The following is a 286,344-nucleotide window of genomic DNA, read 5'->3' on the forward strand; positions in this document are numbered from 1 at the left end:
TATTATTTTATTTTACCTAAAGATCATCATCATTATGTGCCATGTCATATGACGTGGGCAATCATGGTCTTTCTATGACCATGATTGTTCTTGGCAAGGTTTTGTTCAGAAGTGGTTTGCCAATGCTTTCTTCCTTACAAGACGGGTGACCCCAGCTGATATCAACACGCTTCAGAGATTGACTGCATGGCGTCAGTGGTCGCATAACCAGGACCTGTGATAGATATGCACCAGCTGCTCATATGACCATCCACCACCTGCTCCCATGGCTTCAAGTGAGGGGGGGGGGGGGTTGTGCTAAACTGGTGCTACACCTTGCCCGAGGGTGACCTGCAGGCTAGTGGAAGGAAGGAGCACTTTACACCTCCTTTGGTAGAGACATATCTCCGCCCCACCACCCATTTAGAGATACAGGCCCTGCTGGTCCAATGAGCCACACAGCCCAGCAACCCACCTATTTAACACTAGCCTAAACACAGGACAACTTACAATGACCACTTAACCTACTAACCGGACTGTGGGGAGAAACCGAGGCACCCAGAGGCAATCCGCGCACTCACAGGGAGGGACAAACAAACTCCTTATAGACGGTGCCAGAACTGAACGCCAAACTGAGCCGTAGTAGTACCAGGCACTCCGTCATGAATAACCTGCTCACCCAATGTCAGTCTGGGTTTTCAAGGTGTAGTGCCTCAGGATTATTATCATTAAGGACCCCCACCATCCAGGACATGCCCCCTTCTCATTGGTACAGCCGTGTATCAACTGATCTTGGTTCCACCATGGATCAAGATCCTCAGGATGAGGCGAGAGTGGGACCAAGACTGCCGGGACATTAGAGAACCCTGGATAACTGAAGTCAATCAGCACCAAGGAAAAAAATGCTCCGTTCGGGACCTGGATTCAACACCACTGCTGTCTGTAAGGGGTTGTATGCTTTCCTTATGATAGTGTGGATTTCGTCCCACATTCCAAAGGCTTATGGGTTTGTAGGTTAACTGGTCACATTTGTGTATTGAGAAGGGTGGGCTCTTTGGGTCAGAAGGGCTTACTACTGTGCTGTATCTCTAAATAAATAAAAGCAAAATGCAACCGTGACACAAAGAAAAATAACTTTGTCAGCATCACTGCAGAAGTTTCTCAGGGCAGTGTCCCTGGCCCATCAATGACCCTCCTTCTACCTGACTGCACAATGCTCAACTCCACCCAGATGAAGCAGCCCATGCCTGCATGTATTAAGACCTAGACAGCATGCAAGTGTAGGCTTGGAAATGGCAATGAATAAATCACCACAAACCATGGCAGGCACTGACCATTTCCAACCAGATAGTCTCCCCACTTACCTTTTACATCAAATAGTGTTACTATTACTCAGTTCCTACCATTAACATCCACCAGTTTAAAATTAACCTGAAACTCATCTGGGGCAGCCACATGAATGTTGTGGAGTCGAGAACAGGTGAGAAAGTTGTAAAGTTAGTCAATTCCATCATGAGCACGAGCCTCCATAGTATCCAGGACACTTTTGAGGTGTAGTGCCTCAGGATGGTGGCATCCATCATTAAGGACCCCCACCATCCAGGGCATGCCCTCTTCTCACTGTTACCATCAGAGCAGAGGTACAGAAACTTGAAGGCATGCATTCAGCGATTCAGGAACAGCTTCTTCCCCTCTGCCATCCAGTTTCTAAATGGGCATTCAACCCATGAACACTATCTCACTACTTTTTGTTTTTGGCACTACTTATTTTAACTATTTAATATACATATATATACTTACTGTAATTCAGTTTTTTCCCCTATATTATCATGTACTGCATTGTACTGCTGCCACAAAGTGAACAAATTTCATGACATATGCCAGTGATGGGCTGGCTGGTGGTGTAGTGGCATCAGCACTGAACTTCAAGGCAGATGGTCCTGAGTTCAAACCCAGCCGGGTCCCAACCTGGGCAGCAGCAGCAGCATCTGTGCGGAAGAAAGGCCTGGCAACCTACTTCTGTGTCTTGCATGATAACCCTATGGACTGGACTGTATGGTCCATGAGGACACGAATAGCTGGACTCGACTAAACAACTGAACAAATGCCAGTGATATTAAACCTGATTCTGGTCCTGTGGCAAGCAACTCACCTCCCGCTACCTTTTCATCATCAAGTATTCAGGGTATGAAGGAATCGCGAACTCTTGAAGAAGCTCAACAACATCACACTTGATTGGCACTGCATTCATCCCCTTCCCCACTGGCTCACGACGACTGCCCAATTACCACTGACAAAATGCACTGCAGTTATGTGCCACGGCTACTCTGATAATACCTCCCAAGCAAGACAATCATCCTCTGCAGGTTCCCCTCAGAGTCATATGTCATCCTGACCTGGAAATGTATCACAGCGCATTCATGGTCACTGGTTCTAAATCTAGAAGCTCACTTCTTCCCAATGACACCTTCACCAAAAGGGCTGTAGAGACCCAAGGTGGCTCAATATCTCCTCTGGAGCAATTAGGGATGGGTAAAAAATAATGGGGTTGCCACCAGTGCTCAGGATTATTACCACTGACATATGTGTGAACTTTGTTGTTTTGTAGCAGTAGTACAGGCAATACATTTAAAAAATTACTATAAATTACAATAACACAAAAATAAGTCATGCAACATAGTGAGGTAGTGTGACTTAAGAAGTGCAATCACTATTATAATACAGGGAATATCAGCCTGTACCCAGCAAACTCCCCCAATCTGTACAGTGGGAGTAATCAGATGATTGATTTTTAGTGATGTTGCCTAGTATAGGATATTTCTCAAGACATTTGTAAACACATCTACTTAGCAGGCGGGAAAGTCGGTGTATATGTGAAGGATATTTCCTATCGTGGGGGAGTCTAAGTCCAGGGAACACAGCCCCAGAATAGAGGGATGTCCATTTAGAATAGAGATGAGAAGGGATTTCTTTAGCTAGAGAGTGGGTGAAACTGGAAATTATTACCATAGACATTTGTGGAGACCAAGTCATTTAATATTTAAACAGAGATTGATAGGTTCCTGATTAATAAGGGTGTCAAATGTTACTGGTTGAGAGGAATAAAGAATTAACCATGCTGGAATAGCGGAGCAGATTCAATGGGCCGAATGGCCAGTTCTGTTTCCCTATCTTATGGATCATGGGAATTTTCCATAACCAACTTGAATTTCTACATAGAACGTACAACATAGAATAGTACAGCACGGTACAGGCCCTTCGGCCCACAATGTTATGCCGACCCTCAAACCCTGCCTCCCATATAAGCCCCCACCTTAAATTCCTCCAAATACCTGTCTAGTAGTCTCTTAAAACTTCACTAGTGTATCTGCCTCCACCACTGACTCAGGCAGTGCATTCCATGCACCAACCACTCTCTGAGTAAAAAACCTTCCTCTAATATCCCTCTTGAACTTCCCACCCCTTACCTTAAAGCCATGTCCTCTTGTATTGAGCAGTGGTGCCCTGAGGAAGAGGTGCTGGCTATCCACTCTGTCTATTCCTCTTATTATCTTGTACACCTCTATCATGTCTCTTCTCATCCTCCTTCTCTCCAAAGAGTAAACTCTAGCTCCCTTAATCGCTGATCATAATGCATACTCCCTAAACCAGGCAGCATCCTGGTAAATCTCCTCTGTACCCTTTCCAATGCTTCCACATCCTTCCTATAGTGAGGTGACCAGAACTGGACACAATACTCCAAGTATGGCCTAACCAGAGTTTTATAGAGCTGCATCATTACATCGCGACTCCTAAACTCTATCCCTCGACTTATGAAAGCTAACACCCCATAAGCTTTCTTAACTACCCTATCCACCTGTGAGGCAACTTTCAGGGATCTGTGGACATGTACCCTCGGATCCCTCTGCTCCTCCACACTACCAAGTATCCTGCCATTTACTTTGTACTCTGCCTTGGAGTTTGTCCTTCCAAATTGTACCACCTCACGCTTCTCCAGGTTGAACTCCATCTGCCACTTCTCAGCCCACTTCTGCAACCTATCAATGTCTCTCTGCAATCTTTGACAATCCTCTTTGACAATTTCTTTTCCAAAAAATACACCAACCTGATTTGGAACTCTGCGGAATTCATTGCCACAGATGGATGTGGAGACCAAGTCACCGGGTATATTTAAAGAGGGGTTGATGGGTTTTTGATTAGTAAGGGTGTCAAAGGTTACAGGAAGGAAGGAGAATGGGGTTAAGAGGGATAATAAATCAGCAGTGATGGAATGGTGGAGCAGTCCCGATGGACCAAATGGCCTAATTCTGCTCCTATGTCTTTGGTCTTAACAGGCAAGATAGGGCCTGAGTTTAATATCTTGTTTGAAAGAGGTCTCCCTGGCTGTGCAACGCTTGTCCCCATCACTCTGGGAATGGCAGCTGAGATTTTGTCATCAAGGCTCCACCCTCCTAGGGAGAAATGTACCACCTGATAGTCTGAAGAGTCTAAAACGTAGGACAGAGCAGGAATCATTTCTGACTTCATGAACTCATATTGGTTACAACTGTGCACACATGCCACCAGCCTGAAAGATTACTTCCATCAAAGATTATTTACTCTTTAAAAATATCACTTTGATTTGTAGTAAAGCTCAGTGGTGGACAGGAGGTGAGGAGAGGATCCTCAGTCTAATCAACTCGGCAGTTCTTTGGATTTTTTTAAGAGACTGCAGGCTGTTTTCAAATAATAAATCAGACCAAGATCCATTACTTGAGATAATGAAATTTAATGGCAAAGTCAAGTGTTCAATTAAATGAAATAGAATGACTGTCCAAAGTAAACAAAGCAGTGAAATAGAATTGAACTCCCTAATAAATTTAGGCCTCATACTGGGGAAGGTTTCTCCCTGGAAAAGATGTATCAATCCAAGAGAGATGCAACATTGATTTTTCTGCTTGGCCACAGCTACGTGCAGTTTTGAATCTGACTTCAGAAGAGAGTTTGGGTACCAAGATCAGGGAGTCCAAAAGAAATCCAGGAACATTTCTCAATCCTTTTTGAGATCCTTATTTCCTGATGCTTCGTTGCAACCTTCCTCCTTTACATTGCATCCCTTCTTTTTAATTGAGAAAACCCCTTGCATTCCTTCGAGACTGAGTTTGACTTAGTTCTATCTCGTACTTTGGGTTCAGTGACCCGGATGGGAACTGCAGTCTCTTCCTCAGATGAGGCAGAGATGACTGACCAGGTGGATACAGTTGTCCCCTGCTTTTCAAACGTTTGCTTTATGAAACCTCACTGGTACGAAAGACCTACATTAGTTACCTGTTTTCGCTAACAGAAGGTGTTTTCACTGTTACGAAGAAAAGCAGCGTGCGATAAAAAAAGGCAGCGTGCGCCCCGAGCAGCCGCTCTCCCCCGGATTCGGAACTGCATTCTAGCCGGCATTGCTTTAACACATGCCTGTGAGCAGCCGTTTGCAAGATGAGTTCTAAGGTATCGGAAAAGCCTAAAAGAGCTCGTAAGGGTGTTACACTTAGCGTAAAACTAGACATAATTAAGCGTTTCGATCGTGGTGAATGAAGTAAGGACAAAGTGAGTTTGGCTTGTGGAAGTTGATGAAGATGATGTTGAAGAGGTTTTGGCATCCCATGACCAAGAACTGATAGATGAAGAGCTGATACAATTGGAAGAGGAAAGGATAATCGAAACCGAATGAGTAATGATAAAGTACGACTTTAATTTTGAAAGGGTACGTAGGTTTAGGGGATATTTGCAAGATGGTTTGAGTCCTTACAAAGAACTGTATGATAGAAAAATGCACGAGGCTAAGCAGTCAAGCAAGCCTTCCACATCAGCCACAGCAGACAACGAACCTCAACCTTCGACATCGAGGCAGGCAGACATAGAAGACAATGACCTGCCTGCCCTGATGGAAACAGACAACGATGAGTTGACACCCCAGTGTCCCACCACCCCAGCCCCCGGGCCGCAGACAGATACCAATTCACGGAGAATGCAGCGGTAGCCGGGAGGCACACAGCACATCTTTAAGAAAAAAGCCAAAATAAACATGCTAATTAATTAGGTGCCGCCCGGCTACTGCTGCATTCTCTGCGAATCGCCTCTGATCTGGGCTGACATTTACATGCCGGGCAGCACCTAATTAATTAGCTTGTTTATTTTGGCGTTTTTCTTAAAGACGTGCTGAGTGCGTCCTGGCTACCGCTGGACTGCTGCATGCTTCGCGGATCAGTGTTGGTTCGCTGCCTGGAGGGTGGGGTCCACTGCACCACCCAAACTCCGACGACTCAGTCTAACACACCATCATCAGTGTGCTCGGTGCTGCCCTCCCGATTCCCGTAAGTGATACTACACTGTACATACATTATTTCTACTTTATATTGGCTGTGTATTTTTACGTGTTATTTGGTATGATTTGGCAGCTTCATAGCTTAAAGGTTACTGGAGAGAGTGTTTCTGCCGAGAGCGCTTGCGTGAGATTTTCGCCACGGTGGACAGTTCAGGCAATGATTGTGGAAAAGTATTTCTACTTTATATAGGCTGTGTATTTATCATATCATTCCTGCTTTTACTATATGTTACTGTTATTTTAGGTTTTATGTGTTACTTGGCATGATTTGGTAGGTTATTTTTGGGTCTGCGAACGCTCACAAATTTTCCCCATATAAATAAATGGTAATTGCTTCTTCGCTTTACAACATTCCAGCTTACGAACCGTTTCATAGGAACGCTCTACCTTCGGATGGCGGGGGAAACCTATATTCTGTGAGGTGATGCACTCCTTCCTGTAGACTGTAGAGTTCTATGACAACCAGGTTCTCAATACCATCCCAAATTCCCTTCCTCCACTTTGAGTGGCCAGGAGTCAGACATTCCCCTGAGAAATGGTGCATTTCATGAAAAAGGCACGTTCTTGAACCTTTTCCTTTCTCCACCTGCTTGTCGCTTCACACAACAAAACTTGCAGTAGGGTCTGCTTTTGGAGACTGGAGTCAGACAAACAATGTGTACTGCCTAAGAGAACACCTTTCATAACATCAGGAAGTCCCAAACACTTCCTACGGGTAAAGTAGAACATTCTTAAAATACAATCACTGTTTGAGTGTCGAAAGGAAGGAAACAGAAAAAAAAGGTCAAGAAGGAGAACTGTAGAGGAGAAAGTGCACATACAGGCATGTAGAGTGAAACTCATGTGCAACTTGTCTATATTCAATACTTCTTTGAATTCTCCTCATTAAAACACCTATTCACCATGTTAACAATGCATTCAGGGGGATAAAATCTATAGCCCGCGATAGCAGTTAAGCACAAGAGATTCTGCAGACGCTGGAAATCCAGAGTAACACACACAAAATGCTGGAGGAACTCAGCAGATTAGGCAACATCTATGGAAATGAATAAAGAGTTGACATTTTGGGCCGAAACTCTTAATCAGGATGTGGATTTTTATTCCTTCCCATAAATACTGCCTGACCTGCTGAGTTCCTCACAGCATTTTGTGTGAATAACAGTTCAGCAGCTGATTTAGAGACAGATAATCTATTTCTGCACACAATTAAACCTTAGTAAATAAGAACACATTATATGATTAAAATAAGTAAGATGCAGTTGTAAAGTACAAAAGATTCAATGTTAAAAAATTAAATTTTGAATCAGAAGTTACAGTATGGGAGGCCATTTAGCTTACTTTGCCATTTCTGGCACTAGTTCCTCCATCCTGCATCTTAGTCATTAAGAATGTTAGAAGTTTGTCAGTTGATTGGGATGTTCCAATGGAAGAGTTTAGATTCCAAGAGTTGATTTGGTTGGATTTCTGTGCAGTTTGTTCAGCTCATTCTTCCCACAAAATAATGGCTTTACACAGGGCCTCAATCCCAAGGTTGTCAGAAGGTCAATGCCAATGAAGTTGGCCTGTTTATCATCTGAAGTAAAGAAGGAAGAAGCAGACAGCATTAGAAGGAGTTGTCAGTCTGTAGAATATAACTGTCACACTGCATCTTTGGACCCAAATGCAGGATCACACAGAGATTTGGAAGGGTTAAATAAAACCAGGAATTTTATAAACAAAACAGAACAGTTGAACTTACAGGGTGTTGGCTAACTTAGGATAACTCAGCCAGAACCACACTAGGCAAGGATCAAACACTGCCCCTTTAAATACACTCCAGGGCACGAAAGAATCTGTGCTCAGTTGATAAAACCCCAAACTCTAATATGTAACTATTATAATAAGAGTCAAAAGTCCAAGGATACTTAATTGGTCACCTGCAAAATCTCGGAATTAATTGTAAGTATTCAAGGACAATTTTAACTTCAATGTCCCCTGTCGGTCTGGAAGCGGGGGGGGGGGGCGGGGGGGGGGGAGAGAGAAAGAAAGAAATGTTGGAGTGAACACTTTGTTTTTGATGGACTGTAGACCATGGTCTCTCTTCGAGGGCTTTGCTGTTGCTCGCATGGTGGGTGGTGGGAATGCTGCTGCTTTATGCCACAATAATTTGGGGGAGGGGAAGGGGGGAGAGTTGATGTTGTTTGCTGCTGCTTGGGTGTGGGAGGGGCGAGGGGCTTTGGGGTTCTTACATCTTTTTTCTGCCATTCATTCTTTGGGGCTTTTCCTTCAGTTTTGAGGGTGTCTGCAGAGAGTAAGAATTTCAGGTTGTGTATTGTATACATCCTCTGATATTAAATGGAATTATTGAACTAAAGAAGACTGAACAATAACACATCAAAATCCCAAAGTGCAACAATACAGATAATTATAATTAATAAAACAGAGAATACAAAAAATCCACTACAAACAACTCAGAGCCCTCAGTATACTCTACCGATGACCCGAGGTCATGACAGAACCCCTGCCACCCTACAGCCAGCATCTGATGGCCCAGGACTATCTGGATATAAATGATGGAATTCTGAAATGAAGTCAAGATCCAAAATATCCCTGGAAGAAACCCAACACCGTTCTTCTGGACCATATCCCTCTCAGTCTACCAAGTATTGTAGTTGTCCCCTTAATTTCCTTGAATTAAGCAGTTTGTGTAGACAATTTCACCCTCTATGATCCTTGGTGGGGGTGGAGGCTTGGGAATCGGGGCCAAGGGACTACAATGGAAAGGTTTCAATTTGGATACACAAAAGGTGAGATGAATTCTCACAGAATGGGGAACTTGTAACATGTATGTTACCGGGTTAATTTTCCTAATGACTTTAAAGGGACCGATAAAGTGAGGGGCTAGGTCTATGATTCTAGCTTGAGTGGAAGGTCTTTAGTTGAAAGCCAGACCTGCTGACCGATATAGAAAGAGGGACTCAGCCATGTCTTTCTGTTGGCCTTGGCCTGTTGCCAGGCTGAACTTGCTTCCAGAGTCCCTTTGGCCTTCAGCCGCTTTTATTTGCACCTTGGAATAAATTGTCCGGTTGAGGGAACACCAACCTCAGCCTCCTGATCAGAGAAGAGAGGGAGCTGCAACCCAAATTGACATTCAAGAGGGGTCACACCCAATGATGAATGTTGTGGGTGAAATCACTCAGACTAAATGGTCACTCCAAGAGGACGGATTACCGCAAACCAGGCAGCGAAGAGTTTGCTCCAGGTCCTGGTTCGTCCTCTCAGTCTGTGCATTATTCTCTACAGATGGATCCTCGAGGAAAGACCAAAGGTAGCCTGCCAGACTGCCAGAAAATACCTGCCAGAATTTCGAGGTGAATTGGGGACCTCTGTCCAAAATAACATCAGTGGGAAAACCATGTACATAGAAAACCTGGTGCACAATCATTCCTGTAGTCTCTCGGGCTGATGGTAGCTTTGTTAAAAGAATGAAATGCAAGCCTTGGAAAACATATTGACCACAACTAAAATAGTGGTAAAAGGAAGTGATCTAGAGAAAGGTGAAACCAGGGGTATGAAGGAATGGGTAGAGGTTGAAGAAGGCCTTGCGGAGGGGAAGTAGGATCTTTGTAAAGGACATGTATGTCACAAGCTTAACATCCTTATATATACTGGCCCACCAGTACCTTCCTTTAATGAACTCTACAGTCCGCAAGATACCAGAGTGACCTGTTATCATAAGTGTGACCCCAGTTAACGACCCCAGATCATAACTCAGGTGGAACAAATAATTGACCGGGGGACCTCCTTCTGCAACCTGGTTAATCCCTTATAGTGCTTGTCGAATTTAGGAATCTACACCCTACAAGAAGGGGGCCATTGGCCTTTTGCCCAATATGAGGGATTCCAAACTTTCTACTATATCTGAGGGGGGCCCGAATTGTCTCAATAATGCATCAGGTTTCTGATTTTTAGACCCAGGACGATATGTTATAATAAAATTAAAATGATTAAAAAAAACAGTGACCGGTGTGCTAGCAGGGAATTCAGTCTTTTCACGTCCTGAATATAAGCTAAGTTCTTAAGGTCCATCCAGATGATGAATGGGTACCTAACCCCATCAAGCCAATGCCCTTGCTCCTCTAGTGCCAACTTCACCACCAAGAGTTCTTTATCCCTGATGTCGTATTTTACCTCAGCTGGTGATAGACATCTTGAAAAATAGGCACAAGAAATTAACTTCAAACCTCCCTCCTCCATTAAATGTGTTTTTGGTTCAGAGCTTCCAACATGGTAGCAAGTATGGATCATGTCTAGAAATGAAGTTTGGTTCCCTTTGCAGGTCCTGGACCAATCCTAACTCTTCCCAACTCTGCATCGTGCATTCTAATCTCACACATGGGAATACCCAACTCAAGAACCAATTAAGACCATAAGATATAGGAGCAGAATTAGGCCATTTGGCCTATCGAGTCTGCTCCACCATTCTATCATGGCTGATTTATTTTCCCACTCAACCCCATTCTCCTGCCTTCTCCTAGTAACCTTTGATGCCTTGAGTAATCAAAAATTACGAACCTCCGATTTACATATATCCAATGATTTGACCTGTGGTGATGAATTCCACAGATTCACCGCCTTCTGGCTATAGAAATTCCTCCTCATCTCTGTTCTAAAGGAATGTCCTTGTATTCTCTTCCTTATTAACCAATTGACAACATAGAAGGCCAAGATGTGTGCCACGTGTAAATTCAAGTCTATCATTCATGGCCTCCTCACCCACCCTTCCATTGGAGACTAGGAAATCAATAGATTAAAAAATATAAAAGTAAGCCCTTAGCCTCCTGGCACTAATAAGCCACAAAGATGTTCATTAGATTGGTGTCCCAAATACCATTCCACCTCCAAAAGGCACAATAGCAACTTGCCAAAATTCTTTGGTGCATCTCCCAAAGCTAGCAAGCGAGATCAAGTATTGTAGTAGGGACAGGATATTCAGAGTAGGACGATGGAGGAATGAGCATGTTGTAGGGAGATAAAGGCGACCCAAACAGGATTGGTAGCAAGCAGTTAAAGTCTGCAAAAGGCTCGAATCAAGCCAATATCTGTAGTGCAAGGTGAACTGGAGTAAACTCGTTCCTGGATACCAGCCTACCAACAGTTTCATAAAACTCCAGGACAGAAGCTCACCATTGTACGTACAGTACAAGGTAAAAGCAGAACTGTACACAGCCCACGGAGAAGATAGGTGCTGAAGCTTGATATTGCAAAAGGCTTACTTCACTCTATGTATAGGATGGCACGGTAGCACATTGGTTAGTACAACGCTCTACAGTACAGGCGGCCGGGATTCAATTCCCGCTGCTACCTGTGAGAGGTTTGTATGTTCTCCCTTTGACCACCTGGGTTTCCTCCTGGTGCTCCGGTTTCCTCCCACAGTCCAAAGACAAACCGGTTGGTAGGTTTATTGGTCAGTGTAAACTGTCCCACGATTAGGCTAGAATTAAATCGGGGGAATTGCTGCGTGGTGCGGCTTGAAGGGCCGAGAGGGCTTATTCCACACTAAATCTCAATTATAAACAAAGAAAAAGTATACATAGCATATGTGGGATAGAGATAGTGGGAGAAAAATAGACAGGAAATAGTACAAGAATAATAAAAGCTTTGGATTGGGGAGTATTCGTTTTAAGTTATGTGACTCCCTTGTTGACATCAGCTTGTAATAAAGAAAATGTTTATTCTGAAGTGAATTGAAATAGGCTTGATGTGAATTCTTTATGTCTACAGATATGTTGAAATGGAACCACCTTAATCTCAAACAACAAGAATTCTGCAGATGCTGGAAATTCAAGCAACACACATCAAAGTTGCTGGTGAACGCAGCAGGCCAAGCAGCATCTGTAGGAAGAGGTGCAGTCGACGTTTCAGGCCGAGACCCTTCGTCAGGACTAACTGAAGGAAGAGTGAGTAAGGGATTTGAAAGTTGGAGGGGGAGGGGGAGATCCAAAATGATAGGAGAAGACAGGAGGGACAGGGATGGAGCCAAGAGCTGGACAGTTGATTGGCAAAAGGGGATACGAGAGGATCATGGGACAGGAGGTCCGGGAAGAAAGACAAGGAGGAGGGGGGGACCCAAAGGATGGGTAAGAGGTATATTCAGAGGGACAGAGGGAGAAAAAGGAGAGTGAGAGAAAGAATGTGTGCATAAAAATGAGTAACAGATGGGGTACGAGGGGGAGGTGGGGCCTAGCGGAAGTTAGAGAAGTCGATGTTCATGCCATCAGGTTGGAGGCTACCCAGACGGAATATAAGGTGTTGTTCCTCCAACCTGAGCGTGGCTTCATCTTTACAGTAGAGGAGGCCGTGGATAGACATGTCAGAATGGGAATGGGATGTGGAATTAAAATGTGTGGCCACTGGGAGATCCTGCTTTCTCTGGCGGACAGAGCATAGATGTTCAGCAAAGCGGTCTCCCAGTCTGCGTCGGGTCTCGCCAATATATAAAAGGCCACATCGGGAGCATCGGACGCAGTATATCACCCCAGTCGACTCACAGGTGAAGTGTTGCCTCACCTGGAAGGACTGTTTGGGGCCCTGAATGGTGGTAAGGGAGGAAGTGTAAGGGCATGTGTAGCATTTGTTCCGCTTACACGGATAAGTGCCAGGAGGGAGATCAGTGGGGAGGGATGGGGGGGGCGAATGGACAAGGGAGTTGTGTAGGGAGCAATCCCTGCGGAATGCAGAGAGAGGCGGGGAGGGAAAGATGTGCTTAGTGGTGTGATCCCGTTGGAGGTGGCGGAAGTTACGGAGAATAATATGTTGGACCCGGAGGCTGGTGGGGTGGTAGGTGAGGACCAGGGGAACCCTATTCCTAGTGGGGTGGCGGGAGGATGGAGTGAGAGCAGATGTATGTGAAATGGGGGAGATGCGTTTAAGAGCAGAGTTGATAGTGGAGGAAGGGAAGCCCCTTTCTTTAAAAAAGGAAGACATCTCCCTCGTCCTAGAATGAAAAGCCTCATCCTGAGAGCAGACGCGGCGGAGATGGAGGAGTTGCGAGAAGGGGATGGCGTTTTTGCAAGAGACAGGGTGAGAAGAGGAATAGTCCAGATAGCTGTGAGAGTCAGTAGGCTTATAGTAGACATCAGTGGATAAGCTGTCTCCAGAGACAAAGACAGAAAGATCTAGAAAGGGGAGGGAGGTGTCGGAAATGGACCAGGTAAACTTGAGGGCAGTGAAAGTTGGAGGCAAAGTTAATAAAGTCAACAAGTTCTGTATGCGTGCAGGAAGCAGCGCCAATGCAGTCGTCGATGTAGCGAAGGAAAAGTGGGGGACAGATACCGGAATAGGCACGGAACATAGATTGTTCCACAAACCCAACAAAAAGGCAGGCATAGCTAGGACCCATACGGGTGCCCATAGCTACACCTTTAGTTTGGAGGAAGTGGGAGGAGCCAAAGGAGAAATTATTAAGAGTAAGGACTAATTCCGCTAGACGGAGCAGAGTAGTGGTAGAGGGGAACTGATTAGGTCTGGAATCCAAAAAGAAACGTAGAGCTTTGAGACCTTCCTGATGGGGGATGGAAGTATATAAGGACTGGACATCCATGGTGAAAATAAAGCGGTGGGGGCCAGGGAACTTACAATCATTCAAAAGAGATTCCTCTTCTCACCCTGTCTCTTGCAAAAACGCCATCCCCTTCTCGCAATTCCTCCGTCTCCGCCGCATCTGCTCTCAGGATGAGGCTTTTCATTCTAGGATGAGGGAGATGTCTTCCTTTTTTAAAGAATGGGGCTTCCCTTCCTCCACTATCAACTCTGCCCTTAAGCGCATCTCCCCCATTTCACGTACATCTGCTCTCACTCCATCCTCCCGCCACCCCACTAGGAATAGGGTTCCCCTGGTCCTCACCTACCACCCCACCAGCCTCCGGGTCCAACATATTATTCTCCGTAACCTCCAACGGGATCCCACCACTAAGCACATCTTTCCCTCCCTGCCTCTCTCTGCATTCCGCAGGGATCGCTCCCTATACAACTCCCTTGTCCATTCGTCCCCCCCATCCCTCCCCACTGATCTCCCTCCTGGCACTTATCCGTGTAAGCGGAACAAGTGCTACACATGCCCTTACACTTCCTCCCTTACCACCATTCAGGGCCCCAAACAGTCCTTCCAGGTGAGGCAACACTTCACCTGTGAGTCGACTGGGGTGATATACTGCGTCCGGTACTCCCGATGTGGCCTTTTATATATTGGCGAGACCCGACACAGACTGGGAGATCGTTTTGCTGAACATCTACGCTCTGTCCGCCAGAGAAAGCAGGATCTCCCAGTGGCCACATATTTTAATTCCACATCCCATTCCCATTCTGACATGTCTATCCACGGCCTCCTCTACTGTAAAGATGAAGCCACGCTCAGGTTGGAGGAACAACACCTTATATTCCGTCTGGGTAGCCTCCAACCTGATGGCATGAACATCGACTTCTCTAACTTCCGCTAGGCCCCACCTCCCCCTCGTACCCCATCTGTTACTCATTTTATGCACACATTCTTTCTCTCACTCTCCTTTTTCTCCCTCTGTCCCTCTGAATATACCTCTTGCCCATCCTCTGGGTCCCCCCCCCACTTGTCTTTCTTCCCGGACCTCCTGTCTCATGATCCTCTCGTATCCCCTTTTGCCAATCACCTGTCCGGCTCTTGGCTCCATCCCTCCCCCTCCTGTCTTCTCCTATCATTTTGGTTCTCCCCTCCTCCTCCCACTTTCAAATCTCTTACTAACTCTTCCTTCAGTTAGTCCTGACGAAGGGTCTCGGCCTGAAACGTCGACTGCACCTCTTCCTACAGATGCTGCCTGGCCTGCTGCGTTCACCAGCAACTTTGATGTGTGTTACCACCTTAATCTCCGTGTTTTAAAACATATTTCCTCTCCTCCTTTGCCTCCAGCTAGGATCCTAGCATTTCCTATTCAATAGCTGTTTTGGAAGACCTTGATGGAAATATGGGCAAGGCTTCAAGAGCTATTGTGTCTTCTTTCACAAAAGCAAAAATGGGAGATGTGGGCAATAAAGCCAGAGTTGCCAGCATCTATAGAACTAAACAAACTACCTTTGAACCGCAATGACAACCAGTACTTACCATACAACGCTTTTCATTACTTCTTCAACAACCATTGCGTCCACTTTTGCTTTGATTCAGTAGCGGGCGCGTAGCGCACACTGTTCAATTTTTCCATGCCCAGTGACTTCAGCACACAGGCTCGGCGATGACTGAATGTTTCAAAGCTGTACTTGCCATGGTATGCCCCGAAGCCACTTGTACCTGTAAACAGGCAGGACACTTACTTTTGCAAGATTATGCATTATTTGTAAAAATTGCAAAAATACAATTCAGGACACCCCCCCACATCACCTTACAAGTTGTACACAATTTACATAATATTCACATGACATCAATATTTCTTTCTGAAGCAAACCATTAGTGATATATGTGAGTTTTGGACATTTTGCACCCTTACAATATGGTCTATAAACTCCTCCTAGTCATGTATCTTTTGAATGTTGTTATGATAGCTGCATCAACCACTTTCTCTGTCAATTCATTACATTTATATCACCACACTCTCTGTCTGAAGTAGTTTCCTCCAAGTGCCTTTTAAATCCTCACATCTCAACTTAAACCTATGTGCTCTGGTTTTTTACTTCCCATTCCCTGGGAAAAAACTGTTGTATATTCACCGTTTCTATGCCCCGCGTGATTCTGTACACCTCTACCCTCAATCAGTTATCTTCCAAGGAATTAAGTCCTAGCCTTCAACCTCTCCCTATAACTCAGGCCCTTGAGTCCTGACAGTATCTTTGTAAGTGTTGTTTGTACTCTAGAAACCCATTGCTGAACTCCCTTCCCTGGGAACGTTTGGTGCCTCTGGGCCTATGCTCACCGGAGTTTAGAAGAATGAGAGGAGACCTCGTTGAAAGTTACCAAATATCGAAAGGCCCAAGATGGAGTGGATGTGGAGAGGATGTTTCCAATCGTGGGAGGGTCTAGGACCAGAGGGCACAGACTCAGAATAGAGAGATGACCCTTTAGAATAGAGATGAGGAGGAATTTCTTTAGCCGTAGGGTGGTGAATCTGTGAAATTCATTGCCACAGGTAGCTGTGAAGGCCAAGTCATTGGGTATATTTAAAGCGGAGGTCGATAGGTTCTTGATTAGTAAAGGCAGGAGAATGACATCAGTGGGATAATAAACCAGCCATGATGGAATGGTGGAGCAGATTTGATGGGCTGAATGGCCTAATTCTGTTCCTATGTCATTGGTCTTATCATTACTAGAGACATAAATTATTGTGCTGCTACAGTGTAATTTAATCCCATTAAGATCGATGTACAAGTTAGTAAATAAAATCTGACTGATTTGAACCAGAGGTTATTTTGCACTATAGCAGATTGAAAAACGCCTCTGGGTTCAGCTTACGATACAGAAGTGCGATGAAACCTGGAGTGTTGCAATATTTATTTAGAAGATAGAAGAACTCTTTTCTAGATGGATTGAGTGGCCTACTTCATCCATAAGACCATACGATACAGGAGCAAAAGTAGGCCATTCAGCCCATCGAGACTCCTCTGCCAGTCAATCATCCATATTTATTCTGTGACCCAACTTGATACAAAGGTCACAAGGAAAATTGAGTGAACTGGTATAATCAGTATATCTTTAAAGTGAGAGGAGAAAGACGTAAAGGGGATCTGAGGAGCATGTTTCTCCGCACTGATAGTGTTGGGGACATGGAATAAGCTTACAGACGTGGTGGTAGGGACAGGTACAATTACGATATTTAAAAGGCATTTTGGCAGGTGCACGGTTCAGAAGGAAATGGGCAAAACTCAAGCAAACTCGTTTAGTGTAGATAGGCTTCTTTGTCAACATGGATGAGTTGGACTGAAAGGGTTGTGTTCTATACCTCTATGAATCTATGTATTAAAAAGGGGAGGGGGCAAAAGATAGCTATAGTCCTATAACGGTCAATCCCATTGCATCTTCTGAACTTGGTCAGGGAGCTGAACGAAGCTGGAGTACAAGAGCAAAGATGGTCCTTGTTGAATAATGAGTAATGAATTGTAGCACTCTTCCATGGGAACAAATACTAACCTTCCTTTGCTAATTCACCCATCATTATTCCTACTCAAGGTATTCCAGAGAAGGAGAATGAAGTGGGAGAAAGCAAACTAAATGAGCAATTTTACAATATAGGAAGGGAAAGGCAGACAATTTGTCTATGGCAAGGTTCCATCAATGGCATTTCAGAAAAAAAGTTTTATCTCTAATTTATTGCATCTCATCTTTCATAAAGACTTAACTCGAGTACCTCAGCTGAAAGATGTACTGATACGCGAAGCTGGTGTAGATGGACAATCTGTTGAGCCAAAGGACCTGGTTTCATGCTGTACAACTCTATAACTTTACTGCTTCCTTACATGCCCTGGTTTGCCCTGGAGGAACATATTCCCTTTCCTTCCCAGCGCAGCCTGTGAAGTCCAACCTATGAACAGGAGAATAAATGCACATGTTGAACTCACCCACGCCTCCAAACGGGAGAGTGTGGAGAGTATAATGGATGAGGCAGTCATTGGCTGTGACTCCGCCACTGGACGTCTTTGCGATCATCTTCTTTATCAACTGCACAAAGAAAAAGAGGGACATGCAAAACACAGTTGTAAGATGTACTGCCCGGTTAGATCTATCCTAGAGCTGGAGATCAACCACTATGCAGCCTTTCCATCATGGCCTTGAGACACTCCAACATTGCAAGGCTCAGGACAGGAGCATTTACATACTGAGCCAAAGCAGGAGATGTTGGGTTTAAGGATGAAGAATCGATTTTGTTCACCATATACTGTACATTTACATGCATTAGGAATTTGTTGTGGTGTGTTGGCAAGTTATGCTGCAAAATCAGTAACATTCAATAATAATAAAGAATTACATAAAAAATAATGTTAGAGTTTATAGTACAGATATAATATGGAATAAAATATGAATAATTATGTAAATACCAGCATGTAAACAGCATTATTAAAAAGTTGTTTATTCAAGTGTTTATAGTGCCTATAGAAACATAGAACATTGAAAACCTACAGCACAATTCAGCCCACAATGCTGTGCCGAACATGTACTTACTTTAGAAATCACCTAGGGTTACCCATAGCCCTCTATTTTTCTAAGCTTCATATACCTATCCAGGAGTCCCTTAAAAGACCCTATTGTATCCATCTCCACCGCCACCACCGGCACCCATTCCATGCACTCACCACTCTCTGCGTAAAAAACTTACCCCTGATGTCTCCTCTGTACCTGCTTCCAAGCACCTTAAAACTGTGCCCTTTCGTGTTAGCCACTTCAGCCCTGGGAAAAAGCCTCTGACTATCCACATGTCAATGCCTTTCACCATCTTATGTACCTTGATCAGGTCACCTCTCATCCTCCGCCGCTCCAAGGAGAAAAGACCGAGTTCACTCAACTTATTCTCATAAGGCAGGTCCCCAATCCAGGCAACATCCTTGTAAATCTCTTCTATACCCTTTCTATAGTTTCCACATCTTTCGTGTAGTGAGGTGACCAGAACTGAGCACAGTACTCCAACTGGGGTCTCATCAGGGTCCTATATAGCTGTAACATTACCTCTCAGCTCTTAAACTCAATCCCACGGTTGATGAAGGCCAATGCACTGTATGCCTTCTTAACTACAGAGTCAACCTGCACAACAGCTTTGAGTGTCCTATGCACACAGACCCCAAGATCCCTCTGATCCTCCACACTGCCAAGAGTCTTACCATTAATACTATATTCTGCCATCATATTTGACCTACCAAAATGAACCACCTCATACTTACCTGGGTTGAACTCCATCTGCCACTTCTCAGCCCAGTTTTGCATCCTATCGATGCCCTGCTGTAACCTCTGACAGCCCTCCACACTATCCACAATAACCCCAACCTTTGTGTCATCAGCAAATGTACTAACCCATCCCTCCACTTCCTCATCTAGGTCATTTATAAAAATCACAAAGAGAAGGGGTCCCAGAACAGATCCCTGAGACACACCACCGGGCACCGACCACCATGCGGAATATGATCCGTCTACAACCACTCTTTGCCTTCTGTGGGCAAGCCAGTTCTGGATCCACAAAGCAAGGACCCATGCCTCCTTACTTTCTCAATAAGCCTTGCATGGGGTACCTTATCAAAAGACTTGCTGAAATCCACATACACTACATACACTGCTCTACTTTCATCAACATGTTTAGTCACATCCTCAAAAAATTCAATCAGGCTCGTAAAACACGACCTGCCTTTTCCTGTCCAGTTCTTTGAAATGGTTAATTACCAAGAATTTTAATATCATCAGCTTAAGATGATGACAGTGATGGGGCAAAGGGAAGGGAAATCCAGTGGACAAAGCCCAGATTGTAATTGCAAAAATATGGGCAACCCTACTTTTTCCACAAAGCTACTTTACAGCAGCAGGGTTATGGACTTGCAGGATAAGCATCTAAGGTTGGGATTTACTATACAGAATGCAGAAGAAATTGCCCTATCCTTTCTATCTCCATCTCCCAAATGAAAAGGCCAGGTTCAAATTAACTTCACGTTTGCAGTTTGTGGGAGCATTTACGTTCAGCCATTTCCTTATCACTGCGGGGAGGCTATCAGCTCTGGGGCAGGCACATTCTCGATGGGAGGAAGGCAAGAAGAAGGAGGACATACTTAGATTTCAAACGGGTCTTCTCACACAGCTGCTTTATGGGCAGATCAGGATTGAGAGACTGTCCTCTGGACTGAAAGAAATAGACTTGGAGGAATCTCGGAATAAAACACGATCTCTATCAGGCTTCTCCTCCCCTTCCCTTCCATCCCAAAGTGGTTTGAAACCCTGTTGTGATAGTGCCCTTCGGCACCACGCACCCTGTGATCTCACCCTACTCATTTAGGCTCTGGCAGGGTCTGTCTCTTGTCAATTATCCAGCAGGGATTACAACCAGGGACCCAGCTTTATCCTTTGCCCTGATCATGCCCCCACTGCGTGATGAATTAAGGTTGAACCCCTTTCCTGGTTAATCTCTCTCAACCATTTGTGAGATTAACTGGTTTCTAAAGCCTAGTCCTCCCACTCTAGAACAAGAGTCTTGTTTTATCTTGTCCATACTGCACCAACCGCCGCCACTAGGCTATAAACGTGCAGGAGCAATGTGTGGCTAATTGCCTTCCTTAAGGACACAACTCACTGCCTCAGCTGAGGCTCGAACTCGCGACCTTCAGTTCACTAGTCCAACACCTTAACCACTTGGCCATGCGCCAACATGTTGTGATCATCCATTTCCAGTTAAATGACATCTTTAACAGAGCAAAGCACTTCTTAAACCATTGTTAAATAGAAATTGATTTCAAGCCACATATGGATGTGTTAGGGATGAGACAGAAAACTTGCTCAGAGATCTGAGCTTAACTGAGCATCTGAAAAGAGAGTAGGGGGAGATGCTTAGGGAGGAAATTGCAGAGCTTAAGGTTTGGGAACTGAAGGTGCAAATGGTGATTGGTCTGTAGAATTCATTATCTCAGGAATGGCAAGAACAAGCACCGGTAATCAGCGGAGACAGCAACCCTCACCTTCTTGTTGTGGGAGAAGACATAGAGAGCCAGAGGCTTGTCCCGCTTGTTGATGAAGGCAATGGCCTCGTCCGCACTACTGACCGTGACAATGGGCAGCACCGGCCCAAAGATCTCCTCCTGCATAATCTTGGAGTCAGGATCCACGTCAGTCACAACTGTTGGAGCTGAGCAAGTTAACAAGAGGCTCTGGTCACACACGCAAAAGATGTGAACTGCTGCTGAGCTGATTAAAACAATGCCAAGGCCCACCTGACCCTGTGTTGATCCACCTGCCCTCAGCAGCTGGCCGTAGCTGCACTGGGTCAGTCTCTGCCAGGTGTCCACACAGCGAACAGTTCTCCACTCAGCACTTCTCCAGTGTAGCGCATGTAGGACTGGCAGGAGAATGAAATGGGCCTCCTTTCACTCCTGACTTCAGCACTGTGACAGATAGCCACCAAGGCAAGGGTGTGTGCAGCCATTAGGGACGTACAGCCAACATGTTAAACCTCACTCTGCCCTCCCACTGCTTCCAATTCTGCGCCTCCCCTCCACCGTTCCCGACCCACAGCTCAGACCTTTTTCCAGATCCCACCCCTCTACGCCAAACCTAGTCCGGACCCTGCCCGAATCATAGCCATGGCCGGAAGGCAGACCGGACAGACAACTCACTGCAGGTGAAATAAAAACTGGAGATCAGACAAACTGATCTCCCCATTGTTGTAACTTGGGAGGTTTGAGGAAGGCCAAAGACTCTCAGAGACAGTCACTCTCCAGGGATGGTCAGGGACAACGGCTCTTCAAGAGCAGAGCAGGGAAGAGAAAGAAACTCCCACCAGGGACTAGGGAAAGCCAAAGCTATGGGTGAGGGACGGAAATCAGCAGGAATTATTTCTGGTTCATTTCCTCAATAGGACAGTGACCTGGGCTGCGTCTTACTGATCGGAGTGTAAACTAGTAAATATTTGCCTGATAAGCCAACAGCGCACATCATTGCACTGGTATTTTGCTCCTTGTGGTATGGTGTCTGTGTGGTGTAGTAGAATCAATGATCACATGACCTCCCACAGCCATAACAAGTACCTATGTAGAGATCTCCTTCGTCATTCTGACCCCCGTACGCCACATTCACTCCCTCCAGCAAGGACATAATTCTCCGAAAATGTTGCTGGTTAATGACTCGTCCATAGTCCGGGGATGTCTGGGGGTTGGATCCATAAAATTCCTAAAAGTAGAGGAAACAGGAATATTAAAACAATACTTTAATGGTCAAACCATGAGGAAACAGAGTCTAATGCAAAGGATCAATGGTACCAGAGGCTGAGAAGGGTAAACAATAAACCATTGCCCCATCACCAAAACTAATCTCTTAAATGGAAGGCAAAATACAGACTGCACTCATCATCTGAACTCAAAATCCGAAGTTGGAGGCCCTTTGTCTGCCTGTCTGTGACTCCAGGGCCAGGGACTGGAGGCTCAGGGTTGGAGGTCTGTCTGAGGAGTGGGAGGGTAAGTGGGAGGGTGAGAAAGGGGTTGTCTTGTAATGTTGTTGTTGTTGTTGATTGTGCTGTTCTGTTGAACATTGTGGGCATGTTATGTTGGCGCCGGAAAATGTGGCAACACTTGCAGGCTGTCCCCAGTACATCCTTGTTAACACAAATGACGCATTTCACTCTATGTTTTGATGTACGTGTGATAAATAATTCTGAATCTGAGTCTTCTTCAGCATTTCGTGGGACTGTTCAGTTCCTCAGCAGCTTGAGAATCCGAGTTCCATTTTAAGTCCTGCCATCCTTGCCCAGTCTAGCTAATACATGACACCAGTTCCACACCTCATCATCACCCCCAGCTACTGTTTTGAAATGGAATAGCAAGTTGCTGGGCTCATAAAAATGCTGCCACAGACTCAGGAATGAAGCCCAACAGGAGATGTACAGATGGACAGGATCCCTGACCTTACTCACAACAACCACACTCTGAGAAATATCTGCATGAAAAGGTGAGTGGAGAAACTGGGGATCCAGCTACCAGAACAAATTCACATCAGGTCAAGGATCTCACTCATCTTGATAAGCTGTAACGAAAGCACCCACCACACCCAAGTAGGTCAGATGCCGATTGACCTGCTGTTCCCTTTGTACTCACTGTAGTAGCGGAGCTGATCTTCTCCGCCACTTCATCTTGGATACTTTTGTCACACAGAATGTAGTCCGGAGCGATGCAGCTTTGGCCACAGTTAGCGTACTTGGCCCATGCTATACGCCTAGAAAGGACAAACCAATTATTCATGAACAGCCCCTTCTCTTCTCCTCACCTTCCCATCACCTCCTTCTGGTTCCCCTCCTTCTTCTCTTTCTCCCATTGTCCACCATCCTCTCCCCTATCAGATTCCTTCTTCTTCAGCCCTTTACCACTTCCACCTATCATCTCCCAGCTTCTTACTTCCCCTCCCCCACTGAACCAGCTTCCCCTTTACCCTGTCTCACCTATCACCTCCCAGCATCCCCTCCCCCACCAGCCCACCTTCCCCCTCACCCAATCTGACCTATCACCTGCCAGCTTGTACTTCTTCCCCTCCCCACCTTCTATTTTGGCTTCTTTCTCCTTCCTTTCCAGTCCGGATAAAGGGTCTTGCTTGAAACGTTGACTATTCATTCCCATCCAGGGATGCTGCCCATCCTGCTGAGTTCCTCAGCATTTTGTGGGCGTTATTCATAAACAGCCAAAGGTGATGGCTGAAAAATTCAACCTCTGCTCTGTTTAACAAAGGCTAATGAATCTTTAATGAATCACTTAATGAATCCTGCCCAGAGGTTTCCTCATGCCCAGCTATCTAACCTTTCTCAGCAGTCATATCGAAGCAAAGCTGTCTCTACAGTGTTACAAATGTGACATTTTACGCATTCCCCCCACCCCAACCACAGGTGAACCTGCAGGCAACGTTCAGATTGCAGTCCCCGTCGATGTAGCACGGGCTCTTCCCGCCAAGCTCCAGGGTCACCGGCGTCAGGTGCTTGGCAGCAGCTTCCATGACAATCTTGCCGATGGCAGCATTGCCCGTGAAGAAGATGTGATCAAAGTGAATGCTCAATAGTTCAGTGGCCTCCTTTTCCGCTCCATTAATTACAGGGTAGAGCTCCTTGAAGAAGGAAGACACTTGGTTCAAGGAAAACAAACCAGCCCAATGCGCTGTGCCTCAACTTGCCCGGAAAGCCACAGTTATACTGCTGCCTTCTCATTAGATTTTGTGACATTAAAACAAAAGCTCCCATCCTTCCACCTGGTGTGTGTGACTGATTTAAACAACACAAATTCGGAACCAGAAACAATTTCTTTCACAACACTGGCCCCAGCCCACCACTCCCTTCTCTATACCGGTGACTATCAATCACCCACTTGCTTCCAGTCTCACAACTTCCCCTTACTTCTTTATACAGTATTCTCCCTTCTTCACTCCTAATGCAAGGTCCTAATATAGGGTTTGTACCTGAAATATTGACCCCCCCCACCTGAATCTTTCCCAATGATGCTGCTCACCCTACTGTGTTTCTCCAGCAGATTGTTTGCTACTTCAGATTGTGGCATCTGCCGTCCCTTGTGACTACCAAAGGAATGTGAAAGCAAAGAGAAACAGAATTTTAGGTTGATGACCCTACAACAGAACGAGGAAGAACTGGAAGGTAAGTAAGTTGCAGTGAAGTGGGAGGGAATGCATGATCAGCAGGAGAGTCCCCGAAGAGTGATTGTTACAGCTGGTGCTGAGAGAGGGGAATGAAGGATTGTTTATTGCAGCTGCTCTGTCTGGAGGAGAGATGAGATCAACATGGGGAAAGGAAATGGGGGAGCTGTGAGATAAAGGAAACAGCCATTAATGAAACTAAAATATCTTCATCTCTATGGAGAGAAAAATATGGTGATAATATCACAGGTTAATAACCTTACTCCAGACAGGATGGGTAGGATGGTAGTGTAGCAGTTAACATGACACTTTACAGTGCCAGTGATCAGAGTTCAATTCCTGCATCTGTAAAGAATTTCTACATAATCCACATGACAGAGTGGATTTCTCCTGGGCACTCTGGTTTCCTCCCATATTTCAAAGACATGAGGTTCGGGATAGTGAGTTGTGGGCATGCTAAGCTGCCGTCAGAAGCATGGTGACACTTGCAGGCTGCCCCCAGCATATCGTCAGACTGCGTTGGTCATTGATGCAAATGATGCACAGCACATGTTACAAATAAAGCTCATCTACCTAATCTAGATAGATTGAAAGCTAACTAGAAATGCTGGTTACGTGAATAATTGAACAACAAGTAACTAACCAGTCATTCAGTAGTTTCAAACTGTTTTATGAGGACTCACTGCCACCTTCCCAAGACAGTCATGGGTAGTCAGAAAATGGCCATATCACAAAGAAAATAAAGCACAAGAACATAAGACATGAGAGCAGAATTAGGCCATTCAGCCCATCAAGCCTGCTCTGCCAGTACATCATGGTCGATTAATTATCTTTCTTGACCCTATTCTCCACCTGTTACCTTTGATGCCCTTAATAATAAAAAACCTATTAACCTCTGCTTTAAATATACCCAATGACTTGGCCTCCACAGCCATCTGTGGAAATTAATTCCACAGATTCACCACCCTCTGGCTAAAGAAATTTCTCCTTATCTCTGTTCTAAAGGGACATCCTTCTATTCTGAGGTTGCGTCTTCTGGTCCTAGACTCCCCCACTATAGGAAACATCCTTTCCACGTTCACTCTATCCAGGCCTTTCAATATTCGATAGGTTTCAATGAGATTCCCCTTCATTCTTCTAACTTCCAGTATTAACCATTTCACTCCCAGGATCATTCTCGTGAACCTCCTATGGACCCACTGCAATGCCAGCTCATCATTTTTTAGATAAGGGGCCCAAATATTTTGAACAGTAAATTTTTGGAGCTATCAGATATAGATCAATAGTATCTAATGGGATTGGTCACAAAATGAAACTGTGGTCATCAGGCTGAAAAATATAAGATTGGTGTAGTGAAGAAAAGTTACTGCATTATGTAACATGAACAGCAGAGATGGATCAAGTGAGTATAGATGGATGCCAGAGTCACTTTTGTGAACAGTGAAATTACTTAAAATAGTAGTTTATTATTTCCACCAGTCCTTTGCTGTTGAGTTATACAGTATTGGAGCACTTAAAGCACCTCCGGAACATATCTACTCAGCTGTGTGAAAATAGAACATGCTACAAATACTTAGGAGCCAAGAGCTGGGGGCAGGAAAGCTTTCAGCTGCATTCCCTTTAGGCTCAGGCACAAACTATGCCTGGATGGATAATGCAATCTATCATCTTTTTAGATAATATATTGGCTTTCCCATTGTTACCCATTTGAATTCACAGTTTCTTTCCGGTTTCCACCATACAGCTAGGAACAAGCTGAAAGTAACTGGGTCCATACTGCATCTGGCATCTGGTGCCTACCCCTACCACCTCCATCTGTGACTGGTAATTTCAGTGGGTCAGGTTTTCTTGTTCTGCAACACTTCTGCCTTCCTGAGATCTGTCGTGAGTGGTGCGAGGCAGTCGGGGTGTCATGTTGTCCTGGTTACTGAGGTGCCTGGATGCGCAGTTCTGGCTGCACTCACCTTGTCCAGGTACTGAGGGAGCAGATCCGCCAGCAACTGGGCGGTATTTCCACTCCCTTCCGACGGCTTCAGGACTGCGGCGTTTCCTGGGGACAGGATTACAACTCTAATTACACTGGATTTAGAACTTTTAAACAGGCCATTTTGGCCCAAAACAGTCATGCTAGCGTTCCTGTTCCATTCAAGCCTCCTCACATCCCATCAACACATTCTCTTCCAACAGTTGTTCAGTTGTAGGTGTCCTTTCCATTTATCCCAACACTCCGTGCGGTGTGGAGCTCCACACTCTCCTGAATTCCCCACTGGATCTTTCAGTGCCTGGTATGGTTGTCACAAGTGGTAACTCCCTCAAAACCAAAAGAAGCCTGTCCCCATTCTGAAGATCTCTGCTCGGTCACCTTCCCCCATCTTTTCTCTGGAGAAAGAGCCCCTCCTGCCACAATCAGTCCCACTGAGCCTCCCTTGACACAATCAGCATAACTTTCTTTTCTCCATCCTACTTACTCAACAGAATCCCCTCATCCTTTCTCTCTCATGAACATTCTGTAGTGATGAATAAACCGCTTGTATGGAATCAAATGACCTTGTCTCGGGGCTGGGTGTGTCTGTACTGCGGCATACCCTGCCCCGGACACTCCTCCTCTGCCAGCTGCCCCACAACCCTCCAACAGCACTGCACCCTCGCCATTCCCAAAAGCCTTTGCTCCTGCCAGATTGACAAACTTGCCCCCTGCTCTACATTAACAAATGCAGTACTGTGCAAAAGTGTGAGGCGATCTAGCTATAGTGTCTAGGACTTTTTCACACTACTACATACCTTAGTATATTTTATGTATTGCACTGTACTGCCTGTACAGCTACTGCAAAACAACAAAAATCATGATATACATCAGTAATAATAAACCTTATTCTGATATGTTATGGTTGAACACACCTGGGTAAAAGGGGTGTGTCAACAGTGAACTGATCCAACAAGGATGTTCCCTTGTTCAACCTCTGCCAGAGCAGGTGTGGATAATTGATTGGAGTGAGGGAGAGGGGAGGTGAGGCCTTAGAAATCAGCCAGGGTCCCTACTCCTGATCTCTATTCAGACTCCTGGTTAGTAATCAGACTCTGGGTGAGTGCAATCGAGTGAGCCGGCATTCCCAGAGGTAAGCAGTACCAGACAAGTGTGGAGTGGCCTCCAGCCCACTCACTTCCCACCAGGGAGACCAGGACCATCACCTCTGGACCACACACTGAACCATGGTCCCAACATGGAACGATATCTTCCGGAGAAGGGGCCGAAATGACAGTAGAATTCCACATTAGTTTTTTAAAATAGTGTAAGAAAACATTAGTAGGACACAAAGTGCATCCCTCCCCATCAGCAATAATATTATTGGTCGAAATGTGTGAGTAATTAAACCAAGGCATACCTGCCGCAATGGCCCCAACTAACGGCTGGAGCACAAGGGCCAATGGGTAGTTCCAAGCTCCAATGATAAGAACCACACCCAGAGGCTCTCGGTGGATGTAAACACTGTCCATTAGCGTTGTCATGCTTTTTGACACATATTCTGGTGCCATCCACTCAGGGAGCTTGTTCAAAGTCACAGTAATGTCATTCAGAATGCCCAAGATTTCAAATATTTCCGCTTCAAATTTTTCCTGCAAATTCAGACAGGAGGAAAGTCATTTTGTTTAGCACCTTTTCCTTTCTCCCTTCCTCCCCTAAGAGGGCCAGGGAGATCTGATGGTCTCAGGTATCTCTCACTTTGAGGAGGAAAAAAGATTATTTAACAACCGCCTGGAACATCTCACTCAATGGCTCTGCCACTCACCCACATGCAGCAGGAATATACGGACACTGGCTGTCTTATAGATCTGTTTAAGTTCAAGTTCATAGCCATTCAACCATATATATGTATATCACCAAGTAACACAATGTTCCTCCAGACCCAGGTGTACAACACAGTACATATAACTCACACACAACTACCGAGTAATTTTACCACAAATAAATTAACAAATAATGAGGTGTATTTATGACACAAGTTAAAAAGTAAACAGTATTACCTACTGGCACTTCATACATGGTGAGACCTGGGTGGTGGCAGGTAGTTCAGTAGTTTCACAGCCTGAGGAAAGAAGCTCCTGTCCCATCCTAACAGTTCTTGTCCTAATGCTACAGTTCCTCCTGCTTGATGGTAGTGGGTCAAAGAGATTGTTGGATGGATGGGACGGATTGTTGACAATGCTAGTGGCCCTGCGTATACAGCACTACTGATAAGTATCTCGGATGGGTGGAAGAGAGACCCTGATGATCCTCTTTGCCGTACTCACAATCCTTTGTAGAGACTTGAAGTGAGATGTTTTGCATTTCTCATACTAGATGGTGGGCAACCGGTCAGGCCCCTCACGATGGTGCTCCAGTAAAAAAAAAAATCGGTTGGGATGGCGGGGGGGCCTCAATCTCATCAGGAAGTGGAGATGTTACTGTGCTGTCCTAAATAAAGAGGTTGTGTTAAGGGATCAGGTGAGATTGTTATGTGCACTCCCAGAAACTCAGTGCTTCTAAACGTTTCCACAGGAGAGCCATTTCTGTGCAGTGAGGAATAGTCAGCATGCAACTTCCTAAAGTCCACAATCACCTCTTGCTCAAATTGCCGGGATCTGACCATATGACCCTAATCACTTTCCATGGTTGGCACACTCAAGACCCAAGAAGAAACTGGATCCACTTGACAAAGACCATAAGACATAGGAGCAGAATTAGGCCATTTGGCCCTTCGAGTCTGCTCCATCATTTCATCATAGCCGATTGACTTCCCTCTCAACCCCAATCTCCTGCCTTCTCCAGATAACCTTTCATACCAACACTTATCAAGAATCTATCAACCTCCGCCTTAAATGCACCTAGTGACCTGGCCTCCAAAGACAGCTGTGGCAAAGAATTCCACAGATTCACCACCCTCTGGCTAAAGAAATTCCTCCTCACCTCTGCTCTAACTGGATGTCCCACTATTTTGACACTGTGCCCTCTGGTCCTAGATTTCCCCACCAAAGGAAACATCCTTTTCACATCCACTCCATCCAGGCCTTTCAACATTCAATAGATTTCAATGAGATCCCCCCTCATTCTCCTAAATTCCAGCAAGTACCAACACAGAGCCTTTAATCACTGCTCATATGATAACCTTTTCATTCCTGGATTCATTCTCGTAAACTTCCTCTGAACCCTCTTCAATGTCAGCACATCCCTTCTTAAATCAGGAACCCAAAACTGCTCACCAGTGCCTTATACAGTCTCAAAAGGACAGGGGACCATATTCAGTGGAAGGGCATTGTTAAGATTCAGATCACCCATCAAAAGCTTTATTTCTGACCTTGTGCAAGTCCTTGCTCAGCACCTCTAAGATTTGATCTTTCTTGTTGGTCAGCATTGTCTCCAGAGCCTTCAGCTGCTGCATGCGGAATTCCAGTGGCCGGGTTTTACCCTGGTTAAACGCGGCTCGGGCACCAGCTACCACAGACTTAATCTGATCCATGATGTGCCAAGCTCGCACAGAGCAACAGCAAGGTGTCTCCTTAAAGGTACCACGAGCACAGAACAAGATCTAGGCAAAATATGAACATACAACAGGGTTGTGTGTTAGAATTCTAGGTACCAGCACTGTGTTCCAACAATTTAGCGATGGGTTATGGGCAAAGCATGTGGTGCACAGAGACATAACAAACTTCACGAAGGACAGAAGAATTGTACAGGCTCAAATGCCAAATGGTCTCCTGTCTGCAAGGATCATCATCATTATGTGCCATATCATATGTCGTGGGTGATCACCATCTTTCCATGACCATGATTGTTCTTGGCAAATTTTTCTACAGAAGTGGTTTGCCATTGCCTTCTTCTGGGCAGTGTCTTTACAAGTCGGGTGACCCCAGCCATTATCAATACTCTTCAGAGACTGTCTGCCTGGTGGTAGTGGTTGCATAACCAGGACTTGTGATATGCACCAGCTGTTAATACAACCATCCACCTCCTGCTCCCATGCCTCACGTGACCCTGATGTAGTGGGGGGGGGTGCTGAGCAGGTGCAACACCTTGGTCAAGGGTGACCTGCAGACTAGCGGAGGGAAGGAGCACCTTACAACACCTTTGGTAGAGACGTATCTCCACCCCGCCACACACGTCTGCAAAGATACTGTTCGAAAATGATAATAAACAAGGGGGAGTAACACAAGAGTCGCTATTTGTCCATTCTAGAGTTAATCTACTTTTTGAAAATAATGCAGTCTCAAGTCAAAGTCATAGTCATAGTCATACTTTATTGATCCCGGGGGAAATTGGTTTTCGTTACAGTTGCACCATAAATAATAAATAGTAATAAAACCATAAATAGTTAAATAGTAATATGTAAATTATGCCAGGAAATAAGTCCAGGACCAGCCTATTGGCACAGGGTGTCTGACCCTCCAAGGGAGGAGTTGTAAAGTTTGATGGCCACAGGCAGGAATGACCTCCTATGACGCTCTGTGTTGCATCTCGGTGGCCTTCATCAATCGTGGAATTGAATTTAGGACCCTGGTCAGACCCCACTTGGAGTACTGTGCTCAGTTCTGGTTGCCTCTACAGGAAGGATGTGGAAACCATAGAAAGGGTGCAGAGATTTAAAAGGATGTTGCCTGGATTGGGGAGCATACCTTACGAAAACAGGTTGAGTGAACTCGGACTTTTCTTCTTGGAGTGACAGAGGATGAGAGGTGACCTGATAGAGGTGTGGATAGTCAGAGGCTTTTTCCCAGGGCTGTAATGGCTGCCACAAGAGGACACAGGTTTAAGGTGCTTGGGAGTAGCTACAAAGGAGATGTCAGGGGCAGGTTTTTTTACGCAGAGAGTGGTGACTGTGTGGAATGGGCTGCCGGCAACGGTGGTGGAGGCGGATACTATAGAGTCTTTTAAGAGTCTTTTAGATAGGTACATGGAGCTTAGAAAAATAGAGGGGTATGGGTAACCCTAGTAATTTCTAAGGTAGAGACATGTTCGGCACAACTTTGTGGGTCGAAGGGCCTGTATTGTGCTGTAGGTTTTCTATGTTTCAATGTTTCTATATGAAGGATCTAGTTAATTCATGGTAGATCACTTTCATTTACTCAGCTAGAATCCAACCTATCAATCAACAATGAACTATCTGATCAGCAGAAGATGCTGAAAGTTGAGTGACTCTTCTTTGTGTTCCATCTCTCTAGATGTTGTCTGTTCATTGCTGTTATGAATGGACAGCTGTGTTCCATACTCCTTCCCCAGGGTTAGATGCCATTCCACATGCCATGTGTTGGAGCTGAGTCCTGCCAGGGCTAAACACTGCTCCACATATTCTCCCTAAAGTTCTCTCTCCCCTAACTACCCTCATTAACCCACCAGCAGTTGATCTTGTTTACAGCATATCCCCTGCATAACCTTTGACTTATCCTATCAGAAATATTCTCTTTTTTCTATCCATCCCTCCTCCCCATATCTTAACACTAACTTGTTTCCTCAACTTCTCAGTTATGACAATGAGGCTTCCACTTGCCAGACTTCTACTCTGTTTCTCTTTCCACAGATGCAGCCTGACCTTGCATTTTCTGTTTTTATTTCAGACTTTTTCCAACTACAGTTTTATAGAAAACATTTATAGGCAAGAGGCACCCGTTTCATTACTTTACTTTATTATTGTTGCAGGTAAGTTCTTATAACGCAAAACAATACAAAAAGAACTGCACATAATTAAAGGAGGGAAAGGTCTACTTATTTGGAATTTCAAAAGGCAAGTAGAGCCAGTCCATATATGCTTTCACTCTCAGCCAGAAATGCTTAGAAACGTTGTTGGTCATATTTTGATGTGGAAGCCCATGATTACATCTCAGAGTAATAGAGTTAATTAACTAACCCATCTTCTGTTACCCTCTGCTGAGGAGCAAAACAAGTGAAGCTACATAAATGAAGCTGTATCCTTTCGGAAAAGTTCACCATGGCAACGGAAGCAGAATATGTGGAACTGAGGCATAAATAGGAATGTGTGGCAAATTGTGTAGCTAATGCTAATTCTCAACTCTTATCTAGAAGATGTTTTGCATAAATTTCAAATCCAAAGAACAAAAGGACAATAAAGAACAGATGTTAAAAATGTTACAGATAAGGAAGAAGCTTCAGAGTGATTGTCGAGGGAAGGGAATATTTTACTGAAACAAAGTTCTGTCCAGATCTTGATAAGATGTTTCCTTTGACACAAGGACCTTGAATAGGAGTCATTCTTAATTTGCTGCTTAAAATAGTGATGAACAGAAATCTCTGCACTTGGGATTGAAAGAAGAGCAGAAATGCAAATTATTTTAACTATGTATCCCACAGCCTCAATCATTTACATCCTCTCAATATCCTATAGTATTTACAATGTGGAGCGCACACCACCTACGAATTCCCAGCTCCAGCTCAAATTTGTACTCTAAGAGACAGCAGAAACAACTATGATTCCAACCACAAGAAAGTCTGCAGATGCTGGAAATCCAAAGCATCGACACATAAAATGCTGGAGGAACTCAGCAGGTCAGGCAGCATCTGTGGAAAAGAGTAAACAGTCTATGTTTCGAGTCGAGACACTTCTTCAGGACTGAGAAGGAAGGCGGGGAGATGCCTGAATTATAAGGAGAGGGGAGGGGAAGGAGGCTAGCTGGAAGGTGACAGGTAAAGCCAGGTGGGTGGGAAAGGTCAAAGAAGGTGAAGAAGGAATCTGAGTGGACCACAGGAGAAAGGGAAGGAGGAGGGGACACAAATGGAAGTAATAGGCAGGTGAGATGAGGTCAAAGGTCAGAGTAGAGACTAGAGGGGAAGGCAAATTAGTTCACTGGAAGGAGAAATCGATATTCATGCCACCAGTTTGCAGTGTACCCAGACAGAATATAAAGTGTTGCTACTCCACCCTGAGGCTGGCCTCATCTTGGCACAAGAGGTGGCCATGGATCAACATGTCAGGATGGGAATCGGAATTGAAATGTTTGACCACCGGAAAGACCCATTAGTGGCAGATGGTGCAGAGGTGCTGGATGAAGTAGTCCCCCAATTTGACAGGAAGCCGCATCGGGAGAACCAGATACATTAGATGACAACACTTTTCAAATCAAACCAGATTATGTTTCTACAAATCATTAGTTGTTTCTAACTGTCCCAAAGATTAATTCATACCTGCTTTTTGTTTGAAATGATACCGAGCCCAAACAGGAAACAGGAGATTAGCAAATCACTGCTTCAATCACAAGCCTCTTCTTGAAATTCAACTTTCTCCAGGAAAGAAACCAACTCCTAACTATTAATCAGGTTTTGCCCAACATCAAATTTAAACCAAGGCTCCACCCCAACAGCCTTGGTAAAACAAACCCCCATTTTATTCACTTTCCATTGATTTCCTTTTAAAACTCCAGGAAACCACTAAGTCCACACGTCTCTAAAATAGAGGTTTCATTTAAGGAACTTAAATAAACTGTGAAATGATTTTTAAAAAATGGAGGGCTATGTGGGGGGGGGGGGTAGGAAGGGTTAGATTAATCTTACAGTTGGTTAAAAGGCCAGCACAATGTTGTCAGCTGAAGGGCCTATACTGTGCTGTAGTTCTATATCTAAATTAAATAAAAATCAGAAAAAATTACATACACTGGAAATGTGAAATATGGACAAAGGACTCAGTAGGTCGAGCACCATTCATAGAAAGAGAAACAGTGATAATGCTTCAGGCCAAAGCCTCTTCTTCAGAACTGGAAAGAGAGAAAATGCATTAGTTTTAAGTTTGCAGAAAAGGTAGAGGGAAGATGGATTGAATAAAGATAACCTCTGATTAGATGAAGTGAGAACTGAGGCAGTATTATTGGAGAGGAGGAGAGCTGAAGAAGGATCCAATAGGAGAGGACAGTGGACCATGGGAAGGAGGAGGGAAACCAGAAGGAGGTGACGAGCAGGTGAGGAGAAGATCTTGTTGCCCTCTCACCCCTTCTCCCTCCTCACCTGCCCATCACCTCCGTCTGGTTCCCTTCCACCTTCCCATGGTCCACTGTCCTCTCCTATTAGATATTTTCTTCAGTTCTTTATGTCTCTTCTACCTAACCCCACCCTGATCCAAGCACCTCCCCCTCACCTGGTCTTATCCTTCCCCTCTAGCAACCTGCTTATTCAGTCTTCCGCCTGCTTCCTTTCTGGTCCTGATGAAGAGTCTCAGTCGCAGATATTGACTGTTCATTCCCCTCTATCGATACTAAGTTCCTTCAGCATTTTGTGTGAGTTGCCCACGATTTCCAGTGACTGCAGAATCTCTTGTATTTATGAGGTTGAATGTATTTACATCTTACATCCATCCCACAAAAATCTTTGCGTTATGACTCCATTGTGATGTACAGACATGTGAATTTCTACCTCTAATAGCTTGTAGAAAGAAGCTGTCCCGTAGTCTTTTGGTCCTAGCTTTAAAGCTGCGGTAACGTTTGCCAGACAGAAGCAGCTGAAACAGTTTGTGGTTGAGGTGACTGGTGTCCCCAATGACCTTCCAGGCCTTCTTTCTGCCCCTGCTGCTGTAAATGTCCTCAGTGGAGGGAAGTTCACATCCCCAGATGTGCTGGGCTGTTCGTACAACTCTCTGTAGTGCCCAGCGATCAATGTTGGTGCAGTTCTCGTGCCAGGCGATGATACAGTCAGTCAGGATGTTCCCAAAGGGGCCCCTGTAGAAGATCTCGAGAATTTGGGGCCTCATGGTCCTTCAATCACCTGAGGTGGAAGAGACGCTATTGTGCTTTTTTTTTGCCACACAGCTGGTGTGCACAGTCCATGTGATATCTTCGGTGATGTGTATACTGAGGAACTTGAAACTACTCACCCTTTCGACTGCAGACCCATTGATGTTGATCAGGGCGAGCCTGTCTCCGTTCCTCCTGTAATCCACAATCAGCTCTTTTTGTCTTTTGGACATTGAACATTGGTTGTTATCTTGGCACTACAGTGTCAGGGTGTCAACCTCTCCTTTGCGGGCTGTCTCGTCACCGCTAGAAATAAAGCCGATCACTGTCGTGCCATCTGCGAGTTTGATCTGCAGATTGGAGCTGTGTGTGGCAGCACAGTCGTGGGTGTAACGGGAGTAGAGGAGGGGTGAGGGATCTCAGACCAGGGAGCTCTAGCCTTGCTTTGGCCAGGACAAGGAGTGAGAACAGAGTTGAGAGCAATGATTTAGGGAGAAAGAAGATGTCTAATTGACAGCTATGTGGAAAGTCTTCACCAGCAGAAGCAGAAGAAATGAAAAGGAGCTAGGGTGGGAATAAGTATGTTTGAGATATCTGTGGAAGTCTATGGGTTTATTGTGGCTGGTCTGGCCTTTGGGATAGAGATGGATGGAAACAGGGTGGAAATTGGCAACTGAAGTGAAGTCACTGTTTGAGAGTAGAAGCACTCGGTGTGTTGGGTAACATGAATAGGATCGAAACTGTTACGTACCCCGTAACTGGGTTGCCAAACCAGCAGAAATGGATCACTCAGTTGGAGTCTGGATTACTAGAACTAAGAAAGTGTTATTAAAGAAACAAGCAACACAGTAGTCTCATCAAAAGGATAATAAATGCAACAGTTCAGCAATGATAAACACACATGCACACAGAATTAAGATAACAGGATCAATCAAGCTCTATCGTCGTCTAGGTGTAAATGACCAGTTTCAAAGTGACGCAAAGTTCAGTTCAATTTAGTTCAGTTCAGTTCGCAGTAATCGCTGCCGTGGCGATGGACAGTGGGGGGAAGGAGAGAGAGAGCAAAACGAATGAATATTCAAGGCTTCCACACACAGACCTTCGCAGTCAGCTTTCGGGCGCGTCCTTTGTGATGTCTTCTGAGGTCACCGACCGTGACCCCTCCGTTTCCAGATACGATCGTTTCCCTGCGGTGAACCTGGCACCCAGGCAAGGGGTGGACACACACCAGGTTCCCGCCGATCGTGCCTTTCCACCCTGTGAGTCTATGGCCCGGTACTTCCCACCGACTTGTGAGAGACGCACCGCTTTCAGAGTCTTGTTACCTCGGGTGTCATGTGTGTCTTGCCTTAGCGAACCTGCCCCTTTTTATCCCCCTGCTGGGGTATCGCCTGTCCATCACTTCAAACAGTTCAGGGTTCAAAGGGGGAGCCGATCTTGACAGCTCTCCTTCCCCTTCATCTCCAAATGCTGCTCCATTGTTTTCCTTATCTCTCTCTTCTGAAGACAGGTGGCAGACCAACTGCTGATCCCACTGGTGCCAGCACAGGGCAGCTAACATCTTAATCTATGAGTATTCTCGTCACAAAACAAAGAACCTCAGCTGCACATCCCACAATAGAGAGGTGTCCCAGGGCTACACCTCTGATCGGGGGAAAGTGGAGTGGGATGGAAGGACAAGCTGTTCAACCAGAGACGAAGTTCTACCTGGGAGATGAGTGAACTAGAGGTGGGGTACTTGTTGGATCTCTAACACGATTAAAACTTGGAGGAAGTGAGAAGCGATGTCCTGACACACAATAAGAAGTGCGGGTTTCAGCAAAACTGATCATGAATTAGGATGTTTCCTGGAGTTTGGGCTTGAACTATCCTGTAGTATTCAGTGAGTCAACACCAGAGGCAAATTGTAAGGCTTGATTGCTTTGCCTCAGAATGGGATACAGTTAAAATCTCTCATCAAGCCCAAACAACACCTGCCATTCGGCAAGTTAACGGAAGATGCTTCCTGAGGTCGATAACTAGTTGCTCAGAGACCGGCGGCGTTACCAGACCGCGCACTTTCTGGCTTCTAACGGCGGGACTTACCGCTTGGGGAGGGAACGGGAGAGGCCGCCCGTAACCTCAGGGAGACCGGGCTCGACAAGCGGCTTGATCCACTTCACTGCGATCGCAGCAATAACCGCAGTCCCGTACAATCTCCCTTCATCAACGCGCGACCCCGCGTGCACGCCCACTGGGCGCGACCACGCTCCGTGTGACCTGATAGGCTAGCTGTCACTCTGCGTGCTCGGACGGGCTTGACGTCACCGCGTGCGCGCCCCCGATCCCGCAGGATGCGGCTGTGCGCACGGCGCGGGGGCTGGGTGACTCGTGATGCGGAGAATGCAACCCCTAATTCTAGGGTACTCAGTCCACGGGAACTTCCTCCTCATTGACCCAATTGAACTCCGTTACGAGTTCTGTGTGTTTCCGTTAGGTCGCCCGTCATTATGGGCTGAGGTATATTCCTGCACCCACAGTCTCGCTTTCTACCCCATTTCTGGGGCTGTGCTCCACTTGTCGCTTCTCTCTACTGACGTTTCTACTTTCACTACTGCTCTAAGGCGTCAACAAAAGAAATATGCTGGAAGTACTCCGCTGATCAAACAAAATCTGTGGAAGCAACAAACGAAAGTCGAATTTTCGGCTCACGATCCTGAAATAGAACCGCTTGTTCAATAGGTCAGGTTATTAAATAAAAGTATTGTATTTCCTATTACCTACTTTATCTTTCCCCCTGATCTGCCTTGAGAAATGCCAAGAATGTAGATTGTGCCCAAGACTGGATCAGTTACCGATAGTATTCTGTGCATTTGGCAGAGCTAGGGCTTTACTCTTTGGAGAGGAGGAGGATGAGAGGAGACATGATAGAGGTGTACAAGATAATAAGATGAATAGATAGAGTGGATAGCCAGCGCCTCTTCCCCAGGGCACCACTGCTCAATACAAGAGGACATGGCTTTAAGGTAAGGGGTGGGAAGTTCAAGGGGGATATTAGAGGAAGGTTTTTTACTCAGAGAGTGGTTGGTGCGTGGAATGAACTGCCTGAGTCAGTGGTGGAGGCAGATACACTAGTGAAGTTTAAGAGACTACTAGATAGGTATATGGAGGAATTTAAGGTGGGGGGGGTTATATGGAAGGCAGGGTTTAAGGGTCGGCACAACATTGTGGGCCGAAGGGCCTGTAGTGTGCTGTACTATTCTATATAACGCAGCGCAGCGTTTTGCCCCACAACTGTTGGCGGCCTCCCAGCCGCAGGAGGCGCTGCGGCGGGTCTGCCGGCGAGGCGGCTGCTCGACTTAACCGGCTGACCGCGTGGACACGCTTTCCCCCGGCCGGCTTCGTGAGTGACGGCGGCCCGCTGCAGCCTTAGGTCAGTAACTGCTGAGTGCTGGTGGCTGCGATATCTTTCGTGCTCAGGCCCGGGCGTCTGTCTGTGGCGGTGATGTTCGGTATAAGAGCTGCGGCCGCGGGGTGGGCTGGAGGCGGTGCTCCGTGACAGAGCACGGGGCAGCGGCTACAGGAGGCCGGGGTCCTGAGTGTGGGCACTGTGCCTGGGGTGTGGAACTTGTGTCTGGGGTGTGTGTCTGTGTCTGGGAGCTTGCTGGGGGAGGAGGGGGGCGGAAACGCGTGAGGTCCTGTGGTGCCTCCAGGGTGTTGGACTGCTCTGGGGTGAGGGGCTCTGCAATACGTTAGAAACCCCACGGCACAGGATCTAGACACTAGAATACTACAGCACAGTACAGGCCATTCAGCCCTCGATGTTGTATTCCTATTATGTTAGAGTCTTGGGGTCTGTAATAAGCCCCTCTGGGCCGGGTCTCCAAGCTCCACAGTTCGTCCGCTCATTATGTTCCCCAGGTCCCTTGCCATGCTTTAAGCACTCTTTGCTGATGTTGTGAGCGTGTTTTGCTTTCAGTACTTAGAATGAAGTTCAACGAGTATGGTTTTCAACTGTCTGAAGGATTGAGATGTTCCATTACAATAATAATCAGGACCTCCACAGGTTCCCTATCTGTACTGTATTTCCACTTGGTCAGATTTTCCCCAACCTCATTTCCTGGGGGACCATGGCAGATACGATGTTGCCCTCCTTTTTTTTCCCCCCCAAAGTAGCTGGTAACTCGTGGTCAGACTGTTATAGTTCAGGCCAGATCATGCCCTCATTTATATAAGCCCTTTAGTAGATGTTTGGCAGAGGTTAGAAACCAGATCCTGATTACCGAGATCATGGGCAATCTAGCTTCATGCCATCCCTACCCAGCTGATCTGGTTGAGTTGTCCACCTGCTCAGATTGGTTATGCTACTCTTTGTGTAAGCTTACAGCACTTTGCTGAAGCAGATTCAGACAACTCTTGAAGTTTTGTATTGACGTAATGATGCACAATGGCACCACTGATAGAGCATTGCTTCACAGCACCAGAGATCCATGTCCAAACCTGACATTGGCTTTGAGATTGGTTTTATTGTCACATGTATCTAGATTATAAAGATGAGCTTTATTTGTCACCTGTGCATCAAAACATAGGGGGTGTGTGCGCCAGTAACCAGCACATTCCAGGGATGTGTTGGGGGCAGCCCGCAAATGTCACCATGCTTCCAATGCCAACGTAGCATTCTGGTGACCACAATTTACTAACCCTAACTCGTATGTCTTTGCAATGTGGGCAGAAACCAGAGGACTCGGAGGAAACCCATGCATTCACAGGGAGAAGGTACAAATTTACAGGCAGCGGTGGGAATTAAACCCGAGTGGTTGGCACTGTAATGCGTTGGGCTAGCTGCTATACTGCCGTAATGAAGATACTGTGAGAAAAGTTGTCTTGCACAATGTTCATACAGATCAGATCATTACACAGTGTATTGAGGTACAAAAATAACAGTGCAGAATAAAGTGTAACAGCTACAAAGTGCAAGAGCACAATGAGGTAGATGGTGAAGTCAAGAGTTCACCTTGTCAAACAAAGGGTGTGTTCAAGAATCCAATAACAGGATAGAAGCTGTCCTTGAACCTGGTTGGTATATGCTGTCAGACTTTTGAATATCCAGGGTGAGTGGGGTCTTTGATTATGCTGGCTGCTTTACTGAGGCAGCGAGAAGTATAGACAGATTTCATAGAAGGGCGGTTGGTTTCCATCATGTGCTGGGCTCTGTCACTACTGTGCAATTTCTTGACGTCACTTGCAGAGCAATTATGCCTTACCAAGCCGTTATGCATCTATTGTACTTTGATACAAATTGTTAAGAGTCAATGGAGACATACTGAATTTCTTTAGCTGCCTGGGGAAGGATAGGCATTGGGTTTGTCTGTGTGGAATTTGCCCGTTTTCTTTCACTGCAGGAGTTTTTGCCTCTTTCCTTCCATATGTCAAAAGCATGCATGCTGTTTCAGTCACTTCAAGAGAGTAGGTGGCCGGTAGAATGTAGGGTAAGTAAACTAGTATCAGTGTAATTGACAGTGCAGTCTCAGTGGCTGAAGGGCCTATTCCCATGCTGTATCTTGCTGACTTTACCGCTGTGATTCATCCTCAGACCTTTCTCAGATGCTGTTCAGTCATGGGTAAAAATTAGCTTTATTTAGCAGTCCGAGAATGTGCTGGGAGCAGCCTGCAAGTGTTACCATGCTTCTGGTGCCAACATAACATGTTCACAACTTACTTACTCTAACCCATACATCTGGAATGTTGGAGGAAACTGCAGCACCCAGGAAAAAATAACCCATGTGTGTCACAGGAAGGACGTACAGACTCCTTACAGACAACAGCAAGAATTGAACCCCGATCGATGATAGCTGGTGTGATAAAATGTTGTGCTAACCACTTTGCTGCCGTGCCACCCCTAAATTTGATAGTGAGAGGAAACTGAAGCACTGGCTGCTCACAAGACATCTCTTTAAAGGGCGTGAGCATCAGCGAAGTAGGTTTCTCTTTGGCGAGGCAGTTGCGGTGCAAAGTCATGTTGTGGAAATGGAATTAAGGTGTAGATCCTGAGAGAGGTTCCAAAATTACGTAATTGTTTGCTTGTAATGCAGGTATTTATGTTTCTGAGTATCAGAACTAGGTTTATTTTCACAGTCTTGCATGGTGTGAACTTTGTTGTTTGTGACAGTAGAACAGGGCAAAGACATAAAATTAATATAAATTGCAAAATCAATAATGTGTAGAAAAAGAATAATGAGATTGTGTCACATGAACTATTCAGAAATCTTATGGTGGAGGAGGAGGAGAAGCTGTTCCTAAAATCACAAGTCTGGGTCTCCAGCTCAGATCAGAGGTAACCAACCTGGGGTCCATGGACCCCTTGCTTAATGGTATTGGTCCATGGCATAAAAAAAAGATTGGGAACCCCTGACTTGAAGCATGGATGAGTGCTTGGAATAATAATAAAAATGTGTTACAACTGTCACAAAAATGTGTTTGTGGGAAGGGCAGGGCTGACAGCAAATGTTCTGGGCTATCAAAGTTTTGTATATAGCAGGGGGTTTACAAAAGAGGATGGGGTGTCACTCTATTGATTAGGGAGAACATAACTATAGTACTTTGGGAGGAAATCCTCAATGGATCATCCAGTGAGTCCTCTTGGATAGAATTTAGGAATAAAAGATGGACAATCAGTTGGCTGGGTTTATTCTTTTGGCCTTCAAATTGTCAACAGCAAACTGCAGAAAGGTTAGAGTAAAGTAAATTTATTGTAAAAGTCATAAAATATATGTCACCTCAGTGGCATGCAAAAGTTTGGGCACCCCTGGTCAAAATTTCTGTTACTGTGAAAAGCTGAGCGAGTAAAAGATGACCTGATTTCGAAAAGGCATAAAGTTAAAGATGACACATTTCTTTAATATTTTAAGCAAGATTACTTTTTTATTTCCATCTTTTACAGTTTCAAAATAACAAAAAAGGAAAAGGGCCCGAAGCAAAAGTTTGGGCACCCTACATGGTCAGTACTTAGTAACACTCCCTTTGGCAAGTATCACAACTTGTAAATGCTTTCTGTAGCCAGCTAAGAGTCTTTCAATTCTTGTTTGGGGGATTTTCACCCATTCTTCCTTGCAAAAGGCTTCTAGTTCTGTGAGATTCTTAGGCCGTCTTGCATGCACTGCTCTTTTAAGGTCTATCCACAGATTTTCGATGATGTTTCGGTCAGGGGACTGTGAGGGCCATGGTAAAACCTTCAGCTTGTGCCTCTTGAGGTAGTCCATTGAGGATTTTGAGGTGTGTTTAGGATCATTATCCTGTCGTAGAAACCATCCTCTTTTCATCTTCAGCTTTCTTACGGATAGTGTGATGTTTGCATCCAGAATTTGCTGGTATTTAATTGATTTCAATCTTCACAGTAACAGAAATTTTGACCAGGGGTGTCCAAACTTTTGCATGCCACTGTATATACTACCTTGAGATTAGTTTTCTTGTGGGCATTTACAGGAAAATAGAATACAATTGAAATTATGGAAAAATCATAAATAACAAAGGCAAGCAGCCAATGTGCAAAAGAAGACAAATTGTGCAAATAATTAAAAATACTGAGATCATGAATTGATGAGTCATTGGGAGTGAGTCTTTTGGATGTGGAATCAGTTGAGACTTGAAGGATTTTAATTATATTGACTGAGATTGTTTGAATCCAATTTTATTCCCTCTTCATTCCCATTAACTCCCCCAAATTCTCCCACTCACTTACATATTTGATGGCCAATTGATCCTTGGAATGTGGGAAGGAACCCACATGCTCACAGGGAGAAAATACAAACTCCATTACTACAGCACCTGAGATCAAGATTAAAGCCAGGTGACTGGAACTATGAGACAGCAGCCCTGGTAGATGTGGCAAATTCTTGTAGGATGCTCAGTCTGAATAGGACGATTTTAATGTCCTGGTGGATCTCCTGTGCCCTTGTTCCCTGAGTATAGGGAAAAAGAAATAGGCGTGCTCAAGGGGAGGGAAGCAATAGAGACATAGGTGATAACAGAAACATACTTGCATTGAAGATGGGTACATGCAGTCAGTGACTACATTATTAGGTACAGGAGTGGAACCCAGTGTGGTCTTCCTGTGCTGCAGCCCATCCACTTCAAGCTTCGATGTGTTGTGCATTCAGAGATGCTCTTCTGCAAAACATTGTTGTAATATGTGGTTATTTGAGTTACTATCGCCTTCCTGTTAGCTTGAACCAGTTTGACCATTCTCCTCTGTCCTCTCAAGGTGGTTTTCCCTGCATAACTGCCACTCACTGGATGTTTTTTTTATTTTTCACAGCATTCTCAGTAAACTCCAGAGACTGTTGTGCGTGAAAATTTCAGGAGATCAGCAGTTTCTGAGATACTCAAACGACCACTTCTGGCACCTACAATCAAAGTCATTTAGATCACATTTCTTCCCCAGTCTGATGTTTGGTCTGGACAACAACTGAACCTCTTGACCATATCTACATACTTTTATGCATTGATTTGCTGCCACATAATTGGCTGATTAGATATTTGCATTAATGTGCAGGTATGCCTAATGAGTGAGTGAGGCAGATATACCTAACGAGTAAGTGAGTATATGAGTGTTATGTGTCTTGTATTCATCTTTGAACGTTCCTCACCAAGGACTGTCATATTTAAATTTGACTCTGTTGACCTGAAAATAGATGCACATTTCAGCTTCAGTTAAATTTAATGTAAAACTGGAAAAGGTAAAAGGCTTAGGAGTGCAATGTAGTAACTGCTCTGTCCTTTGAAAAGCTTGCTGCAAACCGTTCGTAAGTTGATGATAACTCTCTCCATCAGGTCTCACTGTTGTAGCATCCCAACAGATGAAGTCCGGCTTCAGATGGCACTGCATCCCACAAAGATGGGCAATCATGGGTGAACAAGTTTAGGGCTTTTTTTTTGATCAAGATGTGTAAACAGAATCACAACCTTGTTGGCACTTGTGCCATCTCCCTGCAAAGTTCAGTCCAATCGGTATTAATCTGAACTAGCAGATAGCTTAGTTTACAGAACCTGCTAGTTTCAGCTATTTTATTTTTTCATTTTGAGAAACAGCACTGTAACAGGCCCTCCCTGCCCAACAAACCTGGACCTCCGATTTACACTTGTGACCAATTAACCTATTAATCAACACACAGAAAATGCTGGTGAACGCAGCAGGCCAGGCATCATCTATAGGAAGAAGTACAGTTGACGTTTCGGGCAGAGACCCTTCGTCAGGACTAACTAAAAGAAGAGATAGTAAGAGATTTGAAAGTTGGAGGGGGAGATCTAAAATGATAGGAGAAGACAGGAGGGGGAGGGAAGAAGCTAAGAGCTGGAAAGTTGATTGGCAAAAGGATACAGATTTGGAGAAGGGGGAGGATCATGGGGACAGGAGGCCTAGGGAGAAAGAAAGGGGGAGGGGAGCCCAGAGGAAGATGGAGAGCAGGAAAGGAGCAATTGTGAGAGGGACAGAGAGAGATGAAAAAAAAGGAGAATAAAAATAAATAAAGGATGGGGTAAGAGGAGGAGGGGCATTAACGGAAGTAGAAGAAATCAATGCTACTAATCAGTACTAAACCTACTAATCAGTACGTTTTAGGGATGTGAGCGGAAATCTGACACCTGGTACAGTCACAGGAGAAAGTTCAAATTCCTTACTGACAGTGGCAGGAATTGAACGGAGCGTAGTGGCACTGCAATAATATTACATCCACTGCTATACTACTGTGCCACCTCTATTCTATTATATCTGGTTTAATACTGTACTGAATAGCAAGTTAAGCTATTATCAACCCCATGGATCCATAAAATATTAAATTCTGAATATATAAGATGACACAGGAATGGGGATTTATGTGGTGCGGTAGGAGACTGATAACTAAATATTATATCAGAAGGCTCACATTTTCCAATCCATCAGGTTCCTGTTTAATAGAAAATAATACATTAGAATATAAATAGGAGAGAATGTCTTTGGGTCTTTGAAAGAATTGCCTTGTTGGTCCTGCTTCTTTGCTCTTTCTTTGTAGCCTTGCAATTTAATCCCATCCCCAATTTTCAGGTATTAATTTCATATTTGCAGTGGAATGACACTAAGGTCTCAGTTTGCATGGGATTTATTATGGTCAAAGACTACTACTATACATTGAGATTTTTTTGTGAAGTAGCAACATTAATGTGTAAATGAAATGTTCAATAGGAATTATTACAAAATCCTGTATTCTTCAACATTTTGTGGATCGAGTATGAGGTGCCAAGGCAGTGTAGCGGTTAGCATGACACTATTACAGCTCGGCATAGGAGTTCAATTCTGACCTACCTACAAGATCTAGTATGTCCTAATAAGTGCATGGGTTTCCTACAGGTGCTCCAATTTTCTCCCATACTTCAAAGACATACCGATTAGTAGGTTAATCGGTCATTGTAAATTGTCCTGTGATTAGGCTGGGGTTAAATAGGTGGTTTGCTGGGCGTAGTGGCTCATTGGACTGGAAAGGTTTGTTCCACGCTGTATCTCTAAGTAAATAAATAGACGTGGAAATTAGTTAAACAAGTTATTGTACTTGGTATGTAAGTCAGGTTTTTAAAATTTTTGTCAGTGTCTGTATTTGTTTAACTCATTATTCTGTGCAGGTGAATAGCATTGATGTCAAGGAATGCTGCCCAGACCTACAAGTTTAATAATCTTTTACCATCTTTTCTCCCCCCAGCTTTTTTACTGTTTGACAATGAAGGAAGAAATTCAGCGACTGCTGGTGCAGTTCAAGGATGAGAGTGGGGAGGTTCTGGGGTCACCTTTCGACGTGCCCATTGACATAACACCGGACAAACTGCAACTCGTGTGTAATGTTCTACTGCCCAAGGTAAAAGCCTTTATATGTCTCATGCAGCCTCTGGCATCCCTCGAATGGCAACTGGCCTTAAGCCCAATTTATACTTCTGCGTCAAATGTACGGCATAGCCGCATACCCTACGCTGTACTCTACACCGAACTCTACGCCGTAGTCTAACACGCACCTCTCCCAAAATGTAACTGCACGTCGTAGCGACGCAAACTGCAGCAACTGTGATTGGTCCGCTTGGTAGCATCGCATTTTCTCCTACGCATTTCTGGTTGCTGCTGCTTCTCTGCCATTTCAGAATTGACAGAGAAGAAACTCCTGTTCAACACTTACTAGCTCCGACTCCAACATGATGAGCTCAGTTTCAATCGCCGTTGTTTGTAGTACAGGAAGAAACTCAACACAGTGGCATAGAAACCCCACCGCCAACTAGTGTTTTGGTGGTGAATTGCAGAGCGACGCAGACACACCAACGCACAAGTATAATGCTCACAACGGCGTAGGCCACTTACGTAGGCTACAGTGTTAGCTACGGCGTAGCCCATACGCACAAGTATAAATCAGCCTTTAGTTGTCTTAAGTGCAAACCAAGACTTACATTTCCCTTAGTGCCTTTCACATCCCTTTCTATAAAGTCCTGAAGTAATTTGCAGCTAATAAAATCTTCCAAGAATGTTTATTATTATTATTATTATGGCAGTCAAGTTGAAGACAGCAAGTTCCAACAAGCATTAATGTGGAAATAACCAGATTTTTGTAGTGATATTAGTTGAGGGTTAATTAAGTTCACTGAATGTGTAATGCTTTACAACAGCAGTAATTGGGTTTGAGTTCCTGCTGCTGTCTGTAAGGAGTTTGTACGTTCTCCCCACGACCGCAGTTTTCCTCTGGGTGCTCCAGTTTCTTCCCAGATTCGAAAGATGGAGAATTAGTAAATTGTGGGCATCCTATGTTGGCGCTTGCGGGCTGCCCCCAGCACCACCTCAAACTGTGTTAGTCGTTGACACAAGCAGTGGATTTCACTGTACGTTTCCATGTGCTTGTGATAAATGAAGCTAATCTTTCTTTCTGAGTTCTAGCTGAGGTTTTGTTTCCCTAGGTCTCTGTCCCAAAATTTGGAATTCATCCCTGAACATTAATGTCTCTATATTTTATCAGATGATTCTTTAAAACTTACCCTTTAGTTGTCTATTCACCCAAAGTCTTCAATGTCTGGTGTCCAGATTCACTTTGTGAAACACACTGGGGCAGTTTTTATTATTTTAAAATTATTAATGGGTAGATGATTCATTTCTTTAGTCCCTATAAGAGAATGAGGATAAGAAAACTTACTATGAAATCAACTTCTATTAATATAGCACTTTCCCTGATCTGAGGACATCCCACAGATCTAATGAGCCATGAAGTGCTTTTGGTGTGTTCATTATTGTAATCAAGCTAGCCACTACTGTACATTGAGAATTTTATTTGTTTATTGAGATGAGGCACAAAATGGGCCGTGCTGCCCAGTAATCCCCTAATTCAATCTTAGCCTAATCACAGGGCAGTTTACAGTGACCAATTAACCTACCAACCAGTACATCTTTGGACTGTGGGAGGAAACCGGAGCACCCAGAGGAAACCCACATGATCATGGGGGAGAACATACGAACTCCTTACAGACAGCAGCAGGAAATGAACCCTGGTCACTGGTGCTGTAAAGTGCTGTGTTAACCACTACATGACCCCATTTTTATTGGTTTATAGATCGCCATGTCTTCCCTATTCACCAGTATTATAACATCAACTTTTCTCATGACATAGAAGGTCGTAACTTTGGTCCATCGAGTCTAAGCTGCCCCCCCCCCCCCGGTAAATCCATTTGCTACGAATTTTCACTGTATCGTTCCCGTCTACTCCTCCCAGATTTTACCACTCATTCGCATTAGGGAAACCTGCTGTCCGTAGGATGTGGGAGGAAAGTGATCACAGGAAGAACATAGACACAAGAGGTACTGCAGGTGAGATCTGGAGTAATACACACAATGTGCTGGAGGAGCTCAGCAGGTCAGGCAGCATCTGTGAATGGGAATAAACAGTTGCCGTTTCAGGCTGACACCCTTCATATGGACATAGATGCTATCTGACCTGTTGAGCTGCTCCAGCACGTTCTGTGTATTGCTCAGGAGGAACTCTGGAGCTCAGAGACACAGCTCTACTACCATACAGGCAATTATGACCAGTTAAACTTTTTTAAAGTGATGCCAATTAAGAATTTAATATTAGGAAGAATGTTGGGGATGGCTTTCCCGTTCATCTTCAAAATACTGGGATTGTTTACCTTCATTGTTAGATCTCCATTGTAAATGTGGGCAGCATGGTAGCATAACAGTTAATGCATCGCTTTACAGCTCCGATCAATGATCAGCGATTGTGGTTCAATTCCCGCCACTGTCTATAATGAGTTTGTATGTTGCCCCCATGACTGCGTGGGATTCCTTTGGGTGCTTCAGTTTCCTCCCACATTCCAGAGATATATGGGTTAGGATTAGTAAGGCGTGGGCATGCTATGTTGGTGCCCGAAACTTGGAGATACTTGTGGGCTGCCCAGCACAAACCTCACTGATTTGATTTGACACATGCGATGCATTTCTCTGTATGTTTTGATGTACATGTGACAAATAAAGCTGATCTTTTTTAACCATGAGAGATTCTACAGATGCTGCAAATCTAGAGTAACTCCCATAAAATGCTAGAGAAACTCAGCAGGTCAGGCAGCATATATGGAGAGGAATAAACAATTGATGTTTCAGGCTGGGACCTTTCACCAGGAATAATAATTTTTTCTCTTTATCTCATCTGAGAGACTGCACCATCATAAATACAATACTCCCTCAGTACTGCATTCAGTTGTCAGCCTAGATCTATATCCGAAACATACCGGTCTGGATGAGAGGATGATACAGTGAGCCACGGCTGACACAATCACAATGTCACTTGGGTTCACAAAGCAACGAGTCCTTTCTTGGTGAGGCACATTGCTGAACTGAGACAAAGTAGAGTGAAAAACTTTGGTGGTACCTTATAGCAGGAACATTGACATTGACAGGGCATTTGCTCTATAGTTGACCACCCTGCTTAGGGTAATGGAGAGAGCTTTCTGGGCATCAATCTTTTCCACATTTCAACAGCACAGTGAGTGGAACTGTAGCAGTAAAGGTGGTGCTGAGGTTTCACAGCACCCTGTCTTCGATTCTGACCTTACATGTTGTCTGCAGTTCTCCCCGTGACCGTATGGGTTTCCCTCAGGTACTTTGGTTTCCTGTTACTCAGGTTTACTGATTGGTTGATTAATTGGCAAATTGTAATTACTTCCAGCTAAGATGGACGGTAGAAGAATGAGTGGGGAGGTTATGGTGTAGTTGGTTTATTATTGTCATGTGGACTGAGATACATTGAAAATCTTCCTCTGACATGCCATCCATAGAGATCATTCCAAACAGAAGTACATTGAGAGAGTCCAAAGGTAAAAGCAGTTACAACATGGTCACAAGCCCTTCCAGCCCAATGCGCCCGTGCTGCTCAATTACACCCATGTGATCAATTAACATACCAATCCGTACGTCTTCGGGGGGCTCGGTGGGGAAGGATCATGGTGTGGGGTCCTTCTACTGGAAAGGGAGGGCCAGTGGAAGGAGGAAGTCCCTCGATTATTGTAGTTGTTAGTATACCTCCCTAGAGAGCCACATGAGTGGCAGCAATGCTATTAATCTGTATGAATGTAGTATGGAAAGCATAGGCTAGGCATGCAAAAATTGAAAAGGCATTGAATGGTTTATCCTTGTAAATGTTTATTCCAAAGAAAGGTGTATGGGTTAATAGGTCACATGGGTGTATTTGGGGGGTGCAGGCTTGTTGGGTCGGAAGGGCCTGTTACCGTGCTGTATAAATATAAAAAATAAAAGGGGTCTGTTCAAGAGTCTTATAACAATGGGATAGAAGCTATCCTTTATCAAGGTGGTGTGTATTTTGGGATAATAAGATATAGGAAATAAATAGGTGAGAGGGATTGAATGGATGCATGAGAGGCAGCATGAACTCAATGCACAGAATGGCCTCCTCCCCATGGTATAAATAATTGTGAAATAGGAAAAATACTCAGCTTTCCTGAGGTCATGAAAAAAGTGCTCAGTAAGTGCAAGGGTTTCTGTTTGTGCAAGAATTTAGAGCTTTATTATCAAACGGCTATGGTCAGTTTGAATCTTGCAAGATGGTGATGTGATGGAAAAGATGAAAAGAAAGGTCCGAGGACTAATTCCCAGTATAAAACATCTTACTGAGACTTGTGGAACTGAAACCTGAGTAAATTTTATAAGTTCACTTTTGCTTCGAGTGGACTATTCGAATTAAACTGCTTAGTGAGCACAAGATCACAATTTTACCAAACAATTAAGTTAGACGTTGGAAGCTACTACTTCTCCACAGCAAATAGTGGCCATGTGAACCAAGTTGCCAACTTGTACATTAGACGCAGGTACACTGAATTCCTTCAATCAAATGTTGGACCAGTTTCCAATTTGGATGCAGGGTCAGTTCTGAGAAAGTGTAATCAAGGTCAGATCTAGTTTTGATCCCCTGAGAAGTATTCTAGATTTTTATCCTCCTCAGATTTGTGTATTTTCCTCTGTTGAAAGAAATCACAAAACACTACAGCAAAGAAACAGGCCCGTCAGCCCATCTAGTCCATGTCAAATTATTAATCTGCCTAGTCCCGTCGACCAGCACCCAGACCATAGCCTAACTGCACACCTTTGCACCGAGAGTGTACTAAACTTGACAAATTTTGTCAGTTGGGCAGGATTATTAGGGCCTTTACCCCTTGTCATCGTTGTGTTGTAAAAAGACAACGTTCCATTGGGAAGGAGTGCTGAAATGAACAGTCTAAGTTGGAAAATTTCCTTTTGCTCTTTTACCTTCAGGACGATCCATTGCCTTTGGCTTTCTACGTGAATGAAACTGAAATTGTCACCTCACTCGAGAAGACACTGCAAGAGCAGCAAGTGGAGACTGAAAAGATTATTGACATAATTTACCAACCACAAGCAGTGTTTCGGGTTCGGGCGGTGACACGATGCACAAGCTCCTTGGAAGGACACACCGAGGCTGTCATTTCTGTGGCCTTTAGTCCCTCTGGAAAGTAAGTCCTTTGATAAAAAGTGTACTTTGATTTATGAATTTTTCAAAGTATGTATGCAATATACAACCCTGAGATTCGTCTTCCTGCAGACAGTCACGAAACGAAGAAACACTATGGAACCCATTCAAAGCACCCAAAATGTAAAAAAAAAGTTCATGCAAACACAACTAAACGAGCAAATAACACAAAATATTAAGCATCAAACCCCAGAGTTCTTGAAACAGTCTTGGAGGATTCAGTTTAGTTCAGTTCAGCGCTGTGTAAGTCGTTAACTGCAGGCCCGCAGAACATTACATATGCTAATGTTCAAAATAAATTTATCATCAACTTAACGCCCATTAGTAACAGGGACATCAAGGAGCAGATAGGGAGACAGATTCTGGAAAGGTGTAATAATAACATGGTTGTCGTGGTGGGAGATTTTAACTTCCCAAATATTGATTGGCATCTCCCTAGAGCAAGGGGTTCAGATTAGGTAGAGTTTCTTAGGTGTTCTGAGGAAGGTTTCCTGACACAGTATGGAGATAAGCCTAAAGAAGAGTGGCTGTACTTGATCTGGTATTGGGAAATGAACTTGGTCAGGTGTCAGGTTTCTCAGTGGGAGAGCATTTTGGAGATAGCCATCACAATTCTATCTCCTTTACCATAGCATTAGTGAGGGATAGGAACTGGCAAGTTAGGAAAGTGTCTAAGTGGAGTAAGGGGAGATATGAAGCTATCAGGCAGGAGCTTGGAAGCATTAATTAATTGGGAACAGATGTTCTCAGGGAAATGTATGGCAGAAATGTGGCAGATATTCAGGGAATATTCCCCCTTCTCCAGGCCTTTATCTCTTTCACCCATCAACTTCCCAGCTCTTTACTGCACTCCACCCCTTCCTCCTGGTTTCACCTTTCACCTTGTGGTTCCTCCTCCTCCCCCCACCAACTTTCTTATTCTGACACCTCATCTTATTTTTCCCCTGTCCTGATGAAGAGTCTTGGCCCGAAACATCAACTGTACTCTTTTCCATAGATGCTGCCTGGGCTGCTGAGTTCCTCCAGCATTTTGTGTGTGTTACTTATTGTATAAGATGTTGGTTATTCTTCTTTTTCTTGTACTGTTTTATTGTGAATAGTTATTGTGCATAGCTTTAACCTAATATCTCTGACTTTAAAGGTACCTAGCTAGTGGATCAGGAGATACCACAGTGCGGTTCTGGGATTTGTCGACAGAAACTCCACAATTTACAGCCAAAGGCAAGTTCATCTTAATTATGCTAATTTTGTATTCCCTATGCAAAACTTTCAAAGCAATATATAGAAGTTTTGTGTGTTGTCTGCAAAACATCACGTGAGTCGCCAGCGCCATCTTAGACAAAGTAATTCTCATCTCTTCTATTTGTGACTCAATGGCGCAGTACAACTTTGGGTCAGCACAGTTGTGTAGTGGCTAGCATAATGGATTCAATTCTCACCACTGTCTGTCAGGAATTTGTACGTTCTCCCTGTGGGTTTCCTTCTGCCACATTTCAAAGTCATTTGGGTTAGTAGATTAATTGGTGAAATACAGTCGGTGTAATTGGGTGGTGCTAGCTTGTTGGGCCAGTAAGACCTAATACTGTGCTGTATCTTGAAGTAAGAAATGAAATAAGTAACTTGAAACCCAAAGCTGGGAGTTGAGTGCCTCGTTAAAGATTTGGATTCGTAAATGTATTAATTAAAAATGCATGAAAGTGGGATCCAAGTCCAAATTAGTTTTGTTTATTAAAAAACACATTTCTTTTCAGAAATACATATACATACTGTTTAACTTGGTTTGTTGTTTACAGCTGTATACTTATAGTCATACTTTATTGATCCCGGGGGAAATTGGTTTTCGTTACAGTTGCATCATAAATAATAATTAGTAATAAAACCATAAATAGTTAAATAGTAATATGTAAATTATGCCAGGAAATAAGTCCAGGACCAGCCTATTAGCTCAGGGTGTCTGATCCTCCAAGAGAGGAGTTGTGAAGTTTGATGGCCACAGGCAGCAATGACTTCCTATGACGCTCTGTGTTGCATCTCAGTGGAATGAGTCTCTGGCTGAATGTACTCCTGTGCCCACCCAGTACACTATGTAGCGGATGGGAGATGTTGACCAAGATGGCATGCAACTTAGACAGCATCCTCTTTTCAGACACCACCGTGAGAAGGTCCAGTTCCATCCCCACAATGTCACTAACCTTACGAATGAGTTTGTTGATTCTGTTGGTGTCTGCTACCCTCAGCCTGCTGCCCCAGCATACAACAGCAAACATGATAGCACTGGCCACCACAGACTCGTAGAACATCCTCAGCATCGTCCGGCAGATGTTAAAGGACCTCAGTCTCCTCACACTTGCTTTTTAACAAATATTCTGTCTTTCCAGACTTTTCCAAAAAAAAATGCACTCAAATCAAATGAAGTTTAATTATCATTCAACTTAATAGATATACTTTATACTTTATTGTCGTCAAACAATTGAACGTACAATCATCACAGCAATATTTGATTCTGCGCTTCCCGCTCCCTGAATTACAAATCGATAGTAAATATTAAAAATCTAAATGATAAATCATAAATAGAAAATAGAAAAATGGAAAGTAAGGTAGTGCAAAAAAACCGAGATGCAGGTCCGGATATTTGGAGGGTATGGCCCAGATCCGGGTCAGGATCTGTTCAGCAGTCTTATCACAGTTGGAAAGAAGATGTTCACAAATCTGGCCGTACGAGTCTTCAAGCTCCTGAGCCTTCTCCCGGAGGGAAGAGGGACGAAAAGTGTGTTGGCTGGGTGGGTGGTTGATTATCCTGGCAGCACTGCTCCGACAGCATGCGGTGTAAATTGAGTCCAAGGACGGAAGATTAGTTTGTGTGATGTGCTGCGCCATGTTCACAATCTTCTGCAGTTTCTTCCGGTCTTGGACAGGACAACTTCCATACCAGGTTGTGATGCACCCTAGAAGAATGCTTTCTACGGTATATAGTGAATGAAACAGTGTTCCTCTGGAGCAAGGTGCAAAACTAACAAAATAGCCCTTTCAAAATAGCGAGCAAAGAAGCATATTCACACGAAAACTTGTATATGTAGTCTTAAGACTCCCAGTGACAGGTTTAGCTTGCTCCATCTGTAGTGCACTTGCTTGCTCTCTGCACTCAAATCTCCCAAGTGGGATATGAAACTGCAACTTTTGACTTGGAGGTCAAATTCAACCAACTGAACCACAGCTAACACAGCAGATTCTATGCTACAATAATCAGCTTCTTCAAATGAATAAGTACGTTTCTCCCCCCTCCCCCGGTAGCAAGTGTGTGTGTGTGTGTGTGTGTGTGTGTGTGTGTGTGTGTGTGTGTGTGTGTGTACTCGTGCACTCTAACTCATACATGTTTATGTATACCACATACATACCCATCTAGACAAGTTTGCACCCCTTTGTGTATAGATGTATGAGCGGTGTCTCCATAATGTTGTCACATGCACATTTTTTGTGTGTGTGTTTGTGTGTATGCACACACCCCCTCTGTGTACAAAAACACAAGGTGCATTACAATGAGGATCAGTAGCTGATATTATGGCATGTGGCTCATGCTGGCCACGCCATCAATTAATGTTCATCTCTTGCTGTCTGCTGCAGTTCCTGTATTATAATATTGGCTACAGTTCAGAGTTATGTTATTGGCTGATGAATGCTTTGCGATATAATGAAATTGCAATTGGCAAGCTTGGTTGATGATAATGGGATAAATTTGAACAATGACAGGCTAGAAGCAACAGATGGCGCCTTTTCTCCATTTGGGCTTGAAGTCCTTTGGGGTGAGAGCTAACCTCAGTACAGTGGTTCGTTCCACAGTCAGTCTGAGAATACTTGATGCAGAGAAAATACTGTGCAATGTATCTCCCAACACTGAGTTCACTGTAATAACCAGAATAGTTATCAGGGGAGGGGGGAGAAATGTACTACGTTATTTGAAGAAGCTAATTATTGCAGCATAGAATCTGTGTTAGCTGTGACTCAGTTGGTTGAATTTGACCTCCAAGTCTAAAGTTGCAGTTTCATATCCCTCTTGGAGACTTGAGTGCAGAGAGCAAGGCAGTGCACTACAGATGGAGCACCATGTCAGCTTTTGGCTGAGATGTCAAACTCCAGCTTGTCTGCTTTCCAACGTGGCCGTAAAAAGGGCTGCATGGTAGTGTAACAGTTAATACAATCATTTTACAGCACTAACATAGCAGTTAGTGCTAGCTGTGATGTGATTGAAGTTTGATTCTTGCTGCTGGGTTTCGTCCAGATGCTCTGGTTTCCTCCCACGTTCCAAAGTACGTACGTGTTAGGGTTAGTAAGTTTTGGGCATGGTACGTTGGCACCGATAGTGTAGCAATATTTGCGGAGTGCCCAGCACAATCCTCGCAGATTTGATGTGAAGCAGACAACCCATTTCACTGTATGTTTTGATGTACATGTGACAAATAAAACTCATCTTTATCTTTTTATCTTTAAAAAGTTGAAAGAGTACAAGGATTCCAGTACTTTATCCCCTCTGCCAACACCAAAAAAATAGGATTATTGTAATTCCAAAGAATGGCCGATCATTATTCTCAAATTGCAACCTGATCAACACTTAAATAACTTAATAAACACATAAGATTCTGCAGATGCTGGAAATCCAGAGTAAGAGACACAAAATATTGGAGGAACCCAGCAGGTCAGGTGACATATATGGAAGGGAATAAGCAGTTGATAATTCAGGCAGAGACCTTTCATCGGGACTGGAAAGAAAGGGGCAGAAGTCAGAATGAAAAGGTAGGGAGAGAGAAAGGAGTACAAGCTGGCAGGAGATAGGTGAAGCCAGGTTAGGAAGAAGGTGGGGGTGGTGGGGAATGGAAGATGAAGTGAGAAGTTGGGAGGAGATAGTTGGAAAAGATAAAGGGCTGAAGAAGGAAGAATCTGATTGGAGAAGTGAGTGGACCTTGAGAGAAAGGGAGGGGAAAGAGGGGTACACCAGAGGGTGGAGATGGGCAGGTGAGAAGGGTAAGGGGGGAGGCAGAATGGGGAATGGAGAAAGAGAGAAGGAGGAGGGGGAGAAATTACCGGATGTTAGAGAAATCAGTGTTCATGCCATCACATTGGAGATCACCCAGGAATATGGGAATGAGGTGTTGTTAACAGGCAAACACGAGGAATTCTGCAGATGCTGGAAATTCAAGCAACACACATCAAAGTTGCTGGTGAACGCAACAGGCCAGGCAGCATCTCTAGGAAGAGGTACAGTTGACGTTTCAGGCCGAGACCCTTCGCTTGAAACGTCGACTGTACCTCTTCCTAGAGATGCTGCCTGGCCTGCTGCGTTCACCAGCAACTTTGATGTGTGTTGTTGTTAACAGGATTATCTTAATTACAAGGATTGCCCATCACCATTCCCAGATGGTATCAACACTTTATCCACAATAATTTGCAGTGCTTTACCACTTTGAGGCATCCTGAAGCTATGACATAAACTTTGAAATGCAAATTACTCCTTTATCTTCAACCCAGAAACTGTTCTACTCCAGCTAATAATCATGAATAAACATTGGTTCACTTTGAACCTTGCCATCCAAAGTCATGATTGGTATCTGCTGATCCTTTTACCATATAAAGGATATGTCAAGCTATTTAAAATAGAGGGCTTCATTAATTTTGTCTATGCTGCTCTCTGACTAAATTTGAAGACAGTTCTGTGTGGTAATGAACTGAGCTTCCTCTGAATGCCAGCTGACCAACTCCTGTTATGAAACTTCCTTTTGCAAATGTAATGAAATCTAATCCTTTCAACCAATAACTTTGTCAAAAAACCTCAATAAATTATCATGAGTACAATAATTTTCCATTTGAGTGATGTGTTTTATTAATAATTCAGGGCTGGAGGAATCATTTTGAGTTAACGTGTCTACAGTGAATTTAATTTCTTTCCTCAGGTCACAAGCACTGGGTATTGAGCATAGCCTGGTCTCCTGACGGGAAACGGCTAGCATCTGGATGCAAGAATAGTCAGGTATTGAAGCTTTTAATAACTCCTCTCCTAGACTTATTTATACTTATCAAACCATATCCTGTTCAACACACAAAAAGCTGGAGGAACTCAGCAGGTCAGGCTGAAAAGGAGATGGACAGTTACCGTGTTGGGTTGAGACCCCTCATCTTGGCTGCCTATTATGAAGTTTATCCTTTTGTTTTATTGTTAGAGATACAGCATGGTGTTGGGCTCTTCTGGCCCAATGAGCTTGTGCTGCCTAGTTAGACCCATGTGACTAATTAACCTACTCACTCCTGTGTCTTTGGAATATGGGAGGAAACCAGAGTACCCGGAGGAAACTCATAAGGGGGAGAATGTACAAGCTCCTTACAGACAGCGATGGGAATTGAACTGGGGTTGCTGACACTGTAACAATACTACACTAATGACCACAGATCTTGTTTATCCTCTGCTTGTCTTGTTACGCTTGAATACCACACCATCCCTAATCTTCCTGCATTACATCTACAGAAAAGGGAGATGTTGTTAAAACATCTAGATATAGAGTGGGGACAAATTTTGATTCCCTTGGACAAGGGGTTCCCAACTTTTTTATGCCATGGACCCCTACCATTAACTGGGTGGTCCGTGAACTCCAGGTTAGGAATCCCTGCCTTTGACATGAGCATTCTCCGAGAAACAGTTGTTAATGTTGAACAGCTTGAGGCTGCCAAGCATTGTCTGTGTGGGCTAGCTGAAGATCTTTATATCTAGTTGCTATTGAATCATTACCGGAGTGTGTATTTTTAATTTAAGGCCATATATATTTTCCTAGATAAAGTTAAATGTTCCCTGTGTAATTTCAGATATTCCTATGGGATCCCAGCACAGGAAAACAAATTGGAAAGGTTTTGACAGGACACTCCAAGTGGATCACGTATCTCTGCTGGGAACCGCTACATGTGTGAGTGAATAATTCATAAGGTCAAGTTCACCAGTGCTCATAGAATCATACAGCATATCAACAGGATCTTCAGCCCATCAGTTTGGTGCTGAGCATCGTGCCTGTACTAATACTGACATAAATTCCATGTCCCTCTGAGCCTTACTCATTCAGGTACCCCTCCTAACCCCTCTTAAATTTTGTTACCCTTCTTGCTCCCACTGCCACCTCTAGCAACTCATTACAGATGACAATTAAACTTCAATTGAAAAATTTTCCCCTCTAATTCCATAAGACTATAAGATATAGGAGCCGAAATAGGCCATTTTGTCCATCCAATCTGCTGTGCTATTTGATCATGGCTGATTTATTATCCCTCTCAGCCTCATTCTCTTGCCATTTCCCCATAACCTTTGCCATCATCACTAATCAAGAACCTATCTGCCTCCGCTTTAAATATACCCAATGACAACTTCCACACCAAGTGGCAATGAATTCATCCGATTCACCACCTTCTGGTTGAGGAAATTCCTCCTCATCTTTGTTCTTAAATTCTGCGGCTATGCCCTCTGGTCCTAGACTCACCCAGTATCCTCTCGACATCCACTCTAGGCCTTTCAATATTCGGTAGGTTTCAGTAAAATTCTTGACATTCTTCTGAACTCTGTTGAGTACAGGCCCAGAACCATCAGGTTTCCTCATATATTAACCCGTTAATTCCTGAGGTTATTCTCGTGCACCTCCTCTGGACGCACACCAATCCACTGTGATCCTCCTCCTCCTCTCTTTAAACTGCTACCCGCTAGCTTTAGATTCTTGTATCATGGGGAACAGATTCCGCCTGTGTCCCCTTTCTATGCCCCTCATTGTTTTACATATCACCTCTCAGCTTCCTTCACTCCAGAGAAAGCAGACCTATCCTATCCCAATCTCTCCTGCCGTCCTGTTGGCCAATCTGATGGCATGAACGTCAATTACTGTAACTTCCAGAAATTCCTCCCCCTCTTCCTTCTCTCCCTTTCCATTCCAATTTCTGGTTCCCCTCTTGCCCCTGTACTTATTCTCACTTGCCCATCACCTCTCCTGGCTTCTTCCCTCTTCTTTTCTGGTCCTGATGAAGGGTCTTGGCCTGAAATGTCGACTGTTTATTCCCCTCTAGGTGCTGCTTGATCTGCTAGATTCCTCCAGCATTAAAGACTATGACATGGAGCAGGATTGTGCCATTGGTCCCATCGAGTCTGCTCCGCCATTCAGTCACGGCTGATTCATTATCCCTCTCAACACTTTGCTCCTGCCTTCTCCCTGTAACCTTTGACTACCCTGACTAATCAAGAATCTATCAACCTCCACTTTAAGTATACTCAATGATTTGGCCTCTACAACCATCTGTGGCAATGAATTCCACAGATTCATCACTCTTTGGCTAAAGAAATTCTTCCTCATTTATGTTCTAAATGGACGTCCCTCTATTCTGAAGCTGTGCTCTCTGGTCCTAGACTCGTGCCATCCTCTCCACTTTCACTCTGTCTAGGCTTTTTAATATTCAAAAAGTTTCAATGAGATCCCCCCCCGCCATTCTTCTAAACTCCAGTGAGTACAGGCCCAGAGTCATCAAACTCTCCTCATATATTAACCCTTTCAGCTCTGGGATCAATCTCGTGCACCCCCCTCTGGACCCTCTCCAATGCTAGCTGATCCTTTCTTAGAGAAGGAGCCCAAAACTGCTTTATAATGCCTTATAAAGCCTCAGTATTACAAAATTGCTGTGTGTGTTATTCTGTAAGCAGTTGTTCCACCTTTAACAGTCAGCAACCTCAGACAAAATTCAATGTTGAGGTGCAGTAACTTGCATGCAGGTTCTTTTTGATGTTAGATTTATGGTGGAGAAGCAAGCCATGAGGCCCATGAGTGTCCTTGTGTTTACACTCCTCACAAGGATCTTACCCTTTCAGCATTTTCTTCTCCTTTTCCTCTTGTATTTGCCAGCTTCTCTTAAAAAGCACTCTGCCATTTGCCATTAACTCATGAATAACTTCCCCAGTTTTCCCCAATCTTTGGTTGGCCGGATGGAGAGGCGTCTCTACCAAAGGAGGTGTAAAGTGTTCCTTCCCTCCACTAGCCTACGAGTCACCCTTGGACAAGGTGTACCACCTGTTTAGCCCTCTGATCAGGGTCACTTGGTGTCATGGGAGCAGCTAGTGCATTTCACAAGTCCTGATTATGTGACCACTGACGCCAGGCAGACAACCTCTGAAAAGTATGGGTAATAGCTGGGCTCACCTGTCTTGTAAAGACACTGCCCAGAAGAAGGTAATGGGAAACCACTTCTGTAGAAAACATTGCCGAGAACAATCATGGTCAAGATCATGAACACCTACGTCATATGACACGGCACATATGATAAGATTTCCCCATTGTCTTTAAGATTTTACCAAAATTCGGTTTGGAATTTATTAGTGATACCTCATTTTATTCACTCTGGGTTAATTCAGTTTCTCTCTCCACAGATGCTGCTTGACTTGCTGAGTATCTCCAGCATTTATAATCTCACGGTTCCAACATAGTGTTCCCCCCCTCTCTTTTTCCTCGCTTCATCTTCCCCCTCTCCCCCTGTGTATCTCCTGTAGATACTTAGTGGTTCAAAATTCAAAACACATTTATTATCAAAGAATGCATAAATTACACAGCTTGAAATTTGTCTGCTTACAGGCAGTTACACAGCAAGAAACCCGAAATACCCCATTTAAAAAAAGAAAGAGTGAAACCACTATGCTGAGAAAGAGAGAGAAAAAAAACAAATCATGCAAACCATAAGAGCCAACAGCATTCTTAGTCAGACTGAGACCCAAATCTGCAGGGCAAAAATGCAGAGCAGCCAGATCAGTTTACAGCCTCTTTTCCGCGGAGAAAGTAATTGTACCTTCGTGGGAGAGCGAGTGAAAATCAGCCCGACCTTGGAGCTTCCACACTATGTGTGCCGGCATTATAACTGTCCAAGCCCTGGGTAGGGCCTAGCTCTACGGCCGGATCCCAGTGCCGCAATACACTTGGGCCTCTCAGCCCAAAGTTATTCTCGATCTCACCAAATTGGTTCGGCGCTTGGAATGATCCAGCCTCGCACCCGGGTTAGGTGAATGGGCATCGAAACTTTTCCGCATCGACTCCATTAACATGGTTCCCTCAGCCAGCAACACCATGATTTGTTTTCTTCAGTCCCTCTTAATGTCCACCTTATCAAAAGACTTTTATTCTCTTTACACCCCTCCAATCCTCCATGACTTAAAAAACACTTCTGATGTCTCACATTTACCTGCTCCTTTGAAAGATTAATTGCCTGAAGTTTTAACTCAATTTCTCTCTCGATAAGATGCTGTCTGACCTGAGGACTATTTTTAGTATTTTCTGTGTTTATAACAAATCTACTGTGGGTGGCATAGTAGCGTAGCGGTTAGTGTAACACTACTACAGTGCCAGCGACCCAGGTTCGATTCCTGCCACTATCTGTAAGGAGTTTGTACTGTCTCCCCGTGACCACGTCGGTTTCCTCTAGGTACTTGTTTCCTCCCACAATCCAAAGACCTACTTGTTCAGGTTAATTGGTCACACGGGTATAATTGGGCAGTGCAGACTTGTTGAGCCAGAAGGGCTTGTTACTGTGCTGTATCTCGAAATAAGTTTAAAAACGCAAATTGTAATCCTCCAGAATGAATGTTTTAATATTATTATGCACCTGCTAAAATCTTTTGCTTGAGCACGGAGAATACATTAGCTTGGTGTTTGGAGTGGCCACATCCTAAATTCTCAATCCTTTGAGCCTTTAATGTTTCCATTTGATGTGTAGGAACATGTGCCAATAACTAGGGGTAGTATTTAAGTTAATAGGTAGAAGGATTATAGAGGAGCTGATGATCAAAGCAACAGATTATTTTGCAGCTCACTGCCTGGAAAGATGTGGCTCTGGAAATATTTAAGTCCTTGGATGTTCAAAGTTCAAAGTAAATATATTATCAAAGTCCATATATGTCACCATAATCAACCCTGAGATTCATTTTCTTGTGGGCATACTCAATAAATTCAGTAACCATAATAGAATCAATGAAAGACTGCACCAACAGGGCAGACAACTGGTGTGCAAAAGACAACAAACTGCAAAGACAAAAAGAAATAATAATAATAGATGTGCAATAAATATCTAGAATATGAGATGAACTAACTTCCAAAGCTACAACTGGAAAGTAGGGTAAGGCTGAAATCTTGCTTTTAGACAGCGTGAATTGTCAGCCAGATATGCTAAAGATCTATCGTTCCATGATTTCCATGGTTCAAATGCTTAAAATTTTATGAAATATTTCCAATTTAGTGCTCTAAATTGGCTTTCTAATGAGGTAATGTCTCTTCTCGTGCTGTTAGGAATCCACAGTGCCGTTACCTGGCCAGTTCATCAAAGGACTGCAGTATCCGGATATGGGACACGTTGCTGGGGCATTGCGATAAAATCCTAACTGGGCACACGCAGTCAGTAACCTGCGTGAAGTGGGGTGGTGATGGTCTCCTCTATTCATCCTCGCAAGATAGGACTATTAAAGTGTGGCGGGCCGAAGATGTGAGTAGAATTTACTTTTTACGATTTCTCAAAAAAACAGTGTACATAGCTGGCATACACTTTATTGTTAGAACCATAGAACACGACAGCACAGAAAACAGGCCATTCAACCCTTCTAGTCTGTGCCAAAACTTTATTCCGCTTGTCCCATTGACCTGCACCAAGTCCATAACCGTCCAGACCTCTCCCGACCTCTCCCATCCATGTATCTATCCAATTTATTCTTAAAACTTAAGAGTGAGCCCGCATTTACCACGTCAGATGGCAGCCCGTTCCACACTCCCACCACTCTTTGAGTAAAGAAGAACCCCCTAATGTTCCTCCTAAACCTTTCCCCTTTCACCCTAAAGCCATGTCCTCTCATATTTATCTCTCCTAATCTAAGTGGAAAGAGCCTATTCACATTTGCTCTGTCTATACCCCTCATAATTTTGTAAACGTCTATTAAATCCCCCCTCATTCTTCTACGCTCCAAGGAATAAAGTCCTAACCTGTTCAATCTTTCCCTGTAACTCAACTCCTGAAGACCTGGCAACATCCTAGTAAATCTTCTCTGCAATCTTTCAATCTTACTGATATCCTTCCTATAGTTAGGTAACCAGAACTGTACACAGTACTCCAAATTTGGCCTCACCAATGTCTTATACAACCTTGCCATAACATCCCAACTCCTATACTCAATACTTTGGCATCCTGGCATTCATAAATCAAAAGCCGCCTTTACAACCCTGTTTACCTGTGACAACACTTTCAGGGAATTATGTATCTGAACTCCCAAATCGCTTTGTTCCTCCGCACTCCTTAGTGCCCTACCATTTACTGTGTATGCCCTACCTTGATTTGTCCTTCCAAAATGCAACATCTCACACTTGTCTGCATTAAATTCTATCTGCCATTTTCTGGCCCATTTTTCAAGTTGGTCCAGTTGACATGTTGACATTGTGGAGTTTGGATTGGGACGATGCATTGTTTGTGGCCAGATTGGAAAGGTAGTTAATGGTTTAGACCAAATGATAATTTTAGCTGAAGAGATGACATACACTCAGTGGCCATTTTATTAGGCACACTTGCTCATTAATGCAAATATCTAAATAACCAATCATGTAGCAGCAGCAGCTCAATGCATAAAAGCATGCAGATATGGTCAAGAGGTTCAAATCTGAAGAAGGATCTCAGCTCAAAACAGTAACTGCTTATTCATTTCCATAGATGCTGCCTGACTTGCAGAGTTATTCCAGCATTTTGTGTGTACTGCTTTGGATTTCCAAAATCTACAGAATTTCTCATGTTTAAGAGGTTCAGTTGTGGTTCGGGAGATGTCTATCCCAGCATGTGAAGACAGACTCCAGCAGCTTGAGCGGACGAGACCAATGGAAGGTCCAATGGTCAAGAAGGCGGTCTCTGCAAGTGTCATGGAGCACATAGAGCACGGCAAGACACTGGTCATCCACTGTGCCTAGTCCCCTCTCCAGCCATCTTGACTCTGTCTTGCCACTGGTTCCAGATGAGAATTGGGAAGAGAGAGTGAGGCTGACGCTATGCAACTCTTCCTCATTTAAATCCAAATCATGAACTAGTCTCGACACCATCAATGGTGTCAAGGCCTTCATCGACGACGATGATGAACAAACGTTGTTCAGACCAACCAAACATCAAGATAGGGAAGAAATGTGATCAAAGTGACTGACCGTGGAATGATTGTTGGTGCCAGATGGGGTACTTTGAGTATCTCAGAAACTGCTGATCTCCTGAGATTTTTATGCATAATTGTCTCTAGTGTACAGGGAATGATGCAAAAAACAAAAAAAGCCTCCAATGAGCAGCAGTTCTGTGGGTGAGATTGCCTTGTTAATGAGAGAAGTCAGAAAGGAGAATGGTCAGACTGGTTGAAGCTGAGAGGAAGACGACAGTAATTCGAATAACCACGTGTTATAATAGTGGTGTGCAGACGCACAATACATCAAACTTTGAAGTGGATGGGCTACACAGCAAATAACCACGAATATATACAGGGGTTATCTAATGAAATGGCCACTGAGCATATGTTTCTGTGCAGCCTGCCACTTTTCTGGGTCTTGATGAAACGGTCTCCGCCCAAAATATCGTCTGTTCATTCCTCTGCATAGATGCTGCCTGACCTGCTGAGTTCCTCCAGCAGTTTGTGCTTGTTTCCTGGATGCTGTTGGTTTTCTGAGATACAAGAGACTGCAGATTTTGGAAATCTAACGAACACAAAATAGTGAAGGAACACTGCTGGTCAGGCAGTATCTACGGAGAGAAATGAATAGTTGATGTTAGAAAACCTACGCACAATACAGGCACTTCAGCTTACAAAGTTGTGCCGAACATGTTCTTACTTTAGAAATTACCTAGGGTTACCCATAGTCCTCTATTTTTAAAAGCACCATGTACCTATCCAGGAGTCTCTTAAAAGACTGTATTGTATCTGTCCCCACCACCGTCACTGGCAGCTCATTCCACACACTCAACACTCTCTGCGTTTTTAAAAAAGAAACAAGTACTTACCTCTGACATCTCCTCTGCACCTACTTCCAAGCACCTTAAAACTGTGTCCTCTCATGCTAGCCATTTCAGCCCTGGGGAAAAGCCTCTGACTATCCACATGATCAATGCCTCTCATCATCTTATACGCCTCTATCGGGTCCATTGCTTCAAGGAGAAAAGGCTGAGTTGACTCAACCTATTCTCATAAGTCATGTTCCCCAATCCAGGTAACATCCTTGTAAATCTCCTCTGCACCCTTTCTGTGGTTCCTACATCCTTCCTGTAGTGAGGTGACCAGAACTGAGCACAGTACTCCAAGTGGGGTCTAACCAGGGTCATATATAGCGGCAACATTACCTCTTGGCTCCTAAACTCAATCCCACGATTGATGAAAGCCAATACACCGTATGCCTTCTTAACCACAGAGTCATGTTGAAGCATCTCAGCCCAAAACAGGAACTTTTTAATTTCCCAGCATAGATGCTGCTTGACCTCCTGAGTTCCTCTAGCATTTTGTATATGTCGCTTTGGTTTACTGTAAGTTTTAAGAGTTTAGCTTTTAAATAGCCTGTCAGCTGGAAGCAGGAACCTGAACTATCTTTGCAGTAATCTGATGCAACAGTAAACAACCTGAAGTGAATAAGTATTTGCTGTGAGAATTGGCTTTAAGCACTGACCTTTTTAATGGTTTTAATTCAACAAAACTGAGGCAATGCTTCAATTCCCATTGCTGCCATCAGGGAGGGGATTTGGGAGACTGGAGATACACAACGTATTAGGACAGCTTCTCCCCATCCACCATCAGATTTCTGAATGGACAATAAAGCAACCCATGATCACTACCTCACTCTTTTTGCCCTGTGTTTGTGCTAGTTACTTAATTTAAATTTTTACTGTTTCTTATTGTAATTTATAGTTTGATTTTATGTTTGCTGCAGAACAACAAATCTCATGGGCGAGGTGTACCTTTCCTCCGTTAGCCCCCAGGTCACCCGTGGGCAGGGTGTAGCACCTGCTTAGCCCCCCATTCAAGCCATTCAAGGTCACATGAAGCCATGGGAGCAGGTGGTGGATGGTCAAGTAAGCAGCTGGTGCATATCACATCCTGATTATGCAACCACTAATGCTAGGTGGCAATCCCTGAAGAGTACTGATAACGGCTGGGGTCACCTGTCTTGTAAAGACAATACCTAGAGGAAGGTAATGGAAAACCAATTATGTAGAATAGAGAAAAAATTGCCAAGAACATCCATGGCCATGGAAAGACGATGATTGACCACATCATACAACACAGCACATAACAAACCAACCCTTTTATGACCTCTAGTTCAGACTTCTCCATAAATGCACGAAGTACCTCTGATCCTTTCTAATACCTTTTAGTCCTTTCACTCCCAAAGGTGCATTTACAAACTATCTTCAAAATGTTGATATGGTTTATGGGTTAGCTTGTTGGGAGCTGCTGCTTAGAGTGTTTAGTGCTAAAACTTAGAAATATAAAATATATGTTATCAGTTGTGTGCATGATGATATGAATCTGCTCTGTTGTGTCTTTTGTTTCTTTTAAGAAGTCAAGGTATTAATTGACATCAATTTAGTAACTGTTGCTATGTTCTGGTTTCAGGGGGTCATGTGCCGAACGTTACAGGGTCATGCACACTGGGTAAATACAATGGCACTTAGTACAGACTACGTACTGCGAACTGGAGCCTTTGAACCAGCTGAGGCCACCATTGTTCCCCGGGATGCGAATGATTCTTGTGGGTGATTTTGCTAACTTTACTCAACCTGTTTTCTTAACCACTGTTTATATTGAGACTGTTAGAAACTCTGTTGTCTTTATGCTGCTCATAATGTAAGCCAAGGTGCAGTGAGTAGCACTCTTGTCACTGCTGTGGAAGGTTGTTGATTCAAGAGACTCAGACAATATAGAACAGCTTGGTCCTTTGACCCACAATGTTGTGTCAATATTTTAACCTGCTCTGAGATCAATCCAACCTTCCCTCCTACATTGCCCTCCATGCTTCTATCATCCATGTGCCGATTTAGTTAGTTAAACATATCACCCCTTCTGGGGCATATGTCACTGACAGCCCGCATTAGAATCCTCTGAACTGGGACTGTCTTTCAAATTGTTCCCAGATGTAGCCCATCTTCTTGATGTTTTCTGGGCAAAGAACCTTTCTCTCCCAGGCTTCAAGCCTTTGGAGCTTCTTTTAGTGTTTCTGTAGCTCTGGGTTTTTATGGGATGGGGTTTGCTAGCCTCAACCCAAACCTCTTCCTTTTGCAGCTGGGCTTGGGACCATCCAGGGTGGAGTTATATGCCTTGTTAAGTTTTTTAAATGCCTTTAATGTATCTGCCTCTACCACCACCCTGGCAGAGCATACCACATACCAACCACTTCAGCACACATTTTTGCTGATGCTAGCATTGCTACATTTTGAAAGATCCATCCTTTTGGATGAGATTTAGACCAAGGCAGGTGGACGAAAAGGTCCCATGACAATATTCTGAATAGGCATTATCTCCCATAACTAATATTTATCTTTAAATCAAAATCATTAATGCAGATAAAGTTGTTATAGCTATTTGTGAGAATACAATATTTGTATAATAGTGTATAAATTTAGTGCCACATTTCCTATTTTATAACCATCATGTCACAAATGCACTCTATAAATGCAAATCTTGTTTTTACTACTACTATTCCACAATGTTAGGATTCTTCTTTATAGATGCTGCCTGACCTGTTGAATTCCTCCAGAATTTTCTATGTTTGTTGCTCTAGATTTCCAGCATCTGCAGAATCTGTTGTGCCTAGGATTTCATGTCCTTTGCACTCCAAAATACTAAAAGCGTGCATTGGATGTTGGCTTGGAGTCTGACATTTACTGCCAGTATCAGTTGCTCTGTAAACTAAGTTGATGCTCTGCACTTTATATGTATTCAAGTCTCATGAGTGGAGCTCAGAATGTTTTGACTTTACTGGCTTGTTTCTTGCTTGAGTTACTTCCCCATGATTAGATGGAGCAACTTTTGGGTGTTTTCTGCTTGGGAGTAACGCTTAGAAACATTTCTATGTACAAACGATGGTAATAATTTGGGGCTCTCTTCTGAACAACAATTGATGTTGAATCGTATATTCTAAACTCAATTATGAATTAATGAAAGATCAGGGAAAGCACATGGATGATAGAAAAATGGAGAATTATGTAGGAGGGAAGGGTTAGAATGGTCTTGGAGTAAGTTAAAAGGTCAGCACAACATCGTGGGCTGAAGAGCCTGTACTGTAGTGTCTATGTAAATTAAAGGTACAAACAGATTTGGGGCAACTACATGGAGTTAGGTTATGGATTATTCAATAACTAATAGGCTCAATAAGTTAAATAGCCAAATCAAACCCTTCATTATATTAATAACAAACAATGGGTCAATCCTGAAGCATCTTAGTTCCCACAGAATAAACTTACAACCTTTTCATCTCTTCCAGGTAATAACAGTTCCATATTTTTATTATTTTTGTAAACTTTTTTTTATACCTTTGCCATCTACTCTAGCATTTTCCCTCACAGGGATTAAGGCCACAGTTTCTGATCTCAACCAATTTTCTGTAAATCAGACTGGCTTCACATCAGTGCTCTTTAACTTGTGAGCTTGATACGCTAAATCCATCTCCCTTCGTTCCCAACGGCAGACCCAACTAAAAGTTCATTTCTGTGGAGAAGGGCAGAGTCTGCTGACCAGTAAAAAATAACAAGCAGGGTTCTCCCAACAAGACTAATCCTTAGACGTTTACTGCTTGTATCTTCACTCAAGTATCCACCATGCTAGCCATAAGCCTGCTGATCTACCTTGGTTTCTCATTTAAAACACTCATCCTTTGTGCACAACTCAACAATGCCTCCTTTCTGTGTGCTCCACCCTCTCTTTAATTGTCATCTTCCAGCCCCAGCAATCCTCCTGAAACTTACCTACTCCATTTCTGCCCTCTTGAACCTGACCGGTTTTTTGCCGCTCTATCAAGGGCAGCTCTTCCTTCAACAAGTTCCTCCCTCAGTCTTCCTACCTCAGTTTCCGTTAACAAATCTCATAAAAGCAGCCACTTTAATCCAACCTTTGTTTAGCAGTTTGTCTCCTCCAGCTGGAAAGTTCACAACTTAAAAGTCAAAATGTCAAGGTTAGTAATTGACTGATATAGCATCCAGATGAAAGAATTTTTTTTCAGTCAAAGGGTTAAGAATCCTTGAAGTTCCTGCCCCAGTAAACTGTGTGTGCTTAGTTATTGAATGCATCCAAGGTTGGGACTGGTACACCTTCAAGCACCTAGAGCGCTTGGAGTTATAATTATTGATTCTTGTTTAAGACGGGAGAGAGATGGAAGAAAGGAAATTCTAGGCCAGTTAGCTGGATTCCAGTGTTTGGAAAGATGTTGGAGTCTGTTATTAAGGATAAGGTTTCAGAGTTTTTGGACGCACATGATAAAATAGGTCAGAGTCGGCATGATTTCCTGAAGAGGAAATCTTACCTGACAAATCTTTGGAATTGGTTGGAATTCTTTGAGGAAGTAACAAGTAAGATAGACAACATAGAGTCAGTGGATGTTATTTACTTGGATTTTCAGAAGGCTTTTGAGAAGGTTCCATACATGAGGTTGCTTAATAAGAGCCTGATAGTATTATGGGAAAGATACTAGCATGGATAGAATATTGGCTGACTGGAGGCAAAAACTGGGAATAAAGGGGGCCTTTTCTGGTTGGCTGCCAGTGACTTTGGTAGAAGGAATAAAGGCGAAGAGTATTTTTTAAACAGGGAGAAAATTAAGAAATCAACTGCAAAGAGGCTTGCAAGTTCTCATGCAGGATTCCCTATAGATTAATTTTCAGGTTGAGTCAGTGGTAAGGAAGGAAAATGGAATGTTATCATTCATTTCAAAAGGACTAGAATATAAAAGCAAGGATGTAATGCTGGCACTTTATAAGGCATTGGTCAGACTGCATTTGGAGTATTGTGAGCAGTTTTGAACCCCTTACCTAAGAAAAGATGTGCTGGCATTGGAGAGAGTTCAGAGGAAATTCATGAGAATCCTTTCGGGAATGCAAGGGTTAACGTATGAAGAGCATTTAATAGCTCTGAGCCTGTACGAGCTGGAATTTGGAAGAATGAGAGGGGATCTCATTGAAAACTATCGAATATTGAAAAGCTTAATTAGTGTGGATGTGTAGAGGATGTTTCCTATAGTGGGTGAGTCTAGGACCAAAGAGCACAGCTTCAGGTTAGAGGGACGTCCATTTAGAACAGAGATGTGGAGGAATTTCTTTACCCAGAGGGTGGTGAATCTGTGGAATTTATTGCTACAGATGGTTGTGGAGGTCAAGTGATTGGGTATTTTTGAAGCGTTGGTTTATAGCTTCTTGAGTAGAAAGGGCGTCAAAGATTAGAGGGAGAAGGCAGGAGAATGGGGTTGAAAGGGATAATAAATCAGCCATGATAGTTTGATGGAACAGACTCGATGCGTCAAGTGGCTTAATTCTGCTTTCATGTCATAAGGTCTTATGGATAGGAGAGGTACAAGAAATGGAGAAACAGTTATAAACTCTTTAAAGAGTGGAACAGGATTTATTTTATTTAGTGATACAGCACGGTAAAAGGTCCTTTCAGCCCAATGAGTCTGCACTGTCCGGTTACCTCCGTGTGACCGATTAACCTACTAACCCATGCACCTTTGGAATGTGGAAGGAAACCAGAGTACCCAGAGAAAACTCTCACAGTCCTGGGGAAAACGGACAATCTCCTTGCGGTGGAATTTAATCCGGATCGCTGATGTTCTATAGATTCAGGATCAGTTTGGAGGGTAGCTAATGTTATCCCACTTTTTAAGAAAGGAAGGAGAGAGAAAACAGGGAATTATAGACCAGTTAGCCTGACATCAGTGGTGGGGAAGATGCTGGAGCTAATTATAAAAGATTAAATAGCGACACATTTGGATGGCAGTAACAGGATCGGTCCGAGTCAGCATGGATTTACGAAGGGAAAGTCATGCTTGACTAATCTTCTGGAATTTTTTGAGGATCTAACTATGAAAATGGACAAGGGAGAGCCAATGGATGTAGTGTACCTGGACTTTCAGAAAGCCTTTGATAAGCTCCCACAACGGAGATTAGTGGGCAAAATTGGAGCACATGGTATTGGGGTTAGGGTACTGACATGGATAGAAAATTGTTTGGCAGACAGGAAGCAATGAGTAGGGATTAACGGGTCCCTTTCAGAATGGCAGGCAGTGACCAGTGGGGTACGGCAAGGCTTGGTGCTGGGACCGCAGCTATTTACAATATAGGTTAATGATTTAGATGAAAGGATTAAAAGTAACGTTAGCAAATTTGCAGATGACACAAAGCTGGGTGGCAGTGTGAAACGTGAGGAGGATGTTATGAGAATGCAGGGTGACTTGGACAGGTTGGGTGATTGGGCAGATGCTGTTTAATGAGGATAAATGTGAGGTTATCCATTTTGGTGGCAAGAACAGGAAGGCAGATTGCTATATAAATGGTGTCATTAGGAAAAGGGGAAGTACAGCGAGATCTAGGTGTCCTTGTTCATTATTCACTGAAAGTAAGCATGCAGATACAGCAGGCAGTGAGGAAGGCTAATGGCATGTTGGCCTTCATAACAAGGGGAATTGAGTATAGGAGCAAAGAGGTCCCTCTGCAGCTGTACAGGGCCCTGGTGAGACCATACCTGGAGTATTGTGTGTAGTTTTGGTCTCCAAATTTGAGGAAGGACATTCTTGCTATCGAGGGAGTGCAGCGTAGGTTCACGCAGTTAATTCCTGAGATGGCGGGACTGTCATATGTTGAAAGATTGGAGCGACTGGGATTGTATACACTGGAATTTAGAAGGATGAGAGGGGATCTGATTGAAACATATAAGATTATTAAGGGATTGGACACGCTAGAGGCAGGAAACATGTTCACCATGTTGGGGGAGTCCAGAACCAGAACCCACAGTTTAAGAATAAGGGGTAGGGCATTTAGAACAGAGATAAGGAAAAAACTTTTTCACCCAGGGAGTTGTGGATCTGTGGAATGCTCTGCCTCAGAAGGCAGTGGAGGCCAATTCTCTGGATGCTTTCAAGAAAGAGCTAGATAGAGCTCTTAAAGATAGTGGAGTCAAGGGATATGGGGAGAAGATAGGAACAGGGTACTGATTGCGGATGATCAGCCATGATCACAGTGAATTGAGGTGCTGGCTCGAAGGGCTGAATGGCCTACTTCTGCACCTAATGTTAACCGTTACACTACCATGGGTTGATGTGACTTCTTACCAAATTTCATTTTTTTTTTATTGTTCCAGTGATGTTTTATGATATCCAAAGACCTTTATAAAGATAACTTTGTTGTTGAGCCAGCGCAGACCTTGTATAAAAGGCAGCCAAGAGCGGAAGTCTGTTCTTCCCTCAATTCGCAAGATGTTCTAAGTATAGTCTGTGGTAGTCAGGTCAAGCAGTGAGCTAGGAAACAATGCAGGTGGGAGGCCACCCTTCTCTGCGAGCTAGTGCATTTAAGCATTTGTAAATTAATCTGAAGATCTGCGATGTTGCCTAATCAGTGTCCGTCAAGCAGATAAAGATCTGTTGATTAAAAGATAAGGCCACTGCTCTCACTTCCTCTTATTGGTTTATTTTGCAGTGGAAGAACTGAAGCACAAAGCTTTGCAGCGATACGAGCAAACACGGGTAAGCGAACAAAAGAGGATAAAAGTTCAGAGCTATTGATTGCCGAGCCCTGCAGGAGGTGGTCTGACATTTAAGCTTTATTTGATTTGCTCAGCACTTGGTTATTAGTTTAAAATGAAGCTGAAGCTGCAGACGACATGAAGCCATAAATTGTTAATTGGTTGGGAGGCACCAGCCAGAAAAACGGGGGTGCTATAAGTGGCATTCACCCAGTGGTCTGTATCACCCCCACAGCGTCTCATCACTCGTATCACTTGCTTAAAGAAATACTGCTGTGGTCTACTCAACATCAGGAGGAGAGCATTACCCTTGGTCATCATGCACCACAGGTCATGTTCACCGTTACCTTCAGCGCGCCAACCCTGCCTCTGGCCATCTTGAGGAAAATCTGTGCACAAGAAAGTACATAATCAATGGCTGGACCTCCAACAGTGTTGATGCACAGAGGGATCTTGGGTTTCAATTCTATGGCTCCCTGTAAGTGACTTCACAGGTCAATAGAGTGGTAGAAAAGGAGTATGGCATGCTTGCCTTTTTTAGTTGAGGCTTTGTATTCAAGTCAGGAAGTTATGTTGCAGCTTTATAAAACTGGCTAGACAGTATCTGGAGTATTGCATTCAGTTCTGGTCGTCCCATTATTGGAAAGATGAAGGTTAATGGAGAGGGTGCTGAAGATACCTCACATGCGAATCAACTCTACCCTAATTCTCCTTCCACCCTCCGACACTAGGGGTAATTTACAGTAGCCAACCAGCGCGTCGTTGGGTTGTGTGAAGAGACTGGAGCACTCAGGGAACCTATGTGGTGATAGCACCTGAGGTCAGGATTGAACCTGAGTCACTGGAGCTGTAAGATGCTCAGTGCTACCTGTAGTGCCACTGCGCCGCAGGTACTCCAGAGGTTACAAAGTGTTCCTGAAGCCTCCTGCACTGTTGCACTTGTTGTAGTGGAGCACTGTAGGGAGTAGAGGCCGGGTTCCACTTTACCAAGAGGTTTCTAAAATCAGTGAGTTACCTCAGACTAGTCTTGTGTGTTTGGTAGGAGAAACATCTGAGCAGCTCTGAGTTAAGTTTCTTTCTAAGGACCAAAAGAAGATCTTCATGTCAGAATATGCTTTTTATACTGATTTCTGTGTTGGCGACCTGATCCTAATGAGCTGGGTTTTCTTTCAGGGTCAGGGGCATGAGCGGCTGGTTTCGGGGTCAGATGACTTCACCCTTTTCCTCTGGAAGCCCGCGGAGGACAAGAAGCCCTTGGCCCGAATGACGGGTCACCAGGCTCTAATAAATGAAGTCTGCTTCTCCCCAGACGCCAGGCTTGTTGCCAGTGCGTCATTCGACAAGTCGGTAAAACTGTGGGATGGCCGGACTGGCAAGTAAGCATGCTAATAGTTTTTGTTTATTCCCAGGTGGGATGGTGGGATTTGAGTGTCACCGGCAAATTCAGCACTTATTAAGGCGCATATTTGGGGCATAGTGGTTAGCACAATGCTATTAGAGTGCCAGTGACCCAGGTTCAATTCCTGCTGCTTTCTGTACGTTCTCCTCGTGTCCGTGTTTCCTCCAGTCTCCTCCTGCATTCCAGAGATTTACGGATATACCGGTTAGTAGGTTAATTGGTCACATGGGTATAAATGAGTGGCACTGCTTCAAGCCAGAAGAGCACATTATCATGCCATGTATCTAAATCTAAATTATCTATTACCCATGGGTTCACTTTGCAAAGCTGTGGGCTGGCTGCCTTCCTGACAGTGCGATTAGAGTGTTGCTATACCTACTGCAGCTGAGTGGCTTGTTCAATTATTTTGCAGGGTGGTGAAGAGGCAACGAAATTATAGTGGTTCTGGGAGCTATCATAAACTTATTGTGGAGGGGAGGTTCTTTGCATGGAGGATATTACTGAATCAGGTTTATTATCACTGAATTAAATTATGTGAAACTTGTTTGCTCTGTGGCAGCAGAACAATGCAAAGACATAACGTTTTCATGAATTACACAAATAGTGCAGGAAAAGGAATACTGAGATAGTATTCATGGAACATTTGGAATTCTTTTGGGTTTACTGCTGGCAAACCTCTTAAAACGAAAGGAACTTGCATTTGTGTGCTGCCTTCTGCTATCTCACGTTATCTCAAAACACATTACATCCAATGCAGTACTTTTTTGAGTAATGTGATAACTTTTTTTCAGTTTTCGGTAAACATGCTTTAGGGGTAAATAGAACCAAGGTAGGATGGAAAAATCCACTGATCTTGGAGTCAAGTCCATAGTTCCCTGTAAATGACAGCAAAAGTAGATAGGGTGCTTTAAAAAAGCATATGCCATGCTTGTAACACACATCAAAGTTGCTGGTGAACGCAGCAGGCCAGGCAGCATCTCTAGGAAGAGGTGCAGTCGACGTTTCAGGCTGAGACCCTTCGTCAGGACTAACTGAAGGAAGAGTGGGTAAGAGATTTGAAAGTTGGAGGGGGAGGGGGAGATCCAAAATGATAGGAGAAGACAGGAGGGACAGGGATGGAGCCAAGAGCTGGACAGTTGATTGGCAAAAGGGATACGAGAGGATCATGGGACAGGAGGTCCGGGAAGAAAGACAAGTGTGCGGGGGACCCAGAGGATGGGCAAGAGGTATATTCAGAGGGACAGAGGGAGAAAAAGGAGAGTGAGAGAAAGAATGTGTGCATAAAAATAAGTAACAGATGAGGTACGAGGGGGAGGTGGGGCATTAGCGGAAGTTAGAGAAGTCGATGTTCATGCCATCAGGTTGGAGGCTACCCAGACGGAATATAAGGTGTTGTTTCTCCAACCTGAGTGTGGCTTCATCTTTACAGTGGAGGAGGCCGTGAATAGACATGTCAGAATGGGATGTGGAATTAAAATGTGTGGCCACTATGAGATCCTGCTTTCTCTGGCGGACAGAGCGTAGGTGTTCAGCAAAGCGGTCTCCCAGTCTGCGTCGGGTCTCGCCAATATATAAAAGGCCACATCGGGAGCACCGGACGCAGTATATCACCCCAGTCGACTCACAGGTGAAGTGTCGCCTCACCTGGAAGGACTGTTTGGGGCCCTGAATGGTGGTAAGGGAGGAAGTGTAAGGGCATGTGTAGCACTTGTTCCGCTTACACGGATAAGTGCCAGGAGGGAGATCAGTGGGGAGGGATGGGGGGACAAATGGACAAGGGAGTCGCGTAGGGAGCGATCCCTGTGGAAAGCGGGGGGGGGGGAAGGGAAAGATGTGCTTAGTGGTGGGATCCCATTGGAGGTGATCCCACTTTGCTGACCGACACAGACTGAGAGACCGCTTTGCTGAACTCCCGATGTGGCCTTTTATATATTGGCGAGACCCGACGCAGACTGGGAGACCGCTTTGCTGAACACCTACGCTCTGTCCGCCAGAGAAAGCAGGATCTCCCAGTGGCCACAAATTTTAATTCCACATCCCATTCCCATTCTGACATGTCTATCCACGGCCTCCTCTACTGTAAAGATGAAGCCACACTCATGTTGGAGGAACAACACCTTATATTCTGTCTGGGTAGCCTCCAACCTGATGGCATGAACATCGACTTCTCTAACTTCCGATAATGCCCCACCTCCCCCTCGTACCCCATCTGTTACTTATTTTTATACACACATTCTTTCTCTCACTCTCCTTTTTCTCCCTCTGAATATACCTCTTGCCCATCCTCTGGATCCCCCCCCCCGCCCGTCTTTCTTCCCGGACCTCCTGTCCCATGATCCTCTCGTATCCCTTTTGCCAATCAACTGTCCAGCTCTTGGCTCCATCTCTCCTCCTCCTGTCTTCTCCTATCATTTTGGATCTCCCCCTCCCCCTCCAACTTTCAAATCTCTTGCTCACTCTTCCTTCAGTTAGTCCTGATGAAGGGTCTCGGCCTAAAATGTCGACTGCACCTCTTCCTAAAGATGCTGCCTGGTCTGCCGCGTTCACCAGCAACTTTGATGTGTGTTGCTTGAATTTCCAGCATCTGCAGAATTCCTGTTGTTTGCCATGCTTGTCTTCATTGGTCCAGGGCATTGACCATACATCAAGAAGTCACGTTGCAGCTTTGATTAGGTAGCATTTGGACAATTGAGTGCAGTTATGGTTACACCCCCACCCCATTACAAATAGGATGTGGAGGCTCCGGAGAAGGTGTAGGAACGGTTCAGCGGGGCAGTGAACAGTAGAAAGTGTTAAGTATAAGGAGAGGTTCGACAAGCTTGGAGACCTGAGACTGCAGGTGCTGGAAATCAGGCATACAGATGCAAAATAAAGACCAGGGTAAATTTAAAGTAGGGAAGTTGAACCTTCTTTTGAGATGAAGCCTCATAACTAGGCCTCAGAACATTCTACTCCCCAAATGGTGAAATTAAAACCAAGTAAAGAGGTCTAAAACACAATAACCCTCAAAATTACATGCCTCTCATTGAACCATGGGATAAACACAAGCCGGGTCTGATCAACCCTGGCTGGGTCACCTGGGTGAGGGTATCTAATGATTAAAGACCTGACACACCTGATGACCCCAGTTTGCATTACTGATGACATGTCCCAATGCACACCCAACTCATTGAGCCAAGTGGTGTCAGACCATGCATGGGTCAGATTAAAGTGGCTCTACTACCCTATTCACCACAGCTCAACATACCTCACCACACTAAACTCCACAATCTTATCTCTCCCAGCCCCACATATACATCCACCAGCTCTACCCTCAAACCTAATCCTAATGTCCAAGGGGGCACACACCCTCACTAACTCTAGGCACACCCCAATAAACCCTGGCCACACCCCCACAAACCCGCTGACTTGTGTAAGGAAGAGGAAGATCCAATAAAGGCAAGTGCTGGACCTGGTTAATGAAGGCATGGGCCAGATCAAAATGACGGAGTTGTGTGACACTGAATCTCATGTGACGGACGGGATCAAGGAGCATAAGAGGGATGATTTTCCCACTGCCCGAATAACCTCTCAGACTGCAGATGCTAGAAATCAGGAGCACACACAAACTCAACGGGTCAAGACCCTTCATCAAATTCAAGTTCACGAATACAGCCAAACAAAACAGCCAGGGTGCAAAACTCCAGGGCCAAGATGCAAAACAGTACCAGCAGTCAGACACAGCTCAAGGCACATATAGCACATATCAGATACCAGTAAAATACAGCCACTCAAACAAAAAATAGTCCAAGACCCGGAGCCCATGAATGTTTGCAGCTGTCTGCAGTCGAACACAATGCAGCTTTTCTTCTGCCAAGTGTACACTGGGAGGCAGCACCAACTCTGGCTTGGACACCGTGCCACATGCACCTGGCATACCGGTGGCTCACAGCGACTCCAACACCTCTCCCCTGAGCAGCTGTAAACAGGCGACCCCGCGGCTTGAGGCCTTGTCCTCACCATGACTGAGGCAACGTGGCTGTCCCACCATCTGCCCTTTCCTCTGCCAATAAGTCAGTGAGATGGACTTGCAGCCTTCCACGTTAACAATGCCCAGCAGGGCACAGCTCAAGTGACTAAGATGATCACTGGCTGTTAGACTGCACGCCACCTTTGCACACTGACTCCTCTGCTGCAGGCAACAGCACAATCCGCACCAGTCCAGCTCCTTCAGTATATATCTGACAACGAGGAATTTGCTGAAGGGGTAGACCTGCAGTACTTTAAGTCTTAATGTCCAACAGGGTCTTGTGATCGCAAAATAAAAGTCTAAAAAAGACAATAACACCTTTGATAGGCCATGTAGGAACCGAAGCATCAGAGCATGCAGCCATCTTACTGGAACTTATCAGTCATCAGTTGATGGTCTCTGCTCCTGCAGAGTGTTGGACAAGTTGGATTGATTTCTCTGGGGCATCAGTGACCTGCTGGAAGTGTATAAAATGATGAGAGGGACAGATAGGGTAGATATTCAGAGTCTCTTTCCCAGGGTAGAAATGTCAAATACTATAGGATATAACTTAGATAAGAGGTGCCTGAAATGTGCTGCCATGGCATTTTGGTAAAATTAAGAGGCATTTAGACAGGCCTATGAAAATGAGGGAGTGGAGAGATACGGAACATGTGCCGGCACATAGGGATAGTTGATTTAGCATGCTGGCTGGCATAGACATTGTGATCTTAAGGACCTACTTCTGTACTGTACACAGTATGTTCTTCCAATACTCATTCAAACACTGCTTACTGTGTTGATCTTTTTCCATGGCAGCCACAGAGTCTTGTGAACTTTGGCATTTTCAGTCCAGTCCTAACTGCCTGCAGACCGAAATTTCCAATTTGCTAACTCAGGGCAGCAGAACAATGCAAAGACGTAACATTTTTATGAATTACACAAATAGTGCAGAAAAGGGAATACTGAGATCGTATTCATCTTGGTGAGAGTGACAGGTGATGGAAAAGGAAACAAAATAATTACTCGGGGCCTCGGGGCTGCCCTCCTGAAATTAGGCATGACGGTAAATTTTTTGGGGGGAAGCATTGATGGAATTTATTTACTCTGCCATTGACCCAATCACCTGCTGAGATCTTCACATTCTTCTCATCTCACCCTCTTGCAAACTCTGACTTGGTTTACTCAGGCTGTAACTGTGCCTCAGGTTCCCAATGGACAAAGCTCTGAAATTACTCCCATCTCTCTCTCTCGACACTTCCCATCTCTTTAACCAAGTTTCTGATCACTAATCCTCTGAGAGGAACACAACCTTGTCATGGTTGGGAGGCTTGCGTGCCTCAATGACCTGGAAAGCTATGCTAGCTGGAGTCAGGGCTTTGTGTTTTGGCTCTTGTTAGGGTCACTCATGCCAAACAGGTCAAAGGGTAGATGCTGGACTAAGAGTGGTCTACCGGATCTCCAGATTCGGAGGTTCAGCTCAGGGCGAACAATGCTGACTGGTAAAACAAAATTGTTAGGGAAACAGCAATAAAGAGCCCTCCTACATCTGAGTGTGACGGTATTCCTGAGTCTGCACCTGGGACTTGTGTGACTGACAGCAGTGAGAAGTGAGAGGACACTACTGACGATAAAGGAAGGTCTGAACACTGCCAGAAGTGGAGGACCTGCCCTAGACACTATCAGCATAAGTCAGCAATCCCAAAACCTTTCTACATGATGCAGTCTCAGATTTTGTTTGGTAACCTACCTTTGATTTCCTCAGCATATTTCTGGTATGGAAGATGCCATAGAAATGCGATTTGTTGTTGACCCTGGCATTGCTTTATCGCTGACGCTAGTTGTTTGCTCTACAGAGGCAAGACATTTTTGTGTCATTTAAAAAGGGGCACACAAGTGATTGAGCTCACTGCTTGTTTCCAGATACTTGGCGTCTCTCCGAGGTCATGTGTCGGCTGTGTATCAGATTGCGTGGTCAGCTGACAGTCGGTTGCTGGCAAGCGGCAGCAGTGACAGCACATTGAAAGTGTGGGATGTGAAGGCACAGAAGCTGTCAGTGGACCTGCCTGGTCATGCAGATGAGGTAAGGTGCCTTCTAGCAGGAGATTCAATTACCCATTAAACCAGAATAACCTGGAGAGCAGTGAATCTGGAATTCTCTGTCCGGGGAAACAGTAGAAGCTGCCTCATTAAATATACTTAAGACAGTTAGATTTTTGTGTTGCAGGGGAATTAAGAGTTATGGAGAAAAGGAAGGGGGGGGGAGATGAGTCTCGAGCCACATTATCCATATTCTTATTGAATGGTGGAGCAGGGTTGACGGCTCTGATGACTGACTCCTGCTCCTGTTTCTTACGTTCTGATACCTGGATATAAATTAAAAGAAACCTGGAAACGCTTAGTGTTGAAATAAGTGTCTAAGGACTTTGTATTAAAACATCTGAATGAGTTCAGAGCTGTTGATACTGATCTGCTATTTGTAATTACGTTGTTTACTTATTAAATATAATGTTTTTGGACAATAATAGATCAATTAGCCCTTTATGTCAGTTCGATTTAAAAAATCTTCTAACTATGCAGTTGGGTGGTCCACAATACAAGATACCCCAGGCTTTTGGATCCTTCTACATTTGAACAAGCTTCCATAATATATCTCTGCTCCCTCCACCTTCCTTCTGTAGTTATTCTCATTAGTTTCATGAGCTTTCCTTGCTATTCAAAACAACACTGTGAAGGTATGGTTACCATTTCAAACAAAAGTTGTGTATTTTCCATTTTATGGACAAAATCAATTTAGCGATATATAACAATATAACCATATAACAATTACAACACAGAAACAGGCCATCTCGGCCCTTCTAGTGCGTCCCCAACTCCTACTCTCACCTAGTCCCATCTACCTGCACACAGCCCATAACCTCCATTCCCTTCCTTTCCATATATCTATCCAATTTAACTTTAACACCAACATCGAACCTGCCTCAACCACTTCTGCTGGAAGCTCGTTCCACACAGCTACCACTCTCTGAGTAAAGAAGTTCCCCCTCATGTTACCCCTAAACTTTTGCCCTTTAACTGTCAGCTCATGTCCTCTTGTTTGAATCTCCCCCACTCTCAATGGAAAAAGCCTATCCACGTCAACTCTATCAATCCCCCTCATAATCTTAAACACCTCTATCAAGTCCCCTCTCAATCTTATACGCTCCAAAGGATAAAGACCTAACTTGTTCAATCTTTCTCTGTAACTTAGGAGATGAAACCCAGGCAACATTTTAGTAAACCTCCTCTGTACTCTCTCAATTTTATTGACATCTTTCCTATAATTCGGTGACCAGAACTGTATACAACTGTACACACACACATCTGTAAAAACGGAACCATTTCAGTACCTGGTGTTTGATTGATTTAAACTTTCAGGTTTTCGCTGTTGATTGGAGTCCTGATGGACAAAGGGTGGCGAGTGGTGGAAAAGACAAAGTGCTGAGAATGTAAGTAAGCACAGAGAACTGAATGGTCTGTTGAATAGTTTGCATGAACTAGAACATTGTAGGACTGGGTTATCAATTAAACTTACTGGACTTATCAAACCTTTTCATAAAAATAATGTAATTTTGCTAATCCAGTTTTAGATGTCTTCAGACACCTGTGCCTGTGCCTCTGTAATGTCGTGAAATAAGTGGCTGAAAGTTTGAAATATGCGTCAGTAGAGCACAGAAATGCTGGGGATGCTGCACCAGATAGCATCACTGGAAAGTGAAACCGAGTTAGTATTTCACACCACCTGATAAAAGCCATTGACCCAGAACAGAATACTTACTTTGCATAATTCTAATGTATATAGTACCAATTCCTTGTTGTAGGCTTTGCTTTCAAAAGCTTTTTATGAACACAAGATTCTGCAGATGCTGGAAACTTTGAGCACAATACACAAAGTGCTGGAAGAACTGAGCAGATCAGGCAGCATCCACGTAGAGGATGAAACAGTAGATGTTTTGGGCAGAGACCCTTCATCAGGACGGGAAAGGAAGGGGCAGAAGCTTGAATAAGAATATGGGGGTAGCATGGAAGGAGTACATGCTGGCAGGTGATGGGTGAGACCAGGTGAGGGAGAAGGTACGTGGGTGATGAAGTGAGCAGCTTAGATGGGTAGGTGGAAGATGTAAAGAGCTGAAGAAGAAGGAATCTGATAGGAAAGGACAGTGAACTAAGTAAGAAAGGGAACCTGGGTCTGTGTACCGTCCTTTGCAACTGGATCCTTGATTTCCCTGTCAGGAGACCACAGTACAAATCAGAAATAACATCTCCTTGTTGACAACACTGGCACACCTCAAGGATGCGTGCTTCACTCTTTCTACACCCACGACTGTATGACTCAGTAGAGCTCAAAAAACATCTATAAATTTGCCGATGACACCACTCTTGTTGGCTGATTATCAGATGGTGATGAGGAGGCATTAGGAGCAAGGTAGATCAGCTGGTTGAGTAGAGTCACAACAACAACCTTGTGCTCAACAGCAGTAAGACCAAGGAATTGATGGGAAGGATACTTCTACATACGAAATATCCAAAAGTCGAGTGAGCGTACACCAGTCCTCATTGAGGGATCAGCAGTGGAAAGGGTGAGCAGTTTCAAGTTCCTGGGTGTCAACATCTCTGAAGATCTAATGTGACCCAACATATTGATGTAATTACAAAGAAGGCACAACAGCAGCTATATTTTATTAGGAGTTTGAGGAGACTTGGTATATCACCAAAGACTCTCGCAGATTTCTAGGATGTACTGTTGAGAGCATTGTAACTGGTTGAATCATTTTCCGGTATGGAGGGAGGCCACTGTCCTCTTCTCATTGCTACCATCAGGGAGTAGGTACAGGAGCCTGAAGACACACACTCAGTATTTTAGGAGCAGTTTCTTCCTCACAGCCATCAGATTTCTGAATGGACAATGAACTCATATACTATTTTTTTTTTTTTTTCTTTTTTGCTCTGTTTGCACTGCTTATTTAATTTATTTTTATATTCTTATTTTGTAATTATAATTTATCATTTTTAATTATGTATTGCAATGTACTGCTGCCACAAGACAATGTAGTTCACACCATATGTCAGTGATATTAAGCCTGATTCTGATTCCAGTGCTGAAGAGGGGCACTAGAGGGAGGTAATGTTCAGATGAGCAGGGAAGTGGAGAGAGGGTTACCAGAATGGGGAATGGAAAAAGAGAGAAGAAGGGAGGGGGCAGAAATTACTGGAAGTAGGAGAAATCGATGTACATGCCAATGTTGGCGGTGGCACAGATTGAACATTAGGTGTTGATCCTCCAACCTGAGTTTGGCCTCATGATGGCAGTAGAGGAGGGCAGATTAAAAAAAGGGGGAGTTGAGTGAAAGTTAAATCTAAATAGATGAAAGAAACCCTTCCATAAATTAGTGCTAAACTGACAATGTTTGGAGCCCGGGTGAAATGGCCTTGTTGGGAACTAGGGTAGATGTACCCCTGTGTTAAAAATAGAATTGAAACTATTGCAGTCCATGGGTAGATGGTGATATCAACAGAGGAGAAATGTTTAGGGGTAGCCAAACTGGGAAAATATTTCAATGCGTTGAATTACAGCACAAATAGGGTAACACATTCCTAACTATTAACAGCCAAAATGTTGGGTTATTCTTTCAGTGGATTAAGAAAAAAGGACACAAATTGCAATGGGTGTATCTGGCTTTAAGATATAACTGACACTTTATGGTTCAATATGTCTGTAAAGAGGGATCCAGGTTTAAGGAAATACTTAATTTGCTTGTCAATGCATAATGTAATGCCCAGAAGAATACCTGAACTCAAGTTGTGCTGTGTATCCTATGTTTTTCAGCTGGAGATGGTGATGGTATAGAACAGATCCACTGTTCTGAAGCAACCTTGGACTTCTGCCTGGATGTCAACTTCACCCATCTGACTTTAAGTGAAGGAAATGAGTTCCTGAACTCACAGTGACTAAATAAACCAAAGTCCATTTTTAACCACGTGCGATTCCAGGAGTTTTGCCAGCATATTTGTGGGGATAGAGGAGATAAGATCCATCATTTCCTAATTTCATCGTTCCTCTATCCCATCGCCCACTTCCAAGAAAGCCTCAAGTCAGTGGGAAGGCACTTGGAAATATGGACCCTCTTTGCAATGTTATTGCTTGGGAGCTTCATTACTGAGAGAGTAGAAACGCACTCTGCCGATTAGCGAATGTTCTCAAAACAGTGGTCATGCCTTTGTAACCTGATCCTGACCTTGGCACACAGATTTAGCTGTGGTGACTAAGGACAAATTTCTCTGCTTATATCTCTCCAACCTCTCTGTTACTCCATTGTGTCAGCCAACCACAAATGTGTTTGGACAAAACAGTCAGGAAGAATTGTATGTATGGCTTTAGTAAGTTCAGTTTGAGTTCAAACTCAGATTTTCCAACAGATAGAGAGCAATTTAATTTTTCTGTTGAAGGCTGGAAGAGCTAGCTGTTGTTACCTCAATATTGCTGGTGGTCACCAAGTAATATCCAGGCAAGGAGGAGGAGTTGTTTTTGATTGGTCTCAGTAGGGAAGTGCAGCTGAAGCAGCCTTGGCTTCAGTAACCTGGCTTTGATCCTGACTTTGAGTGCTGTCTGTGTGGAGATAATATGGGTTTCCTTCGACATCCCAAAGTTGTGTTGGTTGATATGGTAATCAGCTCTTACAAGCTGATTTAAGTGTAAATGGGTGGCAAGGGAATCGGTGGGGGCAGGAGTTAGTAGATGATGACACAGGAGACAAAATGGTATCATTGTAGATGGAAGTTTGATGTTGGTATGGATGCAGGGGGCTGAAGGACCTGTACTGCTCATTGATTCAGAGTTAACATGCTGCCAGTGTTAGAGCAATGCGAGTGGAGACCAATCAAAAGAGATTTTCAGCTGGGCTGAAGTAATTCTGCAGCAAGGCCAGTTTCCGAAAGAAGAGCAAGTGCGAAAATAATTATTTATTTACTTATTCTTGAGAACGCCAGTGCTCTACAGTCTGTTCAGAGGAATAACACAGCATTTCAATAAATACAGTAGCATAGTAGTTGGCGCGATGCTACTACACCTTGGAGTGCCAGAGTTCAATTCCGTAAGGTTCTCCCTGTGACCACGTGAGTTTCATCTGGGTGCTCCGGCTGCCTTCCATTGTCCAAAGTCGTGCCGGCTAGTAGGTTAATTGGTCATTGTAAATTGTTCCGTGATTAGGATGGTGCTAAATAGGTGGGTTGCTGGGTGTCACGGCTTGTTGGACTTGTTCCACACTGTATCTCAAAATAAGTTAAATCTCTGAATTACAAAATTGTTATTTTAAAATGCTATTGATAAAGCATTTTATAGGATGACTGTGCATTATGGAGTTAAAGCAAGCAGAATGTTGAGAAGTTATAGTTAGGAGATGTATCTCAATTTTGACGTTAATTAAATGACACAGTGATCTCACCTTTGGCATGGTCTTGATGGAACCATATCCCCAAGTGTTTGACAGGAGAGGTGTCAAACGAAATATAACAGAGACAAAGAAGGAGCTTACAGTTCAAGTGACCACAGTATCGATCAAGGAGGCAGGTTCTAAGGAACATCTTACAGGAGAAAGGTGAAGAGATTTGGGAAGAAATTCCTAATTTTACTGACATTAATTTTGTTCTCACCCACAGTGGGAAAGCTTTTATTCACTGTACTAGAAATACTTTATTGTGGATTATTTTTTGAAGTTGAAATGATTGTCCTGGGGTCCAGAGCAGGAATTGGACTGATTCCTTGAACAGTTAGAATGACTTGCGTAGTATATAATCCACAGAGAGGCATGTTGGAATCCTACACACATCTATTAATATCACAGCAGGAAAACCTTTTCACTATAGTCCTGCAATAAATTCATTATTCATGATCAGTGCATTAAAATATAGTTACTGCACTTATAAATTTAGAGTCTTGGCCTATATTGGGATTTGTGCTGGACTCTCTGGCACCCATGATGAATCTTGCCCATTCTGCCTTATTCCTTCTCTCTCATACTCCATTCCTTCCCCAAGCGGTCAAGGTTGTAACCACTCACTACCAACTGTTGTCGGTTCTTCCATAAGGACGAATTAGCCTGAGATCCTTCTCCATCTGACATTTGATTGACCGTGAAAGAAAGTGCATTTTTACAGCAGCTTTCATTCTTTCTGGAAATGCCCTGAAGTGTTTTACACCTTTTGAAGGTATTTGTGTGTTTAACCCGCATGGCGAATCTGGCTTTCATGTGAGGCCCAGTCACCCTTATAATTTCGGCTCAGATTAGGACAGGACACAAAGGAAATCTCTTGTACTGCACTCTGGTTGAACACCCAAGGTGGGCGCACTTTCATTGATACTGTTACGATTATTCTATAGATTTATTGAATATGTCCACATGAAAATGAATCTCTCAGGGCAGTATATGGCGATGTATATATACTTTGATAATAAATTCACTTTGAACTTCTGAGTTTCTTGAACAAGACAGTTTAGTGCAGTTTTTAATTAGTTCAGCACAACATTGTGGGCCAAAGAGACTGTTCCTGTGCTGCACTGTTCCATAAAGAAGGGAGGTTGTGCTTCAGTTATTTCGAGCAATGGTGAGACCACAGCAGGAGAACTGTATTCATCTCAAGGAAGGCTGTAAAAGTATTGAAGTCAATTCAGACGGGGTTTTCCTGACTGATGCTTGTAATAGGTCAGATATCTTAGGAGGAAAGGGTGAACAAGCAAAGGTTATATCCACTGGAGTTTGGCAGAGTGACAACTTGAAACACAGGATCCTCAAGCTGAAGACAGTTTCTCCTCTTGGAGAATTTTAAGCCAGGTGTCACTGTCAGAAAACGGATGCCAGGTTTATCTGTGGCGTTTTGGTCTCTTGCCATGAGGGGGTGTGTCAAAGATTTACTCAACTTGTTCCAAGAATGGTGTTTTTTGAATATAAAGATTAAACCTACAGTTGCAAGAAAACGTTTATGAACCGTTTGCAATTATCTGGTTTTCTGTATTGATTACTCATAAAATCTGGTATGATCTTCTAAGTCAACACAAGAGACAAATACTATCTGCCTAAATAACACACAAACAATTGTACCTTTCATGTCTTTATTGAACACATTGTTTAATCATTCACAATCCAGGCTGGAAAAAGTGTGTGAACCCTCGTATTTAATAATTGGTAGAACCTCCTTTAGCAGCAATATCCTCCAACAAACATTTCATGTAGCTACTGATCAGACTTGATCAGTCAAGGAAGAATTTTAGACCATTCCTCCATGCAAAACTCTTTCAGTTCATCAGTATTTCTGGGATACCATGCATGAACAGCCCTCTTCAGCTCATACCACAGCATCTCAATTGGGTTAAGGTCTGAACTCTGACTTGGCCAGCCAAAATCACTGATTTTCTATATCTATGTTACTTAAAATTCATTTTATATATGCTGATGAACATTTTTCCAATCTCTTTGTACCAACTTTGTTAATGAGTTTATAATTTTTGAAAAATTAATAAAAAGATTTAAAAAGAATAATTTTCTTCTTTCAAAACCATTCTGTTGTTGATCTACTCTTGCATTTCGGATCATTGTCTTATTGCATTATCCAAATTCTATTGAGCTTGAGATGACAGACCACTACTCTGGCATATTCCTGTAAAATGACGATACAATTTTGAATTCATTTTTTCCTCAACAATTGCAAGCTGCCCAGGCCATGAGGCAGCAAACCAGTCCCAAACCATCTTTGCTTTGGTGCTCCTTCCACCATGTTTCACAGTTGGGATGAGGTTTTGGTGTGGGTGTGCAGTGGCCTTTTTCCTCCAAACATAGCAGTGTGCATTTCTGCCAAGTAATTTCAACTTTTGTTTCATCTGTCTGCAGAATATAACTCTGTCCCAGAGTTGTTATGGAACATCCAAATGGTCTTTTGCAGACTTGAGTTGTGTAGCAATGTTTTTTTAGGGAGCAGTGCTTTCCTCCATCGTGTCCTTTCATGTTCAGTGTTTTTCTTATAGTGGACACATGAACAGAGACTTTAGCAAGTTCTAGAGATTTTTCCAGGTCTTTTGGGGGTTTTTTTCCACCTCCTTCAGCATTGTACATCATACTCTTGGTGTGATCTTTGCAGGATGCCCACTCCTTGGGAGAATTTCCTCCATTTGTAGATAATTTCTCTTCCTGTGGACTGATTAACACTCAGGTCTTTAGAAATGCTTTTGTAGCTTTTTCCAGCTTCATGCATCTTTCCTTCTAAGGTCCTCGGAAAGTTGTTTTGCTTGAGGCATGGAGCACATAAACGGGTCTTTCTTGAGAAGAGCAGGCTCTGTCATAACCTGACCTTGCATAGGGCAGGATACCTTTTCAACCCACACCTCCAATCTCATCTCATTGACCTGACTCCAAATAGCTTTTGTAGAAGGAATTACCCCAGAGGTTCACATACTTTTTTGAGCCTAGACTGATTGCTTAAATGGTGTACTCAGTATTAGTGAGAAGTACTACAATTGTTTGTGTGGTTATTAGTTTAGACATAGTGTTTGTCTATTATTGTGACTTAGATGAAGATCAGATTACATTTTATGAGTAATTGATGCAGAAAAACAGGTAATTGCAAAGGGTCGACAAACATTTTCTTGGAACTGTATGTTCTCAAAAGCTTAGAGGTTACTGAAATGTACAAATCTCTTGTGGGCTTGCATCTGGCTGGATACAGAGAAGATGTTTCGCCCGGTTGAGATGCCTTGAACCAGGAACCACTGTTTCACAAGGAGGAGTGGACTATTTCAGACTGAGGTAAGGATAAATTTCTTTACTGAAAGGTAGTGAAGTTTGGGAATCTTCTACCCTGGAAGCATGTGGAGGCTCAGTCACTGTGTTAATTAAATTAGAGACTGATAGATGAAGAGAATCAGGGTTTATGGGGAGAGCGGTGTTGTGCAGCTGGTAGAGATGCTGCTCACAGCTTGTAACAAAAATATTTTAAAATTCATTCCTTGTTCTTTCCTGATTCAGCAGCAAGAGGTATCCACAAAGAAAACACTGTACGCATGTTAAAAGTTATAAGAAATTTGAATTATCTAAAGGATAATATACAAAAAGAAAAAATGGTTCATAAAGTAGTAAAAGAGACAAACTAGTATTTAACAATCAGCCACACCACACTATATACTGCCAGAGGAAACCACTAGTGTCTGACAGCTTTTACCATCTCTTGCTCTTGTACTCTCATTCTCTCTCTCTCCCTTCCTCTCTCACAAGTAGAGCTCTTAGCTCTACTTGTGACCCAGTCTGAGAAGGTTCTTTGTTGCACAAAAAATTACCCTATTTTATACCCATCAAGACCTTTTAGAATACAGAACATAGAAATCTACAGCACATTACAGGCCTTTCAGCCCACAATGTTGTGCCAACTGTGTCACCTGCTCTAGACACTGCCTTGAATTTCCCTAGCGCATAGGCCTCTATTTTTCTGAGCCTTTTACTCTAATACTTTCCTATGGGACAGTGCCAGGCTGTATCTGCACCTGCAGAATCATCTTTCCCTTCCCAGACATACATTTTTCACTGTTATCTGCTGTCAGAGTTGTAGATTTGTGCTCACGCCGAGTTCTCAAAACATTGCTGGGCACTGGTTGCCTTGTACTTTCTCAAAACATCCCCATGATCAAGACATAACATAATTTTGTCTAACACCAACTTCCATTTTGTGTTGCATGTTACCATATACCAAGGGGAATCAAATTTAACTCTCATTACCCAGCTCCTGCCTTCAGGTGTATGCGTATGGCTTTTACACATTCTCCCTGCAACAGCAGCTTAGCTTTTGCCGAGATGTGCAACTTTTACTTGGATGTAAATGTGATAGAATCTGGGGGGGGGATTAATGAGAATGTGGAGAGAATAACTTATTGAAAAGATTAATGAGGAACTAGGATTGCCTTGTCAGATGGCATTGACTAGATGAGCTGAAATTGCCTCTTTCATTGTAAGGAAATATCACCATGATCTTATCGAGTGGCAGAGCAGGCTTTGAGGGTGACATGCCTGATTTTTCACTCTAATTGTCTTTAGGAAAAATATTTTCTCTCAAACTCGCAAGTCTTTGGAAATCTCTACGCCGTCGATGAAAGCAGGTTCTGAATATTTTTAAGATTGGGGTAGAGAGATTCTCGAGAAGCATGGGGTGAAAGGTTACTGGAATAAGTAGAAGCACAAAGTTGCAGTCAGATTGGCCATGGTCTCACTTAATGGTGAAGCACGCTTGAAGGGCCAAGTGGCCTGCTCCTCCCTATTCGTATGTTCATTACTCTGGAGGCGTGGCAAGCAATGTGTGTACACCAAGCTTCTGCGAACTGTAATGTGATCAAATGTAGATGGAGTGTATCGCGAAACTCTGCAAGTCTGATGGAGTTGCTGAAGGCCCAGTGTCTGTGTGTCTGAGTCCAAATCAGAGTCTGCTGTCTCACCCTTTCTAATTGTTCCATTGATAATACTTATTAGTAATTGCCCAGATGTAGAATGATATTCAAAAAGCTTGCCGCAGACTAAGGATTTCCATCCATCTTATGATTTTAAAAACTGTCGACTTCAGAACAGTTATGTCAACCGAATGTGAACAGTACAAAAAGTCAACAGTTTGTATTTACAGCAAATTAACTGCATTTTGTGATATAGCTGGAGCTAGATTGAGTTACAAGCTCAAAATTCAAGTTTATCACTTGTGCATTGAAGCATACAGTAAAATGCGCCATTTGCTTTAACAACTAATGCACCTGAGAATGTGCTGGAGGTAGACAGCAAGGGTCGCCACATTCTGGTGCCAACATAGCGTATCCACAATGCTCGGCCGAACAACACAGAGCACAAGTAACAGAATGGCAGCAGCAAAATAAACCCCAATAACCCCTCCCACACATACACAGCACTCCAAACCCAGCACAGGCAGACTTGCAGAGATTCTCAGACTTGGGGCTGTGGCCAATGGGTCTCAATTTCAGGACTTCCAATCGACCTTCCGGCTTCACCTGCAATGTTATGTTAGGATTCAGAGCTGTTAATGGAACTAATACCCTGTGCACAAGCATTCTTATATTCTTCCTTTGTCCCACATATGAACTTAATTACTTAGCATCATGCACGTCTTTCATTGAGAAACCTGTTGGAAGACCAATACAGGACACCATTGGTTTGTTGTGGAAGACAGGATTGAAAGGCCTAGATAGAGTGGACGTGGACAGGATGTTTCTTCTAGCAAGAGAGACTAGGACCAGAGAGCACAGCCTCAGAATACAAAGATGTCCCTTTAGAACAATGATGAGGAGGAATTTCTTTAGCCAGATGGTGAATCTATGGAATTCATTGCCACAGATGGCTGTGGAGGCCAAGTCATTGGGTATATGGAAGTGGAGCAACACACAAAGTACTGGAGGAACTCAGTAGGCCAGGCAGCATCCATGGAAAAAGGTACAGTTGATGTTTTGGCCTGAAATGTCGACTGTACTTTTTTTCCTATAGATGCTGCCTGGGCTGCTGAGTTCCTCCAGCATTTTGTGTTTGTTGCTTAGATTTCCAGCATCTGCAGATTTTTTTCTTGTATGTAAAGCAGAGCTTGATAAGTTCTTGATTAGTAATGGCATCAAAGGTTACAGGGAGAAGGCAGGATAACGGGATTGAGAGGGATAATAAACCCGAAGATCAGACTTGATAGGCTGAATGGCCTATTTTTACTCCTATGTCTTATGGTCTAATCAAGGCTAGAAGTGGCACTAGCCCTGAACTTAATTTACCATATTTGAAAATATTTGGTTTGCACTAGCAAGAGTTATGAGCTTCTAAGAATCAGGAGTGAGCTGCCTGAGGGTGTGGTGGAACAAGTTAATTTGTAATTTTCAAATGAAAATTAGATTAATTCTCGTGATTAATTTCAGCCTCAATGACAAATAGTATTTACATTTAGTGTTCTTACGAAGGCACACAGGGAGGTATGAGAATTTTTAATCCTCTTCACAATCTCTCCAATTTCACCATCTCTGAAACATTCTCCAGTTATCTTTTGAGACTTAATGATCCTCCACTGCTGGCCCCTAGCCAGAAGTTTTTCAAACAGAAACTCCAATAAATTGGTGTATCAATCTGCGGGCCATGACACTCGGGGAGTGTTACTATTTTATTAATATATATCTATTTGTAGCTGTGTGTATCTGCTATCATAATGATGTGCGGTGTGTGACATAGTGCTGTGTTTTGTGCCTTGGCCACGGAGGAATGCTGCTTCGCTTGGCTGTATTCATGTGTATGGTTGAATGACAATTAAACCCGACCTTGAATTTTAAAAAGAACAAATAAAGGAAATTCATTTAAAATAGTGCTGGAAAATTGCTGCGGAGCCACCAGTAAATCCTAAAGGATTAATAACCTGCATCTCACAGTACTATTAGAGGTGGCAGTAGAAGTAGCCATGGTGCAACTATCTTGTTCCCAAATTCTATAGATTATGAAAAAGAGCCAATAATCTTCCATATCTTCTGTTGCAAAGGCCAAAGATTACACACTTTGTACATAATAAATTGCCATTCAGATTATATGCTGTTGTTATCATCATAATTAGGTGCTGTGTCATGTGATGTGGGTGATTATGGTCTTTTCTCTATCCATGACCATGATTGTTCTTGGCAAATTGTTCTACACAAGTGGTTTGCCATTGCCGCCTTCCGGGCAGTGTCTTTACAAGAAGGATGACCCCAGCCATTATCAATACTCTTCAGAGATTGTCTGCCTGGTGTCAGTGGTCGCATAACCAGGACTTGTGATATGCACCAGCTGCTCATACGACCATCCACCACCAGCTCCCGTGGCTTCACGTGACCCTGATCCGGTGGGGGTGGTTGGCTAAGCAGGTGCTACACCTTGCCCAAGGGTGACATGCAGGCTAGTGGAGGGAAAGAGCACCTGAGCACCTTACTCCTTTGATAGGGATGTACTCTCCCCCACGACTGTGGCTACTTTATTAGGTATGCCTGCTTGTTAATGCATGGGGCAGCAGTTCAATGCATAAAAACACGCAAACATGGTCGAGATTTAATTGTCATTCAGACCAAACATTAGAATGGGGAAGAAATGTGATCTAAGTGACTTTGGCTGTGGAATAATTGTTGGTGCCAGATGGGGTGGTTTGAGTATCTCAGAATCTGCTGACTTCCTGGGATTTTCGCACATAGCAGTCTCTAGTTTACAGACTACCCACACATTTTAATTCCACATCCCATTCCCATTCTGATATGTCTATCCACGGCCTCCTCTACTGTAAAGATGAAGCCACACTCAGGTTGGAGGAACAACACCTTATATTCCGTCTGGATAGCCTCCAACCTGATGGCATGAACATTGACTTCTCTAACTTCCACTAATGCCCCACCTCCCTCTCGTACCCCATCCATTATTTATTTATATACACACATTCTTTCTCTCTCTCTCTCTCTCCTTTTTCTCCCTCTGACTATACCCCTTGCCCATCCTCTGGGTTTTCCCCCCTCCCCCTTTTCCTTCTCCCTAGGCCTCCTGTCCCATGATTCTCTCATATCCCTTTTGCCAATCACCTGTCCAGCTCTTGGCTCCATCCCTCCCCCTCCTGTCTTCTCCTATCATTTTGGATCTCCCCTTCCCCTCCCACTTTCAAATCTCTTACTAGCTCTTCCTTCAGTTAGTCCTGACGAAGGGTCTCGGCCCGAAACGTCGACTGTACCTCTTTCTAGAGATGCTGCCTGGCCTGCTGCGTTCACCAGCAACTTTGATGTGTGTTGCTTGAATTTCCAGTATCTGCAGAATTCTTCGTGTTCGCGTTAAAAATGGAACCATGCTCTTAAGGGACAGTGTTCACGAAATCTGATGGCAGAGGGGAAGAAGCTGTTTCTGAACAGTTGAGTGTGGGCCCCTATACCTCCTCTCAAGCTGGAAGCCACAAGGAGAGAGCACATCCTGGGTAGATGCCTCCTTGAAGATATCCTTGATTTTGGGACTTCTGGTAAGAAGGCAGCATGTTCAGAGGCCAGCTAAAGGTTTTAATGTCTTATTTTAAATTCTTTTTATGATCACAGGACAATGCTGAACATTAAGAAATTCAGGTACTGCAGGTCTACCCCACCAGCGAGTTGCTTGTTTGCGGAGGAGCTGGATTTGGTGTGGACCGTGTCACTGCCTGCTATAGGAAAACATTGGAGTCAGTATGCAGTCTAACTGCGAGTGATTGTTTTGGATGTTTCTCGTGCAATTGCAAGATGATGGTACAATGCTGCAAATCCTTAACCCCCGTTTATTGGTGAGACAGGTGGCAGGGGAGCTACATGGCTTCTGTTGTGAAGATTAGGCCTCAAGCCACAGGCTTGCCTGTTGAAGCAGTCCAAGAGAGGAGATGTTGGAGGCTGGGTTGGGGGGGGGGTTGGCCCCCTTCCATCAGTGCTGCTCTCCAGTGTTCGCTCAGTAGAAAGACAAGTTGGATTGAGTTAGTGTGTGCATTCGCCTGTGCACTGCTGAGAATTGCTTGTTATTGCCGATAACACCTATGCACTATCAATTTACAGGACATGCCACTCAGGGACAGGCTATATACATAATTTATGTGACTGTATATTTACTTGTTATCTTGTGTCTTGTGCTGTGTATGATTGTTGGTAATGTGTTTTGCACCTTGGATTCAGAGCAATGCGGTTTCGTTCGGCTGTATTCATGGGTATTCATGTGCCCTGATGAAGGGTCTTGGCCCGAAATGACGCTGCCTGGCCTGCTGAGTTCCTCCAGCAATTTGTGTGTGTTGCTTGGATTGCCAGCAGCAGATTTTCTCTTGTTTCTATTTGTGTATGGTTGAGGTTAAACTTAACATTTCTCTCCCTAGTCTGCCTGAGTCTCCTTAAAATCGGTCTTTTTAATCAAGCTTTGGGTTATCTATCCTAATAACCCATTACGTGATCATTGGCTGTATTTTGTCTGGTGATACGTGTGAAGCATTGATACATATTGTATTAAAGTCTTTATATGGACACTCATTGGTGGAATGGGTGAACAGCTTCAAGTTCTTGGGTATCAACATCTCAGAGGATCTGTCCTGGGTCCAACACATTGATGCAGTGATGAAGAAGGCATGCCAGCAGCTTAACTTTGTTAGGAGATTTGATGTGGTGCATGACCAAAGGCTCTTACACATTTCAACAGATATGAGGTGCAGAGCATCACGGCCTGGTTTGGACCATCCTCGGCACAGGATTGCAAGAGCAATGATTGTAGACTCATCTTATCATTGAGGACATTTTCAAGAGATGGTGCCACAAGACTGTGGTCCTCACTATCTGGTACATGCTCTCTTCTCGTTACACCAGAGAGGAGGAACTTGAAGACCCACCATCAATGATTTAGGAACAGCTCCTTACTCTCTGAATGCATAAAGAACCTATGATCACTACCTGATTATTTCTGCACTATTCAATTTTATACTTTATCCCTTTTTATGTTTTTGTACTACTACTGCTGCAGAGCAAAGTATTCCATAATTCAGTGATCAGGCTCTGACGTTGCTAAGCAGTGGACTCAATAAGACAGCTATAAGAAAGCAGAAACAATATATCTAATGGCAATCTATGTGGTGGTTTTGTATCTCATCTTATGTATTATGAAAGTTGTAAGCTTTAATAATAGCAAGTGCAGCAAGAGACTTTTCTGTTGTGCAAGATGGTCTTGCTTGGATGTTTGTTCTTAGAAATACGCGATAGGAATGGGGTGGGGGGGGGAGGAGGCTGACTAGTTAATAAACTAGTCTTATGCCCTTACAGAGAGCAATCGCCCCAGGGCAAGGGCTGAGTGGCCTGTGGCGCCTGTCAATCAAGTCGTGCGTTTACATAAGGACCGGAAATGACGCACGGAACCAGGGAACGTAATACACAGAGCATCGCTTTTTTTAAATATAAAAAACAAATGCTAGGATTAAGTTACAGGAAGATTCTTAGGCTTCCAATCCTGCCACTCCGCCCGCAGAATGCAGCAACGCGCTGAAGCAGGTTGGTGAGCTGACCGGCTCGAGTCCAAAGGGGTTTGGATGCTTCTCACTAAAAACGGGAGTTAGGGGCGGATTACTTTGCAAAGGGCGGATGGGCACGGGCCGGAGTGCACCGCGTGCGCCATGTAAACAAACCGCGCGGATCGATACCGCTTTGGACGGAGAGTGCGAAGGTATCGATGATGGAGGGGGGGTAATAAAACGAACCGTTATTCCGCTCGGTGTCCGCCTCCCATGTCACCGCTGCCCGAAGCGAGCAGTGTCTTGTGGCATTTTCCCGAAATGTGGCACAACCGCCTCCCCGCGCTTTAGGAAGAGGCCGCACTTTTTGCTGGCATGGGCAAGGAGACGGTGACGTCGGGGATGGGTGTGCTACGCTCTATATAAAGGGCGCCGCGGCCGCCGGGCAATGCAGAGCTGGTTGGTCGGCGGCGGGCGGGCCGCGTGGAAGCCTCCCGCTGCCGGAACAAAAGAAACAATAAAAACAAAAATGCCGCAAAATCTCTATAGCGGGGAAGTGGATTCCTCCACATCTGCCTGATCTCTAACACACGCATGTAACTCCCCGCCATACACCGCATATATTAATGCTAAATATGCGCAGCAACCGGGCGCGAGTGGAATGGGATTATGGTGGCAGAGCCGCCGCTGCTCCTTCACAGCTGATGCCGCTCGCTGGAAAGCTCGGGCTCTGCCGTGCCGCCTGTTTCACGAGGGAGCAACAAACACTGCCAGCAGCAGCAGCTTCAGTCACCACTTCTATCTCGTCCTTTTTTTCCTCTTAGCCCCTCGGCAGTGCCGGCTATGGAGGTAGTGGGGGATTTCGAGTACAACAGGAAAGATCTCATAGGACACGGAGCCTTCGCTGTGGTCTTTAAAGGCCGCCACAGGAAGGTAATAATCCATCGCTTGCTGGGTTGTTAGTTAATGTGTTTTTGCAAACTTCAGCCGGCATCAGTATTCGAACCCTCAACTGTGGACTCGTTTGCAGAATCGACGGTATACCAATTTGCTGTAAATTAGAATCAAATGAATGTTACATGAATTTATTGAGTGTGGCTGTAATGTTGCATGCTCGTGAATGCACGTACAGATATTTTGTGGATCTCGTTGCTGCCCGGAGTTGTGACAGGTGCTCACATTTTCACTGCTGTTTGTTCGTGCTAACTATTTTTCCACTGTTGTGGTCTTGTGTTTTGTCATCTGAAGCCGTCTCTCCGGTGGTGCAATATACCTCGTGAATAATAGATGCCATTTTGCTAAAATGTGCTTGACTTCCTTTTCTTTCCTTTTTCTTAATCAAAATAAGTACATTGCATTAAATGTGTTTTTATGCCTTGTTTTAGTATTTTAAAACCAGTGTCAAACAGTTGATTAAAATGAGCAGGAAGGATTATTCGCAGATAGACTTCCACCACACCTGTTTGATTCCAAGATAGAGGTCAACAGGGTTTTGGGTATTTTGAACATCAAAGTTTAGTACAGGAATGTGATTCTGAGGTAAAAGATGAGCTATGATCTCAATGTCTGAAGAACAGACATTAGTTTCTCATGACATTGGTTACTATTAATCAATTTTTTAAATAATTGGATGCAGTGTACCTTAAAGCAGTGTGTGATCATTTGCTGAATGGATTAGAGAGCATATCTTATGAGGAGCAAAGGAGGAGGATGAGAAGTGTACAAGAAAGAGGCTTGGACTGAGTGGATAGACAGAGACTTTTTCCCCAGGGTAGATAGAGGTAACAATAGGGGGCATAATTTTAATGTAATTGAGGGTCATAAAGAAAGCTTTTGGCACACTGGCCTTCATAGGTATTGGTGTTGGGATGTTATGTTGAAGTTGTATAAGATATTGGGGAGGCTTAATTTGGAGTACTGTGTGCAGTTTTGGTCACCTACCTACAGGAAAGATGTAAATAAGGTTGAAAGGGTACAGAGAAAATTTACGAGGATGCCGCTGGAACTGGAGGACCTGAGTTATAAGCAAAGATTGAATAGGTTTAGACTTTATTTCTTGGAACGTAGAAGATTGCGGGGAGATTTGGTAGAGGTATTCAAAATTACAAGGTAAATGCAGGCTTTTTCCACTGAGGTTGGGTGGGACTACAACTAAAGATCATTGTTTAAGGGTGAAAGGAGAAAAGTTTAAGGAGAACATGGGGGGTAATTTCTTCACTCAACAGGTGATGAGAACGTGGACCAAGCTGCCAGTACAAGTGATGTATATGAGCTCAATTTCAATGTTTAAGAGAAGTTTAGATAGGTAGACGGATGGTAGAGGAATGGAGGGCTATTGTCCTGGTGCAAGTCAATGTGAGTAGGCAGTTTAAATAGTTCAGCGCAGCGCAGACTAGATGGGCCGAAGTGTCTGATTCTGTGCTGTACTTTTCTATGACTCTGTCATTGGAGAAAGGTACAGGAGAGATGTCAGAGATTTTTTTATATACAAAGTGGTGAGGTGTATAGAATGCACTGCCAGGGTTGGTGGTAGAGGGGGCAGATACATTAGTCATTTAAGAGACTCTTAGATTGTCCCATGGATAATGGGAAAAAATAAGGGGCTCTTTGGTAGGGAAGGGTTAGATTGATCTTGCAGTAGGTTTAACAATGGGCCGAAGGGCCTGTACTGTGTGGTTGTGTTCTATTTCTTTGCTCCCCTGTCAGCTGACTTCAATGTTCTCAGAAAAAACTTTCTCATTAATTACTGAATGATAGGGGTGAGAGAGAGTTTGTATTTTACCCTGTTTTTTTGGGCAAGTGACAGGAATTCCAAATGTCCACTCTGGCACTAGTCTTCACAAATATTATTTTTAAATAGTAAACAGGATGTGCTGGCTTCTACCTCCCCTGTAAATAAAGATGATATTGCCCTGAATGACAGGGTTAAAAGATTGTATTGATTCCCTGGGTCAGGAGCAGCACACTGCCTTGAGCTCTTGCTCTTGTTAGCTGATCACTGCTGTTAGTGAAATGTTGGATGAGTCAGGATTTTTATGGCGTTTCAGTAACTAAACCCCTCCCTCCTCACCAGCACTTGCTATCAGGGATCACATACAGGGCTCAGGTGGGGTGCTGGCAGGCTGCCTGGCATCTGTGAAAACCTCAATGCCAGGATAACAAACCAAGCTCTCCTTCCCATGGGGGGGGGGGGGGGAGTGATGCCAGTGTGGAACATCTGACATTTGTCAAAGACATTTGGACAGGTAACTGGATAGAACAGAACAGAGGAGCCCAACCTGGGTCCATGAACCCCTTGCTTAATGGTATTGGTCCATGGCATAAAATAATTTGGGAATCCCTGGTTTAGAGGGATATGGGAGACTGGACATAACACAGGTAAATGGGACTAGCTTAGATAGGAACCTTCAGTTGGCTGAATGGCCTGTTTCCATGCTGTAAGAGCAATCTGGCATGCAAGTGAACTGTTCTGCTGTCCGGTTGGCTTCCTGTTTGTGTTTCTTTGGTTTAAGGTAAGTGACGTACAGCATGAAGGTTTTAATATATTATTTTTAGCAAATAAAAATTAAGTTAGTGTCTTTGTTTCTCCTGAGCTTAGCAGTTTGCATTGGGGTATGGTTTCACTGGTTTTTCTGGTGTTCCTGCCAAATGACTATTCTTCAAAGGTGACCCTGGATGATGCACACTGACAGGATGTTTGGTTATGTAGAGATTAGTAATAGTCAACCTCAGGGTTTTTCTGTACACAATTTCCATTGCAGACTTGGGGCGATATCTGTTTGTTCTTCCTCCCACGTCACCACTTTAGGCAGATATGCAGAGGTCAAATACTATGACCTTGGGGATATCCTGTCCTGGATGTGTGGAACCATTCCTGGGAATTTTCTGATCCATGGATTTGCATGTGAAGATATAATTTTGGAAAAATCTGAAAAACTAAAGCTATTTTTATTGTTTAATATAAGGAGAGCTCTGCTAAATTGTCAATCCAGAGTGAAATAATCCAGTCATTGATTGTGTTGGTATTGAGGACTGCCAGACAGAAAGCGGTTATTTCTTTCCACTTCCAACACACTCCTGACTTGAGTCTTGTAGATGGTGGGCAGGTTTTGAGGAGTTAGAAGGTGAGTTAGTCACAGAATTCCTAGTCTCTGGCCTGTTCTTGCAGCCACATTGTGGTTTAGGCCATAAGATATAAGAGCAGAATTAGGCCATTTGATCAAGCCTGATCCATTTCCCTCTCAGCCCCAATCTCCTGCCTTCTCCCTGTAATCTTCATGTCCTGACTAATCAACCTCTTAACTATACCCAAAATTCAAGTTTATATATGACGTGGACTTCAAGGCATTCATTGAAATGTATCATTTGCTCTAACAGCCGGCACACCCTGAGGGTATGCTGGGGTAGCTTGTTGTGTGTCCACACTTTCCACACATGGTAACACTCATGATCCTTCAATCCTCTACTGTCAACATTATAGGCATCCATTTGTGAGACCATGGATTTGCGCCTTGGAAGGTTTCCAGGGCACAGGCCTGGGCAAGGTTGTATGGAAGACCGGCAGTTGCCCAGGCTGCAAGTCTCCCCTCTCCACGCCACCGATGTTGTCCAAGGACACTAGGGCCGATACAGCTTGGCACCAGTGTCATCGCAATGTGTAGCTAAGTGCCTTGCTCAAGGACACAACACGTTGCTTCAGCTGAGGCTTGAACTAGGGACCTTCAGATCACTAGACCGATGCCTTAACCACTTGGCTACACACCAACACATTATAAGGCCATTAAATGTCTGGATTTTCGCTTGTTGGATGTCAAGGCCTGATACTGGTGTGCCACAAATGTTAATTGCCACCCATTAACCCAGGGCTGTGCAGATCTTGTTGCACTTGGATGTGATCTATTTCATTATCTGAAGAGGTGCAAATAGCACTGAACATTATTCAGTCATCAGAAAACATCCCTGCCCAAGATGGTTTGACTGAGATTATTTTCCTCCTACTGCTGCACACATCTTATTTTCTGCTAGGTGTGTTTCCAACCAGCAGCGAGTTTCCCCCTAATCGCCACTGACTTCACGTTAGCCAGGGCTTCTTGATGTGTTATTTGCTCCCTCAGTTGCTACCTTGATGTCAAGGACAGGTACTCTCATGTCCTCTCTGGAGTTTAGCTCGTTTGTCCATGTTTGGACTAAGGCGAGTAATGAGGTCAGGAGCTGAGTGACTTTTGCAGAACAAAATCTGAACCTCTGGGAGCAGGTCATTGCTAAGCAAGTGTTGCTTGATAGCACCATCATCTGTCCTTCCCATTGCTTGAATTGGAATGTATTGATGAACTGAATAGCACTTGTTTGGTTTTAAACATGCACTGTTTCCTGTAAACAGGGCATGCCTGGTCAGCATGTCTTCAGTTCTATTGGTCTAATCTTGTTGGGGCTCACAACCTTTGGGCATTTCTTGCTATACGTGGAGTGAATCAGATTGACTGAAGGTGAGCGTCCACCATTTTGGGGGTCACTGAGATATGTAGACTACTACTTTGTGATTCTTTGTGCTGGGCTGAATTGCTAAATTCTGCTCCTGCGTCTTATAATCAAATGTATGAATTGCATTGGAACAGAAGTAGGTTGTCCATCTTTGTTTGCCTTGAAAGGACAATGAATTTCTTCGAGCTTCTTAGTGAGTTTTCTCAGAGGTAAAATTACTTTCCTTTGTGGTATTTTGCTTTCTTTTTGTTGGAGTAGAGTTAATTGAAACATTGGTTTTAGGCATAATTCCCATTCCTGCAGCCTGTGGGTTTTCTGTTCCTTGTGCTGCAGTTATGCATCGCAGAGCCTGTTTATACAGAGCTTCAAGAGTTGTTTCAATTTCTTTGGGTGGAGAAGATCCTTTGCCAGTGTAACTGGCTCTACTTAACCATGGCCTGTTCCTTGCAAGGTTCTAGATATTTTGGATTGAGAGTGCTAATTGCTGATATTCTTTTGGTTCTGCCACACTGCTTTCAAAATGTGTTCACCAGAGCAATTGCAGTTTATTTTTTGTTCACTATAGAACTCGTGCAACTATCTACATCAATTCAGTTGGAAGATCAGTATGAGAACACATTGGGGTCCTCCATCACAGTTGATTTCTCTGACTTATGGTAATTTCTTCCCTCTCCCCCTTCTTTCTTTTTCTCTCTCCCCTTCCCTTCTCCCCAACTGCCAGTCACCTCCCTCTAGTGCTCCGTCTCCCATGGTTCACTGTCCTCACCTATCAGATTCCTTCTTCAGCCCTTATACTTTTGCACCTATCACCTCCCAGCATCTTACTTCAAGCCCCCCTCCCCTACCCACCTATCTTCCCCCCCCCCGTTGCTGACTTCACCTATCACCTTCCAGTTTGTACTCCTTCCCCCTCCCCTCACCTTTTTATATTGGCTTCTTCCCCCTTGGAATAAACCTTCTCGGGCTTCCAGTCGGATATAGGTATCAATTTTATCCAGTGTTTCTTGGACTAACTCCACCATCTTCATCAGGCATGCTGCCTAGGCAAGTCTAGCCTGGTGGTATATATACTCCCTGTCGTCTGGCCCTCCTGATTGATTAGTTCTCAACCAATCAGGTTTCTGCTGTCCCACCTTGTTAACAATAGAATTCCAGTTCCTAGTGCGAGACCTTCATCTTTGTTAAAAGTCTTATACTCTGGTCTTATTTCAATGGCTTCCTTTACCAGGTGATCCCAAAATCCATGGCGTGGCACAGTAGCTTTGTGCCGTCGAAGTCCATTGCCAGTACAATGTTTGGCTTCTGTGCTGTGCCAATGGTGAAGGAAGCCATTGAAATGAGTCTAGTGAATGAGAATTTTAACAAAGATGAAGGTTTCGCTCTAAGTAAGAACTGGAATTCGATTGTGAACAAGGTGGAACAGCAGAAACCTGCTTCGATGAGGACTAACCAATCAGGAGGGATAGACGACATATATACCACTGGACTAGACATGCCCAGGCATCATCCCTGATGAAGGTGGTGGAGTTTGTCATTGAAATGTTGGCTAAAATCAATACCTATATCCGACTGGAAGCCTGAGAAGAGTTTATTTATCATATACACTGGGAAAGCACTAGATCCTTTTTCTTCTCGCTTCCTTTCCAGTCTTGGTGAAGGGTCTCAGCTGGAAAGATCAGCTATCCACAGATGCTGTCTGACATGCTGAGTTCCTCCAGTATTTTGCCTGTGTTACACCACAAAATCCTCCCCTCCTAGTGTACATGTAGGCCACATCCATGTTGTTATATTTCCAGGATTGTTTGAAAAAGCTAATTTGAAGAAGGAAGATATCACCAATGCTCAACTTGGCTTGTGAATGCACCTCACTGTGCTGCTGAATTCTCGGAGGGATTGATGAACTGTATGAGTGCATAGACTGTGTTCAAGTTCTTCCAGGCACACGCATTGGGACCAAAATCGCTGAAGCAGGAGAGCACAAGATTTGTGTATATGGGTAGATGAAGCATTTCCTTCTGTAGGGCTGTGCCAGAAAAGTGCGTTGCGCTTCATGAATTGTAAAGAATGGCTCGCTTAACTTTATCTATTATCAGCAAATGGTGACTTTTTCCACAAGCCCTGAATTGTTACAAGAAACTAATGTTTTTTCTAAGTTGTAAACCTGAGAGGTTGACCTGACATTGCTGCACAGCTCTGTAATAGTGTGGCAAATATTTATTTCAGTCCATTAGTGGTTTTACTAAAACATAGTTTAGATTGTAGTACGCAAACACAAGGAAATCTGCAGATGCTGGAAATTCAAGCAGCACACACAAAGTGCTGGTGAACGCAGCAGGCTAAGCAGTATCTATAGGAAGAGGTACAGCTGACGTTTCAGGACGAAGAGTGTCGGACTGAAACGTCGACTGTACCTCTTCCTATAGATGCTGCCTGGCCTCCTGCGTTCCACCAGCGTTTTGTGTGTGTTGCTTAGATTGTAGTAAACTTGTCAAAGTTAAAGCAGTTAACAGGATTGTCACAACATGAGAGTTTGGATAAGCACTGCAGTTCGAACACTGTCTGCATTTCCCAAAACAGAACATGTTGATAGCAAAACTTAAACACGAGATTCTGCAGATGCTAGAAATCCAGAGCAACACACGCACAATGCTGGAGGAACTCAGCAGGTCAGGTGGCATCTATGGAAAGGAATAAAGAGCCAGTGTTTCAAATTGAGACCCTCATCAGCTCTTTATTTTTCTCCACAGCTGCTGCCTGATCTACTGAGTTTTAGCAAAATGTGCTTAGATTGATCTCCCAGTTGCTTTCTTCAGATTTTTTATACTGTTGGATTTGTTTTGTAGTGCAGTTTTAAATTACCATTGGAACTATTTGAGGAAATGAGGGAATAGTTAATTTTTCTGGATATGAACGTCACTGGCATTGCTGTAGGTGGTTATCTAGGGAAGATGATGGTGAGCGAATTGCATTTGTCCTTCTGGTGAAAGTACTTTCATAGTGCTCCTGCATATAGATTTCCAAATGGCTGAGGTACTGAATACCAGGCAATATGTCGTGCTGAAATACTACACCCCACTCCAGCGAATTCCTCTCCACTCTGGAATACCTGCACTCTAGAATTAGCTGCATCTCCAGCCAAGCTGTTCTTGTGCAGGTTCTACTCTGGCAGGTACCCAACAATATTACCCTACTCTGTTCTTCTCAAAAAAATCAGGATAAACCTGGCCCATTTGGCCTCTTCTCAAACACCGGTGATAAAAGCTATAATTGACGATGCTGTGAACTGGCACCTACTCACCAATAAGCTGTTGACTGCCACCCAATTTGGGCTTGGCCAGGAACACCAAGCTCTGGACCTCCTCACAACTGTGGTCCAAATACAAACCAAAGGACTGAATTGGAGAAGATGAAGACCCTTGACATCAAGGCAGTATTTCATCAAGGATTCTTGGCAAAACTGAAGCCAAAGGGAAAAGAAAGGTGGAGTGGGACTTCGCACAAGAAAGATGATTGTGATTACGCTGGAAAACAAATTTTTTCGAAAGAGTTGCTTCCTCAGAAACTGTTTTTGGTTATGATTGACGCTTGAAGCTTTACACAAATATAATTCCAGACTACTTGTATCACTTGGGAATTTGAAGAAACAAAAAATTAAGTTTTATTGAATATAACGTGTTTAATTGCATAACAATGCTGACGCTTTGCAATAATTCAACTAAGCTAAAATGTTTTGTTGACGATTTTCATTTGTACTTGGTGTCTGAGGCTTCTCGCTTATGTCCAGCAATGATCACTGATGAATTACAGTTGCCCTGACACAGTGTCTCTATAACCACAATGTCTTGGTGAAACGTTTTAGCATGCTCATCACTGACAGCAGGGAAACACTGATTTGCAGGGAAGAAGTCTAAATGGGAATTCAGGAAATTATCCTTTAGTGACATGTTGCACTTCATGGTTTTATTTGCTTGAAACATGTTGTCAAGCTGCCACATGCAGTTTGATGATCTGCACTTGGCATGAAAATTTTCAACAACATTCTTGAACGCGTTCTGTGAAATCTTCTCTGGTTCCACCAGAAGTTTTTTAAATTGTATGTTCATTGATAATCTATTTGATTTGTGGACCAACAGAAATATCTTCCTTAATCTTGGCATCAGTTATTCTGGGATACATCTGTCTCAAATATCGAAATCCTTCATGGAAATTTATAGCTTTTCTAAAGCCTATTTTGCAGCATCCACCTGCCAAAGCATGCCCAGGCATGCCTGGACAAGATTGAAAACTTTTCAGTTTACATTGTGGACAACATTTTAATTCACTTGAATTATGAATTGAAATAACAAATATAGGTGATTTTTTTAAAATTGTGCGTGATAGGGAAATTTCATGTCAATTTTCATGATCAGCAGCCCAAAATGCAGAAGATACACCCAAAGATATTCAGAAAGTAAAATCTTTGTTGTCCAGTGTTATTGGAGCCTAAGGGAATCACTGTGCGAGTTCCTCAGAACAATGTTGTCATGGGGAAATTAGTGATGAATACTGAGCTTGCCACTGATCCCCTGGTTTGAAAACTGGGTAAAATTAAAGAAAAAATCAGACCCAGCAGCAATGAAAGATATCTTTTCAAAACAAGAACGTGTGAAACTTGGAGTGGCCTCACAAGAAAAGAAACGTGTGGACTTAATTGTATGGTGTACCTAAATTTAGTGTATTCAGTCATTCAAAGAGGGACATAGGGAAATAATGAGGGACATCACTTCATTGATTCTATCTTGGTGTATAACTCTATGGCTAAGAAAACAATTCCATATAGAGTGTAACACCTTGGTGAAGGAGATGAGTAATGTGAAAGGTGAGAATATACATTCAGTGGTCACTTAAGTACCTCCTGTACCTAATAAAGTGGCCACTGAATGTATGGCCATGGTCTTATACTGCTGTAGCCTATCCGTTTCAAGGTTTGAGGTGTTGTGCATTCAGAAATGCTCTTCTGCACATCACTGTTGTGACGTGTAGTTATTTGAATCACTGTCAACTTGAACCAGTCTGGCTATTCTTCTCTTGACCTCTCTCATTGACAAGACTTTTCACCCATAGAACTGTTGCTCACTGTACGTTAGCAACACACACAAAAAGCTGGGGGGATCTCAGCAAACTAGACAGCATCTATGGAAAAGCGTACATTTGACGTTTCGGGACTGTCTGATGAAGGGTCTTGGCCCAAAAGGTCAACTGTACTCTTTTCCACAGATGCTACTGAGTTCCTCCAACATTTTATATGTGTTGCTTGGATTTCCAGCATCTGCAGATTTTCTCTTGTTTGGTCACTGTGTGGTTTTTTCCCCCACACTCTAAACTCTATAGACAGTTGTGTGTGAAAATCCCAGGAGATCAGCAGCTTCTGAGATACTCAAACCACCCCATCTGGCACCAACAATCATTCCATGGTCAAGGTCACTTAGATCACATTTCTTCCCCATTCTGATGTTTGGTCTGAACAACCTCTTGACCATGTCTGCTTGTTTTTATGCCTTGAATTGTTGCCACATGATTGATTGATTGATCAGATATTTGCATTAATGAGCGGGTGTACCTAATAAAATGGCCAATGAGTATGTATATAGTTGTGTGTCCGTATGGACAATGCCAGGCAAATACAAAGGCCGCTGCAAGGACTTAGTAGTTTATTAATTTATGTTGTAGCAATGTAATTGATTTGCTGTCATTAGAGAATGGAAATTCCTTTTTCTAATTAACACCAGCCTGCAACATTCCTATTTCTTTTATAAATTACTGTAATGTTTTAAGGTTTGGGAATGCTTGTCCTGTTTTTATTTTTGTAATATTTTAACTTCATGTTCCATTTTGTGCAGAACAACCTCAATTCCATGATTGGATGTATTTAATATCTGTCACTCCCTAGGAGTGTAATTTCTTCCATATTTCCAACCCTTCTATTCGATCTTTAAAATTCTTGTGCAATTCTTGCTTTTGTTTGCCAGCCCACAATGTCATGTTATCTGTTGATGCATTTTCCAGCTCTGTCATTAGTAATGTTCCCCAGTGAAGTAATTGCAGTTGTGGAATGAAATTGGCCATGCCAGCACCCTTGGAGAGAGCAATTAACATAGGTGGGGCAAGAATATGGACTGTTAGGGTTGGAAACTCAATTTCATTTGATTTAAAATATGGGCCACAGAATGTCTAGAAATGCCCACATTGCAAATTCCTGTATCAGACAGGAAACCAGCAGAAAGAAGCTCATGAGAGGAGTCTTTGTGTTGTTGGGAAAAGGATGAAATCAGTGGCTATAGAATGCAGCTTGTGACAGAGACAAGTGTAGACACAGGGAGTCATTGTGAAACATTTTTCTATCTTCATCACTTCTCTTTTGCCCCCTCCTACCTTTGGAAATATGCTGTTAGTTGTGAACAGTTCATTGGGCTTTTCTTCCTTCATTTTGATGCTACTGAAGCTGAATCTATTTCTGTAAAATCTAAATGAATAAGATTGCCTGCAGGTTCTGAGAACATTCAGCAGAGAGAATGAATGAGTTAACATCTTGCAGAGAATTTCTCAAAACCTTAGAGGCCTGCATAAACAATATTTCAAAAGGTTCTATGCTGCATTTGTCTGCTGCGTTCACCAGCAACTTTTATGTGTGTTGCTTCAATTTTCTCTGCAGCTTTGGGCTTTAAAATTTAACGGAAGGCTGAATGGTTGGGTAAATGTTTCACATTTCTTTGTGTTTGTGTGTTTATTTCTGAAATCAGATGAAGATTTTTATTAAAATGACAACTTTTTAGACATCTACTGGCTTTCTGTTGTGTACCCTTAGCTATTCACAATTAGTATTGAAGCCTTGGAGGAAAAGGCTTTATGCAGCAAATTGATGTTTAATGACAATGCAAAACTTGGTGGAGAACTGAAAGGGGAATAGGTAGATTAAATAAGGAGGCGAGAAGGTGGCAGATGAATTATAATGTGGTGAAGAAAAGTTTGCTTTTATTGCAAGGGAGCAGGAATACAAACGTAAAGTGAGCTTGCTAAAATTGCTTCAGTAAAGTCTCATCAACAGTACTGTACGGCTTTGTCTCCATATCCTAAAGAAGAATTTTGCGTGCTGGAGTCAGTGTATTGTAGATTCAGTAGATTGATTCCTGGGTGGTTGTCCTATGTTAAATCAGATGTAAATTGGATTTATATACACAGTTTATAAGAATGATAGATGACTTCATTGAGACATTATTGATTTTGAGGAGTGACTGGGTAGATGCCAAGAGCCTATTTACTGCACGGAGAACCTGGAACTCGGTGCAAGAGGGTTGTAAGCCTGTGGAATTCTTTGCCTCCCAAAAAATTGTAGATGCTTTGTCATAAAGCTTATTCAAGGCTAGTAGGAGTAAATATATGGAGCACGTTAGGAGATAAGGGAATTGGATGAAGAGGGCAAAAGATAGGATTAGATTTGATCTTATTAAAGGGCTAGGGGAACCTTTTAGCTAACCCTGTTTATATTCCTCAACTTCAGAATAACTTTGAAAATCTTCAATGAAATTTATAATTTTTCAGAGTTTAAATGTAGTTTGCGGCTCTCCTTAGAAATTTCATACTGGCGTGGTCTCATTTTTACTTTGAATGACTGCTTACGTGTGTAACTGATTTTAGTGTTGACTCCTGTAAACTGTCATGGGAAATAAAACCATCTTTTCTAATGATCTGGATTTCAAAGTGGGGTTCCAGAAAAGAAAGAACACTGTTACACACACAGAATGTTAGAGGAATGTAGACGTTTTGGGCCAAGATTCTTCATCAAGACTGGAAAGTGAGGGAGAAAAAGCCTGAGGAAATGCAGAGTTGAGATTCTGTCCCCTTCCTTTCCAGTCCTGATGAAGGGTCTCAACCTGAGACGTTGACTGTTTATTCCCCTCCATAGACGCTGCCTGACCTGCCGAGTTCCTCCAGTAATTTGTGTGTGTTGCTCTGGATTTCCAGCAACCGCAGAATCTCTTGTGTTAAAGAACACTGATTCAGTTCCCAATTACTGTATCCCAACAATGAGCTAAATACCTTTTAGGATTTGTGCAGTATATGGATCTGCATGGAAAACATTTAACCTTTTTACAAGCTTTGTACTTTTGCAGGGTCAGCTAGTCAGGGTTCAGCTTTTTTTGGCACTAAGTGACATTCAATTTAGCAATTGGAAGATGTGGAATAGCTGAGTTTGTATTTGAAGTATTAGGTTTAAGTGACAACAATATTCCAATTCCACATTGTTCTGTTATTTATTAGGCATTAGTTCAGCCTTTTGTAAACATTTCTTTTGTTCGTCCTGATTAATTTTTAAAGAAGGCAGCCATTATACACTCAGTGGCCTCTTCACTAGGTGCTTCTCATTAATACAAATATTTAGTTGGCCAATCGCGGCAACAACTCAATGCATAAAAGCACGCAGATGTGATCAAGAGGTTGAGTTATTGTTCAGAATGAAGGAGAAATGAGATCTAAGTGATTCCCCCCACCCCCTGTAGAATAATTGTTGGAGCCAGACAGTGGTTTGAGTATCTCAGAAACTGCTGATCTCCTGGGATTTTCACGCACAACAGTCTCTAGAGTACACAGCTATAGAAAGGTTGAGTGAGTGGGCAAGGGTCTGGTATTGGAGTACAATGTTGGTAAATGTGAGGTCACCCACTTTGGAAGGAAAATTGAAAGAACAGATTATTCTCTAAATGGTAAAAAAAATTGCAGCATACTGCTGTGCAGAGGGACTTGCGAGTGCTTGTGTACAAATCACAAAAGGTCGGTTTGCAGGTGCAGCAGGTTATCAAGAAAGCAAATGGAATGTTGGTGTTCACTGCTAGAGGGATTGAATTTAAGAGCAGGGAGGCTATGCTGCAACTGTACAGGGTACTGGGGAGGCTGCAGCTGGAGTACTGCGGACAGTTCTGGTCTCCTCACTTGAGGAAGGATATACTGGCTTTGGAGGCAGTGCAGAGGAGGTTCATCAGGTTGATTTCAGAGATGAGGGGGTTGGACTATGAGGTGAGATTAAGTCACTAGAGGAACTGCTTTTTCCAGAGAGTGGTGAATCTTTGGAATTCTCTGCCCAATAAAGCAGTTTAGGCTACCTCAGTAAACATATTTACAATAAGGTTGGATAGATTTTTGCATAGTAGGGGAATTAAGGGTTATGGGGAAAAGGCAGTTAGGTGGAGATGAATCCATGGTCAGATGGCCTACTCCTGCTCCTATTTCTTATGCTCACAGAGAATGGTACAAAAACATCCAGTGAGTGGCAGTTCTGTGTGTGAAAATACCTTTTTAATGAGAGAGGTCAGAGGAGAATGGCCAGACTGGTTTAAGCTGACAGGAAGGCGACGGTAACTCAAATAACCATGCGTTACGACAGTGGTGTGCAGAAGGGCATCTCTGAACGCACATCATGTCGAACCTTGGAGTGGACGGGCTAAATCAGCAGAACACCACCTGCATACGCTCAGGGCCACTCTATTACGTACCCTCTGGATCTAATAAAGTGGCCACTGAGTGTTATCTGTTGAGAGATTTCTTAGTGAAAGAAAAATGTGAAGGCCAGTTGTCCTCACAGTAACTTAATGATGTGCTTGTATATGGAGCAAGTCCACAGTTAGTTGGTTACTGGGATACAGCAAGACAAAATAGCAAGTGCATTCACCATAACTCTTTCAGACTGAATCACCTGAAACTGAACACGTATTCTCCAAATTGATTCCAGTAGGACTGTTCCTGACCATTGAGGCGCTCGTAATTGTATTAGAAACTTCAGGTTTTACTGATGAATACTCACTCTCCTTTCAGGCACTTTAACTGTTGTAGACCAATCACAATTAAGTCATTCTGTATGGTCCTGAGTTGAACTTTTGATGCATCATCAAAGGTGTGAATTTGGTAGGATTATATGGCTTCTGTTCAGTGTGCTGAACTCTCATCCAATCCATCCTTAACTTAAAGTGATTATTTGAATCCTCCATGACTAGCTGTCCATTCTCCAAAATTGATATTCTCCCTTGGCTTGCAATAGGCATCAATTCTCATTTACTTGTCCCTCCTAGACTTGCTAGCTTCACTGGTGTCAGGCCTTTCAAGTTTAAAGCTCACAACCTTCAGATCATGGCCTCATCCATCCCTGATACGGTGGTTTTCTTTCCACAAGCGCCGCTCCCACTAAGCCCCTGTTTGTTCACAACATTCCAAAACCTCTTTCTCTCTCTGGCACCACAAATGATGGTCTCTGATACTATTTGCTTATACTTTTTGTAAATCTCAAACAAGAGAATATCTTCGGGTACTGGAAATCCGAGCAACACACGTGTTGCTGCCTACGCGATTCTCTGGTCCATTCATCCCTCCCCATTGAGCTCCCTCCTGGCACTTATCCTTGCAAGTGACACAAGTGCTACGCTTGCCCGTACACCTCCTTCACTACCATTCAGGGCCCTAAACAGTCCTTCCAGGTGAGGTGACGCTACGTCTGCAAGTCTGTTGGCATCATTTATTGTGATGTATATCGTTGAGACCCGACGTAGGTTGGGAGACCGCTTCGCCAAGCACCTACACTCCGTCTGCCAGAACAAGTGGGATCTCCCAGTGGCCGGCAATTTTAATTCCACTTCCCATTCTGATATGTCCACTCATGGCCTCCGCTGTTGTGATGAGGCCACACTTCTGAGGCCTACTTCTGCTCCTATATCTTATGGTTTTAAAAGAAGGCAATCTGTGCAAATACTAAATAAATAAATATTTAATACTGAAAACGTGAGTTGTAGAGTCCTTGAAAGTGAGTCCATACGTTCTGGAATCAGTTCAGTGTTGAGGTCAGTGAAGTTTATCCATGCTGGTTCAGGAATCTAATATTTGTAGGGTAATTGTTCCTGAACCTCATGGTGTGGGACCTAAGGCTCCTGTACCTCCTTCCTGGTGGACAGTGGGATCCTTGGTGATGGATGCTGTTTTCTGCTTGTAGATGTGCTCAGAAGTGGGGAGGACATTGACTTTTTTGAAATATATAAAAATTTCAGATTAAACTATAACTTCTCATTATAATTTTCTTTAACTCTTACCAGTCTTCGGGATAAACTAATTTTAAATTATTTTAGTTATTTCAGTCCTCTAGTCTCTAAGTGTACTTAGTGTTGTGTCCAGTTGCCAAAGGCTCAGGACTAATTGTTGGCATAATTTCGCAGATGTTCAATGAGAACCAACAATGGCCATTATTAATTCTGTCTTGTTCAGTCTAATCTCCTTGCATGTTACTTAAGTGAAGAAAATTAATATTGTGCATGTCAGCATGTTGGAACCTGTTTTTACTGAATTAAATTTAATCTCATTTGCTTTTATAAATGTTTTTGTTTATCTTCCCTCAGAAAGCGGATTGGGAAGTTGCAGTGAAATGTATAAACAAGAAAAATTTGTCAAAATCTCAAATCTTGCTGGGTAAAGAAATAAAGATATTAAAGGTATGACCACTCCTTGTGTTTGACGTCAATAGTTGGTAAGAATGATAAATTGCAGTCAAAGTATGGTTTCGTGTTTCTCCAAATGTACACAGTTATTTGCCTCATCAAAGTTCAAAGTACATTTATTATCAAAGTCACCATATACAACGCTGAGATTCATTTTCTTACAGGCCTACTCAGCAAATCCATAGGATAGTAATTGCATGGAATTTCATGTAAATGTACTGAATGGTTGGGAGGGTTTTACCTGTGATGTACTGGGCTGAATCTACTACCTTTCATGCCACTACCGTCATGCCAAAAATGCAGTGATAGCACTGTCAAGGTTGGATCCTGCTCTCCTGTACATGAAAACAGACACTGACCTGTTCATCCTGGCCATTAAGCACCCGTGTACCTTAGCTTTATTTGTCACATCTACATCGCAACAAACGATGAAATGTGTTATTTTTCCCAAATGACCAACACAGTCCAAGGATGTGCTGGGGCAGCCTGCAAGTGTCCCCATGCTTCCAGTGTCAACATAACATGTCCATAACTTACTAACCCTAACTCAAACATTTTTGGAAAGTGGAAAGAAACCTACATGGTCAATGGAAGAACATACAAACTTCCTACAGATAGTGACAGGAATTGTATCCCAATTGCTTCTGCTGTAAAGTTAACATTAACTGCTACACTACCATACCATCCATTAATCCATTTTTTCTAACCTCATGTGCACTTGTGGCAATTTACAATGGTCATTTAACCTATTAACCAATGCATCTTTGGCATATGGGAGGAAACCAGAGCTCCTGGAGAAAACCCATGTGGTCCCGGGTAAACATGCAAACTCCACATTGCATCTGAGGTCAGGATTGAATCCAGGTTTCTGGAAACAATGGGGCATTACTTGTTACACCATTGTACCTCCCTTGACCTCTGACAATTAAATCTGAATGTCCACTCTGATATTTAAATTCAAATGTCAGGAGTCAGCAGCTGGTTTTGTTAGTTAAGTAATATTGGGCATGTGATGTGATATTTTTTAATCCAAGTGCACTAGTGATACTGTGTTCATTACCCAGGTTCATTTTTGATTCAATATTTCTGCTGTTTGAAGCTAACCAAATTCAGTACTGCAAAAGTTGATTTTTGAAGCTAGTATGGCTTGTGGTCAGTTAACCAGTCCATTGTGTATGTTACATGCAGGATCTTGTTTGATTAATCCTTAGGCAACCTTAGATGCCTTTATATTAACCTTTGTTTTCAATTTCCTTACCAAATGCACAATTGTAAACAGAGCAATAATCACACTGAAAATAAAGATACAGTTGTCTATTTGGTGATAAATCTTTCTTGATATCATTTTGAAAAGATAAGGAATATTGTCTTCATGCAGAATTGATGCCCAGTAGTTTAATGGTTCCGACAAGGATTTTGATTCTACATAAGTTAGATCTAACAAATTACGTATGTGCCGCTCACCATGACTGATAAACTCAGTTGAGTGATTGGTATTGTGCCTAGTAAGTAGTTTGATCAGCCAAATTCATTAGAACTGAGGAGACCAGAGTACTATTGCCATTACTTCTCTTTGCATACTTGGTAAAATGTTTGCAGAGCTGAAGTTTCTGGACATGTCAGAATAAGCATTCTTCATTTTCGGCCAACTGTTTTAGTTTAAATATATTCTTTATTTTATAACCTTTCTTTTAAAATTTGTCATAGTGTGACATCAGTTTGATGTATTAATTCCCATTTATCTAGTTTTAATCCCAGTTTCTGACTGTAATACATCTTCATGGTGCACAGAATGAGAAGACAGTCAATTGAACTTCGCCGTTTCTTTTTTTTGGCCTTATTCCCAAAGTAGTGGGATACAGTGCTACAGCTATTAAAACAAAGCTTTGAATTCTTTCATATATTTTGTGTGCCTTTCATAATTTTAATTAAAATGCTTGGAACTTGCTAACTAGAAGCAGTGAGCACTTTTTTATTGAGGGTTTTCAGCTGTGTAAGATATGTGGGAAATGTGAAGAGAACTTTAGAATGTACTACTCTGTCCTTTCTGACAGCTGAGGAACAGATCTGTTGGTAGCAATGTAATTTCAAAGATAATTTTGTGCTCTTCATTTTAGGAGCTTCAACATGAAAACATCGTTGCACTTTATGATGTTCAGGTAAGTTAATAGTTTGTTTCTTTCACTCACTAATAATTCTTTCAAAGAAAATTTATTGTAACTATTGTTTAATGCCAGAACTAGTTAAATGTGCAAAAATTTAATATGTGTGTACTGAGGAATAATAGGCAGGTGTTAAATTGATTTTGTTACTAGGAATTTCTGTACTGAATAGTATTTATTAAGAAAGGAACGACCTTTTCACTTTTTATCTGTAAGATGTTTTCTTTATAATCAGGACTGTTTTTAATAATGTGTACTATAACAATGTTAGTAATGTCAGTGTTTTAATGGCAGATTTTCAGCAGTAAAATGTGTATACATTATTTAGTCTACTTGTCCTTTGTCCAATGTTACCCTTGATCCTTGACCTAAATTATATCATTTAACTCCAGTTACAAACCATTGCATGAACTTGAACGTATTTGTTGTAAGTTGCACTACCACAAAACAATCCTTGTAGAAAAAAAGCATGCAGAGTCATGGGGCATTACAGTACAGAAATGAGTTCATTGGTCCATACTAAGCTGTTATTCTCACTAGTACTATTGACCACAGCCTTCTATACCCTCCTGTTCATGTACTTACAAAACTTCTCTTAAAATACTGTAATCAATCCTGCACCCACCACTTCTGCTGGCAGCTTGGTCCACATTCACATAATCTCTGATTGAAGAGGTATTCCCCTTTAAATATTTCACCTTTCACCCACAACCTAAGACCTCTGGCTCTGGTTTTCAACCTCAGTGGAAAGAGCCTGCTTGCATTTATCCTATCAATACCCCTGAACATTTTGTATATTTCTATCAAATCTCCCTTCATTCTCCTATGCTCCAAAAAGTAAAGCCATAACCTGTTCAGAATTCCTTTATCACTCAGCAGCCTGTACATGCTGTATGGCTAGATAAAATCAAAATGAAAATAAACAATGTCAAGAGATATCATTGACAATGAGTAAACTAGCCAACAATATGCTTGTAAGTTTTCTCTGCACTCTTTGTCTTATTGATATCTTTCCTACAGATAGGTGACTAGAACTGCACACAATGCTCCATATTAGACCTCAACATCACCTTATACACTTCCAACATAACATCCCAACTCCTGTACTCAGCAGTTTGATTTATGAAGGTCAATGTGCCAAAAGCTCACTTTACAATCCTGTCTACCTGTGACGCCACTTTCAAGGATTAAAGTCCTAACCTATTCAGTCTTTTCCTATATCTCATTCCTCAAGTCATCCTTGTATGTCTTCCTAACGAATTAGATATCAACAAGCTGAACATTGTAAGCATCAAATGAATATAGAAAAGGCTCAGTAGGTCCAGCAGCATCTGTGGAAAGAGAAATGGTTAACATTTCAAATCCTACACCCTTCATGAGAACTGAACAAAAGAGGAAAAAAACTGACCTGCTGAGTGTTTCCTGCATTCCTTGTTTTATTTTTAATTTTAGACTTTCAGCATCTGTAGTACTTTTGATTTCCATTGGCTAATATCACGTTTGACTTTGTACTCCACTCTATTTCATGTGAAGAATGATATTGAACAGAGTACAAAATAACATAGGTTGCAAAGTACAAAGGTGCCATGGTGGTACAGCAGTTAGTGTGGTGCTATTACAACTCGGGGCATTCCAGAGTTCAGTTCCAGTGCTGTCTGTAAGGAGTTTGTACGCTCTTCCCCTGAACTGCACAGGCTTTCTCTAGCTGCTCCAGTTTCTTCCCACAGTCCCAATGGCGTGCCAGTTGGTAGGTTAATTGGTCTTGTAAATTGTCTTTTGATTAGGCTAGGATTAAATAGGTGGTTTGCTGGGTAGTGTGGCTTGTCGGACCCGAAGAGCCTGTTCCATGCTGTAACTCTTAAGTAAATAAATAGGTGGGTTGCTGGGCGGTGTGGCTCGTTGAACCGGAAGAGCCTGTACACACTGTATCTCTAAATAAAATCAAAATAAACAATGTCAAGAGATATCATTGACAATCAGTAAACTAGCTAGCAGCTTGTGGGTAGAATCAAATAACTGTGAATTGCAAACTCCCGAAAGTTGTTGGACAATTATGTTTGTCATCATTTCCTTCCTGGGAATGACATTCTGCCTCTAAGCTCCTCTTGAGTTTCATGAAGCTGCTGCAGTTGTAAAAATTATAAACTAAACTCGCCATAGAAATTGTCCTGTAGTTAAGCTTGTACACTGTAAGCTTAATTATTAGTGATTGTCAGTCAAGTAAATTTATTATCAAAGTACACATGTCCATTTTCTATTGGGCATTTAATGGACTGAACTGTGATGGAAAGTGAATAATTGTACAGTCTTCAAATTATTTGTTTAAAAGTATTGTATTTTAAGATATTTTTAGTTCTCACTTTGCTTTATTCAGTTTACTCTTTTCTTTTTACTTTAGTGTTTAGTTTAGAAGTAGAACAGTACAGCGCAGGAACAGGCCCTTCGGTGCACAGTGTTGTGCCAAACCAATTAAATGGCCAACTAATTGAATCTCTTCTGTTCACGCAATGTCCGTATCCTTCCATTTTCCTCACATTCATGTGCCTATCTAAACCTCTCTTAGAAGTCTCTAGTGTATCTGCCTCTACCACCACTCCAGGCAGAACATTCCAAGCACCCACCAATCTCTGTGTTAATATTTTTAAAAAAATAAAAACTTGCCCCTCACATCTCCTTTGAAATTGCCCCTCTCACCTGAAATGTGTGCCCTCTGGTTTTGGACATTTCAACCCTGGGGAAAAGATACTGAATGTCTCCTGTATCCATGCCTCTCATAATCTCATAAACCTTGGCCTCTTCCGTTCCAGAGAAAACAACTCAAGTTTGTCCAGTTTAATTTGGTTTTTTTTTTTTTTTTTTTTACAAATTTTGTTCTTTGTGTCACTCTTTTAAATTAAAGATGTGTTAATTTGGAATCCTAAATATTCTTTTAACAGTAACATATATTCTTTAAATAAAAACTTGCTGCTCCATCTCCCTGGTGTACTTTCACAGCACCTGACACAATGAACCAAATAAAAAGCAGTTTGTGCCTTTTGCTCTGTCTGCTCATGCCTTCGAAACTCTTATACAGAGCACAGGTGTGTCAAAGTATACTGTAGTACTGTGTAGATGTTAGATGTTAACTTGGGGTTTCACCCTTGTGAGCAATCCTGCAAAACAAAAACATTCAACTTTAGTTCATGTTTGATTACAATCTACATAATTGCGATGAGTGCAATATAATTACAAGGTGGGAGTTTGTGGTCTTCTAGTACCTAATAAATTAATATACTGATGGATCTCTGTGTGATATCAGGTTAGTTTGACATTTTGAATCAGAATTTAAATATCACAGACTTGGATGATTTGAACTTTGTTGTTTTGTGGCAACAGTGCAGTGCAAAGACATAAAATTACTAGTAATTACAAAAATAAATAAAAAGAAAGGAATAACAAAGTAGTAGTCCTTATGACTTCATGGGCCATTAAGAAATCTGATAGTGGAAAGAAAGAAGCCATTTCAGAATCTTTGAGTGTGGTTCCTCAGGCTCCTGTACTGCCTTTCTGATGGTGTCAGTGAGAAGAGGGCGTGTCTCAAATGTTGAGGGTTCTTAGTGATAGATGCTACTACAGAATTGTTTTAAGTAATTTTTGAACTTTCAAGTTAAAGTAATGGTAAATAATTCTTGAGTAAAATAACTAGCCAGTCCTCCCAAAATAAACTGCAATATTCTTAATGTGTGACAAAGGAAAGTTCAGAGACTATCACATAGCTCTTACAGCAATGGAAGTTTGTGTTAATGCTTTGTACTTGTGTGACTTCAATGCTTCCAAGATTGATGTAGTGTACAACTAACAAGATCAGCTACTTTCATTGTTGCAGTTGGCAATTGCTTGCATATATAAAAAGCTTTAGAGGAAACTCTCGTCTATAAGACATCTGAATTTCTAGTTGCACAATGAGAACTGGTGAAGCTGTCAGTCTTCCACTTTCCATGAGATGATAAATTGTAATTATCCTGACAGGGAATATTTCTTGTAACATTGGGGAGCTCTACAAGTTTAATGTGGAATCTAAGCATAACCTGTCGATGCCACAAGTACTATTTCTTTACGAGACTTTTCAATCTAGCAAAAGGGAGTTGCTAAATTTATGAATAAATTTGGATTATCGCCCTCTTGTCAGTGGCCAAGCACTGCTGATACCAGCTGGTTGCTGGATGGGCTTTTCACAGCATCTGTTAACAGGTGAAGATGTTGACAAATGGTCCAGAACAGTACCTGCTGTTGTGTGGTTTCACAAAGTGTAGTAAAATGGACTAGTAAGAGCCTTGTTCTGACGGCAGGAAGCAGTGGTCAGGATCTGAGGGGACAGAAATGTAAAACCTGGTTATATGTGCCTGTATTCTTCCGGGCTTGCTATAAACAATACTTTTTGAGAATATTGGGAGGTGAGTTAGGGAAATAATGCCCCCCCTCTCCCCCCCACTTTTATTTTGTTTCTAGCTCACCTGTTACATTGCAATATGTGTTATTAAAAGACAAACTGATCATTGGAGAAAAGAATTGCTATTACAGTTTTCCTTAACTACTTTGCCAGCCAGAATACCAAAAGTTGGGACTTTTACTGACAGTATTAATCTATCTGACAATGATTAAAAATAAGATTATGGTATTTGTTTTGAAGTTGATCAGTGTTGTAGTTGTTCCACTTTACTTCATTTCGGCTTTTACACCTATGTCATAAGCATTTCAGGTTGTATGCTGTGGCACTTTGATGGTTATTAAATTCGAGCTATTTAACTTGTATAATACTACAAGTTAAATAGCAAATAATGGACACAAAGGAATTATTCTAAAACTGCAGCCTAACCGAGGGGATCCAGATTTTTTTTTAATTGAACATTAGCCTGCATCCTTTGAGATGTGGCACTGGAGTGAGGTTGTGTGCTGTTTAACTGTGAAGGTGCCTGATTTGACTCTTTACATGAGGCATGCCGCCAAGCACCTTTGGGAGGCAAATCTTCAGATCAGCCTTGGAGCCACTTGTGGTAAGACTTTTGTATAAGTTTCCAAAATAAATCTTTCATCTTCAAATCTTGCAGAGCCCTGCATCAAAGAGGTGTTTATTAAAATTGGGAAATGACTCAATCTTTCTATTAATCAACCTTTGATTTTGTTTGGAACTATAAAGGTCAAGTTACGCAAATCTTGTTTGTCTTTAGGCAATCAAAAATTTGAAACACATGCATTTATTTGATTTTCTATTCCTTTGAAGGCAATGCTCTTGCATTCTCTGACATGTAATATTTTAATTGGATCTTGAGATTTATTAAAGGCTATTATGTGGAAACAGCAGCTGCATGTGTCCTTGGCTTGTTATCATATCAAACTCGGTGTTATCTGAAGTTCAGACAGAAGCCAAAATGTTTTTTATTTCTCATCATGTACAAAAAGTGTCTTCCTTTTTCATGTATAAAAATCACGATGCAGAACCCTTACTAGTTTTCAAAATAATTTCTTTTACCAATGCAGCAATAGTAGGCTTATAAATTTAAGATTCTAATGCTGCTTAGCTGCATAGTATGAATCAAAATGGAGAGTTGAAAAATCTTATTTATTCTAATTTATGAAATTGGTGACACAGATGTTTTACATTACAGATACAGTAAAGTTCTTGAGCATGTTTTAGTATTGCAGTAGAGTTAGATCAGGTTTATGTTACTCATAGTTGAACTTTCAAACACATTGTCATATTTGATAGAGATGAATTGTTTTATTCAGCAGCAAGTTCGTTTCAAGTATTCCATAAGATATAGAAGTAGAATTAGGCCATTTGGCCCATTGAGCCTCCTCTGCCATTTCATCATGACTGATCCATTTTCCCTCTGGGCCCCAACCTCCTGTCTTCTCCTCATATCCCTTTGTGCCCTGACCAATTAAGAATCTATCAACCTCTGCCTTAAATATACATAAAAACCTTTGCCTCCACAACTGCCTGTAGCAAAGAATTCCACAGATTCATCATCTGGCTAAAGAAATTCCTCCTCATCTCCTTTCTAAAAGGACGCCCCTCTATTCTGAGGCTGTGTCCTCTGGTCTTGGACTCTCTCATCATAAGAAACATCCTCTCCACGTCCACTCTGTCAAGGCCTTTCACCATTCAATAGGTTTCAAAGAAATCACACCTCATTCTTCTGAATTCTAATGAATACAGACCCAGAGCCATCAAATGCTCTTGATGTGACATGCCGTTGAATCCTGGAATCATTTTTATGAACACACAATAATCTGCAGATGCTGTAAAAGATCAAAGCAACACTTTCAGAACACTGGATGAACTCAGCAGGTTGGGCAGCATCAGTCAGAAACGATGAGTCGACGTTTCGAGCTGGAACCCTTCGTCAAGACTGAAGAATGAAAGATGGGGAAGGATTTGAAGAATGCTTGTAGCGTCAGTTGAAAGACCAGTAATTTGAAAAACAAAGGGGTGGGGGAAGGGAAGCATTGACGTCATAGCCCTGAAAACAATGGGTAGTGGAAGAAGGAGGCGGAACCATGAGGCAGCTGGGGGAGGGCACAGAGTGAAATAGGGATAGAGGAAGGGAGGGGGAGGGAATTACCGGAAGTTGGAGAATTCTATGTTCATACCAAGGGGCTGGAGACTACCTAGACGGTATATGAGGTGTTGCTCCTCCAACCTCCATCATGGCAGTAGAGGAGGCCATGTATGGACATATCTCACAACACTTCACTTGTGAGTCTGTTGGGGTCATCTGTTGCATCCAGTGCTCCCGGTGCGACCTCCTCTACATCGGTGAAACTTGACGCAGATTGGGGGACTGCTTCGTAGAGCACCTCCACTCCGTCCGCCACAACAGACAGGATCTCCTGGTAGCCATCCACTTCAACTCTGCTTCACATTCCCATTCAGATATGTGACCCCAGAAGCCATTCTGGCTTTTTTCTCCCTTTCCAGTCCCGATGAAGTGTCTTTACCCCAAACATTGACAGCTTCTCCCCCTTTGTGGATGCTGCCTGGGCCTCTGACTTTCTCCAGGATTTTGTGTGCTGATCTGACCCCCAGTGCTGCGTTTCTGCTCGGCAGTGATCCTGTGTGAGATAATAGGAAGAATGGAGACAGGAGAACAGAATAAACCAGTCCATGAGATAGTTGGGGAAACTACCAATTAGCTAGGCTATTTCATGTTCTGACTTAGCCTATTGTTAACACTTTCTCTGACATTCAGAAATGTACAAAAGCAATAAAAAATCAACCACTAAACATTAAATATCATTAACAATTTTAAAAATGCAAAATGTAAATACATAATAACACACACACACAATGCTAGAGGAACTCAACAAGTCAGGCAGCGTTTAATGTAATCTAATTAAGATGATGCCTGAGTTGGTCCAGCATTTTGTGGGTGTTACTCTGGATTACCAGCATCTGCAGAATCTCTTGAGTATAAAACGTAAATTCGTAACTCTTTAAAAGAACCCTTGCAACTGAAAACAAAAAAAAATCTATACTACTTGCTTCCCTTAAGGTGTTCATCCCCATCCAAATAAATTGAGTTGCTACACCCATGCCAAGTTAGACCTGTGCCAGTTCAAGGATTCCGTAGCATAGCTGCTGGGGAGTTGTAGCAAGTTTGGCGTCTGCTGCTGGATTCCATTAGACAGTAGGAAAATTGCCAACAAAGTTGTGTCCAGCAAGTTCAGAAGTTTGGCACTTTGTGCCATCATCTGAACTTGAAGGAACTTGTGTAGAGAACTGATGACATTTCTGTGCTAAACTGCTGGCATTTTCCCATAAGATCTGGACTATTGTTTCAACTTGCAACATGAAAGACCAGCAATCTGCAACATTAAGCAGTCTACTTTCTTTTCCATTGATGCAGCCTGTCTGCCGACAGGATTTCCACTATTTTCTGTATTTATTTGTATCCGTTCATCCTCAATCTTTTATCAGCTTTAAAACAGATTTACAAGCGGTTATTTGCATTTAATTGTTCTTTTAGAGACCCATTGATGATGTAGCTGAATGAACAAAATGAACAATATTTTTCAAAAGCTAAACAAAGCCTTCAAAAAAATTTCAGTGAACAAAAATACGTTAATCATTAAACACACATAAAAGTTGCCTGTGAATGCAGCAGGCCAGGCAGCAACTATTGGAAGAGGTACAGTCGACGTTTCGGGCCGAGACCCTTCATCAGGACTAACTGAAAGAAGAGCTAGTAAGAGATTTGAGAGGGGGAGGGGACATCCGAAATGATAGGAGAAGACAGGAGGGGGAGGGATCTCTTACAAATCTCTTACTAGCTCTTCTTTCAGTTAGTCTTGATGAAGGGTCTTGGCCCGAAACTTCGACTGTACTTCTTCCAATAAATGCTGCCTGGCCTGCTGCGTTCACCAGCAACTTTTATGTGTGTTGCTTGAAATTCCAGCATCTGCAGATATCCTCGTGTTTACGTTAATCATTAATGTGGTTCTTGAGTAATTCAGTCATGTTTAATCTTGTGTTTCTCCTGTATAAACTCTGCAGTCTTTCGTAATGACTTGTGTATCTAATGGAGATAATAGTTTTTAACATTGCAATTTTTCAGTACCTAGGATAATTTCCCATGGTATAGTTATAGAATTGTATGCTGTCAGACCAGTAAGTCTATGAACTTGTAATCAATTCATTATCAAAACTGTTAATCTCTCTGTCATTCATCTTTTCTGCAAATGTACTTGTGTACTAATGGCTTCATTGATCTGTTGTCCAGTGTCCTCAATCCATTTCTTTGTCTTGTACTGTCAAATCCTATGAGTCAGCTTATTATTATCACTATTCATTACCCTTTCCTGATTTTTGTATTTACCCAGACTGTGTAATCTGACATATTTTATCCCAGCTCTGCAAAAGCAAATTTCCATACTGAGCCCTGGTTAACCCTGCTTGAACACGCTTGAGTTCTGGCTGTGGTCTGTTTTTAAACCCATGCAGTCATTTTGATCTGGTTTCTAATCACTGATGTGGAACCTTGTCAGGATGTTTGAAAATCTAGTCAGCTTGTATCTAAAAATTAAAAGAAAAAAACTGCAGTGCTGGAAATCTAAAATAATAAAAAATAACATAAAATGTTGGAAATACTCATCAAGCCAAGCCACGTCTGTGGGAAGAGAAAAAGAGCCAACATTTCCAGTTGAAGACCTTTCGTCAGAGCATGGAGCTGTAATATTTAAGAAAAGTTCAAATCGGTCAGACAAATCGTTTTGAAAGTTATTAACTTCTTTTCCCAACTGTTATTGAATTAAATGTTATGTAATATCCAGCATTATTTCTCAACTCTCACATTTCAAGTTATACAAATTTACTAAACTGGGGTTTAGAAGGATAACAACTCAGCCAAGATAGAATGGCAGAGCAGACTCGATGGGCCAAATGACCTAATTCTGCTCCTATGACTTGTGTATGTGGCGTTGAGCTGCTAGGAGCCTTGTCACTCATCTTGATTTGTTGGCCAAATTTAAAACTAACTCATGGAGTCTGACTTTGCTTTATCAATGTACGCAATAAAACAATCACTGAAATGACACAGTGTCATTTACAAGCATATTTGATGTTCTTTTAACTTGTTTGGTTTGACATCTTTGTAAATTTTGGTCAAGTTATAGCTTTGACATTGAAATATTACAAGGGTGGAATATACACATTTCTAACAATGGAAGGCTTATCTTATTTAAAACCAGCTATAAAGAATTTTTCAGTTAGTCCTGACGAAGGGTCTCGGCCCGAAACGTTGACTGTACTTCTTCCTAGAGATGCTGCCTGGCCTGCTGCGTTCACCAGCAACTTTGCATAAAGAATTTTATGTTTGTACATGATGGACTGAAGATGTAATCAGAGATATGTATTACTTGTATCATCTGCCAAACTCTTTCTAATAATTTGAATTGAATTGACTTTATTTCTTACATCCTTCACATACATGAGGAGTAAAAATCTTTATGCTACTTCTCCATCTAAATGTGCAATCATAGTAATTTATAATTTATAATAAGTAGAACAGTCAATGCAATATAGGGTACATTCAAATCAGTGTGAGTTCATCAGTCTGATGGCCTGGTGGAAGAAGCTGCCCCAGAGCCTGTTGGTCCTGGCTTTTATGCTGCGGTACCGCTTCCCAGATGGTAGCAGCTGGAATAGATTATGGTTGGGGTGACTTGGGTCCCCAATGATCCTACGGGCCCTTTTTACACACCAGTCCTTGTAAATGTCCTGAATCATGGGAAGTTCACAACTACAGATGCGCTGGGCTGTCTGTACCACTCTCTGCAGAGTCCTGTGATTGAGGGAAGTACAGTTCCCATACCAGGCAGTGATGCAACTAGTCAGGATGCTCTCAATTGTGCCCCTGTAGAAAGTTCTTAGGAATTTTATTTGAATGCATATAGTATACAGAGTAAGGTCGGTGAACTTGTAGCACATTTACAGGTTAGTATGTATGATGTTGTAGGCATCACTGAATCATGGGTGAAAGAAGATTATAGCTGGGAGCTTAATGTCCAAGGATACACATTGTATCGAAAGGATAGGTAGGGAGGCAGAGAGGGTGGCCTGGCTCTGTAGGTAAACAATGAAATTAAATCATTAGAAGGAGGTGACATAGGATGGGAAGGTGTTGAATCGTTGGGGATAGAGCTAAGGAACTGCAATTGTAAAAAGATCCTGATGGGAGTTGTATACAGACTCCCAAATGGTAGTAAGGATGTCTACAAGTTACAATGGGAGATAGAAAATGCATATCAAAAGGACAATGTTACGGTAGTCAAGGGGGTCTTCAATATGCAGGTAGATTGGGAAAATCAGGTTGGTGCTGGATTCTAGGAGGGGGGATTTCTAGAGTGCCTACAAAATGGCATTTTAGAGCAGCTCACGGCTGAGCCCACTTCAGCTATTCTGGAATGGGTGTCGTGCAATGAACCAGAATTGAGTAGAGAGCTTAAGATTAAAAAAAACCTTAAGGGAAGTGATCATAATATGACCAAATTCACCCTGAAATTTGAGAAGAAGCTGCTAATGTAAGATGTATCAGTATTACAGTGGAGTAAAGGGAATTACAGAAGCATAGAGGAGGAATTGGCCAGAATTGATTGGAAAAGAACACTGGCGGGGATGATGGCAGAACAACAATGGCTGGAATTTCTGGAAGCAATTGGGAAGGTACAGGAATTATGCATCCCAAAGAAGAAGTAGTATTCTAAAGGAAAGATGACACAACCATGACTAACAAAAGAAGTCAAAGCCAAAGAGAGGGCATATAATAGAGCCAAAAATAGTGGGAAGTTAGCGGACATAGTGTCAAGATTCAGGGGAGTAGTTTTTGGATGGCGATAAGGAAGAATTGCTTTTCCCAGAGAGTGGTGAATCTGTGGAATTCTCTGTCCAATGAAGCAATGGAGGCTGCCTCAGTAAGTATATTTAAGACAAGGTTGGATAGATTTTTGCATAGTAGAGGAATTAAAGGTTCTGGGGAAAAGGCAGTTAGGTGGAGATAAGTCCATTACCAGATCAGCCATGATCTTATTGAATGGCAGAGCAGGCTTGACGAGCCAGATGGTCTACTCCTGTTCCTATTTCTTATGTTCTTATGTAGGATTGGGAAGCTTTTAAAAACCAACAGAAGGCAACTAAAAGAGTCATTAAGAAGGTAAAAATGGAATAAGAAAGTAGGCTAGCCAGTAATGTTAAAGAGGATACCAGAAGTTTCTTCTGATAAGTAAAATGTAAAAGAGAGGCAAGAGTGGATATTGGGCCACTGGAAAATTATGCTGGAGAGGGAGTAATGGGGGACAATGAAATGGTGATGGTATTTTGTGTCAGTCTTCACTGTTGAAGATACTAGCAGTATGGTGTCAGAGATCATGAAGTGTGTGATGTTGCTGTAATTAGAGAGAAGGTTCTTGGGAAACTGAGAGGTCTGAAGATAGGTAACTCACCTGGACCAGATGGTGTACACCTCTGAGTTCTGAACGAGGTGGCTGAAAAGATCGTGGTGGCATTAGTAATGATCTTTCAAGAATTCATAGATTCTGGAATGGTTCCAGAAACTGGAAGATTGCAAATGTTACTCCACTCTTCAAGAAGGAAGAGGGGCAGAAGAAAGGAAACTATAGGCCAGTTAGTCTGACCTCAGCATTTGGGAAGATGTTGGAGTCGATCAAGAATGAAGTCTCAGGGTATTTGGAGGCACATGATAAAATAGGTCATTGCATGGTTTCCTCAAGGGAAAATCTTGCCTGACAAATCTGTTGGAATTCTTTGAAGAAATAACAAGCAGGATAGACAAAGGAGGAATAGTTGATGTTATGTAAGGATTTTCAGAAGGCCTTTGACAAAGTGCCACACATGAAGCTGTTCAACAAGTTAGGAGCCCATGGTATTACAGGGAAGATTCCAGCGTGGATAAAGCAGTGGCTAATTGGCGGGAGGCAAAGAGTGGGAACAAAGGAAGCCTTTTCTGGCTGGCTGCCGGTGACTAGTGGTGTTCCACAGGGGTCTGCGTTGGGATCATTTCTTTTTACATTATATGTCAATGATTTGGATGATGGAATTGATGGCTTTGTTGCAAAGTTTTCAGACCATATGAAGATAGATGGAGGAACAGGTAGTTTTGAGGAAGTGGAGGGACTACAGAAGGACTTAGATTAGGAAAATGGGCAAAGAAATGGCAGTTGGAATACAGTGTTCAGAAATGTATGGTCATGCACTTTGGTAGAAGAAATTAAAGGGTTGACTGTTTTCTAAATGGAGAGAAAATACAAAAAACTGGGGTGCAAAGAGATTTGAGAGTCCTTGTGCAGGATTCCTTAAAAGGTTAATTTGCAGGTTGAGTCTGGTGAAGAGAGCAAAGGCAATGTTAGCATTCATTGCAAGAGGAGTAAAATATAAAAGCAAGGATGTAATGTTGAGGCTTTACAAAGCACTGGTGAGGTGTCACTTGGAGTATGTGAACAGTTTTGGGCCCCTTATCTTAGAAAGGATGTGCTGAAACTGCAGAGGGTTCAAAGGAGGTTCACGAAAATGATTCCAGGATTGAATAGCTTGTCATATGAAGCGCCTTTGATTTCTCTGGGCCTGTATTCACTAGAATTCAGAAGAATAAGGGGTGATCTCATTGAAAGCTATGAAATCGTGAAAGGCCTTGATAGAGTGGATGTGGAGAGAGTGTTTCCTTTGTGTGAGACTAAGACCAGAGGACACAACCTCAGAATAGAGGGGCATCCTTTTAGAATGGAGATGAGGAATTTCTTTAGCTAACAGGGGTGAATCTGTGGAATTCTTTGACACAGGCAGCTTTGAAGACCAAATCTTTATTATATTTAAGACAGAAATCGATAGATTCTTGAGTGGTCAGGACATGAAGGGACACAGGGAGAAGGCCAGAGATTGGGAATAAGAGGAAAATTGAATCAGCATGATGAAATGGTGGCGCAGACTCAATGGGTCAAATGACCTAATCCTGCTTCTATATCTTATGGTCTAATAGAAAGTTTTGGGTTCAAGTTCTACCTCAGAACCTGCTGCACTAAAATGCAGGATGATTCTTCATTACAGTAATAAGGGATTGCCACACAAGGGTACGTTATATTTAGATGAAATGAGTAACGTGGTCCATCTCCTCGGTCAGGTGAATTTTAAAAAATCACAATGCTGTTTTGCAAGAAAGTCAGGGAATTGGTTCTGGTGCTCCAAGTCAATATTTATCCTTGACTGCCATTAAAAGTAGATTGCTGTACATGACTTGATTGTTTTGCAGTTTACAGCAATGTCAACATAAATAATCTTTTATTAGCTGTAAAGTACTCCGCTACACATGAAAGGTGTTATTAGAAAAGCAACTACGTCTTTGTATGTTTCCTACACTTGTAACCACAGCAGATGGTTATTTCAGTGATAGTGGCAAGATTATTCTTCTGATCAATCTGTTAAAATTCCAAATCTCCTGTGTTGGCAATCAATTTTATCTCCTGTGCTACATAAGAATATTTGTGCAAGAGTTTTTAATTTGGGAAATAGAATGCCCTCTACAGTGTGGATTTTTGTCTGCACTGGTGGTGTAGTGGTACCTGCACCCAAGCTTCGTAACAGGTGGTCCTGGGTTCGAATCCGGCTGGCTCCTTGCAAGCTTTCCATCTGCTGGGTAGAGTGGAAAAACTAGCAACTCAGCCTTATAAGGAAACAAATGCTAAAGAATTGGTAAGGCTGCCACCCAATTTGCCAAACAAGGTGTGGGGAGGAACTTTACCTTTACTTCTTTTTACAGCCTGGATTTTTACCAAATGTGAAGGTAGCCAGAGGGCCTTTTGAAGAGTATATTTAAAATAAAGCTGATATGATTACAAAAAAACGGATATGTTTGGTAACTATAGCTTATGGCTAATTATTGATTGTTTTTTGCTAGTGTTACAAATGCTAAGATAGGGGACTGCTACTAAATCTTCATTTGCAAGGATCCTGGGGAAGTGGATGGATGCGGATGGGGGAGTAGATTGGATTGAAATTGCAGGGAGATTTAAACCCATGAACAAAAATTGAGGCATTTTGTATGAGGCATGGAATGCTAAAGTTGGGCATGGTGCACGGTTGCTAGGATTTAGTGACTATCAGAGTGGGCAAGTATAATGGGGAAGTTGAACTTGAAATTGGATAGGGTGCATGATTTAGGTGAGATATGTGGCATATACTTACTGTAGGATTTCAGTCGAGAAAGCATATGAGCAGTTGAGTCTGGTGATGATTAAGGTATGCACAATGACTTCACTATCAGGCTGAGGTTAAGCAAAGATGGATGATGGTGTAAACATGTATTATTTGTAGTGAGGTGAAGGTGGAGTTCAAGTTTAGTTAGGCTGACCAATGCTTTGGTATTGTGAATGCTCTGATTCCACATTATACAGTTGTTAGGCAACAGCAGGTAGTGAGTTTGTGGAACTTTTGCTCAGCACTGTAAAACATTCCACTGTTAAACCAGATTAGATTATAGTGGATGAGGTGTGTTTAAAGTACCATGGTCATGGGTGAAATTGTTTGCGGTAATTCAAAACTAATCGTGTTTATGACACCAACCAGTGGTTTAATATTTGTTTCTAAGAATATTATTACATTTATTGGATTACAATTTCACTTAAGGATTTTTTTTTAATGAACATACTTGTCTTGAGTTATTGGGATAAAGCATAGAAAAACATAGAAACCCTACAGCACAATACAGGCCCTTTGGCCCACAATGTTGTGCCAAGCATGTTCTTCGTTGTGAAAAATATACGTAGTATGTTATGAGTACCTATTAACAAACCCTGCATCTAATTGACACTACAGTCTGATAATTGTCCATGAAATGTGTGGATTTGTATCTGCAAGACTGGTATTTAGAAAGACTTGTATCTAGCTAGCACCTACTTTGTGCCATTAACTGATGTGGAATGTACTTGGTATAGTTGAATAAGGGTAAATGTAGAATACTTGCAAGTTAAGTTGTCCCAGGAGAGTGTTAAACTGGTTCAAATTTGTCAAAACCAATTTAGGACACGATCAAAATTGTTCATACACACTCTGCTCAACGTGGGATTGGGAGGGAATATTAGAGGTTTTCCTCCCCTCAGTGTTGCAAGGCCCGTGAGTTTTAAATCACAATTCAGTTCCTCATTTTAATTAGTTGTTCTTGCCTCTCCTCCAACCCTCTCATTTTCCATAAACTGTCTTTAGCTGAATCTGGTAATAAAATTTGCAGCTTTAAATTCCTAGTTTTAGCCCCCCCCCCCCCCCCCCATGGATTCTGATATTGAAAGCTATTTTCTCCAGGACATTTCCCAACCCACAAGAAATGTACTTTCCTGATGAGCACAGATCCAACGCTGTTTTAAGAAAATTGGATTGGAATATTAAAGGCACTGCAGTGATTAAACCAAAGTGCAGCTTCTCTCTGGTTTATTAAATTTATTATTTTAATGTAATTGTTTATTAACCCACTACCTAATGTTTATCTATTTTAAAACTAGATGAGTTTCAGGGGTGTTGGATTGTTTATATGGATTCCATGGTTGTAAAGTGTTTTTATTTGTTACTGGGAGATTAGAATATAAAAGTAGGGAGGTTATACCTCAATTATATAGGGCAGTGGTGAGGCAACGTTGCTGTCCATTTTTAAGGAAGAGAGTAAATGCACTAGAAACAGTTCAGAGAAAAGTTTAAGCTAATAACTGGAATGGGTGGGTTGTCTTGTGAGAAAGGGTTGGACAGCTACTCTTGTATAACACCTGCAATTCAGGAGAGGAGAACCATTACCTCACCGTGTGCCCATGAGCCGCTAACTCACCGTGTGCACGCGATGCTTCCATGAACCGTGACCTCACCATGTGCTCGCGGTGTTTCCACGGGCCGCTAACTCACCGTGTGCACGCAATATTTCCATGAACCGCAACCTCACTGTGTGCTCGCGGTGTTTCCATGAACCACGACCTGACCATGTGCATGCGGTGTTTCCATGAACCGTTACCTCACTGAAGTGCACACGGTGTTTCCATGAGCCGCTAACTCACCATGTGCACGCGGTGTTTCCATGAAACATTACCTTACCATGTACACACGATGTTTCCACCAGCCATGACCTCACTGTGTACACATGATGTTTCCGTCAACCGTGACCTCATCGTGTGCGCACAGTGTTTCCATGAACCGTTACCCTCACCGTGTGCACACGGTGTTTCCATAGACCACGACCTCACTGTGTGCATGCGGTGTTTCCGTGATCCGTGACCTCACCATGTGCATGTGTTTCCATGAACCGTTACCTCACCATGTGCACGCGGTGTTTCCGTGATCCGCGACCTCACCGTGTGCATGTGCTGTTTCCATGGACCACGACCTCACCGTGTGGCAAGTGGTGTTTCCATGAACTGTCACCTCACCATGTGCACGTGGTATTTCTGTGAATCACGACCTTACCATATGCACACGGTGTTTCCCTGACCCATTATTTCAGTACTTTTTTTTCTTTGTTTGCACTACTTATTTAATTTAGCTTTTAAAAATACATATACTTACTGTAATTTAGTTTTTTTAAATTATGTAATGCAACGTACTGTTACTGAGTAACAACAAATTTCACAACGTATGCCAGTGATATTAAACCTGATTCTGATTGTCTTGTGGGAAAATGCTGAACAGAGGGGTAGGTACTGTTTAAAAATAAAGTATTGCCCATTTAAGAAAGGGACTCTGAAATAATGTGGGCGGTGGAAACAGTGAATTTGAATATATTTCCAAGTCAGAGGTTACTGGGTTTTTGTTAAGCAGCAAAGTGAAAGATTACCACAGGCAGTTGGGAATGTAGAGTTGAGGCTACAATCACATCAGATCTTATTACATCGTGAAGCAAGCTCAAAGGGTTTGCAAATTCATATGTGTGTATTTGTTTTGAGACAGGCAAAGCTTTTAAGAGAGTATGAAGAACAAATATAGTGATCTGAAGTAGAAATGGTGTTCTGATTGTTATACCCTAACCCCAGAGTAATGAATATTTTCCATGTGAGAGTATGTTGCAAACATTGTTTTAGCTAGTACATGTAATGTTGTAATGTAATTTATTTTGATGTAATGAGTCTAATCTTACTGATGTTAACATTGTTTGATATTCTCATGCTTGATAAACAATCATAGAATTGCACTTTCAGCCCACCTCATTCATGCTGACTGATGCCAGTGCTGACATTATTTGACAGCATAATACCCATATTCCTTTTTTGGCCTTTCCTTGCAAAATATTATCTGTATTAAATACGAGTACCTGTCCAAATGCCTTTGAATTATTGTAATTGTATCTGCCTCTTCTATCTACTTTGGCAGCTCCTTCCAGAAACCCATCATCTTATGCTCGAAAAACCTATCTCTCTGATCTCCTTTAAATTTTTCTCCACTTACCTGTGCCCTCTAGTTCTAGACTCCCCTTCCATGAGGAAAAAGAAACTGCCCTTCATAATTTTATAAACCTCCATAAAATCACTTCTTACCTCTTATCTTACAGTGAGAATAAATTCAGACTATCCGTTCTCTCCTTATAACTAAGCCCTTTATTTGAGGTAATATCCTGGTGAGATCTGTTCTGCATTCTCTCTATTTCTGCCATGTCCTTTCTCTCGTGCAGGATTTGCCAACCTTTATTATGCCAGGACCAATGCCATTAAGCAAGGGGGGTTTGGAACCCCTGCAATCAGAAAACTGTGCGTAATGCCTCCAGTGTCTGGATTAAACTCTTCCTGCAAGTGCCTTGCCCATCTTTTCGGCTGTTACTCCCATTCTTACTCTATCTTTAAATTGCCCTGCACATTTATACATGCAGTGCAGGAGGCAGATGTTCCTTCTGACGGATGTGTGCAATTGCAAAGCAAATCCTAAAAAACTAAGCACTGGTTCAAAGCTAACAGACTCAATTGACTTGGAACATTTTTCTGAATTACTTTATGAAAGATAAACCTCTTCAGTTCATTGACCACTTTTAGAATTCCATATTGTGTGAGATCAGTGTATTTCAAGCTGTACTTTGCAAATCATATTATTGCTAATTAGTTCTCCTGCATTAGCTTAGACTCCAGTGCTGATGGAAGTGCAGCAAGATAGCTGGCAACTGATTTCACCAAGGCTGATAGGATGGCATTGTTCTAATGTTCTTTTAGTTTGATATTTCAGATATGTTCAGTTATCTGGAAAAAATGCACTCAGTAAATGTTAAGACACATCTGTAAGTCTTGGATCGATGAAACCAATGATTGAGTGGGATATTTTCCAGCACAAAATAGATAGAACATAACGTATTACATTCAGTCTATCATCAAACAGTAGATGGGTGGAAAGTAGCAAAGTAATGAATTCTTGGTAATCGATAGTTATTTGGCAGCTTGGTTATCTATGGTTATCTGACAGCTTGGTAATCGATAGCTATCTGGTAGCCAATATGTGGAGATTTGACGGATGTGTGAATGCTGGTTCAGAATGTCCAAGGAAATATTTTGTTTCAGCATATATTATTTTCTCAAGAATGCACCATTTTTACATTTGGCACAATAATTATCAGAGTTTTTAATTTGTTTTAAAACAAATTAATTTCTCTTATTCACTTTGTCATTCTGGTGATCTCTAACACTACAGTTGGAAGATTAATTTATGAGAGATTTAGAGAACATTGCATGTTGTCAAGAAGGCATTATGCAATGGATTCTGGTTAATTGGGGCACATTAGAACCAGTACATTTTGGCTCAATTAAGCAGCTGTCCCAATTAACTGAAGTTTCATGGAAATGGTTGAAAAGGTATAAAAAAGACAATTCTAATTTGTTCTGTGCTTCATTTAAATATATATAATTTGATACTCAAACGGTAGTTTGAGTATCAAATTATATATATTTAAATGAAGCACAGAACAAATTAGAACGCTATCAATACTACTACAGTGCTGTAAAACTGTATTAGTTCCAAGAATAATTTGGCATACGCCGTCGTGTTCTTTTGATTAGATGAGCAAATCTAGTTCAGATATGGACTGCCTTCATACAGTGCTACCAACAACTTCATCCTCCAAATCTTCATTTTCATTGTGACATTCAAGATGGTTGCCAATACCTTCAGATACTTTGTAGTTCCTATCTTGTTTACAATGAAATAGTTTCATTTTCACTCCTGGCTGTTCCTGCCATCTCCAACTTGAGTGCCTAAAACTGCAGTGAGCAAAATAGTTCTGAATTGTTTAACTGCTTATTTCTCAGCAACTATCAGTGACTGAAATCACCGCTTTTTGAACACAAACACTCTCAACTGTCACTATTTAAAAACTGTTCGCTCTACGCTCAGTATAGTGACTAGTAGCCACACAATGCACACATCTGAAGATAGTTTAAAAACAGTTTGACAACAGTCTCCAGTCCCAGCTAAGCAGCAGAGTATCTCAAATAAACAAAGAAAATCCCAGCTGTTCTTTGATTAGGTCTTGTTGTTTAAGAGTTGGCCCAAATAAGCAGCTGCCCCGATTAGCTGATATCCGAATTAATTGGAATCCACTGGAACTTCGAGGATTCTAAATTTTAGAGAAGAAGCCTCTGGTGGGTTCTTTACTCTCATACGGTTCAAGAGACCATTCGATTATCAAGTCTATGCCAGCACCAAGAACGATTCAGTCAATGTCATCGTCCCACTTATTTCCCTGAAATCCAGTTTTTTCCATATGCCCATTAACTCCTTCCTGATTCTCCTACCACCTGCCTACTCTAGGGATGGTTTATAGTAACCAATGAAACTACCAACCCATTTATTTTGGGGATGTGAGCAGAAACTGGAGCATCTGGAGTGAGCCCACATGGCCAGTCCCCAGACTGATAGGACTGGTTCGAGCCTGACCATTACTACTTGTTCCACCATTGTGTTGCCCGTATAGCTGATGAGTAATGGGATGCATGCATAGAGCGGAATCTGATCAGAGCAGACACACTAAAAGCAGTTTGGCTGAAGGAAGACAAGAATGTGTACAAGCTTTCAAAAGTTGGAATAAAGTTATAAATGGACATGGAAGTGAGCTTTTTTTGAATATTGGTGATGATGACAAACTTGACTGGTTGATCCCTGTTAATTCATGGGCAGATTTTTCTGAACTCAGTATTATAACCAGGTTTCATGTATGAATGAGCTTAGTGAAAAGGTTGTGGCACATTTTATCCTGGAAAGACAAATCACAGAGTTGTATACTGCATACATATTTTGATAATAAATGTTCTTTGAACCTTACATTCTTTGCTTCTACGAAGGTATTGGGTAAAGACTTCAGGATATTCAACCTCCAACTAGTGGTTGCTGATGAAAAATATCAACTCCTGCCTGAGAAACAACTTGGATCTGCTTCAATTTGCCTGTCAGAACAACAGGTCCACAGCAGATGCCATTTCATTGTCTCCTCACTCAACCCTGGAACATCTGGATAGTGAAGGTTCATGCATCAGGATGCTCTTTATCTACTACAGCTTGGCATTCAATGCTATCATCTCCTCAAAACTAATCAATAAGCTTCAAGACCTTGGCCTTATTACCTTCTAGTGCAATTAGATCCTTGATATCCTGACTTGCAGACCCCAGAGAGTTTGGATTGGCAGCAACTTCTGCTCCACAATCTCCATCAGCACAGGTGTTTAGTCTCCTGCTCTTCTCACTTTACACTAATGACTGTGAGGCAAAGCACAGCTCAGAATCGAGTTTATTATCACCGGCATGTGATGTCCAATGCCACATGTAAGTTTGCTGATGACACCACTGTCATAGGCCGAATCAAAGGTGGTGATGAATCAGCATATAGGAAAGAGATCGAAAATGTCATTGAGTGGTGTTATAACAACAACCTCATACTCAATGTCATCAAGACCAAGCAGCTGATTAGTGACTTCAGGAAGAAGAAACCAGAAGACCAAGAGCCAGTCCTCATCAGGAGATCAGAGATGGAGAGGGTCAGCAACTTTTAAATTCCTCAGTGTTATCATTTCGGAGGATCTGTCCTGGGTCCAGCATGTAAGATCCATCACAAAGAAAACATCGCATGCCTGTACTTCCTTAGAAGTTTGCGAAGAATGCGCACGACATCTAAAACTTTGGCAAACTTCTATAGATGTGTGCTGGAGAGTATTTTCACTCATTGCATCATGGCCTGGTATGGAAACAGTAAAGCCCTTGATTTGAAACCAGAAAGTAGTGGATACGGTCCAGTCCTTCATGGGTAAAGCTCTTCTCAACATTGAGCATATCTACACAGGAAAACAGTATCCATCATCAAGGACCCACATCATCCAGGCCATGTTGTCTTCTCACTGCTGCCGTCAAGAAGGTGGTACAGGAGCCTCAGAACCCACACCACCAGGTTCAGGAACAGTTATTGCCCCTCAACCAGGCTGTTGAACCAGAGAGGATAACTTTGTTTACCCCATTGTTGAACTGTTCCTATAACCTATTGACTCACTTTAAAGGACTCTTCATCTAACATTCTTGATCTTTATTGCTTATTTGTTTATTTATATATATATATGCATATTTTGTTGTCTTTTGCACATTGCTTGTTTGTCTGCCCTGTTGGGCGCAGTCTTGCATTGATTCAATTATGTTTCTTGGATTTACTGTGAATGCCTGCAAGAAAACAAATCTTGGGGTTGTATATGATGACATGCATGTACTTTGATAATAAATTTACTTTGAACTTTGAACTACAAAAGCAATAATAGAATATAGTGCTTTAGGCTTGTGTATATTGATATCAACTTGGTTATTTCTTCTGCTTTTCCCCCTTTGACATAGCTGAAATGTTCTCAAAATAATCAGAGTTGTTGGAATTCATCATGTAACTAGCATGTATTTTCTCCTGGTCTGTGATGGAGTTTAGGTATTGAATTCAACTCAGGCAGCCAATTGCTAGTTCCATTTGCTTCTGTTTTTGCAGCTGCATCTTTTGGGGAAGTGGGAAGTATTCTAGCAGGTTCCTGATGAGAGCAGAAGATCAGTAAGTTTTGAAGGTCTCAGGTTGTACTGCTTGCTACAGAGTACCTAGCCTCTGTCATACTCTTGCAGTCACCGGATTTATAAGACTGGTCTGCTTCAGCTTCTGGATGTGGACGGTCTCCAAGATGGGCATTTACTGTCCATCTGTAGTTGCCCATGAGCCAAAGCTAGCAACAATCAAGGAATGGAAATTTGTAGAATGTGGTCCCACACACCTGAAACCCTTGTCCTTGGTAGTAATGGTTGAATGTTTGGGCAAAAGGTAGAAGGTTGCCACAAAACAGCAAATTTCCTGACATATAAGAATGCCAGTAACATTATACTGTCTTAAATCAACATGCACCTCACATTTTGTGTCAACCTGTCAAACTTCAGGCCATGCACTCAGGGATGTGTGTTAATATTATTTTGTATCTATGTGCTGAACTATACAGTAGTGCTAGAAAGTTTGTGAACCCTGTAGAATTTTCTCTGTTTCTGCATAAATATGAGCTAAAATATGATCAGATCTTCACTTGTCCTAAAACTAGATAAAGAGAGCCCAATTAAATAAATAACACAAACACATTATACTTGTTCATTTATTTGTTGAGAAAAATAATCCAATATTACATGTATTTGTTGGAAAAAGTATGTGAACCTCTGGGTTAATGCCTCCTTCAAGAAGGTATTTGGAGTCAGGTGTTCCAATCGATGAGATGAGATTGGAGGTGTGGGTTGTAGAGGCACCCTGCCCTATAAAACGACACACCAAGTCAGGTTACTGACAAAGCCTGCTCTTCTCAAGAAAGATCTGTTTACGTGTACTTTGCCTTGATCAAAACAACTTTCAGAGGACCTTAGAAGAAGAATTGTAGAGATGCATGAAGCTGGAAAAGGCTACAAAAACATTTCTAGAGACCTGAGTGTTCATCAGTCCACGTAAGCGAAATTGTCTACAAATGGAGGAAACTCAGTACTGTTGCTACTCTCCCTTGGCGTGGGCATCCTGTGCACTGAGCACAACGTGCAATGCTGAAGGAGGTGAAAAAGAATCCAAGGGGAACAGCAAAATACCTACAGTGTTTTTTGTGTTATTTGTTTAATTAGGTTCTCTTTATCTGGACCCGGCTGGTGGCGTAGTGGCATCAGTGCCAGACTTCGGGACGAAAGGTCCGGAGTTTGAATCCAGCCGGCTCCCCTGCACGCTTTCCATCCGTGCTGGGTTACGAGCTGGTGATCTCTTTGGAAACTCACCCGGCAGAGGGCAATGGCAAACCACCGCTGTAACTTGCCTCGTACGCGGTGCCCCACGTCAGAGAGGCGTGGAGGGAAATCGTCCGCTAACCGGAGAAACTCCGGATGCAACGTACATTTCCTTTTTTTCTCTTTATCTAATTTTAGGACTTGTGTGAAGAACTGATCTCATTTTAGGTCATATTTATGCAGAAACAGAAAATTCTGCAGGGTTCACAAACTTTCTCAATGCTACTGTATGTACTATGTGTGACCATATATTCTGTGTTTCTCACCTTACCCCAGAGGAACAATGTTTCATTTAGCTGTATATATGTGTATGGTTGAATAATAATAAACTTGATATTGTTGGTTGAAGATTTGATGGTAGTTATTCAAAGCCAAGGTAAAGATAGATTTCGCTTATTGGCATATGTGTGGTGATATTTGTTGTTTAGATGCACGTTAGAATGCAGTTCCATTAACAAGTAACTTTGCTCTCTTATGAATTAAATTGATTTACTTCTGGAAATATCAGTCACTCAACTTTTCTGCTGAGCTGACAAAGTCATTGGTGAAATAACTGAAGAATGTTGGTTTGGCAATGTTTCCCTGAGGAAACTTCTGCTGAAAGATCCAATGATTGATGTCTGACAATGGCACCAAATTGCTGGGTGTTCCAGTGAAATCTTGCGTCTGTGTCATTCCTTATCCACTTGACATGTATGACTTCGTTTTATTCCTAAAGTTTGCCTTGGTCAGGGTCCTTTACTTATTCAGTTTTTTGGGATCTTGTGATCATTGTTAAGGCAAACATTTATTATCGATCTGTTGTTACCCATGAGATATGAAGGTGAGCCAAACTGAGCAACAATTAAAGAATGGGAATTTACAAATTGTGTTCCCGTGCATATGAAGCCCTTGTCCTTAGTAGCAATGAAGGGTTTGGTAAAAGATTGAATGGTGCCACAAAGCAGCAAGTTTCACAACATAAGTTAGTGATAATAAACCTGATTCTGAAGTAACTGTTGTGTATTTTGCAGGTGACAGATTGCAGCCATCTGGCAGAGAGAATGAATGTTTAGGGTAATAGATGGGTTACCAGTCTAGAAAGGTACTTAGTCCGGAATGTTTTTTGAGCTTCATGAGTTTTGAAACTGTTCATCTGAACTGATGTTGAACAATGCATTTTGATTTGTTTTATTTTGTTCAGTTGTTTTATGAGCAAAGCATTGGCTTTGGTGTTTCTTTTTTGTTTCTTATGGATTCATTAGCAGTTTTGCTTACGTAGGAATTAAAATTCAGGATGCAGACTTTAAAATGAGACATAGTACAGATAAATAACATTGGTGTTCTATTTGCTGATATTTGATGTAAATGGATTTAGTTTCAATACTCGGAAGAACTTTGTACTTTCTGCCATGTGACTAATCATGTGCATGCACACTGGGAATATTTATAGTTGGTTGCCAGCTGCTGGCTTTTGGTATTTTGCCTGCTTCTCTGAGCGAGACTCGATTGCAAAACATTAATGCTTGTAAACAGAGAAAAAAATTGTGTTCTTGTTTTGCAAAAATCCTAAATATGACCAAGTTTCATGGCCAATTTAATTTTACAGAGAGTTAGAGATACTGGAAATAAATGTGAGCATTTTGTGTTTAGTTTGTTCTTTCTGTGAACAAATGCAAGCAATTCTTTCCTCTCCATAACCCGTCTAAAGACAGTAAGAATTGTTTGCACCAGCAAATGTTAACACTGTCCAGAATGAATACTTGTCCTAGTTCAATTTTGGATATTTTATTTTTGACTCCAACTGTTTAAGAATGTTGGGTTGTTTATATTTTTCCCCTTTTTCAGAGACAGAATTCACTGAGAAACATATTTTTTTTTCTGTGCTGACCCAAGAGAAGTGGTTGAGGAATTGTCCCAGCTTGCACTTTGTAGAGCTGTGAAACAGTCCCAAATTTCCACACTCTCTAGGCACATTCAGTGCAGATTGGTGATAACACATCCTCCTTGCTGACAAACACTGGCGCACCTCAGGGGTGTGTGCTTAGCCCATTGTTCTCTATATACACATGACTGTATGTCTAGGCATAGCTCAAATACCATCTATAAATTTGCTGACGATACAACCATTGTTGGTAGAATCTCAGGTGGTGACGAGAAGGCGTACAGCAGTGGGATATGCCAACTAGTGGAATGGTGTCGCAGTAACAACCTGGCACTCAATGTCAGTAAGACAAAAGAGCTGATTGTGGACTTCAGGAAGGATTAAGACAAAGGAACACATACCAATTCTCATACAGGAGTCAGAAGTGGAGGGAGTGAGCAGCTTCAACTTCCTGGGTGTCAAGATCTCTGAGGATCTAACCTGGTCCCAACATATCGATGTAGTTATAAAGAAGACAAGACAGCGGCTAAACTTTATTAGGAGTTTGAAGAGATTTGGCATGTCAACAAATACACTCAAAAACTTCTATAGTTGTACCGTGAAGAGCATTCTGACAGGCTGCATCACTGACTGGTATGGAGGGGCTACTGCACAGGACCGAAAGAAGCTGCAGAAGGTTGTAAATCTAGTCAGCTCCATCTTGGGTTCTAGCCTACAAAGTACCCAGGGCATCTTTAGTGAGCGGTGTCTCAGAAAGGCAGCGTCCATTATTAGGGACCTCCAGTACCCAGGGCATACCCTTTTCTCACTGTTACCATCAGGTTAAGAGATACAGAAGCCTGAAGGCTCACACTCAGCGATTCAGGAACAGCTTCTTCCCCTCTGCCATCCGATTCCTAAGTGGACATTGAATCTTTGGACACTACCTTTTTTTTAATATATAGTATTTCTGTTTTTGCACTTTAAAAAATATCTATTCAATATATGTAATTGATTTGTTTATTATTTTTTAATTTTATTTATTTTTTTCTCTCTGCTAGATTACGTATTGCTTTGAACTGCTGCTAAGTTAACAAATTTCACGTCACATGCCGGTGATAACCAACCTGATTCTGATTCAGGGGTTCCCAGCCTGAGGTCCACGGACCCCTCAAGTTAATAGTAGGGGTCCATGGCATAAAAAAACAGGTTGAGAACCCCTGACTTGGGGTCATTTTCTCATTGTTACTGTCAGGGAAGAGGTGCAGAAGCCTGAAGGCACACACTCAGCAATTTATGAACAGCTTCTTCCTCCCGCTGTCCGATTTCTAAATAGACACCGAACCCGTGAACACTACCTCACTACTTTCTATTTCTGTTTTTGCACTATTTATTTAACTATTTAATATACATATACTTACTGTAATTCAGCCTTTTCCCTATATTTATCACGTATTGCTTTGTACTGCTGCTACAAAGTTAACAAATTTCACGACATGTGCCGATGATATCAAACCTGATTTCGATTTAGATTTATCACTATTTTCACTGTCTAATAGAATCAGTGGTGAGCAAAGTGGCATAAATGTAAATAGTTAGAACAAATATTTGTGATAAGTATTCAATTTGATTTTATAGCTGCTGTTTAAAATATTTGCATTGATTTATCTGAAGCAAACATTTAACTAAGAACCATCCTGACTGTATCTTCCTACAATCTGTTATTTGTATTTGAGGACTGGATGGTTTGGATTCTCCACAATGTATAGTGATACTTTTCACAGAGTTCATGAAAAAGAACTTTTGAACAAAAGGAGTATTTGCTAGTCAAAAATGAATGAGTACTAAGGGGAATGGAGAGGGTGGGGGTTAGTCCAAAGGAGAGAATTTAAAATAAAAGAACAAAAACCAGGTATTGCAAGGCTCCCAACCTGGGATCCACAGACTCTTCGGTTCATGGTAAGACTCGATGGCATAAAAATGTTTGGGAACCCCTGGCAGAATTCTGTAGGCAGGCAAGGAAGATAGCTAAGTTGAAATAGTTTGATGTTAAAATTCCAGAGAGCACAATGGCTGAAAGATTGACGTCTCGTGTTGGATTTAAGGGAGGCAATAATACAACGAACAGCAAATGGGACAGTCCGGGACATGCAGTTGGCAAAGTTAGCAGCTATTATCAATTAGCCCTTTCAGCAACTGGCTTTGTGAAAATTTTAAAATCTGAATGTGTAGCTAACAAATGCCAGAGCAAATCCTCGTTCAGTATTGTTCTTGGGTCTTAATACAAACACTTATTCTTTAGAAGTGTTGTGGAGTTGGCTTAGTGGTGCTCAGCTGTGTATGGTTTAAATCAGCTGAAGTAAGCTGTTTTTCTGTAACATTTGTTCCTATGCAGCATGTTCAGGAGTAAGCATTTTCCGTCCCATAAAGGGGAAAACCTGCCACAGAAGTCATTAATTGGATGTTTTCTTTTCATTTCAGGAGACTCCAAACTCTGTTCATTTAGTGATGGAGGTAAGCCTAAAAAAGACTTTGGCTATAAATTTGTTATACCAGTACAATCAAATAATCTACAGTGCAGTGTATAATTTTATAATTGGCCACTCAGCTCTATTGGTAATTATATTCAAAGTTCATTTTATTATCAAAGTATGTATTCTTTATGCCACCTTGAGATTCATCTCCCTATATGCAGCCGCAAAACGAAGAAGTGCAACAGAAGCCATTAAAAGTACAAGGCCATCAAACACCCTATGTGCAGAGAGAGAAAATAATTAAATTCTGCAAACAATAAAAGTAAGCAATTAGCATTCAGAACAGAAGTCCCAGGCTTCACTCTGGCCTGTTTAGGGGCCCATTTTGGTGCAGGCCACAGCCTCAGTTCAATGCAGTGACAAGAAAACCTCGCGGAGCAGCAAGCTGAATGGCCCGTCTTCGCCTCCCGTCCCGACATCCTGACCTTCTCAATCTGGCCTGGCGCTTAATTCGTCCAAACCTCAGGTCATTTTTTGCTCTCAGCCCAGAACCTGCCGCTTCGATAACATTTACAGGCCCAAGCCCACCGCTCTGATTTGGCCCGTATCCGGCCTTTTCAATTTGGCTCACCGTTTAAATTGGTCAAACCTCTGGTCTTTCCTCATTCTCGGGCCCGGACTCAGCCTCAACTTGGTTCTGCGGCATCCACTCAAGCAATGCCATACGCTCATTCCCCAGTCTCCAGCCCTCAGCCCGGACCCTGCCACCTCGACTTGGCCCGTACACGTCGCAACACAACCGTTGTCCTGCACCTTCAAACTTCAGTTCACACTGCAAAAGTACCAGGTCGTACAGGCAGTTCAAAAGCTCAACTCTGACAAACAAGTTAATGGGTAAAACACTTAGATGTTCTTGTTGTGGTCTTTTAGTTCTGGTCAAAGCTACTTGCCATTTTAATCATGTTGGATTAGCCCATTAATTAGCCAATACCTGTAATATCGCCAGCTGTAGCACAATGTAATGTGGTGACTGATGTATGAAACTGTATTTCCATATTTGAGAGAAAACAATTCCCTCATCATCACTCAGTCATTGTTGCCTAAAAGGTTCATTTATTGTCAAAGCATGTATCCATATACAACTCTGAAATTTGTTTTCTTCAAGTAGCCATGAATCAAAGGACGAACATAAAAGTCATTCATATAGAAACAACAATTCCCCCACGCACAAAAGAGGAATGACATCCCATCATCAACCCCACTCCCCCCACACAAAAAGGCTGACAGAACACAACAGAACATCAACCCCCAGACACTCTCCCCTCACACAACAATGTGGAAAAGGAACTAGCGATTTAAAAAAAAAACACAAAATATAAAAATTGTAAGTCTGGGGAAAGAAAGTCCACAGTCCATAAATACAATAGTTCAATCTATAAGCGCAGAACCACAATACCACCTTACTGTATCACCGAATTCATTGAAAGAGAAGGGTACCAGTGGAGTACTGAGGCCTACCCGCCTGCCACAGCAAGCCACACAGCGATAGGCCGCTCACAAATTCCCTCTTCAGCAGCGAATAAATGGAAGGCAGTCGGCACTGAACTTTTGCTCGCCATCCACATTTGCCCCAATGTCTCAATCTTCCTCGATGCTTTAGTCTGCCACATTGCAAGTAAATCCTGTTAACAAGAGAACATGTGAGAGAAGGGAAAACTCGTGGGCCTGGATGCAGGTCACTTGCTTTCAAGTACAGGAGAAAGTTGAAAGACTTTTACTCACACGCTTAGCTTTAAAGTCATTTTAAAATCCATCATTTCATTTTAAACCAGCAAAAAAAGGTTAAAGATTGCCTGCAGTGATTCAGTGCCAATGCCCAACATGAAATTTGACTATTGCAGCTATTTCTTTTCCTTTCATTTGATATGATCAATGCAAAGATTAGTTTCGATATTTACAAAACCCACAACCTATTCTTACTCCTACATGTTGCACTGGTCTTCCTTGAGGTAGACTTGTTAATTTCACTCAGGGTAACGCTGATGGAAGGTAGAGTTTCAAGTCACAGTTAGTTAAACTTTGCTGCTTTTTATGTCTTCCTCGGGAGCTAGATTTCTTTTGCTTTGCTATCCAACTTGTAGAGCTATACAGCATAGAAACAGGCCCTTCAGCCCAACTTGGCCATGCTGACTCTGTTACCCAGTGAGCCGGTCCTGTCTGCCTGGGTTTGGCCCTTGGTACTCTACGACTCTCCTGTCCATGTGCTAAACTAAGATAGGTTTTTCATCTTGCTAATGCACCCACCTCAGTCATTAATTCTGGCAGCTCATTCCAAATACACACACCACCAAAGTAATAAGGGTCATTATGCAGCACCTTTTCAAGTCTGCATTTTTGAGTGTTGTTTTATTCCATAATATTGAAATTAATCTTAAGTGTCAATAAAATTGCTGAAAATACAAAGCAAGTCAGGCAGCATCTGTGGAGAGGTGTGTGTCTCAATCTTGATCACCATTCAGAACAATTGAAGTGATTCTCTCTCTGTCTATGCTACTGAGCTGCTGCGTTTTCCTAAAATTTTCTGGTTTTAATTCCGATTTCTACCATCTGCCATGTTTTGCTTTTAAGTACAGCAGTTATTAGAATTGGGAAGTATCTACTGATCTAAAAATATTCACATACATTCATCTAATTATACGTTTTGCTGGGTAAGAGGATAATGGAGAATTGATCTTCCTTTAACTGTGGTCCCCTATGGTGCTCTAAATCTTCCATAGGATACATTTATTCTTCAAAATCAAAGTAAATTTATTGTCAAAGTACGTAGGTGTCACTATATACTACCCCGAGATTCATTTTCTTTTGACCATTTACAGGGAAATAAAGAAATGCAATAGAATTTATGAAAACTACACATAAACAAAGACTAATAAAATAAAACTAATGTGCAAAAGAAGACAAATCATGCAAACAAAAATAAATAATGCTAAGAACATGAGTTTGTAGACTTGTGAGTTGTGGAGTCCATGAAAATGATTCTGTAGGTCGTAGGATCAGTTCAGAGTGGAGGTGAGTGAAGTTATTCATGCCAGTTCAGGAGGCTGATGGTTGTAGGATCATAACTGTTCCTGAACTTGGTGTGGGACCTAAAGCTCCCGTACCTCTCCTGCCCGATGGTAACACTGAGAAGAGACCATGGCCTAGGTGGCGTGGGGGTATTATTTGGTCCAAAAGGCATGATGCAACATGCCGAGTATTCAGAAACTTAAATACTTTGCCATCAGGAACCCCCACCACCCAGTCCGTGCTCTTTTCTCAGTGCTGCCATCAGGGGGAAGGTACAGAAGCCTCGGGACCCACAGCACCAGGTTCAGGAACAGCTGTGGCCCTTCAACCATCAGGCTCTTGAACCAAAGGGGATAACTTCACTTGCCCCTGCGTTGAAATATGCCCACAGCCTACAGACTCGCTTTGAAGGACTCTTCATCTCATGTTCTCGATATTTATTACTATTATTTCTTTTTGCACAGTATGTTGTCTTTTGCAAAGTGGTTGAATGCCCAAGTTGGTGCGGTCTTTCATTGATTCTAATGATTATTATTCTATTATGGATTTGTTGAGTATGCCCACAAGAAAATAAATCTCAACGTTGTATACAGTGACATAAATGTACTTTGATAATAAATTTACATAGAACTTTACTTGTGTTGCTTAGAGTTTGGACAGATTATTGTGATCAGTGAAATTAGAAATTTAAAATTTGTAAATGGTAATTTCATTCTCTTGGGTAGAACTGGAAGAGAAAGGTATAATTTTTTTAAGTTGTCAATAATAAATGATATTTTAATATTAATTTACTGAAGAATAGTGGTTTGAATATATTGTGCTGATTTAATTTTTTAATTCCCCACAGTACTGCAATGGTGGTGACCTGGCAGATTATCTGCAAGGTAAATTGAAACATTTTTGAATGTAGGTGTTCATGCATTCATTCCTTTCTCTGAGTGGTGTTCAAAGAATTACTCTCATAAAGTGTGGCTGCTGAGCTCATTAAAGTACAAGTAATATATTCAGCATCGTCCTGTTTGTACAATTGTTCATATGATGAAACTTTGAAGCTGAACATCAAAAACTTGAGATCACCGGGGAGGGGGTCAGTGAGTTTGCAATGTAGTGATTTCAGTATTATTTTGTTTAAAAACCCTCTGATTTCACTTTCCCATTTGTAAATGAGTTTTGTTTGTAACACTGGGTCCTGTTTATCCTCTGACACCATTGGTGTCAAGATTCAGCCCTGTTCCTTAACTTCCCTGGGAGCAAGTGGAGGTTGCCTACGTGAATCGAATTCAACTAGGAGTCAGTTATACACCTGCTTTCACCTTATGCCAGAGTTAGTAAGTCAGAGCATATGACCTGTAAGTTAGTCTGAGTCTGCAATAGTAACAGCCTCTGGTCCAATTTTAATGACCATAAGGAGGTAGAATGTGTCACATAAGCAAAGTAATGTACTTTTTTTTTTCTGTACTCCATTTTTATGATTTAAGTTTGTTTGATATGAAAATGGAAGGCTATGTAGGAGGGAAAAGTTAGATTGATCTTTGGGTAGGTTAAGAGATTGGCACATTATTGTGGGCCGAAGAGGCTGTACTGTACTGTGCTGTAATGTTCCATGTTGTAATTGTTCAGCAGTTGCTGGTGCTCTGTAATAGAATGTTAATCACAAAGTACTTTTGAAATCTTTTTATGGATTTTGTTTCCATTCTGGGTTCCAGTCATGCCATGATGCTTGAGTACATTTATCCTTAAATGAACCTAATCTGTGTAAGGAAAGTGACAGCAGAGTAACTGAAGCATGATGTGCAATTTCCCCCAAATCTTGAGCCAGAAACATGTCTTTATTGGACTTGCCTTCCTCTTCACGACTGATCCTCTACTTGAATCAAGATTGAATAGTTACTGAGACAGGCTTTTTCTGCCATTCAGGACAAATGCATTTATTATAAACATGAGAACGTTTGCAGATGATGGAAATCAAAGCAGCACACACAAAATGTTGGAGGAACTTAGGCCAGGCAGCACCTATGGAAAAGAATAGATAGTCGACCTTTCGGACAGTGACCCTTCCTTGGGACTCAGTGTATTTATTTGGGGGTTTCGAAGTTAAGCTGTAAATTGTACATCATTCTGCAGAGATAAAAATGTTCTTTCTATAATCCTGCATCTCAATAACTGATAAGGAAACACATCTTTACTCCTGACCTGCTTTAAACACTTGTCACGAATTCCAAAGAATGGAACAGCACTGGACAGGCCATTGGACAGAGTGTTGTGCTGATTAGTTGCGTGTGCAGGGTGTATGAAAATCTGAAAATATTGAGGAAGTCATGCAGCACACAGGAAAGCTGTAGGAGAGTTAATATTTCTGACTTGTCCTCATCAAACTGTTCCTGTGGAAAATATTAACATTCTGATCTTTCAGCTGGTCTGACTCTTGTTTTCAGATTTCGTATAATTAGAGATTTCTTTTGCAGCTGAACTTTCTATTTGATTAAATGCTTACATTTCTGTAAATGGCACTCAAGTCTCACAGTCTCTTCAATAATGATTTCATGAAAACTCAGTTCCTTGTATTTTATATTTTTTTTTGTTTTAAATAGTCAAAGGAACACTTAGTGAAGACACCATTAGAATCTTCCTCCAGCAGATTGCAGCCGCGATGCGAATACTTCACAACAAGGGAATAATCCATCGCGATTTGAAACCACAGAATATCCTACTTTCTTATGTTAGCCGGAAAAAGTCCAATATGAATGGCATTCGTGTCAAAATAGGTAAAGCTAAAAGATTGATGTCTGTTGCAAAATTGGTTTGTGTGTTTGTTTCCAATCAATGTACTGAAGAATATGACATTGCACTGTCCTGTATCAGAGTATTCCAAATGGTTTCCAAACAACTTTGCACAAGAATGTCCCAAGTGTAAGCTGTTGTAAATCTCCATGTTATCTAGATTTTTTTTGAATAGTTCTTGACTTCTGATTGCAACCATTTGTGGTACTATGCTTGGAATTGTATGCACTAATGAGGAGGTAGAGCTTTCAAGCTTTGACTAGGACAAAATAATTTAACAAGAAATATAGAATCAAACTGTACTGAATGCAGACACGAGGAAACCTGCAGATGCTGGAAATTCAGGCAACACACACAAAGTGATGGTGGAACGCAGCAGGCCAGACAGCATCCATAGGGAAAAGCACAGTCGACGTTTCGGGCTGAGACCCTTGGTCAGGACTAACTGAAAGAAGAGATAGTAAGAGATTTGAAAGGGGGAGGGGGAGATCCGAAATGATAGGAGAAGACAGGAGGGGGAGGGATGGAGCTAAGAGCTTGACAGTTGATTGGAAAAAGGGATATGAGAGGATCATGGGACAGGAGGCCTAGGAAGAAAGAAAGGGGGGGAGGAGCCCAGAGGAAGTTGGAGAGCAGGCAAGGAGTTATTGTGAGAGGGAAAAAAAGAGGGGGAGAAATAATAAATAAAGAAATAAATATATAAGAGATGGGGTAAGAACAGGAGGAGGGGCATTAACGGAAGTTAGAGAAGTCAATGTTCATGCCATGCCATCAGGTTGGAGGCTACCCAGACGGAATATAAGGTGTTGTTCCTCCAACCAGAGTGTGGCTTCATCTTTACAGTAGAGGAGGCCATGGATAGACATATCAGAATGGGAATGGGACAGGGACATGGAATTAAAATGTGTGGCCACTGGGAAATCGTACTTTCTCTGGCGGACAGAGCGTAGGTGATCAGCGAAATGGTCTCCTAGTCTGCGTTGGGTCTCACCTTTTATATATATAGAAGGCCACATCGGGAGCTCCGGACGCAGTATATCACACCAGCCAACTCACAGGTGAAGTGTCGCCTCACCTGGAAGGACAAGAACTGTCTGGGGCCCTGAATGGTGGTGAGGGAGGAAGTGTAAGGGCATGTGTAGCACTTGTTCTGCTTACAAGGATAAGTGCCGGGAGGGAGATCGGTGGGAAGGGACGGGGGGGACGAATGGACAAGCGAGTCGCATAGGGGACGGGATCCCACCACCAAGCACATCCCCCCCCCTTGGCTTTCCGCAGGGATTGTTCCCTACATGACTCCCTTGTCCACTCGTTCCCCCCATCCCTCCCCACTGATCTCCCTCCCGGCACTTATCCTTGTAAGCAGAACAAGTGCTACACATGCCCTTACACTTCCTCCCTCACCACCATTCAGGGCCCCAGACAGTCCTTGTCCTTCCAGGTGAGGCGACACTTCACCTGTGAGTTGGCTGGGGTGATATACTGCGTCCAGTGCTCCCAGTGTGGCCTTCTATACATTGGCGAGACCGGACGCAGGCTGGGAGACTGTTTCGCTGATCACCTGTGCTCTGTCCGCCAGAGAAAACAGGATCTCCCAGTGACCACACATTTTAATTCCACGTCCCATTCCCATTAGGGTCTATCCATGGCCTCCTCTACTGTCAAGATGAAGCCACACTCAGGTTGGTGGAATAGCACCTTATATTCCGTCTGGGTAGCCTCCAACCTGATGCCCCTCCTCCCGTTCTTACCACGTCCCTTATTTATTTATTTATTTATTTCCCCCCTTTTTTTTTCTCTCTGTCCCTCTCACAATAGCTCCTTGCCTGCTCTCGATATTCCTCTGGGCTCCCCTCCCCGTTTCTCCTTAGGCCTCCCGTCCCATGATCCTTTCCCTTCTGCAGCCTTGTATCCCTTTTGCCAATCAACTGTCCAGCTCTTGGCTTCATCCCTCCCCCTCCTGTATTGTCCTATCACTTCAGATCTCCCCTCCCTCTCCCACTTTCAAATCTCTTACTATCTCTTCTTTCAGTTAGTCCTGACCAAGGATCCCATCCGGAAACGTCAACTGTGCTTCTTCCTATGGATGCTGTCTGGCCTGCTGCGTTCCACCAGCATTTTGTGTGTGTTGCCTGCACCGAACTGTGTGGGTGTCACAGACAGAATTGTTAGATTTAAGGTCAAGTGTGCTAGCAGTTATGATGTGGGTGTTTCTCACCTTGAGTGAAACCAGAGTACTGTCAAAAGCTTGTGAGTTTGTTGCTTATGTTGAGTTCAGGGTGTGTTTTAAAAAAGACATCTTGCAGTGCTTCTCAAATGCCTGAAGCATTTTAGAAGGAGGTTAGTTCTAGTAGCAGTGGAGTGCAATGCCATCGCTTAAATCAGTTACCCAACCTTTTTTTGAATCCCATTGGCCCCTATCTTCAACCAAGTGATCTGTGGGCCACGGGTTGGTGAATGCTCCCAGCCCACCAATGAAGAAGAGATTTTAAAAACAGATTAGGTTTAGTTATCACATGTACATTGAAACAGTGACCAAATACGGTCCAGGGATCTGCAGTGGGCAACCTACAAATGTTGCTACACTTCTGGCACCAATTTAGCATGCCCACAACTTATTAATTAATTCAAACCAGCAAGCCTTTGGAATATAGGAGGAAAACGGAGGTCGCAGGGAGAATGCACAAACTCCTTGCAGACAGCAGCGGGAATTGAACCCAGATTGCTGATTGATGCTGTAATAGCATTACACTAACCGCTAGGCTACTGTGCTGCCCCAATAGACTGAATTCTTGTGTCCATTTTGTGTTCAGTGACTAATGCTAGAAAACATTTAGGTTATCCGGCAACCAGCAGGACTGCCTGGGTATAAAAGCCCAACAATTTTGCAACCGGCTCTCACTCATGACAAATGGTTGTTCATGACATTTAGGAGAGTAGATACATTTTTAAAAAAATCACTAAAGGAATGGATATTTTGCCACTAGTTAAAGCAAGTGAGTTGGAATTCTCTCTGAGAACTTGACACAGACACATTATTATTTGTTCTTTACTGCACTAGACATCCTAATGAAATGTTCCAAGAATTCATGTGCATTGCCAAGCAATTCCAAGCACATGTTATTTACAACTTTTGCTAAAAGACAAGTGTGAATTTATTGGAGGTGTAAGCACCCTGATGGAAAGAACACACTCATCCAGCAGGAAGCAATGTTATGCTCCGCTTATGGCAATCATTTAGTAAACAGAATAATTCGGCTCATACTGGATTAACTGAAGTATATACTCTATTCAGTTTAAACTCAATTCCAGACCACTTGCTGAAGGTACTCACTTACCCTGTTGGAAGCTGTTGAACTGGTTTTGCATATCCAGTATTTTCTGTTTTTATTCAAATTCATTTTCTTTTATCTGGCTTGATTTTTTTTTGGCATTGTCCAAAAAGAAGTGGCTGATTTCTTAAAAGGGCAATGGCTTCTGAACACTTACAAATGAAGCTGTTTTAAATGTACACTTTTGGCATTGCTTCATTTTTAGAGATGCCCATCCAAGCTAGTTCCATTTGACCCATATTCTTCTAAAACTTCCCAATTTCTGTTTAAACTCACTGCACTTCAAAATAATTTACTGTATGTAAAAGACATTAACACATAATGCGATTCTACACTTCCTTCAGATTTATTTTCCATAAGGTATTGTTGATAAAGGGTTGCTGAAATCATTTTAAGTATTGCAATACATTTCTTTCTGTTTCTTTGCAGCTGATTTTGGCTTTGCCCGATATTTACAGAGTAACATGATGGCTGCCACACTCTGTGGTTCTCCCATGTACATGGTGAGTGAAGAGTCCATTTCTTTTCTTCTAAGTGGGTGGAGATTGTTGTGAAAATGTTGAATATCTGATGTAGCAATCTGCATTAAGCAAATCTGTACACTTGTTTTCGCAATTTGTGCTTGTCCTGCGTATATTATCCAACTTTCTTATCCCCTGTAGGTAGCAAAAAATCTGTGAGAAACAGTTCCAGCATTCCCTGCATGTCCCTGCTCATATTGTTATTTGTGTTCATTATTGAAGCAAGTGTTGTGTAATGTTCAAAGTTCAAAGTAAATTTATTATCAAGGTACATGTATGTCACCATATACAACCCTGAGATTCATTTTCTTGAGGGCATTCACAGTGAATACAAAGAAACACAATAGAATCAATGAAAAACAACATATGACTGACAAACAACTAATTGCAAAAGACAGCAACTTGTGCAAATACAAAAAGAAAAACAAAATAATAATAATAAAAAGAAAAAGTAATATTGAGAGATTGAGTTGTAGTGACTTTGAAAGAGTCCATAGGTTGTGGAACCAGTTCAGTGTTGAAGTGAGTGAAGTTGTCCACTCCGGTTCAGGAGCCTGATGATTGAACCTGGTGGTATGGGGGCTAAGGTTCCTGTATCTCCTTCCTGATGGCAGCAGCGTGAAGTGAGCATGGCCTGGTTTGGATGGTGGGTGTCCTTGATGATAGATGCTGTTTTCCTGTAATAGCGTTCCTTGTAGGTGTTCTCAATGGTGGGTTGCTTTACCTATGATGGGCTGGGTTGTATCCACTAATTTTTGTAGGCTTTTTCATTCAAGGGCATTGGTGTCTCCAGTGTTTCTCTTGGGCAGTCAAGATGTATATATTATAAAAAAGACAGAAGTGGTGAGTGTATGAATTGACCAGTTTATTTTCGGTGAACCTGGCAGCAAGTTGAACATATGGAAAAGCAGCAGGAAAAAGCCAACTGGACTTTTTGCCATACTCTTTCGTTTAGTAAGTTCAGAAGTATCCCTGTGCCTGGTTCATTTTGCCATTGAGTCTGAGTTTATACTGGATCTTAGTCACTTATCATAGCCCCAAAATAGAAAGGAAGAAGCCAATAAAGCAACGGCAAAAGTTGGAAAATGAGAACAGTGTTGTTGAAATTTGAAAGTCACTTCCACACCAATTTGTTCTTAATGTTCCCAGTCTCTGATTTTATTTAGCGATACAGCACAGAGTAGGCCCTTGCTGCCCTTCGAGCTGCGCCAACCCAACAACCCCACAGCCCCAATTAACCTCAACCTAATTATCTAATATGAATAAATTTACAATGGCCAGTTAACCTTGCTAGCGTGTCTTTGGATGGTGGGAGAAAACCACAGCACCTAGGGAAAACCTATATATTCCACAGGGAGAACTTGGAGAGACTCCTTACAGAATGGCACCAGAATTAAACTTCGAATTCAGAAACACCACAAACTGTAATAGCATTGCGCTAACCACTACCTTACGATGGTGCCCAACTTTATACTTTCTGTAAGTTTTCAACTTTTGACTGCCAGTTTTAGCCCACTTATTCAATATGCCTATGCCTCTTTGTTTGCTATTCACAACCTATTTTGGCACCAGACTTTGTATCAGCTAACTTTGCATTCAAATGATTAATTCAGAGTCTGAATTAATGAAGGCCTTAATAAGAGCTTGCCAGAGTGAATCAAACTATTGTATTTCCCCCTGTCTGTTCTTCAACCAATTTATCTTTTACCTTAATTACATCCTCAAAAAATAACCTTGCATTTGCCAACCACAATTTCCTCTTGTTTATAAAGTTATTGATATGATTTTCCTAAGTGTTGCGTCCTAAATAGGTTTCAGTATGTTGCCAACTGAAATCAGGCAAACTTGTGGACGGATCCCCTTTTCTCCTTGCTCTACTTTACAGAAAAGCAGTGCTTTTTTTTCTCACTTCCCATCTATGGAACTGTTCTAGATAACCTGGAGAATGATGGAAGAATGTTTTTCCCTGATAAGTATGCAACAGATGGTGGAAGTGATGGCAGGAGAATGAAAGAGGGATCCATGTGAATCGTTTGTTATTTATCATGACAACAAACATTCATATTGGAAAATATACTCTACCTGCTGCAAGGTTTTTTCTATTTTCTTTATCTATTGAGATACAACACAGAACGGGCCTTTCTGGTCCTTCAAGCCAGCTCGCCCAGCAATTCCCCTATTTAACCAGAGCCTAATCACGGGACAATTTACAATGACCAATTAACCTACCATCCAGCATGTCTTTGGACTGTGGGAGGAAACTGGAGCACACGAAGGAAATCCATGCGGTCACGGGGAGAATGTAGAAACTTCTTACAGGCAGCGATGGGAATTGAACCCTGGTTGCCTGTACTGTAAAACGTTGTGCTAACCATCACGCCACCGATCTGCTGTTCAGGAGCTTATTAGAATTCATAATTGAAAATAAGATTTGAACCGTAATAAAATTCAAAAACCTCATCAATACTATTAATATTTTCTTCTCTTTCAGGCACCTGAGGTTATCATGTCACAACACTATGATGCTAAGGCAGATCTCTGGAGTATAGGCACTGTGATATTTCAGTGCCTTGTTGGCAAGCCTCCTTTCCAGGTAGATATTGAGAAGAAGAAGAACATAATTTAAAATGTTATATCTTTTACTGATGCAGACTGTTTTGAAGTGGCCTAGAAGTTAGTGAAGAACCTACCAGGAATCCCCATTATCTGCAGACATTTTATGGATACTGGTAGTTGAACAGCCTGGGGGTAAACAGATGTTTATATCCTGCCACGATGAGGCCACTCTCAGGCTGGACGAACCACACCTCATTTTCCATCTAGGTAGTCTCCGACCTAATAGCATGAACAGCGATCTCTCTAATTAGGGATAATTTCTTTTTTCCCCTCTCCTTCATTCTTCTTCTAGTCCCCACTCTGGCCTCTTACTACTTCTCACCTGCTGATCACTCTCCCCTGGTGCCCCTCCTCCTTCCCTTTCTTTCATGGTCCACTCTCTCCTATCGGATTGCTTCTTCTCCAGCCCTTTGCCTTTTCCACCTGTTTCCCCCCACCCCAGCTTCTCAGTTCATCTCCCCTTCTTCATAAACCTGGCCTCACATGGACCTCTACCATTAACTGAGGGGTCTGTGGACCCCGGGTTGAAAACCCCTGTTCTAGCTTATATTCCTCTTCCCTCCCCCCTTATTCTGGCTCCCCCCACCTTCCTTTCCTGTCCTGATGAAGGCTTTCTGCCCAAAATGTGGACTGTTTATTCATTACCATTGGTGCTGCCTGCCCTGCTGAGCTCCTCCAGCATTTTGACTGCGTTGCTCTGGATTTCCCGCAGCTCTTGTTTGATATTTGTACACATGACAGAAAGAAAAAAAAAATTTATAAACGTTAAAAAAAATTACTTAATTGATTTGAAAGGTAATTTAATATATTGAACAAGGCTGTGGTCAAAAGAAATGCGTCACTGCAATGCAACTGGTAAACATTGAACTAAATGTGACGTATAACATTTAGCCATTTAAACAAATTAATCTCAAGTTTTTGGCAGTAGGGCTCGTTCATGGTGTTTGTTGACTGCAAAGTACTGACACGAGTTGAGCACTGCCCTGATAAGAGACAGATCATTCTCAGGGGGAAGAGAACGGTTTAATATTACTGAAGAACCTAGCAGAAGCAGCAGGAAAAATACTGGGGTTATGGTGCAGGTGCTGATGCTGATACCATCCTAATGAGCAGTAGGGTGAAATGGCAGGCATATTATCATTTGCATATTGTCTTTTATGCTTATGGGATGAATCAAAACATATATTAAATCTCCTTTTTGTTTTAATACTATGTGCACAAAAAAAATGCCTTTTAAAAATGTTTGCATCAGCTTCAGAATAAAGCTAATTAACATACATTTATTATGACATCAGAAGAGGGTCATATATCCACACTAATGAGCATAGCTACCTGTGTAATGTTTGTTCAACTGATCAGTGTTTTAGAATATGCAGTTGGAAATATCTGGAGTATTATTATATGCTTACAATCACCAGATCAGCTTCTTTATGATATTATTCTCTTGAATAACTAATTCAGAACTTGAAAAAGGATCTAGTGCTTTCCTGGGATCTATGACAAATAAACTCTTCTTGGGCTTCCAGCTGGATATAGGTATCGATTTTAACTGATGAAGATAGCAGAATTTGTCACTGAAACATCGGTTAAAATCGGTATCTGTACCTGGCTGGAAGCCCGAGAAGTTTAAATCAAAATTTATTTCTAAAATTTGAATCTCCCTCTTGCAGGCAAACAGCCCACAGGATTTAAGGCTCTTCTATGAGAAGAACAAAAGTCTGGTCCCCAAGTAAGTGGCTGCTTACCTTATATATTTCCTCTAAAACAATCTTGAAAAATAAAATTTAATACAGGTGCCGGTACAATTCATTCTAAGATAGAGATAGATACTTTATTGATCCCTAAGGAAATTACAGTGTCACGGTAGTATTACAAATGTGCAGATATACAAATCTTAGAAGAGAAGTAAGAAAGACTAAAAAAAATGTTACCTCAAACAGTCTAACAGGAGGGGTCTTCACTTCCCCGGCTGTAAGTTGACTCATGATAGAGCCTAATGGCTGAGGGTAAGGATGACCTCATATGGCTCTCTTTGGAGCAGCGCAGGCTGGCTGATTCAAACAGCCGGTAAAGATAGTGCTGGCGAGTCACAGCAAACAAACTTCTGACTGTTATATTAATGACATTTCTTCTGGACAATGATCACTGCAATCTGCAGCCTGCAATTTCCCTTTGGGGGCTGTGCTTTTCAACAGTCTGTACAACTGGCAGTTTTGTGGTATCCTGAAGGTTTCAGCGAACTAGAAGTTCAGGAATGCAGGAACGGCTGTGGCAGCCATTGCTGGAGCACACTTGGTGCCTGATCGAGGCAGTGGGGACTGGGCCCTGGACTGAAAATGACTGATGTTTGGCCATTGCTGGAGTGGACTTGGTGCCCGATCGAGGCAGTGGGGACCGGGCCCAATCAGAGCGATGGGGACTGGGCCCTAGACTGAAAATGACTGATGTTTGGCCATTGCTGGAGTGGACTTGGTGCCCGATCGAGGCAGTGGGGACCGGGCCCAATCGGAGCGATGGGGACTGGGCCCTAGACTGAAAATGACTGATGTTTAGCCATTACTGGAGTGGACTTGGGGCTCAGTCGAAGTGGCAGGGCCTGAGCCTGTGCGGAATGCAAGTTTATATTATAGAATGGGGCTATTTAGAAAATATGCTGTACACTCATTGGCCACTTTATTAGCTATCTCCTGAACTAATAAAGTGGCCAGTGGGTGCACTTTTTTGGTTTTCTGCTGCTGTAGCCCATCCACTTCAGGTTCAACAAGTTGTGCATTCACAGATGCTGTTCTGTACACCACTGTTGTAACGTGTGGTCACTTGAATTACTGTTTCCTTCCTGTCAGCTTGAACCAGTCCAACCATTCTTCTCCGATCTCTCTCATTAGCAAGGTGTTTTCAGCCACAGAACTGCCACTCATTGTATGTTTTTGTTTCTCACACCGTTCTCTGTAAACTCTAGAGACAGGTGTATGTGAAAGTCCCAGGCGATCAGCAGTTTCTGAGATGCTCAAACCACCCCGTCTGGCACCATCAATTATTCCAGTCAAAGTCACTTAGATCACATTTCTTCCCCATTCTGATGTTTGGTCTGAAGAACAACTGAACCTCTTCACTATGTCTGCATGCTTTAATGCATTGAGTGCTGCCACTTGCTTGGCTGATCAGATATTTCCATTAACAAGCAGATGTACAGGTGTACCTAATAAAGTGGCCACTAAGTATATATGGCCTCAGCTCCAGTTTTGTTTTTTTAACAATGAGATATTGACCAACATCATCTGATTGATTTTTGTAGAATTGTCTGCAGAATTGTTCACAGAACCTGAATGAACCGAAAATATTATCTAGATTTTGCATCCAGTTGTAAAATTCCAGTGTTCACCAGTGACCATGAGAAATCCTTCCAACACGACTCTTTCTAACACAGATCTAGCAAACTCCCATAGAGCAGAGCTCCTTATTATGACACTTGTTGCTGTGAGGAGTCAGTTCATAGTTGTCCCAACCCTAAGTAGCAATGATGTCAGCAAAATGGCTGGGCATCTAGTCATATTGGAAAAACCTTCCTATGACTGCAATCCAACACATGATTTACACATTTTTAAAATAGTGCTAACATTAACAGCATGACAAAACGCAGTTGTGGTAGAAGTAGCAATAAATATTTTTAGAAGATATGTATTTTAAGATAGAACCTTAACTCTGAAATATCAGTATAGATAACATGACCTTTTGGGTGTATTTTACAACAGGAATGAGTAAGTATGTGGAAGTACTGAGTTTGCTGATTTCTAAGGATTATACTGCAGAAGGCTTCACAGCAGTTACCATGTGGATCAGTTGGAAATCACTGACCACAGCCTTTGAGCTTTCTTGGCTTATCCCAGCATGTGCCACTCCAACAATGCCAGCATTCATGAGGAAGCTGACAGTCTTGATGCTGTTACAGTCACAAACCTTGGTCCCTAATTCCACATGTTCATTGTAGAACAGACACAAGTGAAAGGTTGTGCATTAATCTACATATGCAGCAGTCTTCCTACTGTCCATATTTTCAGGGGTTGTGGCTACTAATGTTGATTATTGTCCAACAAAATCAGAATTCAGCAAATCCAGTCAGTTTAGATTGGCAACAACATCTTCTCCACAATCTCCATCAGCACAGGTGCACCAAAAGGCTGTGTGCTCTACTCACTTTATACTTATGACTGTTTGGCTAAGCACAGCTCCAAAGCCATCATTAAATTTTCCAACGACACCACTATCTTTGGCCAAATCAAGAATGGTGATGAATCAGCATATAGGAGGGAGATTGAAAATTTGGTTGAGTGACAACCAGCCACGTCAGCAAGACCAAGGAGATGATTATTGACGTCAGGAGGAGAAAGCAGGAGGTCCATGAGCTCGTCCTCATCAGGAGATCAAAGGTGGAGAGAGTCGGCAACGTTAAATTACAGAGGATCTGTCCTGGGCCCGGCACGTGTGTGCAATTACAAAGAAAGCACGGCACTGCTTCTACTTTCTTAGAAGCTTGCAAAGATTTGACATGACATCAAAAACTTTGACAAACTTCTTAGAGATGTATGCTGGTGAGTATATTGACTGTTGCACCATGTCTTGGTCCGGAAAGCCTACAAAAAGCGGTGAATATGGCCCAGTCCATTACAGGTAAAGACCTCCCTACCATTGAGCACGTCTACACGGAGCACTTTCACAGGAAAGCAGCATCCATCATCAGGGGCCCCCACTATCCAAGCCATTGTTTCTTCTCGTGGCTGCCATCAGGAAGGAGATGCAGGAGCCTCAGGACCCATGCCACCAGATTCAGGAACAGTTATTACCCTTCAACCATCGGGCTGTTCAGCCAGAGGGGATAACTTCACTCACCCTATCACTGAACTACTCCCACCGAACTGGACTCGCTTTCAAGGACTTTTCACCTCATGCTCTCAAAACCTATTGTTTATTTATTTATTATTGTTTTCTCCTTTTTTTGTATCTGCACAGTTTGCTTTTTTTTTTGCATGTTGGTTGTTATCTGCCCTGTTGGGTATGATCTTCCATTGATTCTATTGTGTTTCTTGTATTTACTGTGAGTGCCCGCATGGTGACGTGTATGTACTTCGATAATAAATTTACTTTGAAATTTGAATTGAATTCTCATTTGTTCACTGGTGAGCATTATGCTGCTATCATATGCCCTTTGTTTTATTGTCCTTTATTTATTTAGAGATACACAGAGCGGTAACAGGCCCATGTGGCCAACAAGTCCACACCACACAGTTACAGACATGAAACCAATCGCCCTACTAACCTGTGCATTTTTGGAATGTGGGTGGAAATTGGAACACCCAAGGTGAACCCACGCGGTTATGGGGAGAATGTACAAACTCTTCACAGACACCAGCAGGAATCAAACCCAGGTCGCTGGCTCTGTAACAACATTCCACTAACCCACTACATTAGCATGCTGCGGAGCAAAGTATTTCTTCAAACTTGTCTAGTTCTCTAACTCCATGATGCCTCCATTTTCGACATGGTGGTTATTGACCAAGCAGACCATAAGCTCTCCTACAGCTTCAGTTTCGTGCTCTGACTTTCACCTGAGAAGCGCCCTCCACATTGCAATATTTAAGTTTTTCCATTCTTTCACACCATTTACCCTTAACGTCTTTCTAAGTGAGTGTGTTAATTTGAAAGAAATTGGGTGTGGCTCTTTTCCTCTAAAACTAGATTTCATATACTCTGCATAAAACTATTAAATCCAAGTTCAGAGCTTTTAATGATTCACTTAACTGGACAAAACATTATCCATTCAGTTTTGATGTTCATTCTGAAGATTTAATTCATAGGGTTGGATGATCAATAATAATTATGCAGTTGTGTAGTGTGGGGAGCTTCAATTAATGCATTAATTTGCTCCACTGCTGTTTGAAAGCCTCCCCATGCCTTTTTTAAAAAGGTATCATTTTAAGGTGATTGGAGGAAAGTATAAGAGGAATTAAATTAAATAATTAAATTAATTTACTTTTTAAAAATATATATCTTATTGTATTTTTATATGCTCTGTACTGCTACCACAAAACAACGCATTTTATGACATATAGTACGGTACTGACGTCTTAGGGGTGTGTGTATGTGTGTATATATATATATATACACCCATATATGTGTGTGTGTATGTATGTATGTATGTATATATATGTGTGTGTGTGTGTGTTTGTGTGTGTATATATATATATATATATATATATATATATATATATAGAGAGAGAGAGAGAGAAAGAGAGAGACTAAGACTTTTGCACAGTACTTATGTATTGTACTGTACTGCTGCAAAAAAAAAAAACAAATTTCATGACTTACGTGAGTGATGGTAAACCTGATTCTGATATGGGTCTCTATTGTGTTCTGAGAGTGGGATGGTGGCAGAGAGAGGAGACTCATGGTTGGGTAAAAAAGAAGGGAGAGGGAAGGGAATGGGAAACACCAGAGACACATTACATTCTGTAATGATCAATAATCTATTTGTATGGAATCAAATGACCTTGCTTGGTGTCTCAGGGCTGGGTGTGTCTGCACCCCACCCCCTGCCCGTAGGTTTTTTTTCACACAGGGGTGGTGGCAGAGGCAGATACCTTAGGGGTATGTCAGTGACTCTTAGTTTGGCACATGGATGATAGAAAAATGGAGGGATGTGTTAGTTTGAGCTTGCAGTAGGTTAAAGTGTCGGCACAACATCATGTGCCGAAGAGCCTGCACCAAGCTGTTACGTTCTACATTTTGCATTACTCCTTTCATTTGTTTTCTGTTGGTGACAGCATCCCGAGTGAAACCTCTGTTCATCTTGGTGAGCTTCTACTTGGCTTACTTCAGAGAAACCAGAAGGACAGGATGGATTTTGGTGAGCTGTTAGTTTTCTTTCTGTTCAGATATTATTATAGGTATCGCGTTCTGGATTCAGCAGATTTCAAGTCAATTAATCAGATTTTGTATCTTGTATCTTCTATTGTTGAAAAGCTACCTGCTTCTAATCTATAATATTGACTTTGCTTCAGCTTATCTAATGCTGAAACCCTCATTTATGCCTTTACATGTAGGCTCAACTATTCTAATTCCTCCTAATGGCCTTTTTTTTTTATTGCTGCAGCTTAGAAAGCTTCGTATCTAGATTCACATCAGCTTGGTATGGTCACTGCTCTGACATGATCGCAAGAAATGCAGAGTTGTGTACACAGCTCAGCATATCATGGTAGCCAACTTTCATGGGCTCTGTCTATGCTTCTCCCTGCTCCAGTAAAGCAGCCGCCAAATTTTCATTCTTCTCCCTTCTAATATCAGGCAGGAGATGGAGAAGCCTGAGAGCATGGACTACCAGGCTCAAGGACGGCTCCTATCCCACAGTCATAAGACTATTGAATGGTTCCCTAATAAATAAGATGAACTCGATCTCACAGTCTACTTCCATTTGATTTTGCACCTTATAGTCTACTTCCTCTGTAGCTGTTACACTTTATTCTGCATTCTTTTATGGTTTCACCTTGTTCTACCTCGATACACTGTGCAGTGAATTGATCTGTAATTGAACAGTATGCAAGGTAAGCTTTTCACGATTTCAGTACATGTAACAATAATGAACCAATTACAATCTAACTTATGCCTTCTGTAAATTTAGACTCCCTTCAAAGTACTTCCATTCTTATTGCAGTTCACACCAGATGAGTTTACTGATCACTCTTGATCTCTTGATGTCTGCAAGTTAATATTTGGACTTTATTTTCAAACTTCTCCTTAATCTGTATGTATCTATTATCTTCAATTTTACAATCGGGCATGACTTAAGGATTGAAGGGCGCCCATTCAGAACAGAAATGCAAAGAAAGTTTTTTAGTCAGAGGGTGGTGAATCTATGGAATTTGTTGCCATGGGCAGCAGTGGAGGCCAAGTCATTGGGTGTATTTAAGGCAGAGATTGATAGGTATCTGAGTAGCCAGGGCATCAAAGGTTATGGTGAGAAGTCGGGGGAGTGGGACTAAATGGGAGAATGGATCAGCTCATGATAAAATGGATTCGGAGCAGACTCGATGGGCCGAATGGCCGACCTCTGCTCCTTTGTTTTATGGTCTTATGTTGGATAAGACTTTGATCAAAGGTATTTTTATTAACAAAGAAAAATAGCAGAACCTATGTTATAATAAAACCAACCATTTTATACCAGTTACAAAAAGAACCCCCCCTCACCCCTCAATAACCAAGAACAAATAGAACCAGCCAGACCAGTCAAAAATAGATACAAAGGCCTAGTATACATATAAAGATAGACCACCTTACACATTCAAATAATTTTTTCAGCATCCATATTTCTGACAAAACCTAAAGATTGCCAAGTGGTGTTAAATCCTGCAGACTGCCCCCTGACCGAATAGCGGATCTTCTCAAATTTTATAACGTACATGATATCTTTGATCCGATGTCCATATGTTGGAGGGGAAGAATCTTTCCATTTGCACAAGATGAGCCTTCTGGCAAGAAGTGAACAAAAAGCGATGAGATCGGTTTGGAATTGGCTGAGGTTAACATTCTGAGAAGGCACTCCAAATAGTGCTATTGACCAAGGTGGTGTAATTAATTGTCCAAAAAATTTTGAAAAAGTTTCAAAAATCAAACCCTAGAAGGATAAGACTTTGTATTCAAGCATATCCAGTTTAGCGAAATTTCCCAAAGGAACATTGTGGAACAAAATTTGACACCAGACCATTTCAGGATAGGAAGCACAAAAATTTGATCAATGGGGTAGTTGTTGAGCATCTTAAAGAAAGAGCGAACAGCTTGAATCTTTTTTCTATGTTGAAGGTGCTGTTTCTCAGCAATATACTGACAAATTAGAGTTTATATGCCATCCTTCTGATTTACATTTTTATTCGGAAGAAGGATTTTCCCCCACTCCTGGGCTTTTTTTTCCTCCAGTCTTGAGATGCGATAAGGCCTACCTGGATACTTACTGTATGTGAGTCAACTGATTGTATTAATTAATTTATTTTGAGATACAGCATGGTACAGGCACTTCCAGAGCACCCAGAGGAAACCCAGGCGATCCCGTGGAGAACATACAAACTTCTTACAGACAGCAGCAGGAATTGAACCTGGGTTGCTGGCACTGCATTATGCTAACCCTTGCGCTACTGTGCCACTCCTAAACAGCTTACAGGCAAAATTGGGCACTGCATAAATAATAATGCTTTCAGCATCAATGTCTCTGGTTGTCAATATTGGAGCTTATGCGTAAGTTCTTAATTGAAGCTAACTTGGTGGTTCACGTGTAAGTTCTTTCAACTTCTATGCAGTACAAATTTACTTTTAAAGTTTTTCTCTTTAACCCTAAAAGGCTTCTATTTTGTAATGATGCCAGAGATATGCATTGGTATCGGAATGTATTGAATGGGAAGTTTAAAATACAGTGTTTCATTGGAAAGTATATATTTTTGCAAAACTCTTAAGCCAAATGTTTAAGAACACGCTTGCAGTAATTATTTATTGCTTGCAGCTTGTGGCAACTCTAAACTCATTGACTGACATTAAAGAATTATTTTTTGTTTTGTAGAAACATTCTTCAACCATCCTTTCATGGATCAGGCATCATCAGTCAAAAAATGTAAGTCTTTCATTTATTAGTAATTTTTACATTTTGGGAGTGGGGGTATTGTCTGTTCTAACCTCTGGTCAAAGTGGTAGATAACTCTACCGTTTAATGATTACTGTAATAGATTGTACTTTGCTGTAGAGAATGAGACTGTGCCTCAAACATCTTATTATCTCACTCTCAAAGGAAATGTCCAGAGCACCATCGAGATAATTAGTGCCTGTAAGAATAAGACTTGCTCTCTTGTGAAGCTATTGCAGAGATGAACATTTCTTCCATTTTGTTTCACTGAAAATTATCAGCTTGTATGGATTGATCGTTTTTTATCTCCGTCTGAAATAGTTATTGAGTTTAATATCATTCAACCCTCTTTATTGATTGATATCTAAATGCTTGGATTATATGTTGCAACCTTGGAACTCTCTCATTGCTGCTTCATCATTCCTGATCAATAGCACTCATTAAAAGAAAGCCAACTTGCCTAGACACTGACTAGGCGGTTCTGTATGAGATTCCGTTTGGAGGAAGTGGGATAATTCATTAGGTGGTAATGATTGGATTTGGATGGAATAAACCTCTGGTGACATCATACTGTACATGTGTATGGGAGATTAATCAGGCATGATGCTTAGGGCTTTTACTGGGTTTTCCTTCGTGGTTATCTATTTATTTAGTTGTTCTGTATCTGCTGACTGCTAGATTTCACAGGTTACGGCAGAAGTTCCCAACCTGGGGTCCACCGACCCTTCAGTTTATGGTAAGGGTCCATGGCATAATACAGGTTGGGAACCTTAACTATTAACGTTTAACTAAACCTTGTTCTTTCAGTCATTAAAATTAAAATAATTGATATGGACCATTCATGAAATGGACCTGGTCAGGCTTTGTAACCTAGAACTACAAAGAACTCCTACATGACGTGCTCTGCATGGGATCCCTAGCATCAGTACCTAAAGCCTGACAGAAATTTGATGAGTAAATTCTCCTGTAATCCTGGGAAGTTAATCAAACACTTAACTCTAGCTTCAGCTGCTAATATTAATTACCAATATCATTTTATTTAATGTAAATCATTATGCAAGGTCACAAAATGAAATTGGTGATAGAATTATAGAAACAGAAGGTAGCAAAGGGCTTGTTTCACAGTTACGTTTATATTTGTGAGTATAGTGGTAGTTCTGTGTTGCAAGGAAAATCAATATACACCAGCTACTTCCAGTTTTGTTCAACCTTCCCTTTAAATCTTTGTAAATGACTTTGAGGGTAACTGCTGTTCCATTCTGCACCTTGTGCATCAGGTGGCAACCTTGCCCTTTCGTCAGTTCAGCATTTTTGTCTGTTTTTTATGAAGCCGAGTTGCTAGTTCTACACTCAACCCAGCACGGATGGAATGTATGCAAGGAGCCGGCCAGACTCGAGCCTGGGACCACTCCCTGTCCACCACCGGCCAGCTTTTCAAGGGAAATGGAAACTTTAAGTGATGGGAATTGTATTTTTCTCTGTTATGGTTGTCACTTTATCTTGCCCTGCAGAAGTCAGGATGCAGTTGAATAACGAGAGTGCTTTAAATACATTGATTAATTAAATTAGATATTCAAATATAGAGCTGTAATAGATTTATGTACTTAAATCTAATGGACTAAGCTGATTCTATCTACAGCATGCCCTGTGCCTGTGCCCACGTGCCCTGGTTCTGTGTCTGGTAGTTCTTGTGGCAGCTCTCCGTCCTGTCATTTTGCCTCTCCTCCTGTAAGTAGCATTATTTGTTGATACTTCGTTCCATCTGTGTTGTATCTGATTAACATATTGTTACTGATGTTAAATGATAAGTTAATATGACCCTGTTGTGCTTCACTAAATGAATCATTCAGAGCGATGGAAATTTAGTTGCTTTCATGCATAGTCAATTCTAGAGAAGTGAGGTTGATATTGTTTTTCAGTTTTAAAAAAAATCTCCATTTAACCATGAGCTTTAGGAACAAAAAATTGAACCAGTTTGCAGGGTTATAATTATTTGAAGTTTAATTAGCTTGGCACCAGCTTTGTTGCCCATCAAACTAGTGTTCTTTTATACCAGTGTAACTTGTGTCCTAGCTGAATCAGATTTTTTAAATTAGAATTTACAATTGCTTACAAGTTGTAATTGTGTAATTTAAACATGGCAGTACCTATCCTGAGGGGCTTTATTTTACTGATGTTTGATGATTAAGCAAATCAGTCACACCATACCAAAGCAACATTCATCCTTTAATGCTGGTCTGTCTTTGAAGCTTGGATATCAGTTGGAATGACAGAAATTTGGCGATGCCTTTCCTGTCAATTTAAATTATGATCTGGTTGCATAATCCTCAGCATCTCCTTTAATATGTTTTACTGCCAATGGTCTTCATCTTTAGACAGTCCTGAAGCTTAGAAAGTAAGGTAAACGTTGATTCTTCTGTGATAGTTTGTGACAGATATTTCTGACACCTGAGGCAGATTCCTTTTGTTTCTGTGCCTCTTTTCATGGTGTCTGTGATTTTGTATGAAAGTTATACTTCACGGAATGAAGAAATTTTACTTTCTCAGCAGTTTTGCTGGAATTCCAATCTATGGAACTTTAGGTCAATCACTTTTAAGCTGCAACCTCTTAAAGTGTGAACAAACCAAAAATGCTGAACACACTCAGCAGACGATATAGACAATGAGCTTAAAGGTATAAAGGTTAGCTTTATTTATCATATGTACATTGAAACATTTTAAACCAAAATGCTAGCTATACCATACCATGTACAGTGATTTGTATTCCTTTAACATACAACCATATAACAATTACAGCACGGAAGCAGGCCATCTCGGTCCTTCTAGTCCGTGCCGAACCACGCAGATAAAAGTTACACGTTGTCTAATGCTCTTATGTTTTGTAACCTCAAAACATTAAATTAATTCAGGGCAACACACGGATCCCAAGAAATGTAGATGTAACTTCATCTTTAAGTGAGGCGCGCATGTATCATGGAGAAGTATGATGGGGTGTTTGTGTATATATATATTCACACAAGATTACTACAATATTATTGAAATATTAAATATACAACAAATACTATAGGTGTCATAGGCAACAGTGTATTGCAGGCTTAAAGTCTAGCTTTTGAAAAAACTAGCTTTATTTGTCATATGTACATCGAATCCTACAGTGTCCGCATTTATGATCAACACAGTCCATGATGTGCTGGGGACGGCCTGCAATTGTTCAAAAGTTCAAGACCTCTGGACGTCACCATGCTTCCAGCGCAAACTTTGCATGCCCGAAACTTACCTTAACCAGTACATTTTTGGAATGTAGGCGGAAAGTGAAGTACCTGGAGGAAATTCACGTTAGCATTTCAGATCAGATATCTTTCTTCTAATGAAGCTGCCTGGCTTGCTCAGTGTCCCAGCATTTTTCATTATTTCAGATCTCCAGAAACTACATATTTCAGAGTTTTATTAGCTGAAAATACAGTGATCGATAGTATGAGCAGCCCTATCTCATGGCTGATGAGTATCCATTGTAAATGACAATGTCGCAGCAGCTTTCTGTCATGGATGTCACATCTTCCTGGCTGGTTAATCTTTTACAGTTGAAATTGATGTAAACTTATTGTATTGTCACGTTTTGATTGACATAGTTCTCAACAATTCATATCAGACAGAGGCAGATTGGAACCAAATACTTCTTTCCTTTAGTGATAGTCTTTTATACTATTTGAGATTGTAGGTTTCTTGGTCTATTTTTGTTTACTGCCCTTTCCAGGATCACCATGATTTCTGGAAATTCTTCTGTGAACAGAGGACAAATAATGTTTTGCAAAGAAAATAGATTGTTCTAACATTACCTCATGGGTTTATTTCACAAAGAATTAAATGTGTGATTGAAATCAACAAAGGATAATTTCCATAATATAGGGTCTGAACCTTTTTTTCTACAAAAATAAACTTGCAGAATAGCTGAAATTTGTGGTGTTAGTGGAGTTTCAAGGTTATTAGGCCAAGGTCAAAAATTGTATACTGATATTATTAATATCTCACAACTTTTGTTGCCTTCAGTCATTGCCAGACATGCAGCGGATACAGGAGGACACTCTGTCTTCCCCACCTTTGGGTCCTCCTAACTATCTGCAGGTTTCCAAAGACTCTGCAAGCAGTGGCAGTAAGAACTCTTCATGTGACACAGATGACTTCGTTCTTGTTCCACATAGCATCTCCTCTGATCAGTCATGTAAGCAACTGCTCCTTATTTTGTTGGTTTTGTTTCGCTCATTTTGAATCTTTATAATTGTCATCATAATTCTTGGGAAAACCTTAGAACTCCCGAGCAGGTTGACAGCATTGGCTGTTGGGAGCCTACTTACTGACTTGTAAAAATTGTTGTCTTCCTCAGTAATTTTTTATAAATTTCTTTTGCATTCAAGGTTAAGGTGTATAGCTGCATTGAATTTAGAATGCCTCATTCTAATGACTGAAGATGCCCAAAATAGAAGTGTTGCAGTCCCCAGCAATCAAATAAATTGCCTGCAGATTGGTTTTTCATAAAGATAAATATACTGAATAAAATCATTTTTTTTATCACTGTTTCCAGTGAGTCTGTTCAAGGCTTTGAATTACCAAATGTTTCAGGATTTTTATCAAGGTTTTAGGACTTGGATTTGAAAATGCTATTCAATCATTTGCAATAGATCTATTTGGTTGAAGGTACCTTAAATAATCCAAAATCTGATTTGTGTTTGTGTAGGGTTGGCGATGTTTAATGATTGGATTCCATTCATTTTTAAATAAGTGCTACACCTTAGTTCACTTGATCATCAAAGTAGATGTATTATCAAAGTACATGTGTGTCACCACATACAACCCTGAGGTTCATTTTCCTGTGGACATACTCAATAAATCTATAGAATAATAACCATAAAAGGATCAATGAAAGATCAACCAGAGTGCAGAAGACACAAACTGTGCAAATGCAGATATAAATAAATCGCAATAAATGACGAGGGCATGAAATAACAAGATGAAGTGTGTTTAAAGTGACATCGTTGGTTGTGAGAGCATCTCAATGGATGGGCAAGTTAGTGTAGTTGTCCCCTTTTGTTCAAGAGCCTGATGGTTGAAGGGGTAGTAACTGTTCTTGAGCCTGGTGGTATGAGTCCTGAGGTTCTGGTACCTCTTACCTGATGACATCAGCAGGAGAAGAGCATGGCCTGAGTAGTGAAGATCTCTGATGATGGGTGCTGCTTTCCTATGACAGTGCATCGTGTAGATGTGCTCAGTGGTTGGTAGGGCTTTACCTGTGCCGAAATACTGGGCAGGAATCACTCCCTTTTGTAGGAAACACCAGGCCATGATGCAGCCAGTCAGTACTCTCTCCATTACACATTAGTACAGTGCTAAATACTTTAAAACACTCTGTGCCAAATGAAAACATTTGTGTAAATGACAAGTAGATGTTTACAATGTTGTGATTTATCCAGGTTAGTTTGTTCATATGTAATTGTGGTACTTCGTGCAACTGTGACCATCAACTGATCCATCGAGCTGGATTTCAATCTCTATTTTTAAACAAATCACTTGCTGGTTTCAGAAGCTCAAATTTACACTTTCTTTGCACGAATTATACCCATATTTACCTATATACCTATACTTGACTGCTCTGATCAAGATGGCACCTGCGTACAACACTCCCACGGCCGACATCTTCTGGATAGATGCTGGCTGGCCTGCTGCGTTCACCAGCAATTTTTATGTGTGTTACTTCACTTCTCTGATGTCTTTTATGTTTGTTTTTTTGTCTGAATGTGATTCTGGAACTGTTGGGGCCTGTGATCTCCAGTTTGGAGATCGTTTGGGTGTTTCAGCACTTTGCAGTCTCTGAGAGGATTCCAGGAGGCAGAGGCAGCGTGCGTGAACCTCGTGCTAAGAAGGCTATGGGACCCAGTGTGAGCCAATGTTCAACTCCATTTCGTGATTAAAGCTTCCATTGTCCTCCGATTAAAGCAACAAGGGAGATTGAAACATTAAGGCGAATGTGGAAGGTGACTGCCTGCCTTTTGATTGCTAATGGAATTGCTCCACTGCCGAAGAGGGGAGACTGCCTTTTGATCGCTGGTGGGACCGCTCTGATGCTGGAGAAGGGTGACTTTCTTTTGATCGCTGGTGGAATCACTCTGCTACCGGAAAGGGAAGATTGCCTTTGGATCACTGATGGGATCACGTTGCTACCAGGGAGTGGAGAGGCTGTTGCTGTTCCCGGAGAATGTTACCCAGTCTTTCTGCAGTTTGGATATGGACTTGGACTATGTACTTTTTTTTCCTGACTTACAGTTTTTATATTCTGGGTCCTTTGCTTGATCTTTCTCTTTTTTTGTGCGTGAGGGAGGGGGATTTGGGGGATTGATGATCGGCCGCCATTCTTTTGATTTTGTAGCTACCTGGAGAAGAAGAATTTCAGAGTTGTATACTTTGATAATAAGTGAACTTTGAAACTTTATATGTTAATAATTTTTTACATTGGATTAAGTGTAGCAGTATCTGGTTTTAAAAAAATATATTTCAAATTAGTAAATCAAAGTAATCTGCAAGAGTTTCTTCCTTTTGTAAGCACTGCAGCTTGGAATGCACTGGCAATAAAGTTGGTTGTAGATGTTTCCCAGCATTGTGTGAGTGATTTTTTTTTTGAAGATCACTGATTTCAGTTTGAAAGCAGCAGTTGACTTTATTTTGAAATTGATGTGAGCATTGACAAATATTGAAGATTCACCATGATTACTTAAGGGGATTTTTCGTTCTATTAAGGCTCAGTTATTTAACTGTTCTCCTAGTTCCTACTAACTGCTTGACCTGTTACATTAATGCAGTCAGAGGGGTAGTACTGTTAGTAGTGCAGTCACTCGATTTGAGTATGGTGTTTGAAGGCAAGAATTCCCAACCTATTTTATATCATGAACTCCCAGCCATTAACCAACTGGTCTGTGGACCCCAGGTTGGAAAGCCCTGGGACTCAAGGGGTTGTCTGTTATTGGGTCCTCAAGTGGCTGTAGAAACTGATGCGATCAGAGAGCAAAATAGTTTGCTTAGCGGAAGAACTCCTTGCTCTTCATATACAGTAGTTCCATAGGATCTGTTATATTCATTTGGAAGTGTGGGTAGGTGTTTGGTTTTAATTACTGAAGGGTGGCATCTCCAGCAATACATGTTACTGCACAACAATGTCTTGCTGGCCTTAACCCACAAAGAGGTAAAAAGCCAACTACTGACCCGAGAATTGATGCTCAAAGGGTAAACTCGTGCATAAAGAAAAAACATTACATTACAATGAGTTGAGTTGATCTAAATTTAGTCTTTCTGGCTTAGTCTTAAGTGGACCAATTGAAGAACTATCCTCTGCTTGAAAGGTGATTTATCTTTACTTGAGGCCAAGTCATTGCCACATATATTTAAGTGGAGGTTGATGGATTCTTTATTAGTAAGGATGTCAAGGGAGAAGCTGCGCAGGACAATGGAGTTGAAAAGGATAATAAATGGTGGAGCAGACTCAATGGACCGAATGGCCTAATTCTTCTTATTAATTGTAGGGGTATGGAGAGTGATGGTTCCAGAGCAGGTCGATGGGGGTAGGCAGTTTAAATGGTTTTGGCATGTTTTTATGCAGTACTTTTCTATGACTATAATATATTATGGGACTTTCTTCCATAGTAACCATTGTTTATGTTTGATAACTACAGGATCAGTAGAAAAAAAATATTTAGATTGTGTTTACAGAATTGCATAGTCATTCTCAAAATCCAACTTCCTATAAGAGCTATGGCACTCATTTGAGGCAAAATATGTAAATATGTGGGTTATCTCAAATATGGTTTTTCCAACAAAGTTTATGCCTCTAATCTGTTTTGAAATTTTATTCAGATGATATGCCATTGGGAACAGTTGGCAGACGAGCTTCCAGTGAGTTCCTGATGTGTGGAGGGTAAGTAGAAATGTTTAAATTCTGTGCTTTAATAGTGTTATACCTGAGAGGGGAATGACCTAGAGTAATACCCTCATTAGAACCATGAAGTTAAACAAGCTTCATACAGAGGTATTCTGTTTGTTTCAGAATGTACCTTTAGGTCAGTTAAGTCAATTAAGTTGGTGTCACTTGAGTAGTTTATTTTGGGGGGGGGGGGAGGTAGTATTGACAGTGACCGTATTCAAGATTTAAACATGGTTAAGGGCTGCATTTGTCCATTCTTCACCCTTCCTTCAACCCATGTTAACAATCAGAGAAATGAGAAATTATTTTTCCCTAAAGGAAATGGTAGACGAAACACAAGTGTCAAAAGTGTCCCTAAAAAGCCTTCATTGTTTAGTATGAACTTACCCTTCTTGCATTTTGTAACATAGGTGTTGGCCTAATGACAGTATAGGTTTACGACAAAAATATGCAACTGAATTCACCACCATTAATAATTCCAGCACTTCAGGGCTTATTTGCTTCCTTACTGAATTGGCAAAGTGGTTGGGAGAGAAGGGAAGCAGTGAGGAAGGGTATGCTATGCTTGGGTGTAGGTCTTTGATGGGATGGGTCAGTGGACCCTTCATCTTGGATTTTATTCCGTGTCCAATTTGAAAATTACTCTGATTCTGTATCTGAGCTCAAAATATCTAGTTTAGAATTCCACAGAATGTTTGCCATAAACACTTGAGAGACGGTATCTTTTGTGATATAATGGCAATCAATCAGTGTCCTATTCTTCGGCCTTATTTAAGTTCAGCCCCCTGACATCTGGGTGAGGTGCATTTTTTTTTTTGATAATGCAACCTTAGATGGGAAAAGAAAATAGATGAACTTGATAGAAATATGTCTGATGTTCGTATTAGATCTGATGTCGTATTGTGTTTGCATGTGTGAACTGTGCTTAAAATGATAGCTAATTTATTACCTATGTTTTATTTGAATGACTGTATGAAAATATTCTGTTTTGCAAACTCTTGCAAATAGTGCAGTATTAGATAATATGGTATCTTATTCCGTTTGCCATATCTATATCATCTAATACTGTTGGCATATTGTGTTTGCATATGTAAATTATGCTGAAGGTGATAGCTTAGTTTCTCAACGGCTTTGGTCTGTTTTCAAGTAACTGCTACTCGGTAATGAACTGAGTACAGGAGTTGACACCGTTGACACAAATAACTGAATTCCAAGTCGGAAGAATTATGTTCAATCCTTTATTACGAAACCAGCAAAGATGAATAATCTTAGTGATAAAAAAAACTACCAAAACTAAATCAGCAATATAACGAAGTTCATAAATAAATAAGCAAAGTTAATAGTCTGAAGAAATATCACCCCATGGCTCATTTCCTCTCTACTAAACTAGGACAAAGCATTAATACATAACTATACTCATTTACTTCTACCGTGCCCCATACCATGTGACAAATTACCCATAACGAACACACAACACAAAATACAATACAGACAGAAAATAAATGTGTGGCTCTAACAATGTTGTTTTATTTGAATAACTGTATGAAAATGTACTGTTTTGAAAACTCTTGCAAACAGCAGAGTGCTATATTAGATGATATTTGATCAACGTGTTTGTGTAGTGAATCAGCGAAAAACATTCCCAGATCTTTAAGAACGTTATCAGAAAAATGATGTCGTGCAAAATGGCACTGAGGTAACTGGGGCAGGTGATTAAGTGCTTGGTACAAAAATAGATTTTATACTTTAAAGAAGCAAAACAAAAGCCAGGAGATGGGCTTGAATGTGTGTTCTAGACTCAGCATCTGAAGGGATGAGCCCTAACAACACAACAATTGAAATTACACATGCTCAAGATTATAGAATTGGAGGGCCACGGGCATATCAGAGAGTTAAATGAATGAAGGAGACACAGGAGTGGGAATGGGTGGACTGTGTAATTTTATAGACAGAGAGTAGAACAAGAGGCCAGCCAGGGTGTATCGGTATAAGTGCAGTCAGAAACTAACATGGAAGAGGGTTTCAGCAGCAGCTGAGGTATTGTCTCCTGAATAAGGGAGTGCTTTGGAGACAGAAGTGAACAGCCTAGAAGATGTCATGGATTTTGGATCATGAAATTGAAAACATTCTGATGCTTGCTATCCAGCATTTGTCGCCATCTTAATCTTTCCACCTTTCTTCTGATTGTATCTTCCTCCTTGTTTTATTTGCCTCTATTATGTGCCCAAATCACCCGTCCCCTTCCTGGCCCAATCTACCTGTAATCCTTCAACATTTCCAGTGCACCAATCACCTCTGGTCTCTGTCTCACCATTCCCCCTTCTCCTCTTGATACTGACAATTGCCCCTCTCCTGATCGTCTGCCATAATGCTGTCATACCACACTCCATCCCCATGGAAGCTGCTCAATCCACAGTGTTCCTTCAGCATGTTGGCTGTTTTTGTAGTAAAATGCTGCTACTTTATTAGGAACAGGGAATGGACTGATGAGTTTGCAAAGATACATGCAAGTGTGAGACTAGCTCAAGATGAACTTTAGAAATCTAATTTGTTTGATGAGGAGAAGTGACAGAGGCAATTGTCCAAATGGCCTCTCGGAAATGATCGGAGGAAAGTTAAATAATCTGTTTGCAGTGGAAAATATCCAAGAAGACCCCTTAAATAGTGGGTAGTTTAAAAGTTTTGTTTTTATTCTTCTAATAATTTAGCAACCTCTGACCTGAATAATGCACTTATGTTTAGTAAGTATTTTGGTTTTACTTCTGAAGTTTAAATTCCAATCCAGTCAGTGGGAAATATTAAAAAGTACATTGTTTCCCAAAATCCAGAGTCATCACGGCTCATAAAATATTGATAAATAGGTGGCAAAATAAAGGTCTTCATTATCTCCACCAGAGTAGCGTCAAGAATCCTGCAAAAAAGTTATGGCAGATGTTCAGATTCTAATTTATTTATCACGTGTACATCAAAACACACGGTGAAATCGAAACATACGGTGAAATGTGTCATTTGCATTAACAACCAACACACCCGAGGGTATTAGAACTTACTCAGCCAAAAAAGGCAGTGTTGGGTTGGAAATAGTCAAGAATTTATAGCAAATTCAAAATAGAAGAGTAAATGTGTATTTTGATTTTCTTTCCTCACAAACTTTGTTAGGCAGTCACCTTTAAACTCTTCAGTAGCACTGCAGAGACCTTCCTCAGCCTCATCCAGGTCAAGCTCTCCTAGCTCAGCCAACAGGTAGGACCTTATGTAGAGTTTATAAAGGGATAAACAGCTTGGGACCCAGTCAAGAGATTATACACAAAATCTGTGTGAATTAGCACTGCTTAAGTTACATCAAAGTACTCTAAAAGTCATTGTGCACTTGTGATGATCTTCCATGAGCTAATGTAGTTGTGGTGTAATGGAACATTATTTACTTCTTCCAGTAAAGCATTTGACGTATGAAAGAATGTTACTCATGTAATTTTACTCATAGAGTTGGCAAAGTATTCATCAGCAAAGTTAGTCCTGGTTATTGTCAAGTCCAGCTGTGTGGACAACCAGATGTAAAATATTTGAAGATGACTGTTTTATTATGAAGAAAAACCATATGAACATATAATAGCTTAATTTTTGTACACTGGTTGGTTTCTTAACAAATTGAAATATATATTTGAAATAAAAATAGAAAAAACAAGCATAATTTCAGGTACCACCTTAAATCAGCAGAATCTTGTGATCTGGGACGTGCTTTGTTTTTGTGGATGGGACCTGACCTGGAGAATTGAACTTTGAACTGTTGTAAAATATAATGGAAAACACTATCACGAAGCTTTGTGTCAGAACCAGCAGAAATCCCCCCCCCCAATTGTCACTAAGATGCTGAAGTCCTCTGAAACTAGATTTAAAGAAACAAATTTCGAACTTGTTTTTGCCATTGGTACACAGATACTGTTAACTGACATTTGTAATGGGTTGTGGTTTTAAGAATTTCTGTTAACTATTAGCATTTCAAATTAGCATACTTTAGAGATTTGACCGTTAACCCAATTTTTGAGAAGAAATTTAATACTTTTTGAGGTAGGAAGGGAACTTGGAAGGTAGGACCCAATGTCCATAACATTCTCTAGAAAGCAACAAAACTCTGTCTCTATTAAATGGATAAAAGGTTTTTTAAAAATATATCAAAATAACTCATGTCCTCGTCATATGACATCACTGTTGATAAAAATCACCTGTACTGATCATATTTGCAATTTTTTTATGTAATACAGGTATGTTAGTTCAGTGAGTGACATCAAGTATTCGTTAGAACTTTTGCAACAATGATTGGTTTTCTAAATCTTTGTCTTGTTGCAGTTCTACCTAGAAGAGATAACAGTCCTCTTTCTTAACCATGACATTTTCCAGCTCATTAGCCTGTTTTACACTGACCTCATATTTGTCAAGGTACCTCCCAGTGACAAATACTGAAGCAAAGATTTCATTAAGTACCACCCCCTACCTCTTCCAACTCCAAACACGTTTCTGCATTTATCCCTGATTGATCCTACCCTCACTCTAGTTGTCCTCCTGATTTTCATTTACGTGTGGAGCACCTTGGAGTTTTCCTTAATCCTACTCACTAAGCCTTCACATGTCCCCTTCTAGCTTTCCCAGGTCCCTTCTAAAGCTTGTTCCTAGCTACTTTGTAACTTCCAAAAGCCCTATCTGATCCTTGCTTTTTCTGGCAATGTTACCTTTCTCCATTTTAGATCTGCTGCTGTGGCTTTAAGAAATGACTCAGTCACTTTAATTTTGATGGTCCTGCTCTAAGAACGTGCATTTCCTCCCTACCCACTCCATCATAACTTTTAATAAAGCTTCATTATCTCTCTTAGCTAACACACTTAGCACACTTTTGTAATTTATTTTGATCTTTGTAGCTCTAGTTACAGATTGAATTACTTTGCCTTATAATGAAAAATTCTATCTTGCTATGATAACTTTTTTTTATATAAAAAAATTATAAAGATCATTGCAGAACATCTAACCTAACATTCTACGTTCTGGTTACCCTCTCTCCCCTCCTCTTCTCACCTGCCCATCACCTCCCCCGGTTACCCTCCTCCTTCTCTTTCTTCCATAGTCCATTGACCTCTTCGTTTACTGTACTCTGCTATTAAATTCCTCTTCCATCTAACCCCTCCCAGTTTCTTACTTCATCCACCTTCACCCAGTTTCACCTATCACCTGCCATCTTGTACTCCTTCTCCATCTTCCTATTCTGACTTCTGCCTCCTTCCTCTCCAGTCCTGATGAAGGGTCTTGGCCTGAAAAGTTTGTTTGATCCCCTCCATAGGTGCTGCCTGCCTTGCTGAGTTCTTCCAGCACTTTGTGTGTATTGTTCAAGATTTCCAGCATCTGCAAAATCACTTGTGTTGTACTTAACCTGTCACAGTTCACTTCCTCATTGGCTCTTCAATGACTTAGTCTAAAAACCCACATCATATGTACTCCGGGAATTCATCCTCTACAGTAGTATTGCAAATGTGTTTTGGCTGGCCATTATTATTGTTGTTATACCCCAGTTTGGTTCGGTTTCCCATATTACAACTACAGGTTAGAGCCCCATTGACAACTCTCATTAATGTAAGTAAAATGGATAATTTAATGAAGCAAATAGTGCATTTTAAATTCTTGAGATATATAAAAAATATACATTATGAGCAAAACTGCTGTTAGTGCTCTATTCAGTAATAAATTTTAGTTCAGAATTTTTCCACATGTATGTAATGTATGTTTTGCTGCTGAGAAATTATGACTGGAGGTTGAGAAAGTGCAGCCTGCTAGCTTTTTTCCCTCCCTTTAAGCACTCTGTGGCATAGCAGGTTGTGGTATCAGTGCATTGTACCACAGATTAAATGTGATGTGTACTCACACTGGTGAGTTCCCAGGTTTAGGTCAAATAGTTGGCAAGGTGCCAAACAAAGGTGCACATGTCTAGGGTGCCTGAGATAACTTGCACAGTACTATATTTGTCAATGTGAAGTGGGGAGCAAGTTTGTAAATCTGGTGGGGGAAGAGGATGCTGGGAATGGCGAGGGTGGCGTGCTGCAGGAGGGGTGTGTGGAGGAGTGCCGGAAGTGGGGGGAGGGGGTGGCATGGGTGCAGGCAAGATTGTTTGATTCCAAACAATTGATTTATTGATCATTACAGAATGTCTCCATGGTTCCCTCCCCTCTCCCTTCCCCTTTTCCCAACCATGATTCCTCTCTCCCTGCCCCCTTCCCACTCTCAGTCCACAATAGAGACCCATATCAGAATCAGGTTTATCATCACTCATAAAATTACTATAGTACTGTGCAAACAGACAGACAGGCAGGCTCTGTCTGTCTGTCCCCTTTTCCACAGTACTGTACATACCCAGCAGCTGCTTACAATGCAGCATAAAGGTATGAGAGACTGGCCACTGTCTGTTTGCCAGACTGTGGCAGAAGGTAATGGAAGTGTTCAAAATAAAAGATTACGCTCAGCAACTTCTGTACATTGCTGTCTAATTTCCAGCAAATTGAACCTGATATATTTTTGAACACGAGATTCGGCAAATGCTGGAAATCCACAGCAACACAGACAAAATGCTGGAGGAACTCAGCAGACCAGGTAGTAGCTATAGAGAGGAGCATGAACAGTCGATGTCTCTGGCCCAAACATGACTGTTTATTCCTCTCCATAGATGCTGCCTGTCTTGCTGAGCTCCTTTAGCATTTCGTGTGTATTATTTTTGAACACTTGTCACTGCCTTCTGAAACAAGTGTTCTAGAAACACTGAGCAAGATGGGCAGCACATGTTTCAGCTCTAAAACAATATGGGTTCAGAGACACTGTTTAACCCAGTGACCAACATTTTCCATTATCATCCAATTTCCAGCCTCAGAAGTACTGAGATTCAGGAATACTGTCACGCTCAGATATGACAGTATTCTTCACTGCGTTTCCATAACAGTTTTGTTTTACCATTCGGGGTGTTAGCCCTGAGCCGAACCCCCGAATCCTGGAGGACCGGTAGACCCCTCTTAGTCTCTCCTCTACCCTTTGACCTGTTCGGCATAGGTGACCCTACCAAGAGCCAAAGCATAAAGCCCTGACTCCAGCCGACATAGCTCTCCAGGTCATTGAGGCACACAATCCTGCAAACCATGACAAGGACGTGGTCCTTTGCAGGTTAGATCTCTTACTAATTCTTAAAGTAGCTAATTTGAACTGTTTTCCTTTGTTTTCTGAAAAAGATAGTTAAAGTTAGGTTGCCCCATACCACCCTGTAATCACCCATTAAAATGTGGTATCTTTTTATTGAATCTTCAGTCTCAATTTTCTCACTAGTCCAAGGCTGGTGTACCATCAGGCCATAAATCCTTCCTTTCATATTCTAGTTGCATTAAAATAAAGGCCATCCCATTTGCGACCTTGAAAGCCTATTGGACTATTACTCTGCAAACAGAACGTTCTGTATGGAACAATCTCTGTTAGATACTGCAAAGAGAATGTTCAGAGATTCAAAACATTTCAACAGATTTCAGAAGGTTGCATAAGCTAAGAGATCAGAAAAAACCCTCAAACAAAAACTGGAACTGGTCAGGCAGCATCTGTGGAGTGAGAAGCTTAGCTGATGTTTTGGCTCACCAACATCTCATCAGAACTGTACTACATGAGTTGATATGCTCGCTTAGGATTTTTAATTACTGTGCTAAATTTAAGATGGAAAATACAAAGTTCTTGTTTAGCCAGGGCATCAAAAGTTACAAGGAGAGAAGTCAGGAGAATGAGATTGAGCCATGATGGAATGGCGAAGCAGACTCAATGAACCAGATGGCCTATTTCTCCTCCTTTGTCTTATGGTCTTGAGAACATCATTTCCATTTGACCAGCAAAGGGTTAACTGTTTCTTTGCTTTGCTTGAGAATCCAGCTTGTGTTTTCATTAGGCTGAAATTCTTGGAAACTCATTTGAGGGGTGACTCCATGAATAGCTTGAAGCAGGAGTGCTTTTGCAGACGTCACTGGCTTAACCTGAATCCGAGACACTGAATGTCAACAGGCAGTCTGAGATAAATTTATCAGCATATGCTGCTGACCTGTTCTTGAACTGGTGGTTGTTTTGATTTCTTTTCCGCTTGTGACTCATTTCCCTTGTTATGTTGATTGCCACCTTTTATTTCTAGAATGCCACCACTGCTGCCTTTGGACAACGTGTTCCCAGTTGCATTCCCTGTATTTGTTTTCTTAGAACTTATTGGTTTTATGTAATTAAAGTTGCATAGGGAATGAAAGGTGGCATATAAAGGTTACGTACATGTATTGCTTCCCTATCCTGTAGACACCAGACTGCACTGAGGTAAAGATTATTTGATTAACCCAAAGTTGAAAGATTTGTGAGGGTTATATGCAAAGTATAATCATATTCCAAATAGGATGTTGTTTACAAGACTGAACCAGCTCTTGACTACAGCTTGCCAGATTGATGTCACACAGCAGCAGCTCAGGACTTTTTTACCTTGCTCCTGAAATACTGGGATTTTAATTGTTCTGGTACATTGAGCAGCCAGAAATCGTGCTTCATGACCAACTCTTGTGTTTAACTCCAGGCCGTGTCCACCTCCGGTGTCCCCTCGCACGGAGTCAGCTCCGATTCCTGTCCCGACACAGGTCAGAAACTACCAACGGATTGAACAGAACCTGCATGTCATTTCCGGCCACAACACTAATCCCTATGGATCACCCAGGTATGCTGTTTGTTGGTACTCTGTGTAGCTTACAGCGCGGTCCTAAAATAATTTCACTTCCAAATTTCCTATTGGCAAAAGTTTTTAGGTTACTAGATTACAATCTAAATTGATGTGCTCTGTGTTTGTTTCACAGTGGTATGAATGGAACAGAAGCAAAGTCTTAAACTAGATGGATTAAATTCAAGTCAAAAGTCAAAGTAAATTAATTATCAAAGTATTGATATGTCACCAAATACTACCTGGAGATTCATTTTCTTGCAAGCATTTACAGGAAGATAAATAAAATAGAACTCATGAAAAACTATCCATAAAGATTGACAAGCAACCAATGTGCAAAAAAAGACAAATTGTACAAATAAAAGGAATAATGCTGAGAGCGTGAGTTGTAGAACCCTTGAAAGTGAGGCTGTTGTGGTATCACACTCACACCATTGTGATTGAAGTTAACGACCAGGCTGCAAAGTTCTGTAGTGCGTCCAGAGTCCCAACTACCACCTTGACAAAGTAACTCAAAGTGACCAAAAATTACTTGCCTTTAAGGATTTGATATCAATAAGCTTGAAAGAGTACAGAGAACATTTACAAGAATGTTGCCAGGTCTTGAGTACCTGGGAAAGGTTGAACAGGTTCGGACTTTATTCCCTGGAATATAGAAGATTAAGATGCGACTTAGTAGAGGTGTATGAAAATGTGAGGGGTCTTGATAGGGTCATTGCAAGTAGGCTTTTTCCACTGAGGTTGGGTGAGACTAGAACTAAAAGTCATAGGTTAAGGGTGAAAGGTGAAATGTTTAAGGGCAACTTCTTCATTCAAAGGGTGGTGAGAATGTGAAACAAGCTGCCAGCAGAGGTGGTGAAAGCGGGTTCAATTGCTACATTTGAGAAGTTTGGATAAATACATGGATGGCAGGCCCATGGTCCAGATGCCGGTCAACGGGATTAGACAAAATAATAGCTTGGCACAGACTAGATGGGCCAAGGGCCTGATTCTGTGTTGGAGTGTTTTATGGTTCTAAGCACGTTGCCTATTATCTTTCTAATAAATCCACTCCCAAGGAGACCAAGTGTAAGTTGCATTCTATATTTTAAAATATTAGATCTCTATCTGAGGAGGAAATACCTCTTGAATCTGAGGTGGATGGAGTAGGTAGTTGAGAAGAGGAAGCCACAGTGAATTTAGACCTCTATGCCTCCACCAGCAACGTTCTTGTCCAAATATATCAGCAGAACTTCAGTCAGACTGAAAATGAACCAATTATTTCAGAGTGTATCGCTGTGCATACTGTGGTTTAGATCATGTCTCTGCTCCAAAATCCACACATTACTAAAAATGCTGAGAAAGATCAAGTCATGGAGCACTAAGCAAAGAAACAGGCCGTTCAGCCCATCTTGCCTGTACTGTACTATTAATCTGCCTAGTTCTCAAACCTGCACCTGGACCATAGCCTGCCATCCACATACCTGTCCAAATTTCTCTTAAGTGTTGGAATTGAATTCACATCCACCACCCCTGCAGGCAGCTCAGTCCACACTCTCACCTTGTTGTTAAAATATTGGAAGAAATGATGGTGGGCAATTTTTAGCATTTGAGGAATGAGAAAATGTCCTTCGTGTTTCCTTTATTTGCTTGAGGCTGAATAGGTCTCTGCATGTTGTTGCTTGACTTTGTTTTGTTCAAACTGCAGTATGAAAAGTCAGTAGCAACGTTATTAGGAATTACTCTGTGTCCACTTATTAGGTACAGGAGTGGCAGCCAGTGTGGTCTTCTGTTGCTGTTGCCCATCCACCTTAAGGCTCGACATGCTGTGTGTTAAGAGATGCTCTTCTGCACATCACGGTTGTATTTGAGTTACTGTCGCCTTCCTGTCAGCTTGAACCAGTCTGACCATTCTCCTCTGACCTCTCTCATTAACAAGGCATTTTTAACCATTTGGTTTTTTTTGCACCATTCCCTGTAAACTCTGTGAAAATCCCGGGAGATCAGCAGATCCTGAGATAGTCAAATCATCCTGTCTGGCACCAACAATCATTCCACAGTCAAAGTCACCTAGATCATATTTCTTCCCCATTCTGATGTTTGGTCTGGACAACAACTGAACCTGTTCACCATCCTGTGTTCTTTTATGTTGCTGCCACGTGATTGGCTGATTAAATATTTGCATTAACAAGGTGTCGCTAATAAAGTGGCTGCTGAGTGCATATTTCTCTTGTTTTATATAGCCTAACAACTTTCCAGTCTCAGTTATGATTTTTAAAGTTGCTACAAGAGCTGGCCTGCTCATGATAACAAAGTAAAGCCAAAGGGAAACATTGCTATGGGTTGTTAAACAGGTCTCTTGCCATTGGAATTCGTGGGTCTGTTGTCTGGAGATTAAGAATAAAGGTGGAAATGGTCTTTTTATTTATAAGGAGTGAGAATTATTTCAACATAGGCATACTTGTTTGAGCCATTGTTGTGTAATCTGCTAAACTATAGATCATAAAGGACAGAAACAATCTTGGAAGTTATGTGTTGTGCCGCTGGGTTGGCTTTTACTGAAAATCCATGCTATAACCAGTTGTCAATCCATGGAATTGTGTGATTATAAATAGGACAAATTATCCATTAGCTGGTAATTTACATAAAAGATAATTATTCGTAAGTCAGGAAGTCTTTTATAACTGAAAGATAAATATAGGATGCACATAAACACGTGACATTCTGCAGATGCTGGAATTCCAGAGCAGTAAGCACAGAATGCTGGAGGAACACAGCAAGTCAGGCAGCACCTATGGAGGGAATAAGCAGTCAATCTTTCGAGCTGAGACCCTTCATCAGGACTGGAGAGGAAGGGGGAAGAAGCCAGAATAAGAAGGTGGAGGGAGGGGGAGGGGAGCAGGTGATGGGTGAGACCAGATGGGTGGCTGGGGGAGAGGAGGATGAAGTGAGAAGTTGGGAGGTGATTGTGGAAGAGCTAAAGGGCTGAAGGAGGAGTCAGATGAGGGAATAAGTGGTAGAGTAAGAGGCCTTTAATGTCAAAAAGGAGCTAGACTTCAGAGCAGATGAGATTTGGTTATTAGAAAGCAACCAAGAGAAAATGAGTTCAAGTGATCTGGGAAGTTGATGTTCTCCTCATCCCTGAGAATATTCAATTTGTGGATCTTTGCTCAGTACTTTTGTGCAGTATACAGCAGTGGAGTTCAGTGCTTCCAAGCAATAATACAGGAATTAAAACAAGATTCTATCCCTCTATTTTTGCCCATTGCTTTTGTAAACTAGACATCCATAAGACTACATTACGGTGGTGTATTTGAGGACTCAAATAGTGAATCAAACTTGGTACTATAGAACCATGAGAAAATCTGCAGAAGCTGGAAATTCCCGATCCAGCATGTCAGTCCATGGCCTTCTCTACTGCCACAATGAGGCCACACTCAGCTTGGAGGAGCCACACCTTGTATTCCGTCTGGGTAGCCTGATAACATGAACATCAATTTCTCTAACTTCTGGTAGTTACCATTTGCCATTCCCCGTTCCTGTTTTCCCCCCTCACTGTATCTCCTTACCTGCCCATCACTTCCATCTGGTGCTCCTCCCACTCCCTTTCCTCTATGGTCTTCTGTCCTCTCCTATCAGATTCCCCCTCTCCATCCGTTTAGTCCTTTCTCCAATCAACTTCCCAGCTCTTTACTTCACCCCCTCCTCTCTCCTGGTTTCACCTCTCACCTACCACCTGGACCTTCCTTCCCTTCCCCCACCACCTTACTCTGACTTCTCATCTCAGTTTTTTCCCAAACTGAAGAAGGGTCTGGGCCTGAAATGTTGACTGTTTACTCTTTACCTTAGATGCTGCCTGGCCTGCTGAGTTCTGCCAGCATTTTGTTGGAACTGTATAAATAATTGTTCATTTTCAAAAACAGGCTGAATAAAGTGACAGTATCATTGGCAGTTTCACTGATTATCGATAGCTTATCCAAGACTCGAATGCTTTAAACTTAACTAGTTATGCCCTACTAACCAGTCTTCCTGCTGCTTGTTAACTTGATTGGCTTTCTGTCCAGGAATCCTTCACTTTTAAAATTCAAATCCACTTTCAGCTGTCTCTATGGCCTCAGTCACTGTTATTATCTTGTGTCGAGATTTTAACAGGGCTGCTGCCTCACGTGCTGAATTCTTCCAGCAGCTCATTTTTTTTAGACCATAAGATATAGGAGCAGAATTAGGTCATTTGGCCCATCACGTCTCTTCCGACATTTCATTTTGGTTGATCTATTATCTTTCTCAACACCATTCCCCTTCCTTCTCCCAGTAACCTTTGATGACCCTACTAATCAATATCCTATCAATCTCCACTTTACCGAATGTCTTGGCCTCCGCAGCCATCTGTGGCAGTGAATTCAATAGGTTCAACAGCCCTGTGGCTAAAAAAAAATTCTCCTAATCTCCGTTCTGAGGGAATGTCCTTCTATTCTGAGGCTGTGCCCTCTGGTCCTAGACTCCCCCACTATTGGAAACATCCTCTCCACGTCCATACTATCTAGGCCTTTCAATCTTTGACAGGTTTCAATGAGATTCACCCCCCGCCCCCAATTCTTCCAAACTCGAGCAAGTACAGGCCCAGAGCCATTAAACACTCCTCATACATTAACCCTTTCATTCCCCAAATCATTCTCGTAAACCTCCTCTGGACCATCTCCAATGCCATCACATGATGTCATTGATCAAAGACCAAAAACTACTCTCGGGAGGTGTAACATGTACATTTACTGTGCTCCTGTGTTTTGTGAGTGCAGATGGTGATAGAGGAAGGGATGAGGGAGTTCAGAAATTCCCAACACCTCAGTTAGATGGAATTATTGGATTTTGCTCCAGATTCCAGCTTCTGCAGTGTCCTGTCTCTCCATGATGCAAATGTCTGTTTTGATTCATTGTTTTCCTTGTGAACCTTTCAGGTCTGGAATGGTAAAGAGATCTAATACAAGCCCAATGGGTTTCATGAAGCTTACAGGAGGGTCACCAGCTGCAGCTGATGCACCACAAAACCCAGGCCGCAGACTCTCCACCGGATCCTCCAGGCCATACTCCCCTTCACCTTTAGGTGTGTCAATGGAATACATCCAATTGTATTATATTCTTCTGTTTCTGTTGCAAGCTGTAGGAAGTCAGTACTCGTCCATTTTTAGCCCTACACAGGTACAAATCTGTCAAGAACATTGTATAAAGACAATGTCTAACCTCAAACATATTGTATTTGACGCACATCCGTGCTGACTCTGTTTGTACCTGCCCACTGCTTTGTTCTTCTACCCATGTAACAGCCCTGTTACATATTGCGTGGAGTAGCAGGATTAAACGTTTTTACTGAATCTTGTTGGCAGCAGTGCACACTGGGCAACTCACAGTGTGGGAGCTATGAAACAAGCCCACTGAGACGAAAAACAAGTACACTCAAGTCCTGCACCCAAAAGAGAGTGCCTCCCGCAAATAGGACATACCACACAATTGATTGGTCACATGTACACTGCCACGTTCTCGCAATCGATCTGATACGGTACAGGCCCTTTATTAATTTAAGGTTCCATGCATGTAGAATCTAGATTTCCTTTCTTCTATGATCAAATGATGTAATGACATTTGTAATTTTCCAATCCCAAGAGGAAAATTCCTGAACCTTTAGAGCTTTGGACATTATGTCTAATTCATCCACAATTTCATTTATTTTAATACCATGGAATAAGAAGTGTCAGGTAGAGATTTAATTATTTTAATTCCCATTCTGTCTTTGTATAGTCTTAATATTTGCGATACTTTTCTAAATGATTTATTTTGGTTCCCTTGGTTTTAGTAATCTGTTACTTCCTTCACTGTGAAAACTCATTCAAAGTGCTAATTTAATGAGCATGCTTTTTTTTCTTTTGTGGTTTTGCACCAATGTTTGGTGTGGATCTTCAGTTACCACATACACTTGTATATAAAAACATTGCTGTTAGTTTTGAAAAGTTTTCAAGACAATCACACATGCACATATGAAACTGCATCAATGTTAAAATAACTTCCTTTAAAATGATCGAAATTTGCCTTATTAATCATTCCGTTTCCGCAGTTGGCACGATTCCTGAGCAGCTTAGCCACTGCTGCTGTGGTCTGCCCCCAGGACATGACTCACGATCCAGAACACCATCAGGTGAGCATTAGAGGAAGTAAGAGTCAAGTTCCTACATGCCAGTTGCTTTATGAAATGTGAATTAATAACTATCAACTATATTGGGGCAAGTGTCTGTTCAGATGATTTATCTGACCATAGGACCAAGGTGACAAGGCTTATCCATAATCATAAGACCGTAAGATATTTGAGCTGAATTAGGCCATTTGACCCATCAACTTTGCTCGCCATTCAATCATGGCTGATCCTTTTTTCCTCCCCTCGTCAGCCTCACTCCCCAGCGGATTCCCCGTAACCTTTGATGTCGTGTCCAATGAAGAATGTATCAAGCTCTGCCTTAAATGCACCCAATGACCTGGCCTCCATAGCTACCACAGATTCACCACCATCTGGCAAAAGAAGTTTTTCCCCATCTCTGTTCTCAGTGGATGCCCCTCTATCCTGAGGCTGTTCCGTCTTGTCCTAGACTCCCACCCCCTCCCACCCGATCCTTCTAAATTCCAGTGAGTACAGACCCAGTGCTATCAAACATTCCTCGTATGATAACCCTTTCATTCCCAGAATCATCCTTGTGAACCTCCTCTGAATCCTCCCCAATGCCAGCACATCCTTACTTGGATGGGGAGCGTAAAACTGTTCATGATACTCAACATGAGGCCTCACCAGTGCCTTATAAAGCCTCACATCCCTGTTCTTGTATTCTAGACCTCTTGAAATGAATGCTGACATTACATTTTCTCCCTCACTACCGTTTCTACCTGCAAGTTAACTTTTAGGATGTTCTGCGCAAGGACTCCCAAGTCCCTTTGCATCTAATATTTTTGGATTTTCTCCCCGATTAGAAAATAGTCTGCACATTTATTTCTACTACCAAAGTACATGTCCATGTATTTTCCAACATTTTGTTTCATTTGCCACTTTTTTGCCCAGTCTCCTAATCTGTCTAAGTCCTTCTGCAGCCTACCTGTTTCCTCAACACTACCTGCCCCTCCACCAACCTTCATATCATCTGCAAACTTGGCAGCAAAGCCATCCAATCTATCATCTGAATCACTGATATACAGCATAAAAAGAAGCAGTCCTAACACTGTGGAGCACCATAAGTCACTGGCAGCCAACCAGAAAAAGATCCTTTTATTCCCACTCGCTGCCTCCTACGAATCAGCTAATGTTTTAACCAGGCCAGTAACTTACCTGTAATAGGCTGGACTGGAAGTGGAACATTTAGATGATCTAATGAGGATTAAGACATATCATCTGGATGCTAAATTAATCTGAACAGTGTTTATAGACAACACACATCAAAGTTGCTGGTGAACGCAGCAGGCCAGGCAGCATCTCTAGGAAGAGGTACAGTCGACATTTCGGGCTGAGTCCCTTCGTCAGGACTAACTGAAGGAAGAGCTAGTAAGAGATTTGAAAGTGGAAGGGGAGGGGGAGATCCAAAATGATAGGAGAAGACAGGAGCGGGAGGGATGGAGCCAAGAGCTGGGCAGGTGATTGGCAAAAGGAATGTTGGTTAAACCGTTTAGAGGACACCACTTGGTGTTTTTAGTTCCATTGAAATTGTGCACATTTGAGTCAGTTTGGTTCTTGTATATTTAAGATTAAAACTCCTTGTTGTTATCATTACAGTTCATACCTGATGGCAGCCTTTTACTGGTGTAGGTGCTGAATGAGAGTGTTTTATTAAGATTATACTAAAGAATTATTTGTTTCCTACAAATTATTTTATGAGTATCTTGTGCAGTTATTGCTGTCTGCTTGAAGTAAGCTAGTTCAGGATCAAATGAATTTACAAATACGGTACCGTTTGCATCAAAACATCGTATACTTTTTATAGATGAATTGCATTTCAAGTGTTTTTGCTGGCATTTTGATATTAGTTGAGGAGGCACTAATTTTATAAATTGTGCAGTTTATAATGTACCACACACAAAATACTGGTGGAATGCAGCAGACCAGGCAGCATCTATAGGAAGAGGTACAGTGGACATTTCGGGTCAAGACCCTTCGTCAGGACTAACTGAAAGAAGAGTTAGTAAGAGATTTGAGAGGGGGAGGGGGAGATCCAAAATGATAGGAGAAGACAGGAGGGGGAGGGATGGAGCCAAGAGCTGGACAGGTGATTGGCAAAGGGGATATAAGGCTGGAGAAGAGGGAGTATCATAGGACGGAAGGCCTTGGAAGAAAGAAAGGGGAAGGGGAGCACCAGAGGAAGATGGAGAACAGGCAAGGAGTTATCATGAGAGGGAAAGAGAGGCAAAATAAATAAATAAATAGGGATGGGGTAAGAAGGGGAAGAGGGACATTAACGGAAGTTGTAGAAATCAATGTTCATGCCATCAGGTTGGAAGCTACCCAGGCAGAATATAAGGTGTTATTCCTCCAACCTGAGTGTGGCTTCATCTCAACAGTAGAGGAGGCCATGGATTGACATAATTGGAATGGGATGTGGAATTAAAATGCGTGGCCACTGGGAGATCCTGCTTCCTCTGGCGGACATAGCGTAGGTGTTCAGCGAAGCGGTCTCCCAATCTGCGTCGGGTCTCACCAATATATAGAAGGCCACACCAGGAGCACCGGACGCAGTATATCACCCCAGCCGACTCACAGGTGAAGTGTTGCCTCACCTGGAAGGACTGTTTGGGACCCTGAATGGTGGTAAGGGAGGAAGTGTAAGGGCATGTGTAGCACTTGCTCCGCTTACAAGGATAAGTGCCGGGAGGGAGATCGGTGGGAAGGGATGGGGGGGACGAGTGGGCGAGGGAGTTGTGTAGGGAGCGATCCCTGTGGAAAGCAGAAAGTGAGGGGGGGGGGGAGGGAAATATGTGCTTGGTGGTGTAATCCCGTTGGAGGTGGCGGAAGTTACGAAGAATTATATGTTGGACCCGGAGGCTGGTGGGGTGGTAGCTGAGGACAAGGGGAACCCTATTCCTAGTGGGGTGGTGGGAGGATGGGGTGAGAGCAGATGTGCGTGAAATGGGAGAGATGCGTTTGAGAGCTGAGTTGATGGTGGAAGAAGGGAAGCCCCTTTCTTTAAAAATGGAAGACATCTCCTTTGTCCTGGAATGAAAAGCCTCATCCTGAGAGCAGATGCGGCAGAGATGGAGGAATTGCAAGAAGGGAATGGCATTTTTACAAGTAGTAGGGTGGGAAGAGGAATAGTCCAGGGAGCTGTGAGAGTCCGTGGGCTTATAGTAGACATCAGTAGATAAACTTTTTCCAGAAATAGAGACAGAGAGATTAAGGAAGGGGAGGGAGGTGTCGGAAATGGACCAGGTAAATTTGAGAGCAGGGTGGAAGTTATAATGTACTTTCTGTTTTGCAAGTGTGCTTTTTAGAAGTTTCAGGAGTTTGGACTACGTAGATATAAAAATACGAAGATCTCTCAAACAAATGTTCAAAGTTCTAACTAATATCTATAATTCTAAAAATATTTCTTATCTACCTGAACTAAACACGATATTCTTCTGCTGTATCTGGAATAGCTAATAAAAAAACTAAAATTAACCTTTTAATCTCTCCAACTTCTGTTTATTACTTTTGCTTGTGCTGTTAACAATCATTTGCTGTGAATTTGTTTTTGGAGATAACTTCTGTGAAAGAATTTAGGAACCTGCTTGGTTATAATTTGATATTTTAAAAAATAGACAATAGACAATAGGTGCAAGAGTAGGCCATTCGGCCCTTCAAGCCAGCACCACCATTCACTGTGATCATGGCTGATCATCCACAATCAGTACCCTGTCCCTGCCTTCTCCCCATATCCCTTAACTCCACTATCTTTAAGAGCTCTATCTAACTCTTACCTGAAAGCATCCAGAGAATTGGCCTCCACTGCCTTCTTGAGGCAGAGCATTCCACAGATCTACAACTCTGGGTGAAAAAGTTTTTCCTCAACTCTGTTCTAAATGGCCTTCCCCTTTTTCTTATACTGTGGCCTCTGGTTCTGGACTCCCCCAACATCGGGAACATGTTCCCTGCCTCTAGCATGTCCAAATCCTTAATAATCTTATATGTTTCAATCAGATCCTCTCTCATCCTTCTAAATTCCAGTGTATACAAGCCCACTCGCTCCAATCTTTCCACATATGACAGTCCCACCATCCTGGAAATTAACCTCGTGAACCTACGCTGCACTCCCTCAATAGCAAGAATGTCCTTCCTCAAATTTGGAGACCAAAACTGTGGTAACTTCTACTTTGAAAAAGGCACACTCGACAACTTCATGCCAAAGAAACAACTTTATCTCGAACTTCAAAACGTTACGTATATACTGAGGGTTTCACAACCCGTACGGGATGGTGGGAACACTACGTACACGAGGGCCACCAGAAGAACAACAAACGGAAGTAGACCCCCCCCCCCCCCCACCGATATCCTAATTAGTATTAACTTACATTTAATTACGCTCACATTACAACAAAAACTGCACATAATACTCCAGGTGTCGTCTCACCAGGACCCTGTACAACTGCAGAAGGACCTCTTTGCTCCTATACTCAACTCCCCTTGTTATGAAGGCCAACATGCCATTAGCTTTCTTCACTGCCTGCTGTACCTGCATGCTTACTTTCAGTGACTGATGAACAAGGACACCTAGATCCCATTGTACTTCCCCTTCTCCTAACTTGACACCATTCAGATAGTAATCTGCCTTCCTGTTCTTGCCACCAAAGTGAATAACCTCACACTTATCCACATTAAACTGCATCTGCCTACTCACCCACCCTGTCCAAGTCACCCTGCATTCTCATAACATCCTCAGCTTTTTAATTGATAATTCTCGGAATATAGTTAAATAATGTGGTCTACAGTAAGCTAAGTACATTCATAACCAAGTAGATTTGGTTTAAAGGAATGAATTTGGGGCATTGTCACTGAATCAGAATCAGGTTTATTGTTACTGACCTATGTCATGAAATTTGTTATTTTGCAGCAGAACTACAATGCGATACATAAAAGGAAACTATAAATTACAATTAGAAATATACAAATGTATGTTGTGAAGTTTTCACTGTGATAAATATCACTTGAGATTTATTTTGTTGATTTTGTGAGACTAAAACTATAACGCTGTTTCCAGGTTCACCATCCCCTCAGTCACACTTAATGGGTGCAAGACTCCAAAGTGCCCCGACTCTTACTGACATCTACCAGAGCAAACAGAAACTCCGTAAGCAGCACTCAGAGCCGTTGTATCCTCCGTCAGCGGGCTATGGATGTAGCCATTCTCCACAACCTGGTAGACCTGTTAGCCTGGGTACTTCCCCTACAAAACATATGGGAACATCTCCACGAACTTCTGACTGGCTACACAAATCTCCCTTGCCCACTATCATTGGGTCACCAACAAAGGTGCGTAAATATTAATGGTTATATTAGTCACTTCCATAGAATGAAATTGTTATTCAAATTTGCTTTGGAGGTTGGGATAGGTGTTCCGATACCTTTCAGATGAATTTCAGTTTAATATGTGTGTGCTATCATAGACTACTGCTCCACTCAAGCTACCTAAAACTCAAGCATCTTCCAATTTACTTGCCTTGGCTGCACAGCAAGAGTTAACTGAGAGTCCAGCAGTACAGTCCAAAGTCATGCTGGAGGCTAGAGAGTTGTGCATCTACCATCCACAAGCAAGTGCTAAACGAACAGCCTCTGAGAACAAAACTACTTTTGGCAGGTACCCTTCTCTTTATTATCTGGTGTCTGCGCGATCTACAGTAGCCCATGTCTGTATTATGAGCAAACAATATATATATTTTCTGGGCAAGACAGACAAGTGCCCACAGGGTTGGTGCCGATCTCGTAATGTCTGCTGGTGTGGAGTAGAGGGAGCACGTAGTCTGAGCTATAGTTGACTTGGGGTTTCCTAATTCTGATAAATTTACTTTGAACCCAGCTGCTGGCTGTCCTTCGTGGTTATGTTCTGGTTATGTTCTGTCCAGTAATACTGAAACAAGGTCATTTGGTCACATATCTCTTTGCTGTTTGTGGGCCAGCTGTGTTTAAATTAATTGGTGTGTTTCTTGTTTCTTTATAACAGTGACCTCATCCAGTTGGCTGGAAATAACTTCTTTGTCTTGAAGTTATGAAGTTCTTGATGTAAAGACAAGCTAAAAATAAAAATCTCCCCCCTCCCGCCCCCAGTAACCCCAATATGTTGGCATGTCTTAGTTCACTGTTCAGCCATAAGTTAATTACTCAAAACCTGATAAAATAATGTTAAGCCAACACATTCCTGAAGAAGGATCTCGGTCCTAAGCGTCGACTGTTTGTTCCATTCCATAGATGTTGCCTAGCCTGCTGAGTTCCTCCTACATTTTGTGTGTGTGTGTTGCTTTGGATCTCCAGCATCTGATAAAATATGTTTTGAACCTTTTTGTAGATCTGTAAGTACTGGAAAATTATCTGATCAAGCAACAAAGGCCACATTTGGAGGGCAGACCTATCAAGGAAGTACTGATAGTCTGAATACTGAGCGTCCAATGGATATAGGTAAAGAAAATTTCTCATCACAATATTATGATAATATATCTTCAATTCTGCACTTCTTTCAGATATGACTTTTGTGTTTCATCTTTTATATCTGTTGTGGGGGAAAACAAATATTTACAAGTTCCTTCCTGTCCTCTTGTTAAGGCTGTTGATAATTGTAATCGAAATTTCTCCATCAATAGAACGGTGAGGTGACCTTTTCCATATTCATTCTGCAGCAACTGCTGCAAACCTTTGATTCGCTTTCCTTCAAATTTATCACGTACACTGAAACATCTAGTGAAATGCCGGCGTTGGTGTGAGCAACCAATGCGCCCAAGGATATGCTGGGAGGTAGCCCCCAAGTGTCGCCACACTTTCTGGCGTAACAACACAGCAGGCCCACGGTGTTCAGCAGAGCAATACAGGTAGCAGCAGCAAATACAATGCACGCACACACATGCACCAGCAGCAGCACAGTTCAGATTGGATTCTGATGCTGTCTGTAAGAAGTTTGTACATCCTTCTTGTGAGCGCGTGAGTTTTCTTTGAGTGCTCCGGTTTCCTCCCACATTCCAAAGATGTCCCAGTTAGTAGGTTAATTGGACATGGTAAATTGTCCCGTGATTAGACTAGGGTTAGATAGGTGGGTTACTGAGCGATGTGACTCGTTGGGCCGGAAGGGCCTGAACTGTGCTGCATCTCTAAATAAAATGCCTGAGGAGCTCAGCGGGTGTGGCAGCACCTATGGAGAGAATAAATCGTCTATGTTTTGGGCCCAGACCCTTCATCAGGACTGTTCTGCCCACAACATTGATTGATCTTTTTTCTCCATAGACGCTGCTAGATCTGCTGAGTTCCTCCAGCATTTTGTGTGTGTTGTTCTGGATTTCCAACAGCTGCAGAATCTCTTGTGTTTTTAACAACAATTTCTTTCTGTGAGTTTTGCAAAGACAGTAGTTGAAACACTGTTCGGTGCAGAGGCGATATGTAGGTAAGGAGGCTGTAGAACACTGGTATGCTGTTGTAGTAAACATAAGAGGTTCTGGAGATGCCAGAAATCCAAGGCAGCGCACAAAATGCTGGAAGAACTCAGCAGGTCAGACAGCACCTATGGGATGGAATAAACATTCCAGCGGATTATCCGCACCCAATTGCCCACCATTGAGAACATCTACCATAAACGCTGCCTGGGCAGGGTGAAAAGCATTGTCAAGGATGCATCTCACCCTAACCATGGACTTTTTACTCTCCTCCCATCCAGTAGGCGCTACAGGAGCCTCCGCTCCCACACCAGTAGGCACAGGAAGAGCTTCTTCCCTGAGGTGGGACACTGCTGAACCTCACATCACAGCGCTAAGCAGTATTGCACCCATATTGTACTGTCTCAGTACTTTTATATTTGTGTGCTGTAGCACTTTTTTTATTCGCAGTTATTTTGTAAATAACACTAGTCTTTGTATTTCTGGTCAGATGCTAAATGCATTTCATTGGCTTTGTATCTGTACTTGGCACAATGACAATAAAGTTGAATCTAATCTAATCTAGACAATTGTTTTGAGCTGAGTTCATAAAACCATAAGACATAGGAGCAGAATTAGGCCACTCAGCCCATTGAGTCTATGCCACCATTCCATCATGGCTGATCCCGAATTCCACTCAACCCCACACACCTGCCTTCTCACCATATCCTTTGATGACCTGACCGACCAGGATATTATCAACCTCCGCCATAAATATACCCATGGACTTGGCCTCCACTGCAGTCTGTGGCAGAACATTCCACAGATTCACTACTCTGTCTAAAAAAAATTCCTCCTTACCTCTATTCTAAAAGGTCGCAGCTGAATTTTGAGGCTGTGCCCTCTAGTTCTGGATACTTCCACCATAGGAAACATCCTCTCAACATCCACCCTAACTAGTCCGTTAAACTTTCGGTAGGTAATGAAAGGTCTTGAGCTGAAATGTTGACTGTTAATTCTTTCCAATATCTACTCCCTGATCTGCTGAGTTCTTACAGTAATTTCTGTTTGGTCTGCTGCGGTACTTTTGCAACAGGCCGTGTTCCAGCTCCCTGTGAAGTGCTAAACTGGGTCGGAAATACAAAGTTTTACAGTTAACCCTGGAGTAGAAGGGAAGGAAGATCAGCTGGCCACCCTGCTGCTGGTGTTGGACCAGGCACACAAAGTGATGGCAGCTTTAGACTTGCAGTGTATTACTTAGCATCCACTGTTTAACCATCTAAATGGACTTTCACTGTCCAGCATTACGCATGCCATCAAGAATGACTAAATGAGAAAAGACTGAGGGGGGCTGAAGTCTGCCAGGACTTGCCTGCCCTGAGTTCAGTGCAACACCTGCACAGGAGGGAGATGCTGAAATGAACGAAGAAATGGGGTGGGGAGGGGAATTCCAGTGGAAAAACTAGAATGGATAGGTTAAATTTGTTCTGCTACAGATATCTGAAATTAATCTACTTCGGGTCTTTCCTACTCCCAGTCCAAATGAATGGACAGTCTGAAGCCAAAATACCTTGAGAGAGTGCATAATTGCACCTGAACAGGTTTTTTTCAGCAATGGTAATGCCCTCTCTCTGTGACGAACTGGCATCAAAAATTCACCTTGTTGGAATAATTTGATATCTTCTTGGAGCACACGTAAACTCAGTCAGTATAGATTCTAATTATGTGAAGAGTGGAAATAGCGCACAGAGTGTCAGTAGGTTCAATTGAGGCAAGTCCGCGCCTTTTGTGATTTGCACACCTCAAATTCTCTATCTTCCAGTAATTTCACACCTGCCCCCTTCTCTCATTCCCCATTCCGGCTCCTCTTTTACCCCTTCTCCTCACCTGCTTATCACCTCTCTCTGGTGCCCCTCCTCCGCTTCCTCCCATGGATCAGATTACTTGTTAAACAGGAGGGAATCTACAGATGCAGGAAATCCGAGCAACACACTCACAAAATGCTGGAGGAACTCAGCAGGCCAGGCAGCATCTATGGGGGAAAAAGAAGCACAGTCGACATTTTGAGCTGAGACCCTTCAGCAGAAGACTCCTCATCTTTTTTTCTCCAGTCCCACCGAGGGGTCTCAGCCCAAAATGTCGACTGTACTTTTTTTTTTCCGTAGCTGCTGCCTGGCAAGCTGAGTTCCTCCAGCATTTTGTGTGTGTTACTTCTTCTCAACCTCTTAACCTCTTCCACTGTCACCTCCCAGCTTCTCACTTGACCCCTCCCTCCCTCCCCCTCTTCTAACTCTGGCTTTTCATGCCACCTTTTCCAGCCTTGGCCCGAAACACTGAGTGTTTATTCTTCTCCATAGATGCTACCTTACTTGCTGAGTTCCTCCAGCATTTAGTGTATGTTGCAATCTTTATTCCTGTTGGTGTGATTTATTTTTGTTTCTGCCCAGCTCCAGCAGGCGCTTCTGGTTTGATGATGGGATCCCCTGCCGCAGTGGTAGGAGTGAGCCCAAGGACTGTGGTGTTCACTGTCGGCTCACCACCAAGTAGTGTCACCCCTCCCCACAGCAGTCACATGGTCACCAGAGCAAGGACAATGTCAGGTAAGCCTTGAATAAAATTGGCATTAAGTTAATTTTATTTATTATTTATTTGCATGGGTGTGTATTTAGAGATGCAACACGGAAGGGCCTTTCCAGCCCAGGGAGCTGTACTGCCCAACAACCCACCTACTTAACCCCAGCCTAATCACATTACAATTTGCAGTGACCAATTAACCTACTAACCGGTAAGCCTTTGGACTGAGAGAGGAAACTGGAGCTCCTTGAGGAAACCCACACATTCGCACGGAGCACTTACAATCTCCTTTTATAAACAGCACTGGAAGCAGGCTGTGAACTCTAACGCCCTGAAATGTAATAGCCTAGGGCTAACAGCTAAGCTGCTGTGGCACGCAAGTCGCCTTTCACCCTTTCAGAATGTGCCAACTGGTATGGGGAAGAGAGTTGACATTATTCCAAGTAAACCAATCAGCCTTTATTTTACAGTAATATTACAGGCAGAATATCATTTGTAAATGGCCCTAATTTTCTCGTACATTGTAAAATTAACTTTGTTTGCCACATATACATTGAAACATAGAGTGAAATGCATCGTTTTTTGTATCAGGTCAAATTAATGAGGATTGTACAGGGCAGCCCACAACTGTCACCACACTTCCAGCCTCAACATAGCATGCCCGCTACTCACTATAGCACTACCTCGTCCTTTTTTTTGGGAATGTGGGAGGAAATTGGAGCACCCGGAGGAAACCCACACAGTCACAGAGAATATACAACCTCCTTACAGACAGCGGTGGAAATTGAACCCCGATCATACAGCTGACGCTGTAAAGTGATTGCACTAGCCACTACACTACCGTACCGCCCCTAGAATGAGTGCTAGGGAGATTAGATCTGTTTGCCATTTTCTTTATTCCTGTTTTCGGGGAATTACGTGATTTGAAATTCTGCTAATTTAGCTTTAGTTTATAACTGTGTTCCACCTCCATCATTAAAATACGATACCTCATATTTTATTTGTTCCATCTGCTTATTTTTTTGTCCTCTGTTTCTTACAGTTGGCTCGGGAAGCCCGCTGGGATCTCTCTGCTCTAACAGTGGGCGAATTTACATGGGTTCCCCGCCAGGTGGTTCAATGGGCACCTCCCCTCCCGGAGCAGAGGCTCCCTCCAGTTTGAAGTACATGACATTTGGAACCTCGCCTCCCAGTTTGGAAGGATTCATCACATTTGAAGCTCCGGAACTTCCAGAAGAGACTTTAATGGAGGTGAGCCCATTTTAGTGGTTCGTTGGTTAAGAGATTGAGTTCAAGAGCCGCGAAGAAATGTTGCAGCCCTGTAAAACCCCGGCAGACCACATTTGGAATATTGTGTTCGTTCCAGTCACCTCTTTATAGGAAAGATGTGGAAGTTTTAGGGTGCAGAGCAAGTTTACAAGGATGCTGCCTGGATTAGAGAATATGCCTTATGAGGAAAGGTTGAGCGAGCTAGGTACTTTTGGAGTGAAGGAGAGTGAGAGGAGACTTGATAGAGGTGTACAAGATGATAAAAGCCATACATTGAGTGGACAGCCAATGGTTTCTTTACCAGGGCAGGAATAGCTAATACGAGGGGGCATAATTTTAAGGTATTGGAGGAAAATATAGGGGAGATGTCAGGGGTAGGTTTTTTTACACAGGGAGTGGTGGTTGCATGGAGTGGGAGTAGAGGCAGATTCATTAGGGACACTTAAGAAGCCCTTAGATAGGCACATGGATGTTAGAAAATGGAAGACCATGTAGGAGGGAAAGGTTAAATTGATCTTAGAGTAAGCTGGTACAACTTCGTGGACTGAAGGGCCTGTACTGTGCTGTAGTGTTCTATGAATTTAAAAATCATCATCTAACCGTTCTATTAATCCATAAAATGTGTGAGAGCTGCCAGGTTCCAAATTTGTTCTGTTTTAAGTGTTGTAAAAGAGCAAAGCTCAAATTGTAATCTACGCAGGCTAACATTAATCATAGAGTGCATTTTCACATCACCTGAGCGGAAGCAAACATTGTAATCTTTACAGCGGAAAGTACAATCGTCCCGTGCTGTGTCTTAATGATTGTGGATTTAGATTATTATCTTTTTGCAATTCCTAAATTGTTGAGTTTGTCTTTTGTTATGAGTGAATGCAACCTGATACTGCGTTAAAGATTTTAAAATTAACTTTTTTTTATCACATCTACACAGAACCATCAGAACCTACAATGAAATGCTTTATTCGCATCAATGACCAACACAGTTTGAGTACATGCCCGCAAGTGGTATCATTTTTCTGGTACCGACGTAGCATGCTCACAACTTACTAACCCTAACCGCTGCATTTTTGAAATGTGGCAGGAAACTGCAGCAGTCAGAGGAAACCCAAGCGGTCATGGGAAGAACATACAAGCTCCTTACAGACTGTGGCAAGAATCAAACCTTAATCTTCTGACTCTGGCGCTGTAAAGCGTTATTACGCTAACCGCTACACAACCGTGCCACCCAGGTCATAGTTCATCTCTCAATACGTGGTGCTGGCAATACTGTTCTGAATTGTCCAGTGTTGGTGCAGTATCCACAGTTTGATGCCCGCTCTGAGCCAGCTTAATAAACTGACTTGTGCTGTGTTTAAGTCAGTGTTTACTTCTCTACAATTCAGTCTTTATGTTCATGAATAAAACCAAAATCCCTTTCCATCACAATGCCATAGCTCATAGTGTTGGGATGGATGACAAAAGGAGGTTTAATGGTACTAAAGCCAACAATCTGAAAATCCCATGAACTGTTTGAATATTCCAAATGTTTGACCCTATATTCTTTACACTGTTACTAAGATTTCTGGCCTATTTTCAATGTGGACGAGCTTCAGGAAACAGTGCTGTGATATTGGCTGGGAGCCCGTGCAGAAAATACAAATTCACACTGCTCAAAATGTCAGTGGTAGCCTAGTAATGGTTGCTACCGACACATCCAAACGGTGTGAGAAGTTCTTATGATAGGCCTGTGCTGAATGCCCCGATACAACCAGTTATAGATCTTTGGCTCTGTTTTTGTGGCAGACTTTGTAAAGCTGCTTGAAGTGGTACTCCCACCAAAGGCACAGCAAAAATAAACCTGTTATGTCCCCAGGGTTCTCTGTCGTGTGTCATGTTTACCTCATTGCACTATATCTGGGGATTATGTCAACCACAATACTGCAAAATAGAACACGAGCTGCAAGGACTGTTTAATTACACTGCACATCTTGGATCGCCGCAGTAAAATGCTGGTAAAGCAGCGCACACACTGTGGGTTTCCTGAGGCTGACAATGGATGTTTGCCATGTGAGTTCCACAGTAAATGCACAACCTCCCAGTTTGTCTTGATTTACAGTTATAGTACAAACAGGGCTAGGATTCCCGGTGTCTTAGAGGAGGCACAAGAAGAACCATTTCTCAAACCATAACTTTCCCTGGCACCATGACGTGAAAAAGGTTAGGTGGAATTATAGTTCTGGACTGCAATAACATGCTTTGGTAGAGGCAGATTTGAAGGAGGCAAGGTTATATGGAGAACTTGTTGCTTGGATTGGTTTGTTCTGGTCTTTTATATTACCAAAAGTGGTAATAAGTAAGTTTAGATGCTGGAAATCCAGAATAGCGCACACAAAATGCTAGAGGAACTCATCAGGTCAGTTAAGTCGACGTTTCAAACCAAGATCCTCATCAGTCCTGTGTTGACTGTTAATTCATTTCTTAGGTGTTCCCTGGCCTACTGAGTTCCTCCAACATTTTGTGTGTGTTAAAGTTTCTGTTTCATTGAATAATGGAGGTGACCATACAATTAAATTCTGACGCGACTCAGATGGTTTGTATGACAGGAACAGTAGGTCTCTTGCTGAGTTTGCTGAGCATGCTCCAATCCTGGGGCTTTGATTACATGCACCGTGTGGAACGTCGGCAGCTGCTGCATCGTTCCAGTCCCACGAGGATAAAGAACAGCTGAAGTGTAAACAAACCAACTGTGTCTTATTTCAGAAAGTTGAAATCTTCCTGAAAATAGTGGACCATACCCCTTATCACTTACACTGTTTCTTAATGACTTCTGGGGGCAGTGAAAACGCATCAAAATAAAACTGTTCTGTTGATTGTTGTTCCAATATGAGAAATTGCATTTTTGTTCTGTTCTTGGCACGTATTTCCTGTTTAAAATGGGTGTCACTTACGTATGTTGGTTCTATAGGTAACAGGCACAATTTCCTCTGACTGCACAGTGCAAACTACCTCCAAATCAGAACCAACCCCCCCCCCCACTTCTTTGCCTTTTGTTAACTATACAGATGGTCATTTTAAAATACTCTGTTTATTTTATTTTATAAATCTAAATCCAAATAGTTTAAAGTCAAAACTGTGTTTATAACTACGTACTGAGAGGCAGCACTCTAAGATACATGGATGGTAGGGGTATGGAGGGCTACGGTCCTGGTGCAGGTTGATGGGGGTAGGCAGTTTAAATGGTTTGGCATGGACTAGATGGGTCGAAGGGTCTGTTTCTGTGCTGTGTTTCTCTGTGACTCTTAACATATGATTATCTCCAATATAACTTTAGTTCAGATCTAAAGTCTTTTATAATGACGTATTAAAGTGAAGTTGATGCACTATTATTGATTTCTTTTGTCTGGAATTGTTTTCAATAAAAATTAGAAACTAAAGTAACTTTTCCTTTTGTGCTTTGATTAACAGAGAGAGCATACGGATACGTTACGCCATCTGAATACGATGCTGACGTTTGCAGAGTGCATTATGGACATTGCAGCAACGAAAGGAGGTAGCTTAGACCTGGGGACCTCTGCTGCCTCTCTGTACCAAATCCAGGAGAGCATCGTGGTTGACCAGATCAGCCGCCTCAGCAAAGAGTGGGGGTTAGTATTTGCATCATTGCAAATCTCCTTGTCCAGAACTGCTTTTAAAATTATATTGTATTGAATTCTGACATTGGAGAGGGTTAAAAGGAGATTCACAAGAATGATTCCAGGAATGAAAGGCTTGTCACATGAGGAGTGCCTGGTGGCTCTGGACCTGTACTCACTGGAATTTAGATGGTTTCCTTGAAGTGTCAAAGGCCTCAATAGAGCGGGTGTGGAGAGGATGTTTCCCATAGTGGGAGAGTCTAGGACTAGCGGGCACAGCCTCAGAATAGAGGGACGTCCATTTAGAACAGAGATGAGGAGGAATTTCTTTAGCTGGAGGGTAATGTGGAATTCATTGCCGCAGGCAGCTGTGGAGGCCAGGTCATTGGGTGTGATTAGGGCGGAGGTTAATAGGTTCTTTATGAGTCGGGCGTGAAAGATTATGGGGAGATGGCAGGTGAACGGAATTAAGAGGGAAATGGATCAGCCATGATCAAATGGTGGAGCAAGCTCGATGGGCCGAATAGCCTGACTCTGCTCCTGTGTCTTCAGTCTATAGATTGAATTAAGTGCTATAAATTTATTTTTATAAAAGACATTAATATCAACATTTAAAGACATTTAGACATGTATCAGAATCGGATTTAATATCACTGACGCCGTGAAATTTGTTGTTTTGCAGCAGCAGTACAGTGCAATGCATTAAAAACTATAAATTGTAATATACATTAAAAATAATGAAATAAGTTGTGTAAAAAGAGAGCAAAAATAGTGAGGTGGTGTTCATTGTCCATTCAGAAATCTAATGGCGGAGGGGAAGAGGCTGTTAATGGTTAGGAAGTTTAGGGCAGGAGTTCCCAGCCTGTAGTCTGCGAACTCCTTGCTGAATGTTATGGTCCGTGGCATAAAAAAGGTTGGGAACCCCTGGTTTGGAGTGAAATGAGACAAATGCAGTTGAAATGGGCATCTTGGTTCGAATAGATGGGTAGAGCTGAAAGGCCTTTTGCCGTGCTCTGTAACTATGTAAACATGAACTACTTTCTTCCTATGAAGTAACACGATAGTAATTGAAATACTTGTCTTCTTAAAAACATAAAAACACCCTTAAGCTTCTGTTTAGTGCAACATTCCCTATCTAAATGAGGACCTACTTTGGGCAGGTCCACCGTGGTTATTGTGTCCTAGATGTCGCAGTGGATACGCAAGCCGGGCAGTGTGATATGGAGAACAAGCTGTTGCCCGTGCAACAGACTACCCCTCTCCACGCTGCTGATAAATCAAAAGAAATAGCAGAGACTGATACAGTTTTACACCAGGAATTTCCAGACAACATTGAACTCAATGCAGGACTGCCTTAGGGATTCCAACTCTGGATTTTTCCTCGGGGTTTACTCCCGAACCTTCCCCATGAGTGGGTATAGCCACAAGACAGCGGAACTTGGGGTTCAGAGCTTTCCTGCGAGATGTTGCCAACCACAGCTGACAAGCCCCATTTTCCCTGAAGTGGCTGGTTTTATAGCATCAATAACTTGTGTTTGTCACTTCTCCTGACAGTAGAAATGGTTCTGCTGGGCTTATTAGCTAAGCCACACATGAAGGCCTGGAGTTGGACCTGGTGGTCAGAAGTTATTTGAGATGCACGCCATTGGGAGCATTTAATAGGTAGTCGGAACTCATGCCACTACCACCCCCGGCTATAACAACCTTAAGGAACAACTAGCAGAGATATTTCTTTTGGATTTGTCACTCTAACTAATTGGTAAATATTAAAACATAGTGGCTCTATCCTATTGTTCATTTGAAATTGGTATAAAAAGCAGATTACTGCAGTCTGTTGTCAGTAAGGACTAAAGTGTAACTTTTCTAAGGAGTTGAAGGTTCCTGAAGTTATTTGCGGGTTGGTTGAATGTTACATTTAAGTTAACGCTGTTTATTCTGCAGACAAGTGGAGCAGCTGGTGCTATACATGAAAGGAGCACAACTTCTGGCATCATCTTTGCACCTTGCCAAAGACCGGGTTAAATCAGGCAAGCTGATCCCATCCACGGCAGTTAAGCAAGGTATTTGGTGGCACTTAGTATGAAAATTCAATGCATTGGATCATTGACATGTTTTTAATTCTTTATTTTAAGTTCCCAGAAGGAAAAGGAACTGTTTCAATAGGGTGGAGTGGGCTTGTCGAGTAAGGACAAAATTTAAGTCAAAAGCCAAATTTATTCTTAAATGGGAAAGGTTTCTAATTTCTCCTCCTCTAACTTGGTGCTTTGCAATTTAATATCTTCCCTCAGTTCTGTTGTCGTTTACTCAACTGGTACGCTATGGGTTTCAGAAAATGAAGCATAACACAAGCTTCATATTCAGTCCCTTGTGGTTCACCTGACCTTGCTCTACTTGCATTTGCCACTGAAGCAGAAAAAAATGTTAATTCCCACTGTACAGCTTTCTGCAGGAGAGGCAGAGAGCAAAACGTTGTACAATGCTGATTTATGGGTTACGTTAAAGCCAAGCGTTAATATCAAAGCTGTTTATTGGACTACTGTTGTGTGCATAGATAGATTGTTGTATACAGTAATAATGACAGGGGCTTAAAATTAGAAAGAAATGTTTTTGTTGGCTGAAGTTAGTATAATGTGATCCACTATTCACCTCCTGTGTTTTCTTGGACAGTTGTTAAAAATCTGAATGAACGTTACAAGTGTTGCATCTCGTTTTGCAAGAAACTTACTGAGAAATTGAATCGCTTCTTCTCCGACAAGCAGAGGTTTGTGGATGAAATCAACAGTGTCACTGCAGAGAAACTGATCTACAGCTACGCCGTAGAAATGGTAATTGTCATGTGTTATTCCTACCCACTCTGTTGCCAAGTGTTTTTCTGACAGAGGGAAGAATGATTTGATTTTTATAACAAGTGATGTGATAAATAAGGATAATGAAGAATTGGATGATGCAAACATAGAACAGTGCAGTACAGTTCAGTTCAGGTCCTTCAGCATACAGTGTCGCACTGGTCGTGTAACCTACCCTCATACCAGTCTAACCCTTTCCTCCTATATAGCTTTCATCTATGATCTATGTCCCTAAGATTTTCTTAAATGTCCCAGTTAATCTGTTCTCAGTGACTTATGATACTCCAAGAATCAGGCGTGGGGAACTGATGCATACAGTTATCAGGTGAATAGTTTCAAAGTACACTTAATACGAAAGTATACAGTTTACAACCCTGAGATTCGTCCTTCCGCGGGCAGCCACGAAACAGAGAAACACCGTGGAACCCGTTCAGAGAAAACATCAAACACTCAACGCACAAAAAAAAAGACCAAATCATGCAAACAGCAAAAAGCAGGCAAATAACATACGGAATATTAAACCTCACGCCGCAGAGACCCTGAAATGGGCCAGGCATGACAGCCGCTAAGTCAGTTCGGTTTAGCGCTGTATCATTGACTACAGGGCTCAGCCGCAGAGCCAGTCCACACCTAGTGCCGCGTTCAAATCGCGCCTTTAGCAAAAAGAGTAACCAGAAGCACATGGAACATGAACCTCAGAGTCCTCCAAAAACAAGTCCACAACTGAAAAGCACGTTGCACAGAGTCCCCCAAGAAAGAGTCCCACAGACAAGACCCATGCCACCAAGACCTGCACCCTCCTCCAAAAGCAGCGAGATGGAGACCGGTCAAACGCAGGTAGGCGGTGCTGAACACCCTCTTGTCTTCTGCTCTCGTCCTTGTCAATTTCAATCTTGCTGGGCATTTTAATCGGCAAGGAGTAATGGAGCCAGCCGTGGGATCTTCTTCTGCCATTGAGAAATGATGGTCCCACACTCCGCTCCCAACCTCACCAAATTCCCCAGGAGGTAGTAAAACTGCCAGAATGCTTAGTCAGCCCAAAAACACATCAACAAAATGGAAATTACAGAGTGCAATTGATTGCAGCTCAGGAGAAGAAACAAATTTAAAGGAAGACGTAGTAGTTTTGTGAGCAGTCAGCAGGATGTCGCTGTTGGTCGTGTTGGTCACTAATGCCATCTTGTGTATTACAATAGCATTAGAAGGCTAGCAATTTGGGGTTATGTTTTAAAATTTTGTCTCAATTTTCTTTTTAACATAGCATTGTCAGAGGCTGAAGGATGTACCTGATAGAAGTACATAAAATTCTGAGAGTATAGAGTCAGTTTTTTCCCCCCGGGGTAGATATGTAAAGTAGTTGAGGATATAACTTTAAGGTGAGGGGTGAGGGGAACATGTTTAAAGATTAAAGGAGATTTACGAGAGGGTTTTCCACAGAGTGGTAGGACCTTGCAACATATAGGTGGTAAAAGTAGATAATGATAGCAATATCTAAGAGGCATTTAGACAGACACACAAACAGGAAGGTGCCAGTAACGCAATAACCATGCATTACAGCATTAGTGTGCAGAAGAGCATCTCTGAACGCACAACACATCGAACTCTGAAGTGGATGGATTACAGTGGCAAAAGACCATAATGGGTTCCACTCCTGTACCTACTAAAGTGGCCACTGAAAGTATGTCTCTGTACACTTTGGAAGCAATAATGTAATTCTAAATAGAATGACACCATATAATAACATTCAGCCAGTCATACTTCCATTCTGTTTTATCCCACACCCTTGCTTTTTCAATAACAGCTTGTATCTCTAATGGCAATATCTGCTCTGCTATACAGGCACAGTATTGGGTTAGTACAGTGCACTAAACAGTCGAGTTGTCAGCTCTGTCTCTGTTGCAACTCTAGGTGCAGTCAGCAGCATTGGACGAAATGTTCCAGCAAACAGAAGACATTACATACCGGTACCATAAAGCAGCATTGCTGTTGGAAGGCTTGACAAAGACACTACAAGATCCTGCAGATATTGACAACATCTTGAAATGTAAGAACAAAAAGTTGGCTCAATTAAAAACAAGTTCTGAAACTGCATGGCAGCTGAGTGCAAGTTCCTCTCTGTTATAAGACATGGCTGACGTGTACTTGCCATGCTGTACACTCCACCACTCTTAAGTCAATTCTTACTCTTAAAAGGTTAATTCTGCAGTTTTTAAAGATTAGCTTTATTTGTCACTGGTACAACAAAGCATATAATTAATGTGTTTTTTATCGATGACCAGCTCAATCCAAACACGTGCTGGAGGCACCACATTTCCAGCACCAGAACAGCATGTCCACAACTTACCACCCTAACCCTTGTGTCTTTAGAATGTGAGGAAACCGAACGCCCGGACGAAACCCACACGGTCACGGGGAGAACATACAAACTCCTTACAGACAGCAGAGGAATTGAATGCTGGCATCGTAAAGAGTTACGCTAACTGCCATGGTACCTTGCTGCTCCTAGTTTTTAGTTAATGAGCAGCCGCACCACGTCAGACAGATTTGACCCCAGGTTATACTGGGTTAATTTATGTAGTTTAGTTACATAGTCCTCCATTTTTCTATCATCCATGTGCCTATCTAAGAGTTTCTTAAAAGCCTCAAATGTATCTGCCTCTACTATCTTGTTTGAACACTCCCTCCTTTACCAGTGCTAAAAAAAACTTACCTCTGGCATCCCCTTGATCACCTTAAAATTATGCCCCTCTTGTATTAGCCATTTCCACCCTGGGGAAAAAGTCTCTGTCTATCCACTCAATCTGTGCCTCTTATCATTTTGTACACCTTTATCAAGTCACTTCTCATCCTTCTTTGCTCCAAAGAGAGAAACCCTAGTTCACTCAACCTATCCTCAAAACATGCTCTCTAGCCCAGGCAGTGTCCTCTGCACAATCTCTAAAACTCCTACAGCCTTTCTAAAATGAGGTGATCAGAACTGAACACAATACTCCCAAGTGTGGTCTAACCAGCATTTTGTAGAGGTGCAACATTCAACCGTGGCCCTTGAATTAAATCTTTCAATAAATGAAAGCCAACACACTGTACACCTTAACAACCCTATCAACTGTAAATAAGCTATAAATTCAATTTGGTGCAGTATCTTTTACTCTCTCAAAAGTGACAGCCGAAAGGAGGCTGCCCTCAGCACTTAGACCATGAGACATGGGAGCAGAATCAGGCCATTCAGCCATTCAAGTCTGCTCCGCCATTCCATCATGGCTGATCCCAGATCCCAGTCAAACCCATATTCCTGCCTTCTCGCCATATCCTTTGACGCCTGAACCGATCAGGAAACTACCAATTTCCATCTTAAATATACCCACGGACTTGGCCTCCATCGCAGTCTGTGACAGAGCATTCCACAGATTTACTACTCTCTGGCAAAAAAAAAATTCCTCCTTACCTTTGTTCTAAAAGGCTACCCCTCAATTTTTGAGGCTGTGCCTTCTAGTTCTGGATACCCCCATCATAGGAAACATCCTCTCCACATCCACCCTATCCAGTCCTTTCAACGTTTGGTAGGTTTCAATGAGAATCACCCCCCGCCTCCATATTCTTCTAAATTCCAGTGAGTACAGGCCCAAAGCTGCCAAACGCTCCTCATATGTTAACCCACCAACCTCCACCCCACCGCCACCCATTCCCAGAATCATCCTCATGAACCTCCTTTGGACTCCTTCCAATCACAACACATCCTATCTGAGATATGGGGCCCTAAACTGTTGACAATACTCCAATTGCAGCCTGACTAGAGTCTTACAAAGCCTCAGCATTATCTCCTTGCTTTTGTATTCTATTCCCCTTGAAATAAATGCCAACATTACATTTGCCTTTTTTACCACAGAATCAAACTGTAAATTAACCAATTGGGTGTCTTGCACGATGACTCCTAAATCCCCCTGCACCTCTGATGTTTGAACCTTCTCCCCATTTAGATAATTTATTTTACCAAAGTGCATTATTGTACATTTCCCAATACTTTTTTATATCTGCCACTTGTTTGCCCATTCTTCCAATTTGTCTAAGTCCTGCTGCAATTGCATTGCTTCCTCGGCACTACCTACCCCTCCACCTATCTTCATATCATCTGCAAACTTTGCCACATTAGCCAAATCATTGACAAACAATGTGAAAAGTAGCGGTCCCAATACTGATCCCTGAGGAACACCACTAGTCACTGGCAGCCAAGCAGAAAAGGCCCCTTTTATTCCCACTCACTGCCTCCTGCCTGTCGGCCATTCCTCCTTCCAAGCAGTTGGAATGAATCAGTGGGATAAACAAAGTCCAGGATGGTGTATTTTGTCCATCTAGTCCATCCCATGTTTTTTTTTAAATCTACTAACAGCTGCACAGTGGGACTTGCAGTAAAGCAAGGGTTAAAGACAACATCCAGGCAAAGATGACTGCTGAGGTGTGTAGTCATCCCAGACAAGTGAAACCGGCCAAAGCCACTTCTGCTTACTGCAGATGAGATAGGCAAGATGTCTGTAGTAGTGTGGCATCAACCCAGGCAAGTGGGGCCTCTGAGATGAGACCTTTCCCAGAAAGGTCTTTGAAGAACATAACTTCCCTTTATACAGTAGAGATAAGTCCTGCTGAAGGGTCTTGGCCTGAAACGATGACTGATGACTGATTACTCTTCTCCATGGATGCTGCCTGGCCTGCTGAGTTCCTCTGGCATCTTGTGCTTATTGAGGGGATGCAGGGGACAGACAAGATAGGAAATATAGCAGAACGATATGAAACACACCGAACTCTAAGAGACAGTTACTTTATTAACTTCAAAGTATCATCAGTTGTCTGCTTGTCATTTCTATTGACTTTTAATACCTCTATTATGAATGGCGATTGATCTTGCACATAAGCACTCCACAGTTTACCATATGGTCAATATCTGTAACTAATAGGCCAATTCTGTATAAAAATAGTATTTTTCTGTCCTGGTTTCAGAACAGTGTGGGTGACAGGGGCTGTGCTTGTCTTCTGAGTCCGGTTATCGGCGATGACAGTGCCTTCCTTCTAGTCTGCCGTGTGATATTATAGATCTATAGGAAACATGTTAAATTTTGTAAAACTGGGTTGTGAGTTTGTGTCAGCTGGGAGTACTTGGGTAACACAGCTGAGGTATGCTTTGGAGAAAGTGCAGCCCTGAATGGACAGGGAGATTGATGAGTCCTTCGTGTTGAGAAAAAATATAACCAGTTTTGCATGAATTAGAGTTGTATGTGGAGATAGACCTGCTGGAAAAATTAATGTTGAAATAAAAATGTATGTTTGTTTTGCAGACAAAGCCAACATTGAGCGCAGACTCTCAGCTCTGTGTCATACCACAGTGGCTTTGTACGACAACTAGCCTTCCGGAATGGACCACATGCAACAACGCAGGGACCACCGCCTCTCCTAGAATCTTGGAGTTGCCTTTTTCCCCAACCCTGCTCCCAACAACCCACCCACCCGTTATTTGGAAAACGGTCCATGCTGGGTTTGTCTTGTTCTCCACTGCCTATGCCAACCCACCAGGTGAAGAACGATCAATTTTTGTTTTAGAAGAGTTACCAAAGAGGAGTTCCTGTTTCAAGAGAAAGGAAATATATGTATAAATACAGATTAATACTTCTGAAAGCCCTCTCAGACATGTAGCATATTCTTTCATTTCAGTTTACCTTAAAGAGGTAACGTGTGGAGCAGTGACTGCTTCTGGCTGCCAAAGCCATCCGATTGCTGGAATTTGTTAAGAAAAGCACAGGAATGAAGCTGAAACCTGTACTCCACGTTCTTCGCAAACTCGAGGGGTACTTGGAGAAGTGTGTTCAGAATAAACAACAAGGTTTACAAAGGAACCTTGTGCCCTGTCTGTTGTGCATGGGTCACGCTGACAGATTGGACTCCTGTCACTGAAACTATATTAGCTTTTTATAAGAGACACTAATGGTGTGATAAGTGAATAGATGTTACTTACGGAATTTGTATGTGTTACCACGATCCTTGCACAGCCATTCAGAGGCACGCGGTGCCTTGTGTCTTCAGATGTTTCATCAAATTCACCTCCACCCACAAACTGATGATGGAGAAGAGCACTTTATGTGACTGAGAAGTTAACAAAAGGACAGTAAGAGAAGGAGTAGCCCACCCCATCACATAAACTGCAAACCAGATGCCACACTGGATGGACTGGAGAGAGGGGACTTCCTTGATTTTATTTTTTTGTGTAGCTCCCTGAGCAGGAGTTTCTGAAACGGCGAAGACTGTGCTCCTATAGACAACCACTTCTGATTGCACTACTATGGACCTTTCATAACATTATGCAGAACTCCTCACAGAATGGAGCATCTTAAAAGGAATGGAGAAGAGTTCATGAACAGTAATGGAAAAGAGTAAACCATCCCGGTAGTATAAGCTCCAAAGGCATTCAACAGAGGACATTTTAACATTTGCTTTGGAGCCAAAAGCACAGAGTGCTTGACACTTCAACGCAAAAGACTGCAAAAAAAAAAAATAGCCTGTATTATTACAAGCCTTTCCATTTTTTTTACATATTAAATACTTGAGTAGTTCATATAGAGCAACTATCTGTATATAATGAAACTAGTATTTTTCCTCTTATTTTGCCATTGATTGCTGACTTTTAAACAATATTTTTGGCTGTCTTTATGTTATGCATGTGATAAGTGTGACTGTGCCATTGGGCCTAATAATGCTGATGATGCTGTTTCTGCAGACAGTATTATGTAGATAAGCATTTTTCCTGTAGATTGAGAACCTATTGTACAGACTAACATAATCCTTGGGTATTTTCAGGGGTGGAAAAAAGTATTGCGACTCTGGTAACCAATCCAACAAGCACAATCATCTCTGTATTATGTGTGATTGAGTCAGGATGAATCAGGATCAGTCTTGGGTAGCTGTGTGGAGGACTACAGCTTGAGCTAGCTAATGTAACTTACAGAAGAAGTTTCTAAGAGTAGTGATTATAAATTTTATTTCTTTAAATAGTAGCTTAGGAAAGGAATAGACTTTCATGATATGTGATTCTCAGGTTGGGAATGGGAAGTGTTCAACTATTCTGTTTCTTCACTTTCCCCCGTGCATCAACTCTTACCTTTTGAAATTGGGTTCTTGGTGATTTGTAGACTCAGTGGCCACTTTGTTAGGTACAGTGCTGTACCCAAACGCAGCAGCAGAATACCACACCGAGTTCCACTCCCGCTCCGCTCCTGTGGACCCTGGTGTGGTCTGCTGCTGCTGTAGCCCAATCACTGAGAAGTTCGATGTGTTGTGAGTTCAGAGATACTCTAACGTACACCGCTGTTGTAACACCATCTTGTCAGCTTGAACCAGTCTGGCCATTCTCCTCTGACCTCCCTCATTAACAAGGCGTTTTCACCCACAGAACTGCCGCTCACTGGATTTTTTTTTGTTTTGTTTTGTTTTTCACACTGTTCTCTGTAAACTCTAGAGATTGTTGTGCCTGAAAATCCCAAGAGATCAGCAGTTTCTGAGATACTCAAACCACCCCATCTGGCACCAACAATCATTCCACGATAAAAATCACTTGGATCACATTTCTTCCCCATTCTGATGTTTGGTCTGAACAACAGCTGAACCTCTTGACTATGTCAGCTTGCTATTCTACATTGAATTGCTGCCATGTGATTAGCTGATCAGATATTTGCGTTAGCAGGCAGATGTTCAAGTGTACCTAATAAAAAGTGACCACTGAATGTATACCGTTGTTTAACTGCCCCAACAGACCAGAAACAGCATTCACTACTGCACGCAGAACAACCTCTCCAACATTCTGTTCCAGAGCTTTTCAATATTTTTTCCACCCTTGGGCATTTTTGTTCTCCATTTTTTTAAAATGTTTCTCAGCTGCTCAAGTACTTGAATATTAAACATTAACAATCATGTTTAATTTCCCAGAGACAGTTTGTGGAAATATTTCCAATGTAGCAATGAATTTGGCTTGTTTATGAAGCTTGTCATCCATTTCATTCCCTCCCCCCACACACACACTTTATATTATGAAAAGTAACCAATGTGTACATTTATTTATCTGTAAGCGATTCCATTAATTTTGAAGACTTTTTATTTATAAAATATTTGTACTATTAGATCTTTAATAGTGTTTCTACCTCTCATTGTGTATAACAGCATGCATACTCTTTAAGAAATCAGGTTGCAGACAGTCATTTGTTATGTAGCAGCCTTTTTAATATGGCCTGTATAGATGTACATTAAAAGGCAGAAATAAAATTGACCTGGAATATTAATAGGTTGACTTATATTGATTTACTTTGAGCAGTGAGTGTTCTAGTTACATTTTACTGGCTTGACACCATATATTTCTCGATTCAGAGGGCACATTTTCATAGGAGTAGAATTAGGCCATTTTGGCCCATCATGTCTGCTCCACCATTCCATGATGGCTGATTTATTTTCCCTCTCAACCCATTCTCCTGTCTTTTTCCCATAACCTTTGATATCCTAACTAATCATTTACCTATCCACCTCCGTTTTAAATATACCAGATAACTTGGCCTCCTCAGCTGCCTGTGGCAATGGCCTGTAAGGAGTTTGTACATTCTCCCCGTGACCGCGTGGGTTTCCTCCGGGTGATCCGGTTTCCTCCCACAGTCTAAAGGAGTACTGGTTGGTAGGTTAATTGGTCATTGTAACTTGTCCCATGGTTAGACTCGGGTTAAATCGGGTTGCTGGGCAGCTCGGCTCAAAGGGCTGGAAGGGCCTATTCTGCGTTATATAAATAAGTTCCACAGATCCACCACCCCGGCTAAAGAAATTGCCCCTCACCTTTGATCAAAAGGGGCATCCCTCTATTCAGAGGCTTTTGTCAGTGTAGATTTCAGTAGAGTTGCATGAAATCTGAACATTTGTGTGGGATGGGGAAAGGGTGGATGCCCTCAAAGGGGTATGCTGCTTCCTGCCTAGCACTCTTCTCTGCGGAGAACACCTGGTAACATTCTGCATTCGCCTGTCACACAGCGTCTGAGAAACAAAGCCATCTGTGCAGAAATTAAGTTCAGACCCGAGTGCTCCCGTTCCAGAAGAACCTATCCTCTTGTGAATTACGAGTGTGAATAACAAAGGGTGTAGTGGAGAGGAGGCACAGACAGAGCTGCAATTTGCATTGGTCAATACATATAGAGACATACAGGCCCTTTGGCCCATCCAGACTGTGCTGAACTATCTGCCTAGTCTCATTGGCCTGCACTCACCCTCCATATACAGCATTGTTCAGACTGCACTTGGAGTACTCTGGGCCCCCTATCTAAGTGCCGATATTGGGGAGGTTCACGAGAATGAAATGAAAGGGTTCAGCTCTGGGCTTGCACTCGCTGGAGTTTAGAAAATGAGGGGAAATCTCATCAAAACATTGAATATTGAAAGGCCTAGATTGAGGATGTGGAGAGCATGTTTCCTATAGTGGGGCCAGTCTGGGATCAGAGGGCACAGCCTCAGAATTGAGGAGCATCCATTTAGAACAGATGAGGAAACATTTCTTTAGCCACAGGATAGTGAATCTGTGAAATTCTTTGCCAGACAGCTGTGCAGGCCATTTCTCTGGTTATAGTTAAGGTGGAGGTTGATAGCTTCTTGATTAGTATGGGCATTAAAGATTACGGGTACAAGGCAGGATAATGGGGTTGAAGAGGGGGTAATAAATTGCCCATAATGGAATGAAGGAGAAGACTGGATGGGCTGAATGGCCTAATTCTGCTCTTATGGTTTTAAATCCCTCCCATCCATGTACCTATCCAAACTCTTAAATGATAAAATTGAATCCTCTGGCTGCTGATTCCACATGCACAACACACTGGAGGAACTCAGCAGGTCGGGCAGCATCCGTGGAAACGATCAGTCAACGTCTCTGCAATTCCACACTCTCACCACCCTCTGAGTGAAAAGGTTCCACATAAACATTTCACCTTCCACCCCTAACCCATGACCTCTCGTTTTGGTCTCACCCAAACTCAATGGAAAAATCCTGTTTGCATTTACCCTTTCTCTCCCCCTTGGTATTTGGTATACCTCAATCAAATCAGCCCCACACAACTGAGAGTTACATTACATACTTAAACAACAGCTAGAGAATGTTTCCTGTAGTGGGGGAGTCTAGGGTTAGAGGCTGCAGCCTCGGAAGGACATCCATTTAGAACAGAGATGAGCAGGAATTTCTTCATCCAGAGAGTGGTGAATCTGTGGAATTAATTGCCACAGACAGCTGTAGAGGCCAAGTCATTGGATATATTTAAAGCAGAGGTTGATAAGGTTCTTGATCAGCAGGGACATCGAAGTTAATGTGGAGAAGGCAGGAGATGGAGGTTGAGGGATGATAAATCAGCCATGATGGAATGGTGGAGAATACTCGATGGCCTGAATGGCCTGAATTCTGTTCCTATTTCTAATGCCTTTATTGCATTAATTTGCCATACTGCGCAGGTGAAGGCTATAGTGGACTGAACTCTGTGAATGTGTGGTGGGCAGCCTGCCGGAGATTTATTTTCTACAACAAATAGGTTTCCCCGCCCTGTAAGATGATAATCCTCTATCTGATGGTCTTAGAGTCTTATTAGGACTCAGCTAGATACTACAAACATACTGCACCAAGTTGATTGAGTCTGCTGCCCTTCCTGAAGGATATTAGTGAAATAATCGTGTTTTTAAGTCCATCCAAGGCTAGTTGTTTACTTTAGGCTAATCTTTGGGTTGCAGTTCATAGGTCCTTGCCCAGTACCTTAATTGCCCAATGTTCAAAGTAACTTTATTATCAAAGTGCATGAACAGTACATGTCACCGCACACAACCCTGCGATCCATTTTCTTGTAGGCGTTCACAGTAGGTACAAAGAATGCAATAGAATCAGTGAAAAACTACACACAAAGACAGACAGACCATCAATGTGCAAAAGAAGACAAACTGTGCAAATACAAAAAAAAAGTAGTAATTTAACAAATAATACTGAGCACATGTGTTGTAGAGTCATGAAAGTGGGGCCCTTAGGTTGTGGAATCAGTGCAGTGTTGAGGTGAGCTATCTGCACTGGTCCAGGAGCCTGATGGTTGAAGGGTAATAACAGTTTCTGAAACTGATGGTGTGCTAAGAAGGCTCCTGTACCTCCTGTTTGATGATGGTAGTGAACAGAAAGCATGGACTGGGTGGTGGGGGTCCCCGGTGTTGGAGGTTCCCTTCTTGTGACACCACTCCTTGTGATTTACATAGTGGTGGGAAAGGCTTATCCTTTGCCCTGTGATTCAGTATTTCTGTATCACATTACAGCTCATGGGTCCCCACACCCCACAAACAATAAAAAGTCTTCCTCGTCAATTTTACTTTCCAACACTCACTTCCCTTTTTTTTGTTCCTTGTGAAAACACTCTTACTGTCCAGAATTCTCCATTTGAATTCTGCCTCTACTATTTAACAAGTAGTTTGGTGTTTCCTTTTTAAAGATTAAAGATTAGCTTTGTCGCATGTACATCGAAACCTCATGAAATACGTCATTTGCATCAACGACTAACCATGCGTACCATGCCCAGTACTCACTAAATCTAACCTGCACATCTTTAGACTGTGGGAGGAAACTGGAGTACCCAGAAGCAACCCATGTGGTCTCATGGAAAACATACAAACTCCTTACTGACTCTGGAGGGAATTGAACTTCAATCTTCTGACTCTGATTCCGTAAAGCTTTACGCTACCAGGCCACCCAGACCACAGTCCCTCTGTCAACATGTGGTGTTTGGCCCACCATAGTGACTTGTTGGGCAAAAACCCTGGTGTAGACGTAGTGTCAACAGTTTGATGTCTGCTCTGAACCGATTCAATAGTCCTTGTCACTCAAATGCACAGGGAGGAAAGGAATCCTGTGTTGATTAGTTTCTCCCCGGTGGTTCTTGTTAGCAAAAGCAATGTGACCCGAAAAGGACTTCTGAGCTCCGCTGTGTCCCAACACTCCATTTTGTCCACCATCCCTGTTAAGGAACACCAAATACTGTTGCGCTCACGAAGGAAGAGACAATATAGCCCATCGAGTCCCTACTAGCTCTGAGGAGTTCCCATCGGTCCCATCCCCACATTTAATCAAATCAAACATAGAAGAACTTCAGCCTACAATGACGTGCTGACCTTTTAACGCTGTTTCCTGTGAGCTGCACGGCCGCACAGTAACTGAAATGCTCCCGTGCACATAGCTTTTGTTGCCACGCAGCTGGAATTTTCTGTTATATAATGTTAATATAATTTTAAAATCTGTGTAACATAATTGCGAAATACCCTGTAATTAATTATGTTAATGAATAAGTCCATAAATTTTCTAAATAGCGAATGTAACACAAATATGGATCTGGCGTTCTTAAACTTTTGTATTGAAATACACATATATCACAAATTAGTTTCTTAATATTTTGATAATATCAAAATATTAAGAAACTAATTTGTGATATATGTGTATTAAATAAGTACTGTAATTTCAAAGTAGTGTTGATATTTTGAGATACTTGTAACAACTGTAATGTGACATGAAAATATCTGTGATTTCTGTTGGTGACAAAGTCATAGGTACTGCTAATACTACTGCAGTTTGTTGCCTACAATCATCATTGAAGGAAATGCTAAATTTCAGTTAGAGATTAGTGAAAATAAAAATGTTAATTTTTTTTTCCATCCAAGTTCATGAACCCTCTGGAATCTATCCACATACCCGTGGCTAAGAATCGCTGTTTTAGAGCTACAATATATTTACATTGTCAGTGTTTCAAGTTACAACGATGTTACAAATTGTAATAATAAACACAGAATGGAAGTCAGTAACTCATTGTTAATAAACCAACGGCGCATTGTACATTGCCACCATCTAGTCAACACCTTTTACTTTTGCCATTGTGCCTGTCAGTTGTTTTGACTGCTTGACATCATTTACTTGTGTTGAGTTGTGGTTTGTGTTTGTTTGCATATTATAAAAATAAACATTTAAAGTGCCGCTTATTTTTCAGGCCGTATAAAAATTACCAACTCAGAGCAATGATTGGTCTGTTTAGCTGTAAAAACAATTAGAGACAACATTGCCCTTTAACCTAAGGTAAGATCAATCTAACCTTCCCTCCAACATAGCCCTCCTATTCTTGCACAAATAGCCATCACCTCACCCTGATTCTCCTGCCATTCACTTACGCTAGGGACAACACAGCACAGAAATTGGACCTTCGCCGCCCCAAGACTACACCAACGTCGAGCACCTGATGGTTGTAGGGTAACAACCAGTTAGATGGTTAGTGGTGTAGTGGCATCCGTCCAGGTTCAAATCCAACCAGCCCCTTGCATGCTTTCCATCCGTGCTGGGTTGAGCGTCAAACTAACAACTATCTAACAGTCCTTAAATAAACCCGTATGCAGGCCCTACCCAACTGGCCATGTTTAACCATTACTAACTTGGCATGTGCAGAGTGTTGCCTGGAAATAGAAACTTCTGAACACTTAGCTATTCCCCTGAAAGTGCGACTGGACTGTGCCGATGCTGGGTTTCAAGCCCAAAATGTCGACAACCCTTCCCTACCCCACCCCCAAATCCCCACAGACACTGCTCGACCTGCTGAGTTCCTCCAGTCTTCTGTTTGTTGCTCTAAATCAGGAGTTCCCAAATTTTCTTTTGCAATGGACGACTACTACTACTATGTCAACTCAGGCCTAGGGGGCCGGCGTCGGGCACGATGATGGACTCTCCACTTCTTCCTCTCCCTCGTCAGTGTGTTCAGTTCATCTACATTAGCTGCGCCGCTGTCTTCTAGGAGCGTGTTGACCATAGTCTTGGGAGGGCGCCCAGGGTTCATCCTCCCATGCTTGGGCTCCCATATGATGACTAGGCTGGCAGGTGGCTCGGGGTGGCATAGACAGTGCCCCGCTCGTTGCAGTCTTCTCACCTCGATTTTAGTGGTGAGCATCGGTAGGTCGTTATAGAGCTCGATGTTCGTCATGTGCTGTTGCCAACTCACGTCAAGAGCCATCTGGAGCATTCGTGTATAGCAACCATCTAGAGACTTTCGCATAGTCTTGGTGAGTGTCCACATCACACATCTGTACGTGAGAATGGACTCTATGACTGCTATGAAGATCCTCTTTTTAAGCCCTCTGGTCAGGTTCGACTTCCAGATTTCCTTCATGTCGTTCATAGCCCTCCACGCCAGCACCTTTTGTATCTTTATGTCCTCCTCTGAACTCATCATTCTTGACCCAAGGTACTTGTAGTCAAAGACTTTCTTAATGGTATCATTCTCTACAGTCTTGAAAGTACCTTCGTCACAGTTAAACGCCATGTACTCTGTCTTTTTAGCGTTTAGGTGAAGGCCAACTTTATTGCACTCAATTTCCACTTTTGTCAGTAGCTGCTGTGCTTCCTCCATCTGGTCAGAGAGCAGGACTATGTCATCTGCAAAATCGAGATCTGTGGACCCATGGACCCCTACCATTAAATAAGGAGTCTGTTGACCCCAGGTTGGGGACCCCTAGTGTAGACTGTGGCATCTGCAGTCAGTTGTGTCTCCACTTAGATTGCTCATATCCATTAGGACAGCAGAGATGGTTTATTGTTGTCAAATGTACTGTGAAAGACATTGGAAAATTCTGAAAATATGTCGCTCAGGTGGTCGATGGTCCAGCTGAGTTGTTCCCAGGTCTTGGCAATTTACCTGCAAACGTTTCATCGCCACGCGTGGAGACATTGACAGTGTGCTGTTGATTGTGGTGTGTCCTCCGAGTGCTTGGATCGAGGTCTACAGGTTTGTCTACGAGGCAAGGCGGGCAAAATTCCAGACCACCATTCGCCGCACAACCCATCCGCGACGGGATTTCCTCCCCACGTCACACCTGGGTTTCCGGAATGACGTCCAGTCAGCTGATGGGAAAGTCTATAAAGGCCAAGCATTCGGAGGGCACGTCTACAATCAGCAGCGCACTGACGAAGGTGGAAAAACGGTGCCAAGATCGGAGAACAACTCAACCAGACCATTGAAAGACATTGTTTGGCATGTCATCTATGTAGATTGTTCACCACATCAGCGTTCCGAGGTAGCACCGATGGGGGGGGGAGCAGCAGCTTAGCACAGATGTTGTGGGCCGAATGGTCTGTAACTGTGTTATTCTGTTTCATGTTCAAAACATCTACTGGCGGATCCCTTTCGGGATGTGGAACAGATTATGAGATGCAAGGTCATGACAAAGCATACTATGAGGTTGGGTGTCCATCTCATTGTAAAGGAGTCCATTCAGCACAGAGACTGTACTAGCCCCACACAATTGCATTGGTCTCAATTCCCTGGAAACATTTCTCTCACACGTGCTCAATTGTCCTCCAAGATCCTACACTCGGAGAAATTCTCAACAACCATTTAGTGAACAGCATATTGAAGATTAGCTTTATTTGAGACATGCATCGTTGCATCAATGACCAACAGGCAGTCCAAGGATGCATTGGGGGCAGCCCACCAGCTCTCGACGCCAACGTTCGGTAGCGTGCCCACAATTTACTCACCCTAAGCCCATCATCTTTGGAACTGGAAGGAGAAACCCATGTGGTCGTGTGGAGATTGTCCACACTCCTTGTAGACAGCAGCAGGAGTCAAAGCCGAGTGGCGATTGCTGGTGCTGAGAACCGATTCCGCTAACCACCACACATGCATACCGCCCGTAACTCTAACACAATAACAAAAGCAACTCCCCCACATACATAATAGTTCCTTCTATTGATCGTTCCTTTTATTGTGTAGACCAGGGGTTCTCAACCCTTTTTGTGCCATGGACCAATACCATTAAGCAAGTGGTCTGTGGAACCTGGGTTGAGAACCCCTGGTTTAGACTAATTGCCTCCAGCATATAAAAGTCAGACTTGATCCTAGCCCGTAAGATCTGACAACTAATAATTCAATAACCTACTGAGGCTGTCTACAAGAAGGGTCAGAGCCATCTCTATTTCCTGAGGAGACTGAGGTCCTTTAACATCTGCCAGACGATGCTGAGGATGTTCTACGAGTCTGTGGTGGCCAGTGCTATCATGTTTGCTGTTGTGTGCTGGGGCAGCAGACTGAGGGTAGCAGACACCAACAGAATCAACAAACTCATTTGTAAGGCCAGTGATGTTGTGGGGTTGGAACTGGACTCTCTCATGGTGGTGTCTGAAAAGAGGATGCTGTCTAAGTTGCATGCCATCTTGGTCAATGTCTCCCATCCACTACATAATGGACTGGGTGGGCACAGGAGGACATTCAGCCAGAGACTCATTCCACCGAGATGCAACACAGAGCGTCATAGGAAGTCATTCCTGCCTGTGGCCATCAAACTTTACAACTCCTCTCTTGGAGGGTCAGACACCCTGAGCCAATAGACTGGTCCTGGACTTATTTCATAATTTACTGGCATAATTTACATATTACTATTTAACTATTTATGGTTCTATTAATATTTATTATTTATGGTGCAACTATAATGAAAACCAATTTCCCCCGGGATCAATAAAGTATGACTATGACTATTTTTATTTCCAAATTTTGTTTCCTCAGTAGTCTCCATGGCAAGGACCAGATGTGGTTAAACAATGGCTGAATAGCTGGATGACTAATTCAGCAGTTTGGATTGTTTATCAAGGGAAGCTAATTCAATTCCCAGTGCTGGGAAATTATCTCCAGCTGATTAAATCTAAAAATCTCAGATGGGAGAACTAGCTTCCTTCGGAATCAGATTTATTCGCAGCATTGTCATGCACCCCTCCCATCCCTCCGGCAGTCTCTTTGATCTCCTATCATCAGGCAGCAGGTACCCCAGTATAAAAATGAGGACTGCCAGGCTGGGTTACAGCTTCTGCCCAGGCTCACCAGGATGCTGTATGTTGGGTAAATACAAGCAGGCTTTTTCCACTGAGTTTGGGTACGGCTGGAACGAGTGGTCACAGGTTAAGGGTGAAAGTGAAATATTTAAGGGGAATCTGAGGGGGGCCTTCTTCACTTGGAGGGAGATGTGAGTGTGGAAGGAGCTGGTTGTGGAACTGGTGAATGTGGGCTTGATTGCAACGTTAGGGAGAGAAGTTTGGATAGGTACATGGATGGGAGGGGTTCGGAGGACTATGGTCCAGGTCTGGGTCAGTGGGGCTAGGTAGAATAACAGTTTGGCATGGACTAGATGGGCCAAATGGCCTGTTTCTGTGCTGTTGTGCTCTATGACTCTTTGCATTCTGGGTGTTGTCTGTCCCTCTCTGCCTGTAATGCTGTTGCAAGGTTTTCGACTCCCAACCTACTCACCTGCCTGGGAGAGGTTTTATGAAGCGTGATATTGTTTGCTGTTGCCCATCTCAGAACCAACCCTTAGCCCAGCCCCGGCCCTGGTGGACCTGCTCCTGGATCTTCTCGTGGCTCGGTATAATAAAACTGCTTTTCCTTCCCTCGTACTCCCTGAGCAAGTAAATTTCTGAAGAAGGAGGAAACACACAAAGAAAGTCTAACGCTGTGTAAATGTTCTCCAGAAATGCAGAAGATTGGTCTTCGGTTCCTGGAACCTGAGGGCGATCGAGGAGATCTGGCACGCCTCCCTTGCTGCATCATACGTGCGGCACAGTAGGGTAGCGGTTAGTGTCACGCTTCATGGCACCAGTGACCCAGGTTCAGTTCACACCGCTGCCCGTAAGAAGTTTGTACGTTCTCCCCGTGACCACGTGGGTTTCCTCCGGGTGCTCCGGTTTCCTCCCACAGTGCACAGACATACGAGTTAGGGTTAGTAAGTTGTGGGTGTGCGATGTGTTGGTGTTGTGAGCATGGTGACACTTGCGGGTCGTCCCCCACACATCTCCAACTGCGTTGGTCAATGACGCAAACAGCACATCTTACTAATGCAAGAGACTCTGCGGATGCTGGAAATCCAGAGCAACACACGTAAAGTGCTGGAGAAACTCAGCAGGTCGGGCAGCAGCTGTGGAGAGGAATAAACAGTCGATGTTTCGGGCCAAGACCCTAAGCCATGGACTGTTCATTCCTCTACTCCCTGACCTGCTGAGCTCCTCCAGCATTTTGTATGTGTGAAACGCAGTTCACTGTGAGTCTCAATGTCTCAATGTGTAGTTCTTGAGACAAATAATGTTAATCTTTCCTGCTCTCATAATCCAAGCTTCTTGTAACAATGGAACAAATTTGTTTCCCAGAAGCAAATGGATTAAACAATAAATCCGATTCCGTTATTACCTTAAACATCCTCCGGGGAAACACAACCAACCTCAAGTTGGCACTCCACTTACGAAGTCTTGTTACTGGCTATGAATTCGAAGATGTTATTTCAACAACCAGGAGAGTGGAGCAGTGGGATTAATTTTCGATTACTTCCGTAAAGAGAGTCTGAGAGGAAGTCGAAGACCGACGTCTGCAAGTCCAAGTCTGCTAGTCACTGGAGGCTGGAAGTCTGTCCTGTAGTTAAAAAAACTCTGTGTGTGTTGGTGATGGGAGGGAGGAACGGGGCTTGTTTTGCTGTTGTCGTTTTGTTGTTTGTTGTGTTCTGTGTTGTTCTGCTAAGCGTCGCGGGCATGTTACAGGACTGCGCAAAAATCTTAGGCGCCTCTACACTGGTAGGGTGGCTAAGACTTCTGCACAGTACTATAGAAATTTTATGTATTGCACTGTGCTGCTGCTGCAAAGAGGAAACTAATTTCATGACATATGTGAGTGATGATAAACCTGATTCTGATCTGGGTCTCTATTGTGGACTGAGAGTGAGAAGGAGGCAGGGAGAGGGGAATCATGGTTGGGAAAAGGGGAAGGGAGAGGGAAGGGAGCAGAAGCATCAGAGACATATTCTGTAATGATCGATAAACCAATTGTTTAAAATCAAGTGACCTGGCCTGGTGTCTCAGGACTGGGTGAGTCTGCACCCACACCACCCCACATCCCTGGCACTCCTTCTCTGCCATCTGTCCCACACCCCTCCTGTAGCACTCCATCCTCACCATTCCCAACATCCCAACACTTCAATCATTTTGCATTAAAATAGACTTTTTCTGTTGAGGATGCAAGTCAGCCCTTGTCTCTGAAAACAATGAGAGTGCTCCAGGCTTGTTCCAGCTTCCTTTCTTCCTCCCAAACTTTCCTTAATGGAAAGCATGGTGTCCATATGGGATTTGACCCTGTGCTTGTGCACACCCGCACCTTCGAGCTGGTACTGTACTCCTTCCCTTCCCCCCACCTTCTTATTCTCCCTTCCTCCCCTTCCCCTCCAGCCCTGATGAAGGATCTTGGCCCGGAACGTCAGCTCTTTATTCCTTGCGGGAAGCGCTGTCTGGCCTCCAGCACTTTGTGTGTGTCACTCTGGTTTCCCAGCACCTGCAGAACTGCCGACGTCTGTAGTGATGAAGAAATTCCTCCTCATCTCTGTTCTAAAGGGACGTCTCTCTGTTCTGGGGCTGTGTCCTCTACTAATGGAAGCATCCTCTCCATGTCCACCCAATCCAGGCCTTTCAGCATCCGGCAGGCTTCAACGAAAGAAGATGCAAGGGGAGAGAGGGAGAGGGGAGGGGAAGGGGGGAGACGAGAGGGGAGGGAGAGGGGAGGGGTGGAGACAGGAGAGGAGGGAGACAGGAGGGGAAGGGTAGAGACAGGAGAGGAGGGAGAGGGATGGATGGAGATGGGAGGGGGGTGGGGAAGGAGGGGAGGGGAGGGGATGGATGGAGATGGGGAGGGAGGGGAGGAGAGGGGAGGGGAAGGGTGGAGACAGGAGAGGAGGGAAGAGGGGAAGGATGGAGACGGGAGGGGAAGGAGGGGGAGGGATGGATGGAGATGGAAGGGGGTGGGGAAGGAGGGAACAGGGAGGGGAGGGGAGGGGATGGATGGAGGCTGAGGAGTTGAGTATATCTCCAGTTATTGGATCCTGGTGTTTTGGCACCCCATGTCTGATCTCCAGCTCCCCACCCTGCAGCTTCCCACGGTCACACAGAGGGCAGAGTGATCAGTGATTACTCGCACAGTTGGAAAAACTCGCTGAGGCACGGCTCGGAGAGGGACGGCATTCGTAAACTTGTGCCGTGTGCCAACTTGAAATTCAACTCTATCCCGAGGCAGTGGAGGGTTTGCCCTGAATCCACCACAGGATATGGAACAGACACCTATCCTGTGCTTGGGGTTCGATTCCCGTTTCTGTCTGTGAGGAGTTTGTACGTTCTCCCCATGACCATGTGGATCTCCGGGTGCTCCTGTTTCCTCCCACAGTTTGAAGACGTACGGATTAGGGTTGGTGAGTTGTGGGTAAGCTATGCTGGCACTGGAAGCATGGCAACACTTGCAGGCTGCCCCCAGCTCATCCTTGCTGATTTGCTTTCACGCAAATGGCGCGTTTCACCGTATGTTTCGACATACGCGTGATAAATAAAACAAATCTTTATCTTTAATCTCTCACGCTCCAGCCAGGGTCCGGGACTGGCGGCCCAGGGTAACGGAGTGATCTGCTGCTCCCTGGTGGGTATTGCTGCTACTGCAGCCTCTGATCACAGGCTGGGGGGTGTCACCGCTCGCTGTTGCAAAGGCTCCAGTATTCAGTGATCTGCCCCGAGAGAGACACAGAACGAGTGACCACTGGGAAAAGAGAGGGAAAAACAGATCGGGGAAACAACTAGGAAGAGAGTGTGAAACACCAGTTGGGGAGAAAGAGAATGAAATAGCATTTAGAGAGAGTGTGAGTGTGAAACAACTTGAGGAGAGAGAGTGTGAGTATGAAATAATAGTTGAGGAGAGAGTAAATGTGATACCACAGCTGGAGAGAGAGAGTGAGTGTAAAGCAGTTGCAGGGAAAGCGTGTGAGAGAGAAACAGAATTTGAGGAGAGTGTGAATGTGAAACAGCAGTTAGAGAGAGAGTGTGAGTGTGAAACAAGTTGAGGAGAGAGATGGTGAACGTGAAACAAAGCTGGAAAAACAAAGAGCAAGTGTGAAACAGTGGATGGGGAAAGAGAGAGAGTGCAACAGTAAAAATCAAACGATGTGAGGAACTCGGTAGGTTGAGCAACATGTGCTGAGGGACACGGGCATTTCAACGTGTGCCAATGGACACGAGCATTTCAACATGTGCCAACAGACATGGGCATTTCAACATGTGCCAACGGACATGGGTATTTCAACGTGTGCTGAGCGACACGGGCATTTCTCTCTGCAGGCACGGCCAGACCCATGAAATTCCTCCAGCACAGATCCCATTGTCCCCAGTGTCCCCGTATCCCAAAGTCTGCAGTCTCCTATATCCCAGCATCCCCAGTCTCCCATATCCCAACGTCTCCAGTCTCTCGTATCCCAGTGTCGAGTCTCCCGTTACCCATAGTCTCCAGTCTCCCATACCCCAATGTCTCCAGTCCCCTGTATCCCAACATCTCCAGACTCCTCTAACTCAACATCCCCAGTCTCCCATACCCCAACACCCCCAGTCCTTTGTATCCCAATGTCCCCAGTCTCCCGTACCCCAACGTCTCCAGTCTCCTGTATCCCAACATCTCCAATCTCCCATATCCCGACATCCCCAGTCTCTTGTATCTCAGTGTGTCCAGACTCAAAGAGCAGTTGGGGAGAGAGAGAAAATGAAAGACCACTGGGGAAGGAAGATCATGACTAGAAACCAAAGGTGGGGCTGTTGTTACTGAGTCCTGATGGAAAATCACAGAAGGTCGATTTATTTCAACATTGCTTTCTTAAATATTTGTACTGGCTTCTTTCTTTGAATTACAAACTGTTTTGCAAGGAAACAATATTTGCCCTGTGACTCAGCATCCTGGGGCACTCAATTACTGAAAATAGAAATTTTGCCAAATAGAGAAGCAATATCAGCTGATCGAATCTCTCGTGATTCTTTTTGGCAGAGTGGTGTCACGTGACTGAATGTCACATGATCACTGTAACAGCTCAGAGCTTTTATGTCTAAACTAGGACTGAGGAGTAAAGCTTTGCATCTGTTTGTTTCTTTCACAACCCCACCTTGCTCAATGTACATTTTAGGAAGATAACTGAAGTGGGAGTAGGCTCTTTGGATCACAGGCTTATCCCTCCATACAGTACGATTGGTATTGCTATTGGTTTATTATTGCAGATGTACCATTAAACACCTTGTCTTGCCTACTATTTATACAGATCAAATCATTACACAGTGCATTGAGCTAGAAAAAGGCAAATCAACAACATGCAACACACATCAAAGTTGCTGGTGAACGCAGCAGGCCAGGCAGCATCTCTAGGAAGAGGTACAGTTGACGTTTCGGGCCGAGACCCTTCGTCAGGACTCAGTCTTCATCAGAAAGGTCTCAGCCTGAAACGTCGACTGCACCTCTTCCTAGAGATGCTGCCTGGCCTGCTGCGTTCACCAGCAACTTTGATGTGTGTTGCTTGAATTTCCAGCATCTGCAGAATTCCTGTTGTTTGCGTTTTTTAAAAATCAACAACAATGCAGATTAGAGTGTAAAAGCTACCAAAAATCAACTTGGCAAGGACCAATAAAAAGGAGTAGGTATATGTACAGTTGCCACTGTGGAGCGGCGAATGTGTGAGCGGGCCAATGTTAGAGTGGGGAGTTCAGGCTTTGGCTCATCAAGCCTTCGGTGAGGAGGGGAGTAGGCCTGTGGGGAGATTTGTTTGGTTATCCATTCCTTTGTTCTTTCATACTGCACATTTAGAGTAGTGGGGATGTCAGACAGGATACTGGAATGCTCCTCTTGTGGGATGTAGGAAGGCAGGTAGACCACCAGTGTCCCTGACGACTACAACTGCAAGAAGGGTATCCAGCTGCAGCTTCTAACACTCCAGGTTAAGGGGTTAGAGCTGGAACTGGATAAACTCTGTATCATTTGCGAGGCTGAGAGTCTTGTCATCTTCAGAAGTTTTCTGATGACTCTGCCATAGTTGGATGCAACAGCAAGGGAGGTGAGGCTGAGTACAGGGATACGGTAGGAAACTTTGTCACATGGTGTGAGCAGAATTATCTGCAGCTTAATGTGAAAAAGACTAAGGAGCTGGTGGTAGACCTGAGGAGAGCTAAGGCACCGGTGACCCCTGTTTCCATCCAGGGGTCAGTGTGGACATGGTGGAGGATTACAAATACCTGGGGATATGAATTGACAATAAACTGGACTGGTCAAAGAACACTGAGGCTGTCTACAAGAAGGGTCAGAGCCATCTCTATTTCCTGAGGAGACTGAGGTCCTTTAACATCTGCCGGACGATGCTGAGGATGTTCTACGAGTCTGTGGTGGCCAGTGCTACCATGTTTGCTGTTGTGTGCTGGGGCAGCAGGCTGAGGGTGGCAGACACCAACAGAATCAACAAACTCATTTGTAAGGCCAGTGATGTTGTGGGAATGGAACTGGACTCTCTGATGGTGATTCTGAAAAGAGGATGCTGTCCCAAGTTGCACGCCATCTTGGACAACGTCTCCCTTCCACTACATAATGTACTGGGTGGGCACAGGAGTACATTCAGCCAGAGACTCATTCCACCGAGATGCAACACAGAGCGTCATAGGAAGTCATTCCTGCCTGTGGCCATCAAACTTTACAACTCCTCCCTTGGAGGGTCAGACACCCTGAGCCAATAGGCTGGTCCTGGACTTATTTCCTGGCATAATTTACATATCACTATTTAACTATTTATGGTTTTATTACTATTTATTATTTATGGTGCAACTGTAACGAAAACCAATTTCCCTCACGATCAATAAAGTATGATTATGACTATAATAGATAGGACATACAGGGAGGTAGTTATGCCCAAGGTGCAGGACACAGGTAACTGGGTGACAATTAGGAGGGGAAAAGAGGATAGACAGCTAATGGAGAGTACCCATGTGGCCATTCCACTCGACAATAGGCTTACCACTTTGCATATTTTTGGGGGTAATGACCTAGCACAGGTAAGCCACAGCAGCCAGGTTTCAGGCACTGAGTCAGAAGGGAAGGGAAGGGAAGAGGCGACCTGTAGTGATATGGGATTTGTTGGTTTGGAGAACAGAAGGGAGGTTCTGAGGATGAGAGTGAGATTTCCAGATGCTTTGCTGCCTCCTGGGTGCCAGGTGCGGCAGCATCTCAGATCGAGTCTACTACGTTCTTCAGCGGGAAGGTGAGCAGCCAGAGGTCATGGGTAGGAAGGGCGATGAGGTCCTGCAAAGTGAGTTCAGGGAGTTGGGTGCTAAGTTAAAGGACAGGACCTCCAGGGCTGTGATCTCAGGATTGCTACCTATGCCACGTGCTAGTGAGGCCAGAACTAGGAAGATCATACATTATATTACATGGCAGGAGGGAGGACTTCAGATTTTTGAATCACTGGGCTTTCTTCCAGGGAAGGTGGGACCTGTACAGAAGGAATGGTTTGCACCTGAACTGGAAGGGGAAGGGCACTTGGACTGATATCCTAGTTGGAAGGTTTGCTAGTGATGCACGGGGGAGGGGGAGGGAGGGAGGTTAACTGGAGTTGCAGTGGGATGGGAGCCAGAGCACCAGATACTGGAGTGGTCGTTGTAAAAGGTCAGCTAAGCCTATATTCAAAGTAAGGAATTGAAAGGTTGAGCTGCGTATATTTTAACGCAAGGAGTATCTTAGGAAAGGTGAATGAGCCATTAGTAACACTTGGAGCAGGAAGGATTGAAGGACGAGGGGTGGTGTTACTAGTCAAGGAAAATGTCATGGCACTGCTCAGTCAGGACAGACTGGAGAGCTCATCTAGTGAGGCTTTATGGGTAGAACTGAGGAATAAGAAAGGTGTGACCACATTAAAGGGATTATATTATAGACCACTGTGTACATACATCTATTGATGCTTCTGGACACATCTTCAGTGATGTTCCTGGAATCATCGGGTGTTTTGGGTCTTTCGACATCATACAACCTCCTCCAGGTGACCCAGCCGGGACTGATCAGACCCCAGCTTGTGTCCAGATGGCTAGCTACTTATGACTCCATGGCTCCCCTCTTTTGAGCCACAGCCATCTTGAAGCCCTCTCTGCCGCATCGGTGGTACTGCGGATGGCTCTCCTCTTCCTCTCTCCCTCGATGCCCAAAATGCTGAAGGCTCTAACTAAGGAACAGGCTACGAATCCCCTACAACCAACCTCCACTGGGAGACACCTGGCTTGTCATGGCTTGCAGCTTCCTATCAACCCCTCCCTTCGCCGTTGCCTCCAGAATTTGGTTAACATCTTCATCAAACTGCTTCCACAGTGAAGTCATGTTAGCTGCAGGCCATTTGATCCACCTCCTGTTAGACTTCATGTTCGAGGGATTAGGTTGCAACACTTGGAGGTTCCAGGCACTATGGGGTGACTCTTGGCCTGGCCCCTCCTTCGTCTACCAGGTTGGACACCTGCACGTTGGGCTGCTCCTGCTCCCGCCAAACACTTCATCCTCGCTTGGTGGATCTTCAAGCCGCGATCGTTCTTGCAGATTTTGCCACATGCACACTGCTTCCTCATCGTCGTTTGTTCATTGCCTGGGTCTGATGTCATTACCTAAACAGCCCATGGGATTTAGAGGAGCAAATCTGTAGAGAGATCGGAGACCTTTGCAAAAAACATTAGGTTGTGATAGGAGGTGATTTTAACTTTCCACATATTAACTGGAACTCCCCATACTGTAAAAGGGCTGGATGGGAAAGAGTTTGTCAAATGTGTCAGGAATGTTTCTTTAATCAGTACATAGAAATCCCAACTAGAGAGAGTGAGATACTAAATCTTCTTTTAGGGAATGAGACAGGACAGGTGACAGAACTTTGTGTAGGAGAACACTTTGGATCTAGTGATCATAATGCCATTAGTTTCAGGTTAATTATTGAAAAGGGTAGATCTGGAGAAAGACCAATTTTGATGGTACCTGAAATGATCTGGCAAGCGTGGACTGGAACAGGTTGTTTTCTGGCAAAGGCATACACAGATAAGTGGGAGGCCTTCAAAAGTGAAATTTGGAAAGTCAGAGTAAAAAGCAAGGATAACGTAATGGAACCTTGGTTTTCGAGAGAGATTGAGTCACTGGTTAAGAAGAAGAAGGAGGTGCATAGCAGGTATAGGCAGGCAGGAACAAATGAGGCACTTGAGGAGTATAAGAAATGCAAGAAGGAAATCAGGGGGGCAAGAAGAATGCATGAGGTTGCCCTCGCAGACAATGTCAAGGGGAACCCCAAGGGCTTCCTGAGATATATTAAGAACAAAAGGATAGCGAGGGACAAAAGGAGTCTGTACGTTCTCCCCGTGACTGCATGGGTTTCCTCCGGGTGCTCCAGTTTCCCCCCATAGTCCAAAGACTTGCCAGTTGATAGGTTAATTGGCCATTGTAAATTGTCCCGTGATTAGGCTCGGATAAAAATGAGGAGGTTACTGGCCTACTCTGTGCTGTATCTCAATAAATAACAAAAATTGGTCCTCTGGGAAGATCAGAGTGGTCATCTATGCACGAAGGCGAAAGAGATGGGGAGACCTTAGATGGATTTTTTGCATTTGTATGTACTCGAGAGATGGACACAGAGCCTGTAGATGTAAGGTAATACAATAAGCTTATGGGCTGAGTCCGGGTCGGTGGGACTAGGTGAGAGTAAGAGTTTGGCACGGACTAGAGGGGCCGAGATGGCCTGTTTCCGTGCTGTAATTGTTATGTGGTTATATGGTTAACAACGAGATCATGGGCCCTATACAGATTACCAGGGAGGAGGTGTTTGCTGTCTTGAGGCAAATTAGGCTGGATAAATCCCCAGGACCTGACAAGGTGTTCCCTCGCACCCCGTGGGAGGTAAGTGCAGAAACTGCAGGGGCCCCAGCAGGGATATTTAAATTATCTTTAGCCACAGATGAGGTACAGGAGGAATGGAGGACCACTATTGTTTAAGAAAGGCTCTAAGAATAGACCAGGAAATGATAGGCCGGTGAGCCTGCCATCAGTTTTGGGAAAGTTATTGCTCCAAGGGACCAGATATATGAGCAAACAACAGGAATTCTGCAGATGCTGGAAACTCAAGCAACACATATCAAAGTTGCTGATGAACGCAGCAGGCCAGGCAGCATCTGTAGGAAGAGGTGCAGTCGACGTTTCAGGCCAAGACCCTTCGTCAGGACTAACTGAAGGAAGAGTGGGTAAGGGATTTGAAAGTTGGAGGGGGAGGGGGAGATCCAAAATGATAGGAGAAGACAGGAGGGGGAGGGATAGAGCCAAGAGCTGGACAGGTGATAGGCAAAAGGGGATACGAGAGGATCATGGGACAGGAAGTCCGGGAAGAAAGACAAGGTGGGGGGGACCCAGAGGATGGGCAAGAGGTATATTCAGAGGGACAGAGGGAGAAAAAGGAGAGTGAGAGAAAGAATGTGTGCATAAAAATAAGTAACAGATGGGGTACGAGGGGGAGGTGGGGCCTAGCGGAAGTTAGAGAAGTCGATGTTCATGCCATCAGGTTGGAGGCTACCCAGACGGAATATAAAGTGTTGTTCCTCCAACCTGAGTGTGGCTTCATCTTTACAGTAGAGGAGGCCGTGGATAGACATGTCAGAATGGGAATGGGATGTGGAATTAAAATGTGTGGCCACTGGGAGATCCTGCTTTCTCTGGCGGACAGAGCGTAGATGTTCAGCAAAGCGGTCTCCCAGTCTGCGTCGGGTCTCGCCAATATATAAAAGGCCACATCGGGAGCACCGGACGCAGTATATCACCCCAGTCGACTCACAGGTGAAGTGTTGCCTCACCTGGAAGGACTGTTTGGGGCCCTGAATGGTGGTAAGGGAGGAGGTGTAAGGGCATGTGTAGCACTTGTTCCGCTTACACGGATAAGTGCCAGGAGGGAGATCAGTGGGGAGGGATGGGGGGGACGAATGGACAAGGGAGTTGTGTAGGGAGCGATCCCTGCGGAATGCAGAGAGAGGCAGGGAGGGAAAGATGTGCTTAGTGGTGGGATCCCGTTGGAGGTTACGGAGAATAATATGTTGGACCCGGAGGCTGGTGGGGTGGTAGGTGAGGACCAGGGGAACCCTATTCCTAGTGGGGTGGCGGGAGGATGGAGTGAGAGCAGATGTACGTGAAATGGGGGAGATGCGTTTAAGAGCAGAGTTGATAGTGGAGGAAGGGAAGCCCCTTTCTTTAAAAAATGAAGACATCTCCCTCGTCCTAGAATGAAAAGCCTCATCCTGAGAGCAGATGCGGTGGAGACGGAGGAATTGCGAGAAGGGGGTGGCGTTTTTGCAAGAGATAGGGTGAGAAGAGGAATAGTCCAGATAGCTGTGAGAGTCAGTAGGCTTATAGTAGACATCAGTGGATAAGCTGTCTCCAGAGACAGAGACAGAAAGATCTAGAAAGGGGAGGGAGGTGTCGGAAATGGACCAGGTAAACTTGAGGGCAGGGTGAAAGTTGGAGGCAAAGTTAATAAAGTCAACGAGTTCTGCATGCGTGCAGGAAGCAACACCAATGCAGTCGTCGATGTAGTGAAGGAAAAGTGGGGGACAGATACCAGAATAGGCACGGAACATAGATTGTTCCACAAACCCAACAAAAAGGCAGGCATAGCTAGGACCCATACGGGTGCCCATAGCTACACCTTTAGTTTGGAGGAAGTGGGAGGAGCCAAAGGAGAAATTATTAAGAGTAAGGACTAATTCCGCTAGAGGGAGCAGAGTGGTGGTAGAGGGGAACTGATTAGGTCTGGAATCCAAAAAGAAGCGTAGAACTTTGAGACCTTCCTGATGGGGGATGGAAGTATATAAGGACTGGACATCCATGGTGAAAATAAAGCGGTGGGGGCCAGGGAACTTAAAATCATCGAAAAGTTTAAGAGCGTGAGAAGTGTCACGAACATATGAGTTCTCATATGAACATATGAGATATATGAGCGTTTGGAAAGACAAGGACTGATTAGGGATAGTCGACATAGTGTTGGATCTTGTGATTTCTGATCTGCAGGGTTTTTTTAAGGAGTCCAGGAATGAGTTGAAACTTGTTGCTTCACGATCATTTACTGAAAGTTTAAAACAGAGAAAGAAGCACAAAGCACAGTTGAACAGAAACTAAAGAATGTAAGAACTAAGAGAACTAGGATGGCGATTTTTGCAGAAACAGACACTTTTATACCGAATTAAGGTAAATTCCTGAGGGCCAATTGGAAGACACAGAGGCATAGCACGTTTAACACTTAGCCAATGAGAAATGAAAGGTGATCAACCATTATGTAACGGTTATATCATTTTACCACCAGTAGGCGGTGTCTAACACCACATATTATGAAAAATACAAGCTATATGTGTAACCCTCTCACCGTAGGCTCGTAATGAGTTAGCTATTACTGTGAATACAAATTAATAGCAACATAACTCTACGATGCATAGGAATAACGATGAGAAGGCCATTATTAGTTATTAAATCGGTCTAAGATGATTTGGATAACCACAAAAACATAAAAGTTTGAATGTTTTTTACTGGGGGAATTTCCAGAGTGTCTACAAGAATGGCTTTTTAGAGCAGCTTGTGGTTGAACCCACTAGGAGATCAGCTATTCTGGATTGTGTGTTGTGCAATGAACCAGAATTAATTAGAGCTTAAGGCAAAAGAACCCTTGGGGTAAGTGATCATAATATGATCGAATTCACCCTAAAATTTGAGAAGTACCTAAAGTCAGATGTATCAGTGTTACAGAGGAAGAAAGGGAATTACAGCGGCATGAGAGAGGAGTTGGCCAGAATTGATTGGAAAAGAACACTGGCAGGGATGATGGCAGAGCAGAAATGGCTGGAAATTGTGCATCAGTCTTCACTATGGAAGACACTAGCAGTATCGTGGAAGTTCCAGGTGTCAGAGGGCATGAAGTGTGTGAAGTTACCATAACTAGAGAGAAGGTTCTTGGGAAACTGAAAGGTCTGAAGGCAGATAAGTCACCTGGATCAGATGGTGTACACCCCAGTGTTCTGAAAGAGGTGGCTGAAGAGATTGTAGAGGCATCAGTAATGATCTTTCAAGAAACACTTGATTCTGGAATGGTTGCGGAAAGACTAGAAAATGTCACTCCACTCTGCAAGAAGGGAGAGAGGCAGATGAACGGAAACTATAGGTCAGTTAGTCAAACCAAAGTAGTTGGGAAGATGTTGGAGTCGATTGTTAAGGTTTCAGAGCACTTGGAGACACATAATAAAGTAAGCCGTAGTCACAGCAGTTTCCTCAAGGAAAAATCTTGCCTGACAAATTTCTTGGAATTCTTTGAAGAAATAACAAGCAGGGTAGACAAAGCAGAATTGGTTGATGTTGTGCTTTTGAACTTTCAGAAGACCTTTGACAGGTGCCAAACACGTGGCTGCTTAACAAGCTACGAGCTTGTGCTGTAACAGAGGAGATTCTAGCATGGATAAAGCAGTGGCTGATTGGCAGGAGGCAAAGAATGGGAATAAAAGGAGCCTTTTCTGATTGGCTGTCAGTGACAAGCATTGTTCCACAGGGGTCTGTGTTGGGACCGATTCTTTTTATGTTATATGCCAATGATTTGGATTACTTTGTTGCAAAGTTTGCAGGCACTATGAAGATAGGTGGAGGGGCAGGTAGTTTTGAGGAAATAAGAGAGGCTACAGAAGGACTTATGAAGACCACGCTAACAGACAGAAAGATGAGCATGTACACTAAAAACAGAACACTGCAGTGCTACATTTATTCTATCCTGACTTATGGAAGTGAATGCTGGACCATTTCTCCAGCAATGGAAAAGAGACTAGAAGCAGCTGAATTATGGTTCTACAGTAGAATGTTAAAAATATCACGGACCACACACTCATCAAATGAAGAAGTTCTCAGAAGAGCCCAAGCCGATACCAACAATAAGAGAAAGACAACTCCGATTCCTAGGACACATCATGCGGAAAGATGAACTAGAAAAACTCATACTCTCTGGAAAGATCGAGGGGAGCAAACCTAGAGGAAGACCTCAGCTTATGTACATCAAAAGCCTAGCCAGGTGGCTACACATCGAGGAAATGGAAGTCATCCAAAAAACGAAGGATAGATCTATATGGAAAACCATGGTAACCAAAGTCCGCATCGGATACGGTACCTAGGCAGACAGACAGACAGAAGGACTTAGACAGATTAGGAGAATGGGCTAAGAAATGGCAGATGTTATACAGGTTTGGGATGTATACAGTCATGCGCTTTAGTAGAAGAAATGAAAGGGTTGACTATTTTCTGAATGGAAAGAAAACTTTAAAAAACTGAGACACAAAGGGACTTGGGAGTCCTTGTGCAGGATTCCTTAAAGGTTAATTTGCAGGTTGAGGCTGTGGTGAGGAAGGCAAACGTAATATTAGCATCCATTTCAAGAAGACTAGAATATAAAAGCAAGGATGTAATGTTGAGACATTATAAAGTACTGGTGAGGCCTCACTTGGAGTATTGTGAGCAGTTTTGGGTCCTTTTTCTTAAAAAGGATGTGCTGAAACTGGAGAGGGTTCAAAGGAGGTTCATGAAAATGATTCCAGGATTGAATGGCTTGTCACATGAAGAGTGCTTGATGGCTCTGGGCCTGCATCCACTGGATTCAGAAGAATGAGGGGTGACCCCATTGAATCCTGTTGAATGGTGAGAGACCTTGAATGTGGAGGGGATGTTTCCTGTGGTTGGAGAGTCAAAGGCCAGAGGACACAGCCTCAGAATAGAGGGGCTTCCTTTTACAACAGTGATGAGGAGGAATTTCTTTAGCCAGAGAGTGGTGAATCTGTGGAATTCTTTAACACAGGTGGACGTGGAGGCCAAGTCTTTATGTATATCTAAGGCAGAAGTGGATATATTCTTGATTGGTCACGGCATGAAGAGATACGGGGAGAAGACAGGACTTTGAACTGAGAAGAAAATTGGATCAGCCATGATGAAATGGTGGCACAGACTCGATGGGCCAAATGGCCAAATTCTGCTCCTCTATCTTATGGAAAGTAAGACAATTATCTGTATGAATACCGACAGGCACCCATGCAAATTTAATGTTGGCCAAGAAAGCAAACATTTAGCTCACACTAGTACAAAGTTAGATTGAAATTGTATTGACAAAATATTTTAAGCTATAACAAACAAATTAACACAGAGGCCCATCACATATCGGTGAGACTATAATTGTTGGAGTTGATGCTGGGTAATCTATCCAGTTTGCTTCACTTTGTTTACTCATAGTATTGAAACTGTTCTGCATTGAAGAACCAGTCCAAGCAAAAAAAAATTAAAAATATCCACACAACATCCAAGGGAAGGCATGAACTGTATCCTCTTGCTCATTTCTCCAATATTGTGTGCCAGCAGGCTAACATTCTCCGTGAGTCCATAGTCTGAATGAGGATTTTCTGATACCTGTTTGTCTTTACAAATTGGATTCTGTGAGCGTTTCATCACGTTGTTCCGCTATGTTTGTAGCCTGCTACTTTTCTCCTTCTTAATTCCGCTCTCTCTTGAGAATGGCTACCCCGTTGACCATTTTTTCTCTGGGGCATGTTATTGGCAAAAAGTTAAGACAAATTCCATTGGCTAATTGAACAAGCTTAACTTATCAATCAACTGAATTTTTATTTTAAACAGCAAAGTTTTTTTCTCTCTCTCCCTCCCTCTCTCTCCCACCCTCCTCCCCTCCCCCTTCTCTCCCCTCCCCTCTCCTAAGTGTCTGGTTCTGTGTTGTAGCATTCTGTGACTGTATCACCATCAGGCTGGAGATACAGAGCCCTGAAGTCCCACTCCACCAGACCAGACATCCCACCTCTCCCGGAAGTTCCGGGAGTCTCCCGCGTATGAATAGTGGCTTCCTGATGCCCGCAAATTATATACGATATCACGGAAATCAATTTTTTTGAGAGCGAGCAAGCGAGAGAAAGCAAGCGAGAGAGAAAGTAAGCAAGAGCGTGAGAGAGAAAGCAAGCCAGAGAGCGCGCAAGCGAGAGAGAGCGCGAGAGCAAGAAAGCGAGAGAGAAAGCAAACGAGAGCGAGACCGTGCCATGGCAGAGTGTTCCAAAAAAAACAAAAATATAAAACGTATGTCACCCCAGGCTACACTAAAGTTTACCCCTGCCTAATAGGGGTCAAAAATAATGACAGTGTTGCTCGCTGCGCTGTTTGCAACAGTGACTTTTCTATAGCCCATGGTGGGTTAAGACTGTTAAAGACATGTTGAGGTGAGTTTAACAGGTGTCATTTGTTCATTAGCATAGCTAACGTTATTTAAACTGGCTAGCTGCTAAGGAGCTACTCTATCGCAGACATCCCACCTCTCCCGGAAGTCTCCCGCAAATTGATGATGCTACCTCCCTGAAATCAGTTTTTTCAGGGTGGGATGTCTGCCAGACTGAGGAACAGCTACTTCCCTTCAACCATCCCGTCCCCATGGCACAACGCCCTACAGTACCAGCGACCTGGGTTGATTCCCGCTGCTGCCTGTAAGGAGTTTGTACGTTCTCCCCGTGACCCCCTGGGTTTCCTCCGACGGTCCAAAGACATTCCGGTTGGTAGATTAAGTGGTCATTGTAAATTGTCCCATGATTAGGCTAGGATTAAATTGGAGATTTCTGGGCGGCGTGGCTCAAAAGGTCAGAAGGGCCTACTCTGTACTGTACGTCAATAAAAAATATAAAGAAACCTTAATAGCAGCTTTGCAGTACAATGGACTTCTGTCTTTTTTTTTATTCTAGTAGTCTTTTCTTGTATAAGTTACGCTTTCCTCCTGTACGCTGTATCTCTAACAGTATGAGCTTGTGATGCAACTGCGTCATACAACAGGTTTTCATAGCACCTGTGCAATATACATGTGAATTTGATAATAAAATCGACTTCTTTGTTAACACTCCTAAAACCCTTATCCCAAACCGGTGCTGCCGGTTTATCTTTATGGTGAAACCTGCGTTTATTTGGATCAAAGCAAAAGGAAGGTTTATTACAAAAAAGATGAGGTCGGTATAAAAATCAAAGTCTCGGTAAGTTTGTCAGTTGAATGTATGCATTAATTTCCACACGTGAAGACTCGGGAGAAATGGGAGGTACTGTACCGAGTTGTAAGTACATTCATAGCAACACAAGTGATCGCGGTCGCGTTTTGAGTCGGGATCGGTTTGTCCCTCGCCGGCCGCCGGACCGCAGCGGCGACAGTCCGCAGTGTGAGGTCGGTAACGAAGTGAGGGCCGGGGAGATCGGGACGGGGAGAGGGGAGAGAGGATGGGCCGGGGAGATCGGGACGGGGAGGGGGGAGGGGGGAGAGGGGAGAGAGGATGGGACGGGGAGATCGGGACGGGGAGAGGAGGGGGGAGAGAGGATGGGATGGGGAGGGGAGTTGGGGATGGGGAAGGGAGGGGGAGAGAGGGGAGTTGGGGACAGGGGAGAGGGGACGGGAGGGATGGGGAGGGGACAGGGAGAGGGGAGGGGACGTGGGATACAGGAGGGGACGTAACTGGACTGGGAGAGGGGTGGGAAGAGGGGAGGGGGTCTGGGGAGAAGAGGGGAGGGGACGAGACTGGGAGGGAGGTGGGGAGGGGGCAGGAAGGGGAGGAGAGGTGGGTGGTGGGGACAGAACTGGACTGGGAGAGAGGTGGGGAGGGGAGGGGAATGAATGGAGAGGAGGGGGAGAATTGGGTCATTCCCAGGATGAACAGGAGCCAGGACTGGAGAGGGTAAGTGTGTGGATGTTGGGTTGGATTTGGAGAAGAGGCTGGTATTGGTGGTGGTGGGAGGGATAGGAATGCTTGAGGGGAGAGCAGTTGTTCTGCAGAGTGACAGAGTGGCCATGCAGGGATGGAGAGACTGGATATGCTAGGTTTATTGTCCTTGGAGCAGAGAAAGCAGAAGAGTGTAGACAGGAATGTTTGAAGGAGGGATTTTAGGGGAAAGAGTGGGTGTGTGTAAGGGTGTGAGCCAGATCATACATGGCTGTTACTGTGAGAGATAGCAGATGGATGTTGAATAGGATCAGTGCTGCTGGGCCCCAGTCTCTATCTTTCCTGCGCAAGGACACTGTTCTGCCAAGTTTGCCTAGTAACTGATGTTTGACGGTTACCTTCTGTAAAAGAAATTGTGCACAGGCATCGGAATCAAGTTTATTATCACCGGCATGTGTCGTGAGATTTCATGAAGAGATATTCATTAAGATCCTACTGTACAGGGTAGATGTAGAGGTGTTTTCACCATAGGGAGATCAAACTCGGGACATAGCAACAACATGAGATGTTGATCTCGTAAAACTAAGGTGCATTGAAATTTCCTCTCTCACAAGGTGCTGATCTCTGGAAATCTCCAGTAATTTCTCCTCTTCCCCTTTTCCCTCTTTCTATTCCCCATAGTGGTTCCCATCTCACTCCTTCTCTTCTCCCCACCTGCCCTTTACCTCCCTCTGGTTCCCCCCTTTTCCATCAGATTCCCTCTTCTTCAGGCCTTTATCTCTTCCACCTATTACCTCCCAGCTTCTTGCTTCGTCCCTCCCCTCTCATTCGGTTTCACTAATCACCTGCCAGCTTGTCCTCCTCCCCCACCACACCCCCATTTCCTTAATCTGGCTTCTTCCTCCTTCCTTTCCAGCCCCGATGAATGATCTCGGCCTGGAACATTGATTGTTTATTCCTCTCTGTGGGCGTTGCCTGACCTGCCGAGTTTCTCCAACGTTTGGTGTGTGTTGACTAATATTACTTGATGGTTTTGAGATGAAGCTTGCAAACTTGGTTTCATTATGGAGTAGGGAGTATTGATGTGTTAGATGAGACAGTTTTTTTTGGTGTCTGTGGGTTTTGTTTCCTCTCATCTTTCATTCCTGTCAAACCTTAATGAAATTAGGTTATAGTTTTCCCAGCTTTATTAAGTTCTCTTCATTTTAAGTTCCAAATGTAACAGATGCGTAGGAGTGGCAGTCAAGGTTCAATGAATGTGTCAGCATTTGGCTGAAACAGACAAAGATCAGCTTCAGGTCTCACGCCACCGGGTTCAGGAACAGTTAATACTCTTCAACCATCAGGCAGTGTGGATAACTTTACTCACCTCAACACAATGGATTTCAAAACCTGTGCTCTCTATCAAATATCAAATATCAAAAAGTGTTATCAAATTTTTTTGTATTTGGCATTTTTTTTGTCTTTTTCACCTTGGTTGTTTGTCAGTGTTTGTAGTTTTTAATTGATACTATACTATTTCTTTTACTGAGAATGCCTGGAAGAAACTTCAAGGTAGTATATGGTGACTTGTACATAGTTGGAAAATAAATTCACTTTGAATTTTGAAGAAAGAGAGGAGCAAAGTTGGTGCTCGACGAGTAATGAGGAGCTGGCTCATTTCCTGGACAGCACTGTCATATTTGTTTGGGGGGGGGCGGGGAATGATTTTCCATGTTTCTTCATGAATATCAGTGAGGTTTGCAGCGTTCGCTGCTGTTTTCCAGTTTGTGTGCTCTCCCCGGCCAAAGGTTTTCTCTTTTATCTGTGTCTTTTCCTCGGCACCTGCACCTTCCTGTGATATTTGCCTCTTTGTCCCCACAAGCTTCGATGTGGAAGCTTTGCTGAGCTGCACCAGATAAGAATTCGTACTTCTTGTCCAGTACCAAGGATTCTCAGTTCCTGCTGTCACGGCAAATATTTGTCACGGTTGCAGCATATTTAATTTTATTTTCTTTGTTTACTTGGTTTGTTTCTCAATAACTGAAGCCAAGGCTTTTTAATTTTTGTACCTTGCTCTTTAACTTGTTTTGAAATTTATCCACATTTGCTGAAGCATCGTATTCTCAGGGAGGACGTGGCCACAGCATTGCAAAGTGCCACAAGACAGGTTACCTAAATGCGGAAGAGTAGGGACACAGGGAGGGAGGGTCATAATCGTGGAGCACCACAGCACAGAAACAGACCCTTTGGCCCATCTAGTCCATGGTGAACTATTACTCTGCCCAGAGCCATTGACCTGCACGTGGACCACAGCCCTCCATACCCCTTCCATCCAAGCTCATTGTTGAGCTAGAAGGAAGGGCCTGTTCCTCCGTGTATCTCGAAATAGAATAAAATTACAAATTTCACATTTCACCCTTAACCTCTAGCTTAAGTCTCACCCAGCTGAATGGTAAAAGCCTGCTTGCATTTACCCTATCTGTGCCCCTTATAACTCCAACAAATCTCCCCTCATTTTCCTGTACTCAAGTGTGTAAACTCCTAATCTATTCCAATTTCCCCTATAACTCAGGTCCTCAAGTCCCAGAAACATCCTTGTAAATCTTCTCTGCTCTCTTTCAGTCTTATTAATATCTTTCCTGTAAGTAGGTGAGCAGAAATGCATATAATACTCCAAATTAGGCCTCACCAACGTTTTGTCTGGAGGGAGACAGCACTGAAACAGGCCTTTCAGCCCATCAAGTCTGTACTGTTTGGGAAGTGTTTGGCCATGCACTTTGGTAGAAGAAATGAAAGGGTTGACTATTTTCTAAATGGAGCCAAAATACAAAAGAAAGAGAATGGAGACTCAGAGGGACTTGGGAGTCCTCGTGCAGGGTAATTTGCAGGTTGAGGTTGCACATGCAATGACAGCATTCATTTCAAGAGGACTGGAACGTACAGTAAAAGCAAGGATGTATAGTTGAGACTTAATAAAGCACAGGTGAAGCCTCAGTTGGTGTATTGTGAGCAGGTTTGAGAACTTTATCTTAGAAAGGATATGCTGAGACTGGAGAAGGTTCAAAGGAGGTTGATGAAAATGATTCCAGGATTGAATGGCTTGTTATGTGAAGAGTGTCTGATGGCTCTGGGCCTGGATTCACTTACAATTCCGAAGAGTGAATGAGGGGTGACCTCATTGAAACCTATCGAATGGTGAAAGGCCTGGATAGAGTGGATGTGGACAGGATGTTTCCTATGGTGGGAGAGTCTAAGACCAGAGGACACGGCCTCAGAATAGGGGGATGTCCTTTTAGAATGGCGATGAGGAATTTCATTAGCCAGATGGTGGTGAATCTGTGGAATTCTCTGCCACAGGCAGCTGTGAAGGCCAAGTCTTCATGTATATTTAAGGCAGAGTTTGATAGATTCTTGATTGGTTAGGGCATGAAGGGATACGGGGAGAAGGCTAAGAGGAAAATTGGATCAGCCATGATAAAATGGCAGAGCAGACTCGATGGGCCAAATGGCCTAATTCTGCTCTTTTATCTTGTGGTCTGGGCTTTTATTACACCTGTCCTAATTTAACCCATTTAATCTTTCAGCCACCCATAGATTATACCACCCATACACACTGAGGGTAACTTATGCCAGCCTGCATGTCTTTGAGGTGTGGGAGGAAGCTGTGATACCCGCACGATCACGGAGAGTGTGAAAAAATTCCGCGCACGCTGCACCTGAGATCAGGGTTGTCCCTGGGTCTCTGGAGACGTGAGGCAGCTCCTCCACTAACTCGCACTGTGCCAGGTACTTCCCTGGAGGAGTTTGTTTGTTAGTACCAGTTAACTCCTTGGATATTGTTAGATAGGTGCTGCTTTTGAGGCAAGACACCTGCCAAGAGGTGGTGCGGGTTCCTGTTGTAAATGAGCAGTAGCCAGTTATACATCTGTGGAGTACCTTTTCTTTATCCGTTAATATTATTGATGTGTGCTGTACTGATATACAGTGTCTACTGTGTTTTTTCACCTTGTTCCCTAAAGAATTTTCTTGCATTTAGCTATAGAGTACTGTGCAAAAGTCTTAGGCACATATACATAGCGAGGATGCCTAAGACATTTGTACAGTACTGTATTTGTCAACGTGGAGCGGAGAGAGAGTTTGTAGATCTGGCGGGAGCAAAGGATGTTGGGAATGGTGAGGGTGGAGTGCCATGGGGGGGGGTGGTATGGGTCAGGTGGCAGAGGAAGAGTGCCAGGGGCAGGGGATGGCGAGGGTATAGAAACACCCAGCCCCGAGATACCAGGCAAGATAATTTCATTGCAAACAATCAGCTTATTGATCATTATAGAATGTCTCTCTGGTGCTTCCCACTCCCTCTCCTCTCCCCTTCACTTTTTCCAACCATGATTCCCCTCTCCCTGTCCCCTTCCCACTGTCGGTCCACAATAGAGATCCATACCAGAATCAGGTTTATCATCACTCACATAGGTCATGGATTTTTTTTGCAATACATAAAATTACTACAGTGCTGTGCAAATGTCTTAGGCACCCTAACTATATATATGTGCCTAAAACTTTTGCACAGTATTGTATACATGTGTACAGTTGATTGACAATAAACTTGAACTAAACTGGTGTCCATAGCCAGACTACAGTGAATATCAATAATTCTGCAGTTGGGGAAGTTACTAGAGGGAATTGTGAGGGGCTAGATCAGTGTTTCCCAACCTTTTTTAGCCCAACACCCCCCTGAAGCACCTTCATACTTGCTAACGCCCCTCTTAGGCACAATATACTTTCCAGTGCCCCCACAGGTAAAAACAAGTCTACCATTTGCTAACATGTGAAAAATGATTCTGCTTTAAATTTTTATTTGTCTTTAAGCCTAGCTTACACAGTACCTGTGCACTGTACAGCAGCTTCAATATCAATGTGATCCTTGAGGCTGATGCATTTTCAGCAGGGGTTGAAATATCAGGTTCAAGTTGTGACAGCAAAAGCTTGAAGTCCACATGCGTAACAATGTCCAAACAGTTTCTGTTTTTATTGAGTATGTGGTTCACTGCACTGAAGCCTCTTTCAACAAGTTAGGAGGATGAAAGATGCAATGAAGAGCAGTTTAGTTCTTCTCCAAAGATCAGGAAACTTTGTATGACAGTGCAGCCACATACCACAAAAGCTGACATCTTTGGAAAGTACTTTTGCTTCTTCTTCATTCTGAATTTCGATAATTTCTTCTTGCAAGTTCTCTTCCTGTTCTTCCACCTTGCCACAAAGTGAGTTAATTTCACAGTTCGGAATTTCCAGCTCATTCAAATCCTTGAATCAATTCTGAAAATCTTTCTTCAGTGACTGCAGGTGTAAGCAGTACTCTTGCAAATCACTGTCTGTGAAATGAAGTACCATACTTTCCATGGAAGGGAAACTATGAGAACGTTCTTCACCCAATGTTTTGCTTATATATTTCTAATTTTCTGATTCAAAGTGGACACTGCTCTTTTTGCCTGGACTGACGAAGGGTCTTGGCCTGAAACGTCGGCTGTGCTTCTTCCTATGGATGCTGAATGGCCTGCTGTGCTCCACCAGCATTTTGTGTGTGTTGCCTGAATTTCCAGCATCTGCAGATTTCCTCATGTTTGTATTTAGAATGTTCATTTTGTCATACAGATCGGCTAGGTATGCCACATCTCCACGTAGAAGTTTAATCTTGTTTCCCAAGCTCTTGTTGACTTTGAGCAAAGATTCAACCAGTGTCAGAAAGGTCAAAGAAACATTTTAAGCAGCAGCCTTTTGACAGCCAATGCGCTTCAGTGTGACAAAGCAAGCATTCAAATTCTTCCTTGTTATCTCAGCATAATTGGCGAAATATTCTGCTATTTGATGGATGAAATTTAGTTTTGTTGATAGTAGATATTACAAGTCATGCTTGAGAAAAGTCACTGGCTGCGAGATGTTGATGATGAATTACACAATGGACTCAAACAGACTTGGAATTTCTTTTTTCATAAATGCTACTAAACTAGCATGGTGACTGGTCAAATATGGTGCTCCATCTGTTGCACAGGAAATCATGTTCCTAATTAGAATACTTGAATCCTCAATGTACATTTTGAGCTTGCTGTAGATTGAATCTACATTGATATTTGTTTTTAACTTTTTACAAAAGAGAATCTCTTCATAAACTTTTCCATTTTTGATAAACCATACATATGCCATTAGCACTGCCTCGTCGTCTTGCACAGTTGACTCATCCAGTCATATCTGAAATTCTGTTTTTATAGCTCTATGCATAGTTGATACTCAATGCCTTCAGTTATTTCATCAATATGATGATCTACAGAGTTATTACTTAGAAGAGTTGATTTTAAAATACTGGTATCCATTTTGAGAACAGTGGTGAGCATGTCTGATACAGCAGACATTATTGATCTTTCACCAATTGTGTGAGATTTTCCACACTTTGCTATCATTTTGAAAATGTTATAAGAAGCAATGAGACGACTATCAAGGCTATTTTTAGCTTTCTTGGCAAATGTCTGGAGTGTGCATTGCTTTTCGAGTGCTTCTTTCATCTTCTGAAACTGAGTAATACCATAAATAGCCTTTTCCAGGAGTCTATTACAGAAATGTTCTTGCAATCTTGATGGTTGCATGGTTTCATTAGACAGTACAGTATTACAAATAAGACACATGGGGTATTGCTGATCTGACAGGAGTGGAATAAAACCATACTGCAGGTATGTAACATTGTATTGATGCACTGTTGTTTCTGTAGTGTCTGTTTCTTTGCAGGATTAGAATTCACGGCTTCACTGTCTTCAGATTCATAGAGATTGTATTGTACGTAATTATCCATTATTAATGAGGCTAAGTTAAAATTAAAAATGAACACAAACTGGGAATGCCTAGCGGATATTGGTGACGGCAATGAATTGACATGGATGGAGTGATGGTAATGGCATGCAATGGAACAGTGAGGCGAAGATGAAGATGATCACAACAGTGAAAATTACGTTGACAAGGATTCAGTTTGGAATCTGAATGTTAGTTGGGATAGAATTGGTGTTCGGCAAGCTACTTTTAGTTAGTGTGATTGACCAATCACGTAAGGTCTCATAATTCCCAAAGATGGTTCTTGTCTGCACATATGAAGCCGAGGTTGCTTTGAACACCTTAAGAAGAATCCTGTAGTTGGCAGGTTCACTGATTGGCTCTATTTCACTGTTTGGTTCCAGCCAGCACTGTATCATTGTGCAACCTGATTTCCGTAGATCTGTAGAGAAAGTTGAGAGGGCATACTTGATTTACTAGCTGACTCATTCTGTTGGGTACCTTGGTTGCTAATTTATGCATTCCCAATAAAGTCTGTTTGGTTGGCAAGGTTGATGAGATGGCTGAATTTCAGCCACGTTGTGACGATGAGTGCTCACCATCTGCAGAGCTATGGCTTTTCCTGTGTTCCAGGTCCTCATCCTTTTGCTTTTTTAAAGTTCCTGCTCTGCTAATGGTCAGTCAGCTCTCGTGCCTCAAGTTAGGGTATGGCTTACCTACCCCCTCCATTTTTTTTTCTATGTATCATGTATCACATTGTATTGCTGCTGTAAAGTTAACAAATTTCACGAGATATACCGGTGATATCAAACCTTATTCTGTTTCTAATTTGCTGATGACACTAAATTAGGGGTCTTATTGAGAATGAGTTGCAAAGAGATCTTGATCAATTGGGCAGAGGAATGACATATGGAGTTCAACCTGGTTAAGTGTGAGGTGATGGAAGCTGGACATTCAGACCAGAGCAAGACCTTTACAGAGAATGGCTTGGCACTAATGCATTGTGGAACGGGGAGACCTGGGAGAACAGCCGCACAAATAGGCAGGGGAGGGGGTGAACAAGATGTTCAGCCTTTCTTCATCATTTAGGGCAATAGGTTTAGTAAGGTGAGGCGAGGCTCCATTTGTCAGGGTTGGTCATGGATGTTGTGTCCCAGTGTCTAGTATGCAAGCCTGGACAGTACAATATAGAGAGCAAACTGTTACCCATGTAGCAAGCTTCCCTTTCCTTCTCCAGGCATCTGATGAACCCAAAGGAACAGCAGAGACCAATACAGTTTGGCACCAGCAGCGTCACAGGAGTTGCCACTCAACATTGAACTCTACGTAGGAATTCCAGCTCCAGATTTTTCCCTTGGGGTTTACTCCTGAAGCCTTCCCCATGAGTGGGTATAGCAGCAAGGCAGTGAAGGTTTAAGTTAAGAGTTTTTTTTCTCCAAGATGAGCTGCCAACCAGGCCTACGAGCCCCATCTGCTCAAAACGACTGGTTTTAAGGCGCCAGTAACCTGCCTTTGTCCCTTCTCCTGTCAGTAGAAACGGTTCTGCAGGGCCTGGTAGCTACGCCACCCGTGAAGGCCAGGTGCTGGACTTGGTTGCCAGAGGCTATCTGAGGTGCACACAGTGGCTTCCCCCCACTACCTTCTCTGGCTATGACAACCTTAAGGAACCAATGGGTTTAAGAGTAGAGACACTATGTTGGAGTAATGTAAGTTGTTGCCGAGGCCACGCTTGGAGCATTGTGTACTCCAATTCACCTTGTATAGGAAAGACATTGTCAGGCTGGAGGGGGTGTAGCGGAGACTTCTAACGATGAGCCACCAAAAGTGGAACTTTTTGGTGGCCAAACATTTTAGTTCCTGTTCTGAGATGTCGGTCCATGGCCTCCGCTTGTGCCAAGATGAAGCTACCCGCAGGGTGCAGGAGCAACTCCTTGTATTCCGTCTGGGTAGCCTCCAACTTGATGGCATGAACATCGATTTCTCCCTGCAGTTTAAAAAAAAATCCCTTCCCCTTCCCTCTTCTTCTATTCCCCACTACGCCTCTTGCCTCTTCTCCCACGGGATCCCCTCCTCCTTCCCTTTCTCCTATGGCCCACTCTTCTCTCCTATCAGATTCCTTCCTCTCCAGCTCTTTACTGTTCTTACCTACCAGACTTCACCTATCACCTTGTAGCTATCCTCCTTCCCCTCCCCACGCCTTCTGGCACCTTCCCCCTTCCTTTCCAGTCCTGATGAAGGGTCTCAGCCTGAAACATTGACTGTTTATTCATTTCCATAGGGACTGCCTGACCAGAGTTCCTCCAGCATTTTGTGTGTTTTGCTCTGGATTTTCAGCATCTGCGAACCTTCTCAAGTTTTATGATTTCTAAGGATGATCCCTGGACTAGAGGGAGAGGTCGGCCGTGCTGAATCTTAATTCCTTTGAATGTAGGAGAATGAGAGGTGACCTCACAGATGTTTATAAAATCGTGAGGGGTCTGCATAAGGTGGATGTTCATAGTCTTTTTCTGCAGAGTTGTGGAGTACAGAATGAGAGGGCACAGATGCAAGATGAGAGGTGAGAGGTTTAAAGGTGACCTGAGAGGTAACTTCTTTACACACAGGGTAGTGAGTACTTGGAGTGAGCTGCCAGATGAAGGGTCATGGTGGGTATAAGTGGACTACTTAAGAGGCATTTGTATAGGTACAGGGAGCGGAGGGTCTTGGAGAGTTACGGGCTGGACATGGGCAACTGGGACTAGCAGGGAGAATGCTGCGGCTAGCATGGACCATTTGGGCTGAAGGGCCTGCTTCTGTGCTGCTGTGTTATTCTATGACTAGAATTTTGTCACTTCCTGAATCGTTAACGCAATTTTGCAACAGAATCTAACACGCAACCTGTCGTCTGTTCAGATTTTATCTAGGCCTTGCTCTGTGTCCGTGGTACCTTTGAGGAGACACCTCGCTGTTGCTCTCTGCAAGCTTGGCGCATCATGGATCGGATTAAGCCTGCGGTAGCTGGTGCCCGAGCCGCGTTTAACCAGGGCAAAACCCGGCCGCTGAAATTCCGCATTCAGCAGCTGAAGGCTCTGGAGACGATGCTGACCGAGAAGCAGGATCGGTTCTCGGAGGCGCTCCACAAGGACTTGCACAAGGTTGGAAACAATGTTCTTCATGCGTGATCGGAGTCCGTCTCAAAGCCCCGCCTCCCCTGTGCCCTTCAGTAGTTCTGAATAGGCTGATCCACCTTCTAATGCATCCCCACTCTCCAGTCTGTTCATGCCCGGGTGGTTGCTGCCTCTACACACTTGTCCCATGAATGCCGAAAGGGAGCTAACTTTGTGATTTGTCAGTTGTAACATGTCTAGTGTCCATGAACTAGGCCATTTGGACCATCGATTCTCCTCCACCATTTGATCACGGCTGATCCTTTTTCCTCTCAACCCATTCTCCTGCCTTCTCCTTGTAATTTTTTACGCCCTGACTAGCCAAAAAAGCTATCCCCATTCCTTACGGAGTACACATTGAACACCAAACCGTCTGACCTTCCAGATTTCCAGAAGGTCTTTGATAAAGTGCTGCATCAAAACTAATGGAGGGGAAAATAAAAGTTCAGGACGGAGGTGGGAACGCGTAGCGCTGGTTTGCAAATTAGCTGGCTAGCCTTGGATGCTGAGAACAGTGTGCATGTGGGCCTCTCTCTGGCTGACGACGCGTCGTAAGGATCGAGGTTGGGGTCTCAGGTTATTACAGTCACTTAAGTACACTTGATAAAGGTATGGTTGCTAAATTTGCCAATGACATAAAATTAAAGTTCAAAGTAAATTTACTAACAAAGTGCGTACTGTATATGTCAGTATATACCACCCTGAGATTAATTCTCTTGCAGGCATTCAGAGTAAACACAAAGAAACAAAATAGAATCAGTGAAAAACTGCCCACGACACACAGGCGGACAAAAGACAATAAAATAGGCAAATACACAGAGAACAAAACAATAGAAATAAATAAATAAGCAATAAATATCGTGAACATGAGTTAGAGTTCTTGAAGGTGAGGTGGGAAGTTAAAGTTTTATGGGGAAAGTAAGATGGGGCGGGAGAGGCCGATAGTGTAGTGGTCGGTGTATCACTGTACAGTGTCAGTTGTAAGAATGGGGTTGGATTCCCACATCTGTCTGTAAGGAATTTGTACGTTCTTCCCGTGACCGTGTGGGTTTCTCCAGGTGCTCCAGTTCCCTCCCACATTCCAAATGCTTGTGAAGTAAAGGCCATGCTCTGCTAGCGCTGAAAGTATAGCAACACTTGTGGATTGTCCCCACCCAGCGCATTTCAATTCAATTCAGATTTAATTGTCGTCTCACCATACATGAATACGACCAAACGATGCAGCATTGCTATGGGGCCAAGGTGCTGATAGTCACACACAAGAACTCATTCACGGAATAAGAGTCCCAATGCCCCCCCCCCCCACCCCCACGACACCGCGGTTTGATACCCAGTCTTCTCGACAAACCCATATCATTAAAATACGACAATGCAGAATATGCATTGATGCCCCAGCCCACCGAGATCATGGGTCGTTCATGTAAGACCACGCGTCTCACTGTAAGCATACGGTTAGGATCAGTGAGTTTTGGACGTGCTGTGTTGGTGCTGGCAGCGCGGTGACACTTGCAGGCAACCGAGTACAATCCTCACTGCGACACACACAAAACGCTGGAGGAACTCAGCAGGCCAGGCAGCACCTAGGGAAAAGAGTAAACAGTCGGTGTTTCCGGCCAAGACTCTTCATGAAGGGTCTCAGCCCGAAACATCGACTGTTTATTCATTTCCATAGATGCTGCCTGGCTTGCTGAGTTCTTCCAGCATTTTGTGTGTGTTGCCTCGATTTCCAGCATCTGAAGATTTTCTCTTGTTTGTGATTGAACAATCCTCACTGATTTGAGTTGATGCAAATGACGCGCTTCACTGTATGTTTCCACGTACATATGACAAACCTAATCTTTAATTAGAATCTTTAAACGTGAGGATCACATAAGGAGGCTACAAAGGGCTATAGAGTTGTTAATTTAAAGGGCAAAGATGTAGTAAATTAAGCATAATGTGGGAAAACGTAAAACTGGTCCCTTTGATTGGAAATAGTTAAAAAAAATATTATCTAAACAATGAGAGATTGCAGAGCTCTTGAATATAGAGGGATCTAAAAGTCCTGGTGCTTGATTTGTGAATGTTTGGTATACAGGTACAGCAAGAAACAGAGGGTTGAGATGGAAATTGAATGCAGGAACCAGCAGACAGTGCTTAGCTTCAGTGCTTAGTGTATTGGTGAGATCATAGGTTTAAGGTGAGAGGGGAGACTTTTTCACTTGAGGAATGGACAATATATAGAATCAGCTGCCAGAAGAAGTGATTAGGCAGGTACATTAACAACACTGAAAAGACAATTGGACAAGTACATGCATAGGAAAGGTTTGGTGGGATATGGGCCAAATGTCGGCAAATGGGGCTCGCTTGGTTTGGCGGAAGCACCTGTTTTTGTGTTGTATGACTCTCTGACAGTGTAGATGTGAAAGGGGAGGTTCCTCTTGTGAGGCAATCGAGCTGTCTCTTTGAGGGTCATTTATTTCAGAGATGAAATGATAGACAAGAATATGGAATTGAAGTTAGTCATATGAGTAATTTAGTGCGTGGCAGGTGAGGCTTCAGGGCCTGAATGGTCTTCACACACTCTTGGTTGATACAAGTCTGAGCTACGCATGGAGACGATATTTCCTGTAGAGGGGGAGTCTAGGACCAGAGGGCACAGCCTCAGAATACAAGGACATCCCGTTAGAACAGAGATGAGGAGGAATTTCTTTAGCCAGGAGGTGGTGAATCTGTGGAATTCATTGCCACAGACAGCTGTGGAGGCCAAGTCACTGGGTATATGTAAAGCGGAGGTTGACAAGCTCTACATTAGTAAGGGTGTCTAAGGTTACAAGGAGAAGGCAAGAGAACGGGGTTGAAAGCGAAAATAAATTGGTGGTGCAGACTTGATGGTCCAGAGGCCTAATTCTGCTCCAATGTCTTGTTGTCCACACCTGCATCAGACTTGGTGTGACCAAGTTTGGCTTCAGAGGAAGTGAGAAGCTATGCAGGGGATTACCGTAATGGACAGATTGGCTGAGTAGTGTTCACCAAGACTGGGTGAGGCTTACAATATGGGCAGCCTGACTCCGAGTGAAAGGGGCACTGGTAACTGACTTCCTTCCTTTGTCAATTGCCAGAACAAGTTTGTGGTGGAAGTTTATGAAATGTTGGGGATACTGAATGAGATCACGTTGGCTATAAACAAGCTTCCTGAGTGGATGGCACCAGAGCATGTGGCAAAGAGCATACTGACATTGATGGACAATGTTTACATCCACCGAGAGCCTCTGGGTGTGGTTCTTATCCTCGGCGCCTGGAACTACCCGTTGGCCCTCGTGCTACAGCCATTAGTTGGGGCCATCGCAGCAGGTACGTCTTAGTTTAATTACTTGCACATATCTGTCAATAATATTGTTGTTGATGGGGAGGGATGCACTTTGTGTTCTGCTGATGTTTTCTTTCACTTTTTTAAACTTCTGTGGAATTCTGCAGTTATTTCAGTCCCTTCTCTGGGAGGTACCACTCTATGTTGGGACCATGGTTCAGTTTGTGGTCCAGGGGTGATGGTCCTGGTCTCTCTGGTTGGAATCGAGTGGGTTGGAGGCCACTCCATGCTTGTCTGGTACCGCTTACCTCTGGGGATGCCGGCTCCCTCACTTACACTGGTCCAGGGTCTGATAACTCTGACCAGGAGCCCGAGTGGAGATCGGGAGTAGGAATCCTGTTTGATCTCGAAGGCCTCGTCTCCCTCCCTCTCTCACTCTAGTCAAATATCTGGCAGAGGTTGAACAGGGGAACATCCTTGTTGGATCAGTACACTGTGGGCATCCAGGTGAGTCCAGGCACAGGAGGTCAATTCCAAATCAGTGATAGAAGCCGATGAAAGTTAAGAAAGAAAACTACTAGATACAGTAGCATAGTGGCTGGCATAATACTTTATAGCAGCGGTCCCCAACCTCCGGGCCGCGAAGTACACAGGGGTGCAGTGGTAGCCGGGACGCACCCAGCCCATCTTTAAGAAAAAAGCCGAAATAAACAAACTAATTAATTAGGTGCCACCCGGCACATAGACGTCAGCCCAGATCAGAGGCGATTGCCGATTGCGTAGAGCAAGTGAAATCGGCAATCACTTCTGATCTGGGCCGACATTTATGTGCTGGGCGGCAGCTAATTAATTAGCCTGTTTATTTTGGCTTTTTTCTTAAAGATGTGCTGGGTACGTCCCAGCTACCACTGCATGCTTCACGGACCAGTATCTGTCTGCGGCCCGGAGGTTGGGGACCACTGCTTTATAGCACCAGTGGTTGTCCAATTCCAGCCACTGTGTGTTGTACATTTTCCTTGTGATCATGAGGGTTTCCTCTCACAGTGCAAAGACGAACCGGTTAGGGGTAGTGAGTTGTGGGCATACTATGTTGGAGCCGGAAGTGTGGCAACACTTGCAGGCTGCCCTCAGCTCATCTGCAGACTGTATTGGTCGTTGAAGCAAGCAACGCATTTCACTGTATGTTTTGATGTACATGTGACAAATAAAGCTGTTCTCTCTTTATAGACAAGTCAGTGGACAGAAATAGATTGGGCTTTATTAAGAATATTTCAGAGGGGGAGTTTGGATGTCACAAGATGAACTTTCAAGGGGCATCACCCATTTCACATTCACCAGTGTTCTTAGGCTTCTGTGGATCTGGGAACTTCCACTAAAAGTGTAATGGTTGGCTTGTACTTCCTTGGTTCAGTTTCTGCATATTTATCATTTGCAATGTTTCAAGATAAATCGGATAAGAGAATGCGCAAAGGGATTCTGTTGAGTGATTGGGGGGGGGAGAAAGGACAGGAAGCTGTGTTTCGAGGGAGGCTCGGTGGGGCTGGGCATGGTGGGAGGGGCTCCTTCCCTGGAGAAGAAACATGTGAGGGAGAGGGGAGGCAACAGAGGTCTTTAGAATGGGGACAGGCCTCTGTTGGTTTTGAAGAGTGTCACCTCTTGTGATGGTGCAAAACTAGGCACAAATATAAGTGTGTCTCTGAAAAATGCAGTGGGGAATTGGGGAGAAACTTGGTGCTGAGAGCGTGGAACTTAAAGGTGTCAGTTCCATTCACTCCACCACTCCCCAAGAAACATTGCGGTGAATGGAAGTGATGTCTTAAGCAGAGGGTGAGGAAGAGCTGGTGGAGGGAGATGAAAGAGGAATGCTGATTATGGTGGGAGAAGGCTTGAATGGTGTGGGAATGCCAACAGTGGCTCTGTCGGGCTGAAAGGCCGGTATTGCTGTAAGCCCAGAATGATAATCAGTGTTGTATCCCCCGTCCCCAGGAAACGCTGCAGTCCTGAAGCCGTCGGAAGTGAGTGGGAATACTGCCCAGTTGCTGGCGGATCTGCTCCCTCAGTACCTGGACAAGGTGAGTGCGGGCACCGCAGAAACCAGGACAGCAGGTCACCCCACCTCCCCTGCACAGCTCACCACACGCCGGGAAGGCAGAGGAACAAGAAATCCCATCCCGATCGTGGCGCATTAGCAAGTTGCCTGTGGAAGGATGGTGGTGGTGGTTGGGATGTGCTGCCACAGAGTTGATGTGGCATGGACCCATTTTGTGCCTCTGTGTAGGCCAGTCAGAATCATTGTGACACAGGAGACCATTCAGCCCATCTGTGGCACTCGCCCTTGTACATTGCGTTTTGTAGGATTACTTTGATATTTCTATTTTATTATGTTTTTTTAGTTGTGTTCTTTATGCTTATTGTGTTTTTTTTTGTGTTGCATCGGATCTGGAGTAACAATCGTTTCATTCTCCTTTACACTTGTATACTGAGGTTCTGTAACCCTGCAGCTGGAATCCCTTGACCCTGGAACCATCCCGGTAACTCTTCCCTGTAGCCTCTCCGGGGGCGGTGACAGATCTCACACGAGGCCAGAATGCCCTGTGGCACAGGGCTCGGTTGATCCACTCTGTCAGACCTACCCCTCGGCTTGACTGGGAATGTTGGGCAAAGATAGGTCGGTGGACTGGTCAGAATCACAGTTGGTCATTCGACGGGCTGAATGGCAACTTCCAAGGGAGCCTTGTAGTTGGCGGGTAATGCGGCTTGAGATAGTTGATGTGAAGCTTCCTTCCTCAAGGACCTGTACCCCGTGATCACCGGAGGGCCAGAAGAGGCCGCTGAGCTGCTGAAGCACCCCTTCGATCACATCCTCTACACAGGCAGTGCCGCCATCGGCCGGATCGTCATGGAAGCCGCTGCCAAGCACCTGACGCCGGTGACCCTGGAGCTCGGCGGGAAGAGCCCATGCTACATCGATAAGGACTGCAATCTGGACGTTTGCTGCAGGTTGGTGTCTGGCTGATACAGTGCAGTTGGAGGTCTTCAGACTTCATCTTGGGAGCACGTGCTCGAAGTGGGGATGAAGGGAGCAAGCATAGAACAGTACAGGTCAGCACAGGCCTTTTGGCCCACAGTGTTGTGCTGAACCAAATCCATTAATAATCGTGGCCAGCTAAACTAATCCCCTCTGCCAGCGCAATGTCCATATCGTTCCTTTTCCCTCACACTTATGAGCCTGTCCAAATGCCCCTTAATGTGTCTGCCTCTACCACCACCCCAGGCAGCACACCTACCGTTCTCTGGGCCTTCAGCATCTCTTTCAAAATTACCCCTCCCACCTTAAATGCATGCCCTCTGGTATTATAAATATTTCAACCCAGAGGAAAAAGATATTACTGGATCCCTAGGAGAGGCAAGTGTAGAAATTGCCGGGGCCCTAGTAGAGATATTTAAAACATCCTTAGCAACAGGAGAGGTGCCAAAGGTTTGGAGGATAGCTAATGTTGTTCCACTGTTTAAGAAAAACTTTGAACGTGAGCCAGGAAATTATAGGTCAGTGAGTCTGACACCAGTTGTGGGAAAGTTATTGGAAAGTATTCTAAGGGACTGGATATATAACTATTTGGATAGACATGGACATGGAACTGGACTCTCTGACGGTGGTGTCTGAAAAGAGGATGCTGTCCAAGTTGCATGCCATCTTGGTCAATGTCTCCCATCCACTACATAATGTACTGGGTGGGCACAGGAGTACATTCAGCCAGAGACTCATTCCACTGAGATGCAGCACAGAGCGTCATAGGAAGTCCTTCCTGCCCGTGGCCATCAAACTTTACAACTCCTCCCTTGGAGGGTCAGACACCCTGAGCCAATAGGCTGATCCTGGATTTATTTCCTGGCATAATTTACATATTACTATTTAACTATTTATGGTTTTATTACTATTTAATTATTTCTGGTGCAACTGTAACAAAAACCAATTTCCCCCGGGATCAATAAAGTATGACTATGATTGAGGATAGTCAGCTTGGTTTCTTGTGCAGTAGGTCATATCTAACCAATCTTACAGAATTTTTTGAGGAAGTTACCAGGAAAGTGGATGAAGGCAAGGCGGTGGATGACATCTACATGGACTTTAGCAAGGCACTTGATAAGGTCCAGCGTGGGAGGCTGGTCAAGAGGGTTTAGTCTCTCAGCGTTCAGGGTGAGGTTGTAAATTAGATTAGATACTGTCTTTGTGGGAGAAGTCAGAGAGTGGTAGTAGACGGTTGTCTCTTTGACTGGAGGCCTGTGACTAATGATGTGCCACAGGGATTAGTGCTGGGTCCGTTGTTGTTTGTCACTTATATCAATGATCTGGATGATAATGTTGTTAATTGGATCAGAGGGTGTCATGGGGAGCCTTGCAGAGGGATCCGCATCAGCTGGAAAAATGGGTTGAAGATGGCAGATGGAATTTAAAGTAGACCAGTGCACTTTGGTAGGACCAACCATAGTCGGTCTTGCACAGAGAACGGTAGAGCACTGAGGAACATTATAGAACAAAGGTATCTGGGTATACGGGGGGGGGTGTAATTCATTGAAAGTGGCATCACAGGTAGATAGGGTCATAAAGAAAGCTTTTTCCACAGTGGCCTTCATAAATCAATATAGTGAGTACAGAAGGTGGGGTGTTATGTTGAAGTTGTATAAGATATTGGTGACATTTAATATGGAGTATTGTGTGCAGTTTTGGTCACCTACCTACAGATGTAAACAAGGTTGAAAGAGTGTAGGGAAAATTTACAAGGATGTTGCCAGGTCTGGAGGATCTGAGTTATAAGGAAAGATTGAATAGGTTAGGACTGTATTATTTGTAATGTAGAAGAGTAACATGAGGGGAAACTTCACTTCGAGGGTTGTGAGAGTGTGGAATGAGCTGCCAGCACAAGTGGTCCAAGCAAGCTCAATTTTATCATTTAAGAGAAGTTTAGACAGGTACGTGTATGGATAGTAGGGCTATCCCGGTGCAGGTCATTGGGAGTAGGCAGTTTAAATGGTTTTGGCATGGACTAGATGGACCAAAGGGCCTGTTTCTGTGCTGTACTGCTCTAAGACTGTGACTCCAGGTACTCTGGTTTCCTCCCATGTTCTAAAGGCACAGAGGCTAGTAAGTTAATTGGTCACCTGTGTGTAATTGAATGGTGCGGGCTCATTGGGCCGGAAGAGTCTGACACCACGCTGTATCTCTGAATAAAATACAATTACTGTAAGTTACAATAAAAAAAGCGCAAAGGAGGAATAGCGTGTTAGCATTCACGCACTGTTCAGAAATCTGATGGTAGGCAGGAAGAAACTGTTCCTAAAATGTTGGATGTTGGTCTAAATAAACCTGTACCTCCTCCCTGATGGTAATAGTGAGAAAAGGGCCTATCCCAGATGGTGAGGCTCCTTAATGATGGATCCTGCCTTCTTGAAGCACTGCCTTTTGAAGATTTCCTCTGTAGTTTGTGAGAATGATCCTGAAAGTGAAAGGGTTAACATATGAGGACTGTTTGATGGCTCTGGGCCTATACTCACCATAATTTAGAAGAATTGAGGGAAGGAGTATCTCACTGAAAGCTATTGAATATTGAAAGGCCTAGATGGACTGGACATGGAGAGATGTTTCCTATCTAGGGCCAGAGGGCAACCTCAGAAGACAAGGACGTTCCTTTAAGAACGGAGATGAGGTGGAACCTCTTTAGCCAGAGGGTGGTGAATATGTGGAATTTATCATCACAGACGGCCATGGAGGCAGAGTTATTGGGTATATTTAAGGTGGAGATTGATAGGTTCTTGATTAGTAAGGGTGTCAAAAGTTATGGGGCAAAGGCAGGAGAATGGGATGGAAAGGGATACTAAATCAGCCATGATGGAATAGCAAAGCAGACTTGATGGACTCAGTAGCCTAATTCTGCTGCTAAGTCTTATGCGGGCGGCTTTTGCCTATGATGGGGCTGACTGACCTGCGGCCTCTTACAACCCTGGTGACGCTTGCTGGCTGCCCAGAGCACATCCCTGGTTGTTAACACAAATGATGCATTTCAGTTTGTGCATATGATAAATAACTGAATATGAATCTCCTACAGCCTCCATACTCTCTTGGTAAGTAGTTAACCATATAACCATATAACAATTACAGCACGGTAACAGGCCATCTCGGCCCTTCTAGTCCGTGCCGAACTCTTACCCTATCCTATTCCCACCGATCTGCACTCAGCCCATAACCCTCCATTCCTTTCCTGTCCATATATCTATCCAATTTAACTTTAAGTGACAACATAGAACCTGCCTCAACCACTTCTGCTGGAAGCTCATTCCACACAGCTACCACTCCCTGAGTAAAGAAGTTCCCCCTCATGTTATCCCTAATCTTTTGTTCTCTAATTCTCAACCCATTCCCTCTTGTTTGAATCTTCCCCACTCTCAATTGAAAAAGCCTATCCATGTCAACTCTATCAATCCCCCTCATAATTTTAAACACCTCTATCAAGTCCCCCCTCAACCTTCTACACTCCAAAGAATAATGACCTAACTTGTTCAACCTTTCTCTGTAACTTAGGAAATGAAACCCAGGCAACATTTTAGTAAACCTCCTCTGTACTCTCTCAATTTTATTGACACCTTTCCTATAATTCGGTGACCAGAACTGTACACAATACTCCAGATTTGGCCTTACCAATGCCTTATACAAATTCAACATTACATCCCAACTCCTATACTCAATGCTCTGATTAATAAAGGCCAGCAAACCAAAAGCTTTCTTCACCACCCTATCCACATGAGATTTGGTTGAGTTGGTCACTTTCATCCTTTGATAAAAGATTGGCTCAGTGTTTGAAGTCTCGACCAATAGGAGTGGGCAGGGTCTAGAGGAAGAGGTGGCTAAACATTCAGTGACATCACCTTTGGTCACTTGTGGATAATTGCTTTTGTTCCTTCTAGGCGTATAGCATGGGGTCGGTACACCAACTGTGGGCAAACCTGCATCGCCCCGGACTACGTCCTGTGTGATAAAAGTATCCAAGATGAGGTGGTGAAGAGGATCAGCTCCACCATTACAGTGAGTGCAAAGTGAGGGGGAACAGAGAGCACAGCAGGATGGCTGGCATCTGAAAGAGGAAAGTCCAACTTGACTGTAGCAGGCGCTTCCTGTGCTACATCTTGTACAAAATGAGTGAGACTCTTGTTAGGATGTGAGCTCAGTGTCCAGGTCCCCACAGCCAAGTGGAGATTACTGCACTGGACAACAACATTTTTCAAAGTTGTTGCTTCCTCAGAATTTTATTTTGTTCGTGATAGACAACTTGAAGCTGAACACAGATACAATTTCAGATTGCTTGTATCACGTAGGAACTTGTAGAAACAAGAAATGAACTTTTATTGAATATAATGTGTTTAATTGCATAACGGTGCTGATGTTTTGCAGTACTGTGATAAGACTGCTAAACGGATCCTGACCCGGATCTGGGCCATACCCTCCAAATATCCGGACCTGCATCTTGGTTTTTTTGCACTACCTTACTTTCCATTTTTCTATTTTCTATTTATGATGTATAATTTAAATTTTTAATATTTACTATTGATTTGTAATCCAGGGAGTGGGAAGCGCAGAATCAAATATCACTGTGATGATTGTACATTCTAGTATCAATTGTTTGGCGACTATAAAGTATAGTTCAACTAAAATGCTTTGTTGATGATTTTCATTTGTACTCAGTGTCTGAGGCTTCTCACTTATATGTCCAACAATAATTAGCCAGCATTGATGGATTCCAGTTGCCCTGATACTGTTTCTCCATGATCGCAATCTCCTGGTGAAACCTTTCACCATGCTCGTCACTGACAGCGCCATGATTTGCGGGGAAGAAGTCTAAATGGGAATTCAGAGAATGAATCTTTAGTGACATGTTGCACTTGATGGTTTTGTATGCTTGAAGCATGTTGTCAACCAAACAGTACGTAGTTTGGTGCTCTGTAGGTGCCAAGAAAATTTTCAACAACGTCCTTGAATACCTACCATGCGATTTTCTCTGGTCCCACTTGAAGTTCTTCTATGTTCCAAATCTGTTGAGCTCTTATGGTACCTCAGCATCCCTGGGGAAGCCACATCTGTATTCATGTCAGCTCTTGGTTCCTGTGAACCATTCGTAACCTGATCAGCTTGTGAGGTGGAAATGTGCCCCTGAATCTGCAGCCCAGTGGCAGTGAGTAAACCTGTCCCTCCAGTCTCCTAAACATTCGTTCATATTTATCATGTGTACATGGATTGAAATTCGTAAGCTGGTGAGGACCCGACGAGGTCCCTGCTTTGGTCTTGTCAGGACCCGACGAGCTGTGGTAAGATGTCTGTACTTTTGAGTTTTGGATGGCCCACCGGGTGATCCTGCCTTTCACAGCAGTCAGAGCAAAGGTGCTCAGTGTTTCAGAAGCAGTGGGACCGGAGTCACGTATAGACCCAGACTGGGTACGGTTGCGTGTTTTAAAATGGAACTGAAATCCTCAAAGAGATGAAAGACTGCATGATGTATTCGAAGTGTGCAGTCTTCCATTTAAGAAACTAGTTTTGGTGATGGGGCAATAGTTTATCATTGTCCCTTCCCAGTCTCTAGCACCATTGATCCTTTGCATTAGACTCTGTTTCCTCATGGCTTGGCCATTGAAGTATCGTTTTAATATTCCTGTTTCCTTTTCTTCTAGGAATTTTACGGATCCAACCCCCAGACATCCCCGGACTACGGACGAATCATCAACCAGCGACATTTTCGGAGAATTATGTCCTTGCTGGAGGGAGTGAATGTGGCGTGCGGCGGTCAGAATGACGAAGAAGATCTCTACATAGGTACTTGTGGCTGTGGGAGGTCGTGTGATTATTGCTTCTACTACACCACACAGACACCGTACCAGAAGGAGCAAAGTACCAGTGTAACGATGTGTGCTGTTGGTTTATCAAGCAAATAGTTACTTGGTTCACACTCTGATTAGCAAGGCACAGCTCAGGTCACTGTCCTGTTGAGGAACTGAACCAGAAATTATTTCTGCTGATTTCCTTCCCTCACCCCGTGACTTTGGCTTTCTCTAGTCCCTGGTGGGAGTTTGTTTCTCTTCCCTGCTCTGCTCTCGAAGAGCCCCTGTCCCTGACTGCCTCTGAGAGTCTCTGGCCTTCCTCTAATCTCCTGAGTTACAACAGTGGGGAGATGAACTCATTTTGTTTGATCTCCAGTTCTTCACTGGCAGTGTAGTTGTCTGTTCAGACTGCCTCTTGGCTGTGGCTGTGACTTGGGCAGGGTCCAGACTAGGTTTGACGTGGAGGGGTGGGAGCTGGAAAAAGGTCTGGGCTGTGGGTCAGGAATGGTGGGGGGTGGGGTGGGGGATGTGCAAAGTTGGAACTTCTGGGAGGACAAAGTGAGGTTTAATATCCATAGATCCCTCAAAATTGCCGCACAAGTTGATAGTGTCGTTAAGGGCCTTGTGGTGTGTTTTGCTGTCATTAGTTGGGAGATGGGGTTCAAGATCTGAGAGGTAACATTGCAGCTCTGTAAAGTCCTAGTTATACCACACTTGGAATATTGTGTTCAGTTCCGGTCCCCTCATTATCGAAAGCTTTAGAGATGACGCAGTGGAGATTTCCCAGGATGTGTCTGGATTAAAGAGCATGTCCTGTGAGGGAAGAATGAGTGAGCTAGGGCTTTTCTCTTTGGAGTGAAGGAGAATGAGAGTTGACTTGATAGAGGTGTACAAGTTAATAAGAGGCATATATATTGTGGACAGCTGGAGACTTTTAGCCAGGGTGGAAATAGCTAATACAAGGAAGCATATTTTTAAAATGACAGGAGGAAAGTATAGGGGGTTATTAGAGGTAAGTTTTTTTTTACATACAGAGTGGTGGCTGTGTGGAACACGCTGCCAGGGTTGGTGGTAGAGGTAGATACATTAGGGACATTTAAGAGACTCTTACAGAGGCACATAGATGATGGGAGGGCTATGTAGGAGAGAAAAGTCGATCTTGAAGGTCAGCACAACTTTGTGGGCTGAAGGGCCTGTACTGTTCTGTGTTTTGTGTGGCTGCTGTACATCCTGCTTCCCCTGCCTGCTGTTGCCTTGGTGACTGCCCGTCGCCATGGTGCTGAGGTCAGGAGTGAACGGAGACCCATTCTAGTCACAGAGGCTGCACTGGAGAGCTGTTCCCTGTGTGGACAGCTGGCAGAGACTAACCCAGTGCAGCTACAGCCTGCTGCTGAGGGCAGGAGATCAACAGAGACCGGGGGCAGGTAGGTCCTGTCACAGCTTTAATCAGCTCAGCTACAGTTATCTTTCTCATGTGTGACCAGAGCCTCTTGTTAACTTGCTCAGCTCCAACAGTTGTGACTGACGTGGATCCTGACTCCAAGATTATGCAGGAGGAGATCTTTGGGCCGGTGCTGCCCATTGTCACGGTCAGTAGTGCGGACGAGGCCATTGCCTTCATCAACAAGCGGGACAAGCCTCTGGCTCTCTATGTCTTCTCCCACAACAAGAAGGTGAGGGTTGCTGTCTCCGCTGATTACCGGTGCTTGTTCTTGCCATTCCGTTGTAGTAAATGTTACCAATAAAAGGTCTCAGCCCAAAATGTCTATTATCCACTTCCCTCCATAGCTGCGTCCTGACCTGCTGATATCCCCCAGCATCTTGTGTATAAGTCCAGATTCCAGTGTCTCATGTCCCTTGTGTTTCTGACCGTATAAAGCACTGGTCAGAACTCAATAGCAGTACCATTTATTTATTTATTCATCCATCCCTCCCTCCTGGCTCTTCAAGCTGTACCGCTTAGCAATCCCCATTTTAACTCTAACCTAATCACGGGACAATTTATAATGACAACCAGTATGTGTTTGGATTGTGGGAGGAATCCGGAGCACCTGGGGGAAACCCACACGGTCACAAGGAGAACGTAGAACTTCCTTACGGGCATCGGTGGGAATTGGTACTGTAAAGTGTTGTGCTGACCACTGCGCTACTGTGCTACACTATGTGTAGTTCTGAACACCGCACTACAGGAAGGATGTTGATAGCGCTCAAGAGGGTGCAGAGGCAATTGACTGGGACGTTGTCTGCGATGCTGCAGTTCAGTTATGAGGAGAGAAGCTGGGTCTGTTCTCCCTGCAGTAAGAGGGAACATGATCAAGGTACATAAGATGAGAGATGTAGAGATGGTGGGCCGCAGCAAGTTTTTCTCTTTATCAGAGTGAAATAAAGCTAGGTGACATTAATTAGAGTAAGGGGTAAGAGACAGTTGGTAGGACAACACAGAGCATGACAAGAACAGAATGCAACAAGCAGTGAAACAACAGCAAAGTAAGCCCCTTTCCAGACACAGACTCAGACCCCTCTATATCTCCAGAACAGGCTTCCAGTCTCGTAAGCTTCAACTTTCGGGCTTCATCTTCGGGACTACAGATTGACTTTTGGGCTCCGATCTTTGATGTATTGGGCTACACTGTCTATTTCTGAATTGTATCATTTTATCACTATTCGGAGATTTCAGCACCATGGGGTGTTGTCTTGTCTGGTTGAGTTGTTAAGCTGAGGCTCCTATCCTCTTGTGGCACTATTTTGTGATTGGGTTTGGCTGTTCTCACTGTATCATGTGGATTAGATAAAGATCAGCTTTACTTGTCACACACATTGAAGCCTACAGGGAAATGCAAATTTTGTATCAAATCAATGAGGATTGTGCTGGGGGCAGCCTGCAAATATCACCTTGCTTCTGGCACCAACATAATGGGCCCAGAACTTACTTACCCTAACCAGTACATCTTTGGAGTGTGGGAGGAAACTGGAGCACCTGGAGGGACCTCACACGGTCATGGGGAGAACGTAACAACTCCTTACAGGCAGTGGGGAGAATTGAACCCCGATCTTACAGCTGGTACTGTAAAGCAATGCGTTAACTGCTATGCTACTGTACTGCCCATAGCAGCTCAGTCAGCGTCTGTGAGGAGAGACATGTTTCAGGTCTGCGATTCCTCTTCAGAACTGGGAAAAGGGTGATGTAGCTTGATGAGGAATCACAGATCAGAATGGACTATTTCTCTCTCCACAGACTCTGCCTGATCCGCTGAGTATTTCTAGCATTTTCTATTTTTACATTAGCTGTTCTGATTAATATCTTCCCTCATTTAATCATTGATCCTGGTCATTAACTCTTGCTGTGCTTCTTACAACAGCCATTACACTTCAGTGCACAATTGACTAGAGGGCAATTTTGAACTCCCAGAGTTGGGATGTGAAGTGAGCCATTGTAAGCAAGTCTTGCCCATTAAAACTTCCCTTAATGTTTACCTTTTAAACGGACTGCAGAACTAGGCAAAAGATTGAGCTGGCACAGACTAGGTAGGCTGACAGACCTGTTTCTGTGCTGTAGTGCTCTGTGACTTTAACTGGAGGCCTTGAGTTAGAGACTAGGTGGGCTGGGGCTGTTTACCCTGGAGTGAGGAGCCTGAGGAGTGACCCTATTGAGGTTTGTACAATCATGAGGGGAGATAATTGGTCTTTTCCCAGGGAGGGGAGTTTAGAACTAAAGAATCCAAATCAGGTTTAATACCACCGCATATGTCATGAGATTTGTTGTCTTTGTGGCAGCAGTACAATGCAATACATAATAGAAAAAAGTATGAATTATAGTGTGTGTGTGTAGTGCAAAAATAGAAATAAAAAAAAGTAGCATAATCTTCATGCCTTCAATATCCATTCAGAAATCAGATGGCAGAGGGGAAGAAACTGTTCCTGAACTGCTGAGTGTGCACCTTCAGGCTCCTGTACCTCTTTCCTGATGGCAGCAATTAGAAGAGGGGATGTCCTGGGTGATGGGGGTCCTTAATGATGGACACTGCCTTTTTGAGGCATCGCCTTTTGAAGACGCCCTGCATACTGTGGAGGCTGGTGCCCATGAAGGAGTGGACTCAGCAGCTTATTTTGATCCTGTGCAGTATCCTCCCCGACCCCCCCCCCCCATACCAAACGATGATGCAGCCAGTTAGAATGCGCTCTACGGTACATCTGTAGAAATTTATGAGTGTCTAAAGAGCATTGGTTTAAAGTTGGATAGATAAATTAAAGGAGTCCCAAGGGACAAGTTTTTCCACACTGAATACGGTGGGTATATGGAGCAGAGGGTATGGTAGAGAACGATACAGTGAGAACTTTCAGAAACAGTTTAAAAGGCTTGGAGAGCTATGGGACAAATGAAGCAACGAGATTAGTGTAGTTATGCAGCCTGGTCGGCATGGATGAGTAGGGCTGAAGGGCCTTTTCCTCTGCTGCATACCTCTATGAATCTGTACTCTTCCAGATTCTGAGCAAAACTGGGTGATGGAGCAGTTCCAGTCACTAGGCAACAACAAAATGCTGGAGGAACTCGGCAAGTCGGGCAGACGAATAAACCATCAAGTGGTTGTCCATTTGAAGCGTAAACAGTGTTTTTCTTTCTCTCTCCAGAGTGGCCCTTTGACCTGCTCTATATTCCTGACACTTTTTTTATTCATATTGCAGATGTCAGAAGTGAGGAATATTTTGCTGTTTTTGGCAGGGGAGCAGTAAATTCTGAAAACCTGTTGACGACTGTTCAGAAAATCGAAATGTTTGTCACCTGGCTCACAGGTGGTGTTTCTGCATTGTCCCAGCACTCTTTGGCCAGAGGGTGGTGAATCTGTGGAATTCATTGCCACTGATGGCTGTGGAGACCAAGTCACCGGGTATATTTAAAGATGAGCTTGACAGGTTCTTGATTAGTAAGGCCATCAAAGTGGAGAAAATAGGAGAATGGGGTTAAGAGGAAAATAAATCAACTATTATTGAAAGGTAGAGCAGACCCAGATGGCCTAATTCTGGTCTTATGTCTTACAATCACTTGGGCCATGATTCCGGTGTTGTTCCCACCTGGGCTCCCTATAACTTACTGGGTTATTATCCATAAAAGAGTGTTAAAAATGCATCGTGTATTATCCAGAAAAATCTGTCAGAAACGTATCGGGTTAATGGGACTAGCACTCAATTATTATTAAAGTCTGACAGGCCACAGTACTGAATCCCTGTGTGCACCAGATTATCCGAGTATTTACTGCATGTTGTGATTAAGTTTGTGTTTCTTGTCTGTGCAGCTGGTAAAGAAGATGATAGCAGAGACATCTAGTGGTGGGATAATGGCCAATGACTGCTTAATCCACTACTCTGTCCCAGCACTGCCATTTGGGGGCGTGGGTGAGTCTGAGATACTTTCTTCCGGTTTCTGTCTGCCCTGCAGAACGGTGACTGAGCGGTCAACATTGGAATTAGGGTTGGCTACTCAGACAAAATTTCTTCTTCCCGTGGGTAGTCAACCTTTGGAGCTCTTCATCTAAGAGGGACATGAAGTGTTTTCAAAGCAAATCGAGGGATATGTGCACGAAATAGGCATCCAGATATAAAAACTTAAATAAGGCTTGAAGTGGAGAAGGGTTTGAAGATTCCTTTGTTGTTTGAGTGAGCATGGAACGTTAATCACAAGACAAGTGGGGCCAATGTTGTGAGACTCTTGTAGGGATAGGAGGAGGCCTTTCATCCTTTCTAAGCTCTACTACTGTCTGTTAAATTAAGGCTGACCTGCACCTGTTCAGGAGGGCCTCTACTTTCTAAGAAGATTGAGGCAAATGAGGCTCCCCTCTCCGCCCCCACCCAACTTGACTGCATCTTACAGAAGCACCATTGAGAGGGTCCTGACAAGCTGCATCTTCATCTGGCGTGGGAGCAGCTGAACCATCATCGGACCAGAAGTTCCTACAAAAGACTGTGAGAACAGCTGAGAGGATCATAGGGATCCATCAGGGACATTTATCAGTGCTGTGTACACAGAGCCCTTAGTGTTACGAAGGATCTCATCCATCCATCCAGTATTCTCTTTCACTTTCTACCGTCAGGCAGGAGACGCTGGCGCGTTAAAAACTAGAGTAGTCAGGTTGGGAAAGTTTCTTCCCTCAGGCCGTTAAGCTTGAACTCCCTGCCGCATCATATTTGAAGTGTCGCTGGTTAATCTGTTCGGTACCTTACAGTGTTTAATTTATGCATGATTCATCTGTAGATTTCATCATTTAACTGTCATCAGTTATTGTGTGTTGTGTACTACTGTGTTTTACACCCTGGTTTGGAGAAACGTTAGCTCATTTCTATATACATTAAGTGGTTATATACATTATGCGCATGTATATAGTTAAATGACAGTAAACTTGACTTGATCTTTGTTGAACAAAATTATTCTTGTTTTTGAAATTTTCAATCAGTGCACAGTAATTTCTGATTCTGTTGTGCGGAAGTACTTCCCGACACAACTTCTAGGACCAACTCTGATTCCCAGCTCTTGCTCTCTTGTTTTGGGCTCCCCACTCTTCCTCCAACCTGATATCATCTCAGGACCAGCTCTGATTCCAGCTTCTGCCCCCTCGTTCTAGACTCCCCACTCACCTCCAGACTATCAATTATGTGTGTGTGTACATCTCCTTTGTTAATGTCCCCTTCTTACCTGAGCGACAGGGTGGAGTAGCACCAACTGTGGTTACATCTTTGCCTCTCCTCAGGGGATGCAGATGGAACAGATAATTCCATTTCCTAGTTCTAGGCTCGGTCTGTGCATTGAGCTGGTTAGAAACCAAATGCAGAGGCTGTTCAGCCCATCTAGGAAGAAACTTCTCTCGGCTTCATTTGCATTGAAGTGTGCCCACAGCCCGTGGACGTACTTTTAAGGACCCTTCATCTTATGTTCTCAATGTTTATTGCTTATTTATGTTATTTCTTTCTTTTTGTATTTGCACAGTTTGTTGTCTTTAGTACATTGGTTGAACAGTCAAGTTGGTGCTGTCTCTCATTGATTCAATTATGGATTTATTGAGTATGCCTGCAAAAGAATGAGTTTCAAGTTGTATATGGTGACTTGTGTATACTTAGATAATAAATTTATTTTGAACCTATTGAGCTGCTATCACATGATCTTTCTGAAGTTCAAAGTCATCATCATCATCAGCGATCACTCGTAGTCGAGTATGATTCTTCTGGTGGTTGATCTGGTCACTTGTGGGTCTAGAGATAACTCAGGAGGCCAATCTGTATTCCTCAAGTCCTGTTGCAGTGTTGGCAGGTGGAGGTCATTGAGGTGGTGTTGGATGTAGCTGGTTGGGCCTCTCCCAGTTTCTCCTTATGTTGAAGCTGCTTGGTCCCAGTGGTACAGTGGATGTATTCTTTGAGTTGTGCAGTCTCCTCGTGCCTGCCAGGCATACGGATGATGTGCTGACCCATCACAAATGTTGAGTCACGATTATGGCTGTGGAGTTAATGTTAGCTTCCTCCAGGATGCTGGAGTTAGTAAACACAAAATAATCTGCAGATGCTGGGGTCAAAGTAACACTCACAACGTGCTGGAGGAACTCAGTAGGTCGGGCAGCATCCATGGAAAAGATTGGTTGACGTTTCGGGCCGGAACCCTTCGTCAGGACTGAAGAGGGAAGGGGCAGAGGCCCTATAAAGAAGGTGGGGGGAGGGTGGGAAGGAGAAGGCTAGTAGGTTCCAGGTGAAAAACCAGTAAGGGGAAAGATAAAGGGGTGGGGGTGGGGGGAAGTTCTTTCCAGGACATCTCAAATGTCCTCTTTCTTTAAGGATCGTGGTTTCCCTTCTGCTGTCATCAATGATGCCCTCACCCGCATCGCCTCCATTTCCCGCACTTCGGCTCTCACCCCGTCCTCCCGCCATCACAACAGGGACAGAGTTCCCCTTGTCCTCACCTACCACCCCACCAGCCTCCGGATACAGCACATTATCCTCCGCAACTTCCGCCACCTTCAACAGGACCCCACCACTAAGCACATCTTTCCCTCTCCACCCTCTCTGCTTTCCGCAGGGATCGGTCCCTCCGCGACTCCCTGGTCCACACGTCCTTCCCCACGGATCTCCCACCTGGCACTTATCCCTGTAAGCGTAAGTGCTACACCTGTCCCTACACCTCCTCTCTTGCCACCATTCAGGGCCCCAAACAGTCCTTCCAGGTGAGGCAACACTTCACTTGTGAGTCTGTTGGGGTCATCTATTGCATCCGGTGCTCCCGGTGTGGCCTCCTCTATATCGGTGAAACCCGACGCAGATTGGGGGACCGCTTCATCGAGCACCTCTGCTCCGTCCGCCACAACAGACAGGATCTCCCAGTAGCCACCCACTTCAAGTCTGCTTCCCATTCCCATTCAGATATGTCCATACATGGCCTCCTCTACTGCCATGATGAAACTAAACTCAGGTTGGAGGAGCAACACCTCATTTACCGTCTAGGTAGTCTCCAGCCCCTTGGTATGAACACAGAATTCTCCAACTTCTGGTAATTCCCTCCCCCTCCCTTCCCCTATCCCTATGTCACGCTGCCCCCTCCCCCAACTGCCTATCACCTCCCTCATGGTTCTGCCTCCTTCTACTACCCATTGTGTTTTCACCTATTCTTTCTTCACCTTTCCTGCCTATCACCTCCCTGCTTCCCCCCCCCCACCCCTTTATCTTTCTCCTTACTGGTTTTTCACCTGAAACCTACCAGCCTTCTCCTTCCCACCCTCCCCCACCTTCTTTATAGGGCCTCTGCCCCTTCCCTCTTCAGTCCTGACGAAGGGCTCCGGCCCGAAACGTCGACTGATCTTTTCCACGGATGCTGCCTGACCTACTGAGTTCCTCCAGCGTGTTGTGAGCGTTGCTGGAGTTAGTATACCTGTTCTTCCAGGTAGCTCTTAGAATCTTCCGAAAGGCATCTTTGTTAAGTTTCTGGGGATTTTATGTGCCTGCTGTATGTTGTCCATGACTCTGCTCCATATAGCAAGGAGGGGAGAACTATAGCTTTATAGACCAGAAGTGTTGGTCTTGATATCCCGATCTTCAAAAAACCCTCTTTCTCAGCCTAGCAAAAGCTCCACTCACATAGTCCATTCTGCAATTTACTTCAATAGACAATAGGTGCAGGAGTAGGCCATTCAGCCCTTCAAGCCAGCACCACCATTCACTATCAACCACAATCAGTACCCTTTTCCTGCCTTCTCCCCATATCCCTTCACTCCTCTATCTTTAACAGCTCTATCTAACTCTTTTTTGAAAGAACCCAGAGAACTGCCCTCCACTGCCTTATGAGGCAGAGCATTCCACAGAACCACAACCCTGTGTGAAAAAGTTTTTCCTTAACTCCGTTCTAAATTGTCTACCCCTTATTCTCAAACTGTGGCCTCTGGTTCTGGACTCCCCCAACATCGGGAACATTTTTCCTGCCTCTAGCTTGTCTAATCCCCTAATAATCTTATATTAGGTCAATTTTGGCTCTTGAAGAAAGAAGGCTGCCAAAATATGGGAAGTGATCAGTGTTCTCCAGAGGGATGTTGTCAACTTGGAAGGTTGGAGATTTAGGAGCTTGATCTGCAGCAGGTTGGTGCAGGACATGGGGTTTCTTGATGTTTAGACCAAGTCCCAGGAGCTTGTATGCTCTGGCAAAAGCATCCATTATGCACTGCAGATTCTCCTCAGGGTGAGCTACGACAGTGTTATTGTCTGCATACTGGAGACCCATGATGGAACTAGCTGACGCCTTGTTCTTTGCCTTGAACCTGTTAAGGTTAAAGAGCCCCCATGTGTCCTGTAGAGAATAGAGACTCCTTGTGGGAGGTCTTGGCCTGTGAGACGAAGAATGGTTGCAATGAAAACAGCAAACAGAGTTGGGGCAATGATGCCGCCCTGTTTGACCCCAGTCCCAACCTTAAAAGATGTGGTTTCAGAGCTGTTGTTGCTAATGACTGTTGCACTCATAGCATTGTATAAGAGCTGCAAGATCTTGAGGAATTCCTCCGAGCACCTGATTTTGGACAGTGGGGGGAACTGGCCCTACCACTGTCAGCTGAATATATAAACCAAGCTTCTGTTCTGGTATAGTGCTTGTAGAGTGCTGTATTGTCAGACGTGCCCTCATACAAAATGCAGGTCCTGGGCCAACGACCCTTCTCCAAATTGACATGACTAAAAACTGATTGACTCATTGATGCTTGTGAGATCTTGCTTTGCACACTATGGGTGTGCACCTCTGTTCCAAAACTCCAAGACTTCTGGCTCCCTTACATCAACTCATTTTGATGATGTGATCAAGCTGTCCTTAGTGGGGGAAGAACAGTTTATTGCCTTTGATAGGCTGGTTCCATATCACAGAGAAAAGTATGGTAAAGGGGGAGGGGTGGATGGTATAGACTGTTACTGATAGGGCAGTTGTCCTAGGAACAGAACTGGACCATTCGGCCCATTGAATCTGCTCTGCCATTCCACAATGGCTCATTCATTCTCCTGCCTTCTCACCATAACCTTTGACACCTTTCTAATCAAGAATCTTCCAACATCCACTTGAAATGTACCCAATGACTTGGCCTCCAGTCTGTCTGTGGCAACCAACTCCACAGATACACCACCCTCTGGCTAAAGAAATTCATACCCATCACTGTTCTCCAGGCTGTGCTCTCCGGTCCTAGACTTTCCCACACCCACTCTACCTAGGCATTTCAGTCACAAGCTGTTCTGCCCATGACAAGTACGTAGATGTTATCTCAGTTAAGTAAAGAAACATGATTAGTTTAAGTGGAATTACTATTCCAGAATTTAAACAAAATAATTCTCAAACTCTGAGTGCCGTTACTAATACCAGCATTATCACATCTCCAGTGATTCACAAGTCACTATGCAGAGTGTCTTTCGAACTGCAGCCTGGTTAGCTGATAAAGAAAGGCTGGCTCTGTTATTGGAGTCAAACTGGAGCCTGTGGTAAAACAAAGGACCCTACGGAAAATCCTGGCAATTCTGGACAATGGTTCTCACCCTCTGCAGGCCACCTTGGCTGAACAGAGGAGCACTTTCAGTAATAGACTAAGACAATGGCACTGCTCCAAAGAGTGCTATATGTCATTCTTGCCCTTGGCCATTGGGCTCTATAATGAGTCTATTGCCAGGGAAGTGATGACCCCCTCCTGTTAGACTGTTTGAGGTAATTTATCTTTTATTCTTTTTACTTCTCTTCTAATATTTATATCTGTGTAATTGTAATACTACTGTGACTCTGTAGTTTCCTTTGGGATCAGTGGAAATCTGTGATTATACTGCCAGGGTCAGCATTGTAGTCACATCTAAAACTGAATGCCTGTAATACTGACTTTTACAGACTTCTCCCCAACACACTATTTTAGAACGGAGCATAGAACACTACAGCACTGTACAGGTGGTGTGGGACCTCGGGCTCCTGTACTTCCTACCTGATAGCAGTAGTGAGAAGAGAGCATGGCCTGGATGGTGACGATCCTTGATGGTAGATACTGCTTTTCTTGTGGCAGCACTCTTTGTAGATGTGCTCAATGTTGGGGAGGGCTTTGCCTGTGATGGACTAGCCTGTATTCACTACTTTTTGTCGGCTTTTCCATCCAAGGGCATTGGTGTTTCCGTACCAGGCCGTGAATTAACCAGTCAGGATATTTCTCCACTGTGGATCTTGAGAAGTTTGTCAAAGTTTTTGGTGACATGGCGAATCTGCACAGACTTCTAACAAGGTAGAGGGGCTGCCCTGCTTTCTTTGTAGAGGCACTTGCGGCTGGGCCCAGAACAAGTTCTCTGAAATGATAACACCGAGGAGTTTAAAGTTACTGATCCTCTCCACCTCTGATCCCCTGACGAGGATCTTCCGTTTCCTCTCCGTGTAGTTGACAGCCCTGGGTGGACATTTTACCTTTACAAAACTTTTTAAAAAGAAAACTGAATTCTGAATGATCTTGGTTTGTGTTCACTTGTGGTCTTTTTATGACCTGGCAGTATCTCCGCCCTCACACAATGTGTACTGTTTGCAGGTAAAAGTGGCTTCGGGTCGTACCATGGCAAGTACAGCTTTGAGGTGTTCAGCCATCGCCGAGCCTGTGTGCTGAGGTCACTGAGCATGGAGAAAATGAACAGTATGCGGTACGCGCCCTCCAGTGACTCGAAACTGGAGTGGATAAGGTTACTGCTGAAGCAGCGTGGAGGTGGCAAGAAATGGTGGTTTATTGGGATTGTAGCATTGGGAGTCCTGCTTTCCATAGTAATGCGGGTGAGTCTGAAGTGATATGTTTGCTAATGAGTTAGAGTCATAGAGCACAGAAACACGTCCTTCAGCCCTTTTAGTCTGTGCTGAACTATTAATCTGCCTGGACCCATTGACCTGTACCTGGACCTTAGCCCCCTCAGCCATGTACTATCCAAATTTCTTTTAAATGTTGAAATTGAATCCTCATCCACCACTTCTGTTGGCAGCTTGTTCCACATGCTCACCACCCTCTAAGTGAAGGTGTTCCTCCTCAAAGTCCACTTAAACATTTCACCCTTGGCCTGTGACCCCTAATTTATAGTGTCACCCAGCTTCAGTGCCAAAAAACCTGCTTGCATTTGCCCTCATAATTTTGTGTACCTTGTTGGAGTCTGATTCAAATTTATTTATGGCACGTACATCGAAACATATAGTGAAAAGTGTGTTAACAACCAACACACCCGAGGATGTGCTGGAGGCAGCTCACTAATGTTACCACACAGTCCGGTGCCAACATAGAATGCCCACAATGCTTGACAGAACAACATAGAACACAATAGAACAGAACATGCCAAGCAACAACAGCGAAACAAGCTTCATTTCTCCCTCCCACTCACATACGCACAAGCACAATCCTCAAACTCCAGGATGGGCTGTTGTCTTCAGCCCTCCAGCGGACCTGTGGATTCACAGACATTTGGACCTTCGGCTTTCCCAGCAGGTTTGCCGAGAACCGGGTGCAGGAAATAGTTGTGATTTATTCGGGGGAATGGGTTGTGTTCAAAGAGCAGAAATAGAAACGACAGCAACTTCTCCCAATAGAAGCAGAGTTAGAGGTGCATAACAAAAAAAAACAGGCCCTCCAGTTCAGTGAGTCTGTATTAAATAGTAATCCTGCCCTGATCCCATTCATTAATCTCGATAAAATCAGTCCCCAAAATAAATGTTGAAATCGAACCAACATTCACCATTTCCACATTCGCGCCACCCTCTGAGTAATGTCGCTCCCCGAGGTTTCCCTTAAATTTTTCACCTTTTACCCTTAACCTATGACCTCTATTCTAGTCTCCAGACCAAGTACAGTGTTGCTGCACAACACAGTACATATAACTCACACCTATAACACAAAGTAACATCACAAATAAATGAACAAATATTCTCGACTGGAGTGTTTTTTCTCTGTTATTATGTATTGCATTGTACTGCTGCTGTAAAATTAACAAATTTCACAACATATACAGGGAGACTTCCAGTGTGGGTGACTGCAGTCTTCCATACAATCTTGCCCAGGCCTGCGCCCTGGAGAGGACACTCCAGCATTGCCTCACCGCGACGGCACAACTGAAGCAAGACTTTCCAGGCGCAGATCCATGGTCTCACAAGACTAACGGATGCCACCATACCGGTGATACTAAACCTGATTCTGAATATATTCCAGAAAATTAACTATGTTGAGTGAGTGACAACATGACTCTGTAAAAGAAATTGTGAGGTCTGATACACAAAACAAAAAGGCATTACTTTAGAAAAATCAGCACCGATTGGGGAAAGAGGATGCTTGAAGGGATCAGTTTGTTGTGTACAAGTCAGTGAGAGCAACCAAGCAAGAGTGATTAGGAAGGCAAATGGTCTTTAACCTTATTGCCATTTTAATTTGCCCAGGCCTTTTGTTCTTGCACTGTCTCCATTGCCCCTTTCTCGGCATCTGACAGCTGCTATAACTCCCTTTGTATCTAACTCTTCCAAGTTCAGGCGAAAGGCCTTTGATCCAAAATGTTAACTCTGCGTCACTCTCTGAACACGCTCAGAATCATGTTCATTATCACTGACGTTCTAAATGTCATGAGATTTTTTTTTGTGGCAGTATTATAGTGCAATACATAAAAATGCACTTTAGTAGGTTCCAGTTAATTGGGACACGTCGGAACCAGTACATTTTGGCCCAATTACTTGGCTGTCCCAATTAGCCGAAGTTTCGTGGAAGTTGTTAAAAAGGTATAAAAAAAAACCACTGTTCAACTGAGTAACAAATTAGGTATCTAATTGAAATACAGAACAAATTAGAACACTATTAATACTACTACAGTACTATAACACTGTATATTGGTTCCTAATAGTTATCGATGGAGGAATTAATGCAGCGTAAGTTGTCGTGTTCTTTTGATAGACTGTAAATGAATCAAATCAGCGCAGTCACCTAGTGCAGATAATGAACTGCATTCATACAATGCTATCGATGATTGCATCCTCCAAGTCTTCATTTTCATTGAAACATTCAGGATGATTATTGATACTTACAAATTCTTCACAGTTCCTAACTTGTTGAAGTAGTGAAATTGTTTTATTTTTACTCCTGGCCATTTCTGTCATCTCCAAGCCTTAATGCTTGCAACCACATTGAGAATACAGTTGTGAATGGTCCTACTGCTTATTTCTCACCGACTATCAATTCTCTTAGGTACAGTGTCGTGCAGTTTTATAAGAAAATCAGCTGGTAGGTTGTTCCAAGCATCTTGGAGAACTTGGCACAGTTCTTCTGCAGACATTAACTGTCTCACTTGCTTCTGTCTTTCCAAGTAATCCCAGACAGCCTCGATGATGTTGAGATCAGGGCTCTGTGGAGGCCATACCATATGAAACCATATAAAACCTAAGACTTTTACACAGTACATATACACACACATTCAGTGGTCTCCCTATTCGGTACAGGAGTGGATCAGAGTGTCGTCGTCTTCTTCTGTAGTCCATCTACTTCAAGATTCAATATGTTCAGAGATGCTCTTCTCACACCGCTGTTGTAATGCATGGTTACTTGAGTTACTGTCACCTTCCTATCAGCTTGAGCATTCTCCTCTGACCTCTCTTATTAACAAGGTGCTTTTGCCCATTCTCTTTAAACTTTAGAAATTATTGTGCATGAAAATCCCAGAGATCAGCAGTTTCTGATGTTCTCAAACCACCTGCCTGATACCAGCGATCGTTCCATAGTCAAAGTTACTTGGATCCCATTTCTTCCCCATTCTGATGTTTGGTCTGAACAACAACGGAACTTCCTTACCGTGTCTGCATTATTTTATGCATCGAGTTGTTACCATATAGCTGTCAGCTTAGATATTTGCATTAACGTGGTGTACCTAATAAAGTGGCCACCGTGTGTGTAGTGCAAAAACAGAGAGGTGGTGTGCATTTGATGACATACCAGATTTCCTTGAAATATAGCCGCTGATGTGCCTTCTTCGTAATTGCGTCAATGTGTTCAGCCCAGGATAGATCTTCAGAGATGTTGACACCCAGGAACTTGAGGCTGCTCATCCTTTGCACTGTTGACCCCTCGACGAGGACTAGCGTATTTTCTCTCTACTTTCCCCTCCTAAATTCTACAATGTTGTCTGACTTGCTGAGAATTTCTCATTGTTATTCATTTCAGATTTGTAGCATCTGCATGATTTTGGATGCTCTGTCTTGCATGGGGAACAGCACTTTCTAACTTTGTATCTCTTTTCTTCCAGCGTTTCTTGACGTGGTATAATTGACCCGATATCATCGCATTAACCTCCCAACCATTGCACATGGAACCATCAGATTTATGGAATCAAGAATCACCAAGCTCATTAAAGAAGCTACTTAACAGCTCAGAACTCTTCAGTTGGAGCTGGTAACAAACAACACCATTTTATCCCATTTTGTGATCAGGGTACCGCAATGAAAGAGAGAACACTAACACTAGGCTTATGAGCTATATGGCTACCCAAGCTGCAATATCGGATTTTTCCAACATGATATCAATGTCACTTTTCTAAGATATGATCACAATTCTAATAATCACTGTTTTGATTTCTGAGTATGATCACCTGCCTGGGTTGCTGCGATTTCACATTCATTGTATGGTCATTCACAACACAAGCTGGGAGCTTCTGTTGGGAAGGCCATTCTTTCAAAATTTTTATTGCTATCTTTTCCAGCACTTTTTACCTCAGTTATGACAAACTAGCATCAAAGATTCCCAGTGCTAATTACACTTTAGTTCAGACTGAGTTTCCAGCATTTTTTTTTTGTGTTTAAAAATAATCTCCTTAGGAGCAGCTCCTATCCACAATACTATCCCAAGTCCCCGATGAAGTTAATCGTCACGGTGAGTTTCTGAAAATGTATTACTTGTAGTAGATCACTGAGATTAGCCTGGCTCTCACAGCAATCCCATTTCCCAGCAAGTTACTAATGACCTTCCTTGTTTCACAGAGGCCTGAATTCTTCTACCAGCTACATTAGGACCAATAAACCCACCTAACAACACTCCTTTGGGATGTGTTAGGAAACCCATGTAGTCACTGGGAGAACATGCAAACTCTGCACAGACAGCACATGAACCTAATGCACATTTGTTTTCACCTTTATGAGGAGGATTTTTAAGATTAAACCTTGGATATTTGGAAAGTAATGTTAATTCACTGAGAAATATTTGTAACTAGCTGCCAAGCAATGATTGATGCAAGTCTGAATGTTTTTAACATTCTTAGATCATGAGACATAGAAGGAGAGCCAGGCCGTTCGGCCTGTCCAGTCTGCCCCGCTGTTAAATGGTGGCTGATGCATTTTCCCTCTCAATCCCAAACTAATTTTAGTCATTTGGAATCCAGTTATTTCGTCAGCACTCTGTATTCTTGTGCATTCTTAATTAGAATCTTGTATTTTTAAAAAATCTTTGTGCTAAACGTGCATGTCTGTATTAATCCTTCTCTAACATCAATTTAACATAGAATACATTTATCCCAATGCTGTCCAACTCCACTGGACAGAGATGGAAATGAGTTTCTGCAGAAACTGGGAAGAGAAACCTGTTTTTAAAAATTAACAAATCTATTGTGGTTTGGCACTAGGAAAGCTGATAGAGTCTAAATTGGAAAGTCCAGTTATACTTTTATCTAGCATCAAGGTTTTGTAGAAAAAAACACAGGGTTATAACCCAGAGAGACCCTTGTGTCATGTTGAACTCTTGCCTGAAAGTGAGAAGTTGACATTTCAGGCTGAGACTAATCATCAGCCCAGGTCTTGGCCCAAAATCTACTGTTCATTTCCATGGATGCTGCCCGACCTGCTGAGTTCCTCCAGCATCTTCTGTTTGTTCTTCTGGATTTCCAACCTCTCTAAGATCCTTGTGTTTATAACCTATGCTTATCATTTGTCTACCATTCTGGGGATTTGATAATAATTGCAATTGCACTGCAAAAGCTGCTTCATTTGCTAGCAAGCACCTTGGGAGACCCTGAAAAGGAAGTAAAAGGTGCTATAGAAATGCAAGCTTTCAGCAAAATATCTGTACGGTTGAATAATGTAACATGCATTTATGTACAAATTTAATAAAACATTTTTGATCATACTGACCTTTAATATGGATGACATGATGTTAACCAGTGGGCCTTGTTAGTGAGGATCACTATCAAAGCCGTGTCATCTCCCCAGCTGTTCCTGCCATAATTTTTTATCTCACTTCCAATAAAACCCCTGAGAGGATGTGGCTAAGAACTAATGGGAAGCTGTTCAACCCATAATCACCCCACTGCGCTCCAAGTCCATGGTTACCCAAGCCTCAGTGGTTTACCTACATAGGTGACACCTGCTGTTACACATACCTGAAGAGAGTGCCCCACCCCACATTACTCCAGTGCCCACCCAGTCACCTTCCCAAGGTCCTGGCTGATCCTGTGACCACGCCTGGTCAATCTGTATGGGGTCCTACAGCACAGAAATGGGTTATATGACTCCACCAATCCCAAGTACTGCTCCATACTAATCCCTTCTAACAACCAGGCTGAAGAAACGAATATGCTCATGATCCCCTGTATCTTTTGCCCCTATTTGAAATCTGTATCTCCTGGCCCTTGAACCACCAAGGAGACACCTTCCCTATGTCCACCCTGTGACAGCCATCAGGATCTTTCTCACCTTTGTCAAATCTTTCAAAATTTTCTTTTGTTCCAAGGAGAACAGCCCAGCACATCACACAAACCAATCTTCCATCCTTGGACTCAGTTTACACTGCATGCTGTCGGAGCAGTACTGCCAGGATAATCAAGGACACGATCCACACAAACCAACACACTTTTCGTCCCTCTTCCCTCCAGGAGAAGGCTCAGGAGCTTGAAGACTCATACGGCCAGATTTGGGAACAGCTTCTTTCCAACTGTGATAAGACTGATGAACGGATCCTGACCCAGATCTGGGCCGTACCCTCCAAATATCTGGACCTGCCTCTCGGTTTTTTTTGCACTACCTTACTTTCCCTTTTCTGTTTTCTATTTATGATTTATAATTTTAATTTTTAATATTTACTATTGATTTGTACTCCAGGGAGCACGAAGAGCAGAATCAAATATCGCTGTGATGATTGTACGCTCTAGTATCAATTGTTTGGGGACTATAAAGTATAACAACCTTCCAGCCGTTAGATCGGCACTATTTACTCCACAGGCCTTCATCCCTTCTGCACCATTACACACTACCCTCTACGAAATGTCCACTTCCTTTTCCAACAGCCATTTTATGTTGTGTTTCTTTTTATAGATGTTCTGTGAAGCAGGTCTTATGAGAAAAGGTTGAGCTAGCTTTGGAGCAAAAGAGGCTGAGAAGTGATTTGATAGAAGTGTACAAGATGATAAGAGGCGTAGATAGAGTCGATAGCCAGAGACTTTTTCCCAGGGCAGAAATGGCGCATACAAAGTAAATGTGTTTAGATATGTAGGTATGGTTCCTTAAGGTTGTTGTAGCTGGGGGGTGGTAGTGGGGATAAGCTCCCACTACCTATTAAATGCTCCCAATGGCATGTGTCTCAGTTAGCCAGAAGTCCAGCTCCTGGTCTTCACGCGTGGCTTAGCCACTAAGCCTGGCGGAACCATTTCTGCTGACAAGAGAAGGGGCAAAGACAGGCTACTGGCGCCTTAAAACCGGTCATTTTGGGCAGATGGGGCTCGTCAGCCATGTTGGCAGCTCATCTAGAAGGAAAACCCTGATCTCAAACTTCTGCTGCCTTGAGGCTATACCATTCATAGCGAAGGCTTCGGGAGTAACCCCAAGGGGAAAAATCCGGAGCTGGAGCCCCTAAGGCAGTCACTGATTGGCAACTCCTGCAAAGCCACTTGGTGCAATTCTGTATCAGTCTGATGTTCCTTTGGATTCGTCAGCCGCATGGGAAAGAGGAACCTGCTGCATGGGCAACAGCTTGCTCTCCATATCACACTCCCAAGGCCTGTGTATCACACAGACAGCTGGGATGTAACATCCACGGTCGACCTGGACCCGCAGAGGACCTCAAAGGTATGTATGTGGAACGGGCTGTCAGGTGGTGGTAGAGGCAGATGCACTGGGGACATTTAGATATGGAAGTGTAAGATAGAAAATGGAGGGCTAGGTGGGAGGGAAGGATTAGATTAATGTTAGAGGGGACCAGAAGGCCTGTATTTCGTTCTATAATTATCCTCTTAGGTTGTCGCATTTTCAAGTGCAACAAGAGTACAAAGGGTTAATTGAGAGGCAAGAAGTTTGGAGGGATTTCTTTCACATCGAGGGTGACTAGAATCTGGAAGGAGCTTGTGGAGGCAAATACTCTCACAAGAAGCATCTAGATACGTACTGAATGGCCAAGGCTTAGAAGCCTATGGGCTTAATAAAGGGAAATGGGATTGCAGTAGGTAGGCACAAGGGGTGACATGAAAATGATGGGCTGAAAGGCCTGCTTGCATTATGAATCTATGGTGTACTTTTCCCAGGCAGCTGAGGGCCTAGTGACCCAGCCTCTGCATGACAGATTACTGTCTGCCCCATCAAATTAGTCTTGACCTTGCCCTAGGCCACCCAGCACATGATCCTGGGCGATCTGCAGTTGAACAATAAAACTATTTGTTTCACAAAACCAAACAACCCGAGGTATTATTTGGTTGCTGGCTTCAGCAAAATCAGCTTATTTCACGCATAGCTCCCCTGACAGTGAGCTACAGTTGTCTGAGGTTGCTCAGGACCATAGATATAGGAGCAGAATTGGGCTATTTGGCCTTTCGAGTCTGTTCCACCATTACCTCATGGATGATACATTTCCATCTCAGCCCCAATCTCTCGCCTTCTCCCTGTAACCCTTCATGCCCTGACTACCAACCGCTGCCTTAAATATACCCATTGACTTGGCCTCCATAGTAGTCTGTGGCAATGAATTCCACAAATTCTCCACTTGAGAATCCACGTTAGGTCTCGAAATCAGGGATTAGTTAGATGTGAAAATCTGAGTTGTTTTAAACTGGTTTGCAGAGCTTGTTTGTTCAATAACTCCCTTAGACAGCATTTCTATTGAGGCAGTTCGTCTACAACTGAAATGTAGAGAGTGCTGGAAGTGATGGGCTGCCTCACAGTCTCTGGACACTCCCCACCCCCAGTCCCACCTCACTGAGTGCCTAATCATCCTCTCTTGAAGAACCTTGTTCAGTAATTTCTCCTGTGCTTCCTGTAGTTCAGCCTCCATCATGGGCACCGTAGTATCCAGGACACCTTCAAGGAGTGAGGTCTCAAAACGGGGGTGTCCAACATTAAGGACCCCCATCACCCAGGGCATGCCCTCTTCTTATTGTTACCATCAGGTAGGAGGTACAGAAGCCTGAAGGCAGGCACTCAACGATTCAGGAACAGCTCCTTCCCCTCTGCCATCCGATTCCTAAATGAACTCATGAACACTACCTCACTACTTTATTAATTTCTATTTTTTGCATTATTTATTTAAATCGTTTATATATCTGTACTTATAGTATCTATATTATACTAAATGTATAATTCACATTTTTCTCTATTATTATGTATTGCCCTGAACTGCTGGCACAGAACAACCAAATTTCATGACATCTGCCAGCAATATTAAACCTGATCCTGATTCTGAACTAAGCAATGCCTCAATTTGGAAATTGTTTCCTCATGGAAGTAGCTGGGGGAGAAAATCTCTACACAATCACACTACAGTAGCAGTTAATTAATTAATGAATACGAAACAAAGACCTGGTTGTTGTTCACCAAACTTTGTCCTAACGAGTGATAACTCAGCAGCAGGAAACGGTAACGTGGACGAGCCTATGTGACTTGCAACGTGGAGGCACTGGGTGCTGAAACTCCGCCGAGTGAACCCCTCCTGCCTGCAGTAGGCACATGGTTGATAGAAAAATGTAGGGCAGTGTAGAAGGGGTTAGATTGATCTTGGAGTAGATTAAAAGGTCGGCACGACATCATGAGCCTGTACTGTCCTGTTTCAAGTTCAAGTTTATCGTCATGTGGCTACATATTTACAAGACTTCAGTGGTGGCGGGGTGTTCGTTAGTCTCACAGCCTGGGGGAAGAAGCTGTTACCCAGTCTGGCGATCCCAGTCCTGATCTTGCTGTACCTCCTTCCTGACGGGAGTGAGTCGAAGAGATTGTGGGATAAGTGGAAGGGGTCCTCAACAATGCTTCTGGTAACTGTCACGAACAGGGGGGAAAGGGGGGCCCTGTGATCCTCTCTAAGAGTAGATCATTTAGCCCCTCAGGAATTCACCAGCAACAGTGAGATTGGTTGCTGACCCTTTATATCCTACCCGCCTTTCCGGCCATTTCCCCGGTTTCTTGGTGCAAACATGCATCAGCTTCATCCGTGAATGTTCTGATGCCTGAGCATCCTTTGAGGCGGAGAACTCCAAAGATTGAGCAATGCCTCACCATCTCTTTATCCTGGCATTCTGTTCCATTGTCTGGCATGGAGCAGTAGTCTCCCCCTCTCCCTCTCCCTGTCCACTCTCCCTCTCCCCACCCCTCTCCCCTCCCCTCTCCCCACCCCCCTCCCCTATCCCATCCCTCTCCCTTCCCTCTCCCCATCCCTCCCCCTCTCCCCACCCCTCCCCTTCCCCTTCCGCTCCCCATCCCTCCCCCTGCCCTACCCCATCCCTCTCCCTCCCCTATCCCCACCCTCCCCCTCCACTCCCCTATCTCCACCCCTCCCCTTCCCCTCTCCTCATCCCTTCCCCTCCCCCTCCCCTATCCCTCCCCCTCCCCCTCTCCCCACCCCTCTCCCTCTCCCCACCCCCTCCCCTGCCCTATCCCTATCCTCTCTCCCTCTCCCCACCCCTCACCCTCCCCTCTCCCCTCACCCTCCCCTCTCCCCTCCCCCTCCCCTATCCCCATCCCTCACCCTCCCCTCTCCCCTCCCCTCACCCTCCCCTCTCCCGTCCCCTCCCCTCACCCTCCCCTCTCCCCTCCCCCTGCCCTATCCCTATCCCTCCCCCTCTCCCTCTCCCCACCCCCTCCCCCTGCCCTATCCCTATCCCTATCCCTCCCCCTCTCCCTCTCCCCACCCCCTCCCCCTGCCCTATCCCTATCCCTATCCCTCCCCCTCTCCCCACCCCCTCCCCCTGCCCTATCCCTATCCCTATCCCTATCCCCTCCCCCTCTCCCTCTCCCCACCCCCTCCCCCTGCCCTATCCCTATCCCTATCCTCTCCCCCTCCCCACCCCTTCCCCTATCCCCTCCCCTCTCCCCACCCCCTCCCCCTCCCCCTCCCCCTGCCCTATCCCTATCCCCACCCCTTCCCCTATCCCCTCCCCCTCCCCTCTCCCCACCCCTTCCACTTCAAGAGCTCTCTGGTCAGAGTCATTGAACGGCGCTGCGCAGAAATAGGCCCTTGGACACATCCCATCCTTTCCAAACCGTTATTCTGCCTGGTCCATCCGACCTGCACCTGGACCGTACGCGTCCCATCCATGTACTTACCCAAACCTCCTTTAATATTGAATTCGAGCCCACGTCTCCCACTCCTGCTGGCAGCTCGTTCCACTCTCACCACTCCCTGAGTGAAGTTCCCCTCAGGTGCCTGTTACGCGTTTCACCTTTCACCCTTAACCCTTAACCTATGACTCTGGTTCTAG

At 43.1% G+C, this 286,344-nt stretch overlaps 4 protein-coding genes and 1 long non-coding RNA gene across 14 annotated transcripts; 4 read left to right on the forward strand and 1 right to left on the reverse strand.

Moving 5' to 3' along the window:
• Positions 1–4,735: 4,735 nt before the first annotated feature.
• Positions 4,736–37,539, reverse strand: LOC140187556 (aldehyde dehydrogenase family 3 member A2-like). Of its 2 annotated transcripts, XM_072242957.1 has the most exons (11): positions 37,425–37,539; positions 29,969–30,199; positions 28,019–28,250; positions 26,600–26,685; positions 23,887–24,095; positions 23,102–23,219; positions 22,040–22,181; positions 20,975–21,141; positions 17,888–17,987; positions 15,447–15,629; positions 4,736–7,907 (listed from the first exon to the last, which is right to left on the reverse strand). In XM_072242957.1, the coding sequence occupies exons 2-10, from the start codon at positions 30,128–30,130 to the stop codon at positions 15,463–15,465; spliced, it is 1,383 nt and encodes a 460-aa protein (XP_072099058.1). In that variant the 5' UTR covers positions 30,131–30,199; positions 37,425–37,539; the 3' UTR covers positions 4,736–7,907; positions 15,447–15,462. The 2 variants fall into 2 exon arrangements, with proteins under 2 accessions (XP_072099058.1, XP_072099059.1); XM_072242958.1 differs by lacking the exon at positions 29,969–30,199.
• A 208-nt stretch (positions 37,540–37,747) lies between these two features.
• nle1 (notchless homolog 1 (Drosophila)) lies at positions 37,748–86,000 on the forward strand. Of its 5 annotated transcripts, none has more exons than XM_072243128.1 (14): positions 38,646–38,751; positions 43,633–43,912; positions 46,046–46,198; positions 51,136–51,353; positions 52,512–52,591; positions 57,313–57,389; positions 58,217–58,314; positions 62,704–62,896; positions 67,026–67,161; positions 73,088–73,134; positions 74,307–74,509; positions 80,444–80,603; positions 81,938–82,008; positions 84,387–86,000. In XM_072243128.1, exons 3-14 carry the CDS (start codon positions 46,064–46,066, stop codon positions 84,397–84,399), a joined length of 1,431 nt encoding a protein of 476 aa, XP_072099229.1. In that variant the 5' UTR covers positions 38,646–38,751; positions 43,633–43,912; positions 46,046–46,063; the 3' UTR covers positions 84,400–86,000. The 5 variants fall into 5 exon arrangements, with proteins under 5 accessions (XP_072099231.1, XP_072099229.1, XP_072099227.1 ...); XM_072243126.1 differs by having other exon boundaries at positions 43,633–43,908; XM_072243127.1 differs by having other exon boundaries at positions 43,633–43,869.
• Positions 86,001–97,001: 11,001 nt separating this feature from the next.
• ulk2 (unc-51 like autophagy activating kinase 2) lies at positions 97,002–214,729 on the forward strand. 3 transcript variants are annotated; one of them, XM_072243513.1, is made up of 28 exons: positions 97,002–97,495; positions 113,455–113,547; positions 115,671–115,712; positions 143,846–143,878; positions 147,752–147,788; positions 149,496–149,669; positions 153,447–153,520; positions 156,030–156,131; positions 157,825–157,883; positions 162,976–163,058; positions 165,756–165,806; positions 167,455–167,543; positions 169,863–170,034; positions 173,712–173,772; positions 176,938–177,021; positions 182,390–182,527; positions 187,462–187,607; positions 188,613–188,693; positions 193,762–194,033; positions 194,168–194,358; positions 195,064–195,173; positions 198,562–198,714; positions 199,731–199,939; positions 203,402–203,580; positions 205,510–205,628; positions 206,236–206,393; positions 208,323–208,458; positions 211,742–214,729. In XM_072243513.1, exons 1-28 carry the CDS (start codon positions 97,406–97,408, stop codon positions 211,807–211,809), a joined length of 3,204 nt encoding a protein of 1,067 aa, XP_072099614.1. In that variant the 5' UTR covers positions 97,002–97,405; the 3' UTR covers positions 211,810–214,729. The 3 variants fall into 3 exon arrangements, with proteins under 3 accessions (XP_072099614.1, XP_072099615.1, XP_072099616.1); XM_072243514.1 differs by having other exon boundaries at positions 194,234–194,358; XM_072243515.1 differs by lacking the exon at positions 176,938–177,021.
• Positions 118,151–137,984, forward strand: LOC140187791 (uncharacterized). The gene is made up of 2 exons (XR_011883152.1): positions 118,151–118,228; positions 136,548–137,984. It is a non-coding gene; the product is annotated as an uncharacterized lncRNA (long non-coding RNA).
• Positions 214,730–240,500: 25,771 nt separating the features above from the next.
• LOC140187790 (aldehyde dehydrogenase, dimeric NADP-preferring-like) lies at positions 240,501–280,803 on the forward strand. 3 transcript variants are annotated; one of them, XM_072243516.1, is made up of 11 exons: positions 240,501–240,587; positions 250,762–251,003; positions 254,117–254,348; positions 256,291–256,376; positions 257,096–257,304; positions 261,265–261,382; positions 263,020–263,161; positions 264,673–264,839; positions 268,458–268,557; positions 275,211–275,446; positions 278,932–280,803. In XM_072243516.1, the coding sequence occupies exons 2-11, from the start codon at positions 250,842–250,844 to the stop codon at positions 278,953–278,955; spliced, it is 1,476 nt and encodes a 491-aa protein (XP_072099617.1). In that variant the 5' UTR covers positions 240,501–240,587; positions 250,762–250,841; the 3' UTR covers positions 278,956–280,803. The 3 variants fall into 3 exon arrangements, with proteins under 3 accessions (XP_072099617.1, XP_072099618.1, XP_072099619.1); XM_072243517.1 differs by lacking the exon at positions 240,501–240,587 and adding an exon at positions 241,032–241,092; XM_072243518.1 differs by lacking the exon at positions 240,501–240,587 and adding an exon at positions 244,681–244,845.
• Positions 280,804–286,344: the final 5,541 nt, after the last annotated feature.

Source organism: Mobula birostris, chromosome 25, assembly GCF_030028105.1.
Source record: "Mobula birostris isolate sMobBir1 chromosome 25, sMobBir1.hap1, whole genome shotgun sequence".
In the NCBI taxonomy this organism is placed as follows: Eukaryota; Metazoa; Chordata; class Chondrichthyes; order Myliobatiformes; family Myliobatidae; genus Mobula; species Mobula birostris.

Excerpts from the sequence above, each read along its gene's own strand:
- ulk2 (XM_072243513.1), top strand. The coding sequence starts at position 97,406 with ATGGAGGTAGTGGGGGATTTCGAGTACAACAGGAAAGATCTCATAGGA. Across the intron at positions 149,670-153,446 it reads TGGCATTCGTGTCAAAATAG|CTGATTTTGGCTTTGCCCGA; the intron begins GTAAAGCTAAAA and ends GTTTCTTTGCAG. Across the intron at positions 163,059-165,755 it reads GAAGGACAGGATGGATTTTG|AAACATTCTTCAACCATCCT; the intron begins GTGAGCTGTTAG and ends TTTGTTTTGTAG.
- nle1 (XM_072243130.1), top strand. The coding sequence starts at position 46,064 with ATGAAGGAAGAAATTCAGCGACTGCTGGTGCAGTTCAAGGATGAGAGT. Across the intron at positions 58,315-62,703 it reads TGCTGGGAACCGCTACATGT|GAATCCACAGTGCCGTTACC; the intron begins GTGAGTGAATAA and ends TCGTGCTGTTAG. Across the intron at positions 73,135-74,306 it reads AGCGATACGAGCAAACACGG|GGTCAGGGGCATGAGCGGCT; the intron begins GTAAGCGAACAA and ends GTTTTCTTTCAG.
- LOC140187556 (XM_072242957.1), bottom strand. The coding sequence starts at position 30,130 with ATGGATCAGATTAAGTCTGTGGTAGCTGGTGCCCGAGCCGCGTTTAAC. Across the intron at positions 21,142-22,039 it reads CGAAGGAGATCTCTACATAG|CTCCAACAGTTGTGACTGAC; the intron begins GTACTTGTTATG and ends TAACTTGCTCAG. Across the intron at positions 15,630-17,887 it reads TCTCCCGTTTGGAGGCGTGG|GTACAAGTGGCTTCGGGGCA; the intron begins GTGAGTTCAACA and ends GCCTGTTTACAG.
- LOC140187790 (XM_072243516.1), top strand. The coding sequence starts at position 250,842 with ATGGATCGGATTAAGCCTGCGGTAGCTGGTGCCCGAGCCGCGTTTAAC. Across the intron at positions 257,305-261,264 it reads AATCTGGACGTTTGCTGCAG|GCGTATAGCATGGGGTCGGT; the intron begins GTTGGTGTCTGG and ends TGTTCCTTCTAG. Across the intron at positions 264,840-268,457 it reads TCTTCTCCCACAACAAGAAG|CTGGTAAAGAAGATGATAGC; the intron begins GTGAGGGTTGCT and ends TTGTCTGTGCAG.